The 243793-nt window shown below is 32.4% G+C and overlaps 4 protein-coding genes, 1 long non-coding RNA gene and 1 pseudogene across 16 annotated transcripts; 2 read left to right on the top strand and 4 right to left on the bottom strand.

Moving 5' to 3' along the window:
* The first annotated feature begins 66850 nt into the window (after window positions 1-66850).
* On the top strand, window positions 66851-72747 carry LOC139484854 (dehydrogenase/reductase SDR family member 7-like). The gene is made up of 7 exons (XM_071268852.1): window positions 66851-67037; window positions 67660-67766; window positions 69003-69195; window positions 69876-69922; window positions 70189-70308; window positions 71008-71174; window positions 72507-72747. Exons 1-7 carry the CDS (start codon window positions 66857-66859, stop codon window positions 72559-72561), a joined length of 870 nt encoding a protein of 289 aa, XP_071124953.1. The 5' UTR covers window positions 66851-66856; the 3' UTR covers window positions 72562-72747.
* Window positions 72748-75778: 3031 nt separating this feature from the next.
* On the bottom strand, window positions 75779-136180 carry LOC139484855 (neuronal membrane glycoprotein M6-a-like). 7 transcript variants are annotated; one of them, XM_071268857.1, is made up of 8 exons: window positions 118585-118741; window positions 117039-117477; window positions 92205-92367; window positions 90714-90873; window positions 87887-88013; window positions 84340-84392; window positions 81649-81714; window positions 75779-79040 (listed from the first exon to the last, which is right to left on the bottom strand). In XM_071268857.1, the coding sequence occupies exons 2-8, from the start codon at window positions 117061-117063 to the stop codon at window positions 78909-78911; spliced, it is 726 nt and encodes a 241-aa protein (XP_071124958.1). In that variant the 5' UTR covers window positions 117064-117477; window positions 118585-118741; the 3' UTR covers window positions 75779-78908. The 7 variants fall into 7 exon arrangements, with proteins under 7 accessions (XP_071124958.1, XP_071124961.1, XP_071124956.1 ...); XM_071268860.1 differs by lacking the exons at window positions 117039-117477; window positions 118585-118741 and adding an exon at window positions 135788-136180; XM_071268855.1 differs by lacking the exon at window positions 117039-117477 and having other exon boundaries at window positions 118585-118778.
* On the top strand, window positions 120766-163314 carry LOC139484856 (thiamine pyrophosphokinase 1 pseudogene; annotated as a pseudogene).
* On the bottom strand, window positions 149544-158562 carry LOC139484857 (uncharacterized). Its single transcript, XR_011655172.1, has 3 exons — window positions 158424-158562; window positions 157935-158012; window positions 149544-149614 (listed from the first exon to the last, which is right to left on the bottom strand). It is a non-coding gene; the product is annotated as an uncharacterized lncRNA (long non-coding RNA).
* Window positions 163315-166332: 3018 nt separating the features above from the next.
* Window positions 166333-181783, bottom strand: LOC139484864 (uncharacterized). 2 transcript variants are annotated; one of them, XM_071268870.1, is made up of 13 exons: window positions 181666-181772; window positions 179408-179508; window positions 177474-177685; window positions 176658-176876; window positions 175506-175721; window positions 174636-174752; window positions 172907-173263; window positions 171823-171912; window positions 170573-170770; window positions 169505-169606; window positions 168267-168440; window positions 167227-167416; window positions 166333-166545 (listed from the first exon to the last, which is right to left on the bottom strand). In XM_071268870.1, exons 1-13 carry the CDS (start codon window positions 181687-181689, stop codon window positions 166341-166343), a joined length of 2205 nt encoding a protein of 734 aa, XP_071124971.1. In that variant the 5' UTR covers window positions 181690-181772; the 3' UTR covers window positions 166333-166340. The 2 variants fall into 2 exon arrangements, with proteins under 2 accessions (XP_071124971.1, XP_071124972.1); XM_071268871.1 differs by lacking the exon at window positions 177474-177685 and having other exon boundaries at window positions 181666-181783.
* A 10777-nt stretch (window positions 181784-192560) lies between these two features.
* LOC139484866 (uncharacterized) lies at window positions 192561-239993 on the bottom strand. 5 transcript variants are annotated; one of them, XR_011655176.1, is made up of 13 exons: window positions 239927-239989; window positions 220515-220629; window positions 218967-219067; window positions 218104-218315; window positions 217349-217558; window positions 211382-211510; window positions 204887-205246; window positions 203500-203589; window positions 201901-202002; window positions 200862-201002; window positions 199747-199933; window positions 195940-198298; window positions 192561-195593 (listed from the first exon to the last, which is right to left on the bottom strand). XR_011655176.1 is itself a non-coding variant. In XM_071268873.1 (13 exons), the coding sequence occupies exons 2-13, from the start codon at window positions 220536-220538 to the stop codon at window positions 198085-198087; spliced, it is 1968 nt and encodes a 655-aa protein (XP_071124974.1). In that variant the 5' UTR covers window positions 220539-220629; window positions 222117-222227; the 3' UTR covers window positions 192561-198084. The 5 variants fall into 5 exon arrangements, 4 of the variants coding, with proteins under 4 accessions (XP_071124974.1, XP_071124973.1, XP_071124975.1 ...); XM_071268873.1 differs by lacking the exon at window positions 239927-239989 and adding exons at window positions 202482-202679; window positions 222117-222227 and having other exon boundaries at window positions 192561-198298; XM_071268872.1 differs by lacking the exon at window positions 192561-195593 and adding an exon at window positions 202482-202679 and having other exon boundaries at window positions 197471-198298; window positions 239927-239993.
* Between the last annotated feature and the right edge of the window lie 3800 nt (window positions 239994-243793).

The raw sequence follows: 243793 nt of genomic DNA on the forward strand, positions 1-243793 counted from the left end.
ACATTTCAAAATAAATTGATTTTTTTTTAATAAAAATGGTATAGCTGACTGATTTATAAGAACAACAGATCGACAATAAATAGGATGGCAAAGTCATTATTTAATCGAAAAATAAATACTAATGAGTTGAACTATCAAATTTAATTGTATATTTGATTATAAATCGAGTAGAAATAAAGAATAGATGGGGAAAGAAGTATTTCAATTGACCACGCTTTTCCAAATATGGTTTTCGACTAAAGCATCTCTTTTGACAGTCTGAGGACATTTCGTAGTCGTACATTTAATATCTTTTCGAAAGTGTCATAGGTAACGATATGTTATGACTTTGATCGTTTTCTTAAGACACTACGTGACATGATTTATGATGATAATATGATTATCAACTCAAATTTTAATTTCGTCAGTCTATAAACAATTTCATGTTTATCATTATAAAAATAATATTTGTGTTGCTCAGTCTGATAAAAAGAAAAAAAATGTTCTTTTTCACTTCGTCAATTAAATTTTAATCGCCTTCGACGTATATTTAGGACTCATTTTTACTCATGAACTTGTATAATAAATATATATTATATTTCCCGTATAATGTTCAATTACATACCTTATATTTTTATTTTTATATTTATTTCTATTTTTGTTCTCTTGTCATAATTATCATTATTATTCAAGATAAGTTGACATAATTTCACTTATGCAAGTCATCATGGGTACATGCACATGTTCATGTAAGACTATCTTAGGACAGCTTTGATTTCCATTTTATGACATACTTCACGAAAGTAGTAAAAAGATATCAAAGGTGCCAGGATTATAATTTAATACGCAAGACGCACGTTTCGTCTACATAAGACTAATCAGTGACGCTCAGATCAAAATAATTATAATCAGTGAAACCTAATTTTATACGATTGTATTCATTGAAGTGTGTATGCATACTTTTAATGATAAAAAAAACTCAAAGCAAGATCTATGAGTTCATTGGATTGAACAGACAATGTACACTTATTATTTCGCATTCGTTTGTAACGTGTAGACATTTTTCAGGAGTACTGTTTAACTATCTTTTAAGTTGAACATATATCGACTCGTCCAATTCAGGGGAATAAGGTTTCATCAAGTGCTTTTTGTGTAATTTTTTTACGTTTTTGACGATTTAAAAATCTGTAAAAGTTCAATGATAAGTTGATATTGACATTAATATTTTGATTGTTGAAGACTAATAAATGATGGCACACAAGGACGAATACTTCCATTTTCAAAAGGGTGACAACCCAGGGTAAAAGGAGAGTTCTAGTCATGCGTCCCTATTCAAAAGCATTGATCATTAAAAAAGATATTCCAACCTTCCTTCGGACTCAGGGATATTCATATTCCTTTTTGTTTGGAGGTCTTTTAAAACCAATGTTAACTTATTATTGAACTTTTACTATTTCTAAAATGTAAATATTATACATAGAAGCTAAATCGATTTTAGTGCGTTGTGAATGTGGTTCCAATCGTCGATTTATTTTTATACGTGAAAGCTAGCGCAATGAATTCAAATTTTGATGATTCTAACTATGATGGCATATAAGTCTATGCAACCCTTTTTAAGCCAGATGTGTAACTTTTTTGTTTTATTTGCATAAAATATTTAGTAAAGTTTGTTCTTTTGTTAGAAAAACAATCATAAATACATATTTTTTTTCCAACACTTAAACACTAATATGTTTTAAGAATGTATACACTACATTATGCTTTATTTTGTAATATTAAGGTACACTCCTCTGTCCAGACAACCATTGGAATCTATTTGAATCAAAATGCTATAAAATCACCGATGATGTCGTCAGTTATGATGAAGGAAAAGCAAAATGTATGAACGAAAATCTCCATGCAACATTGATGATGCCTAAAACAACACAAGAGGCCCAAATTTTCAATTCAACGTTGTAAGTATACTTTTCAATCATACTGAAAAATTGCCGTGAAATATATATATATATAAAATTATTTCTGTGATTAAATTTTACGATCCTTTACGATATATATCTACTTAAGCTGCAATCAATTCCATCATGATGCATAAATTATCATATACTGTGTTACAACTTTAGATTCTAATCTTCCGCAGATCTGAAGATTAAACATTGATGTGCTGATATTTACATTTCAAAGTAATCAATACATGTTATTGTTTTACATTCAATAACCGATATGACATTTACGCAGAATTACGGAAATTGAATCATCAAAATAATATGTTAAACAAAATTGATTGATGACATGAATGTCCTGTATTGTAGGAAATTCATTTGTTTTATATATGGGTCATTTTTAAAAAATGTCGAATTTTGATATTGAAAAAATATTAAAAGTTACTTATTCAAACAACCCTCTGCATAAGCAAATCAAAACAAACAGTATTTTAAGAACAACATTTCAAAAGATGCAAGAATATCTTGAAACATTTTTTGATCGGTGGTACAATATTTTGTCTATCCTGTTACCATTTTCAAAAGAAATGTTAGGTTATTAAGAAAAGGTTTAGATAAAATGTTAAGCTTGTTTTACGTAGCCAATTAGATGGTTTTCAGGAGAATAAACTTCTATATATATTCTCTCTGTAATATAATAGATTATTTGCCAATTTTCCAGGTTGTACTTACAAACGCCTCTAAAAATTGTTTTTCAAATGTTGTAAAAATTACAACCTGTAATGCAAGTCTAAGATAACAATTTATATTGTTCGGCATTTTTTCACCCTTTCAAATAAACCCGACATCAAGTAAACCCCTCATAATTTAGTTTACTTTTCTCTTTATTTCATTGGTAACAGGAACGTACGTTTCTGATATATCACTATATAAAAGTCTATCCTGTTACCTTTTTGTCTATCCTGTTACCGATATCAGTATTGCACCTGCAAATGCTTAATTGGGAAGATTCAAACGTTATAACCTTGTGATGAGTTCAAACAACGAAATGTTTCATTCGTTTTGCACCTATATGTTAAGATAAAAAATTGAACGGCGTTTTTGTCTACAATTGTCTATCCTGTTACTGTAACCATAGCAACCATAGTAACAGGATAGACATAACAGGATCATAGACAAATTTCTTCGTTTTTGATTGCTGTTGTGAAATAACTACTCCCTTTGATGAAGTGAATGTGGTTTTCTATTGTGAATTTGGTTTCCAACACGTTATTGCACAACAAGTATACTGTTGGTGTAATTAATCAAAATTGTTGGTAACAGCATAGACATGATAAAAAGTACACTATTTTTTTTCACTAAATGTCTTGAAATTTCTTTTCTCTACACCGTCGTTCAAGAAACAAGGCGTTTGAAATGTGAATATTACTTTGCACTTTTGAGATCAACCCTGACTGATTCAATATTCATAGGGAGAATAATTTAACGGCTGATTTAAGTAGCGGTAACAGGATAGACATGAACCTCCCGTACGCTGATTCAATTTAGTTTGTAGATAATATGTTACATACAATGATAAAGGAGCTACGATTTTTCGTTAGAGTAATAATTAACGTTCTTAAAAATTCCCTTTTGTAGATATCAAGGCGATCAGAAAATCGGAAAAAAAATCATATGAAATGTGTTTTTCTGAAACTGTACACACACAAATAGCCCCAAAATCGGACTTAAATGCAGTTTAATCTTATCAAAATAAATGGAAGGTGTGTTTATTATTAATGTTCTGAATCACAAATCCGACAAGCTTAATTTAAACCATTACAACTGAAATTTCCTTTAGAAAAAGAATTTAGCATGGGTGTACTGAAAATTCAACATTTTCTGAAAATGACCCATATATCTTGAATACTTAATTTCATCAAATTTTCCAAACTATTCTTTATTATTTCGTTGCATATTCAAGATCATCAAGTAATTTCACAAAATGTATTAAATAAATCGTCAAATAAGAAATAATGAAGAATTTCATTTCTTAGCAACTTTAATAATTTGGATCATTGAAATTGTTTAAAAAGTGAATGATATATCACTTGCATAGTTTTCTATTGCTTAACATTTGATTGCATTTAAATGTGTTGTCCATCAATGTAAAATGTTCAAATGCCTTGGTGAAAAAATACACATATAACATAAAGCGAGGTGTGCGATATGGTATAAGCGCCCCACAAGGTTTTATCTATATTTCTTCAAATGTTTTCGTTATCAATGAAACCTTTTGCAAGCGTCTTAAAAGTAACCTTACTACACATGCTATAGAGAATTAAAAAGAACTTTTTTTTGTCAAAGAATCGTTATCGTTTAAAGAAATTTCAACTAAGTTTAACGCTGTCCTCGAATCAAAATCAAAATATTTCCTACTAAATATAAACATTATATAACTACAACATATAGTTCAGAGGGCGATAGAGCAGGTTGTTACCCCGAGAAAACATTGTCAATTGTGGCGAAGCGAATCATTATTGCCATTTACAGATGAATGTTATTTAAAAGTATTTTCTATGACGTCACGTACATAACAACGTTATGGGTATTAGAGAAATCAACAGAAGTGAAGCAAAATGTCTTTTTTTTACAGTCAAATAATAGAATCGGAGCCAAAATGTAGAACTCGGGTTTAGTTTGTTACCCCGATTTTGTTTTTTGTCCATGGATTTATGAGTTTTGAAAAGCGGTATACTACTGTTGCCTTTATTTTATAACTTTTAATAACTTGATGTAATTCAGTTCATTGTCTATTGAATTATTGATTTTTGATTGGTCTAGACGAGTGGGTGCCATTCAAACAAATGGTCACCCGCTTAGCCATGTGATAGAGTAAATTAACACCCTCGTATTAGCTTACATGAAGTATAATAAAAGGGTGTGTGGTATGATTCTTAATAAAGACAACAATTCACTAGAGTTCAAATAAAGTTGAATTCAACTTTGTATTTGTTTAGCCTTATACATATTTTGATATTAGCGTCACTGGTGAGTCTTATGTAGACGAGGCGCCCGTCTGGTATATTAAATTATAATCCTGATACTTTTGATAACTATATAAACACGATAAACAAATTAAAATATATCTTATATAAAAAAGAAAAGATGTGGTATTATTGCCACTGAGACAACCTTCCACCGAAATTAAAATAAAGTGGATGTTAGCAATACTACAGGCAACTGTACGGCCTTCAACAACGAGAAAAACCCATACCGTAATTGACTATATGTAAAGGCCCCACATAAAAAATGAAACGAATGAAATTTGAAAATTTATAACATTACATTTGTACATCTTTATTTTACGACAAAAAAAAACCATGCCAACCATAAATCAACGACAACCACAGATCTACATGTACAGGCTCGTGACGTCGAACATTTTTATAACCTTGGACAGTCATGTAACAGTATAACATATTTTCAAGAACTGAGTGTAACACGAGTTGCACTTTTGTTAATTTAACGGATAGGTACAAAGCCCAAAAACAAATAATATAAAACAAACGACACGAGGCAAATCACTGTAAAGCCATAAGATAATTTTTCTATTTGAATTTATCGTTTCACAATTGTATAAAATTGCTTATCTACCTTACCACTTTCTATAGTTAAAACTTTTCGAGATCATGGGCTTTCTCTGAATGAAAATGCTCATACCACACATGTATCTATGTTCATGTTAAATTTATATTTTTTTACTAAGATAATAATCATTTTGAATTCGTAAATGATTGCGTCACAAGTATTCCTTTATCTTCATGATAATAACTTGGCATTGTGTTCCTGGTCATTTTTCAGTTAGTTATAAATTTGAAAGCCAAAATGTTGGTGGACAATTCAACTCAAGTTAATTTTTTTATTTCGTATCCAAAATTTAACGGTGAAAATGTTTATGAAGATAACAGTTAAAGGACTTGTATTTTAAATCGGTCTTCTTAATTTTCTTGGTAGACTTTGGCCGTGTTCACACCAAACGACATGTACAGTAAACATGTTAATTTAATGTACACTGGTTTCACATTGAATTTGTTCACATCTTTAAACCTTGTTTAGTTACCTGTACATAAGATTTGTTCACACTTTGAAACTATATGTCATTTAAATGTTCATTACGTAGAACTGAATGCAAATTTTTCGGCAACTTTTCTAGCAGTCCGGGAACGACCATTTGACTTAAAAAAAAGGGGGGGGGAAGGAATTTTCCCTTGAAAACTATGATATTATGACCCCCAATTAGATAAAAAAAAAATATATTCTGGTCATACAGATGAAAAAAAAATCTGAATCTAGAGTTTCTCCAATCATTATAATGTTAAATATTAAAAAAAATGATTGCTAGCATCGAAAAAACTGAATAAAAACGTTCGCGCGAAACATATTCTGACTAGATCAGAATAAAACATATAACCACCCCCTTTTTTGAATTTAAGTGGTTGCTCCTTTATGAAAGCTATTTTGATGTTTCGCAGTAGTTTAACGATACTATAGATGCTTGATTATGCATTAGACAAAGTAAGCCGCAGCAGCGTGCTTACAGACGAATAAAAAGGAATTGAGGTGTTAAGGATCACTACATTTCTATCGTTTCTGTTTGGTTAGAATGGTATTTTTCTCTAAGGAGTATTTAGCAATGGGAGGGGGTATTGTTTTGATTTCTGAGTATATTTTAATGGATCTGAGATACAAGACAAACAATACAATTTACCTAACACATGTATATAAATGCATTTATGAGTGAATCGTTGTTTAAGTAAAGACCAGTGGCAAATATTTCCGGGTACGTCCAGTCGATTCGGGAAGACCTTGTCAAATAAATTATGTGTTTGGCAATGATGATCAGGATTCTTTTAGTTTTGATAAGGGGCTAATAAAGCTACCTAAAGTTGTTTTTTTCTATAACAAATTAATATATTTAAGTCAAAATTTTGACAAATATTACTGTAAAGAACTTTATTAATAATTGTTATAAATATCAATTTTATTTAAAAATCGTTTCTTCCTAAAATATACATGGTAAAATTAATGTTCTAAATGCCTAGTTTTATGTACACTAACCTACATAAGGCCTACATTGACTATCGACTGTATGTAAACTAAACATGATTTACACTTCATGTAAACATTGAGCTTTATCAAAGGGAACGTAATTAAGTTTAGTTGACGTGTGAGTTACACTTACACAACACGAAGTTTAGGTCAATGTGAACACGGCCTTAGTGGTAGCGGGTTGACTTATACTGACGTTGTACGTATTCACCTAATATCAATTCGCTTCTTATTTTTTTCCGGCATTCCATTTAATCATGACTTCCTGTTCTTTCAATGATATTGATGTAGAAAATTTTCTATGGTTAATAGCAACCGATTCTAAATATATGCTATCTTATCAGCAGCAAGCATTCTATAATACGGTCTTATTTGTAATACTTTTGTGTTTTTGTCATTGTTAAATAATACCAGGTTTTTAAAGAGAAATTTGCTGTCAAATTTAATGTTTATTTAAATCATTTTAATGCCGTGTTCACACAAAACGCCATGTACAATAAACATGTTAACAATTAGTTTTATGTTATGTACACAGGTTTCACATACAATTTCTTCAATCTATACACCTAGTTTAAATACCTGTACAGAATATTTTTTCACACTTGTAAACTATGTGTCATTTAAATTCTCATTACATCAAATCGAATTCACAATTCTCGGACAACTTTTTCTAGCAGTTATGAAAGCCATGTTGATGATTTGCAGTACTTTAAAGAAACTGAGGATGTCTCAGTTACCAGAAGCGGCTCCAGGAAATTTTCAAAATGGGTGTCCAAGTCAGGATAAGGGGACGGGGATTACAACCACAGGTCCCCGTTAAAATCCATTGATCGCCTAAAAAAGAGGGTTACAACATCCGAAATTCTCCAGGCCTCCAAATTTTTTGGAAAATTGAATGATAATCCCAAGAACTGTTTGGCCACAACATAACAATTTCAAGTTTATTTACAATTTACACAGTGTGTAAATGTTCAGTATGTTAAGATGCACATATGTTCCATAGTTTAGGACTTTATTCTTTAAAGGCTGAAAAATACAGTGTCCTATATTTTGACTTTAGTGGAACCTTCAAACTGTAATTTAACAATGACATAAGAATGTAAGGATTTTACGGGAAAATGCACGAATGGGAAACTGAAAGCTGACAAAAAATTAAAATATAAACAAACGATGGTAAGAATTTGTAAAATGTCTATACCTTCTCAAATGAGAGTAGGGTAGTCAATTGAATTTAGCCACATCTTTCTTATCATTAAAATAATTTTGTATATTGTTTAAGAATGTGACGTATTCAATATTCTTCCTCGTTTACGTCAATATTAATAGTGTGTGCTATTACGGGAATAATAAACATTTCCCGTCACATAGAGCCCGTCGATCCACAATTAGAGCAGTCTGACCAATAAGAATGAAAATAATTCATGTGTGCGTGAATAAATATAAATTTTGCCACGAGTTGGCCAATTATGCTGATATTTTACCCCTTGCGACATATTTACCATAAACACATCAACTGTCATATTTCTGACTTGATACAGGCTTTTTCAAATGTAGAAAATATAATCTGGTTTTATAGCGCTAAACCTTTCACTTGTATGACAGTCGCATCAAATTCCATTATATTTACAACTATGTGTGAACAAAACATACGTTATATGTAACATTGTCAAAATAGGGGTACAGCAGCCATCACCGTGTCACAATTCCAATCAGAAAAAAAAAATATTTAACAAAGAAGCACAAAAAGCAAATCAAATTTAACAACCACGTTCATTGCTTACTTATTTGTTTATTTTAAATCAACCCATAAAGGATTGAAATATTTGAAGTCCTGTGACTGCATGGCTAGGTTCATATCAACTAAAGAGCATGAAATAAACAACACAACTAGCCACTGTAATCAAACATATCATGTAACATCATTCTCAAAGGATAACATTTTTAAAAATCACAAATCTGTCCTTCTTTCAGTACTTGGTACAAACACTTCACAAAACTCCGTATAAAGAACGATACATAGCTGGATCATGAAGATGTTCGATTAAACATCTTTCTAAAGGGTTGATTTCTATTTTTTTAGTAATGAAATATATTCAACTAGTGTTGTCAATCAGATGTGGATTTGAAATAACAATAAAGTATTGCTGAATCTTAGATTACACTCTCTAGATCTGCAATTTTACATCAACATTAAGACCTTTTATTTTCGACGCTTTACCCAACTATTCCCCATGCTCAATTACAAGGAAGCTATGTAACCAAAAGTGCTGAAGTTGATATGAAAAAAACATGTGTCTTTTTACGCATTGCAAGTAAAGGACACATAACGTGATATCAAAATGCCAGTTAAAGGGCGTGATTGTGGCTAGCACAATTGGACCATATAGGTGGTCAACCATGAAACATATATCAGAAACCGTCCATAAACTGGCTTTAACTTTACCACAATGGCAGGCTATGTATACTTGGGTCCATTCGTTATTCGTTTTAAGAAATCATAAAACAATAATGGTAAGAAATAAGTAACATGATATATATTTTAATGAAATCACAATGAGAGTCTCACCGATAAGGTGCTCGTTATCTACCAAAAATAACAACAAATGCATCAATACTATAATCACACAAATACATTTACAAGCATTGGTTTGTTGCAAAAAAGATATCAAAAATGCAAATAATTACGAAAAAAAAGAAGTTAAAGGATCAAGTTTATCATGAATAGAAAAGAGATGTTTTCACTCACCGTTTCTTTGCCGATTTGATAATATGTCAATCTGACCTATATAACAATCAACGTTTTTGAATTGTTAACATTCTTGACTGTGAAACTAAAGGTAATATATTCGTATATATTAACTTTTTATTCGCGATTCTTTGTTAATATATAATGAATACATCTGTAGGTTTTCGAAATGGCTAACGTAGATTTGATAGTATGTTGGTGAACCCAGCGACCATCACTACAGTATTATCATAGTATCTAACACTTGGTTAATGACGTAACAACTGAAACGAGATTGTAAACATGGTAAATAAAATTGAGAATGGAAATGGGACAAATGTCAAAGAGACAACAACTCGACCATAGAACAGACAACAGCAGAAGGTCACAAGCAGGTTTGCAATGCAGCGAAAACATTTCACACACGGAAGCGTCCTTCAGCTGTCCCCTGAACAATTATATATACTAGTTCAGTGATAATGAACGCCATACTAAACTCTAAACTATACACAAGAAACAAAAATTAAAAATAATACAATACTAAATGCAATGTTATAAAACTAGATACATCAGGAATTTACCATGTATAACGTTGTGTGTATTCAAATAAGGAGATGTGATATGATTTCTAATGCGACAACTATTTACCAAAATTCCAATGAGGTGGATGTAAGCAAATATAGGCTTCAACAACGAAAAACGTCAAAACCTTATAATTGGCTACAAAAAGCCCCGACATTAAATATATAAAACAATTCCATTGGGTGTTTATCAATTCTTCATCCCTAACAACAAGAGGACACTTAATACAGATTTGAGATTACTTACAATTACTATGAAATATTGACTGCTATTTAAAACAAATTACAATAATTAAATAAAAATGTACATGAAAATTAGACAAAAATTGATTACACATTCAATATCCAATGAATTTAATTAAAGACATCAGCGAAATACACAACCTTGTGCCCTGTCAGCATACAGGTATCGACAGGTTGAAGTATCGTAAATCTAAATATGTGTTTTAACAGTAATGTTTTATAGGATGTTAATTTACTAAAGAAAAAATAAATATATGTAGGACTCGGGGGTGCGATAAGGATGATGAAGTGTGATGATTGTGACGCTGAAATGCGATGGTCGTCGCCGAAGTGCAACTGTCCTTATACTAGTGTGCGATGGTGTACATGTAGTACAATTTACAGATATTTAGTTATAATAAAAGCTTACTTTCTCATAAGTTAGTATATAAATACCAAACATTCATTTTTTTCTCCATTTGCAGTGAAAAAACATGTGGCCTATTTTGATTTTTTTTTTTTTTTTTACAGCAGCCGTTTGCATGATTTGTTGATTTTGTTTCGTTTTAACTAATTAATATTAGAGGATAATTAGTTCCAGTCTTTAATGGTTTGACCAAAAAAAAAGAAAATTTGTAGCTGTCTTTATTACAATGAATTTGTCTGTAAGATTCTTTATGGGTGGATCTTGTAGTAGACTGACTCTGCTGTTATACATTTTACGATGGAATGGCAATATTTTCATTTACAATTTTGTGAAACATTATAAGCCTTGTTCTTTGTCTTGTAATGCTTTCCAATTCATGGTGTTTAACATCTCAGGCACACTGCTGGTATTGTAATGTCTGTGAACAGTATTCTAACTTTGGTCTTGTAAGTGTATGGTATGCTCTTTAATTGTTTGTGATTTTACTTTAAGATTTCTTCTGATGAAGCATACCTGTAAGAATTTATTTGCTTTAACGGAGGTTTGTTGGATGTTGGTGTTCCATTTTAGGTTTGCAGCAATGGTGATACCTAAGTATTTTGCATGGTTTACTGTTTTTAATATGTGTCCATACAAGTTGTTATAAAAATGGATTGTATTTCACTTTGTTGTTATGTTCATGGTGTTACATTTGTCTGGATGGAAAGACATAAGCTAATCTTTTTTTCCATTGTATGGCAGCTTCTTTGTCTACTTGAAGCTTGATGCAGTCGTTTGGAGATTTTATTTGTCGGTAGATTATACTGTCATCTGCAAAGTGTCTGATTTTCTATGTTGGATGTATTCTGGGAGGTCGTTTATGTAAATTAAGAATAGTATCCATCGGTCCTAGTACTGTACTCTGTGGAACACCTGATGAGACTGGTATTGTTGAAGACGACATGTTTTCTAAAAGTACTGTGTGTGTTCTGTTGAAGAGAAATGATTCAACCCAGTTGATGATTTGATCTGATATGCCTTCCTTTTTAGAGTTATCTTTTGCGGTACATGTACATTGTCGAAAGCTTTATGAAAATCCATGAGTATAAGATCTGTTTGTATGTTCTTGTCATTGTTTTGTGATTATTCATATCAGGGAGATAACTTGGGACTCACATGAACGCTTTGCTCTAAATCCATGTTGTAATTCATATAGTGTGTTATTGGTTTCTAGATGGGTCATCATGCTGCTTACAAAGATGTGTTCTAGTAACTTGCAAGCTTTGCATGTTAAGGATAAAGGTCTATAATTGCCTGGGTTGTGTTTTTGTCCTTTTTTAAATACAGGTGTGATGTTTGAATGGTTCCAGTCAGATGGTACTTTGCCTGTTTGTAATGGTCTAGTCAAAATTAATGCGAGTATGTCTGTACATATTTCAATGTTTTGTTTTAGTACTCAGCCTGCGATGGTGTAAGGACCAGTAGCTTCATTAGGGTTTTATGTTTTTGATAAATTTGTTAACACCATCCCTAGATATTGTAATGGGTTCCATTTTCGGGTGTTTTACTATCTGGAATGTTAGAGTCTGCTTCAGATGTAAAAGAAGACTGAAATTGCTTTCTAAGATGGACTTGAGTGCAGTGTACCCTCACTTCGCAGAGGAGCTATGCCATTGTTTTCATTTTTTCTGGATTTTAATGTAAGAATAGAGTTTTGTATGTGTATTTTTGAAGCATGGTTGATTTGGCTTCTTTATTTCAAAACCAAAAATCATATTTTCTATATATCGCCAAAACGAGTTTCTCATTCTTTCTGGAGCCTGGTTTTAATTTCGTGATATGTTTTTTTATACTTGGGATTTTCCTTTTTTTTATGTTTGTTTTTCTTGTTGATGATCTTTTTCAGTTGGTTATTTACCAAAGGTAGTATTGATTTGTTTCCAATGCTTTTTGTTGGAATATGCTTACATTTTTGGACGTTGGTTTTGAATGTGTTCCAAAGTTCTAACAGACTCAATTGATGATGATTTTGTTTTAGATGTTTATAGGTGACAGTGAGGTTTTTTTCTTTTTGGTCCCAATTTGCCTTTTTGTAGTTAAGTACTTTATGAGCCTGTTGTTTATTTCGCGAGGAAAATTCCCTAATCAAATGGCAAAATCAAAAGCTCAAACACATCAAACGAATGGATAACAACTGTCATATCCCTGAGTTGGAACAGGCATTTTCCTATGTATAAAATGATAGATTGAACCTAGTTTTATAGCTAGCTAAACCTCTCACTTGTTAGCTGAGTCAAATAATATTGGAAAAGTTTTAAAATTTATTACAAGTAATTTTACAGTGATCATGATCCCCTATATGTTCGATTTAAAACTAACTATGCTATGCAATGCAATGATCTAAATAAATTCAAATTTAATGGATGCTGACGAATCTCAATTTTTCAAATGGAATGATGATGAATTTAGGCACTTATGTTATAGAGTCCTACAACTTAATGCTGGTGATTTAAGTTCAACAATAGATAACATGGACATATTGTCTCAGGATGGTATGGGCTTGTGCGTAAATAATTTCACTCAGTGCTTAACAAATGTGACAGCTCCTTTTTTCAAACAAATGCCAAAGGTAAAATAGAAATTAAAGCGATGTTGCAAAATACAGAGAATAAATATTGATAAACCCTAGTTTGAACGGAAGTGTAAAGAGCTATATGTTGATTACTGTAAACGATTACACACTTTTAACTGTAAAAAAAACCATTTAATAGTCATATAGATTTGAACAGTGCTAAAAAGGTTTATAAGAATTAGGAATGTAAGCTCAAACGTATCTACAAACGACAGGAAGGCTATATGTTGTGTAAACTAAAACAAGACAATCCAAGAAAATTATATTCATTATTCAGGGGTAAAAATCGGAGGAAATGTGATTTAATCATTACTGACTTTTTTTTAATATTTCGAAGAACTTGTATCAAGTGTGCCGATCAGCAACAAGAGACCTGAAGTGATTAATAACGACTGTGTTCTTGGGGAATTAGATGCAGATATCACTGCTGATGAGATTTTAAATGCAATTCATGAAATTAAAAGTGACAAAAATCAAGGTCTAGGCTGTTTGCTGAATGATTATTTTATTGAAAACAAGGATTTTCTTATGCCACATTTATGTACTATTTTTTAACGGCGTATTGAATAGTTCATATTTCCAACCACCAGCATGGTCAGATGCGATCCTGGTTCTAATTTTCAAATCTGGTGAAGGTAACGATGCAGCAAACTATCGTGGTATAAGCCTTGTCAGCAATCTAGATAACCTTTTCAGCACAATACTAAATAAAAGATTGTTAAATTGGGCAACTGTTACTAATATCTTATCTGATGCACAGTTTGGTTTGTAAATGGTTATAATACAGTTGATGTTGGTTTTTTTCTACTCTGTTATTTAAAATACAATAAAAGATTATACTGATGCTTTGTAGACTACTTCAAAGCTTTTGATTCAATTGATCGTTTATGTTTATGGTACAAAATTGCCAAATTAGGTATCCGGGGAATAATATTAACTAATTTAATATCTATTTATAGTAATGTTAGAAACTGTATTAGATTCAATGGGCTAAATTCTGATTACTTTTGTAGCAACCTTGGTTTAATGTAAGATATATTTTATTTTCTTTTTATGTGAATGATTTTGAAAATGAATTTATTGCTTAGGGCAATTGTGCCTTAGAGTTTCAAGACATAACATTATTTTTGTTGATGTTTGCTGATGATATGATGATATGATGTCTGAAACAGTAGAAGGTTTACAGGAAATGTTGAATACTTTGTCAATTTACACAGAAAAATAAGGCTTGTCTGTTAATACAAAGAAAACAAAAATTGTTGTATTCCGGAAGGCTGGAATTGTACTGCATAATGAGACATGTGTCTATAACGGCCAAACAATGAATATTGTGGACCAATTTTGTTATTTAGGTGTATTACTACCTTATAATTTTAAATTCTTAATACACAGAACCATTGTGCAGAACAAGCTAGAAAAGCAATGTTCAGTACGAGGAGCACTTCGTCATCACAATATTTAAATGTATTTACAATGCTTAGTCTATTTGATACTTATGTTAGTAGTATATTAATGTATGGGTGTGAGATATAGGGAGTACACAAATCTCCTATGATAGGAAAGGTCCATTTGGACTACTGCAAAATGTTATTAAGTGTCAAAAGAACGACACCAAATGTGATTGTCTACTTTAAATTAGGTAGATTTCCACTGCAGTATGAGCGTAATTTTAGAATACTTAAATTTTGGTTCAAAATTTTAGTGAGTTTCAATTGTACATTAAGGTCTTGTTATAACGAGCTTGTGCTAAATAGTTCAAAATGTATGAATTGGGCAACATATGTAAAAAGATTGTTATATAGTCTTGGTATGAATAATTTGTGGGATAGGAAATGCTTTTGAATGTAGACAGCTCTGTTTACCCTTAATAAGACAGCGTTTGTTTGATCAAGCTAAAGAGGTGCATTTTTGTTAGATTATTCTGCAATTGTAGATTATATATGTATGTGGTAACAAATGTAGTTTTTCAATTTCATTTACAGAAATGCATTCCTGTACTTTTTCGTAAATATATATATATATATAAGGATTCGTTTGTCTTCACATAACCTTGGTATTTACACTGCGCGTTATGTTGGTATTATTAGAAATGAAAGAAATTGTATTTTTTGGTATTTAAGAGTAATAGAGGATAATTTACAAGGGATAAAGGACTTTCCGTTTTGAATTTTCTTTGAGTTCCGTATTTTTGTTATTTTACTTTTGATTAACTCTTAAGCATCGGTCCCACCTTACCGGATAGCACGAACGGACGCCTAAAGCCTCGGTCACACATTACCGGATAGCACGAACGGACGCCTAACGGATGAAAATAAAGGTTGTCCGTTGACAAAATCGTTATCCGTTGGGAGTCCGTCGATGTACTGACCGAATAAAACGGACGTGTAACGGATGCATAACGGACACACACTGGATGTGCAATGTACGAGAAACGGACACGTACCGGATAGAACGGATGTCGAACGTATATCAAAGGGAGGAGTACCGTATAAAACGGACACCTAACGGAAGTGTACCGGATAAAACGGATGAACAAGATAAACGGAAAAATCTAAGGCGACAATAATAATACATGTAAATCGCATATAAATATTCAAAATGTTCTGTGTTACTGGTTTTGGTTTGTTCTTCAAAATTCCGCAAAAGGGAAGGGTCTGCCCTGAATATGAACTGCTTGATTGTGAAGACGTGCCTATACTCTAAGATCGATTATGAATAATAAGAATTCATGAACCTTAAGAAATCTGACATACCGATAATTGGCATTTCTGACGCAAAATTTTCAATTGACATCATTGTTCATCATCCGTTTTATCCGTTATACGTCCGGTAGAAGTCCTTTTCTCATCCGTTCAACATCCGTTTTATCAGTTAAACGTCCGGTAGAAGTCCGTTGGTGAATTTATCTTCCAGACCTCCAACGGATGTATAACGGACACGTAAAGGATACAAAACGGAATCGAAACGGACGAGTACCGTACAAAACAGACGCCTAACGGACGTTCAACGGACATTTTATCCGTTGGACGTCCGTTCAAAGTTTTGAACATGCTCAAAATTTTCCACCGGACAGAACAGACGACAACGGGTAAAACGTACGCTTAAAGGACATGCAAGGATATGGACGGACGTTTAACGGATAAGAACGGACGTCTAACGGACATGAACGGATTGAAAAAAATGTTATCCATTAGCTGTCCGTTCGAGCTATCCGCTAAGGTGTGACCGAGGCTTAACAGTGGAATGATAAGAAAATAACCCTTAAAATCACGATGAGATGAAATTTGAAAATTTACTCTCGTACATTTTTATAGTTTTAAATACAAAACAAAAAATGCGAATGGATTTTGTTCATTGTTGGAGGCCATACGTTGACCTATAGTAGTTAACTTACATGTCGTTTTTAAGATTCTTGATTTCTAGATTGGAAACATATTTGTTATGTTTAGAGGACGTGTTTTTCAACAAACCATCTGCATTCGCATGAAAAGCTGTGCTTCTTGTCGACTAGTTACTTCATTTGTATGAGGCTGACTTCATACAGGAGCTGGGGGCCATGGTGGCAAAGTTATCTTAGATGTTCAACTTCTTTAATCACAAGCCAGTCAACACTGATGTTTTGAGTTTATCTCGCTCGTGCGGGTGCACTCGACTCCAATCTTTTTTATTAAGATTGTCAGTTTTCTTACCGAATGTCCGTGGTTTTCTCCGGGCACTCCGTCTTTCTCCAATAATAAAAACTGACTGCCAGAAATAGCCATCTTCCTTAGCCAAGGGTTAGCGGGAGTGGATCGTAACCCTTGGCTCGCGAAGATGAGAAATAGCACAACAGTATTAAAAGAAGGGTTACATACCGTTCAATCAATCAATCAATCACAAAGGAACGTCTACGGAAGAATGATAAGAAGCTACCATTATCCCGTTAACTTCACGTTCTGCTATTCATATGATGTCCTCTCACTAAATAATTCAAAGTGTTGTGGGTATTTGAACGCATCTATCCTATTAAACCTGAAAAAAAGCACCAAAAATACAAAGTTTGCCTTATATCTTGATTTACATTTAGAGATAAACCATGATGATTTGATGTGAACAAAGCTGTACGACAAATTAGATTATTCCAGCTTCTTAAAAGAACTTTATTTTTCTATGAGGCATAATTTCAGCTGCACCTGCATATGAAGTATATCTCCAAATTAATACGATATTTCATAGCTTGCATTGCCTATCATAATTTTCTTGATGGAGGTTTTGTGCTTACAGAAAAGGTTATAGAAAAGCTATTAAACCAAGAGATTCAAGTAGTGAAGTTGAAATCATCTCTTCGCAAATTTTATAAATGTCATCACAAGAAGGTTGACCGTTATGGAATATCTGTTTCACAGATGACGACGGATATATTCTAATAGACCACTTTCGTCTTATACACGCCACCGGTAACTCGTCAATTATGCACGTCTTTATGACGTAATTTATCAGATAGAGGGGACCTCCTGTATCCCAGTACTATTAAAGTTTATCAAGCGTTCTCGTGATCGTCATCATGGGGACTAATATTGAAATAAAATTTGTTCCGTAGGTACTTAATCACAATTCCCTAATGACAGCAATGCTGATTATCAATTATAAGAATTTGATTTGCGAATAATTCGTGCAATATAGCATTATAGTTTTTCAACTGCTCGCTTAAAATGGGAAGGAAGTGCACGAATGACGTCCACTAAAACCAAAGATTTTGATGGAAATACAACGACTCGAAACGGGTATTTTGTGGTTGCATTTACCACAACCCCGTCCTCTTAAATACGATTATGACCTACCGAATAAGACTGATCCCTGGATATGTTCTTCCAAGAGCAAGACGAAGGGTACCACAAGTGGAGCAAAATCTACTAACCCTTCCGGAGCACCTTATATCACCGCCGGTTTTTGAGGGTGCGTGTTACTCGATCTTTAGTCATTCTGTATTGTGTTTGATGTACTGTTAATCTTTTTTATCGTTTTTGTTTTTGCCGTGGCATTGTTAGTTTGTTTTCGACCTATAGTTTAAATATCACTTTGGTTTCTTTTGCCTCTCTTAAGTCTATGGTAGAGCATTGTCTCATTAACAATTATACCATATATTCTTATTTTGTATAGCCTATATTTAGCAATCATAAAATTGATTTTGTTGAAATATTGCTTGTATATAACCTACGAGATATATAAAAAATCTAATATATGATTTTTTTTTTTGTTCAATCATTAATGAATGTGAAAGAGTGAAATAATTATTCGTTTTTAGCAGCCAGTACGGTTCAATTTTTGTCAAAATAAGGTAAGAAAAATTGATGATGAATTATTCACTTGCAAGTGAATAATTCGACCTCATTGAATCCGTATTCATGTAAACTTCAATTTAACCCCTTAGCTGGAGATGGATAACTCGTGAATTATATGTGTTAAGTTATTTAAAGGAAAAGAATGTCAACATTGAAAGTCAAACAAAGGTAAATCATTTGATTGACTGATTCGATCCGCAAAAAATCATTCTTATACAGGTAAAAACGAGGATAAGCATATATTTTTAATCTATTATATGAAATTAAACAGACCTAGAAAAATCCAAAAGCACGAGTTCGCTTAATCTATTTATATCTTTGATTATGTTTACATCGCTTTTATGTTCATGGGATGAATTTAGAGGTCAACTCGATGGTTAATGAGATGGCGTCTAGACTCAAATACACACGAAACGAAGCTACGTATTACATGTGCCCTGTTAATTGTTTATTTTAGACTTTTAATAGTTTGGATAAATGTTTGATATTGTTATAAATCAAATATGAGAATTTGAGTCGAATCGGTGAACATGAATTTGATAGCTAGTGCCCCTTTAACGTATTTTCATTGTATTAAATGACATAACCTAATATTATGAGCCCATATGATTATGTAGACGGTTACCATACGACCGGTACGAAACCTATTATAACAATGAGTTGGTATATAGATATAACTAACAGTAAATCAATAGTTTCAGCATGTAGATGTATGCACAATGTGAACTCGCATAACTAATTAAGATATTATATTTCTGCAACTAATGTATATTAGTTAGGTTAATAGTTATAAAATAGTCCAATTAATTTGTTCAAATTCAATATACTCATCAAAAGCTATCAAGGGAGCAATAAAAATTTTTCTTTCACTATTTAATTAAAATTAAATATTTCATTAAGTGCAATGACGTATTTGGACGTTAAACGAGTTTGATTAAAATAAAAATTGTGTATTTAATATTTTGTAACAGCAGTTTTGAAATACAAGGTATACAGTCCGTATTTTTATTACATTTATTTGTATTTGCTAAGAAAGATATAATCCTTTTCAAACAACGTACTATACAATGTCATTGAAGGAGATAATGACCAACTCAAGTGTATATCTTGGAATGACTGATTGAGTCTTGCTTGCTGCACTTCAGTGGCAAATATATCATTTATTTTCAGGACGAAAAATATAATCAATAAATTCAATTATAAGGTCCTGCAATAAGGGGTCGACCTGTTTAACGGAGCGGATTTTTTGTCAATGGAAAAGTGTGAATATTTGATAGGGATGGAACTTAATCCTTTCAACAAGCCGCCTACATGCCCCTCCTATAGCAGTTTCAATGGTTCTTAACGTAAAAACAGCGTGGCACTCTCAATTCACGTACACCAATGTAGCGTCCTCATTTTGATTGAACGTGTCAATTCAGAGCTTGAAAATATTGTGTATGACAATAAACGCAATTGTTAAGAGAAAAATTGTATACGCGATGGCTATATTGCAATATCAATCTGTGAATCTGCTTGACAGCATAAGATATTTTATAAAGTTCATGATCATATATGGCGATCAAGTAGCGGGATTCAGCAAAACTTCTTAAAAGATTTTCTTTGGTCATATTGAAGCATCTTTTTCCTAATATAGATCGTATCACTTTTTGCAATATAGCCTATGTTCAGCACGATAGCCCCGTCTATACTTTATTGTTTTGGTTTTTCAACTCATCCAACTTAAAAAAAAAAACACAGTTCATTCCAAATTAAAAATAACATATCATAAATTGCACGTGTCTGGAGCGCCTTTCTGGATTTACCTACTCCAGGAACGATAAACACAAACATTTGAAAGGCTAGAAACGTATGATTTACAGGAACACATTAAGAGCTACATATGTACAAATAATATCCATACCTTTAGATCTTTAGTTGAATAATGATTTCTAAATCGAACAGCGTAGAATTTAATTAAGGTATGTTATCATGACCGATGCACTGACATAAAACTTTCGAGTACGATGTTTGTACTCAGACTCGAAAATCAACCAAACAAAATACTGGATTTGGGTTTCGAGCACTAATTTTGTACTCCAAGTTCTGAGTAAAGTTTTATGACCGAGGACCCAGATCAGGCCTTGCGGTCATAAAACTTTCGAGTCAGTTTTGTGTACTCGTACTCGAAAATCAACAAATCAAAATGTTAAATTTCATGTTTCGAGCATGATTTTTGTGCTCCAAGCACGGAGCAAAGTTTTATGACTTCAACCCCTGATGATACTCTCGGGGAACAAACTTTTTAAACTCGATTAAACCTCAGCACATTGTTCCTGTGCTTTTTGTGTTTTTTGCATTTACTGGTTTAGTGTCATGGACGGATACCCTTATTCTTTTTTATGTTGTTGTATTATATTCATTGAAGGGTGTTAACAAGACTTAGTTGGCTAGTTTCCCTTTTCAAAGTGTTTTAGTTTGTTTGTGTCGTTGTTATTGACGTTGTGCAAATATCACAATTTATTTATAAAATATGTAATAAAAGAACAGAGACTATTTTGATTTTATTTTGGTTTCAATGATAATTTCCTTGTTGAACTAAATTTGGGGAGATTTATGTTGGTTTTTCTGCTTTTAAACGAATTAAGATATTACGAAGAGCATCTTTAAGTATTTAGTGAATCAAGTGTCAATTAAAAAAGAAAAACAACGAAGACAAAGACGACAATCGAAAATAATAACAATGTATTAGTAAATCGAATTTCATATTTGTTAGCTGATTTGATATATTATATGTCTCTCCTTTTTCTTGCTTTTATTCGAATATGTTTTGCATTGATTGTTCAGTTCTTACTACACAAACGTATCTTGTTATGTTGATCATCATATGAGGACATCATTTAATTATTATTCGCAATACATAATAAATAAAAGTTTATCAGGTTGAACCTCTTTGATACTAACACTTTACTCAAGGTGAACAAAAAATAAGACCAGTTGCCATCATTGTTAATGTTTTTCACTCCATTACTGGTAATTTTGATTGCCAATAAAGCTTTCTTTTATATCTTATAAAACGTCACCTCATAACTTCTATTGTAATTTCTTTACAAAATATAATACTTAAACTTGGAATAGTTTTTTGGTCTTTCAATAGCCATCGCTTAATGTGTGATTAACTAACTAATTCAGTTAAAATGATACGATAGTTTTACAATTAAGAATACCTACACTGCTCTCAAAAATACTGCCGATTTCAATAAAATGTAACAAAATGATTTTATTGTTTTCATAAGCGACAGTATTCAACAAGCAGTGGCTGAATTGTCTGCAGCGAAATAACGTGCTTTTTGTATTTCCCTGTTTGAATTAGTGTTTTTCCAGTTAGTAGCTCAAATGTTCTTTTTTTTTATTTCCGACTTTCATTATTCTCGTCTTGTTTTCGTTTTCAACGTTAGACTGTCTGTGACGAATTCATGGCTGTTGTAAACATCTTTCTAAAGGTCTTACCACAATTATTTATACAGGGATATAAATCTTCAATTGATATCATTACTATTTTACAATAATCTCAAACCGTTTGTTTTGTCTATGCTTCAATCTACTATTTATCATGCTCAATTGAAATATAGAATAAATCGTCTCATTCATCCGAGCTTTTTCAACATAAATGGAAATCGTAGATAAAAGAACGTGGTTCACTTTTGTGAATATTGCCTTGAATTTTAACTTTATCAAAATATCAACAATGCTATAAATTGGTTTTTAAATTACTCTTTTTTCTAGAGCCTTCATGAAAGGTAGAAGAAGACTTCATACGCTTAAAAGTCTTAAGATTTTGTATATATTGTCAAAATAGGATGATTTTTTTTTTATTTAGTTTTTACTTAAAAGCTTCCGGACAACCTTGGCCACCAATTAAATTATGCACCTTTTTGTGATGTAATGTCAGTGAAGGTCAATGTTCAGATACTTTTGACTGTTTGTGGCATAATTAACTTTGGCTGCAACCCCTGCTCCAGAAAGTTGTGTATCTAAGGGATAGATTTAATTGTTGGTACCGTTTGGTTATATAATATTTTGAATCGTACTTGGCGGCCAAGGTTGTCCGGAAGCTTTTCAGTAAAAAATAAATAAATAAAATCATCCTATTTTAAATACGGGTTTGTATTTTTTTTTTAGTTCGTTGTTTGAAAAGGATTATATCTTTCTTAGCAAATAAAAATCAATGTAATAGAAATACGGACTGTATACCATGTAATTCAAAACTGGTGTTACAAAATATTAAAATACACATTTTTTTTATTTTAATCAAACTCGTTTACCGTCCAAATACGTCATTGCACTTAATGTAATATTTAATTCTAATTAAATTGTGAAAGAAAGAGTTTTCTTGCCCCCTTGATAGTTTTTGATGAGTATATTGAATTTCAAATTTTGTTGAAAGATTCGTTCAACATAGTCACCACATTTTGTATTATTTAATGAGAGAACATCATCTACATAGCGGAAAATAAAGTTAAAGGATATTGATAACTTTTTATCTTTCTTCCTTAGAAGTTGCTGTATAAAGTAAGCCTCATAATAAGAAAGAAACAAGTCGACAAGAAGAGGGGCACAATTTCCATTGGAATTCCGACAGTCTGTTGAAAAGTACGTCCTCCAAACGTAACAAATATGTGGTCAATCAAGAAATCAAGCATCTTAATAATGTCAGTTTCAGACAACTTTTTGTTTGAATCAGAGTGATACAAAGTAGAATGTATCCCTCCCCAAGACAAGATACTTATATCTACGTTCGCCATTCTTTTTAAAGAAACAAAGTAATACCAACTCTTTCAATTTGTCTTTTAGTTTGGAATGGGGAATACTTGTGTAAAGTGTAGAAAAGTCAAATGTTTTAATACTATTACAAGATGAGAGAGTCTTTAAGGCTTAGAGTGTATGTACTCTAAAAGATCTTTTGAATTTTTTAGTATCCACATCTGATTCAGATGTGTGCTCCTTACAAAATCACTACCACAATAGAATTATGAAGAAGAACCACTGAAATCGACAGTACACTAGTTTTACAGCTACCATCACGAATTGATTGATACAATATGCATATTTCTCAACTCTTTAGAGACATGTTTTCGGCATTAGGTAAACTAGCCGTGTAATCTGCTATTTAACCTATAACTCTTTAGACACCAGAATAACCATGTAATCTGCTATTTTACCTATAACTCTTTAGACACCAGAATAGCCGTGTAATCTGCTATTTAACCTATAACTCTTTAGACACCAGAATAGCCGTGTAATCTGCTATTTTACTTATAACTCTTTAGAGACCAGAATAGTCGTGAAGTCTGCTATTGTACATATAAATCTTTAGACACCAGAATAGCCGTGAAGTCTGCTATTGTACCTATAAGTCTTTAGACACCAGAATAGTCGTGAAGTCTGCTATTGTACATATAAATCTTTAGACACCAGAATAGTCGTGAAGTCTGCTATTGTACCTATAAGTCTTTAGACAGCAGAATAGCAGTGTAATCTGTTACTTTACCTATTACTCTTTAGACACCAGAACAACAATGTAGTCTGCTATTGTACCTATAATGTTAACTCTTTAGACACCAGAATAGCCGTGTAGTTTGCTATATTACCTATTACGTCCTATTCATAAGGAGACGCAAACCCTGTCTTCAGATCCAGTCTCGCTTTTTTTTTGAGTTCATGTGATTCCTAAAGTTTTTATTACAATTTGCTGTGTCTTCTGAATCGATTTGGTATATTATAACATCGATACACTACTGTTAATTTGCTGTAGTTTTATCCTATTCGACGCGCTTTGTTCACTCTTTGAAATAAATGATCAGAAATTTTAATCTTCAAAGAAGCATACATACTTTATAAACGTAAAGTAATGAAATGTATTATGAAAAGTCTTAACTGCATGCTCTTTGAACATTTTGTTTTAAAGTTTTTTATTTATCATACTGTCGATCAAAGATTAAAAAAAAACACTTTTATTAAGTGTTTCGAAAATTAACTCATCATGAGAAAAAAAAAAAAAAAAAAAACGAGGAACGGTTTGTTCAAAACCATTTGATAGTTGTGCAGTGTCATATAGGTGTCGTTTACATCCTCGTGTTATGGTCTCATGGTTGTCTTATTGGCAATAATGTAACATTTCCTTATTTCTAAATTACAAACAGATTGTTATATCAAATAAATGCACCAATGATAGACTCATATCTAACCAGTATTAATATGTCTATTCATAATACAGAACAATGGTCTTGAATTGATTGAATTACTGCGCAACTAATTATGTCATTGTGTAATGTATCTTCAAGCATTGTTAATTAGATATATGCAACCTTTTAAAGGCATCAGAGAATGATGAAGGGATTTATATTTCTCTTTCCTTGTTGCTTATTATTCGTAAACGGTAAGATACCTTTTTTTCTTTTCGGTCGTTTTTAAATAAATAACTGTATTCGTGACTACGTGTATTTTGATGAATTGTATAATTTCCTATGATAATTTTAGAAAAAATATTTTTACTTTTATAATTATAAACGTTACTGAGTCTTTAAGAACTCTATAGCAATTTTACACACATTTAAGCTTTCGAAAACAGCACTTTTATGGTTTTAAAATGAGAATTTATTTGGCTCATTCGTCGACTTCAGTATAAAGTATAAATTGTAATCTAGATAGCCTTAAAATGGCTTACACTTATGTTATTTGACCGAGCTTTCATGGCCTGGGCTTTCCCAAAAAGTGTCCATGAGATTCTCATATATGCAATTGATATTTTTTCAATATTAAAGAAAAGATTAAAGAAAAAAATAAAAAGAAAATCATGTTTTAAGAATCTTTAAAATATTTCTGCTTACGATCAAATTCGGATTTGTATTTTTTATCTGTTTTTATCATACGATGCAATTTAGATAGATAAAACATACACAAGTCTTTATAGACAATCCCATTATGTTTATTTGTCGTTGATGTATTACCTCAACAATAAAAAAAATGTGCAAATTATAAGCTTGAACACTGACATTCTGTAAATTTATATTATTGTTTTTGAATTAAGGCACATTTACATGCACAGAATCGGACTGGGTGTTAGAAAGATCTAAGTGTTATAAAATAGTCCCTGGTAGCCCTAAAGATGGACAGGCTCAGTGTAGCCAGGAAGATCCAAATGCAGTATTAATGCTAGCTCCGTCCGAAGAAGTGGCAACCAATCTTATCGGTGTATTGTTGTAAGTAGATGATATTTTTCACTGTTGTAGGAAGATAGTAGATAATGTAATAGTTAAGATTGAACTTTTTTCATTGAATTTCTGTCATTTAGGCAACTTAATGTTATCCTCAGCGATATTCTAATCTTTTAATTTCTATGTTGTGTTTTTGTTATGTTGGTTTCCCTTCGTCCGTTTTAGTTTTATTCCAAATCTTTGTTGGTTTGTGTTCAATTTGTGAGTTTTAATGACCCTATGGTATCTTTCGCCTCTCTTTTAGAAAACTAAGGCAATGTTTACAATGAGCTAAACTGAATGTGGTGTTAGTGTCATAACGCGTAACCTATTTTCTCTCAGCTCAACTAATAGAGTGAACCACGTAGATATATTACCCAATCGTTAGCATTAAAGTTTGTCAAAGACTTCAAACAAAGGAGAAAAGCTACTAAATGTATTTATTTTGTCTTAATTCTTCATATAAATTACCTTAATGTGTGATTTTGATATTTGTATTTTTGCAAATTAATACATACAAAAAATATTCAATGTGTTTTACATTTTTCCAATCATGCATCATACCATTGTTATTTGATAAAATTCGATTGTGTGCAACATTTTTTCTTGAGTTAAATCTACGCATTATATAAATCGCTTGTCCATTCTATAACACCTTGTTATTATCATATCGTACTAAGAAATCAATAAATAAAAAAAACTATTTTAAACAGGTTTGTCTTTCCAAATGTTTTGATTGATTCGAGTGCAACTGATGAGTCTTAAGCAGACGAAACAATCACCATCTGTCGTGTGTAATATTTTAGTGTTGTGTTTCTGTTTTGTCGTAGTTCTCCTCTTATATTTGATGTGTTTCCCTCAGTTTTAGTTTGTAACCCGGAATTGTTTTTTCTCAATTTATGAATTTCGAACAGCGGTATACTACTGTTGCCTTTATGTACCAAATTATAGGCCTGTTTGTTATCTTTGAAGATTTTTTTGTAGATTTATTGTGACTTACGGTATCAGCAATGTATCGAAGTTCAAAACTTATACATCGAATAAGAAGCACATGATTAGTCTTTGAATTAATTTTATAATTTTTTTTTAAATTAAAGAATATATCTCCTGCATGAAAATCTCTGATCCCTTGGACCTTTGTCCGACTTTGGGTATATTTGTGTGTCCTTTATGGTTTATGAAATAATCGTTTTTATCAAAAAGCTTTGGATTTTCTAACATTTTTGCCTCAAACAACACTGAATAGCTATTTAATGTCGAAATTTGCATCTGGTGTAGACAATTGGTATCGTTAATGATATGGTTTTAATGAATGTATAAGTATGTTGCAATTTAAGGATCGTTTCAATCAAAGAAAATTGCAAATGAAATATTTCAGGATACAGCTTTATAACTATCAAATATTTAAATCAATTAAATTACGCTATGGTCACGTTTTACATCAGAGTTGAAGTGTAAGGATATTAAAAAATAGATATTTTATCTTTAATTTGTTAAAGTGTGACCGACAGCGAATAAAGTTTAGATTGAATTTCATCAGAAATGCTCAAACTTTTAAAACCTATTGACATATGAATATGTAGAAATATAAAAAAAAGCGACATGACAAACAGGGACCAACAGTGGAATAACTAAAATTAGGTTATCGAGTACAATGACATACATGTATGTTTATTGTAGCATATTTTAATTTCGAACCAGATAGAAATTGATGTAAATCAATCCTCATTTAACTGAAAGGAACGCACCAATTTAAACCATCTTATCATCAAATATCTCCATAAGAATAATTTTTAGGTTATACATAATTTCCATTCACTGCACCAACAGTTCATATAACATAAATAATGTTTTGTTGCAATTAAATGAACATTTCGATCATAGAAAATTGCAACTGAATTTTTTGAGAGTACAGCTTGATAGATATTAGATTATTTTCAAATATCTTAATTGTGCAATGGTTTAGTTCTACAAAAGAGATGAAGTTTAATATTTAATTTTTCATTTATTCTATGCAACAGCGAACAAAAAATGGAAATGATTAGTATGTATCGACTTCGCTGATACATTGTTTGTAAATTAGCAGTTTCTTTTCATATTTTGATTCCAGCCAGATTATTTTTTTAATCAATATTGTAAGCTTTGGGGATCACCTTTTTAGGGACAAACAAAATGAACAAAAGGTTGTAAATAATTATCGTGTCCCGTAACTTCATTCTTAACAATAAACATATACACGATTAAGAACGCAATACGTACACAAAAAGCAACACAATAAATGTAAACCGAACAGTCATTTTGATTTTATAAGGGCTAGCAAATCTGGGTCTTTCTTTCTTTTTTTAGATAATTACCTTTAATTGTTTTAGGATTTGTAAATAAACAAAGGCTAGTGACTATCAAAAGAAATTTTCAGAATAGCAAACAAGGGAACAAGTATGATAAAAAACAGAAGTATTGATTTTAGAATTCAAAGAGAAGGAAAATGGAATAATAGGCATGAATCATTTTCATGATGTTGACAATTTGTAAATTTCCATTTCCCGAATCCATAGAATAAAACATAAGACTTAGATTTTTTGTAAATTCTGCCGATGTCGAACTTGGATTTTGCATGTTTTCTTTTATTATTATTAAGATAGAAACTCTCATTGCAGTTCTTATGACAAAATATGGGTTGGACTGAAGTTCCGCAATGGCACAGAATGGATATGGGATGATGGATCGACCGGAATCGTTAACTCGGGAAGTGAGTATACATTTGTCATCTTGATTAAAGTAGTGAAAACCTCTTAATTATATCTTCATATAAGAATGTTATTATTAAGGTCTTTCCTTTTTCAAAAGGGAAAGACCTTACTGTATTTCTTCAGTTTATTATTATTATTCTTCCGCCAAACTTTGACGAAGTTAGCCTCCGTAACCGTAAGACGTGTCGCTTTCATGTTCACACTTTGTATTGGTGTCATGAATACCTATCTGGAACTCACCCTGTGAATTGAAATATTTTGTCGGTTCGGAGTAATCCCTCCGAAACCCAAAAACCTTGTTATCGTTCCAACACCGTAACCGTAATAGGTAGAAAAAAAACAAAGGGTGAAATTTGTTCAGGACCAGACCCCGGTTCTTCGTCACATTTGGATCGAAAGGATTCAACGACTCATTGGTAGGGTTATGCCCTATGAAAATTAACCGGTGCCGGTTGGCCTCCAAAACTCAGAAACCGTAAGTCGTAGACCCCTAGGATCTTCACCATTCATCATCAATTTATGTGACTTTGAAAAATACCTCAAGGTCAAATGTGTATGTTGACCTTGACCTTTGACCTAACACCTTGATATGGAATAATCTCAGAAACCATTATACTTACAGAATTTTGAATAGTGGAAAATGTTTGGGTCATTAAGGCGAAACTTTGTTACATTTTGACCGAAGAGATTTGACCTTTCTGTAAGGGGCATAACCCCTGATTTAGGTTTTTGAAAAGACAAAATCAGCTTTTACTATATAACCAAAGGTCCTAGACCCATAGGGTGTTCAGCAATGACATTGGGGACTAATGACCTTGACAAAGGTCACAAGGTCAAAGGTCAAGGTCATGTTCCAGATAGCGAATTATGTCTTTTTGACCTTATTTTAAGGATTTTTAGTGTGTTTTAAATGTTTTTAAGTTGACCTTGACCTTTGACCTTTCAACTTTTTAGTCGATATCTCAAAAACGGTTAATCTTACAGAAATAGTAAACAGTGAAAAATGTTAAGGTGACTTAGGCACACCTTTTTTTACATTTTGACCGAAAGGATTTGACATATTCTTAAGGGGCATAAACCCCGTTAACGGTTTCTGAAAAGGTAAAATTAGCTTTAACTCTTGAACGAAAAGTCCTAGACCCATGGGGTCTTTTACAATGACATTGTGGATTAATGACCTTCACAAAAGTTACAAGGTCAAAAGTCAAGGTCATGTCCAAATTATCGAATTTGTTGTTTATGTCATTTTTTAACGGTTTTGTGTGTGTTTGAGAGATTTTCAATGCATTCTACGCCTATTGGAACATGTACTTTACATTTCGAAAAGGAAAGACTTCTCAATTGTTCAAGAACAATTGACATTTTAATTATTATTATTATTATTCCGCCAAACTTTGACGAAGTTAGCCTCCGTAACCGTAAGACGTGTCGCTTTCATGTTCACACTTTGTATCGGTGTCATGAATACCTATCTGGAACTCACCCTGTGAGTCGAAATATTTTGTCGGTTCGGAGTAATCCCTCCGAAACCCAAAAACCTTGTTATCGTTCCAACACCGTAACCGTGATAGGTAAAAAAAAACGAAGGGTGAAATTTATTCAGGACCAGACCCCGGTTCTTCGTTACATTTGGATCGAAAAGATTCAACGACTCATTGGTAGGGTTATGCCCCTATTAAGATTAACCGGTGTCGGTTGACCACCAAAACTCAGAAACCCCTAGGATCTTCACCATTGATCATGAATTCATGTGACTTTGAAAAACACCTCAAAGTCAAATGTGTATGTTGACCTTGACCTTTGACCTAACACATTCTTATGGGATAATCTCAGAAACCATTATACTTACAGAAGTTTTGAATAGTGGAAAATGTTTGGGTCATTAAGGTGCAACTTTGTTACATTTTGACCGAAGAGATTTGACCTTTCTGTAAGGGGCATAACCCCTGATTTAGGTTTCTGAAAAGACAAAATCAGCTTTTACTATATAACCAAAGGTCCTAGACCCATGGGGTCTTCAGCAATGACATTGGGGACTAATGACCTTGACAAAGGCCACAAGGTCAAAGGTCAAGTTCATGTCCCAGGTAGCGAATTATGTGTGTTTGACCTTATTTTAAGGATATTTAGTGTGTTTTAAAGGTTTTTAAGGTTGACCTTGACCTTTGACTTTTCAACTTTTTAGTCGATATCTCAAAAACGGTTAATTTTACAGAAATAGTAAACAGTGAAAAATGTTTAGGTGACTGAGGCACAACTTTTTTACATTTGACCGAAGAGATTTGACCTTTCTGTAAGGGCATAACCCCTGTTTTAGGTTTCAATACATTCTACTTCTATTGGAACATTTATTTTACATTACAAAAGGAAAGACCTCTCAATTGTTCAAGAACATTTGACATTTCAATTTTTGTTGCATTTCTTAAAATTGAGAAAGGAAATGGGGAATGTGTCTAAGCAACAACAAGCCGACCATAAAGCAGATAACAGCCGAAGGCAACCCATGGGTCTTCAATGTAAAGAGAAACTCCCGCACCCGTTTATATATCCATTCTGCTTTCGCTAAGTTCGCAATACATTTGCGATTATCCAATTGCAGAAAAAAATCTGTTTTTGCCTGTAGTTTTGACAGTCAGTTAAAGACATAAAACATGTGTATATGCTATGTATGAGTACTCAAGATCAAGTTGCTAAAATAATCAGACATATATTAGTACGGGATATTTTGAGGTAGGAAATAAAAACACATATTGTCTGGAAACAATTTAATGCCCATTTTCATAGTTAGCAAATGAAAATAAAGATGTATTGTCACTCGCTGTGGGATAAGAAACTGCAACGTTTGTCGAGATCAATCTTTTTATTTAACTTATCTGACCAATATTTTGTATTAAATACAATTGTAATTGAATTGTTTCGCGAAGTTCTCCGACTAGAAGATGTACACATATGTACGAAAACTAATATATTTGACCACTGTTACAAACATTTGTTGGTGATAATCATCTTTCACTCCAGAAATTGATGAATTAAAGCAGAGCAAATTAAGTCGATTTATATAAAGGCAGTATGAATTCAATATAAACGTCAGTATATAGACTTTGTACTGCATGCAGCTGTATTTGTAATCTACTCGTGTATTAAACAATACAAGCTGACCAACACAATCTTTGAAGAGACCATGAAAACAATAAATATAATAAAAACAGAAATTTTACTACTATTTAATCATATGCAAAAAGACAGTCATCAATGGTGCAACGTTCGGCAAACGCATGGATTGGCTCTGGAACTTTTCCATTGGAAATAGAACAAGGTCGTTACAGAAACATTCCACTTAATCTGCGTTTATGTAAATTGTGTAATTTAGGTTCGGTTGAAGACGAAACACATTTCCTCATCTATTGTGACCGTTATACTGATACACGAAACAAACTGTACAAGAATTACCATCTATTCACCCAGTAGCCATTGATAAACATTGATGAACTATCCAAACGAATCCATTACAGTACTCTTGAATGCTTATAGCAAACTTGTTGGAAACTTTATTTTAGAATGCTCCAACATAAGACGTGAATATATATGACTATTGCAAGTATCAAAGTAGAGACAATACGCATGTCTACATTTTTAAATGTTATCATTTTGACCTCCTTTATTTATGTCTGTTATATCTGAAGTGCATCATAAACTTATTTGGCTGGTTGAATCATTATGTTAATACTCAATGTACATTATATTGTATATATTCAGATTGCACTGTAATAAACTATTAATTCATTCATTCATATAGATTAAAAAAACACATAGCGTAAACATTTATAGAGCGGATTGTTTCGAAAATATATTGGAAACACTGGACATTAAATACTATGTCTCCCTCTAAGTAATATGGAATAAGATCCATAATACCAGTCCAGTGCCTGCTGATGAAATCCTTTATAAAATATACTTTTTTTTTTAATATGATAGTGTACTGATAGAACAAATGTATTATGTTGTCTAATTGTATGGTAAATTTAGCGGTATTTCTCACATTTTCAACTTCTGTAAATATTTTTGTGATGGTCTGAGAAAATTGTTCAAATTTGATTTTCAATTTTAACCAAGAAGTTAATAAAATCACCGTATTAATCATCAAAACACTTTGCTCTCTTTAATGTCGATAACGGTCCTTAGTGAAAACTGAAAAAAAAACATGATGGGAGCTATAAACATCTGAAACCAATTAAAATTTTAAAGTCAGATATAAGGAACAGAATTTGTCGTTCAATTAATTAATATATCCATTGAAATAAAGGGGAAAACTTTGGCCCCCGATCCGTGTTTTGTATATATATAATTACTGCGTCATACAGTATTAAAATAAAAAGTTTATAACATTTTGTACGACAAGAAAACTTTAGCATTGAATCAACTAAAAAGAATGTATGGTCACAAAAACTAGTCAAGTTCCTATAATGTATGCCAAGCCTTATTTGGGGAAGTAAACATAGGCTTGTACTAAAAATGCTCTCAAGGATGTACTTAGGTGAGGTTTTGGAATTTGACACAATGTTCGGATTCCTTGGTGTTTTTCAATACAATACAATGTAAAATATTTTGCCCCATAACACCCATCTATTTTTTAATATAAGACTTAATAGCTCATGAAAGGTCATTTACCAAAATTTTAAAAGATTCTTAATTTTCTTTCTTTTGTTTTGAGACCCAATAATACCAATGCAAATATAAGGTAAAAGTCCGAGTCAGCCTTTTCCCGCCATATTATAAATCTCAAATATCTCGAAAAGGAGGTCCATGACCTATCAATATTTTTAGCTTATTTTTATCCTTAATTGATGCTCTACCAGCTTATAGTATCAATTTTAACTTCCTAATTTATTAATTTTCACCTAACCTCACCTAAGTACATCCTTAAAAGTAAATATTAGGTTTTGGATTTCCAATATGGTGCCTTCTGCATCATTGACGATACATTAATTGTATCTGGTGCGAAATTAAAAAAAAATATATATTTCTCATCAAAGGATTTGGAAATAAAATTCGAAATTCGAAATTATCAAAATAAAAAAGCCACTTTTCCAAACAGAATATAAACTAAAACTATTTACTAGTATATGGAATCGGTTGCGACAATCTTGGCAGAAACAGCTTACTATTCCATTTCATTCCATCTACGGTAATTTCCGGTTGGTGGCAGAAACAGCGTACCATTCCATTCCATTCCAAATAAGGTAATTTCCGGTTGTTGAAGTTCGCTTGTACAATCTGTTTTTTTTTTCCTTAGTTGTTTAAGTAGATTTGTGCTTTCTTCTATTCCCATTATTATCTAAGATGTCTTGTTTGTTCGACTGCTAGTTTTTGATTGCCTCAATGGAGTTGTATCTCTGTGTTATCATCGGGCAAATTCCTTAGATTTTAATCAATATTATATATTTTGTAATCCAAAAAATAAATAACGATGGGTCTTAACCAAAGATTAAAATACCTTAGCTGTTTGTCAATCTTTGGAATGCCCGGAATGTGAAATTTAATATGAAGATTGACAATGAAACAATTTTCAACAAGAGACCAAATGACGTAGAATTATGGCTTTTAACATTGAACAAAACCATACCGTACAGCAAGCTATAAAAGTGCCCGACTAGATAAATACAAATAATTCAAACGGGTAAATTACCGGAAACTCCTAGGATAGTGGTGTAACAGCACAACATGACAAGAGACTATAAAAAGTAGGTTAAAAAGTTTTAAATCGTAAGATCAATACATGAAACGCAAATACAACTAACAAAAAGACATAAGATAGAAAATACAAATCTTGGCATACTCACAGTTACTGCAAGTTAGTTCAAAGCTATTTAACACTTTAAAAAGTATCCAAGACTAAAATATCAATCACTACATTACTATGGTATTGTACATGTTTAGACGCATTTATATATATTTCTACAACATGATAATGAATAATTAAAAAAGGTGAAATACAAAGTGTCCCTCAACTGTGTATCAGTGTTTTTGAAAACGGTGAGATGTGTGATCGGTACTGCTACAACACAGATGGACTGATCTGCCAGAAAGAAATCAACAGTCAAGGTATATATGATTATTTAACTGAAAAGAGGGTGAACACACCAAAATCTCGGCTATCAACTGGAATATATATTCAATTTGAAGGAGCAGATTGATTGTTGTTGAAGAAAAATTGAAAACACACAATTAATCTATTGAAATTTTCTCTCTTTTTTTTTTCGTAAAAAAAATTATCAACCAACCCTCATTGTCAATGTCTTAAGTCAGGATATGATGAAGACAACTATGCATTGAAAATAGCGAAATCGAAGAAATAGCAAACACTGTTGTCGCTTCTATCAAGTCTTTTATAATGCAATTATATAAATCCTAATTCCAATAATGTTTGTTTCTAGAAGAGAATCCGTAAATTGTAAATTATCACCAACAAGAATAAAGATAGATTATCATTGGTAAAGGTTTCAAGTAAATGATAAAATATTTAAAAATATTCTACTTTTATATAAACTCTTAACTCTTATCTGAATACAGGATTATGTGAAAATGGTTGGACAATTTTTGGAACCCTGTGCTACAAAAGATTAAGACACAGTAATTCTGGCGTTAATTTCAGAGATGCAAGGAGTATTTGTAATAAAGAAAATGCCTACATAATGATGCCACAGTCAGAAAGTAAAGCAAACAAAATTGTCACTACTTTGAACTGTGGCACGTAAGTAGTTTGTCTAATCTTCTGATTAAAATAGGTTGAAGAATTATAAACAAAATACAGATATATTAGCATATAAATGTAAATATTTTTTAAAAGGATACATTGTATGAAGTTTTAACCTTTGGGGGTTTTTTTTCCTGGGGAAACAACTCCTTTTAGCAACGTAACGTCTGTATACGTTTTATCAATGGAGAAGACCGGTCTTCCTTCATAACTTGCATAGAAGTGTTATTATTTATGAGCACAAAGTTCAGATTTGGCCATTAAGAAAGAAAAAGAAAGATTGTACAGCAATTCGTAATGCCATACAAAAGCAGTAAAAATGTATGAATTTGATGACATGCAGACAAACAGATGCATTTAAGATTTCATTCCAAATTCAATACTATAAAACATCTTCTGAAATTCACCGTTTTTTGAATAATGTGCAATAATGACACAATGACTGTTTTATCAAAACTAAATACTCTCTTTAAAACACGAGAAAAGATAAAATAAGTATTTATTACTTCTTTGAAAATCAGTTGTAGTCCTCTCATATCTTCGTGCTGACGTCATAGCTTTTATGGTTTTTAATAATTCTATAAGGGCGAAACTGCTGAGTTTTTTTCTAGACGACAAGCGCCTATGGCGTACAAAATTCAAATCCTGGTATCTATGATTATACGTTACTACGTTTGTCATAACATGAGCAACACAATAGGTGCCACATGTGAAGAGGGTCTACTTTTTCTTTTCCGGAGAACCTGAGATCACCCCAGTTTTTGGTGAGGTTCGTGTTGCTCAGTCTTTAGTTTTCTATGTTGTGTTTTATGTACTATTGTTTGTTTATTGGTTTGTTTCCTCTTTAGCTATGGCGTTGTCTGTTTATTTTCAACATATGAGTTTGAATGTCCCTCTAATATCTTTCGCCTCTCTTTTACTCCAGTATCGAAACATGTAATGCATTGATAATCTTAGATTGGCGGCGAAGAAGTTATGTAGTCATGACGTTGATGCACCAAAATCATTCATGACATTTCGTGGAGTTTTATTTTATTTAAAGTTATAATCTTAAAATTAAGGTCTTACGTATCATTTTTTTTTTTGTTATGAATTAGAATCAGAATTACAGTTTTATAGTTTTTGAAGATTGTTTCTTTTAGACGAACAGAATGCGACAGGTTAAAACTATAATTGTAGTTTTTGTTGATAACGAAGCAACCCATCAGTACAAAAACATGCAGGTCAAATAACTATTAACAATATGTCGAGCTTTAAATTCCATATAGTCTAGAACGTTAGGTCAATAATTTAATGGAGATAGGCAAAGATCTGCCCTCAACACCAAATTTCAATATAAGAATACAAGCTGTTATCCTAATTCGAGTCCTTCCATATAATAGCATTGTTAACTTTTAATTTTTCATACAGATTTTGCTGGGTCGGAATAACTGATTTTGATGCTGATCATACCTACACGTGGGAAGATGGCACTGAAGAAAGCCAGTCAAATCTGTATTTCAGAAGTAAGCATCCGTTTTATCAAATAACACTTATCTATTTATTTATTTATTTACAAGTATTATCGTTTATATAAATATACAAATTGATTTCCGTTGCCTCAAATAACCAGGTCCAATCTAAAATGTTCACCAAAGAATAAACCAGAAACAGATTTTTACTCTAATGGCCTTCACTTTACCATGTTTACTTTGTTTATATTTAGAAATGAAAATACTTAACATATGCAAGTTTGCCAATATTGTCTATGATATTTAATTCAATGACTTTTTTTATTTAAAAGTGAATTAATGAAGAACAGATTCTGTCTTTTTTCAATTTTAAATGTTTATTTGTCAAGGGAAATTTCAGCAGCTGTTAAACGTAATGATAAAGATTTTAAAACGCTACATGTTTTTGTATTTGTATGGATTTCACTGCATTGTAAGAAAAAACTCATTAGGCACCATGCTGATAATTTTGCGCGTCTCACGCGCTTTTCGTCTTGAAATTACTCAAACCAAAATGGTAATATGCCAAATATATTACCAAGCTGTGAGGATTGAAGACCCGTAATTTGGAAACGTTTTGTCAAATACAGCCAAGGTGAACTACTATTGCACTCTAGTGGCAATGTTTCTTTTGGGATACACATCAGAACACACCAGCACATAAAATAAGTAGAGGAATATCCTAGGCGCACAATTTGGATTTTATTGTGCGATCTATTTTTTTAAAAACTGTATGTTACTAGTAATCTTAGTCTGTAAATTACAACTCAACTCAAAATATGAGTCACTCAAGTAATTTTGACGGAACAGCGCCGCTCGCATATAGCTCCTGCTAAAAGCCGATATTGAGTCTACTGCTTTTGTGAAAGGATGGAATAGTGAACAAAAAATACTAACATTGGTATCAAGAAAGCCCTGAAGTTATATCAGAATAGGTTATATACAGTACAAGCAGACTACGAGACAGTGTGGAAACTCTTTAACGACCGATTTGACTCAGTTGGCTACCCATTACTCATTAGGGAAAATCTAGAGAATATTTTGCCATATCCAGATGAGTAATTGGGCAGGATTGAAGAGTTGGTAGAAGAGGCATTCCAAACTGAATCAGAAAATGTAAAAGAACATCTGATTATAAAATACCTCACTAATACTTGTTGTAAGGAGGGAAAGAACTAGTGAAAGCTGTCGCCGAAGATTCAGTGTACGAAGCCAAACGTTACCTCTGTACATTAAATAAAGATACTAACAGATATTTAAAGCTGAAAAGTTTATTGGGACCTTAAATGACAAATAGAAGACATGATATTAATTTCAAGATTGAAAAGACCGGAGACCATGATGTTATTGGGAAAAGCCAAGAAACAGATGAAATTGTTGATTCCAAAGAGACAACTAAACGTTTACAACGATGAACTAGAATGTTAAATCCCATCTAAACATTTGAGTGAAGTGGAATGGAATGAAGCAATGGAATAGAAAGGAGCTGATACCAATTTGATAGAAAAGACAGAAGACCTCAGTCCGGTTATGATAGGACAAAGCAAACGGCTCATAAAGGAGAAACAGTCGAGAAAGTATCAAACTCTGTAATAGAATACTATAAATCACCATGCAATTGTAAAGATGGGAAGGAAATTGCAGTTTACACAATGGAAAATCCCAGTTCCAAGTACGTAACAGATTGGTTTGGTTAGCTGATGATACAATAATACAGATAGAGGAATGTCACAGTACCAAACACGAAACAGATTGGTAAGGTGTAGCTGATGATAAAATAATACAAATAGAGGAAAGTCCCAGTTCCAACTACAAACCAGATGTAATATGTGAGGCTGATGAAAAAGGGCAAACAATACCTACCATTTCCCACTGTTTCAACTAACTAAAAAGTGATTGTGATAAGGACAAGAATCATAGTAAAGTCAGTGCAGCTAAGTCAAAAGAAACATCAAGGTAAATAACTCGACACAATTTCCATCCACTTGTACAATTAATGGTAAAAGAAAATAATAACTTAGATAAAAGGAGGTCAACAAGCAGACCGGAACATATTTTAAAAGAAAACATAAATGTCAATGAAGATTCACAATGTATACGAACATACGACCCGGTCAGGTTTCAGAGAAAATAAAGACTTAAATCAGGTAATCAACAGAAATTCATACCAAAAACAGTTAAGTCAAGCAGAACTGCAATTGCTTAGTAACATCATTGACCGCCTTACTCCGAATTCTGTATACTGCCAAGATAACCTGTTGACTCTTGAACTTAAGGAAAAGTAATATCGTTACTGGATGACATCACATGGCAATACAGAGACCCATAAACATGATGAAGGAGATGGTAGAGAACGAGATAGTAATAAAGAGGGGAAAAGTCTTCAAGTTACTTGCGATAAGACGTGTCACCGTACTTGTCTATCCAAAATTCATGTATTTGGTTTTGATGTTATATATATATGTTATATTTGTTATTCTCGTGGGATTTTGTCTATGTGTGTTACATTTTAGTGTTATGTCGTTGTTCTCCTCTTATATTTAATGCGTTTCCCTCGGTTTTAGTTTGTTACCCCGATTTTGTTTTTTGTCCATGGATTTATGAGTTTTGAACAGCGGTATACTACTGTTGCCTTTATTGGAGTAGCTACGTCAAAAGACAAATTCTGAAGACAGAACAATGGATACAAACTGATGAAGTATCATCAGGAAAAGAATCACATCTTACAAAAAGAAAGGAGGTGAAAGATCAGAGAACACAAACTACAGATGATAAACAAACGCCAATACACTTTGATCAAGACCATAAATGAAGACTCGGAACTACATATACTTGGGTTTACTATAACCAATGCACATTCGAAAGACTACTACGTCAGATTAAGGAATTACGGGATTCCCAATGCTATATTTGACAGTCATTACCCAAGTTGTTATCCTGATCGGATGTCCCCACACTGATGAGCGGCCTGATAGATGACAAATGACTGAAGCCTAGGATTGTTATATTCAGGTAATATAACACATACACATACCCCTATAAAATCATTACAGTGCCATGTGCTGACAGTTGTGATAGATAATGCAAAATGTTTCAATCATCATACGGCTTACATTTCATTTTATGGACATAAAGATATGGATGGTCTGTTTTTAAATCTTTTAAAAATTCATACAGAAGGTATACGCATATCAATAAACTGAACTCAGCGGAAAGAACCTTAAAAGTATACTTAGACAGAGAGCTCAATCTAGTGAAATACTTTGTTATGCTGGTCACATGTAACTTGAAATATCCCTGTCTGTTACCAAACAGCATTAAGATCCTGGAAAAAATATTCAAATTACTTCTATTAGAAGTAGACCTCAAGGGAAGTAAAGAAGCTGTTTAAATAATTGTAGAATATGTCTATGGGCCACATATGCCCCCTTTTAAATAAACATGAGTAGACTTCCACATCAAGATAGATGCAGGATTCAGGTCCATGTAGTTTTGACCGATTTGTGATCATAAGCATAATGTATAAGTTTCATTACATTTGGTTGAGGCAAAATTAAGAGAACGGAAACAACAGATTTAACTATTAATTCTAGCATTTTTAGCTTCGTGTTGAAGGCCGTACTTTGAACTATAATTATTTACTTTTTTACAAATAGTGATTTGGATGGAGAGTTGTATCATTGGGCAAATGATTATATGCATGCCCTTCACAAGCAGTGTCAAATTTTACAAATTTATTGTACATATACATTTCTGCAATATGTTATAGCTTATTTTTCAACTAATTAAAGCTTACAAACTTAAGTTAATTTTCTTTATATGTCTTTTTACATTCTGTTTTGAACAAAACGATTTGTTACATATACTGCACATGTATTTCTATCAAATCTGATATTTTAATTCACAAAGCCAATTAAATAAAATTCAGTCTAACTTGAATATAAATGTTTAATCAAAAATATATGCAAGTCGTCAAGTGGATAGATGCACATATTGTTGACCAATTGAATGACATGTCCTGTTTTTAAAACTTCTAAAAGCATTAACGGAAATGAGAGATTAGTAGTGGAAACAATGAAAAGGAACAACTGATTTAAATCAAAAGGATGTTCGATAAACTGTATATTTCGGTTTTTTTTTAAATATACGATGCTTTATTTTTGTTTAGTTTCCTAATCAAAATAATTAGAAGATAAAATGAAGATATTTACCTTACAGCTTCATTGTCAGGCGATGCTGAAATGTATAATGAAATAAAACAAGATAAGTGTCTTTGACCCACTTTATATTTTTATTCGGATACTTGCGGATATCTTCTCAAAGTTCAACGGAAAGATTAGAAAAGAACCCGGATAGAACCAAAAAGTTGGGCTGCTATAACCAAACAACCCAAATATTGAACCAGTTACCATTATTGCGAACCAAAGAACCCGGATAGAACCAAGGTTTAGAACCAAAAGACCTGGATGGAACCAAGGTTTTGAACCAGAGTGCCCGGATAGAACCTAATTTCATTCGGAATTTTAATGATTTTTTATACCTTTAACGTATTTCCCAAATCATTTATTTATTCATTATATTTATATATTGTTACGGCCAGAAATCGCCTTTAAATTGTAGCCAACAAAAGACACAAATCAATACTAAAATTTAACAATATTTATTATACAAAAGTTTACAAGAAGTATTTTACAAATATTACTGATAACTTAACTGTCAAAATATGAGTCCACTCTTTTATCTTTATCTATATCCGGAAATCTTTCGGAATCCAATCTGAATATTATGTTCACTACTAAGGTCACAAATCAGTATGATGTTGTTTGTAGAATAAAAGTGTCAATCCAAATGCCGTGAATACTAATGTCTATCAATGTCTAAGTCCAAGTTTAATTATTGGAATTTAACTTTAGTGTCTGTATATATAGTGTTGTCATGGAAAATTCTAGAACACTCTATAATGGAACATTGTGGAAAATCCTGGAAAGTTACAACGGAAGTTTCTGGAATAACGTAGAAGTTTAAATTACGCATCTTTTATAAGGATCATTCTAGAAAGTTCCAATCATTCTGTGATTGTTCCAGTGATTCCTAAACTGCACAGTTATAAGATTATTTGGTAAACAACTATCAGGCCATACAACACAAATTAGGCCAACATAAATAAACATAATAATTACAATATCATAACAATATAATTTATCGATGTTGTTGTTATAGTTGTTGTTGTTTTATAGTCAGTTGTAATAAAAGTAGGCATAATATATGATCTAATAATGTATTCATTTCAACTTACTCTCTGTGCTCTCAGATCTATCAAGATCTGCAAATTAACTAAGCGCCATATTATATCTTTTTTAAAGACTATTACAATATAGTCATATGTAGATTTATTATGGTAAATATTGGTTTTAACCATTCCCCTATTTATTTGCAAATATTTATATTATATCGCTCTATCTGGACGGTCTTACCAAAAAACCGACGATGACCTTTATATAAAATTGCAAACTACTACCACAGGCTGATGTGCGTTAAGGTTGACAATATGTCCTGAAGTATAATGGCAACAGTAGTTTACCACTGATCAATACGCATAAATCGAATAATCGAAAACAAATCCGGGTACCAACACAAACCCAGGGAAACATATCAACTATAAGATGAAATCAACGGAGCAATAGAACTCTGAACTGCAACAAAAACAAACGCCAAAAATACATAAAAACGGACTGTTTGATAATAACTGTCATATTCCTGACTTTGTACAGTTAACTTTGAGAAAAAATGGTGGGTTGAACTTTTTTATGGCTAACCAAACCTCCTACTTATATGGTGATGTTAATAATAAAATGACAACATTACGGGACACAGGAATACAGAACAAATAAACGCAAGAACACTCAGGACAGAGAAATACATAAATATATAATGACAAATTACAATACTACATGTAAACTACGAAATAACAAAGGACACCTCTCATTTTATGACAGTTCACCAAGACACCACAATAGAATTATAAACTGTGCGTCACACAAATGTATCAACGCCACAAAACGTGACATATTTCTTTGACGTCTCTTTAATCACATGTAAATTTCTAACAAATAAGAATTTAGAATTGGGATTGAGTTTGTAATGGTGTCATTTTATGTATTTTCGATCCATGACAAGAATTTATTAAAAAGAAACTGTGTTTGTAATATTGTAATTATTTGTATTTTCTAACCATGTCGTTTTTTTTAAAATCAAAACTGTGCATAAACAAACGTAAATCCTGGGTATATAGTTGCTTCCAACTTAAAATCATATAAATGAAAGAGCTGATTAATTATTTAAACTTTTACATACATATATATCAAAAATAAAGATAGAATTCAAACCAAAAATGATAAGACATAACACATTATCCAACCGACTAACAAACGAAACATCATTACTAAATACATGAATAATGGCTGTATAAATACCGGGATACGTCGTATAGCAATGTGAATTCACACTCGGCAAACCAGTCATATTCGTGAATAGGTCACGTTCGGTACTTACATGGAGTAGACTGACGACGTAGATGGTAAACCAAAATCTAAGACGTGGTAAAAATGTCGTTAATTAGTTTATTGAAAAGGAACTATGTCTGTAATTGTGTAATTATTTGTATTATCTAACCATGTCAGGTTTTTTTCTAAATCAAAACTCTGCATTAACAAAAATAAATCCTTGGCATATAGTTGATGGTGTCCATAAAATTAACGGAGTGTCATTTCATATCTTTCCTCCTCCTAACTCTGTTGGAGCAGTTTCTGTGTAGGCACTGGCTACAGTTACTTGGAAATGTAACAATAATAAAATAATTATTATTACATTGGAGACTAATTGCCGGAATACAGGGTTGGGTAAGGAACCGATAAATTACGAATATAACAATAATATTGTGTCTACGGTTACATTGCGTTATTGTTACATTTAAGAATGCCACGATGATGAAAATTTCTTAAATTTTAACCTCTGTAGTTTTGTTGTTATTACCCTTTTCGACGAGGTTTATCATTTTTAAGTGCTTAAAACTATGATAGATAGATCGAAACTGTAATGGCAAACTTTAATAGCAAGAAAAGATCTATAAATAAGTTAATGGTTGAAATCATCAGTCGACAGCATTAGAATAGTTTTAATCAACCTGAATAAAAGTATAGATTTGATATGTGATTATCATTCATCAACTGAAACAGTTTACGACTAGTACATGTAGTCCTTTTTAAAAGATACGATTTCATAATATCTTTTAAGCTTTAGTGGGGGCTTTCTCAAAATGCAATTGTACTGAAAAGTATCCCGGCGTAGTATAGTTCAGCTTTGTGGTGTGTATGATACAATATGATGCGAACGATTAACGTCGAATCCAAATTTTAAGAATATTAGGCAAAACCAAAATGAAGGAAATCGAAACAATTGTCCGACATATAATTTAGCAGACTTTGCAAGAGGTGTGATAGATTATTCCAAAATTTTTCAAAATATTCTCCTTACCCAAAGATAATTAAATTATCTCCCTTCTCCATATGAAAGTTTCACGCCACTTTCAACAATATCCCATTAAATCGTGGTGTGCTGTGTTGTTTGTGGAGGAAGCCGTGACACCAAGAAAGAAAAAACTGCCGACCCTTTACAGAAATGTAAATTAAACATGCTTGAATAATGTCCAAACGTTGTAATCTTTTAAAATATGATTCAGTGACCTCGTTTGTCCAAACAACTGACCCACGAAAGTTGATAGAGGGAATATGTCAGTTAAAATGTGGAAATTTTAGCGTTCGTTTTTTTAAAGGTATTGTGGCTTTTCAATATTACATTAGATTGCCAATGACCTTTCTAGATGAAATAAAAGATTAAGATAATGAAATTGAAAACGTTTTTGTTTAATTGTTTCATTTTTTAGTTATCAAGTATAGGTCACCGTATGACCCCCAACATTGAGCAAAACCCATCCCAAATAAAAGCTTAAAGACCCGCCATGGCAAGTAAATTATTTTAAATAGCTATCAAATAAACGAACGTTTTGAACAAAAATTGATGTAGAATAAAAAAAATCGGCTTCGGAAGTGATTCAATGGCAGATTTTTTTTATTTATTTTAGCGACTTTGTAGATTTTCCTTTTAGTCGTTCAACAACAAAGTAAGAAATGGAGGAACAACGAGCATAAAAAATAATCAATGTCTACTATGAAACAATGCAATTTTATGAATAATGATCGTGTTGTTTTGCTTGATCCCCATCCGTGTATTGCGGGATAAATTGTAACTATTTTATTGTTTAAAAATCATCTCAACATTATTAAACAAACCCATACAGGCAACTATAATGAATGATTTTTATGTGCTTTTTGATATGGTCCACACTATAGACTGTAGTGGTATTGGTATTTAACATTAGTGTCAAAACCGTATTGATTTTCCTAACACGTCTATCATATTAAAGTACGTTGTCCTTCGTGCTGTGTTTGGGCCGTAAATCATTTCCACGTCTGCTTGATTGGTATGCTTTTATATTTTTACATTTGAAGCTATGGCGTATTTATTATTGAAATAACTTTTAATGTTGTGCTACTTCATTGTGTCGTTGTTTGTCAGTTTGGTTTTCGAAACTGATTTGCAGTCCAGTGAATGTCTTCCCATATTTACAAGTAAACATATACTAAATAGTCCAGCCTATATATTGGCGTTTCTATTGGTTGTCTTAATGTTTGTATAATAAGGTTGATTTCAAAAGAACTATGAATAAATTCAAAGATGCCTTTAAAAAGATTTCATATATTAGTAAACAAATTAAGAAACGTATTTTTGTTCTAGGATTTCAGGTTAAAAAATTAGACTAGTAGAATAAGGTTTTCAAAATTTATTTCTAGTAAAAAATTTTAAAAAAAAATTGGATACAAACTTATAACGTATTTGGGTCAGTCAAAATGACATTTATTTGTATAGAAATGAAATATCGACGAATGTAAATAACTTTCAAAATTTGTTTACTATTATGCCAGACCATATCAGAAATAATGAAACCTAAAGTAATATCGCAAACCATAAAATACAAAAAGGTAAATAACCATCAAATTTTATAATAGAAGTAATAAAATGCTATGCCCAGAAGCAAAGACTAAAAAAAACTCTTAAAAACAACACTACAGGTTGCATTTCTATAAATATAGACAATGCAATTTCCAATAAGAACCCCTTTTACGGCTAAAACTTTACCACTTTTACTATGAAGTTTCGAAAAAAAATATTTCCTAGAATGGAAAGCTCATATGCACTACTATTTTTTTCAAAGGTCAAAATATAGGGCTGTGCGGCATATATGCCCCGAACTTCTAAGAGTTTAAACTTATACTAAAATTCTGTACTACCCCTACCTTCACTTTTGGTCTACCTCAGAATTCAAGGCCGGCCTCTAATTATGCTTACTTATATTGGTAACATTCCCAAGTTATTTCTCTATGAGAAGATACATAAAGATCATATCTTGGAACTAGTACGTAAGCAAAACAGACTATAGTATCTATGAATATTAATTATCTCCCCAAAAGAAGCGTGGTTTGTTAAACAGCTGTATTTACAAAATGCAACCTATAGATAGATAAACAATTAATAGTTAAAAACACGAATGCAAGGAAATGCGGAGTTGATTTCCGGACTTCCGTTAATTGTGTTTTATTGCAATATTTTGTTTTTTATAGGCTCTGAACCAAACCAAAGAGATCATGATTACATCTGTGCATATATACAAAATGGTTTCTTCTATAATGGAGAATGTACACAAACACAGAGAGTCGTTTGCAAAATAGACGGTAAGTAGTTTGCATTGTAAGTACTTTCTTTTTTTTTTCTATTTTCATGATTATTAGGTCTTTCCACTTTTCTGTGGAAAGACCTATTGTTTTTCTTCTGATTATTTTTTTTTCTTCCGCCTAATTTTGTTCTTGCGATAAATATTTGTTTCGCAATATGTCGCTTAGATATTTGGTATATGATATCGAACAGTTTATGCGCTTTTGAAATTTACCCTGCGTAACCGAATACTTTTCTTTGTAGGAGTTATCTCCCCAAACACTGTTTTCCTTGTGTCCACGACTCCTTCGCAACCGTAAAAGATTACGACAAATTTATTTTATAAAATTGCTCGTTATATCCTTCGCATGATTTGTCCAATTTCGACCGAAGCAATATGAACGCTCCATATGAGAGTTATTTCCCCTTTTGTATTTGAAATTTTGAAATGTATTTGAAACTGGAACACCATATGTGATAGAGACCTAGGATCTTTTGATTTGAGGTCCTTGGTCCAAAAAAATGAAAATTAGGTCAAGGTCAAAGGTCAAGGTCATTTTCTAATTTTTGAATTAGGCTTATTTCCACTCATTTCCAGAAACCGTATAAGATATCGACAAATTATTTTGACTAAATTGTTAGTTGTGACATGTCGTAACTTAATAATTTTAGTTGAAAGGGTGCGTAGACAATGAATGGGAGTTTTTGCCCCTATCATATCTAAAATTATGTGTAAAGTGATATAATTAGTTATCAAAGGTACCAGGATTATAATTTTGTACGCCAGACGCGCGTTTCGTCTACATAAGACTCATCAGTGACGCTCATATCAAAATATTTATAAAGCCAAACAAGTACAAAGTTGAAGAGCATTGAGGATCCAAAATTCACTTATTAACCATACATATTAGAGACCTAGGGTCTTTTGATTTGAGATCCTCAGTTTGTGACCTTGAAATTGAGGTCAAGGTCATAGGTTAATTTGACGTTCTAGATTTTGACCTTTGCTTTAAATTCATATCTATACATCATAAAGCCATATGAACTGACATTTTAGACTGATTTTTAATATTTTAATATCAAAATAGATATTAACTGGTGGAAAGACCTTCAATTGTTCTCTGAACAATTGGTTTTTAATTATTATTATTATTATTATTATTATTATTATTATTATTATTATTAATATTATTATTATTATTATAAATATTATTATTATTGTTAAAAGTTATATTGTATCATAATGCATTGAATGTCCAGAGCAATTAATGTCCAGTAACGTTTATTCAAACAAATAATATCAAAATAAAGATATGTGGTATGATTGCCATTGAAACAAGAACACACCAGAGTTACAATGACATGGATATTAGCAATTATAGATTACCGTACAGCCTTTAACAATGAGAAAAACCCATACATTATAGTTATATCTATAACAGGCCCAAAACTGTAAAGTGTAAAACTATTCAAAATGGAAATCTAAAATCTTGATTTATAAAAAATACAATTTATGAAAAACAAATATGACAGACATGAAACAAAGACACCCACTGAATGAAACTGACCGAGTTTGAATCATTTATAAAAAACATTTTTCTGACATTAAAATCAAGTGATTGACAATTTTCCAGCCACAACAGTCATCCACATTTCTACACAGATGGAAGACACATCAGCTTATATACAAACAACATTTCCCTCATCTGAAATAAGTGCTTCCGTTATAACAGATGTATCATCATCTTTAGATTCGACTCACTTTTCTAGTACTCATCCGAAAGGACCAGGAACAAACAAAAAGGCAAATTACTACGATACAATGGCGGATCAAAAATACACAGAACAAAAAGAAAATGTCACCATCATTCCAAGCACGTTTCCAAGGCCAACCATTTCAGCATGTGAGGTGGCATGCATCATAAAGTGTAAAGGTTATAGGTCCCAATACTTAAATGGCAGTGGTGATGCTAACCCAGATTATCTATATAGAGTTGATAAAAAATCGTTATCCTCTTACCAAAGAAGGCATTACAGCGCCCCTGACTCACGAAAGTCCTCATTTTACATAGGAAGTGGAGGCATTGCTTTCCTTGTCATAGTCGGGCTTTTCATAATAATGCTGGATGTTTTACCAAAGGGATGATTTAGAAAAAATACTTATAGAAGCGGGTGTCAAGCAGTGACGTGGGTGTCCGTCCGATCGTCCCACACTTTTCAAACTAACTCACATGATGTACTTAATTTTGCATCTCGTTTGTTCATCCGGGTTAACTTGACTTTTCAATTCAACACACTACAGTGCAAACAAAAAAGTACCAACAACTTCGCCTAAAACCATATTCATAATATAAGGAAACTTTCACAGAATCGTCACCATGATGCATATATGCCCATCCTATTTTGTTCATGATGCCAATTGATTTCGGACTTTGCTGTTGCTTTATGAGAGGTACCAATTAAGTACCAAGAACTTATCCTAAATCCTTAAATAAGATGTACGACATTTATCCAGAAACTTGATCATGTAATGGCTTTCACTTCTTCTTTTATTTTGTATCAGACTTTTTTGTGGGTTTACCAATAGAAAATCTTAGAATTTGCGCATGGAAACGGGGTATCATTTGTGAGCCTTTCTCACAAAACCTTAGGTTTGCCTTCATTTGTTACTAGCAAGTATTTAAAAAATATCACTTGTTTAGTTTCATTAATATGAAGATAATTTGTGCCCTTTACATATATATTAAACGAATTTAAACTCCTTGCGACATCTTTTTGTACTTTATATCCATATTATTCAAAATAACAAATGCACGATAATCTGGTCTGACAAGATCGAGCCGTTTGTCGTCTTTGATATTAATCTTACATTTAATATTAAAAAAACAATATGGATTTATTTTCTAAAATTAAACGATTGTTCCGTCCGAAAAAAATCCGACCGTAACCCTCCCCTCTCTGCAATGCAATTGTCATATCCATACTGACACGCCGACATATTGAATTTTAGTTTTGATATTTTTCAATACAAACTCATTGCTGTTATTCTTAGGTACTTATCTAAATGTCTTATGATATTCGAATAATTTTAATAAAAACACCAATAAGTTGAATAAACAAGATACGTCTATAAGGATTCAGCTAAGCAACGCCGTTTTCAGCCGTAACCTTTATTAATCAATCTAATAATTCAACTTTGGAAACACAGCTGGCAATGAACAAACAGCAAATACACTTGTACATCCCGGATAAAAACTATGGTCCAAAATTGTGAATCAATCAATTGAAATCCGAGAAGAAAATATTTTGAAATCATCTATACAGACAGTGTCGACCAGAACTTTGTCGTTACTACGAAATTCAAAACAGATTAACTATTCACAGACTTTTACGTCTTGCCGCATTTGAATTATAAACTTTTAGTCATGGTTAAACTTGGCTCAATAGCAATAAAGGATAGCCAGTTCTCTTTATGCGGTTGTTATTCTACAGATGTCGTTCAACACTTAATGTTATACTGTGAAAAACTTTTGGATGCAAGAAATAACATGTTTTACGGAATTGTTCATGTATTACCAGTCCAGGAATCTGTACGCTTTTTTCAGCAAAATGATAGCGATATAATCGTAGCCTTACTTGGTGGTATTACAGACTTTATTCAATCTGTGAACTCTGACAACTGGAGAAACATGATGTGTTGCTTGGCAAATCATATATGTCATCTGTACGGAAAATTTAAAGGCGAATTATCTGAGCATAGATTTGATTCTGGTCACTAAAATATCTGAACTTAACAAATGTAGCATATAGAGATACATGTATACATAGATATAAGTAACATGGTTTTTGTTGTTTGTTTGTGTGTGCTTTAATTGTAGTCTGTAATTATATCTTGTTCATTTCTTGTAATTAGTATATTTGTTTTATAAAATGTAAATCTTCAGCATAATGGAGGAAATAAAGCGAATCAATCAATCAATCAATCACTTAAAACAACTTTATGTGCAGAAAGTGAGAAACAAATTAAGCTTGTTTTTTTTTTTTTGTTATTGTTTGTGTTGTACATATAGCGTTGTTACCTTTGTTTTATTAATTCAAATAGCAAAATGTGTTATATTTGCCAATATTTGGTAGATAATAACTAAAGAAGAGGCTTCAGTAGTTTATCAATGATCATCAATGTACAATTCTCAAAATGTTATTTTGAAAATATAAAAACTGATAGAATCACCTTAACTTTATTCAGCAACCCCATTAGTCGGTTTCACAAAATAACTTACGACTAGGATTGATCATAAGTATCATGAGTATACTGAATTGTTCATGACTGACATGATCAATCTTAATCGAAAGTTTTTTGTGAAACTGACTTCTGGTGCAGAGACCGCGTCTCCTACGCATGCATCACCCATCATGCGAAAGTAGTTTCATTCATTACTTCACGATTGGCACATTGATGAAATCGGTAAGTTTTGAATTAAACGACCATTCGGATAACTTAAGATCTATTACCACTTCAACGTACCTGGTGTCAGACCAGAAACAGATACGTCATAATTGTTAAACAATTCATGATGGTCATCGTTAAACATTAAAACATGTATACTGTTGAATGAAAGCATAAATCCCATCAGGTCCTTTTGGATTCTTCTCAGTTAAAATAGTACTTATGAAAAACGTTTGTCCCCTATGAGCTTACTTCAATGGTGTTGGTCAAGGTAATTTACCATGAGGTTGTGGTCACATCAATTTGGAATACGATGCACATGTTGATTATGGTGTGAAATTTTATGCAAAGAACGTGTTTTGGTCCCGACTTCACGGTTCACTGAACAAACAGTTACAGTGCGAGAAGGCATATTGCTTTTTGTGCAAATAATCTTGTTTTTAATTAATTATTGTCTGTATTGAATAAATAACATCTCCTATCAATGATTTGTTTGTAATATATTATTGAATCCATGCTGCATACTTACGTTTGCATTTTATATGTTTTGTATTCTAATATGCTAACATATTGACCTTCATAAATATATTCGTGTAAACATATGGGTTTTATTTTAAAAACCAATCATACATATGCATTTCTCGAATTCATCTGAACTACTGTTTGGATTTTTGTTTAATTTTTTTTTTATGTTGTATGCCTTAGTTGCAGATGAGACATAATGCTTTTCTACAACAATCTTCCTTGCTTAAATTTCAAATCGTTGATGTCGTTGTTATAGTTGTTGCAAAAACAGGCTGCAATATATATTCATGTATTTTAATATGATTCTGGTACACTCCGGGAATTCATTGTTACACATAAACCGCACTCTTTTGTAGTATAGTTTTACACGTAAAACACCTTTAGACTGCTTGAAATATGATTAAGACCTTCATCTGATAAAAATGTATTAACCTTTTATGTTTTGCCCTCCATTTCTCTATAAATCAAAAGCCAAGTTTTAATATGAGAATTATAATTCTACAGAAAAATTATTGCTTAGTTGGCAGGGGACTTACAATAACGTGTGTACCAGAAGATCAACCGAAGAAGAATATTGTCATTATTTTGCATCTTTTTCTTTTAAATTATTTTTTTTTAGAAATGTTATTAATTTTACATGTATTCATTAATTTTATGCATTTTTGATTTCGTGAAGCCTATATGTGTCATTATAAAACAACTTGCAAATTTCGATTAAGACAAATTTGGAAAATTATGTCATTGTTTTAAAAATTTAAATATGTCCTCCTATTCTATAATATGGTAGCAACTACTTTCAGAAATATGCAATGGGAAAAATGAAAAGTTCCTAAAATATTAACAAATCGAGGTCATCCTCTGATAGGACCATTTCAATGGTGTTACCACAATAAATCATGAATTAAATTATTAAAACAAATTGTTAAATACCAAACAACGGTTACAATTTGTTGTTAAGCTTTAAATTACTACTTATTGCATGACAATATTTTTATAGGTAAGCGTTGTATTTAAACATAACTTTCACAATAAACTCCTACATTTGGATAACTACATATTAACCACGATGAAACATTTAATTTAAAGTTTATATATTAATATGTAGTTATCCAAATGCAGGAGCCACCAAGGGCAGGTGCTTAAACAGTTAAAGGACATAGTAATATATTGTGTAAAATTTCTGTGTAAACATATTTGGATTTGGACGCAGCCTCTAGTACAACTTGTTCCAATGCTCTAAAAAAAAAAAAAGAGAGAATACACAAAACACAGAAACAATGGAATGAATTATTAGTATTTTTTTTTTCAATTTTTTTTTTAAAAGCACACATTTCTTACAAGATATCATTGATTTCATTACTCATTAACCAAATAAACTGGTCTTTAATTGTCAACATATCAAAATTTGCACAATATTTCCTAGCACAAAGTATTAATTTACTTCTCTCATTATTTAATCAGGTACAATTAAGAAGAAATGTAACTCATATTCAACTTCAGAACTTGAGCATCTGGGACAAGTTCTATCATGTCGAGGAAATATTATACCCTGATACCTTCCCTTTTCAATCTTTTTGGAGTGTGCTGAAATACGCAGCCTTGTCAGATTTTTTTATATTTTGTACATTGTTACGTAACATGTTTTCTTTACTTTGTTATTATCATTCAACAATAATCATTGTGGTAAATAGTTTGTATTTTTGCTGATATTTGTAATTATGCTGCCCTATGGAGAGTCTTTTATTGACAATAAAATTATTGTATAGTGTTTTGCTGTTATACCATCCATTGTAAATATTATGTACACATCGCCATAATGTTGACCACCACATTAAATAGTGCAGTGGGGTATGGCATCATCAAGATGGCTGCCGTTGCCATGGAAACGAAACAAATGTGAAAAAATCCAGTTTTTTGTTTTGGTGAACTGTTTCGATATGCTTGAACTCAATACAATGTAGGTGCCCACTATATACAGGTGTTGGATGATTTTGACACTCATTGGAACTACTATGTTGCCATGGAAACTACACCAAAAATGTCAAAAATATCAAAATGCTCCAAACTTAACGAAACTTCACAGTAACGATGAGCAACATTGGAAGATGTGGAATTTGGCGTTTAAATTTCCAAAATGTCTGTTGTTACCATGGAAACAATGCAAAAAGGTCAAAACTTTCAAAAAAAAATAAAAATGCTGCAAACTGGATGAAACTTTACAGAAATTGTCACTGGCATAAGCAGAGTTGACTTTTGAAGTTGGAATTTTAAAATGGCCGCCGTAACCATGGAAACAACAAAATTGTTTAAAATATCAAAATGCTCCAAACTTAACGAAACTTTACAAAAATGATAATTTGCATGTGTAGATTCATTCTTTGACTTTGGAATTTTCTAAATGGCTGCCGCTCGCCTGGCAATGGGGGAAGGGTGCCATCCGCTATTGCTTGCAATCGCAAATCTAGTTTACATTACTGTTGTGTTCTGGAAGGTTTTAACAATAATTTTTATTCTGGCGTGGTTTTTTGTCGAGGGTAATTTAGTAACCATTGATATATTATCGTTACAAGTCTGTTATGTGTTGATAGACATTGGCAAATTTTAGTATTCAACCAATAAATGCTGTTTACTCAATTGTTACGATATTACAGTTTATGAATATTATAATATTTCTACAGTTATGTATTCTCCGATTTAATGAAAGATCTTGTTTTGTTATGCAGACCTTCGAAATGTATTGTATATTGAAGAAGAAAAACATAATGATCAATTTTATAACTACAATGTAGTCTTATGACGAAGAGTTTGTATATTTATTAAGAAATGAAGAACTTTTGTCGGGTAGTTGCTTAATCCTACTTCAATGCTTTCTGAAGCAGAACAAATTTCTTTATTTATGTATAGCTAGTTGATATTATTTAATCTCAAATAGTTTTTAAAATCAGGTAAATTATTGTATATAATAACATTTATCATCACCCATATATAAATATGAAATTTGTTCTTTTACACAAATATTTAAGCAGGTTTTAGAAACTATCGACAAATTTCTTCAAATAATTAAAGAAACAAGAAACATGGCTTCCAATGCTTCACTTTTAGACTTATACCTTGAGTTTGACCTGAAACTTCTGTGTTATAGTAGTCTCAGGTTTGACATATTAAGCGGTCAACTCAGTACCAGAATCTATAACAAACGAGACTTTTTTTAATTTTAAAATCATTTTCCCCACCTTAGCAAAAATATTATTAAGAAGCCAGATTATTTAATTTCACTTTCAGATATACTGATGATGTTCTTTCCATAAACAATCCGAACTTTTCTGATTGGGTTCCATTTATATATCCCCCAGAACAAGAGATAAATGAAACAACAGACACAGCTTCCTCCGCCTCATTTTTAGACTTATATCTCGAATTTGACTTACACAGTCATCTCAGTACCAGAATCTATGACAAACGAGACGATTTTAATTTGAAATTATAAATTTCCCCACCTTAGTAGCAATATACCCAACTTATTCGATATTCAAGAGCTTGCAGCTCATACTTAGACTTTGTAAAACGTCATCAGTGTCTTAGTAGAAAGTTTTTGAACCAGGGGTATGTCAAAGAACGTCTCGTCCTTTTTCTAAAAAAAGTTCATCGGAAGGTACCAAGTTGATAAATATTCCGTATCAACTTTACAAATACACGATGGTCTTGATGTATAGATTCTGCATACTGATGTTGTTTATCATCTTAACAACGTGTTTTATATTTCTTTCATTTGTCTTTGTTCTATTACTAATATTACTTTGACTGTTAAATGGTTTTATGTGATATCGGTTTGACGTGGCTCGGTACTTATACATCTCGTCAATGTGTTTGTATTGTCTTTCATTTTTTTTTTTTTTTTTTTTTTTTTTTTTTTGGTGCTGTGTTTTGTATATTATGCGACTTGATGTATTTCTTTGGTTCTTATAACGTGACTCTGTACTTTAAAAGATCCCGTCAGTATGATATTCTATTTTGTGTCATTATGATATATTTCTATTATGAATTACAATATACGTTGAACCACAAACGTCTAAATCATTCAATCGCGTAGTGGAATTAACTATTTGTGGATTCTTATAAATTCTATATATAACGTTTGAACTAGTTTAAATATCGGTCTATTTCTGAAATTTATTCTTACTTACTTTTGATTTTTTAACTCTGCATAAAATTGAGAATGGGAATGGGGAATGCGCCAAAGAGCCCGACAACATAGAGCAGACAACAGCAGAAGGTCACCAACAGGTCTTCAATGCACAAGAAATTCTCGCGCCCGGAGGCGTCCTTCAGCTGGCCCCTATACAAATATATACTGGTTCAGTGATAATGAACACCATACTAAACTCCAAATTGTACACAAGAAACTAAAAGTTAAAATGATACAAGACTAACAAAGGCCAGAGGCTCCTGACTTGGGACAAGCGCAAAAATGCGGCGGGGTTAAACATGTTTGTGAGATCTCAACCCTTCCCCTATACCTCTAGCCAATGCAGAAAAGTAAACGCATAACAATACGCACATTAAAATTCAGTTCAAGAGAAGTCCGAGTCTGATGTCAGAAGATGTAACCAAAGAAAATAAACAAAATGACAATAATACATAAATAACATCAGACTACTAGCAGTTAACTGACATGCCAGCTCCGGACCTCAATTAAACTGATTGAAAAATTATGTCTTCATCATATGAATATCAGGCACAATCCTCCCCGTGAGGGGTTTAGTATCATACCATCAAAATATATATGAGAAGAACATAACCCGTGTCTTGCCAACAACTGGTTTATTAAGAATAAATGTGTTTAGTTCCGATGCAAAGACCCTATAAGTGAATCAATATTAACGCCAAAATATGCAATCTTTAATGACCTGACAACAGTATCGTAACTATATCCCTTCTTAATAAGTCTATTTAAAGGTTTTGTTAGCTTCTGAGGTGAATACTGACATTTTTGTGCTTTATAAAGAATATTTCCATAAAATATTGGATGTGAAATACCTGAACGTATAAGAAGTCTGCATGCTGAGCTATATTTACGAATGATGTCCTTATACCGATGATAAAATTTAGTAAATGTTTTGACTAGTTTGTGATATCAAAAACCCTGGTGTAATAATTTTTCAGTAATACATAAATTTCTCTCGTTAAAATCTAAAACATTGTTACATACACGAGCGAATCGTACAAGTTGAGATATATAAACTCCGTAAGATGGTGACAAGGGAACGTCACCATCTAAAAATGGATAATTAACGATAGGAAATGAAAAATCATCTCTTTCATGATAAATTTTAGTATTAAGCTTTCCGTTAATGATATATATATATCAAGATCGAGGAAAGGGCAGTGGTCATTGTTAGTATTAGCTTTATTTAAAGTAAGTTCAACAGGATAAATTTCTTTAGTATACATACTGAAGTCGTCATTATTGAGAGCTAAAATATCATCCAAATATCTAAAAGTATTATTAAATTTGTGTATCATATGTTGTTTCGATGGGTCTTTGCTGATTTTTGTCATAAATTGTAACTCATAGCAATACAAAAACAGGTCCGCAATAAGTGGTGCACAGTTAGTCCCCATTGGAATTCCGATAACCTGACGATATACGGAATCTCCAAAGCGAACAAAAATGTTATCTAGTAAAAATTCAAGAGCAGATATAGTATCAAAGCATGTCCAATTGACATGTATGCTTACATTGCCTAGGTCAAATTTTAAAATTGTTTGTATGCACATTGAACGACAAATATATGTGACGTATAAAATTTTCTGACGTCAGACGCACAAATCAATGAATGTGTAATATGTAGATAGATGTTTTTGTGTTCTGTTAAATTGTTCCTTTTATAATTGTTATATGATGATGACTGATGTACCCATATTTTGACTATTTTATTTATTGTGTCTGTTTAGTTAACGCATCAATGTAAATATAACGGAATTTGATGAGACTGTCATCAAAGTGAGAGGTTTAGCGCTATAAACCCAGGTTTAATCCACTATTTTCTACATTGAAAATACCTGTACCAAGTCAGGAATATGACAGTTCTTTTCCATTCATTTTTGATGCGTTTTGTTATTTGACTTTACCATGTGATTATGGACTTTCCGAATTGATTTTCCTCTAAGTTCAGTATTTTTGTGATTTTACTTTATACCAACTAATCATGCTTTCCCAACTCATTCGGTATCCAAGAGCTTGAAGCTGATACTCAGACTTAATGAAGCATCAACCCCGTCTAGAGCAGAAAGTTGATGAGCCAAGGTTATGTAAAAAAATGTCTCCTTCTTTTTGCTATATATGTTCATTGGAAGATACAAAGATCTTGATGATTAATATTCCGTATCAACTTCACAAATAATGATGGTATTGAAGTATAGATACAAGGTACTGACGTTGTTTATCGTCTTAATAACGTGTTGTATGCATAGTGTTCCCTTTTTTAATTTGTTCTTGTACCTTTTAAACCTTTACTGTTTATTCCACTTTTTGTAATATACTTTTGGCGTGGTTCGGTACTTATACATTCCGCCATCGTGTTATTGTGCAATGGTCATTATTGAATTTTTATATTTCATTGTATCCCATGGACTTTGTCTTAAGAGTGTCTATATACCTTTTTGTTTTTCTTTGTTGAAACAGTTATTTGTCTTTAAAGTGATTAAGATTATGTTACAATGTTGACTGCTGTGCCCAAATTTTTGACATTGTACAAATTACATGAATTATGTCTATATAAAAAAAGAACATGTGTATGATTGACAATGAGACAACTCACCACAAGAGACCAAATGACACAGGAATTGACAGCTATGGGTCAACATACGGCCCTCAACAATGAGCAAAGCCCATACCGCATAATCAGCCATAACAGTCTGTTTGTTTTGCTCACACATTGTCAATATAATGGCCGTGAGGTATGTGTATCCCCTATTATGACAGATCCAAAATTAATAGAAATTATCTTACGTTTTCAGTAAGACAACAATCAGTCAAAGATCAACTAGACAATGAACAATTACAAGTCACCTTTTGACTCACACCATAGAATAAAACCCATACCTTACAGTGGACTATAAAAGGCCCCGGGATGACGAAGTTTGAAAACTCTGGTTGCTACGTCATGTATATTTAACACGAGACAAACTAGCCTGTGTCGCTCACCTTGTTTATTTGCATATTCAACGAAGGACATTCCCCAACATTGTAGACGAGAATAGAATGCAGGGGCGGATCCAGGATTTTGGAAAGGGGGGGGGGCGAAGTTTTTTTTAATTTAAATTTTTGTCACCTTTTTTGGCTAAAAAACATGAAATAAGTGTAATATTTACTTTTTTAAAACGATTCCTGGCGTGGTGCATGTATATTTTGTAGTTCCTGGAAGGTGTGAGGGTTGGACATTTTCGATGCTGTATTCTCCCTATAAATTGTCTATCATAAAATGATAGTACGGATTTCAAGCTATTTACTGATAAATTTGATGTGGGACTTTTCAGTAAAAACAGACATTGAAAATTCTCGCTGGTTTGCTGTAAGTTAAGTTATCATAACCTCACAGATTTCTTGTTGTAAACAAGATATAAGTCGGGCTATTCGATAAAATTTACAATACGACGGACACGACTGAGCTAAAAAAGACAAACAAGCAATATTTATCCAAATGTTTGGTTGATATGTTTCACCCAACACAATTAAGGGATGTGAGGTATTCCAAATCAACCAAAAGCTACGAATAAGTCTGAAATCATCAGACAACGAATATATGAATGAAGGTTGAAAAATATAGACATTAATGCTACTTCCAGCAGCAGGTTGTAGTAAGATCTTGAAAAAAGTATTAAATACATAAGTTCGGCGAAACAGACACTTCAGTCAGACATGCAAACCCCGGCCAAAAAAAAATACGCCTGTTTTTATCTATCATGTTGATTTAATGCTTAATAATTCTGTTGGATATTCTTTTCTAATAGCAAAAAAATGGACAAGATTATTGTTTTCAATCCAGATACGGCCAGAATTTTTGTTTCAGAATGCAAAAATTAGAGTCAATTGTTTATCTCTCAAATATCTCCGACTGCCTCCTCAAATCAAATGGTTCGTACCTTAGAATTTAAATCTATCTAGAGATTATACTGACTGGGGATCATTATTCAGCTGTTATTTTAAAATAGGATGCCGATCATGGTGCGTTACGAGTTAAACATGTTTTCGTAGGTAGATATAATTGATGAGGAACTTTTTTTCGTGAGAGTGTACTAATATAACTAGTATTACTGTTTTGTGGACTAATGAAATAGAAGTCAATATGTTCTTGCTCAATCCTGTGTCACCTTGAAGATTGTCATGCTCAGCCTAAGCAATTTGTGACGGTAATTTAAATTTCGAAATGACTGAGTGACGTTTTTTCGACGCACTGGTCAACTCCACCATAGTGAATCACATGACTTTCAGTTAGTATACACCAGCGGAAAATATCTTTATAAGTAAAGAATTGTCACATAAAATAAATGCACGGGAAATGGCAAAGTTCACGTCGTCTAGTCTGATAAATCATTAAACTTTTACAAACAAAAAAAATGTCCAAGCAAAAGGGGGGGCGTACGCCCTCTACGCCCCTCTCTGGATCCGCCACTGGAATGCATAGTCAAAGGCTCTGTTTTTTTTTTTATCTTGTATTGCTAATCATTTAGACTGTTTAGTTTCTCTCTACTTTCTTTCGGTTTTGCTCAAAACGCAAAAGAGGATAAAATAAATCCTCATTTAAGGGCAACCACTCTAATAAAGAGTGTTAGTCAACTAACTATATGGGTAAAATTTTACTTGTTCGTAGATCTTACCTTACTTTGGTGATCATTTTTGTAATTGAAAGTGTCTACTTATCTATTATGATTTTTATTATATAAGTCAAAACGCAAAAACAAAATGACAAAAATCGTCATTAAAGGGCAATACCTACAATAAGGAGTCGTCGGACGATTTCCTTCATGCTCATATTAGATCATATTAATTTGATTATTCTTTCTGCGACCTGGCTTGAAAAGGTGCTCCTTGTTTTGGAAGTGATAAAAATAACCGATCAAATATATGTCAATATTTAGGACGTGAGAGTGATAAGCCGGAAGGATGATATATTTTAACAGCTTTTTATCTGAGTTTTAAAGGTAAGTCAGTTTAGTTGTAGCTGTTTATTGCTATTCGCAGTTCTTCATTTACATGTTACTCGTCTCAACACATCAAGAGTTAGTTTCGTGACTTTGTCTATCACGTGACTTTACTGTGTAAGTTATTAATCATGTCAGCTTGTCGTTTTATCCAACATGTCTATATTCATATCAAGAAGATTATATTTTTTTATTAAAAGAAAATAATTTGCCACAGGCAATTGTTTCTGTCAATGAGGTGGGAGGGGAAGGGGGAAGGGGTTGGCTTATATCAACACTTGTACGAAAGCTTTAAAATCACGAACGAGTGTGATACTAACACAACCACCCCATCCCAACAACTTCAAGTATATATATATATATATATATATATATATATATATATATATATATATATATATGTGTGCTACCACCTTAACCTCTTCATCTTTTAGAAATACGTGCTCTTATGGTGCCATTGTCAACTTTCAAATTTAAGCTTGGTCGGGTAATTTATTCAGTGGCGGATCCAGAACTTTTCATAAGTAGGCCCTCTGGTTGACCTAAGGGGGGGGGGGGGGGGGGGGGGGGGGGTGGCGCACGCTCCAGTCATGCTTCAGTGATTCCCTATATAATCAACAAAATTTTTCCACGAAAGAGGGGTACGGGCCCCCCAGCCCCCCCCCCCCCTCTTTTGGATCCGCCTATGTTATTATTTGGTAAAGATAATGTTTTCATGTCATTGATTATAGTTTTTTTTTTTTAATTCAGTTATCAGTCAATATCAGTATCGTTTCATCAGGCAATTTAATTGAGAAAATTCATTTTATGAAGAAATTTACACATCTTGAATCGGCATGATCAGACCGTCAGTTTTTTCGTTTGAATTGTTTTACAGTTGTCTGACTTTTCGATGTCTTTTATAGCTGACTGTGAGGTATGGGTTTTGCTCATTGTTCAAGGCCCTACGATGTCCCATAGAAGTTGATTACTTCTATGTCATCTGGTGTTTGATGGAATAAAATTGAGAAAGGAAATGGGGAATGTGTCAAAGCAACAACAGTCCGACCATGGAGCAGACAACAGCCGAAGGCCACCAATGGGTCTCAATGAAGCGAGAAACTCCCGCACCCGTAGTCGTCCTTCCGTTTGTCTCGTTGGCAATCATACGGTCACATCTTCTCACTTTTAATAATTACCATGAATTGATCTATTTTGTGATTTAAATACTGTGAAAACAAGAATGGCGATTTTTAGGTTGGATTGTTATCTTGTGAACTAGCAAGCAGAAAATCCGATTTAACAAGTTGGCCTTGTACAAAGCAGGGTTCATTTTATTACCATATCAACATCGATATATCAACATGTTTTTGTCTTTATGATCGTTTAATTTGTCACCGAATGGTAAATTGCAATCTTCATCTTCTTCGTCTTTTGCATCGTTGTCGTCGCAGGGATGATTCCAGGTGTTTTCAAATGGGTCCCTTGAACATGAAATTGGGAATTTTTATTCTAATTGGGATTTTTTTTTTAAGCATAAAAATCTAAGACGAAATAACATTATTTTCCTGTAAAAACGGAAAATGTATATTATTAAGTTTAACCTGTACACTAATGTTCATGTAAGTTGTAACATTTTGAATAATTCTGGATGGGCTACTGTTATTACATGAATATCATTGAACATGATGTACTAGTCTATCAATTCAGCTATAGTTACCTAAGCCTATTACAAAAACATATATTTCAGCTAACATAAACCACTGAAAAAAATCATTCATCGGGTATTTTTCAACAGCAGGTCATCTCTATAAATTTACCTTGATTCAAATGGATTTCAATTTGAACTGGTCAATTGTCGAATTCAGAAAAGTAATTACAAAAGTTCATATACTTAATTGATAAGATATTTAAAGCATTGAACCAGTGATCTTTAAAATTATTTGGATCATCTTAAATCTTTTGAAATAGTTCCATTATGATGACATCGTATTTCATGAATGGTCTATCATCAACATTATTTTCAAAAAACGCTCAAACATTTGCCTTAAATGAGGAAATAATTTCTTTTACAAAACAAGTTTTCATTATATTATATAACCGGCTCTGCTGGGCGATCTGCTTTTACGAGATCGGAGCCCATTTAACTTTATCCATCAATGTTATATCAAAATTTGAATTTGCTCTCTACCGAGGTCTATTTTGACACCCATTTTTATCAACCTGCTGGGCGATCTGCTTTTACAAGATCGAATACTCCCATAACATATTAATCAATTGAATTCGGCTGCTAAAATTGAGGGTGGTAAAGGGTTATTTTCGTGCAACGTTTTCGGCCTTTTTATTTCACGTATTTTCGTGTTTAAACGTTTTATTTCTCGTTTTCTCGTGTTTGGCTCGATTTGCGTGCTTCGTGTTTCCCCTTATTTATTTTCCGTGTTTCGTGTCAGTGCTCTTAATTTCTCGTGCAGGTCCCGAATTTGATTAAAAAGTCAGTGTGTTATAATACCTTCTGAAACTTGTGTAAACTTATAGAAATTGATGTTTATATTGTTACCATTCTACTTTTGCTTTTTCAATATGTATGGTATTAATCGGAAGTCCATCAAATTGCTAGCCTATGAATTCAATTTTTTATCAAGTAAGATGCAAGTAGCGGACGCTAAAAGGTGACCGCAAGGTCTTCATGTTCATTACTAATGGCTGCCTACAAGCACGAGTGGATATAACTTCTGGTACTTGTTTCCTTAATATTTACGATCTCATTTATCGTGCTTCGTTTTTCTCGATTTTTATTTTTGGTGCTACGTTTTTGCGATTTTTACTTCACGTGTTTCCGTGTTCAGTACCCCCCTTTACCACCCTCAAAATTGTTTGCCACATGTTGACATAATTAAATCGTTGTTAATAAAATGTGATCGTAAACAGCATTCTTATCCGGATTTTAAAACGTTTTGACAACAAACTATGAAAAATTATAGTTGCCTTAATCGGTGACAGAAACTTTTCCGGAAATATCGATTTTTATTTTATTTTCCTGAATTGGGAATTAATTTTCATGTACATTTTTTTGGGGCCGCTGGCCTATTTAAGGGCCGCTAAGCGGCCCTAAACTATATAGTGGAATCATCCCTGTTTCGTGCAACGTTTTCGGCCTTTTTATTTCACGTATTTTCGTGTTTAAACGTTTTATTTCTCGTTTTCTCGTGTTTGGCTCGATTTGCGTGCTTCGTGTTTCCCCTTATTTATTTTCCGTGTTTCGTGTCAGTGCTCTTAATTTCTCGTGCAGGTCCCGAATTTGATTAAAAAGTCAGTGTGTTATAATACCTTCTGAAACTTGTGTAAACTTATAGAAATTGATGTTTATATTGTTACCATTCTACTTTTGCTTTTTCAATATGTATGGTATTAATCGGAAGTCCATCAAATTGCTAGCCTATGAATTCAATTTTTTATCAAGTAAGATGCAAGTAGCGGACGCTAAAAGGTGACCGCAAGGTCTTCATGTTCATTACTAATGGCTGCCTACAAGCACGAGTGGATATAACTTCTGGTACTTGTTTCCTTAATATTTACGATCTCATTTATCGTGCTTCGTTTTTCTCGATTTTTATTTTTGGTGCTACGTTTTTGCGATTTTTACTTCACGTGTTTCCGTGTTCAGTACCCCCCTTTACCACCCTCAAAATTGTTTGCCACATGTTGACATAATTAAATCGTTGTTAATAAAATGTGATCGTAAACAGCATTCTTATCCGGATTTTAAAACGTTTTGACAACAAACTATGAAAAATTATAGTTGCCTTAATCGGTGACAGAAACTTTTCCGGAAATATCGATTTTTATTTTATTTTCCTGAATTGGGAATTAATTTTCATGTACATTTTTTTGGGGCCGCTGGCCTATTTAAGGGCCGCTAAGCGGCCCTAAACTATATAGTGGAATCATCCCTGACATGACATATACAACGGTTGAGGATGAACACGGATGCGGCCACTTTCATTTTTGACAAAAACCATCTGAAAAGTGACATTTTTTTGCCATATATGTCATAGGTTTTTCATACTTAAGCTTGAATCGGAGCGTTTTTAATGAGTTAATCAGTTAAAATCTTCCACCTAAACTAATTGAATCAACTAAAATAGACACTCAAGTGTTTAAAAAGTGTCAAAAATCTTTCGTCAGATGAACCTGCAATATGAGACCAAAATCGCCCCTTACTTTGTAGAGGGGTCTAAATACTGCACAAACAACATTTTCCAAATGACAAAAAAAAAGAACATTTATATTTTAACAAAACGCATTTGACTAACAAGTCTAACAACTGATGTTCTTAAACCCGGCTGACTGCCATTGACGATTGCCAAATAAATTGATTACGAGATGTAACAACGTGGATCTTTAATAAATATTGATTTAATACCTGGGAAATAGAAATCTATAAACTTGCGGCAAAGATGGTTAACCACAAACATGAGGTGTTAAAAATTGTACACCATATCCGGATTTCGACAATGTCTCTTCAGTGATCGAAAAGTAGTTGGAAGGCCATACAATTTACCTTAATTTATGATAGACTTGAATTGTAAGAGTCGAAATAGGATTATATAAACCGGAAGGGAAATATGATTTACAAGCCTAAACGAAATACATGTAGATATAAACTTGCAAGTCTAAATTTAAAACAACGTTCAAACCTATATACTATCAATCATTCTTATAGATATGTAGACGAGCAGGATTTTTACTGTCTTTTTAATTAGTGGTTAATAGAGATCAAAACCCTTTGAAAAATTTCTTTTTTTTTTAATCATTTACTAGAAAAGAATATTGTTGTATGAACATATTCAAGTACTTAACAATTGCTTACTCACGTCTGTAGGGTTTCTTGTTAATGAGCATTTATTAGCTTTCTTTCATAGACCTTTCTGTGATTAAAATGAAATGCCAAATTACAACATCGGGAACGGAGCAATGAAGGAAAATGAGAGAGAAAGGCAAATTAGTTCACCAACCCTCTTATAACAATTTTAAGAGAAAGGAACACTTAACATGCTGAATATTAAAAAAAGAAAATACCCCAAGAAAATTCAAATCGGAAAGTCTCCTAAATGGCAAAATCAAAAGCTCAAATATATCAAACGAAAGGAAAACAACCGTCAAATTCGGATTTCTGACATACATGTAGTACAGACATTTCCGTATGCGTAGAAAATGGTGGAACCAGTTGCATCTTAAGTATGTTTTAAATGCAACGTTTACTGAGTTTGAACGTCCCTCTGGTATCTTTCGTCCCTCTTTTACTATCACACAACTTTTCTGGTACTAAAATATGTAAGACTGCTTTTAATAGCATTTCGCTATTGAGTTGTGATTGTCTATTATATTAGACAATAATGATCCACCAAATCGTGATGGTCACCATACAGCATAGGTCGTGTCGATTTCAGTTGTTTTTCTCGTAACTTTGTTAGAGTAGTTGTTTGCGTAAGGAGCAGACCCTATTTACTATGATAACACTGATGTCTTTTCAAAAGTTAATTTTATCTAAAATTAAGATATTTATGCATAAAAAGAGATGTGAGGTACAAACCAATAAGAATGCAACACAGCGACTTAAGTTTCCAAATAACATAAACCGATCGAGGTTTTTTTTTCTTGAAAGAATGCGTCCTTGCATTGCCTTCCAACGCGTCGTAATTATTTTGACTAACAAATTATCAACCATTTGCTTTAGTGTTCCTAAAATGCACACAATGTATAGAGTATGTATTTTAGGCTCTTTAAAGAATAAAATAGTTTGGATAACTGGGTCATCTAGTGGTATCGGCGAATGTTTAGCGTATGAATTGTCTAAAGTGGGATGCAAACTGATTCTATCTGCTCGGCGAAAAGACGAATTAGAGCGAGTCAGAGGACAATGTATTGGTAAGGTTTAAATGTCAATTGTATAGGACAAGAAGTAGAAGGTTAGTGATACAGTTGAGCAACTATTTGGAGAAGTCTTTTAACCATATTATTTCTTTCGATTTTGTAAAGCTTTTTACAGTAAATATTGGCATGAAAACATCATATGTTTAATTTAAAAGCCAAACAGGGCGATGGACTGGATATATAGAATACACTTCTCCCATCGGTAAACTCCTGAAGTCCGTTTGATTATTGGGGATGTAAAAATACGCAGCCACGTTCGAATTACAAATAAAAAGATTTAACACAACATATTACTTGCATAAACATAGCAAATCAACTCAATATTCAAGACACAAATTATAGCTCGTCCTACGTGTAAATAAAACTGAAGCACATCTCAATCTTTAAACAAGCTCATTATTAAAAGCTAAATTAAAGAACAAAGCGACACATTAATTGAACGCATAACTATTATATAAGGCACAGTTTTAAATCAAACGTATATGTATTGCATCCACAAAAGATTGTCGATCAACAGAAAACCGTTTTTTTGTTTTTTTTGTTACGATACAATTATCACAATTTTTATATCAAACTTCGTGTTTTATACTTACATGTTTTTACATTAAATCTTTAGAGAAATGGGGTGTGAAGGCGGATGATATCTTAGTGTTACCGTTAGATATGGTAGAATTTGATACTCATGCAGCAGCTGTCGAGAAAGTCATTAATAAATTTGGGCAAGTGAGTGAAATGTATTAATTTTCAAAATATTTACATCCACACCCATACGTACATTGTTTAAGATCTTACATCGCGTATTTAAGTTGCGTTTATTATGTGGTTTGTATTGCTCTTTTGTTTATAAACTTTTCTTATTTTATTTTGTTTTAATGCTGTTTTTCTGTTTTGTTTATCTGAACACGTTTCAGTATATTTTTGTAGATTTTCAGTTGTGTTTATTAATTCTATCACTGTATGCTGACCGCCCAGTGACAAACATGCCATGATGACGAGAACAATTATTGCAAAGGGAAGGTTTTGCAAAGAGAATCTACTAGAATAAACGGTGAAATGAGTGTGTAATGGATAAGGGAAATCAATTGTGCCATTCAACAGGTCACATACGGACCGTTGCACCTTCACTACGCATCGATTTTAATGCTCCAATTCCAACTGGACGTAACTATGTATTCATACATCAATCATATCCTAATTTAATGAAAAAATAGCTACCGACAATGACGGCCATGTTTCTATACTTCAGTTATCTATAAGAGTTCGTTCTTTGTTCTTTCGTCACACTTCTGTGCATACCATAGCGAGAAAAACTATTGTACAGAGGTGACTATTAGGCTAACAATTGTTATGACAAAAGTTATGCCACACTTACTTTCATACATTACTGTGAATTACTATACTACTTATTGTTTTATATCAGACATTTATTATGACCACAACGGTTTTAGTGAACAAATAATTTTAACTTTAACAGAAGTCATGGTGATGTGGTGAACACAACAACTGTTTCTATTATGTATAAAAAAAGATGTGGTATGATTGCCAATGAGGCCAATAATCAACTCTTCGCAAGGGACCAAATGACAAAGAAATTAACAACTATAGGTAACCGTACAGCCTTCGACAATGAGTAAAACCCATACCACATATTCAGCTATAAAACTCCCTGAAATGACAAATGTAAAACAGTTCAAACGAGAGAACTAACGGCCTAGCTCATGTACAAAAAATGAGCAAAATACAAATATGTAACACATCAACAAAAGACAGCCACCGAATTACAGTGCTTGTTCGAACAAAAAGGATTTTCCTTTTCGACAATTGACGTATACTTTAGAGATGATTTTGAAAGGACCTGTGTTTCAGAATCGTTTACACTTTGTTTCTCATGATTGATATGACGGTCAACAACAATGGGCGACCGCTGGGTTTTTTAATCGTTTCCTTTTTTTTCGGTAGTTTGACATTTTAGTCAACAATGCTGGACGATCACAGAGAGCCGAATGGATAAAGACATCATTAGAAGTGGACCAACAAGTTTTGAATGTAAATGTACTTGGAGTGCTCTCCCTTACAAAGCTTGTTTTACCGTACATGATCAAAAGGAATGAAGGACATATTGTAAACATGAGCAGTATTGCTGGGAAAATAGGTACATTCACAATACAATTTTCAAACGATGGATGAAACAAAATTAAAACAATTTAAATTACATTAAATTTATTGTTTAAAGTTTATTTTACTGATTTATTGTATGGACACTTTTTTTAAATGTTTGAACATTATATGTCTTCATTAGCTTATAGCTAAAAGAACATTTCTGGATTTACTTTTGCTGATAACCGAGCTTGGAAAAAAAATTGATAGCAAATTGAATATGTAATGGCAATTTCTAATAACCTTAACGACTAATTTAAAAAAATATTTGTTAGGATTTTACAATTTTTAAATGTTACCAAAAATATTAAAAGCTGTTACAAAATTTGATACTTAGTGAGCCATGACTATAAACATGCAGCTGAAAATTGACGCCATGATTTTAAAATGTAAAAAGGTATAACAAAAATACTGAACTCCAATTGAGCACTTAATGTGAAAATGATATTTTGACATTCATTCAAAAAGCCAACAGCTTACCTAAGCATTGGGATGCAAAATCTTTCTAAAATAAGTTTTTGGAATCTTTGAAAATGTACATACTCTGAAAAATATGATTTATAAGGGAAGTTTTATCTCATAACTATTGTTCATTACAATATATGTATATAGAGCTTGTACGAAACATATTGAATGAAATCTGAAGAATCATTGATTACCGTTTCCATTTTACAGGGGCGCCGTTTTCTGGATCTTACACTGGAGCTAAACATGCAATTCAGGTAATTAATTCCATATCTACTCAAATGAGGTATCTATTTGCCTGTTTTGCTTTGATACATTTTTTTTTTTTATTTTAGTAGCTCTAAAAAGTATCTGTAATCCAAATGTGTTTGTACTCTTATATAATAGACAAAAAACACCATGATAGTGTTAAAATGTCTTTTTTATTTAAAGTCGTTTCTGATAAAGATATGCAAAAATTATCTTGATTATTTTTCTGACTCTAAATAATTTGTTCAATTCATCAATTTAATACATTTTACAGGGTTGGTTTGATGCCTTGAGAATTGAGGTTCTAGAAAACAACATAGCAGTCACAAATCTGTGCCCAGGACCAGTATTTTCAAATCTTTTGGATATTGCTTTCGTAGGGGAAGCTGGAAAGGTAAATATAATTATTGTTCACTGATTAATACTCCCTGTAACCTTTCGAGCTTTTGAATTTTACATTTTATTTTCTGCGTGTGAAATGAGAACATGGAGTTAATTGACACTGTATATTGTTATGTTATATATTATAAACACTGGGCTGAAGTGTGGCTTTAAAAAACTTAATACTAATATTTAAGAGGCAACATTTAAATTGCTTGACATTTGATCACATGATGTTACTGTGTTTACACAAATGTGTTATTTTTCTTTTCAAATCACACTGTTTTTTCAAAAAGGTATTTGCCATTGTACAAAACTCTGGAAATATATATACAAACATTTTGAGTTATACGTCAACGGGTAGAACAAAAGACATACAGAGGACAGCGCAAAGTTTTCAACAAAATATTGACCCAATTATCGAAGTCACAATATTAAACATCATTGCATTGTAAAATATGTCTTTTAATTGGCCAATGATTGATTGTCCTATTTTTGCTACACATTTCATGTTTAACATTCTAAGTTATTTACAGTTCTGAGTATGTGTAGATGATACAAACACAGGTTAATTCGTATATAATTCAACATTAAACAATCTGTATTTTATTTGCTGTATAATTGTTATATGTTGTGTCAGAATTACTTTTGTGACCTGTAGGGGAACATTGATATGATCTACAAGCTTAACATTTATCATACTGATAAATAGGTACTGAAGCAGAAAATGGAGCCTACTGACAAACGGATGAAAACAACACGTTGTGCAGAATTAAGTGCCATAGCAATAGCCAATAAACTTGATGAATGCTGGATTGCCTTGAATCCTGTCCTTTTTCTTACATATGCAAATCAATACTCCCCAGTGTTGGGGAAATTGTGAGTATACTATTGGAATCTTGGAAGATGCTTTGTAGGAAAAAACATCACATGCACTATAACATAATTCAAAGATTAAACACTGAAACCAAGGATATTCCAACAATTCACGGAATTTGATGCGACTGTCCTACAAGCGAGAGGAAAAGCTAGCTATAAAACCAGTTTTAATCCACGATTTCCTACATAAAAGAATGCCTGTACCAAATCACCAATTCGTTTGTTGTGTTTGAGCTTTTGATTTTGTCATTTGATTGCAGACTTTCCATGTTGAGTTTTCCTCGGAGTTCGTTTTTTTGTTATTTTATTTTTTTTCACATGATCACAAGTCCATGTTCACTGAACAGTACAATCTTGGTCAAAACACTCAATTTGGCATATACCTCAATATCAAACAGTTAACTTGATAATGAACATGTGTACAAAGTTTCTTGTTGCTGTGACTTCACAGTACCTTCATCGTTACATTTCTATGATTTGTGAGCTGTGAGAGCTGCGTCAATACTCTTACTTTGTATATATATGTTAAAAAGTTTACTTCATAATGAACATAACACTTGAAATTCAAGATGATCTGATTTACCTTGATAAAAAAAACTTTAAACTGATATTGACTGATGGAAGGCACAGACCGAAAAAAACAATCCCCCATCAACAAGTATAGCTATGAGCATTATAATACACACACTGTTCCTAGCTGCTAGAAAAGTGGTATGGTTTTAATTTGTGTTATAAAAAAATCAAGATTAACGAAGTAAGCCTTTTTTATGTATATATGTGTAGGTTAAGATGCAGCTTATGATTACATTTTAATGAAGCTATCTAAAGGATATTTATTCATGTTTAATCTCGTATATTTGATTTAAGAAAATGCTGTCCAACTACATAAGGCATTTTTACATTTCAAACGTAAGTCTAATTTCAAAATCGACCTTCTCGTAACCTTTTTTTTTATATAAGAAAAACACGCATGTCTACCTTTCTCCAATGCGTTCCCTGGAAGAAAACAGATATGAATTTGGGCAGCTCGTATCGAGTTATAGTTCCATTTCTGCTTCCTGAATCAACCTTTAGGAAACTGTTTACACACAACTAATTCTGCAGATTTTATTCCTATTGATAATTTTCAATCTTAAAATCTTAAATGATTTAAACTTGCATATAGTTATGAGTAAATACAAATTCCTTATATAATGTAATCAAATATATAAGTGACAAACTTTCTTTCTTTTTAGTGTATCTTCTAGTTTCATGTATGAATTTATTGTAGAATTAGGTTTTGTTCAATTTATTTATTTTCTTGACTTTTACTTTGTCATATTTATTTTTTAGTGTTGGAAAAAAGTTTGGTTTGAAAATAATGAAGAGATTGAGAGAAGGTCGTTAATGAAGAGATTGAGAGAAGGTCGTTAAATAGAAGAAATGTGCTCGTTATGGTTCTGTTTAGAATCTGTTTATTTCTACAGAAACATACAATTCTTGAAAGACTTCAAATTATTTATAAGGGTTATTTCATATTTTTGTATTTATTCTATAAAATGCATATTAAAAAAAGAAAATTTGAAATTACCTATTCAAGGATTATTGTGAATCAGATGCGGAAATAGAAATATTCCAAAGATCTGTTAGCGTACATGAAATCTAAGTGTCTTTCCTTTTGCAATACCCAAAAAGTAAAGGCAATATTACGTAAACAAAAACCGAGAAATACTTATATAAGATGAAAACAACAGAAAAACAAAAACAATGAAATACAGCAAAAACAAACGCCAACATACATATGCCTTACTTGGTGCTTAGAAAAATTGTAGTTTGAATCTGGTTTTAAAACATGTTGAACGCATCTTTCCAATTGGACTTGAAATAACGAATTCAAAAGGTTATTAGGTCAGCCTCATGTCTTGACTTACTTAATAATAAAATTGACAATAAGGGTCGGTTTAGAACAAACATTTGCAACCTGATGGACGAGGTAAGCCTTCCAATTATGAACTTTCCATTTATTTGAAGCACATTTTAGCATCTCCAAGTTGAAACGATATTTCAGAGCGGGTTTCCTACAATGAGTTTCTGGTTTCAATGAAACTACTTAATTAAGTGTCCCCAAAAAAGTGTATAACGTTATTTTTATAAACTATTTGTTACAGAAGTAATTGCCTCAAATAATTTCATCTATTCCACCAAATATCAAGGAAGAGTTAAATGAATAATTCATATTTCAACTAGTATTTGCGTCAGATTACCTGTGATATCCTCCAGCTATACAATCCTGTTCTCATTTTCTTGTTTATGATAGCATGTGACTAAACCACGGAGGTTTACTGGCACTAAACACCAATACGGTTGAAACTGGCCGAGAAGATGCAAGTGTATCTCTGAGTTTGTTTTGAGAATTTTGTATGGATATTGCATTAGTGTTCGGTGCTTAATTTTGGAGTATTGTATTTCTTATTAGCTTAGTTTTCATTGTTCTCTGTATTTTATGTATTTTTCTTGGCTAAAACAGTCTTACATTTCAAAACTTTTCCGTTATACTTTATACCTTCAGGGTCTTATGGACCGATGGTTTATGAATTTGTTGATGTCTTAAGTGTTTTACAATATATTTCAACAATTTTGATGCTTTATCAAAGAATATGATTGTCAACGGATGATATCAGGAGTATCGTTAATCGTCCCTGGTTTTCAGTAGATTTGAAAAGCCAATTCTCACGTACGAAATATTTCTAATGAATTCCAAGAATTCCCTTAAACATTATAAGTGCAATTCTTACGCAAAACATTGTTCTTGTTAACATTGTGAGACAAAAGACAATCTCTCATCAACATCCGATGTTGTGTTTCCCTGTAAGGGCAGAGGATATCGTGGCAAACAATAACACCTGATTTTAGTTAGATTGAGACATAAGGATTAACGGATTGGATAAATAAACTAGAGGCTCTAAAGAGCCTGTGTCGCTCACCTTGGTCTATGTGAATATTAAACAAAGGAAGCAGATGGATTCATGACAAAATTGTGTTTTGGTGATGGTGATGTGTTTGTACGTCTTACTTTACTGAACATTCTTGCTGCTTACAGTTATTTTTATCTATAATGAACTTGGCCCAGTAGTTTCAGCGGAAAATGTTGGTAAAAATTTACAAATTTTATGAAAATTGTTAAAATTTACTATAAAGGACAATAACTCCTTAGGGGTCAATTGACCATTTCATAAACAATTTTACCCATGTTCGATTTGCTCTAAATGCTTTGGTTTTTGAGTTATAAGCCAAAAACTGCATTTTACCCCTATGTTCTATTTTAAGCCATGGCGGCCATCTTGGTTTGATGGTCGGGTCACCGGACACATTATTTAAACTAAATACCCCAAAGATGATTGTGGCCAAGTTTGGATTAATTTGGCCTAGTAGTTTTAGAGAAGATTTTTGTAAAAGATTACTAAGATTTACGAAAAATGGTTAAAAATTGACTATAAAGGGCAATTACTCCTAAAGGGGTCAACTGACCATTTCGGTCATGTTGACTTATTTGTGAATCTTACTTTGCTGAACATTATTGCTGTTTACAGTTTATCTCTATCTGTAATAATATTCAAGATAATAACCAAAAACAGTAAAATTTCCTTAAAATTACCAATTTAGGGGCAGCAACCCAACAACGGGTTGTCCGATTCATCTGAAATTTTCAGGGCAGATAGATCTTGATCTGATAAACAATTTTACACCCATGTCAGATTTGCTCTAAATGCTTTGGTTTTGAGTTATAAGCCAAAAACTGCATTTTACCCCTATGTTCTATTTTTAGCCATGGCGGCCATCTTGGTTGGTTGCCCGGGTCACCGGACACTTTTTTTAAACTAGATACCCCAATGATGATTGTGGCCAAGTTTGGTTTAATTTGGCCCAGTAGTTTCAGAGGAGAAGATTTTTGTAAAAGTTAACGACGACGGACGACGACGGACGCCGGACGCAAAGTGATGGGAAAAGCTCACTTGGCCGTTTGGGCCAGGTGAGCTAAAAAGAAGTATTTTTCTAGGAACCTCAAATAAAGAACAACTAATAACAATTTAGACATTGAACACTTTATTTACCATACATAAATAAATCTATTAATCTCAAGTCTATGAAAATAGAGAAAAGACCAAAATGTCTTGATCTAACTATAATTATTATAATAAAATAAAATTAAAATGAGCAAATGATGAAAGATAATAATGAGTCTGTTTTCCTTGTGATAATTGCGATTTGTCTTGAATATATGGTCGTAGTAATGTGTTATCGGTGTTTTTATCCTGACTATAAAGTATTGATTATCTTTTAGTATGATTTTCCATTCTAATATTTGAAGCAATATGATTTTGGTGTTATATGTTTAGAACATGATTTATAGGTAGAGTTTGTAGCCTAATGATTCTTATTTTTTTCCTGCTACGTTGTTGATTATGTTCTATATTACTGCTCGTTTATCTGGTATCTTTAGTGGACATATTGTTAACTCAAGTCTTAAAAATTTTAGCTATGAAATATGTTAACACACTGAATAATTGTGTTGTATTTTATAATGTCTGAACCTGTTATTTGGTGATTGCTTTATAGAGGATGTGTAATGAATTAAAACATTTCAATGGTGTATGTTTATGTGATGGATATTACTTCATTGAATAATTTGTTATAATTTTCAATGGCCTATCTATTTATCTTTCATTTCTATCAGTAGTACATAATTGTCAAACTGAACCATTTGTCCATTTCAATCTCTCAAATCTACCGAGTTTAAATAAATAACAATTGTACTTTAACAATACTACAATATCAAACAACAATTAATATTTATGCATTAAAACTAACTCAGGATTAAGAGTAAAACGACTGGCACTTAGAACTTTAACAAGGTTAAAATGACGTAAATTTAACAGACATATATACCCATATACAAAAAGTTATAAACAGTTGTTGAGCCTTCATATTTGTTTATTTTTAATCAAGTGAACTTTTATTGCTTGAATCCATCTCCATGTGTAGCGACTTTTATTAAAAATTTGACTTTGGTCATTTACAATTTTTTTGTAATCTTGTAATATGAATAAAAGATTACTTAATTATCTTTGATGGTCTTTATAGTTCCTACTTTAAGTTGTAGATTTTGAATTGAATTTACGATGTTAAAATATTCTCTGTAATTCCATTCACGTTTAGAATGTGCGTATTATAGTAGGAGTTTGATAATAATTATAATAATATAAATTTTATTATATTTTGATATGAGCTTTTAATTAACTGAAATTTACTTTTTTCCTTATTTTTGTTTACTAATTTTATCATTTTTATTACTATTACTTTTTCGTTTGTACATAGTACATTGTAGCATTATAATATCTAAAAAGAATCCCGTTAGGTATTTTTAGATAAAAACTTAAAAAAAATAGTTTTACCTCAACCAACAAATGTAACAAGTACTGGGTATTAACATAACACTTAAATTTAAAATTGAAATTTTCCTGAATTTTAATCATAATAGATTAAACTTAAACAACTGCCATTTTCTTACAAAGAAATTACCCAAAGGGGCATAACTGTTTTTTCCTGATTTAACTTGTTTAAATACTTCTACAACAGAAAACGTTAACATTACCCTTTTAAAGACAACAATTTAACAGCTATTATCACTTCATTCTTTTTCAAAATAAAATATCAATTCATAAAGTTAAAAATTCAGTAAATGTTTACACAAGTTTTGTAACATATAAAGGCAATGTACATTGTTTCACAATGCATACACACTTAAAGCACACACACAAACACAGATATCTGTACATGTGCTAGGCAATAGAACTACACAGATTGCAATTAATTGGAAAGAGACAAATTTGTGTCCTGAAAATTTACACTCGGGAATTCACGAAAGACTTCTTTACAGCTGTAAAATTATTTTCAAAAGTTCAAACTATTTTCTTTTTGTAATCAGTTCTTGGCAATAAACTACTTCCAACTTCGTTTTGTGTGCTGTTTTTGCTGACGACCGTAAAAGTCAATATTGTGTTGATAATTTCATATACAACGTTTAATTAAATTGCAACAAAATGAATTTTCAGATTTGTACAAGAAAATATTTTTTCATGAAACCTTATTACAGTTGTAAAGAGTAGTCTTGTAAATTTAGCTGCCTATTTGATAACAAAACAAAATAAGAAAAAGTCATTATGTATATCTTAAAATGTCATGTATGTATGTCAATTATTATTTATAAACATTATTCATAACATTTTCTACGTCTGATTCATTACACTTCAGTCAAAAAGACTTGTAGATCTATATAACAGCAGCATTTGACATACTGCCAAAATTGTGTTAAGTGGGACATTAATGACATTCAACATTTTGTATTTCTACAATTAAGTTCATTTACTGAAAAAAACTGAATCCAAATAGAAACGTACTACATGTAGGTATTTTATAAAACTTGATAATATTTTATAACAAGATAACCATTGAAATGAAGTGAAGTATACATATATACCTAATATAATGTTGTAAAATGTATTTATCAATAAGAAATCTCAAAACATACAACTATATGTTTAAATTGCATAATATAGTACAAGGAAAAAGGTACAGACCAATGTTTATAATGAAAAGCTAAAAAAAGATTTTTTTACATGAGATTCAAATTACAAAGTATCTTCATAAAAGAGTTCTTTAAAAAGACTATAAAATACAATACCTATTACAATCAGAAGCAACTCTTTACCTAATTTGTTACACTACAACATTTTGTCAAATTCGAAACCTTTGCATAATCATTCGTAATTCGGATGTTGACTTGACTATATCATACGTTAAGATGTTTAACATCACAAACTCGATATTGTTTTTATCTAATTATTCCCAAAACTTCAATTTCCTTTTTGAGCGTAAAGGGAAGTTGCAATAAAATTTCTAATTCTATTGTTCATTAAAACTCAAACTGTTCCTTAACTAGTAAATACTTCTCAGTTTTAGAAGTTGATTCCTTATATCCGAACCTTCAAAGCATGCCTTTCCCCCTAGCCAACATTAATTTCGAAAATGACAATATGAGAATTTTTCTAATATTGCACTTAAAAAGAACCACAACATATGCCTATAATGTGTCCTGACAATGGCAAAGAAAACAGAATACTATTAAGCACACTAAGCTGCAAGTTTTCTCTACATGAAAGGGAACGTTAAAGATCATATTTAAATAATCCAGTCCTTGACACAGGCATATGGTTGTTTGTTTAATTTTGCTTTGGTTGATTGCGAATAAAAAAATAAGATCACTAATAGCCAATACGAGTTGTCTTTCTTTACTCACATAATGTTAATATGACAGGTAAACAAGTGTTCATTTCTACATTCTAGTATATAAATTCAAAGATACATTGTCATCGCGTATATCAACATATAATTTCTTATAACGACTCCTTAAATATATTTCTTGAAAATTCTGAAATAAATGTTTCGAGGATGATAGTCGGAAGCTAAGGTCACATGCATATTGCAAATATCAAGTTTTTTTTTATGGTATTACGAATTTTAAAGACATCTGTAAAACCGTTCCTATAAATATAGTAATGCTCATTGAGCATGAAACTTTTTTTATTGTTGTAGAAATAGCATGTGGCCTCAACCAGAGCACATCCATCGAACTATCCCAATGCCGTAATAAAAGACTGGATATCAGAGAAACGTTCCTTCCATGGTAACGTAACGTCACATTGTCGTATCAACCACGGAGTGCTTGGAATTCTGCATCTCTGTATGATCGGCGTAGGCATTCAAGGTGGCAAGTCGTGTATCCTTAAGATGTGTCAAATTAGAACTAATGACGATCAAAAAGTGAATCTGTAAGTACAAAGATAGAGGTTATAGATTCATTCAAGTATTTTTTTCTCTTATCTTCAAGTAAAATGTAATTAAATTAACCGTATGTTACCAATGATTATCAAGTGTTGATAATTTCAAATCAAATTTCTGTAAAATGCGTTAAGGGATTATCTACTATTAATATCAAATCTACCATACACTAATGTACCAAACAATTCTACAGTAACTTAAAAGTAGGCTTTTCTAAATTAAATGGCTATTTTTCTTGAACGGCTGACCTGGGTTAGCGAAGTAGATTATTAAGGGACCACTGTTCTGAAAAAGTTTAAGGTCAAAACGTTATGCAACCTGAACTAATTTCGACTTGAATCAAAGGTACTTCACATTTGCACAAATGCAAAAGGTAAATATAATCAGTAATTGTAAGTTTAGAAAATGCGGAAAATGCGACAGCAATTCAAAATAACTTGATGCAAAAGCTCTTATCTTTTGCAATGCTACCTGTGAAATGAATCAATTTAGCTCAACGTCTTTTGCCTTGTATTGTTTCTATTTACTACTGTGACATTCAAACAATGATACGCCACAGTAACAAAGCATCATTAGTGACTGGTTTATGCATTAACCAACCAAAAAAGAATCATTCCAGAGACAACACTCTCAAATAATATAAATAACTAAATCGAAAGAGCTTCAAATATCGTAATAAACAAACTTATACATGACTAGGTTACGCAAGATGTTGCTTTGAATTCAATTGTAACCGAATCGATCTTGTTTTTTGCAGAAAACATATGACTGGAATGTAATGTGATTTTAATGTCTTGATGGAATTTTATTTAACTACAAAATACGTTTTGGTAGCATTGCATTTACCAGTTATGTCTGGTATCTGCATTCAAGATTTTGTATCCGTTTGTTTTTGACGCTCTTACATGCTTATCATGTTCATGATGATTGGGAAAAAGTAAAATCACAAAAATACTGAACTCCGTGGAAAATAAAATCGGAAAGTCCCTAATCACATGGCAAAATCAAATGACAAAACACATCAAAAACGAATAGACAACAACTGTCGTATTCCTGACAAGGCACAGGCATTTTCAAATGTAGAAAATGGTGGATTGAACCTTGTTTTATAGCGCTAAACCTCTAACTTTGTACGAAATAGTTAACATGTTTCTCTGCATTAAGGAAAAAGTATTGAAATGTAATAGGTTTCTTGGAAGTCAATTTCACTTTTTTGTATTTAGTATATACTGTTTATTGTGTGTTGGCGTTCGTTCTTGTAGCAGTTCAGTGTTTCTGTTATTCCGTTTTTCCTCGGTTTTGGTTTAAGACTTGTTTTTGTTTTTTAGTTGAGTCGGTTTATGACTATTGAACAGCAGTATACTACCGTTGCTTTTATTTATAGTGATCTAAAAAGGTTCACAATGTTTTACACTGTTCACAGAGATAAACACATCAATATAACATGCAACAATATTTTACAAAAGAAAGTGGCTAGGTAATTAGGATAAGGATATGATGTTTTTTTTTATTTCATAACATGATGAGTGCCTTGGTCTTATATTGCTGTCCATAAAGGTATCTGATAAAACTTTGAAACTACAAGGTCAGATCCTATACAAAGCGCATTAATCATTTCCTCTTACAATATCAAAATAAGATCGATTACACAAATTTATTTATTTCATATTCGTTCCTCTAAATCATATATCGATAATTATACACTGAAAAGCATCGCCATTGAGCTAATGAGGTTGAAATGTTTGGGTAAATTTTTAGGCACGAATTACTTGTAATTAAATATTAATATTCCTTAAGTACAAGTTGATTTCAAATTTATATTTAGAAATAAAAGAACAACATTAAACATTAAGGTGACATGGTTTTTCAAACGCACATGATATCCAGCTTTGATTGGAATAAAAATCCTCTTTTTTTAAAAGAAGTTGTATAAACATTTTTACATTTTACAGACAGAACGATAAAACACAAAATTATTGACCCGAGGGACCTTACATGCAGACTTACTCCTACTTGTATATCATGATTGTACATATTCTTGTAATTTGCAATATATGTCGTTAAAACTTGGTATATGATGCCAGCGTCGAATAAGAAACTAAAGAAAGAAAAACAAAAATAAAATGTTATGGTTCACATGCTCAAATAAATAAAATAGGATGTTTGCAACAGGTCTTGGCAAAACTAAAATAAGCGCTTCGTATAAAGCTGGACATTTAAAACCGTACTCTCAAAACAAGTCTGCACGGGTATATATGTTAATCACTTTTCCTCTGGACAGATTTGGCGTTTAACCATATAATTTAAGTGATTACTATTATGAGAGATTTCGTGCTGTTCCCATTTTTTCAAAGCAATACCCTTGTATGAAGAACAGATACGCATATACGTTTTATAGCTTCTATAAAACAACTTTAACGTAGGTAAACTACCGTTGCTCTAACGTGTTCTAAATACGTCAGGACAAATGGTACGTTTTGAATTTATTCATCTGAACATAAAAAGGGTTACATTAATCATTTAACTGCCTATATTTGAGGGAAAGGACAGTAAGGCAATCGTATGTTTGTGTGTGTGTCTATTGTTATGTACTTACCATGCTAACAGTGATCAAAATGGATGATACAAAGATGGTAATGTAGATGACCAATAAGCGATCCGCCTAAAATAACAAAGATAATACTTAATTAACACGTGTTTAGCTGCGGATGTTTATCTATAACCCTGCTATCTTTGAAGATACAATATTTCTATCATTCTGAATCAATTGCCTGTTTTACAGATCGTTATTTCTGATTTTGCAAGGCTTGTAGTTCGCAAGTCACTTAGTGATGTTAAACATATGAATCACAACCAACTACATTCAATTCAAACAATTGGTATGGTCACAGACAGAACACAAGGAACAAAATGTGAACTCTGATTTTGCTTCAGGAGAGCTTAGAATACCACACCTCGGTTGAATTCGTGATATTTAGTCTAGTTGTCTGTAAATTATTTGTAGACATCAGTTTTTTTTTGTCATATAATTGTCTGTTTGACTTCGGCTTAAAAGTTTGAATATCCACCTCACTTTTACAATAAATTATCAAAATCTCAAAATGCGGATATACCAATAGTAGTCTATGCCAAACTGAACACGAAAGAAAATCACACAAGACAAAAACATATACACAAATAGCAATGTTTAAAACGAGTTACTTAAACATGATAGCTGGAAAGAACCGTGAAACACGTCACATTATCGACACAGCCTACATTGGTGTTATGTTAGTCAATCAGTGTTGTGAGTTTATGTATGAGTGAGAACATTACGAATGGATGTTTTTTTTATATGAAATTTAGAAAAGTAAGACAATAACAATCAAAACCAAGGAGTAAACAAAGATTTGAAAATGAGACTGTAATGTTCTGGTGGTGATTTTAAAATGTGGCAAGTGCTTACTCATTGTTATGGTTAAAACCCACTAGATAAGTAGCTTCTTATATTTTGTTAGATCCAGCTCTAGAAAATACAAGGTCTGGTATATACAGTTATTTTGAAGAAGACTTCTGTTGGAATATTGATGTTGAAAAGGGGAATATTGACCTTTTAGTATTTACGTTAATTGTTGATTTCATAATACAAGCCAAAGTCTTGAAACAAACTTAGTTGTATGTGTGGTTATTATTTTCCTTGTTTAAGGTTAAGTGGAATGGGTGTCACCAAAATAGTTCAAATTGTTTTTATTAATCATGAAAACACATTATCTATAACATCGAACGTTGAGTTGAAAAAATATTGCGGTTTTTTTCCTCAAGAAGCCACTGAATAATGTTTTGTAAATAGACAAAATGGCGATGGATAGGACACACACTGAGGAAGCCAAAGATTAACACTACAAGGCAAGCCTTACAGTGGAACTCACAAGGAAAGCGTGGCAGGGGTAGACCAAGATACACCTGGAGAAGGAATGTTGCAGCTGAGATGGAGAAAGAAGGGTACAAGTGGCATGATCTGGAGAGGTCAGCAAAGAACAGAACAAGGTAGAGAAATATCGTAAGTGGCCTATGCTCCACCAAAGGGCTACAGGATTAAGCAAAAAGTAAGCAAATATACGGAAAAGGAATCGAGGAGAGGATCCCTGTTGGTTCCCTTTCTAATGCTGATTGTTGTAAACAGTTATAACAAATACTTGAATTGGTCATCAATACAATGTCGGTTTCAAAAGAATGTAGGTAAGAATAATAGTGTTGTTTCCCTGGTAAAACATGATTTAAAAAAAATGCAGTTGGTAAACTATTTCAAAAGCCTTTTTACGGCTATAATTGAATGAGTGAAGAGGTTTATAAAACGTTTGACGACGCAATCGTTTACACTTTTTTTTTTTTTTTGTAGTTAAGTGTATCTATGACAATAAGGAGGTGCCAGTCCGAAATACGTCAACGAAAATTTATATTACGAAAAATTAAAGGCACCATTAGTCTTTAACAATAAACTAATGTCAATACAATATATCAAACTGTTCATGATTAGCATAACCTGCATTTGACGGACACTTTACAATTAATACAGTACATCAGTGATGTACCCGACATGGCACAGGCACAAATTGAGGTGGGATTACGCCAGTTTTTATACATGTGCACAAAACTTTCCCTTTACATATATTCTCTACATGTCGGAAATTTTGAATTACTTCATGTCCACAATTTTGGATAAAATGAACCCCTGTTGTGTTAATTTATTGCAGTAGATGTGTCATATCTGATTATTTGTGTACATTTATTGCAGTAGATGTGTCATATCTAATTTTATTGCAGTGGATATGTCATATCTGATAATTTTAACTTGTTCAGTTAATGCAGTAGATGTGTCATATCTGATTTTGTTGCAGTAGATGTGTCATATCTGATTTTGTTGCAGTAGATGTGTCATATCTGATATTATTGCAGTAGATGTGTCATATCTGATTTCATTGCAGTAGATGTGTCATATCTGATTTTATTGCAGTAGATGTGTCATATCTGATTTTAATGCAGTAGATGTGTCAAATCTGATTTTATTGCAGTAGATGTGTCATATCTAATTTTATTGCAATAGATGTGTCATATCTGATTTTAATGCAGTAGATGTGTCATATCTGATTTTATTGCAGTAGATGTGTCATATCTGATTTTATTGCAGTAGATGTGTCATATCTGATAATTTTAACTAGTTCATTTATTGCAGTAGATGTGTCATATCTGATTTTATTGCAGTAGATGTGTCAAATCTGATCATTTTAACTGTAAAGCCGAATCTTACCTCCATCCGAAAGTTCTCAAAATCTCTTCCAGTAAAAATTTTATCATGCAAACCTGTAAATAAAAAAATCAAATGTTTTGGTTTCTTATCTCATGTACATGTAAAGTCATCATGGTTTCAATCTAAACCAAAAAGTCGATCATAAAAATGTTTCAATAGCAAGAAATAAATGAACATCTTTGACATTTTGATCACCTCATTATCCAGAATTTTATGGCATAGGCAACATTAGAGTTAAACGTCTAGACTTTTCAGCTTAGGATTTGCATAAAAGTAATAGATAAGACGAACTAAATCTTATCTTTAAACTTATATTTCAATTTAATCTTACGACATTTTTGTTGTGTTTTTTTTTCTATCAAGAATACATCTATTTTTTTTGGATATAAAATATTTCGATAGTATAATTGTTTCATATCATAATAGATATACAAATCAGAATTTGAAAAAGAAAGAAATTGAATTAGCCGTGACATATAAATTGTGAATATTTTTATCTTCTGATGTGTTTTTGTTATTTGTTGACATTATGTTGGTAACTGCTTTAAATGTAGCGGTACACCGCAAATAACAATCTCAAATGTACATAGTTGCTCGTGGGGTTAATACATCTAAAAGAAAATGTTATATTTAAGCCTGGGATGTAATCTGCTAGATTTCATTTTTTAATCGTCATTCATCATATATTAAGACTACATCAGACTAAAATTTACGACAAAAGGGACGATTGTTCGTTCCCTATAGTTAATTTTCCATTCTTAGATGGTGATTTTACTTTGGCACCATCTTACGGTGTTTATATTTCACAGCTCGTTCGCTATGCCCGTGTCAGTTGTGACGGGTTTTTTTAAACGAACGTAATCTATGTACAGGTAAATTATTAAACCAGGGATATCGTTACCATAAATTACTTAAAATCTTTACTTAAATTTTACTAAAAAATACATAGATATAAAGATTTAGTTTAGAAGTGTGGTTGTACCTGTAGAAAACTTATTTCAAACGGGACAGAACATCCTCATTTTTACGGAAATGTTGTTAACCGTGCTCGGAAATTTAGAAATGATCCTGGTAGACTTATCGCTCCTTTAAATAAACTTATTCTGAAAGGTTACCAATTCAACACTGTAATTCAATCATTGAATATTGTTTTTATTGGTATAAATATTGATTGTGTTATCAGTAAATTAAAAGCAAACTAAATACTACTAGTATGTTATATACATATACACATTCATGGATCTACAATCTGTCGATACCTGTATCTTGACATTGCACAAGGTCATATTTTTCTCTGACTATTTATGACGTCTTTACACTAAATCCATTGGATGTTGCATGTGTATGGATTGATAATTTAGTTTTAGATGCATGATTTTTTTATTAGTTGTTAGTGGCTTTGAACTAGCTGTCAGTTAACTGTGAGTACTCTCAGGTCTGTTCCTAGTGTCTTTTCGTTGTTGGGATGTACAAGTACCCGGCCACATCCACTTGTATTTTTGTCAATCTGATGAGTTAAGCCTTTTTCAAATGATTTTTAAAGTTAGTTCTTATGTTGTATTGTTATACCACTGTGCCAGGTTAGGGGGAGGGTTTTTATCCCTCTAACATGTTTAACCCCGCCATATTATGTATGTATGTGCCTGTCCAAAGTCAGGAGCCTGCAATTCAGTGGTTGTCGTTTGTTTATGTGTTTCATATTTGTTTTCGTTCATTTTTTTTTATATAAATAAGGCCGTTAGTTTTCTCGTTTGAATTGTTATATATTTTCATTTCGAGGCCTTTTATAGCTGACTATGCGGTATGGGCTTTGCTCAATGTTGAAGGCCGTACGGTGACCTATAGTTGTTAATTTCTGTGTCATTTTGGTCTCTTGTGGCGATTTGTCTCATAGGCAATCATACCACATCTTTTTTATATATACTCATGTTAAGCGAACAATATCTAAATCATTTATTTTAAATCAACCGACACCTAAATTTATAAGAAAGTTTTTTAATGGAAATCATAGTAAAAAGCCGAATTAAGATGCTTAGTAGTTTACACTAATAATATTTGCAGGGCTGGTATTACTCTAGATTCATTTTTAAAAAATGTTGATTGGTGAGTCTCTTTAATGCCATATCTACGCAGCTGCATTATATTCGATAAAATGTCAATCAGCAAATATGTTTCACTTATCAGTCATAGAAGTACTTCAAAAACGCAAAATATTATTTCGAACAGATGTTAAAAATTTTAAGTATCACATCCTTCTTTTTTTTTTAATAAATAACTTCATTATAAACTGTCCCACTGTCCCATGATAGGGGAGGGTTTGGCGCTTGCAAACTACTTAAATATCGCCATATTATGTATGTTCCTATCCAAGCCTGGAGCCTGTACTTCAGTGTTAATCGTTTGTTGATGTATATCATACTTGCTTTTCCGTCATTTATTTGTACATAAATAAGCTCATTGTTGAAGGCCGTACGGTGCCCATTAGTTGTTACCTTCTGTGTCATTTGGTCTTTTGCAGAGATTTGTCTCATTGGCAATCATACCACACTTCTTATTTTATATTCACAAAATAAGTATGTTATTGTTTAGAAAGCCTAGTACAATTTAATTGTCATTTTATTCGAACCAGATCTGTGACTGTGTTATTGTCCCTGATAGAACCAGTTCAACCTCTCTAGATAGCATCAAGTATTCATAATGCTGTATTATCCATAGTTTGATCGTCATTTAACAATCTGTAGTGCTCATCTTCTATATACTACTATGGGGAATTCCGCCGATCAATATACGGAGCCAGAATTATATACAACAACGACGAGGCATCGTATTGATTTTTCATCAGCATGATTTCTGCATCAATGATCAGAAATGTAACATTCTGCAAACAAATGCTTTAAAAGGCATCCAATTGTGCAATTGACCTCGTTTGCAAGGTACAGATACCTGATTACATTTAATCATTGGCCACATTGTAGTAGTTTAATTCGAAATATATACATTTCTGCATTTACGTGTAAATTTATCTAATGGTTTTCTTTGAGGAGTACATTTTGTAAATGCGTATTACAAAGTTTAATCTTAATCACATTGGTTTGACTGGTACATGGTACACACCTTGATCAGACATGCAAGAGTGAATGGAAAATGAACTACTTTAAAATGAACGACCACACATTTTGGAAAGTGATAAAAACAGTTTTCTGAATCAATATCCAATCAAAGACACTAACATTGAAACATTTGAACGGTTAAAAGAAACATTAAAAACGACGAAACCTGCTAAAAACATCATATCTACATTCTATGGCATGAGTTTTCTCATTGTTAAAGGCCGCACGATGACCTTTAGTTTTTTTAAATCCACGTCCATTAGTCTTTAATGGAAATGTGTCTCATTGACAACCGTACCACATACTTGACTTAACTCTATATTGTGGTTGGTACAATGTAACTGATGTTCAATTTTTAATTTTAGAAACTTTCATCACCTGATCAACTAACCTTTAATAATTAAAACTAGGAAACTTTCATCACGTGATCAACTTACCATAATTGACTAGATTTATTTCCTTAACGTCAATGATCAGAATGTTTATGAGAAGGTAAAGTGGGACTCCAAAAATGGCAGTCATGAGAACCCATGCAATACCAAACATATAGCTAAATATCAGCATCTGAAAGTAAAAGTAATTCATCCATTATTACAGCATTTAAAATGGGAACTCATTGTGTCGAGTTTTACAAGTTTGTTTATTAAAATGACATAGGCGGATCGTGGGAAAAAATTGGTTGATTATATAGGGAATCACTGAAGCCTGACTGGTGTGGGCTCCCCCTTAGGTCAGTCAGCGCCCCCCCCCCCCCTTTTGAAAAGTTCTGGATCCGCCACTGAATGAGTATGCGTTCTTGACGATTTTTTCTCTCATAGATTGATATTCAACATATTCTTTCATTTCAGTCAATTAAGTATATATAAATAAAAATAAAAGTAGGAATGATAATAATGATCGTTATATATTTTCATTAGTATTCTTATCATGCTTATTACTATGAATATTATGGAACATGTTGAAAAAAGGATCCATTAATTCGAGGCACACCATGAAATTTCAAATCCCAAGATAAATTATCAGCATTACGAAGAGTAAACAGAAAAAAAACAAAGCACATATACTTCGTAAACTAAATGTAATATGAACTTTGTTTAAACACTCAAAATATAAGTGAAATTGGTAAATTTATCATTTTATCTTATACATTGTTCACGGTATTGAAATGTATAAAAATTTATCTAAGAAAATGAAACTATGAAAGATATGTTATATCTTCAAAGTCGGCATGAAAGCATAACACAGGACTTTCATCACGTGTTCCGGAATCTCACTTCCAACTGGTTCAAAATGTACAATGCATGCCAAAACCTTGATAATTGACAATCAGTGTAATTAAATATCCTGCATTTATAAAAAATACCAAGTTTTTGTAAGACGCTACTAAATTATCAAAATCTACCCTGTTGCCTATACCAGAATAGCTTGGTGTAAATCAAACCCAAACAGACTAACGACTTCGCTGGAGTATCTAACACCTCAGAGTCTAACACATAACAGGTCGTATATGTTTTTAATAAGATTTTTATCGTGAGAATGAAGTTACAAGCAGCTGGTCAGTTTTGTTATCCTCTTGTCAATCTCTCGCCAAATGTCAAATCAATGTCACTGTAGTATTGAACAGCAAAAAAAAGCTAAATTAACCGTCTAAAGTGTATAAAGGAAACAAACTTTGTGATCATTTTGAAAAACTAAGGATGTCAGATCAGTCTTTGGGTGTTCCAAGTGCCATTATGATATTTGTGTTGCATTTATGGAGGTTCACTGGGGGTGGTTCTGTTTAAAATTAATTTTCTCATGTATGTTTCAAGAGAATTGTTATCAGAATTAAATACAAAAACTTTACGAGATTATTTGTGGTAAACATCAATTTTCAGCATCATTTAACTTGAATGTGCTATTTGCATCTAAGTTGGTAGACCACTTTTCGGTGTTGATGAGTCATATTTCTTAATTGATAATAACAAAAGAAATATGATTATTACAGCTTTATTATTAATTAAAGATATTATAAATCTATTATTATCTCGTGATATTGTTTTGGTTTAAAAAATAGATAAAAGTTATTTTAGAAATTAATTAATTTTTCCTTTTCAATTCAAATGTGTATTTAGTCCAAACAGAGCTGCAGCGACCTTCACCCTTCTCTTCACATGCCTTGACATACAGAAGGATCCATTTGTTAGTGCTGACGACAATACCTTAAGAGAATTTAACCTCTTACAATATGTAAATCAGACTGTCATGACTGTTGTACTAACTTATTAATCGTTTAGATGAAGACGAAGACTCATTGACATTGTTAATTTTGTTAAAGGTTTTCTGTTTTTCTAAATTCCGATACTTTGGTAGAAATAAATCCATCGTGACAGCGGCGTTATTTATGTTTTTCCATATTTAGACACCTAATAGACAATTAACAACAAGATGACATAATTTGTAAGTTTGGCGCTAATCAAGCCAGACGTCAATTAATTTTTTGTTTCCTTTACTTGTCGATGTGAATCCATTTTCAGATAACAGACATTGATTATATGTCAAACCTAAGATTCTTTCTCACTATCCACAAACTTCCTAAGTACGCGTTTTGTTCCTCTCTCGACATCCAGTAGAAATATTAAATACGTATAAGCTTGGAAGATTGATCGTGAATCGTTAATGATTCTTAACTTTACATGATAGCCTTTCGTAGGAAATATACGCTAAGTTCAACATAATCTGAACGTGTTAGTATATTGAGTTATATTGTAATTATTTTGAATAATATTATATTCGAAATTGAATGTCTGTCTCGTGTTGAGAATCCTTCTATAATTGAAGGCTTGTCAAGACATCTATAAAGCTCAATGCAGCTCTGTTTGAAAAAAAACCTCATTAGAATTGGAAAGGAAATTAATGTCTTACAAATATAGATGACTTAATTCCATTTTTCATCTAAGCTATATCATGTATATCACGAGAGAAATAACTTTTTAATTGTAAGTTCATGAAATTTATTTCAATATTAATTCAAAACCAGGTATTTTTAAGTGATATGTAAATACTCATACATGTACAAGCTAAAGCTGATAAATCGTGAGGGCCATTCTGTTATAATGGTATTGAAATTTCCAAAGATTTCACAATTTTGACACTGAGGGAGTCAGAAACAAATCACAAAAAAATGTTCATAAAATTGAGAATTGAAATGGGGAATATGTCAAAGAGACAACAGCCCGACCAAAGAGCAGAAACCAGCGGAAGGACACCAATGGGTAAACCTACCGTGATATTAAGTCCTTGAGCACAGAGATTTCTTTTTGTAGTATGGAAAATGTGACGACTAGTTGGATCTGTAGAAATGTGACCAATACACAGCAACAATGTCCCAAAGACAAACATTCCGGCTACTACACCGGCTACTGCATATTCTAAAAACCATACTCTGAAATAAAATTACACTTTGTTAGGTATTATTAAATCTATCCGATTAAAACACCGTTAATTTTACTTTGCATAGTCTGAAATTAAGTATATATACAGAAATCATGTCATTGTATGTATTTAGAAAAAATCTTCAAAATGTAAATCATTTTGATAGTCAGTATGATGCAATAAAACCAAATTTTCCGAAACATATATATAATCTTGTGTCTAACTTACTCATTTTACTACATGTATTATACATGTAGCTTGTATAGTAACCAGTTATTTACACATCTGTAAAACCCTAATGCACAAGTTCTTACAGTTATGAAAATTCAAATACTAAAAAATAACTAATTAGACAAAATAATCAACTTGCAAGAGTAGGTATGCTTTCAAGATTTAGCAATATTTGACCGGCGACAAAATTTGATTAACGTATCTTGCTGTCTTAACCCATTTTAAAGGAATAAAATCTTGTTGGTTTGCATGTATATCAAAACACATTCAGATGCATTGCACTCTTCTTACTGCTTACCACAATATTTAGTACTATTTATGGTATTAAAGGAAATTGTGTATCAATTCCCTACTCACAGTTAACATACCCTTATAAAGCGATGATAAAATCTGCAGCAGTTCTATATGATTTAGTTAAAAACCAATTACTACAGATAAGATGGATGAGATAGATCCACGCTTCATTGACATATGACATCCTAACAATCTCATCACGTCACATGTTTGAAAAATACGTTCTTTTCAAGACGAACTTATTGTTAAATCCTTTTTAATACGTTTTTTTTTAATTCATCCAAGCACCAAACCTTGCATTCTCGCACATATTAATTTTGATATATTTTTTTTTAGCATCACAAACATCAACTGCTTGCCTATTTATTATGTATTGATGGCTCGTATGTTTGTTCTGACTCAGAACTATCAAGGATTTGTATACTATACAGATTCTTGGAACTATCATATATACTTATTTTCACGGCTTCCAAGCGTTTCAAAGAAAAAACCCAACAACAAAAAACAGTTATTGTATTATCACAGTCATACAAACTGTTGCCACTGCATACATTCTGCCATGAACTTTATACAATGCATGTTTACATTAAACTTTCTTGTGTTGTACAAATGTATATATATACCAGTTAGAAAAGTATCTGGCTTCATACAAGACATGTTAGATTAAAAAAAATCTAAAGTTATTTGACTTCTTAAAATGTACCTATTTGTTTTTGTCTAACTGATTATCATGGAGCCGGCTACATACTACAAGATAATCAAAGTGGTATAGACCCTTTATTGTGTAAATAAAAGCATTTGAATATATATACTTACAAGTGTTGCGAGTCGACTAGATCACGTGTTTTCTGTATTCCAATCAACAGTCCTCCCGTAAGACCACCAAGTCCCACCAGGAGGATGATCCACGCTATCAGGGAGGCACATGGTACCTGAGACAGGCAGTGTAACACTCGGTTACCAAAACTTTCATTCCGAGCTGAAAAAGTAAGAAAATACTCGTTAACTCTGTGCTTGTACATGCATCTGTTCCACTAATGTGTTAGGATCGGAACGTAGAAGCGTATGGATACGATAAAATATTTATACAGAAGAAAAATATTTATTATTCAGCAGTATTATATCGATGAACAAAATCTAGAACCGATGAAGTATTAAAAAAATAAGCTTTACACATTAATGTTTTGCTTTGATCGTTAAAAGTTGTCTTTCGATAAAATCATGATGTTTAAAATTTATCGAAATAAAATTATCATGTCACCAATTGGATGTGTCCAAGTTTCAAAGTACGGCATTTTGTTCAGCAAAAACATAAATACCAGTACATGTATGATGAGTGCACACATTTTAAATATGGTTACATTTCCCTGAGGTGTCAATCAATATTTCAACTTGTTGGATCATTCATGTCAAATTTTATTGACTGCATTTGTTTAAATTATTTATTTATAATTCTTAAAATGTTAGATAGTAAAGTCCAATGTACATTTCCGTCATAGTATGTATAAGCTACATGTAATAGGTCATCATTATTATTATTGACCACCTGACAGCATTAAATATAGAACTCATCTTTAACTATATTCCAGTGTTGCAAGATGCATGACATTCCAAAGTTGCATTTAAAAACAGTATAATAACATAAATAACTTAATAGTATACAACCTTCATAAGTAGAAGTAAGCAATTGCATTTTATACAACTTTTTAAAAAGATTATAGGATTCATACTTTACATTGTCATGAATAGAATATTATTTTATCTCTGTTAAATCGTGTATAAAACCTAGTAGCAAAATTATACAGAGAAATAGGGAGTGCATGCAGTTTTGAACATGCTTGGCAGATGAAAGACCTCCAAAAACAGTTCACTAAATATACGACGACTTTTTGGCATTGGCTTACAGAACGACTTCACAATATTTCTATTGGATACACAAAAAAGAATAAACGTTTAAGTGATGGTAAACGAGACGGCAATCCAACGACTTTTAAAAAGCCAATACATTAATTAGACAATAAAGGTGTCCTGTAAAGTGTTTACTGGCCAGGAAATTGTGTGTTCCGCCTTTTTCTTTTTTTCATGTTGTAACGTGTTGTCTGTTTTTCTTTTTCCTATAAATGTCTAAGGTCTTTATTACCCCTTAGTTTTTCTGTCAATTTTTCACCAATATAAACGCATGTCTATATAAGTGCATATACAATATGTCAAGTTCATTGAAAGCATATATCTATTTTGTTAGTGATGGTTATCATTGTAAAAACGTCTGTCTATATTTTGGTTACGTAACATTGTGTCAAAGACACAGTATCATACAGCTTAAAAAATACAAGAAATATGTTCCAAACAATGCATACAACTATAAAATCATTCATCTTGTATAACCTTCCAACAAAGGCTAGTATAAAGTCAATTCAGTAAAAGCAATTATATACAATGTAACTAGACAAGCGTTTGGTTTACCAAAGATGCAGAGCAGTGGAACTCGAACCAAACAAAAATAAACCAAATTAATAACAAAGTCAAGGAACAAATGAAACAAAACAAAAATTATAAATGGTTCCACTGAATGATGTTTATCGTCTACGTTTGCTGGTATCAGCATAAAATCACTGTCATAATAGTTTAATGTTGTAATGACTTTAAAGGAGTAGGTTCAGTAAGACCACGTTTTGGCCCAAAAATACAGCAGTTTTACAAAATTGTTAAAATGTAAACTTTGAGTTATTTATTGGAAACTAGAATGCTTCTGCTACATAAATATGGGCAGTTTTTGACAATATAATGTACATATATCGGGTACTAGCATTATTAAGTCATGCTAAATTACTGAAATCTTCACAATTTTAGCATTTTAGTTAAATTTTAGACGATTTCCGTCTCAAATGAAAGTGGCCGCATTTGTGTTCATTCTTTATATTGAAATGTAAGTTGTATTTGATGATAATACATAACATATATAAAGGTTGAGGCTGAACACGGATGTGGCCACTTTCATTTTTGACAAAAACCCTCTGAAAAGTGACATTTATTGGCATATTTGATAGATTTTTCATATTTAAGCTAGAATCGGAGCGTTTTAAATGAGTAAATCAGTTAAAATCTTTCACATAGACTAATTGAATCAACTGAAATAGACACTTTAGTGTTTAAAAAGTGTCTAAAATCTTTCGTCAGATGAACTTGAAATTTGAGGCCAAAATCGGCCCTTACCGGACCTACTCCTTTGTAAAAGTAAGTCCATTTATCTACAAAAATATCGAACTTTTTCTTTAGATGCTATTTCTTGTTTTTAAAGATGAGCTTATGTCCAAATTTCATAACAATTTATGAAGTTTTACAAATGCATCATGTCAAAACTAAATGTTATCCTTGGCTAAACTATCTGTAAAAGTTAAAGGCAAAAAACGAAGTGAGTCTATCAGTAGAATATACTGATAAATGAAAGAAATACATATTTTTAAAACTCTGCTACAGACATTATCATTTCATCATGATTATTTAAACACAAATAAAACTTCTGCAAAAGCTTCATAAAATTCTATGAAGGGTTGACAAATAATATTGATTTGTAACAAACTTTAACCCAATACGGCACAAAAAAAAATACAAAGTGTGATCATATTTGTTTTTTTTTATTATTTTTTCTTTTCTTTTGATCATAGACAAAATCTGAATACTGTCTTTAAGTCATTAAAACGTTTCTGCCCATAGCTCATAAAATTCCGTACCGGTTTGACAAAGTTTTTGATGTATAAAAAAAACTTTTCAAACAAACTGATCTTTTAAATGTTCAAGGCGACGGAATCTATGATCGATATTTCTAACATTCGCGACATATATGTCGCAGTTTTGACAATAGTTAACAAGACTGGTTTCATTTTGATTTTCATATATTTTTCTACAACATTTCGACAACAATGGCAGTGTCGGTGGTTCTCTTACCTTGACGCCGTAATGCGCGTGAGTGTATATTAGTCCTCTTCTGGGTCATATTACACTGACAACGAGATATTAAAACCATATTATTGGAACCATACGAATTATTATTAAGAGGATCCTCCATCTTCAATAAGGACGTGTAAACTTCAATGTTAGAACGCTATTGAACATGTTCCTTGTTTTGCCGAATCTTTGGGGGAAGGTGTAAATTCATATTGACGGTATTTATTGGCGCCAATTATCACTCGTTTACCCTTTGTTTAAATGCATCAATATATTTGTCTTACTTCTATCTATGAGGTCTATTCAGTATTGATAATTTAATTTTTTTACATAAAAGATAAAATATAAAAATAAAGTGTCACCTTTCACATGTTTCAGTACCTGCTGAGAGTACAATTTTCTCACGATCAAGGTGTACAGTAATTAATTAGTCATTACATGTTACATGTCCAACATCTGATTGTTAAAGTACAGTGTGAAAGCCAGTGTAATTGGGATGGTACTTATATTAGCAATCTCAATTTCATGAAGTCATGGGTAAGGCTAAGAAAATACATTTGTATGCTTCTTTCCTGTCTCATTAGTAATAACAGTATTTTACATAGACTATAAAGAGGAATGTTAGGGCTTTGACCGTGCTTTTAAAACCTAGCATGCCTGGTGCTTAACTAAATGTCCATGAAATGTGTTAGGTTAGATATGAAAATTGAGGGTATTTATATATAGAGCAGGAAACACAAATATATTTTGTTTGTCTGATATTGGTATTGACAAGTAAACCTCGTTTGTTTTGTTTATGTTACTTCTAGTACCAATTTAAGAGTCGTTAAAATTTCGTGCACCGAATCTCTTTTCTGGATATGTGCAGATCAGACACCTTTATACGCAATCATTTGAAAGCCAGGGATGTATAAACACGAAGACACGTTATCATGGTTATGAGCTTTATGGCCAAAAGAGACATAAACATAAATTGCTAAATTCAACAAAGGTCACCTTTCCATGAAAACATGTCAATACAAGTTTAAAGAAGATCAGAATCTACAATATTCCTAAATTGTCTTGCAATACGTTAATTAAGCACAAGTAATCGATTTTATTTATGTTACCATTATTTTGTTTTAAATTTGACAAAAATCCAAATATTTATATCTCGATCACGTGCATGGTATATTATCAATTTAAATCAAAATATCAAAGAGTGCAACGGACTTGATTAAAATCATCAATTATTATCTTCTGATTGAACAACTCCAGAGCTATATTATTTAACGATGAAGTAGATTACCACAAGTTGTGATTGTAAATTACACATTATATAGTGTATATTACTATTTAGCACAATACACAGCTGGAAATAGCTGTTAGAATTGGTGGAGGGGCACCCTTGATAATTTTTTTCACTTGTAAATGCAATGAAGCTTCGTCCAAATACTGTTCCTACTGTTCAATTTTTATCTGTGTGTTATGTTGTATTGTACATACTTGACATGTTACTACATTTTTTTAATTAACATGATTAATAAAATAGTATACGCGATGAGTGCCATAGTATATTTACCAAAAAATGTCAAGAAAGATATGAAATCAAAAACGTATTTACCAAAATTTCCCAAGAATGAATGAAGTTTGTTACATTTTTTCGACTTACTTGACCCAGGGTCAGTTTTCTCTTGAGATTTTTCGACATCTTTTTCGGTTATTGGTTCATCCGTTTTAATTTCCTCTATCTGAGTTGTTTGTTCATGATTATTTTCCTCAGTTTTTACATTAATATCATTAGGTTCGTCCATTTTAACTTCAGTGTTCACATTTTCCTGCACATTTTCCTCCATGTTTATATTTTCTTGTGGGTTCTCCATTATGAGTAACACTTTCTTACAAACACTTTATTCTAATTAGTTAACATCTTCAATACACTAATAATTGTTGTGAAAAAAAGCTTGTGTAGTCCACTAATGATCCTACTGTTATAGATAGACCCTCCAGGGAATCTAAACTTGTTCCGAGTGGACGTATATACAAATGTTGTGCATTGAAAATGTACAGTAAAACCTAGATTCTGTCTGAGCCTGCAGACGATAAGGAAGTACTTCATCTGCTATAGATATCAAGATGGTGGGAAGTGACAGTTTTATGATGAGAACATCGCCCAAGAAAACTTTTTAGAAGTTATAAGTAGTTTTTAGATGTTTTAAAGTATTATAAGTTGTAAGGTTAAAATAATACCGGGTACTATCAAAATAACCTTAAAGTATCATACTTTTTTAAAATTTAACCAGGAACATTTCTTTTGCCAATTCTCTGAACTAAACATGCGAAACGTCTGATCATGCTGTAGAAACGAATTAATAAAGGCTTGTTGTGACTATCAAAGTTTTCTCATACAAGTTTTCTTGGTCAAAGTATTTTGATGGATTGTTTTATAACATCATGAACATGGCAACCGTCGAAAAAACTGGGATTGCATTTTATCCTATTGGCCTTAAAACTTGGTCAAAGTTTTCTTTATCTGACCAGGTTTTTGTCGAAATCTATGACAACAGATGACTTGGAGCAAGTTAACCTGGTAAACAAAACTTTAGCCAAGTTAATTTTGATTGTGACAAACGTTTTTTATTTTTATTTTGCTAAATACATCATCGGGACAGTACTATAATTTGTAAATTCTAGTTGTAATAATTTTTGAAAAATTTTAGACAAACCCTGTTTTACTTATAAAAAAAGATATTAGCGGTGCTTCAGATGGTCTTACTGTTGAAAATTGTAAAGTTAGTAATATACTATAATTATTGCTGCTTTCGCACGATTTTGGCCGTTTTCTGTTGATGTTTCATCAGTGTTAGTACTTTACATATGCATTTTTGGGCTTGAATCTATTTAGTTTACAAAAGTGTGCTAAGTAGCACAATAGTTTGATTATCAATCATATCAAGTTTTCATAGTAATGGTTAATACAAAGCAAGCCAACTTATGACATTACTGATGTATAATCTACGGGTATTTCTGTTTTTACTGTATTCCTGTATCTAATGCTGACATCCTCATACCTTACTGTTTAATGTTTGTTTATGATAACGAATCAGAGAGTTCTCTGAAATATTATTTTAGTCTTTGACCGTTTCCTACCTCGTTTCCTACATGTTTTGTTTCAGATAAATTCTAAAGATAAAGGAATTGTAGATATTCCATCAAATAAAAAAATGTATGGTTGTTATAAGTCTTTGGATTGAAATAAAGCCATGTTATTACAAAAAGAATCTTCTTCTAAAAGCCGAGAGATACCCCAGGACACAGCTGTCGTCGTTTGTCACTATTTCATTGTGAAACTGTATTATACACTATTATTGGTACCCCTTTATGTGACCCCATCGATGAATGCTGTGATAGTGATTACAATTCGCCATGCACACGTGCTTTTATAATAAAATGGTAAACAGTAGGTTGGAAATTTATTTTAATCTTAATATCTGAAAGCTTTGATTAACGATATACTTTTAGATAAATATCGTTTGGTTTAATCTGTTTGTATTGCATAAAGTTATTATTTTAATTGCTTTCGTAGCATCCATGCCTCAATCCATGCATCTTGCTGCGAAGGCTCTAGTGAAGGAAATTTCCGGTGTGTTATTGATATCAGTACACAAAATATGGAATCTATTATCAAAAGCACAAAGCACTGGCAATCCGTATTCTTTATTTCTTTCTTTCTTTTTCATATCTTTCAATGTTTCTTCCATATTTCAACTACTATAAAAATTCCTTATATACATTGTATTTTTTCTTGTTTGCTGTCCAACCCAAGACATTCTTAACATAGCCATAGATTTAATTACATCTATGCCATAACAATTATCATATTTTCTTTAATCTATATTTGTATGAGTTCTACTGTAAACGACATATTCAGTTAAGTTAACTCAAACGAATGTCCATGTGTCTAGTCTATCAAAATTGTCGAATTTCCCGTTCAAATGAGAACAACACGGACAGATTTACTATTAGAATAAAACGGACAGATTAACTATTGGAACAACACGGACAGATTTGCTATTGGAATAACACGGACAGATTTACTATTGGAAGAACCCATAAAACACGGACAGATTTACTATTGGAAGAACCCATAAAACACGGACAGATTTACTATTGGAAGAACCCATACAACACGGACAGATTTACTATTGGAAGAACCCATACAACACGGACAGATTTACTATTGGAACATCACGGACAGATTTACTATTGGAACAACACGGACAGATTTACTATTGGAACAACACGGACAGATTTACTATTGGAACAACACGGACAGATTTACTATTGGAAGAACACGAACAGATTTACTATTGGAATAACACGGACAGATTTACTATTGGAATAACACGGACAGATTAACTAGTGGAACAACACGGACAGATTTACTATTGGAATAACACGGACAGATTTACAATTGGAAGAACCCATACAACACGGACAGATTTACTATTGGAAGAACCCATACAACACGGACAGATTTACTATTGGAACAACACGGACAGATATACTATTGGAACAACACGGGCATATTTACTATTGGAACAACACGGACAGATTTACTATTTGAACAACACGGACAGATTTTCTATTGGAACAACACGGACAGATTTACTTTTTGAAGAACACGGACAGATTTACTATTGGAAGAACACGGACATATTTACTATTGGAACACCACGGACATATTTACTATTGGAACAACACGGACAGATTTACTATTTGAAGAACACGGACACATTTACTATTGGAACAACACGGACAGATTTACTATTGGAAGAACCCATAAATTTTCCTTTCTGTCATTTCTATTGAACAAAATTAAATTATTAACATATCGAAACGAATCAAATTTGATATCCTTTCATCAGGGTTAGACTGGAGCCCATACATTTAATAAAGGATAAACTCGAACACCAACCTCTTATCAGGGTTTTGATTGGATCCCATACCTTTTATCTGCAGGGTTTGACTGGAGCCCATACCTTTAATCAGTGTTCAATTCGAGCCCATACCTTTAATCGGGGTTTGACTGGAGCCAATACCTTTACTTAGGGTATGACTTGAGCCAATATCTTTACTTAGGGTATGAATTGAGCCAATACCTTTACTTAGGGTATGACTGGAGCCAATACCTTTATTCCGGGTTTGACTGGACCCTTATATTTACTTAGGGTATGACTTGAGCAATATCTTTACTTAGGGTATGATTTGAGCCAATACCTTTACCTGGGGTATGACTTGAGCCAATACCTTTATTCCGGGTTTGACTGGACCCTCATATTTACTTAGGGTATGACTTGAGCCAATACCTTTACTTAGGGTATGACTGGAGCCCATACCTTTATTCCGGGTTTGACTGAACCCTTATATTTAATAATTGCAGGGTTTGAGGGGAGCCTATACGTTAGATCAGGGTTTGACCGGAGCCATTTTAGTTTAAGAGATCTATAGGTAGAGGGCTGCCTATGTAAAAACTACACATACACTGGGCCATGGACTACCCTAAACTAATCACGCCTGGCTTAAATATGTTTGGCTACCCATGTATGTTTGAGCTCTTAGTACCAAATTAAAAAGGGGGCAACTATGCTACCATTATAATTTGTTAGGTTCCATTGTGCCCCTCATAGCTTATAATTTGATGACCACCAAAGTATTGGAGCAGGTATCCAATTATCCTGTTTACTGTCATTTTAGTGAGATATTTAGGGTGTGAAGTCTTGTTAATTCGGCAAAACATATATTCTCAATTCGATTTATTTTTAGACGGACAATAAAGTGTTGTTAATAGATCTTCTTACATCGACTTAACACAGAGAAATGATCACAAGGCAATAAATACTTCTTATATCTGGTAAGTTGTATCATCAAGGTGTCTGCATCTGGGATGTAAACTGTTAAATATTTACTCCTTAGGTGCACTGTTTATAATATAAGTTTCCTAATCATTCGAACAATATTACGCACGTAGTAAGGTGATTACAATGCACATTAGAAATATAATCTGAACTTTGCCCATTATGCAGATGTATTCAAGGCTGATCAGAAAGGAATTCACCAGTTACTATCTTATGGGTATATATTTACGTTATTTATAATATTTGTTTTATACAGGTTTTCAATACAAAAAGTTGATTAGAAAGGAATTAACCAATGATTTATTATTATAATCTATTGGGTATATGTATACCAACTTTAATATTATTATTTTTTTTAAGTTTTTTTTTTTTTTTTTTTTTTTGGGGGGGGGGGGGGGGTCAAAATAATAAGTTGTCTGAAATATAATATGAGAATAAGACATAAGGTTGTTTATATATATCTTTTGTGTTTATCGTGAATATTTTGTATCTATTTCATAAATTAATAGATTACAGCGCATACATTGTATCTTATATCTATGATTACATTTATCTGGATAGCCAGCCTATGCTGCATACCAGATGTTATGAAATTAAGTATGTTAAAAAATAACCCATCATATTATTTCCTGTAAAAGTTATTTCATGGAATACCTCAGCTAATCGTAAGCCAGTTTCACTGTACTGTTCATTATTATCATATATATATACCAGATGCTATAGAATGTTTTAATATGACAAAATCGTTCCATTTCATCATACATTTATTCATTCAATTATATTTACCAAATACCAAGCAAAGGAAAATGATCCATAATGATACTTTTACAAAGGAATAATTGTTTACTATACACATTATGTGATAGCTGTAATTATTTTAATTATCAGTTCCAATTTGATGACTTGTTTTTTTTTTCTTTTATCTAAGTTCATGAAGCATTCAAGTTGTTATATTTATCCTAGCAACGAAACTGTTTATAATATTCATTTTAATTCAAAACAAAACAGACCACACTCAATCAATACACATCAAGCTAGAAAAATACAACCAGTCATTGCGTTTGATTTCCTCCGTTCAAAGAATCCTACCAAATCGAGATTTGATAGTGTTGTGCATCTGCGCCGATGCCTTATCCTTTTCACTCGATTGCAGAGCGTAAGAATTCTTCTCCACTCAGAGAAGATTATATATAGTAAGTATTGATCCGTTATGATGAGGATAAAAACATACAATCCTCACCTGCTGAAACTGTTAGAAACTAATAAAATTCTCTAATAAAGCTTCAACTTAAGTAGTGTTTTTAGAACGAAAATCGATTTCCTCAAGTAATATACGGTTGTATTATACAATTAAACATGATAGTTTTTAGACAGAAAAGAAAATGAAAATGAGATAACAAATTCATAGTTTTTTGTATGTAAACTTTTCGCAGCATACAATGTATTTTATCATGGTATTCAATTATTCACATTCTACACGAGAAATGTGTTGAGACCATTTTATTTATTAAATTCACATTAATATCCAGTTTTTACTTTGAATGCATGGATATCAACTACTGGCTCATAACGCTGACAAATTGTGTACAAATAAACATTGTATTGATGCTGTAAAACTTCATTACCAGCCACTCTGGTTCATCTCACTAGAGGAGAACCATTAATCATACTTGAGGTAAATACCTGGACATTCATTAAGCGTAAAGACTAGTTAGATCATTTTATAATATAAGTTTGACCTGGCAGTTGTCAAACCTACAAAGTATCCTTATATTGTTGAATATCAAGATCGATTTTCTTCACATGTCCAATATTCAAATACAACATATGTCTGTTCTCAATTTTTTGTCTATAGTTACACAGCAGGTGATTACTTTCTTAAATTTATATTTGAGCAATTTGAAACATCCATGTTATTCTCATAGAACATTCTTTATTTTTTTCAGTTATTTTTAAACGTTTGCCTCCACTGAGGCAACCCAATTGGGTGGGGTATAAGAAAATCTCAACTAAACAGGATATGTTAGTTAGTAGCAATGGCAACTCGACAGGGTGGAGTAGAGACAATGCCAACTCAACATGGTGGGGTGTAGGGGCAATGACAACACAACATGGCGGAGTGTAGGGGCAATGACAACATGTAACAGAGTGGGGTAGGAGAATTTCAACTTATTAGGGTGTGGAAGGAAATGCCAACTTAACTGCGTAAAGTAGTAGCAATGGCAATTCGACAGGATGGGATAGGGTCGTCGGATACTCAACGGGGTGAGGTAGGGGCAATGGCAACTGAACAAGGTAAAGTAGATGCAATGGAAACTATACAGGGTAGCTTTAGGGTTGGGGCAATGACAATTCGACACGTGGGGTAGGGTGAAAGCAACCCAATAGAGTTGGGTATATGGGAATGGAAACGTAAAAAAAGTGGGATACGAACACAAGCAACTCAGTAGGGCCTACAAAGGGAAATGAAAACTCAACAGGGTGAGGAATGGACAATTGCAACTCAACACAGTGGGTAGGGACAATAGCACTTCTACATGACAGGACAATGGCGACTCATCCGTTCTAAATTGCCGAGCAGTACGATGACTGTATCTTCCTAAAGTCAACATAATCAAACATCCAGTACTAGCTTGCTATAGTCTTGCCTCTTTTGATAATACATACAAAAAATTCCGTACCAGATGTATAAATATCAAAGTGTTGGATTGTGTACATAATATACAACAAGCATTAACCACTTACACCCGACTCCTACCAGAGAAAACACATTCAAACAAAAAACAGATTAACAAAGGACTTGGTACAGGTCTAAATAAAATAAAAAATTGTAAATGTGGCGAAATTACTGAACCATCCCACCAGCCTATATACCAAGTCTTTGACCAACGAGGTACACATGGTTTGACAGTAAAACAATTAATAAAAATCTGCACAATATGCTCTTCACTCGCTGTGCATGATTGTTTGACACAAACCGAAATTTGGAAAAGTATTCAAATCTAATAGCTTTAATATTACAAAACGTATCTACTTGGTTATATATTTTTAATTCAATACTTGTTCTCTAAATTATGATAGATTAATTAATTATAAACACTTAGATATATGTAGGTTAACTTAAGGTCATTAGGTTAACTTAAGGTCATTAGGTTAACTTAAGGTCATTGGGTTAACGCAAAGCTACATTTTGTATATGTATTCTCGTTCATGGATCTTTGAACACAGTATATGTACAATTTACCTTTGTCTTACTATATAATAGGAAAAGTTTAAATTTATATTCATTTATGTCCTTGTCAGAATGATTTGCAAAGTCGTATGCAAATTAAAATACTTGCCGCTAAACATAAGAACTTAATAACTTTATACGTGCTCTACAAGTTGCAATAATTGTAGTCGGATAAAGAAACTATATAAAGGAACTATAAACGACAGATTTTGCATTATTTCAAATAAATTATTCAAGTTTTATAATAAGACCTACGTAAACCTCGATCAGACAAACTATAAAATGCCGTATTGATATCTATATATACCAATGTCAAGTTTCCCCTGAGGCGATGTTCACACAATTATATGATTTAATAATCTTTTCGATAGTGCATATTGCATTTAGTCACATATACATGAATCTACACGGATAAAATTATAAGGGAAATTGGTTATAATTTTTTTTCACACTAAATGATCAAACATTTCTGCCCTGGGTGGGGAGGTGTGTCGGTATAATTGTATTAATAACACTCATCACACAAATATACTTTACATCTACTTTCTAAAAGACCACGTCATAATACAAAACCAAATTAAAATCTAGAGTTCTCGTAAAACTAGGTTGATGGTAATGAATAATGATAATAATTCATGTGGGAGAGGTCTATAACTTACTATAATAAAACACTATTATCCAATAACCACAAAGATCTAGTGAGATATAATGTAAGATATTTACGCTTGGTTAGGCTTCAGTCAATACCATGCATCTTTTAAAACACGTATATTGATTTTCTCTATATAAACAAAAACATGGCTTCGTAGGTCACAAATGATTTGTTTACATTTTAAACATTTACATTTTACGTTTTAATCCAATACACATTTATATCATGTTACTGTATTATAATGAAATCAATAATAGATTGCCTTATCAACTCTCTGATGTATATCTTAATGTAACTTTCATAAGTAATCTTACACGTTGTTTATTTTTTTCAATGAAGCATACGAAAAGAAACTTATTGAATTTTGCCATTTTCACCAGCCTAGCTAGCTTACCTTCATGAATTTTCACAATTTCCACTGGTTGTTTGTGAACCAGTCTTTCTCCTTCGTGGTCCGACTCTTCAACAGATAAAAGTTCTCCGTTTTCAGCCTCGGCCCTTTGCGATTCCCATGGACTTTCCATCATATAAAATACCGGGAACTATCCTGATATACTTTTAACTTGAATTCACATATGGTCTACCACTTTGCACTATGATGAGAAAACGTTATTTTTCCTTTCCTATGATATTTTTCTAAGCCATATGTGCTTCACATTAGGTACAGTTGTGTTTCTATGAGGAATACAGATTACGTCTTGTAATAATTAGTACAACCATCTCATGTAAACAACAAGTTAAAATCCCTCAATACTACGAACATATGATGTGATACAATCCTCTAACATGTATTTAACTTTACATCTATTAATAAGTAAGGACGTTTGACATTTGCATTTAAGCGTCGTCTCACGTGAGTAATTAGTCGGACTGCTATTTTGCAAACCTTCAGTTGCCGGGATATTCCAAACGCTCGATTGATGCGATGAACTATGTCGCCGGAACGATTGATCTTTCAATGTTCTGCTTACTTAATAATGGTTCACTTTAAGCTGAATGAGTCTCAATGGAGTTTTATAATATAGTAATTGATGATGTATATATAGGTGGTTTTAAATCGTATTTGCTACTACATAAATCTCATTGATATATATATATAACAAGAACGATACATCAGATCTCTACCAAATATACACAAAATTCCAATATCCAATCAGAATCTGGCAGTTGCTTGAAATATTGGATTTCTTTGCAAATTGTGAATATTTAATGATCACTTGGAAATTCCAGACTGTCGCTATTTCTCTACTGCTGGACAATCAGACTTCCTTCCTACGTTGTATACTGTACCTTATAACTTATATTCTACTGCTGTCCGACAATCGGACTTCCTTCCTACGATGTATATTGTACCTTGTAACTTATATATTCTTTTTATAACTGCATATATGGATCAAATTAAATCTATTTCTGCATAACAAAAGGTCACACAATAGACCGTGTCGACATTTAGTCTAATTACACATAATAAGTATGTTACGTCGTGAACTAGGCCTTTCTAGTTTCCTTTTGGTAGTTAGTCGAAGTAGATAATGAGCATACTAAAGTCGTTTGTCAGTTTCCTATTGCACTTAATTTTGAGTGGATTTCTTTGTTTTTAGATTTCCTCACTTTCATCAGACACGAGTCAATTCACGATGGAATTCTTTTACTATATGCCTCCTCTTTTACAAAATGAACGATACAACACACTTTTCGAGTACATAGGAAATAGGCATTGATCATAATATATTAATTGTGGCGTCGTTCAGCGTTCTTGTGAAGTGTGATTGCCTAGTTATTACATACACAGTAAGTTGTTGTTCTTTGAGGACTTGCAATCTAATCTGATACAGTTTGATCCTTTAAAAGATGACTATACTTTATAAATTAATTACTAATCACTTCAAGTAAGTAACCCTGTTTCCAATTCGAAACAGGTCAATTTCTTAAGAACACAAAAAAGTCCGTTATATCAAGCAAAGACAATGCTATTAATCCAATCAATGCATTGTTCTTATTTAACTGCACTGTTCACGATAACATTCGGTTTTTTTTGTAGTCCACAGTTTTTTTATTTATTTTTCTTCCTTGTTTAATTACAATAAAGCAATCAATGCAGGTGTATGTACATAAATATCAAGTTAATTCTTCCTTCTCTCAATATTATTTCCCGACAGTATCACTTTTCCTTGTATAGATCCTATAGTAGTGTAGAACGGTCAAATATGTAGCAGACTTCACATCTGATTAATGATAAATTGTTATTTCTTGATGCATAATGACAGGTAACGACATTTTATTACCGTACCTCTAGGTCCTAATCATTTATGGTTGAGCAGATGACATATATATTCTCAATAAATCTGCACACAAAAACACTTTATTTGCATTCTATTGATTGTGATTATCTGTTACATAAGATTACAATGCAATTATTTTATGTTTTATATTCGGTATGTCCTTTTATCAAGGGCAAACATTGGCATAACTACGTTCGACACGTTGTAAAAATGACCTCAAAATATCGCTTAGAGCCGTACTTTAATCCATGTTTTCTCAATTATTTATGGCTTATGTCCAAATATGCACCGTTGATAAAAGGAGATTTTCATAAATTTGTATAAATTTATGTTCATAACAGTCAGTCAATCTGGTTACCTGAGGTCTTTATCGAGCAACGTGTTACAATACACATGCTGTTCAAAGAAACATAATATTCTTTTGCTTGAAATATGTTAGCTCTATCAAGTTCTTGAGTTACTTTTAATTTTCTTGTTAGAAATAATCAAATTAATGTTACATTATATCGATATGTACAGTTCCAGCTGTTACACTGTGTTAAACCCGAGTCAATTGCAGACGAACGAAATTGAAATGTTTCAGTTATAAAGAAATATTTCAGGAGCTCCTAAAATACAAACTCGCGTAGCTATATTTAGCTTGAGTCTGGTAGTGTAATGGTCAGATGACAAAGTTAACCTGTTATGTGAACATACAACGGGTATACATGTAAGTCTGAGGTTTGTCTCTTAAGCCTAACAGATACAAACTTTTAAATTTCATTATAAGCACAATAAAGACGAGCATGCCACTCAGTAGTTGTCGTTTGTTTATGTGTTACATATTTGTTTTTTGTTCATTTTTGTTCATTAATCAGGCCGTTAGTTTTCTCGTTTGAATTGTTTTACATTTGTCATTTCAGTGCCTTTTATAGCTGACTATGCGGTATGGGCTTTGCTCATTGTTGAAGGCCGTACGGTGACCTATAGTTGTTAATTTCTGTCTCGTTTGTTCTCTTGTGTAGAGTTGTCTCATTGGCAATCATGAGACACGAAACAAAGGAATACACACTCAACACATGTATTCATAATAGACTACTTATTTGTCTAATCATTTTCTAGCTAGTCTAGTTAAAATTTGTACAATGACTTATCAGGAGAAATGTGGTTGAAATTCTATATGTGATGGTTATATATAATACCAGTATTATATTCAATATTCATAATGTAAGTTTATGCAAATTTATTGGCTTAATATTTGTATGTAAGTATCATGTATTAATTTACATAATTGTCTGACCGTGTAAAATATGTAATTGATGTCTTTATCATAATTTCATTTTACATTAGGCCAACTGTAGTATATAAGTTGCAATAAACATCAAGTTCAAGACTTGATCGTGCAAAAACCCCGCTTTTTCGAAAGCCAAAACTATAAAAGTGTTGAAGAGCACAACAACAACAGCAACAAAAACAGCAAAGCAACCGCCTTAGATCAAATTTGTTGTGGGGAATTGTAATTTTTAGCATAAACACAAATATACATAATATTATCAATTTGACATTTAGCATTTGAATCATGCCAAGTATCAAAACACATTGCTATTGATTACCAACTGGTGCATATATGATAGATAATGTCATATAGCTATAGCACTGCCGCGGTACATAACCTTTCGTGTGAAGAGGTTATGCTTTCGGTTGAATGTTCTAGACAAAACAATGCTGCAGACTCGGACTTCTTTTAAACTGAATTTTAATGTGCGTATTGTTATGCGTTTACTTTTCTACATTGGTTAGAGGTATCGGGGAAGGGTTGAGATCTCACAAACATGTTTAACCCCGCAGCATTTTTGCGCCTGTCCCAAGTCAGGAGCCTCTGGCCTTTGTTAGTCTTGTATTATATTAATTTTAGTTTCTTGTGTACAATTTGGAAATTAGTATGGCGTTCATTATCACTGGACTAGTATATATTTGTTCAGGGGCCAGCTGAAGGACACCTCCGGGTGCGGGAATTTCTCGCTACATTGAAGACCTGTTGGTGACCCTTTGCTGTTGTTTTTTATTTGGTCGGGTTGTTGTCTCTTTGACACATTCCCCATTTCCATTCTCAGTTTTATTGAAAACATGGACAAAATGAGAATATATATACGGTGTGTATTTTGTCCAATACATTCTGCCGACAATATATCTGAAATTGTTAAATAATCTGCGCAATATATGTAGTTGAAATATCAGCGTTCAAATAAGAAGTTTATATTCCTGAATATTTATTTAACTAAAAATGGGACAGAAATGCTAAGTAGATAAGTAAGTCTAGTAAGTCAGGGTCCTTCCTGCCCGTGTTACTATTATCAGACAAAGTGTACGTATTACTACAGTTTCAGACATAGTGTACGTATAACTGCAATTTCAGACATAGTGTACGTATTACTACTGTTTTAGACATAGTGTACGTATTTCTACAGTTTTAGACATAGTGTACGATTCAAACATAGTATACGTATTACTTTGTGTACGTACAAATGTATAACTATAGTTTCAGACATAGTGTACGTATTACTACAGTTAAGACATAGTGTATGTATTACTAAAGTTTAAGACATAGTATACGTATTACTACAGTTAAGACATAGTGTATGTATTACTAAAGTTTAAGACATAGTATACGTACTACAGTTAACTTAAAGACATAGTGTATGTATTACTACAGTTAAGACATACTGTACATATTACTACAGTTAAGACATATTGTATGTATTACTAAAGTTTAAGACATAATGTACAACAGTTAAGCATATTGTAAAATATATATAATATACTTTTAATGTACTTTTAACTCAGTACAGATCCAATATAACTTTCATCTTTTCTACACAGGAGATACATAGAACAGATCATTCAGTGTCAACGTTTGCTGAAACTGGTGTAATGATAAAGGGTTTTTCGTTCCGTGTCAATGTATGTAAAGTAATGAAAACCTTAATTGTTTTTTTCAAGTTTGTGCATGAATTGTGTGCAGTAAATTATATACATAAACCTAGCCAATTTTCATAAAGATGTGTTTTCTAGCTAGCTTCAAAGGATAATAATTATGTTATAACATCAAACGACATAAAATAGACTAAATAACAGGTATACCAACTGTATAATATATAGACATGGCATATCAACTGTGCAGCAATCGCATCAAAGAAAACATTTTGAAGAAAATTCTTTATTTAAGTGAAGATCCAACAATTGATCCGATTAATTTCCATTTGTTATCCCCTGGAAACTAACTTGCAGAAAAAATATAATAAATTGCTTAAAATCTAATTTATCCATTTAAAGTCTTCGTAATTTGTACATTGTATGTCAAATCCTTCGTTCCAACCATTCATTCAACAACCCCCTCACCCGAACAAACAAAATCGCTTAAAAGTTTATTTTATAACTGTACAGGTTACTCCAATTATATAAAATATGCAATAATATAAGTTTTTTCATTAAAAACAAATACAAACAAATTGTCGCTTTTAAAACCGAACATTTCACTAAAGGGCAAAAATAAATCCCGGATATGCTTACTGTATGTTTTATTGTACACTGAACACATATTTCGTCACGAAAATCAGTTGTTCACTTTCATTCCAAAATCAAAATTTCTTTGCAAAAATATCTAAAGACAACTTTAAAGTCTAAACATCAAAAGTGATACACCATGTTTACAAGAAAATTGCATGTATGTTACATTGTATAAAGAAGTATGTGCTACATTAAAAGTACTGATAAGTCATAAAGGGGTTAATGTGTAATAATAACTGAGACAAAATTCGCATGCACTTTACATCATATGAATAGGTTTTTTTTATCAGAAGAACTAATTGACAAAGTACTGTTACACCACTGTCCCATGTTAGGGGAGGGTTGGGATCCTGCTAACTAGTTTAACCCCGCCACATTCTGTTTGTATGTCCCAAGTCAGGAGCCAGTAATTCAGTGGTTGTCGTTTGTTTATGTATTACATACTTGTTTTTCGTTCATTTTTTGTACATAAACTAGGCCGTTAATGTTCTCGTATGAATTGTTTTACAAATATCATTTCGGGGCCTTTTACAGCTGACTATTTGATATGGGATTTGCTCATTGTTGAAGGCCGTACGGTGAACTATATAGTTGTTAATGTCTGTATCTGTGTCATTTTGGTATCTTGTGGAGAGGGAGAGTTGTCTCATTTGCAATCAAACCACATCTTCTTGTTTATAATTAAACAAAAACTGGTTATCAATCTGAAGATGCGACTTTATTATTCCATCACTTCTCCCCCGGCATAGCCACCAAGAACGTACACGAAGCCGCCCGGCTGAGCCGTGAAAAGAAGATTGGGGTGAAGCGGAAAATTTTGTGATACTACATCAAGTAAAAGATTTAGTCGGAATGTTACGAATAGACACTTATTCAATCGAAAATCTACCTTCACATATAATAAGTATTTTATGCACGTTTATTATTGCATATTTTGAATAATGTGACAGTATATACATTTTGTGTATGTGTGTAGGTGTTAAAATATCCGGCAAAATTACCTTTTTCTTCTCATGATAAAATAAAGTTACTATTTACATAGCATAATTGATTAGTTATACATATTTAAGAGTTTTTAAATATTATTAATGTAACGCCTACAACAAACCTTTGATTATTTTACCTATATATATACATTATACTTGTGAAGTACTATTATATTCAAGATTTGTATTCATATTTCTATTTTGTATTTTATTTCAATGAATAAAACATCAAAACGAGAAAGCATACAGTCGTGAATGCACTTTCAAGTCTAAGGAATACTCTTTAATAGCCCATTCATATTTACTTATTTTATAAAAATTTACCCAAAAATTCATAGGAATCTATGAAGGTCAGACGAATGACATACAACACAGTCAATTTCAAAGAACGAAAAGACCAACAAAAATCCTATAAAACAGAAAACCTAAATCAAAACAAAACAAATCCGACGAAACTCGGGGTCGACCTTACATATTCTTTCCGTCAAGCTGCTGAACCAGGTAATTAATGAGGATTGTGCACCTATGTGTACAACAAAAAGAACTTTGACAATAAAATATTCTGTAACGTCCAACATGGCCATTATGATCTCGGTAAAACATACAACATATAGTACTTCAGCTCTATCATTAAAACCTTTTGTATTAGAAGTTTCCATGTAAAATGCAACCTCCTATACAGAAAATTCTGAAATACAACAGAAAGTTTATAATATGTCATAATCATGGAATACTTTACTACACATGTAAGCGTAGTTGGGAGGTTGCTGATTAAAACTGGAAATTTAACAATAGATATAGGAAGATGTGGTATGAGCCTGTGTATATGGACATATTCAATGTGAGCTACTTTCTCGGTAGATCTACGATATACAATTAAAGATATGAAACTAATTGTATACTTAGTCTAGCCTCTTGTCAAAGTATCATAATAAGAATAAACATTCTTTATTCTTTTTTTTTGTTATAATATAAATTTTTCTTTTTCTTTTCAGTTCTGAGTCTTGAAGTTCATTTCTGGAACTTTTATAAATATATCATATTGATTAAAATTTAAGAAGTTATTTCAAATGTACATGCAAATGAATTGAAGCTTCAGTTTAAGTGAAACTATATGTTCAACTTCCAACATTGCAGCAGGGGCCAAGAAGAGTGCTTCTTATTAAGCCAAGAGTTACGATCCACTGCCCTACTGTGGATCGTAACCCTTGGCTAGACAAATTCCCCAGCAGCTAAAATTATGCTTTTTATTGGTTTGTTAATCAGCAGTTTTATTTATGTAATTTTAACTTTTGGTGGAAGACGTGTATATCAATTTAAGTAATTCCTCAGCCATTTCGCCTTTTTGTTTGTCCAGTCGTTAAACATGTGATAGTTGTTGGTTTATTCGGTTGGTCAAGTGTATACTAGCTGCTTCTGGGTTAAAGACTTGATATTATCATTTATGTATTGTTTAAAGAATCAAATCTTACGTATGTTATAAGTTTCTTTTACTTTAACCCTGCTGTGCCCCTATACATGTCATAGAAAAATAAATATAGTTTTGATTCAGAATTTTGATGCATGCAATTGTGTTTTGTTTACACTTTGAAGTTAATGCATAACACATTATGCATTATGAGTATATACACTGCTGGTAACGGCAATACAGTGCAGTAGGGCTAAACCATTCCGCGCTTTCGTTTGGAGATTCACTCTAATTAATACAGGTTTTATATAACCTTTTTTCTAATTTTTGTTATGATTGATTTCTTATACATGTATGTATATGACTTTTTTACATTTGGTCCTTATTGAGTCTTTATCTTTTCCCCCTCACATGACTTATTTACATTTGGTCCTTAGAGAGTCTTATTAACTTTTCCTTCATATGACTTATTGGGAATAAATTATTCAACAAGTTCTTTTTTCTTTTTTTAATTCAATATTCCAAGTTGTCCATGCATTATTTATGTCTCCAATGATTAACTCTGTATAAGTAACTCCTCTCTGACAACCACGACACAAAGATAAGCCTGATTCAGTGCTATAGTCAATAGATTTTAGAATGAATTCTCTTGCAATTTGATGTAACAGTTCAATACTATCTCGTTTTAAAAACTAATATAATAGCCCAGCTATTGATTTATAAGTTGTCACGGAGGCTGGTGAAGCTATGTAGGATTATATAGACGAATAGACGTTTTAAAGGAATTCAGTGCAGAACAGGAAAAAATGTTTAATAATTAACGAGCATTGATCAAGGCCAACGTCTAAAAACAGCTTTTAAAAACATATTCGCTGATTAAAAATTCAACTGTATCATCAGAGAGGGAAGAAGAAAGTTTATCGAAGTGTAGAAAGACCACGAGGTGTATAGAATGGTTCAATTATGCATACAAAATAGCAGATAAAACTGATATCATATGGAATCATCACTAAAACATCAGTTTATTGTAATGTTTACATAACATTCAGTTATCAGAACCCTGGGACTATTTCAATTGCATTTTGAACCCATTTTGGCAAAAGTCAATTTTTACACTATACTTCTAATAATTACGTACATTGCATGTATGTTTCGTAATGATACGTTATTTTGATTGGTTAACAGTAATTTCGCGTCCTTCTGAAATTAACATTCATTACACAATGAAATTTAACATTCATGATGTCAGGAGGTCCTACAATAAAATATACTTCGGTCAACGCTTTTACATCCAAATGATTTTACAACAAGAAAAATTCAGTTCTAAAATGAAGTATGACAGCAATATTTTCCAAATTTGTCCTACATTCTACATTAACACCCAATATGATATCATAAATACGATAACTTTCATCAATAACCCCAAATATTTTTCTTTGGACGCTAAAACTCCCCATTTTGTTCTTGACCTCCCTCATTCCAACCCCTTCTTTACCATGGTTCATGATGTATCTATCGTTGTGTTGTTACAAAAAATCAAATAAATGATATCAAATAGTGGAATATAACCGTTTATATGATGAAAGAAAGGTGAAAAATATAAACGGTTGATTTTACTTGTACTTGTTATTTTTAAAACCTGGGATGCCATTTGAAATTTATCAATATAACAACAAAGTAGCCTCGATCTGAAACATAATCCTCTAATTAAAATACATCATTTAACAATTTGTAATTTGATATTCCTTGCAATTCAGAAATATATATTAGAAATATCCTCGATTTAAACTTCCAATTATAATATAAAATTTGACCTTGTATTACCTGAAACCAAACCACTATTACTGATTTGTTGATGGAACTGTTAATTTCTAATAGTTAACAAACAAACTCAGCATCGAACTAAATAAACACAATTCACCAACGGTTAATATTCTATTGTTTTAGTCTGCAAGCAAATGTAGGACAAAAGACAATATTCAATCGATTGATTAAAAAAAGAGAAAATGATTACCTGTATCCAAGTCAATAACAGGTTTTTTAATTTGTTTTCCCAGAATATTTCATTGCTATAGAACACATCCAGTTAGGTGCGTGTTTGATGCAGATCAAGAAAAGTCTTGTCATATTAAAAGACATATATTGGGAGAACTTTGATATGTGCACAGAAAGAAATAGTTTCGCTGTTCATGTTTGAAACGAGAGAATGTGAAATACAAGAAATAATTATTTAAAAAAAAAATGCGATTTCATTGCTGTTTTCTATCTGACAACGGACCATAATTTTCTTTGTGTATAATAATGACACAAAGCATTATGCAAACTCAACAAAACTAAACGTGCAAGAACTGCGCTTTTACTGTTGTTCTTCTTCTTAATTAAGTTGTGGTTACGCTGTTGACAAGGAGTATATTTCTGCAGATTAATAGGCCCAAGACCACAATTAATGACCCCGCTTTTCGTTGTTCACGAATATAGTTCCCCTTAATTATAGTGTATTTTTTCTTTATTTTTTTTCTTTGCCTTTTTCATTCATTTGTTAGTTTTTATGGGGTGGAAATGAAAGAAGAGAGGTGAAAAAACTTTTTGTTGAAGGTATTTTAACTGATTTTAATATGGAAAGAGTGATTAGGTCAAGTGCAAAAAGGTAATATTTTCTGTTTTCGGAACATCTCTTGACTTGTCCATAGGGGTATGGATGTGTATTGGCTAAATTTGTAAGTTATATCAGAGCAATCTTTCTGAATTTTGGATATGTTTTTGGACTAGTACTATACATTACACACACAAAAAATTTGACAAAAAGATTAGGTCCATTTTTTTTAATGAGACAAAAAGTTATAAAGAACTAATAGAGAAATTAATTGTGGTCTGTGGCCATTGCAGTCAAGCTCTAAAGAGAGATAACTCAATATAGAAAATTGGAACATAGAGGGCACAGGTCATCGATTAAACATATTTTGATAGAATCAAAAAAAATTGAAGAGTTAACCAAGAAATATGTATATCTTAAGGTTTTCCTCCTGACAGATTTGGCGTTAATTAAATGTTTCCGCTAGGTAAGTTTATATGTAATATACAAGACAGATGTGACGTTAATCAATATCCTTAGCTGACCTTTAAAAAGGTTAATATCGCCCATACCTAAAGATATACCATAATATAGTACATAGATATAAGAAATTAAGTTAGCTCCATACATGACAGAAAAATATTGATTTCGACATTTAAACTTGTCTGCTTGTGTTTGTTTCATGTTTAAACTATAATTTATTGGATTTTGCCTTGATATGTCTTATGTAGATATAAATGTAGTCACAGAAAATTGAATATTGATCTCCGTATTAAAACGTTAGGTTTTAGATGGTAACATCTGTCTTAATCTGGAGCAAGTCGATCTGTAAATAATTTTACAGAATAGATATCTAAAATAACATCTTATTCATACATCTCGAAATATACTATGAGTTACAGAGGTAAATAACATTTAAAATGTACTCGAGTTTGCCTTGTGCATAACCAAACACTTCAAATTAAACTTATTCCAATGTTTTGTTCCTACTTGTTCTTACTAGTTGACTTTCTAAAAATAAACATTAATAGTTTAATGTGAAGCAAATAAATACTAGTGTAAATTGTAGCTAGTTTGCTGAACGTCCATTGGCACATATTACAGACACTTTTAAAAATGAAGTTACTTACCGTACCAAAGACGGTTACGCATCATTTCCGGAATTCATTCAGTTACATTTTCACCAAGAATAAAATCACTGATATCCATTAAAGATCATTAAATTGAACGGTAGATGAGTTTTAATTATAGGCAAACAATAATCAGTAGTTTAAACTCTCGCTTAATTTGTAGTTTCTGTTTATTTATTCAGGTATTGTGTTTCCACGTGGTTGGACAAAAATGGCAGTAAATTGGATTTATGTCCCATAAAGGTGAACGAATATTGCACACACTTTCACTTTCTATATATATAATTAGATCACGTCAATATGTTATTAATTTTTCATATTTTCCGATTGAATTAAGATCGCAAGGCCACATAAATCGAATTGTTTGTGCACTTCATCCTATTATCATTGTTTGCTCTTTGATGTAATGCCAAACAATTAATTGTGCATATCTTTATATCTAGAATAGATTAAAACCCATTGTGAAATTTGAGATGGAACGTACAATGCAAAGTTATGCGTAAACCGGAAATTAAATTATTAGACTAAGTCCTCTTAGTATACATGTAGAAATGTCAATATACATATATAATATATTATACTTATATAAAAGTGAGATACACAATAACTTCCTAGTTTCTTTAGTATGCTCTACATTACAGCTAATGGTTTAAATATCCATTAAAATATAAGTATTTATAATTCTTATCTACCAAATATAAGTGTGTATCATGAATGCAGAACGGATATTGAATACTTCATTGATGAGCTACCCAACAACACAACAAAACAAAATTAGCATTATCAATCATGACCCACCATGCAGTAGATACTAAGAAATTATGTTTGAATTAATATAAATGTCATATTCAAAATGATAAATCCAAATATAACTAGATACTAAAAGGCAGTTACAATATAATTATACTGAATTTTGAGTTTTTATTCACAGGTTAAAAGATACCAAAGATCTGTTCCCAAAACATGGGGATGTTATACTTTTACTTTAGAACGCGTTCCTCTCACTTTTTATCGCGTTAAAAGCAAATGTTACGAAAAAAAGCGTTTTACTAAAAACACAGTAAGTACTACATAAAGCATAATGAACAATACTACTAATAGTTAGAATGTTTCTATACATCAAAAAGCTAACTTGCAGATAATAAAATGCGCTAGACTAGTAAGTATTTTAAAAGCCATTAGGTATTTGATTCTTGCGTGTATACACTCAATTTTGTACTATGTATAATGCGAAAGGACAGGGAAACAATTGAAAAAAGAACTGAATATTATTGTGATGATTGATTCGGCTGTCCGTTCCAGTTTATAAGTGATACAGTAACACAATTGTATGATTGTTGACACAGGATATACAATCCAAAGTGCATTGTCATTTATTATATATTCTCATCCCGTTTCCCACAATTGTTAACACAGTATAGTTTTGACAGTTTCTTTAGTTATCACCTAATACTCCTCATCTTAACCATCTTTTATACGAGATACAACGTAAAACTAATTGCATTGCAAGGAATTTCACATAAATACGAACGATAACTCTTCCTACCTGGCTCTTCGTAACTTTCTGGCCACAGCTTGTAACTCATACCCATGTAAATCAGAATAGTTTCACGTTTAGTCTGTTTAACATCGCATAGATATTACTTGTAGATATTGTTAATACTAACACAAGATGTTGAGGCGACATATGTTTTATCACAAAAGACGAGTTATTGCTGAATACAAGAAAAAGTAATATCTAATCTATCTTTTTTATTTTGTATACCCGTGGTTATAATAAATAAATATTATGTCAACTTTCTGTTTTGTTTATAAGAAACTGTATCATATTTTTCATACATTCTTGAAAGAATGTGTTACATAAATATTGCCAGTTGGGTTGGGAAGACGGAAGTTGAAGAATCGATTTGCTAACGTATTTACAGTATACACATTGATCATTTGCATATATATCTTGAAGTCTACTGTTTATTTTATTTCCCATTGTTTAACGTGGTTATTTCATCGCTTTTTAAACATTACGTAATGATATCTACTGCATTGTAGTTTATCTATATAATATAAGGATTCGTTTATTTACAAAAGATATAATTGCTGGCCATAAGTATCAATAAATCTATGTTAATCAAAGTAGTTGTATAGGTTTTTCCTTGATAAAATTTATTACAACTTTCATAGCTGAACAGACGGCCCGAGAACACAGTTATTTCGTTTAGACAAAAAACGCAAATTAAAAGAATTGCACCTGCCCTTAAGCTTACCAAATGAGATTTTTACAGTGTTGTGTACTACTTTTGGGGAAAATAACATCCATCGACCCTTACTAAAAATTTAAGTTAGACAGTTTCAGACATACTAATTTTTTACCCTTTCAAACTGGACCAAATCAGTACTTTACCTAAATCTTCATATTGTCCGAAACATTTTTCAATAGCCCCCCCCCCCCCCCCCCTTTTACCCCCCCCCCCCCCCTTTTACTTACTATTTTAGGCATGCAAGATTAAAAAATTAATGTGGAAGGTGTATGAAAAAGATTTGCAAGTTATACACTGTCCACACCACTACTATTCAACTGTGTCCTCGGACCAGATAGTAAGCCCAGGATATATATATATATATACTTACAAATATTTAAATCATGCGAATTTAACTTTATCTGGTGCTGTTGCAACCTAAGTTTTGTTAAATATACCATGAATATATGATGTGAATTTGCCCCCCCCCCCCCCCCCCCCCCCAATAAAAAAAGAGAGAATTTCCACATCTTTTCAACATACCTCGAAAATCGAAATGTTCATTTGTGTTTATGATTAGCTCTAAAAGAACCACTTTACTTTGTTTCTTTTCTTACATGTAACAACTTCAAGATTTTAATCCTAGTCACATGTCTATATGATAAAAGTGCATGTACATTAGAACTATAGCCTCAGTATATAAATAATCCAATTATCAAGCAATTGCAAGTAATCACATTATCACCACCATGCAAATTGAAATAGCGATCACTTACAATAATAAAGAAATTGATGATAAAAGTGTAACATAAATTGGGAAGTAATTGATCATTTTATGAGGAGAGAGTTGTAATAATGAACGAATAATTTGTTACAGTGATTGATGGGGTCTAATCAATAGTAATACCTATCTAAGTATCCCTTATTCTTAGGGACAAGATTGTTACCAGTTTGAAGATTCTTCAACCAAGCTAAATCGAAAATGCTAGCATCCAACCATATATTGATAATCTTTATGTTTAAGAATATGTCTCTGACTTATTTTATAATTAACTAAGATACTCGTCATAAGACATCGATTTTAGGCTAGACTAAAGTTACATAATTTCATGATTTTTCCCTAACCGAATTACTGCGATGCATACATTTAAACTACATCCTTATATAAACGGAACTCGAGAAACGGAACTAAATTTTCAAGTTAGTACTGCAACCCACTCAATATTTAAAAGATACTTATTTATCTATTCAAGATGTATATATAGATATGTTTCCGTAAACATTGCTCTCAGAGAAATCTTGAACGTGCACTTGTATCCATTTCCTTAGTTGCTTTATGCTTACATTAACGAAAAATCTAAAATAAAATTTTGGATTATATGACGATCAAACCAGGGTTCAGATCTAGATTGTAAATTGAATTTAATCAGTATTAACTATGAATTCGAAACTAAAAAGTGAAGAAATACTAAATCTTCTTACCTCCATGCATAGCTTTGTATACAGAATACATGGTTATTTTATCACAGGCCTTCCTGATCTAAACACAGATACATTTGTATGTATAACTACAGTATACGCTTTTCATAATGATAAAAGAAAATACTAAAGGGCTACTGACAACTCAGATTACAAGAGTTATTGTGTAGTTTACATGTCAATTCATTTCTATTTTCCCCTCTGTCCTAGAGGGCAAATAACACACACGAAATATATATCGTTTTAAGTTTGTTTACGTTTTTTAGTCTGTTTTATGGACAGATTGGAGAAAATACGTATCAATTTTATTTAAGGAAAAGACAATAAATGTAATCAGAGCGGATATATTTTTTTTAGACTGCTACACTTTCACAATGGTTCCACGATGGGTACACGACAGATTTTTTTTAATTGTACTTTAATTGGGCTTTTTTCAGGTTTTCATGTCAAAGGTTGCGCGTGTTACTGTTGTGTCACTGTCGTACAACTGTCATGCCACTGTCACGACAGTCGCACAACAGTCGTGGGTCACTCGCGCGAACTACTATTAAGAAAGTCCGATTTATTGCGTACCAATTTTCTATTTGACTTCAATATTGTTCAGTGTCATTATAAGTTCGGCCCAAGTAAACGAAGTTTTTCGTATTAGTTTATATAATGATTGTTCAGAGAATTTATACAAGGATGTCGCTGGTTATTATACTGTTCACGGGCTCGAATCAACGCTATAACAGGACCATATTTTCCTATGGAATACCCATCCTCTTTAAATGGCAGACGGTATGTTTTTCCAAACTTTCATTCTCGCCGAATTGTTTTCTTCTAAATAAAACGACAGACAATCATTATTAATGTTGTGCGAGCATCGTACGAAATTTGGTATTTGTGAGACAATCGTGCGACTGCATGTATCACGAGTGCCTTGCGACAATCGTGCATTGTCGTACGACAGTCGTGCGACAGTGGTAGGATTGTTTTTATTGAAATGGTTTATGTTGGTACCCATGAACAATTTATTTATCGCACAACTGTGGTAAGACACTCTCATGACAGCCACAAGACAGCTAGTGACACGACAAAAAATCGTAGAGCAAATAAAAAGTGCATGTTCAATTTTCGTTCCACGACACACGACGGCCCCAAGATGCTCAAAATATCGTGGTTCTGTCGTACGACGATCACAGATGACACGGAATTTAACCAAATGGCATGTCGTGGCGCTTCATAGATGTGTCGTGGGTTCGTTGTGACCAGGGCTAAGTCTTTATATACTTATTTTGCTAAAAATGCATTGTTCCTCAATTAGAAATCGGTTTTGAGATGTGAAATTTTATCTTGGTAGGTTATAAGCTGTTCAATCTATACTTTTGATATGTACAATGAATTACTTTACAGCCTATATATACACACATAAGGTATATGGTCCGGGAACAGTTATCGTCATATGTAGTATATACACATAAGGTATATGGTCCGGGAACAGTTATCGTCATATGTAGTATATATACACATAAGGTATATGGTCCGGGAACAGTTATAGTCATATGTAGTATATACACATAAGGTATATGGTCCGGGAACAGTTATCGTCATATGTAGTATATATACACATAAGGTATATGGTCCGGGAACAGTTATAGTCATATGTAGTATATACACATAAGGTATATGGTCCGGGAACAGTTATCGTCATATGTAGTATATACACATAAGGTATATGGTCCGGGAACAGTTATCGTCATATGTAGTATATATACACATAAGATATATGGTCCGGGAACAGTTATCGTCATATGTAGTATATACACATAAGGTATATGGTCCGGGAACAGTTATCGTCATATGTAGTATATACACATAAGATATATGGTCCGGGAACAGTTATCGTCATATGTAGTATATATACACATAAGGTATATGGTCCGGGAACAGTTATAGTCATATGTAGTATATACACATAAGGTATATGGTCCGGGAACAGTTATAGTCATATGTAGTATATACACATAAGGTATATGGTCCGGGAACAGTTATCGTCATATGTAGTATATATACACATAAGGTATATGGTCCGGGAACAGTTATAGTCATATGTAGTATATACACATAAGGTATATGGTCCGGGAACAGTTATCGTCATATGTAGTATATACACATAAGGTATATGGTCCGGGAACAGTTATAGTCATATGTAGTATATATACACATAAGGTATATGGTCCGGGAACAGTTATAGTCATATGTAGTATATACACATAAGATATATGGTCCGAGAACAGTTATCGTCATATGTAGTATATACACATAAGGTATATGGTCCGGGAACAGTTATCGTCATATGTAGTATATACACATAAGATATATGGTCCGAGAACAGTTATCGTCATATGTAGTATATACACATAAGGTACATGGTCCGGGAACAGTTATCGTCATATGTAGTATATACACATAAGGTATATGGTCCGGGAACAGTTATCGTCATATGTAGTATATACACATAAGGTATATGGTCCGGGAACAGTTATCGTCATATGTAGTATATACACATAAGGTATATGGTCCGGGAACAGTTATAGTCATATGTAGTATATACACATAAGGTATATGGTCCGGGAACAGTTATCGTCATATGTAGTTTATACACATAAGGTATATGGTCCGGGAACAGTTATAGTCATATATTACGGATTACAAATATGTCGAGGTTTCTGATTGGATAACAACACAGAGATGTCAGTATATATTCATGAAAACTGCCGGGGTATATACGACGTTTTTATCCCCAATTGGAACCTCAAAAACGTCATCATAACACCGGTTACTATGTGACGTAGTCAAAAGCTATCAGACTGTCAGAGGCTCACAGAGGGAAATAATGACGTGCTTCAGTCAATAATACATTTTTGATACAAAATCACGCAATTAACACTTTTAATACTTAAATTTAATGTTAAAAGTGTTATTATAAATTATTACATACACGATATAATTATGTTCACAGCAAATTAGAAAATCCTTCACGTATGCCGAACATATAAGGTTGGGTTTTTCAACTTATATATGTGTTGTCAACAAATACCTGCACTGGAAAATAACATCAAGTCAGGGGTAATCCGTAATATATGTGTAATTCAGGTCTCAGAAAGGGTATATACTGTGACATTCCCGGCTTAGGGCTTATATCCCCTTCGCCTTCGGCTCAGGGGATATAAACTCTAAGCCGGGAATGTCACAGTATATACCCTGTCTGAGACCTGAATAACATATAATGTAGTATATATACACATAAGGTATATGGTCCGGGAACAGTTATCGTCATATGTAGTATATACACATAAGGTATATGGTCCGGGAACAGTTATCGTCATATGTAGTATATACACATAAGGTATATGGTCCGGGAACAGTTATCGTCATATGTAGTATATATACACATAAGATATATGGTCCGGGAACAGTTATCGTCATATGTAGTATATACACATAAGGTATATGGTCCGGGAACAGTTATCGTCATATGTAGTATATACACATAAGATATATGGTCCGGGAACAGTTATCGTCATATGTAGTATATATACACATAAGGTATATGGTCCGGGAACAGTTATAGTCATATGTAGTATATACACATAAGGTATATGGTCCGGGAACAGTTATAGTCATATGTAGTATATACACATAAGGTATATGGTCCGGGAACAGTTATCGTCATATGTAGTATATATACACATAAGGTATATGGTCCGGGAACAGTTATAGTCATATGTAGTATATACACATAAGGTATATGGTCCGGGAACAGTTATCGTCATATGTAGTATATACACATAAGGTATATGGTCCGGGAACAGTTATAGTCATATGTAGTATATATACACATAAGGTATATGGTCCGGGAACAGTTATAGTCATATGTAGTATATACACATAAGATATATGGTCCGAGAACAGTTATCGTCATATGTAGTATATACACATAAGGTATATGGTCCGGGAACAGTTATCGTCATATGTAGTATATACACATAAGATATATGGTCCGAGAACAGTTATCGTCATATGTAGTATATACACATAAGGTACATGGTCCGGGAACAGTTATCGTCATATGTAGTATATACACATAAGGTATATGGTCCGGGAACAGTTATCGTCATATGTAGTATATACACATAAGGTATATGGTCCGGGAACAGTTATCGTCATATGTAGTATATACACATAAGGTATATGGTCCGGGAACAGTTATAGTCATATGTAGTATATACACATAAGGTATATAGTCCGGGAACAGTTATCGTCATATGTAGTATATACACATAAGGTATATGGTCCGGGAACAGTTATAGTCATATATTACGGATTACAAATATGTCGAGGTTTCTGATTGGATAACAACACAGAGATGTCAGTATATATTCAGGAAACTGCCGGGGTATATACGACGTTTTTATCCCCAATTGGAACCTCAAAAACGTCATCATAACACCGGTTACTATGTGACGTAGTCAAAAGCTATCAGACTGTCAGAGGCTCACAGAGGGAAATAATGACGTGCTTCAGTCAATAATACATTTTTGATACAAAATCACGCAATTAACACTTTTAATACTTAAATTTAATGTTAAAAGTGTTATTATAAATTATTACATACACGATATAATTATGTTCACAGCAAATTAGAAAATCCTTCACGTATGCCGAACATATAAGGTTGGGTTTTTCAACTTATATATGTGTTGTCAACAAATACCTGCACTGGAAAATAACATCAAGTCAGGGGTAATCCGTAATATATGTGTAATTCAGGTCTCAGAAAGGGTATATACTGTGACATTCCCGGCTTAGGGCTTATATCCCCTTCGCCTTCGGCTCAGGGGATATAAACTCTAAGCCGGGAATGTCACAGTATATACCCTGTCTGAGACCTGAATAACATATAATGTAGTATATATACACATAAGGTATATGGTCCGGGAACAGTTATCGTCATATGTAGTATATACACATAAGGTATATGGTCCGGGAACAGTTATCGTCATATGTAGTATATACACATAAGGTACATGGTCCGGGAACAGTTATCGTCATATGTAGTATATACACATAAGGTACATGGTCCGGGAACAGTTATCGTCATATGTAGTATATACACATAAGGTACATGGTCCGGGAACAGTTATCGTCATATGTAGTATATACACATAAGGTATATGGTCCGGGAACAGTTATCGTCATATGTAGTATATACACATAAGGTATATGGTCCGGGAACAGTTATCGTCATATGTAGTATATATACACATAAGGTATATGGTCCGGGAACAGTTATCGTCATATGTAGTATATACACATAAGGTATATGGTCCGGGAACAGTTATCGTCATATGTAGTATATACACATAAGGTATATGGTCAGGGAACAGTTATCGTCATATGTAGTATATACACATAAGGTATATGGTCCGGGAACAGTTATCGTCATATGTAGTATATACACATAAGGTATATGGTCCGAGAACAGTTATCGTCATATGTAGTATATACACATAAGGTATATGGTCCGGGAACAGTTATCGTCATATGTAGTATATACACATAAGATATATGGTCAGGGAACAGTTATAGTCATATGTAGTATATACACATAAGGTATATGGTCCGGGAACAGTTATAGTCATATGTAGTATATACACATAAGGTATATGGTCCGGGAACAGTTATCGTCATATGTAGTATATATACACATAAGGTATATGGTCCGGGAACAGTTATAGTCATATGTAGTATATACACATAAGGTATATGGTCCGGGAACAGTTATCGTCATATGTAGTATATACACATAAGGTATATGGTCCGGGAACAGTTATAGTCATATGTAGTATATATACACATAAGGTATATGGTCCGGGAACAGTTATAGTCATATGTAGTATATACACATAAGATATATGGTCCGAGAACAGTTATCGTCATATGTAGTATATACACATAAGGTATATGGTCCGGGAACAGTTATCGTCATATGTAGTATATACACATAAGATATATGGTCCGAGAACAGTTATCGTCATATGTAGTATATACACATAAGGTACATGGTCCGGGAACAGTTATCGTCATATGTAGTATATACACATAAGGTATATGGTCCGGGAACAGTTATCGTCATATGTAGTATATACACATAAGGTATATGGTCCGGGAACAGTTATCGTCATATGTAGTATATACACATAAGGTATATGGTCCGGGAACAGTTATAGTCATATGTAGTATATACACATAAGGTATATGGTCCGGGAACAGTTATCGTCATATGTAGTATATACACATAAGGTATATGGTCCGGGAACAGTTATAGTCATATATTACGGATTACAAATATGTCGAGGTTTCTGATTGGATAACAACACAGAGATGTCAGTATATATTCAGGAAACTGCCGGGGTATATACGACGTTTTTATCCCCAATTGGAACCTCAAAAACGTCATCATAACACCGGTTACTATGTGACGTAGTCAAAAGCTATCAGACTGTCAGAGGCTCACAGAGGGAAATAATGACGTGCTTCAGTCAATAATACATTTTTGATACAAAATCACGCAATTAACACTTTTAATACTTAAATTTAATGTTAAAAGTGTTATTATAAATTATTACATACACGATATAATTATGTTCACAGCAAATTAGAAAATCCTTCACGTATGCCGAACATATAAGGTTGGGTTTTTCAACTTATATATGTGTTGTCAACAAATACCTGCACTGGAAAATAACATCAAGTCAGGGGTAATCCGTAATATATGTGTAATTCAGGTCTCAGAAAGGGTATATACTGTGACATTCCCGGCTTAGGGCTTATATCCCCTTCGCCTTCGGCTCAGGGGATATAAACTCTAAGCCGGGAATGTCACAGTATATACCCTGTCTGAGACCTGAATAACATATAATGTAGTATATATACACATAAGGTATATGGTCCGGGAACAGTTATCGTCATATGTAGTATATACACATAAGGTATATGGTCCGGGAACAGTTATCGTCATATGTAGTATATACACATAAGGTATATGGTCCGGGAACAGTTATCGTCATATGTAGTATATACACATAAGGTACATGGTCCGGGAACAGTTATCGTCATATGTAGTATATACACATAAGGTACATGGTCCGGGAACAGTTATCGTCATATGTAGTATATACACATAAGGTACATGGTCCGGGAACAGTTATCGTCATATGTAGTATATACACATAAGGTATATGGTCCGGGAACAGTTATCGTCATATGTAGTATATATACACATAAGATATATGGTCCGGGAACAGTTATCGTTATATGTAGTAAATACACATAAGGTATATGGTCCGGGAACAGTTATCGTCATATGTAGTATATACACATAAGGTACATGGTCCGGGAACAGTTATCGTCATATGTAGTATATACACATAAGGTATATGGTCAGGGAACAGTTATCGTCATATGTAGTATATACACATAAGGTATATGGTCCGGGAACAGTTATCGTCATATGTAGTATATACACATAAGGTATATGGTCCGAGAACAGTTATCGTCATATGTAGTATATACACATAAGGTATATGGTCCGGGAACAGTTATCGTCATATGTAGTATATACACATAAGATATATGGTCAGGGAACAGTTATCGTCATATGTAGTATATACACATAAGATATATGGTCCGGGAACAGTTATCGTCATATGTAGTATATACACATAAGATATATGGTCCGGGAACAGTTATCGTCATATGTAGTATATACACATAAGATATATGGTCCGGGAACAGTTATCGTCATATGTAGTATATACACATAAGATATATGGTCCGGGAACAGTTATCGTCATATGTAGTATATATACACATAAGGTATATGGTCCGGGAACAGTTATCGTCATATGTAGTATATACACATAAGGTATATGGTCCGGGAACAGTTATAGTCATATGTAGTATATATACACATAAGGTATATGGTCCGGGAACAGTTATAGTCATATGTAGTATATATACACATAAGGTATATGGTCCGGGGACAGTTATCGTCATATGTAGTATATACACATAAGGTATATGGTCCGGGAACAGTTATCGTCATATGTAGTATATATACACATAAGGTATATGGTCCGGGAACAGTTATAGTCATATGTAGTATATACACATAAGGTATATGGTCCGGGAACAGTTATAGTCATATGTAGTATATACACATAAGGTATATGGTCCGGGAACAGTTATCGTCATATGTAGTATATACACATAAGGTATATGGTCCGGGAACAGTTATCGTCATATGTAGTATATACACATAAGGTATATGGTCCGGGAACAGTTATCGTCATATGTAGTATATACACATAAGATATATGGTCCGAGAACAGTTATCGTCATATGTAGTATATACACATAAGGTACATGGTCCGGGAACAGTTATCGTCATATGTAGTATATACACATAAGGTATATGGTCCGGGAACAGTTATCGTCATATGTAGTATATACACATAAGGTATATGGTCCGGGAACAGTTATCGTCATATGTAGTATATACACATAAGGTATATGGTCCGGGAACAGTTATAGTCATATGTAGTATATACACATAAGGTATATGGTCCGGGAACAGTTATCGTCATATGTAGTATATACACATAAGGTATATGGTCCGGGAACAGTTATAGTCATATATTACGGATTACAAATATGTCGAGGTTTCTGATTGGATAACAACACAGAGATGTCAGTATATATTCAGGAAACTGCCGGGGTATATACGACGTTTTTATCCCCAATTGGAACCTCAAAAACGTCATCATAACAGGTTACTATGTGACGTAGTCAAAAGCTATCAGACTGTCAGAGGCTCACAGAGGGAAATAATGACGTGCTTCAGTCAATAATACATTTTTGATACAAAATCACGCAATTAACACTTTTAATACTTAAATTTAATGTTAAAAGTGTTATTATAAATTATTACATACACGATATAATTATGTTCACAGCAAATTAGAAAATCCTTCACGTATGCCGAACATATAAGGTTGGGTTTTTCAACTTATATATGTGTTGTCAACAAATACCTGCACTGGAAAATAACATCAAGTCAGGGGTAATCCGTAATATATGTGTAATTCAGGTCTCAGAAAGGGTATATACTGTGACATTCCCGGCTTAGGGCTTATATCCCCTTCGCCTTCGGCTCAGGGGATATAAACTCTAAGCCGGGAATGTCACAGTATATACCCTGTCTGAGACCTGAATAACATATAATGTAGTATATATACACATAAGGTATATGGTCCGGGAACAGTTATCGTCATATGTAGTATATACACATAAGGTATATGGTCCGGGAACAGTTATCGTCATATGTAGTATATACACATAAGGTATATGGTCCGGGAACAGTTATCGTCATATGTAGTATATACACATAAGGTACATGGTCCGGGAACAGTTATCGTCATATGTAGTATATACACATAAGGTACATGGTCCGGGAACAGTTATCGTCATATGTAGTATATACACATAAGGTACATGGTCCGGGAACAGTTATCGTCATATGTAGTATATACACATAAGGTATATGGTCCGGGAACAGTTATCGTCATATGTAGTATATACACATAAGGTATATGGTCAGGGAACAGTTATCGTCATATGTAGTATATACACATAAGGTATATGGTCCGGGAACAGTTATCGTCATATGTAGTATATACACATAAGGTATATGGTCCGAGAACAGTTATCGTCATATGTAGTATATACACATAAGGTATATGGTCCGGGAACAGTTATCGTCATATGTAGTATATACACATAAGATATATGGTCAGGGAACAGTTATCGTCATATGTAGTATATACACATAAGATATATGGTCCGGGAACAGTTATCGTCATATGTAGTATATACACATAAGATATATGGTCCGGGAACAGTTATCGTCATATGTAGTATATACACATAAGATATATGGTCCGGGAACAGTTATCGTCATATGTAGTATATACACATAAGATATATGGTCCGGGAACAGTTATCGTCATATGTAGTATATATACACATAAGGTATATGGTCCGGGAACAGTTATCGTCATATGTAGTATATACACATAAGGTATATGGTCCGGGAACAGTTATAGTCATATGTAGTATATATACACATAAGGTATATGGTCCGGGAACAGTTATAGTCATATGTAGTATATATACACATAAGGTATATGGTCCGGGGACAGTTATCGTCATATGTAGTATATACACATAAGGTATATGGTCCGGGAACAGTTATCGTCATATGTAGTATATATACACATAAGGTATATGGTCCGGGAACAGTTATAGTCATATGTAGTATATACACATAAGGTATATGGTCCGGGAACAGTTATAGTCATATGTAGTATATACACATAAGGTATATGGTCCGGGAACAGTTATCGTCATATGTAGTATATACACATAAGGTATATGGTCCGGAACAGTTATAGTCATATGTAGTATATACACATAAGATATATGGTCCGGGAACAGTTATCGTCATATGTAGTATATACACATAAGGTATATGGTCCGGGAACAGTTATCGTCATATGTAGTATATACACATAAGGTATATGGTCCGGGAACAGTTATAGTCATATGTAGTATATATACACATAAGGTATATGGTCCGGGAACTGTTATCGTCATATGTAGTATATACACATAAGGTATATGGTCCGGGAACAGTTATCGTCATATGTAGTATGGTTGCCAATGAGAAAACTATCCACCAAAGTTCAAATAAAGTGGGTGTAAGCAATTATATATAGGTATGGATGGTTTGTTTTTTCGTCTGTCTTTTCTTTCTTATATGACGATTGTGTTTTGAAATTAGACGAGAACACTTACTAAAGCAAGAAAAGCATTGCACAGAAAACTAACATTAAAGCAACACAAATTACACTACAAACGTGGGTCTAAGGGTAAACATAGCCTCTAGTTAACATTGCCTCAAAAGCTGTAAACATTAATCATATTCACGCCTACAAACTTGGGTCTAAGGGTGTACGTAGCCTCTAGTTAATATTGCCTCAAAAGCTGTAAACATTAATCTTATTCACGCCTACAAACTTGGGTCTAAGGGTGAACGTAGCCTCTAGTTAACATTGCCTCAAAAGCTGTAAACATTAATCATAGTCACAGCTACAAACTTGGGTCTAAGGGTGAACGTAGCCTCTAGTTAACATTGCCTCAAAAGCTGTAAACATTAATCATAGTCACAGCTACAAACTTGGGTCTAAGGGTGAACGTAGCCTCTAGTTAACATTGCCTCAAAAGCTGTAAACATTAATCATAGTCACAGCTACAAACTTGGGTCTAAGGGTGAACGTAGCCTCTAGTTAACATTGCCTCAAAAGCTGTAAACATTAATCCTAGTCACGGCTACAAACTTGGGTCTAAGGGTAAACGTAACCTCTAGTTAACATAGCCTCAAAAGCTGTAAACATTAATCATATTCACGCCTACAAACTTGGGTCTAAGGGTGAACGTAGCCTCTAGTTAACATTGCCTCAAAAGCTGTAAACATTAATCTTATTCACGGCTACAAACTTGGGTCTAAGGGTAAACGTAACCTCTAGTTAACATAGCCTCAAAAGCTGTAAACATTAATCATAGTCACGGCTACAAACTTGGGTCTAAGGGTGAACGTAGCCTCTAGTTAACATTGCCTCAAAAGCTGTAAACATTAATCCTAGTCACGGCTACAAACTTGGGTCTAAGGGTGAACGTAGCCTCTTGTTAACATTGCCTCAAAAGCTGTTAACATTAATCATAGTCACGCCTACAAACTTGGGTCTAAGGGTGAACGTAGCCTCTAGTTAACATTGCCTCAAAAGCTGTAAACATTAATCATAGTCACGCCTACAAACTTGGGTCTAAGGGTGAACGTAGCCTCTAGTTAACATTGCCTCAAAAGCTGTAAACATTAATCATAGTCACGCCTACAAACTTGGGTCTAAGGGTGAACGTAGCCTCTAGTTAACATTGCCTCAAAAGCTGTAAACATTAATCATATTCACGCCTACAAACTTGGGTCTAAGGGTGAACGTAGCCTCTAGTTAACATTGCCTCAAAAGCTGTTAACATTAATCATATTCACGCCTACAAACTTGGGTATAAGGGTGAACGTAGCCTCTAGTAAACATTGCCTCAAAAGCTGTAAACATTAATCATATTCACGCCTATATATTAGCTTCAAACTAAGCCAACAAGGAAAGAACACAAATCATAATGCTGGTGATGTTGTCGACGCAAGGGACTGAGAATTTCTCAACCAAACATAAATCTAAAGACATGCTGGGAAACTAAACATGACAAACTTACCACTGTAAACCAACTGAACTCTATATTTATTAGGTTCTACAGAAAACAAACAAAAATGTCATAAATATCTTTAAAAATAAGTACATCTAATATGTTATCTTTAAAAAACACGTCATGCTGGGAGTTCTTTATAGTCTATATATTACGTCCTTGTATTACATTTTTATAACTACACATTAATCAATATTTCTCTTCAAACTGATGTGTTTTCTGCAGCTTCCATAATTTTATGTCACTAAATAGATGCTTGTTTTCTCATGAATGAAACTTTTTTTTATTCTTGTGTTAGTACTAAATATTCTTAATAACAACAATATGGTATCAGTAAAACTTCATATCAAACTTGCAATGAGTCTGAGATACTTTAAATAGGAATAGTCAAACTGGTAAAATTTAAGGGCAAAACAAACAAACAAAAACGAAAAAAACAAACAAACCTGGACAGATATTTTTAGATATTCCGTGAACGGCACTGCAACATTGTTAATCAAGGTTAACACTTGATTAAAAGTAATTATATCTTGTTGAGTTGAATGCAAAATAAAAATGCTACAGGTATTAAATTTACATATAACCAATTTGTTTCTTGTTTATAAAGGAGATGTGGTGAAAGGAAACAAACATCGCAGATATTCCCGGGTGATTGTATCTACAGATGGTCGCGGGGCCAAGGAATGACATATTGGTCAAAATTTTATGTATATTTCATCTAAAAATCACGAAGTTTCAGCTTCTTTCTAATCTGCAAAATATATCCGAAATGAATATATAATAGGAGGAACACATTTTCTATGTATATACAATGTAGTAAACACATTTTGCAAAGATTGAATGCTTTTAGATTCGAAATTGTTGGAGGAGTTTATTTCACAAAATGGGTATACATATTATTTGATTACTCCATGTCAGTAATCAAAATAGAAATATCATGGAATTCATATAAAATACTATTATGTTTCGCACGGATGATATAAATATTTATGGAAATAATCAATATTCTTTTTATAAGAAATATTTATAATGAAATTGTCTATAAAAGTGTGTCAGTACTACGAAGTTAAAACACAAGATTCAATTGAAACACTTGTAAATTTAAATCTTTAAATTATTAGATTTTTATATGATCATCGAACATACATGTACATGTAGTTTCTGTTTAGCTACAAATGTATAGAGGAGAAGATTGTTGACAAAGCTAACGGATGACGACGGACAAGGGAAAAGTGATAAGAAGAGTTCACTGGGACCTTTTGAAAAAATGTGCTCTATTAAAAGGAGTTAGTCGTCAATGAAACAGGAGTCGGTTTCACAAAACAACTTACCACTAAGGTTGGTCGTAAGTATACTGATTTGTTCAGGACTTACGATCAATCTTAGTCGTAAGCTTTTTTGTAAAACGGACTACAGAAACCCTACAACACACATTTATAGAGTACAAACGACATCCTGTCTTTAACAACAGATAAGTGTCTGTATCTTATGTAAAGCTCTTAATCATAAAATGTAAACAGAGACTAGCATGATCTGCAATAAAAAATTCATTTCCCGAATTAATAAAAAAAAAAAAAAAAAAAAAAAAGAAAAAGATATGATGGAATATAGGACACCAGTCTCTGAATGAAAAATGCACATATATAAGAAGTGGAAGTTTTTTTTATAAATCTCACACTTTCCTATTTCAATCTCGATGATAGGGCTTGTGGAAGGTAAAATAAATAATATACCGGTACTCTGAATATGAATACAGACTTGAAATCACGATATAATAGATAGAGATAACACAAGTGCAACAAAAAAATAAACTAATAGTAAACATGATGGGTTTGATGGGGTGTGGGCGGGGCTGAGGGGCGGGGTTTTGTGTTCACTAATTTGCTTAGTGTGTTTTTCTTAAGTGTTACTATATGTGTCAATGACTGAAGTGTTGTCTGTTAAAAATAAATACCAATCTATCTTTGTTGCTGCAATACAACTATAAACTCATCAAAGAGCAATCAGAATGATATTTCTAGTGCAAAGTGGAAGTAGCTTTGGCTAATTACACGAATGATGATATAAACACTTGTGGTGTTGAATCTATGTACACTTTCTTGGCGTGTAACACAAATGCTTCGAAAATTCTTCGCATGTATTATTCAAAATTCCCTTTAACCATATTTTTTTACAGAATAAAATCAATTGTACTTTATTTGAAAGGCGAAATTAGCTAGGAAACTAAACACGCAAAGTAAGGCTCGCTTGAATACAGTTGCACACCTGTAAAATGCGTTGCAACTGTACTACAGAAAGATAGACTACCCAAAAATATAAATAAATTCAATATTACATAGCAACCCTTATATATCAATACAAAATATCTTAATATATTACTAGTTCCCAATAATTCATTAAATTTCGTGCAACCGGAAATATTTCTGCAATCATTGATAAAATTAACACTACAGTTATAACTAAGCTTGCGTTTCGTCTGTTTCAATAATCTTCACTTTTGAAAGAATTTCCTTGATTGATTATGCATAAAACTGATGACTACAGATTGACATTTTTTGGACAAAGCACACTAAATAAAGAGGTAACAAATATGTAATGTATACTTACGTGTGTGTTCCCTAGGTTCCATTCTCAATAAATCGTGGAGAAAATACAATATGTCTTTACGTAATTGGTTAAGAATTGGATTCTCACCAAATCAAATTACAGGTTTTATTAAGAGACAGAGTCTTCAGAAACTTCTGACAACTTAAGACCGTTAATTATATAATGCCTGTCAAACGAGTGCTATGATCGCTAGACAAAGTAAGATGTTATTGTGTCTGTATCTACATAAATTACATTAACACTTGTTTTGCCGCCTTTGTTGATAGATATCCACATGAAATAGATTCTTTACAGTATTAGGTACTACATTTTTTTTAGTGAAATACCAATATTACAGAAATTATATGTCTGTTTCATATTATTGAACACTCCTTGTAGCCGTCTCTTTGCAACAAATTTTCTTGCAGTCAAAGAACAAAGGCTGTGAATCCTTTTTGGCTTTACCAAAACTAACAACAACAACAAAACCAAAGCATGATTATCTATGAACAAATCATCATGTATAGAATATAAACATGAGGCTCTAAAGAGCCATGTTATTCTCATCTTCAACAATGATCATTTACAAACGTTTAATGTTGACTTTATCATTCGTCTTACTTATTGTGTCTTTTGATGTATACTACTACGGGGGAATTCATGCAACTACTTTGACAATCGTTTTTTCTTTATCGTCTCGCTGTTTTTACAAAATATATTAAAACTTGTTAAAATCAGTATCTTATGGCAAAACTCTCTCTTGATATCGAAACTATGTGACATTTCAGAAGATGTTATCCTACTGATCATTTTTAAATAGCTACTGTCCCTTTGCAAAAATGAAGATGAAAATGGGAAAAAATGCCGATATATGGGACAATAACCACAATTCACGCCTATGACACTATAGCGAGTTACCTAACGATTTCGATGGTACCTTTTACCTTAAACGGTTTAAATCGATTCTTATTTTCTTTACAAGAAAAAAGGGTCCTGCCCAAGGTATCATTAGCCCAGTTAACTATAAATTGTACGAAATATTTAGGATTTTTAACCCTAGTTATAGATGACCATAGCTGTATTTAGAAAAACCTTTCGGAATTCGGGTCCTCATTGCTAATCATAATTGTTTTCTATTCGAGCAATTGGTAATTGGTTTTGTAAAAGATATTTAGATACATAACGTGTTTTAAGATGTTCTATTCGTTTACCTATTCACCAAATATTACAATACTTTTTAATACAAAGTTCCCCTGTTAAATTGTAACATGCTAAGGTGTTGATGTAATATGTTTACAATTGTATTCATTTGTCACATTAATTAACAATAAATTATATTAAGATTATCTATTTATTATTTAGAATCATATAACTTCATTCCATGGATTCCAATCGTTAAGTAGTATTGCCAATACCAATTTATCTGTGCATTTAAGACAGAAAACAAGATGTAAAGAAAGGCCAACTAGAGTTACTATTAGGATCGAATTTCAAAAATAAGAGTTGTGTCTGCCACTTCAGCGTAAGATATATATATAACTTCATACTTTCTGAACCAAATGATCCAAAATAAAGATGAGTATTGAAAACCAGCTACTATCGTGGATGTTTTATTATAAAAAGATTTTTGTTAAAACACACTCAAGATTGTCCAAGCATAAAATGTAGGCTTGCAATACATTTATTTGTGGTTATTGGCTTTGAACTAGAGTTCAGCAACTTTCGATGCTTTATATCTATTTTTTTATGTTTTAAGCCTTGTGTCAATCTTTCGGGTTATTAGATATAGGAAGATGTGATATATGTGCCAATGAGACAATTACAACTGATTTTTGCAGTTTGTTCTTATGTTGAGCGGTTATAACAGTCCCAGATTAAGAGAGGGATGAGCACTCACAAATATTTTTAACCCCGTCAACATCTTTATGTGCTTGTCCGAAGTCAGGAGGTTGTCGGTAAGTGGTTGTTATTGTTCATGTCTGACGCTAAGTTGCATATATGTTTTTGATATGAACTGACAGATTAAATACAAACTTTTAACCATAATAGCTCAAACATAAAACTAGGGGGGTGTAGGAGGGGTCCTGATCCCGACGAAATCCCGGGGTTAAAAACACGAGGTCCCGAATTTAAATAAATTTAAATCCCGACATCCCGAAATTCGAAATAAGAATTCCCGGATCCTGAAATAGTCAATCCCGAGCTTAAAAACATCAGATCCCGAAGACTCGATAAAGGTCCTACCCCCCATCAAAACTGAAAAAGTTCATAACAATCTATATATTATACTGATATAACAAGATGTTGGGAGACAACTCTCTACAAGAGAGTGTGTCCTCTATGAACTGTGTTTTTTATCTCTAAAGATTTATAATGGTTTAATATAATCAAAGCACTATCAAATATTTATGAGAAACTGATTTATTAATTTCAATCAATATTGAATAATATAGTTATGTTGGCCATTGTTAGAAGTTACATATTGCAGATCAAGGAATTGTAATACACTATAATTATATAATCTTATTTTAGCAGAAATCCCTTAATACTACAGCTTTATTAATATGAACAAGGTCTAGAGGCCACTAATAGCATGAATAACTCACCTGGATTTATGGCCCAAAAAACAATTCCAGTATACTTTTCAGAATCGAAGTAATAACATATTAACACTTCTGTCGTATGAAATGGTTCAATAGCTTTTGAGATCAGTGATAATCGTACCAATAGTCTTTTTGTCAATTCCCGTAATTTACCATGTCTAATATTAGAGATCCCTTTCTTTGTTGTCTCTCTTTTAATACCTTGATGCCCTACTGGACTTTACTCAGAACCATACATGTACCTAAACTTATATAACTCCGAGCTAAATGTATAATAAAAATTTCTGAAATTTTTGTTATCATTTCAAGCCACTTGTTTCTAAAAAGAAAAGCTAACTGAAATTGCCAATAAATTTTTAATTAATCCTCTCAGACTGGCAATCATGATTTTTTCATCAGTAACAAAGTACAATCTATTTATAAATAAGGACCTTCCACGGAACATGTGTCACATTTTGGTTTCATTTGGTTCTGCCTTAATATTGAGCTTTTGAGCAATAAAAATTGTACAAGATAATTATGAAGTATCCTGGCACATAAATTTTCTTTTATTCACCTCAAATCATTTTGTTTTTTTAATTTTACTTGCATAATTTCAACTTTTATATGAAGATTCATAGACAATATTTGTGAGATAAGAAATACATGAGGCAATGGTCTTTTCTATTGAGTAAATTAAAAAGAACAAATTAAAGAGATATTAATTTTATAAAAAGATAAAAACAGATAAATATACAGTATATATAACAGTTAGAAAATACTTACAGTGATGTACAATATCTTATAATTTAACAACTTGACACGTGATTACAAAGATTAAACTGTTAAACAAAATATGATTTAACAAAATATATAATTTTGCTGACAAAGAGCCTACAAAATATAAATAAACATACAAAAAAAGATGAATTAAAAAAAGAGAAAGTTATGAGACTATATTAATTTCAAAAACAATCACCCGAGATCTTTTATGAAATATGAATATCTTGAGACAAAATGTGATTGTTTTGTAATATTTTCGAATATCATTTGATTTTTTTTATTATAAAGACTGTTTTTACAAATTTTTACAAATACATAACAATTTTTGTTTGTTTCAATTTTTTATAACCTTTTCCATGTAAGGAGAGATAACTCAGATAATTTTAGTAAAAAAAGAAGTGTATAGGAAATTTAACAATTTTAACAATCTAAGAATTAGATGAATCCAATTTTCATAATTATTGTCTAAATAAACATTGTAGTTAAGAAAATGTGGTTTGATTGATAATAAAATTACTATCAAGCAGAATCAAAATATCATAAATTTAAGCAGTTATATAAATGTCATCAAATTGACTTAAGCAGTTAATAGCTAAACCATCATGAAAGCCTATTATAAGAGATATTTTCTCAAATTCTGTTCCAAAGTTGAGCCTCTATTATTAAGATTTATTTCTATTAACATTCAGTAGTTTTTCCAAGTATAGTTCACAGCATAAAGTTCTGAGAGTTTTGCACAACCTGTAGTTTGAATAGAACACTGAAATCCACACTAAGACATTTTTATAAATAATACAGCATGATATAAACTTAATTTAGACAAAGTGTTACCAGGTGCTCCGCAGAGCACAGCTATATATGACCGCAGAGGTCAAACCCTGAACAGTTGTGGCAAGTATGGACACAACATTCAAGCTTGATACAGCTCTGAATTTGAAATGTGATCAAAATTATTGACACAATATGGGTTTCTTACACAAAACAAATGTCAAGATCTTACAAATCTATTGTGCAATTAAAGATTCCTTCTTCAAACTTTTAAAAAATTTGAAATTTGAGAAATTTGGAGAAAAAAAATTGAAAACTACTACCACCCCCTTTTTTTGCAATTAGTCCAAAACCTGACATTTCTTTATAATTCACAAGTAGTGTAAGACAGGTAAATCTAAACATACCAAACATTGTATGTTAAATGTTTTTGAATTACCTACCTTACACTGCTTTGAAATTGTCTTAATTGTCCATTGACCAGAAAAAACTAGTTTTCCCCTTTTTTCCCCCTAATTCCAAAACATTTTGAGCCATAACCCCCCAAAAGTCAATAATAACTATCTCTTCATGGTATGGAAACTTGTGGTATAATTTCAGAGACATTCACACACCTAAACACAAGTTATTGTTTGAAAACTACAAAAATGCTTATTTTGGGCCTTCTTTTTGGCCCTATATTTCTAAACTATTGGGACCATAACCCCCAAATTTAATACTAAATATCCCTTCATGGTATGGAAACTTGGGGTATAATTTCAGAGAGATTCATACACTTAAACACAAGTTATTGTTTGAAAACAACAAAAATGCTTATTTTGGGACCCCTTTTTGGCCCTTTTTTCCAAAACTATTGGGACCATAACCCCCAAAATCAATCCCAACCTTCCTTTATTGGTATTAAACCTTCTGGTGAAAATTTAAAATGATCCATTAACAAAAACTAAAGTTTTTGTCCAGAAACTAAATGCGTCTTCGGACGACGACGAAGACATAATCATTATACAACGCAAACAAAAAATTTGGGGTCGTATAAAAATTGTGCTTACATTGTAGATTATGCCATCTACCTTAACATAATCATAAGTGTATCCTATCAAAACATTGAAAACACATGCATAAAAACAACATCAGATCTAGAAAATAAATCTATCAATAAAAGCTAGAAAAAAATATACCCTTTTTTAAGTTATTGCTTTAAATCCTGAATAAGAACACATTATATAATTATATCCTTTGTATACATGTAAATGATCACATCAAATGACGCAATAACAAGGTTTAGAACATATCGCCATAGCCACCAGATATAGGGTTATGCATTGTGGGTCCTAATCCCCCTACACCATAACCTCCATGGCCCAACACCCCATAGAAAATATCACTGGTATTCCAGTGGAAACCAGTGGTATACCATTGGAATCCAGTGGTATACCACTGGACAACACTGGAATGACTTATTCCAGTGGTATTCCAGTGGAGTTACCATTGAAATTCCAGTGGAAAGATGCATTCCACTGGAATTTTGAATAAATTATACCAGTGGAAAAAAAAATCAGTGGAATACCAGTGGGAAAAAAAATCAGTGGAATACCACTGGACCCCTGCGAGATGAAATTCATGAACTGATGATGAACCACCATGAACTGTTCATGAATGTTCATGAACAATGCATGACTGTTCATAATGAGTTCATTAAGTTTGTTCATGAATTTAGTTCATGAATAGTTCATAAAATGCAGTTCATGAATATTTTCTGAACTTTAATGAACTGTGAGTCAGTTCATAATGTTCATAAATTGTTCATAACACATGTTCATGAACATTTTATGAACTTTTAATGAATAAATGAATTCATTAAGTTCATAAATAAATTAATAAATTTGACTGTCATACAAGTTCTCATAAACATCTATACATTGTATTATGACATCACAATTAAAGTGCTTTTAGCATGACCTCCAGGTTATTCATTTACAGATCTTGAGATCATTTTGAGACAAAATTCAGTTGAATAGCAAAAGTGTAAATACATGTACATGTTTGTTTATCAAAAAGCATTAAAAATATAAATATATAAAAAAGAAGATGTGGTATGATTGCCAATGAGACAACTATCCACAAAAGACCAAAATGACACAAACATCAACAACTATAGGTCACCGTACGGCCTTCAACAATGAGCATTGAACCCATACTGCATAGTCAGCTGTAAAAGGCCCCGATAAGACAATGTAAAACAATTCAAACGAGAAAACTAACGGCCTTATTTATGTGAAAAAATGAACGAAAAACAAATAACACATAAACAAACGACAACCACTGATATACTCACTTTTGCTGTGCTGCGACTCCCCAAAAGTTTAAAGAATTGAAACCAACTTTGGGACGTACATGTACATCTATACAGAGGGACAAGGGTAAAACGTATTGCCCCCTCCGCTATGGCAGAGGCAAAATTAAAAAAAAATCATACAGATTTGATTAGTTCCCTTTCACAGCATGCAGGTAGAGCCTCATATTAAAATAAAATAAATCTTAATAAAATAAATCTTATTACTTCAATACATGTGATACAAATGTGTTTACAAATGTAGTGTAAGCTTAAGTAATTATAAGCAAAAGTATGTCCATAATGAACCAAAGAGTTCATGAACACTTTCTGTTCATGAATAGTTCATTATTCACTGGTTCATGAACATGCATGTCCATTTGTAGTTCATGTCTAGTTCATTAACTGTTCATGAATCTTTTATGAACAATTCATGAATTGTGTTCATGAATCATTCATGAATCATCCATGAACATTCATGAATTATTCATAATCATTTCGCAGGGGGGTCACTATCAAAAGGGAAAAAAAATATCTTATTTTAAATGTACATATAAATAAGTTATAATTGAACAAACAATATAATATATAACAAACAACATGCCCTTTTTAAATTTATATAATTTAAGTTAATCTATATGAATTATAAACATAAATACTGATACAATGCATAGATCCCAAATGACATATGTACATTTCTAATTACAAAATAAAAAAATACAAAATTAACGTGTAATAATTGAACAAACAATATATATAAGGCCTAAAACCAGAGGCTCCCTGGAGCCTGGAGCCGCACACCTGGTAACCTGTTGGATACCAAACAGCAGCAACTGTCCATGTTTTTTGACAAATTGGAACAAAATGAGCAATCTTTTCCCCTAGGGTCTAATGTTAAACTATGTTCCCTGCTGGTGGCCATAATGGATCAGGTGTGGACATGTCGGATACAATTTTTAAAGAAAACCACCTAAGGACCATTGTCACCAAGTTTGGTTCCAACTGGTACAGTAGATTCAGAAGAGGAGATCTTTGAATACATTTTCCCAAAATGGCATCCATCTTGGATCATGTGTGGACATGACGGATACAATTTTGAAATGGGACCGCTCAAAGACTTTTGAGTCCAAGTTTGGTTCCAATTGGCCAAGCGGTTTCAGAGGTGTAGAAAACAATAGGGGCATCCTCAGGGGTTTTCTTTAGAGCAAGGGATGACGGAGATCCCTCTCAATTAATGCCCCTTCAAAAATGGTGTATTCTTTAATACAATTTAAGAACAAGGCGGGCTTGTGATTATATCCCCATCTGAACAAATTTTCTGAAGAAAACGCTGATCCTATGTCTCATAACTTTTTAGTTTTTTATTTAAATTGGAATTTTCATGCAGTATAATTTTTATAGTGTGGATATTATAATTGCTTCATTATATTTGTACTTTCAGTAGAAATGAATTTTTTATAGTGAAGATTAAAGAATGATCATACCACAAAGATTTATGGTTGTTTTTGTTAAACTGTGAGTTAGCATGATGCATGATTTACTGAAACCCTAATTTCCAAAACAAGTACTGTGACCGCAAATTATTCAATACAACAATTTTTTATTGGAATTCCACTGGAGAGAAATTGTCTGGCATTCCACTGATCTACTGGAATTCCACTGATTGACCAGTGATAATTCCAGTGGAATCTACTGGAATTCCACTGATTTACCAGTGATAATTCCAGTGGAATCTACTGAAATTCCACTGATTTACCAGTGAAGATTCCAGTAGATCAGTGGAATGCCAGAGAAAATACCACTGGAATTCCACTGGAACTTGTTGCATTCCACTGGAGTTACCACTGGTAAATCAGTGGAATTCCAGTAGATCAGTGGAATGCCAGACATTTTTTACCGCTGGATTCCACTGGAATTCCACTGGAATCCAGTGGTTAATCCACTGATTTTGCCAGTGGCTTTCCAGTGGAATTCCACTGGAATTTTGTCATCTTTTTCTATGGGGCAAGGCTCCTGAAAATAGACAAAATTATTTCTTTGAAACAGGCTATTACCTATATACATGTACCATAACAACGCTATATGTCTTTTATTATATCTTAAGGTGTTTTTTACATTTCAGAACTTTGACATTAATTGCAGATTTATTCATGATCTCTTTTAAATTTATTCAAGACATTTGTTTTTTAGTCTATACCAGTTCAAGCTTGATGACTTGTTGGGCAGATATCTGTCTATTTTTCAAATTCATGATATTTAGACTACGTTTTTTTTAGTTTTTTATTAGTCTCTAACTGACGTATATCCCATGTCTAATTGTCAGGAAAGGTGGTCCTTGATTTCTTTATTCTATTAATTTTAAGGGCATTTTCTCCATTTTCAATGATTGTACTTACTCAAATTACTGTGGTTGCCTATCTTTTAAATTCCAGTGATTTAAAGTTATACAAAAATTCATCAGAGTGGTCTCTCTTAGAGTAGAAACTAGACTATTTTTTTCTATGTATTTTTTTTGGTCATGTTTGTAGAAAATTATATTTCTTTTGTTTATTAGGATTTAAAGGCATCCCCATAGAAAATATCACTGGTATTCCAGTGGAAACCAGTGGTATACCATTGGAATCCAGTGGTATACCACTGGACAACACTGGAATGACTTATTCCAGTGGTATTCCAGTGGAGTTACCATTGAAATTCCAGTGGAAAGATGCATTCCACTGGAATTTTGAATAAATTATACCAGTGGAAAAAAAAATCAGAGGAATACCAGTGGGAAAAAAAATCAGTGGAATACCACTGGACCCCTGCGAGATGAAATTCATGAACTGTTCATGAACAATGCATGACTGTGCATAATGAGTTCATTAAGTTTGTTCATGAATTTAGTTCATGAATAGTTCATAAAATGCAGTTCATGAATATTTTCTGAACTTTAATGAACTGTGAGTCAGTTCATAATGTTCATAAATTGTTCATAACACATGTTCATGAACATTTTATGAACTTTTAATGAATAAATGAATTCATGAAGTTCATAAATAAATTCATAAATTTGACTGTCATACAAGTTCTCATAAACATCTATACATTGTATTATGACATCACAATTAAAGTGCTTTTAGCATGACCTCCAGGTTATTCATTTACAGATCTTGAGATCATTTTGAGACAAAATTCAGTTGAATAGCAAAAGTGTAAATACATGTACATGTTTGTTTATCAAAAAGCATTAAAAATATAAATATATAAAAAAGAAGATGTGGTATGATTGCCAATGAGACAACTATCCACAAAAGACCAAAATGACACAAACATCAACAACTATAGGTCACCATACGGCCTTCAACAATGAGCATTGAGCCCATACCGCATAGTCAGCTGTAAAAGGCCCCGATAAGACAATGTAAAACAATTCAAACGAGAAAACTAACGGCCTTATTTATGTGAAAAAATGAACGAAAAACAAATAACACATAAACAAACGACAACCACTGATATACTCACTTTTGCTGTGCTGCGACTCCCCAAAAGTTTAAAGAATTGAAACCAACTTTGGGACGTACATGTACATACAGAGGGACAAGGGTAAAACGTATTGCCCCCTCCGCTATGGCAGAGGCAAAATTAAAAAAAAATCATACAGATTTGATTAGTTCCCTTTCACAGCATGCAGGTAGAGCCTCATATTACTTCAATACATGTGATACAAATGTGTTTACAAATGTAGTGTAAGCTTAAGTAATTATAAGCAAAAGTATGTCCATAAAAAATATTTCCTTTTCATTGAACAACAGAAATTAGCTCAGCACCTTTTTCTTTTTTTTTTCATACTACACCAGAAGAGTGTTACATTTTGAGAGTCATACAAAATTTGGGACTAACTTTGAAGTTTTGAAACTTACTTTGAGCTGGAGATGTTTCTCATGTTTCGTTTTTACAATCATGACAATGGTAAACTTAATTTCTTTCTTCTAAAGATGTAATTTCTGATTGTCTCTCCAAGTTCAAACATGTGCCTTTCTTAACCATCATACGGCACATAGAGGAACTTGGAAACAAAGCCCAGATTAATGACAATTCATTCTTTCCCAAACATTGCAGACCGGTGTCAATAATTATCATATTTAATGAATTACGTTTACCTATTGTAAAACGCTTCAATGACTTTGACAAAAGATTGCAATGCAGACAAATGATTACAAGTGACTGGGAATAGAAAAACGTCATAATTACGTCAGCAAAATGGTGGTTTTGACGCTTACAATACAAATGAAGATGAAGTAATATAGCTGTCAAAATAAAGCAGATTTGTTATCAGATAAGTAAATTATATATATTTTTGATTATTTTTTTTTGCTGAATAACTATTTGTTGAAGCATTATAATAATTATTGATTAATTATAATAAATATAAAACACCAGAAAGTGAAAGTAACCTTTACATTTTACAGTGTTGGTTTAATGTTTTCCATTCAGGAATAACTGATAGATTTGTACAATATATTTTATTTCAAGGTAAACATAATTCATGCATCAGCCATTCTTATGATTGTGTGTGGGCAAATTAAAAGGGGAAAAGGGGGGGGGGGGGTACATTATTTGAAATGTCATGAAAAGGCAAGTAGTATTCATGTTATTAATCTTACTCTATTGATATTTTAATAAAAACAACAATTATTAAATTAAATTATTACATTGTATTATACCTGTTAGAAACTGTTTAATCTTGAGTGTTTATTTAAAACAAATATCAAGGACTTTTGATTCTTTGTGGAGTGATTTTTGATTTTGCAGGGGGAAACTTAGATGCATTTATTGATTAAAAGATCTGTTCAACTGGGAAGAATTTCAAGCAGAACAACTTCACCAAGATGTTATGTAGCATTTCTAGTTGGAAGTCCAGCAATTTCAATTACAGACAGGAAGAGAAGTTTACTTATGATAATAACACAAAAATGAATATTCAAGAAAATCCTTTTTAATAATTTCATGAACTTTAGATGAACAGTTCATGAACTACAAGTGGACAAACAATGTTCATGAATTAAATTACTGATGAACAGTTCATGAACACAGTAGTTCATGTGTTCATGAATGATTCATGGACTGGTATATTTCATGAACAAATTCATGAATCATTCATAAAAAATTCATGAACTATACATGAACAGGACATGAACTACAAATGGACAAGCGTGTTCATGAACTATAAAATCATGAACAATTCATGAATAATAAAAGTTCAAGAACTATTTTTGTTCATGAACTTTAATGAACCAAAGAGTTCATGAACACTTTCTGTTCATGAATAGTTCATTATTCACTGGTTCATGAACATGCATGTCCATTTGTAGTTCATGTCTAGTTCATTAACTGTTCATGAATCTTTTATGAACAATTCATGAATTGTGTTCATGAATCATCCATGAACATTCATGAATTATTCATAATCATTTCGCAGGGGGGTCACTATCAAAAGGAAAAAAAAATATCTTATTTTAAATGTACATATAATTAAGTTATAATTGAACAAACAATATAATATATAACAAACAACATGCCCTTTTTAAATTTATATAATTTAAGTAAATCTATATGAATTATAAACATAAATACTGATACAATGCATAGATCCCAAATGACATATGTACATTTCTAATTACAAAATAAAAAAATACAAAATTAACGTGTAATAATTGAACAAACAATATATATAAGGCCTAAAACCAGAGGCTCCCTGGAGCCTGGAGCCGCACACCTGGTAACCTGTTGGATACCCAACAGCAGCAACCGTCCATGTTTTTTGACAAATTGGAACAAAATGAGCAATCTTTTCCCCTAGGGTCCAATGTTAAACTATGTTCCCTGCTGGTGGCCATAATGGATCAGGTGTGGACATGTCGGATACAATTTTTAAAGAAAACCACCTAAGGACCATTGTCACCAAGTTTGGTTCCAACTGGTACAGTAGATTCAGAAGAGGAGATCTTTGAATACATTTTCCCAAAATGGCATCCATCTTGGATCATGTGTGGACATGACGGATACAATTTTGAAATGGGACCGCTCAAAGACTTTTGTGACCAAGTTTGGTTCCAATTGGCCAAGCGGTTTCAGAGGTGTAGAAAACAATAGGGGCATCCTCAGGGGTTTTCTTCAGAGCAAGGGATGACGGAGATCCCTCTCAATTAATGCCCCTTCAAAAATGGTGTATTCTTTAATACAATTTAAGAACAAGGCGGGCTTGTGATTATATCCCCATCTGAACAAATTTTCTGAAGAAAACGCTGATCCTATGTCTCATAACTTTTTAGTTTTTTATTTAAATTGGAATTTTCATGCAGTATAATTTTTATAGTGTGGATATTATAATTGCTTCATTATATTTGTACTTTCAGTAGAAATGAATTTTTTATAGTGAAGATTAAAGAATGATCATACCACAAAGATTTATGGTTGTTTTTGTTAAACTGTGAGTTAGCATGATGCATGATTTACTGAAACCCTAATTTCCAAAACAATTACTGTGACCGCAAATTATTCAATACAACAATTTTTTATTGGAATTCCACTGGAGAGAAATTGTCTGGCATTCCACTGATCTACTGGAATTCCACTGATTGACCAGTGATAATTCCAGTGGAATCTACTGGAATTCCACTGATTTACCAGTGATAATTCCAGTGGAATCTACTGAAATTCCACTGATTTACCAGTGAAGATTCCAGTAGATCAGTGGAATGCCAGAGAAAATACCACTGGAATTCCACTGGAACTTGTTGCATTCCACTGGAGTTACCACTGGTAAATCAGTGGAATTCCAGTAGATCAGTGGAATGCCAGACATTTTTTACCGCTGGATTCCACTAGAATTCCACTGGAATCCAGTGGTTAATCCACTGATTTTGCCAGTGGCTTTCCAGTGGAATTCCACTGGAATTTTGTCATCTTTTTCTATGGGGATTGAACCAAGCACATTTCATCATAGTCTAGTTTTTATAGTAAAATATGTGCACAGTGAATGTTTTAACAATCTTGTAAATTTATTTAAAAGTCTATTGAAAATAAGCATTCAATTCTCATAATTTACATTCTGATACTAAAACCAGGAAATTACCTGAGTTATAATATAGAGCTTTTCTTATATTTAAAAGAAATAATTCCTAAGCATTATTGGAATCAAACCTTCAGCATGGTGCATTTCCTTGGAATATTTAACATCACTTTTAATAATTATTGCACAAGACGGGATTGTTGTGTATGGAATCCATATAAAATATCTATGTTGTGTAAATATTTTCAATAATATCTTACCAGCAACAATAACTTCTCCCATGTGATCCCTGCCACCATGCATACCTACAGGTACATTAACTGGTCCAGCTGTAACAGAATTTAACATGTGTAAATTGTTTACCTTCTATGTACCTGTAGTTTGAGTTATTTCTTAGGAATGTTTGGTTTCTAATGATTTTATTTGGTCTTCAAACTCTTTTGATGTGACACAACTAATAAGTATTGTGTAGCTGAAAAGCCAGTCTGGCAAACCAAATCATAAGGTAAGACAGATATCTTTGATGAATTTTGTTTTCTGACAGTGGCAAAGCAACAAAGTACAGGTAAAACAATGAATATATAGGTAAAAGATGCAATTTGGCCATGAATAATCTTTGAATGAATAGAAGGCATTGTATAAAGGTAAATGTGAAAAGGAGATCGGTATTAAATATATGCAAAAATCAAGACTAAAATTTCATCACTTGAGACTAAAATTTCGTGACTTAATATGTACATTTTTCCTTGAATATTTCTAGATTTCTTTAATAAATAACAGCAACATGAACAATGAATTTGAGTCAAAAATACCCAGGGGTCAGACCTATAATGCGACAGTCCCATAATCCGACAGTCCGATAGTCCGACAGTCCTTTAATGAGGCCCCTCATGGGGGGGTCCTAGTAATCACATAATCACCATTTTTTTGCCAATATAATCACATAATCATTAAATATTTGCTTATCTTTAGTAATCAAATAATCATAAACTAAAAATACAGTCCTAGGTAATCAAATAATCATGAAATATTTGGCTTAATAATCAAATAATCATTAAAAAAACGGCCAAGTAATCACATAATCAATCAAAGCGCTGTAAGCGCTCAAGGCAGTTAACCAAAAACCAAGACAACCGTAATTATGAAAACTGTGGCAATGTTGCCTCAACATTAAACATTCATGTATAGTACATTCATGTTTATCTAATGATGTATTTATTAAGGCAAATAGTTTATATGTTATCAAGGTTTCAAAAGCAATGCATATATCAATGTATATTTTTTATGGTGAGTCTGCAGTGGTACAAGTTCCCAATGATTGCAGTTGTTCTACTTGAGAGTTAACCTTGGTTTTATTTGACTGCTAGAAGTTCAATTTGACGTAGTATGAACATGTAATAGTATGAATGGACTGGTTTCCCTGGAAAGAAAACTGAGTTTGTGTTCTATAGTACAAAAGTTATGAGACACGAATCAGACAAATGTTCACTACAACAGGGATCAAAGATGAGGTCTGACTGACTTGCCCATAGTAAATGTAAATGATTTGTTATTTTGTCTCATACATATGAATATATATAATTTAGGGATGGGGATCTCAACGGTTTTCAAGTTCTCAAACAGGTAGGAATAGGCAGAGGATTTAGGGGGCAGGGGGCTTATATAGGGAATCACTGAAGCGTGACTGGAGCGGGCCCCTCTTAGGTCAGTCAGTGGGCCCCACTTATGAAAATTTCTTGATCCGCCACTGGGGGTAGGGTGACCCTAGGGACTTCCCCTACATTTCATTTTATTTGTTATATTGTCCCATACATGAATATATATGGTTTAGGGGTGGGGATCTCATTGGTTTCCAAGTTCTCAAACAGGAAGGGTAGGGTGACCCAAGGGACTTCCCTTATATTTCATTTGATTTGTTATATTGTCCCATACATGAGTAATATATATGGTTTAGGGGTAAGGATCTTGACCATTTCCAAGTTCTCAAACAGGAGGGTGAACAGTGACCTCAGGGACTCCCCCTATCTTTCATCTGATTTGTTATATTGTCCCATACATGAATATATATGGTTTAGGGATGGGGATCTCGACCATTTTTAAATTCTAAAACAGGAGGGGTGGGGTGACCCCTAGCGACTCTTCCTATATTTCATTTGATTTTTCATATTGTCACAAACATGAATATATATGGTTAAGGGGTGTGGATCTCGACCGTTTCCAAGTTCTCAAACAGGAGGGGGTGGGGTATCTCCAGGGACTCCCCCTATATTTCATTTTTTATTTATTATATTGTCCTATACTTGAATATATGCAGGGGGGTTGCGGGCTTGCACCCCCCTTAAGTTTGCAAGCATGGGTTCTTCTCAGCTTAATAAAGAAAATTCCGATAATTTTACCTCAATTTTTTTTTAATAAGCTGAGAACAGCTCGGCGAAAATTTAAGTTTGCGCCCCTCCTAACCTAAAATCCTGGATCTGCCCCTCATATGGTTTAGGGGTGGGGAGCTCGACCGTTTCCAAGTTATCAAACAGGAGGGGGTAGAGTGGCCCAAAGAATTCCACCTATATATCATATGATTTACTTACATTAAGGTATATATAATATAGTTGCATTATTTGTGAAAATAAAGAATGAAACTTTCAGCTACTTTAAAGGGAAAATTCACGATTTTTTACTTATGGTTTAAATATGTTCATTATGACATAATATATATATTCACAAAGTTTTATCGCATATGTGTGCAGTAATAAAGGAGAAATTCAATAATTAATGAAAAAATATCAACTACTTCCTGTAGGTCGTGACGTTTTCTCCTGATTTTTGCATGCCGGGATTTAAAATACAATCATTAAAAGTCTTGGTTTTTAATCATATTTTAACGTAATCGTAAGCGCGCCGATGACTTATGCTTTATCTAATAACCATCCGATAATAAGAAGATAAAACGCACAGACGTTCAATTGTACTCATTCGTGAGATAAATTATCTATGTTAAACGTATATATTCGAATTATTTTTGTAGACAACACAAAAAGTTATAAATTTATTTTTAATAAATGCATTTTCGGACTGATAAGGTGAACAAATTAAAGTACAATAATCTGTAAAGACAATATGTTGGTGTACTTTTATTGACCTTTTACTATCTCTGCTATGGCTAGGTTTATACGATGTGTGTATTCACGGTTCTGTGGCAATACTCATAGATGGCTTGTTGAAAGGTAAATTGTTATTTGCACTTCGGTATTTAACCACGCCTCTAGGGCACACCTTGCCAGGTGTGACTGTCTATTAGGATCAGTGGTAGCATTTAATACACACATTAAAAATACATATTCAAGTTGGTGACAAATAAAAATTGGTCGCCGTGGAATTATTTAATTATATTTGGTGCTATTATTTATTTGAATTCAAATAAGTTAATTTACTAAGAAATACACAATTTTCGGTTAAAGACGGGAAACTTAATTCATATGTCAGAATGAAATGATATACAAGTCTTGTCCTTGATTGATGTCTCATAAAAAAGGGGGACTTAGAAATTAGAAATAGCTTTACTAATAAAATCATTTTTATTTGTCTTTATTAGGCGAAAAAATGTACGAGAACACTTACATTTAGACTTTTGAAAGCCATGTATTAATTAATATATGAAACTATCTGAAGATAACTCTACCGAAGCGGAATATAATATGTACGAATAAAGAAAAAAATATTTTTGTAATGGAATCGAAAAATTACGAATAGATATTCTTTTCCAGTGTGATAAACGTCAACCAAATTTATTCATAATGGGGAACGTCCTTATTAAAATCTGAGACAACTATAATAATCGTCGTCTCCCAACGTATATATATACTTAAATAACTATTTGATCAACGATGTTTAAAATTAAAAGACAACGAATTTAATGTTATCTTTCCCTATTTTTGAATGTTATTATAAGTCTGTTCAACTTGCAAGAATACCCCTAAAGCGGACAAATATCCGACAAGCAGTTTATTCTTTAAATTGCTGTCATTGAATATCAAGAAAGAAAATAAATCCCGAAATTGATACTCAATAGTTTTCCTAGAAAATATTCACATTCCTTGGGGATTATTAGTGTACGTCCAGTTGCATATATTTTACATGAATGTTGGAACAATTGTGATGATGACGAATTTCGTCCTTTATTCGAGAACAATTTAATTGATATATAAATCTGTGAGTTTACTATGTTCTTAACTTCGATGAACCAAAGCAAGTTATAAATTGACCTGTATTTAAATCAAATTGTTTCTTTTTTTTCTTCTTCTTCTTTTGGTATACAATAGTCTATCGAATTCGTTGATTACATACTGTTGGCATACATGGACTAGTCTATTTACAAAACTTTTACCACAATTTACACAAAATGTATGTTTCTTTCTTATGTTCAATGTATACATGTATACATATTTTAAATTGCGCTACTGACTATAGTTCCGTAACTTTCTACCAGGCGTATGTAATGTATACACGAATCGTCGACAAGTGCGCACATTTTTTTAGATCAATAATTCTGGTATGTTCCAATCTGTCCTAAACTATTGACAACGAGTATATATTACATTTTCCCAAATTAACCCTTGGAAAAATATGTAAATAGATTTGTATTTCTTCAATTATTTTTTTTTGTATTATTTTTTTTTTATAAATAATACACCAGAAATGTTATTTATAAACAAGCGTATGAGTTCAGTAATGACTAGTATATTATATCACTTTCGGACATGCAAGACAAAAATGTATATTATACATGCACCTGATAGTTCAAAATGGAAAGTTATAAGTAACGGTCGTGTACACTGATCAATACCTACAGAAGTGAAACGATGCATGAACTTGCAAGCCCGCCGGACAGGAAATCGATTGAATACCTGGACGTGTCACCTTACACCCCTTCCAATACCTTTGGGAGTAATACCTTTAGCCATGCTGGTGATCAGATAAGGGAAGATCTGAATTTATTTAAATAAAGTTTATTACTTGAAAGAATTATGAACGAATTAGATTTTCGAAAACAATTTCCACGGAACACTTATTTATCATTTTATGATTTGAACTTTGACTTTTTAACTAATTACAATATTATCAGTTTAAAAATAACAGACTATATGGTTATTTAAAAATATAAGACCATTTTCCGTATCAAGTTAGTCAGTCAGATAAAACAATCGTACGATTGACAAGATATCGACACGCAATTACGACTACATCGTTTACTGTAGTTTTGTTCCTTTGTGGTTTATTGACATATCGGGATTTTTCATCGGAGAAGGTAACAAGATGGCGGAGAGTAGAGAACTGATACTCAAAATTTAAAATCGATGGTGATCTCTTATTTAGCGGAATAAAACTTTAATATCTATAAATTTGAGCATCTTTATACAGAATGGACATAATATCAATTTTTGATTTTTTTGCGAAGTTTCCCTTTAATTGACCCTTCAAAATTGAGAAAAAACAAATAACCCCTCGAAATTGCAGTAATATGTTTACACTTTAAAAGAATCTCACATGCATTATCATCATTTATCATTTATAAAGAAAATTTAGACTGTGACCATGAACATGTATATTGTTAGATATACTGTTCCCAGCTGTCACGTTGTATTGGATCATTTTAAATTAAAATTTATCAAAAAGTAATTTTTAGTTTCTGAATAAAATATTTTTTAGCTTTTTCTTTCTTTTACATATATCTTTTGGTTTACAATACTAGTGTTTATATTCATTTATCATGCATAGATGTATTTTTTCACCTGCTTGGATTTATTTTGTAAATGATCGTCAAACCCGGAATTATCCTTATCTGCTTCCGGAATCGGATCCGATTTTGTAAAATTTTGTCTTCACGGCCGCCATTGGTATGTGTTTACAATGTTGTTTTTGTCAATCAGATACGATTTTACTCGAATTTATACAATATTTGTCGGCGATTTTCTGTATAAAGCTAGCGGTTGAACAAAATGAACATCGCCGTCACGAATAATAATGATAAAAATAAGTTTTTAGCTCGTTTAATTGGAGACTTTGGTGAACATGGTGCCGAAAAGGTTTGCAAAGTAATTTCTTATTTCTTTCAAATGTAAGGCGACTACGTCGGGCGTAGCTAGAAACCAACTATCCTAGTCGAAATTCCGCTTGCAAAAGTGGAAGGTCTCGGACCACCGCTAATTTGCACACCTGCCTCCAAATTGAAAAGCTACGAAAATTTCTTTTTCTAATTTGAAATTGCCGCCAACAGCATGAACAGTTGAATTATATAATAGACTACTGACGTAGTTGTACTACGTATTGATGACAAACAATATTCCTACGACTTTTGTCATTTGGGAAATCTAAACTGCTTGTCTTAAGAGATTTTCGGCGATTAAATATTTCATACAATTGTTCTTTGACATCTTAGCTAAAAGCACGAGTCATAATGAACTACACAAGGATTTTTAATAAGCACTACTTCCTATGTGTAACTTTAAAACTTTTGGATAAATCGACGATCATTTAAGGTTTTTCTGGTCATTTTTTTTGTAATCCAGAATAAAAAGTATTAAAAAAGTGTTCAATTAGTTATATATAACATAGTAACAAGCTAGATAATAACAATGGCAAGTATTTCAGGATTTATTGGGTAGAACACAAATCTAGGGTGCTCGCATAATGCAGCTTAACTGCATAAAAACCCCATGAGGGCCCTCTTTAATCCGACAGCCCGATAGTCCGACAGTCCTATAATCCGACAGCCCGATAGTCCGACGCACGGTCACTTGTCTCTGAAAAGTATGCCTATATAGACATGGAACGTTCATAAATTGGTATATTTTTTCACACAGAAAATTAACAAATCAGTCAGTATGACGTCTTGTACAGGACCGCAATAATCCCATACGAATCGGAAATGAACGGAATCCGAGTCCGTTCACCTTAAAAAATGATCGCTCTCATTCAAATTCGCCCTCTTTCACTTTCACACCCTACACGTTCTTACTAAAAGTCCTGTTTGCACCCTATGCGTTTGCTTTTGTTTATTTATAGGAAAACAATGATAAACCTATTTATAGCAATACTCTTACTGCCCAATTAATATACTAACCAAAACTCGATTTTTATTCATTATTTCATAATAAATTGACATTCTAAAAACATTTTTTTGTGTTGATGGTTTGGTAAGAGACTTGCAATGACTATATATTTTTTTCATTGTTTCAAAATGAAGAGGCATTCTGGCAACGGTTTTGTGTTGAATAAATCTAAATCATGTTTTGGTTAGTGTATTTGTATAGCTATAAAAAAAAATCATTGTTTCTTAATAAAGTGCCTTTTTTATTTCGTGCTGTCATTTTAAAAACTTCAGCACTGCAGTCATAGGTCTTAACCGCTATCTCAGTGGCGGATCCAGGGGGGGGGGGGTTCCGGGGGTGCGCAACCCCCCCTTTATTTTTGCCGATCAATGCATTTGTATCGGGACATATGTTTTGCACCCCCCCTTTGCCCTGGGTTAGCACCCCCCCTTTCGAAAATTCCTGCATCCGCCCCTGTATCTGCTTTGTCTGCTGTGTGTGAATAAGTACTGTCTTCATGTCATTGGCCATCTTCATTCCAATCTTTTTCACATAATTGGTGTCATGTCGTGATGATTCTATGACTAGGGATGCTTTGTTATAATAATTTATATATAAATGTTATCCTTTATCAGCAAAGAGTTCAGGTTTTGGCAATCAGTAAACCAAAAAAATACTAGATAGTACAGCGGTTTATATTGTTATACAAGCTAGAGCAATGATAAGGTATTATAAATAGACGCAATTTAAGTTAAGATTTCATTCCAAATCGTTAACTATGAAACCGTTCTGAAAGTGGTTTTGCATCTTGACTGAAATTTGAGATAATGACACTATTCCTATTTTATCAAAACTAATTGCTCTTTTTTAGAAAACAAAAGAAAAGATGAAATAAAATATTGATACTTTTATGTTATTCTATCCGAAGTAGTCGTTTCAGATCTTCGGGGCGAAACCCCTCAGATATAAAAGCATACATCTAATACTTGTGACATATCACATTCAACCAGATTATACGTTACATCTTGGAACAGTATATTTAACAATATATGTGCTCCTGGTTACACGCATGCGTTTGCGTATGTACAAAATGTATGTAACCAGACATTCTCGTTATCAACATCGACATGATGATATAAGGAATCTTATATTAATTGTTCAAACAAGAAGGGGGGAGCAATACCTTTTTGTGTTAACCTGTTATGGCCCTTTTCAAGGTGTTGTTAACTGTTATCTGAGATCAATTTAAGCTGTTAACTGTTTTTAACCCACTTTGTTAACTGTTATTAGCATTTCTGCATTTTTTGTTCACTGTTTTTGCCAAAATCGAGGTGTTATTAACATGTTAACAGACTCCCTATTGCCCTCCCTCAAGAAGGGATTTAATTTAGTACGGCTTCGTGTCGGACCATCGGATTGTCGGAATAACGGACTATCGGACTACTGGACTGTCGGAATTTTGGGGTGTCGGATTATAGCTACGCTCCCAAAAAGATAGCAAAATTAATGTATGATATCTTCTGCATTTTACATCATATGTCATTAATACTTATTGAAGGCTTACCTGGATGCATTTGTGGTTGGTTGGCATAAGCTGGATTTCTAGGATAATTATTTGCTGCACATCTAGGTACTGTTGGATCTGTAATATAGAAGGAAGTCACTGAATATCCCTGTACATGGGAATTTGCTTTAACTAACATTAAAGAAATATAGTTTGATCTAACTGATTCCTATATTGATGTAGAATATAAAAGTTTGCTATTGGATGTTTTAACTAAATAAATATTTAACAGTATTTATTTTTAAAAGATCTCTTAAAAGGAAGGTGCTCCTTGAAGAGGAGATTTGTAGGGAGACAGAAACGACTAAATAACTCTATAATGATATCAGTACAGAACAGGTGAAACTTATTTTACACATGTGATCGAGACATTAGGACGTGTGTCTTGGACTTTACTGTCAGGTAAAATGTTAAATTATCTGTTAAGGACTCATTTAGAAAACAACAGTCAACATCCTTAACTACATGTTTTATAAATAATTTACACACCATGTTTCTTTGATCCTAGTACACAGCCCATAATGAATATTTTAAGAGTTTTGTACTTAGCCGCATGGAAAAAATGTCATCTTTAAATTGTTACACATTTTCTTCTATGTTTACACTGGCGTGTGTTGTTCTTCTCCTGTTTGTTTACATCCAAGTCATATTGAACTGACTAATTCGTACCAAATGTGTACAAACTCGTACTTTTTAAACTCGGCCCAAATTGCCAATAGTTTTCACTTGTTCTTTAAATAATAAAACAATACGTACATCACATATCATAATCATAACATGTGTTATAGAGGTCACAGCTAATGTAAACCTTTAAGAAGGTAGGGATTAGTTTATAAGTTAGTTTAAACATATTTATTTATAGTGGATTGGGAAACAAGTTTTGCAACTTATATTAATCCCTTTCCACTTTGCGTTTAGTTTAATATGAGTTGAATAGGGCTCAAGTTTTGCTTTGCTTTGCTTTGCCTTTATTTTTTATTTATTTGCATACATGTATGAGTGTCAATTTACGACATTTAAGTAAACCGGGACAACTGTCTATATAATCTGGAAACAGTATATTTAACGTCAATATATAAATCATGTTCCTGCTATAATGGTATTTTCAGACATGGAGTAAATAGACTCTACAAATTAAAACACCTTTTTTACAGTTATCCTAAAATAATGTTCCCAAACTCAAAAATGGATCTAATCAGTCATAGATGACTATTATATCTATGGTCTAATAAAGGCAAAATAGAGTTCTTTGGTAAAGCTATGTCAACTTTTTGTTTAATGGATCAGTATAATAACTACAAAAAATGAATACTAAAATAACGAGGTCCAATTTGTCAGCCGTCATCGGGTAAAAACGACAAATCAAAGAATTCAACTTTATATATAGCTAATATAGGACAATGGTGTAGATTAAATATTACACCACTCCAGACCCTTTTGTTGTCCACATAATTAATATTGCCAATAATTAGCAAGTTCCGGGTCGAATCCGATACCGACACCAGTAGTATATTCATCTGTTACCTATTACCTTATCTGTACGTTCCGCATCTGACAGGCGCACCACCAAACCGTGTATTTAGGATTTTGCTATATATTCGGATCATGATAACAGAGTTGACACTACTAAATTCAATCATTGTCAAATTGTTCCCTATTGTAGTATTTCAATCAGTAAGACTTTCTAAGATAACAATACAAATTCAAAAAAAAAATTGGACTTAAAATAAGGCATATAGGTACAGTTTTCAATTTGTTAGCGGGCATGACGTAAAAAAGCAAATAAAAGAACTCAACTTTTTTTATAACTAATATAGGACAATGCTTTGAAAAAATACTGTATTCCAGGACCTTTTGTTTTCCAAATAATTAATATTACCAATAATTGATAAGTTCCAGGTCGACGGGTTCAAACAGAAAGATTTTGAAAGCAGAGAAAACTGTGTATCTTATAATCGGCATGACTTTATCATATGACAATACCAATACTTGAATAAGGCGTCCGCATAGTTATATACTTTCATTCAGTCACGGACCCGCGATATCACGGGTGTGTTTTAGTATATATATATTTTAATGCGCTTGATGGCTTTAGCATGTTTAGTATAAATATCTCTTATATGGTCAGTCCAGTTGGCACTAGACAAAAAAGTAAAGCCCAAGTTTTTATGTTTGTATAATATTTGTCAAGGAAATTTTATCAATATGCAGTGATGTGAGAAACCATGGCAGAAAAATTTACCAAATATATCAAAATTGCAGTATTGAACAATCTTTAGGTATTTGTAAATTGATCATATGATCAGAAACGTATACGGTAAGGAATTATGATAATGTGCATTCAAGTGAAGGTTGGGTTTTAAAGATAAGTAAACCCGTGTGATTCCATTTCTAAGGATCTTCAAATAGTCTGATCAAAATGTATATTGCAATATATGTTGGCGTTTTTCAATAAAAGTGTGAATTTCAGACATAAAAAAAAATGGAAAATCAACTTGTCTAAAATTTTATTTCAAGAGTTATTTTGAATACCTCTATTATAGACCTGTTTGTAAATAAAAAGTGCAATCTTAAATACTCTTTAAAATGATATTATTTTCATAATTTATGGACTGTTTCGTAGGGGACATTTGAAGAACCATTTTTTATCGATAAAGATTAGACAGCACTTCAGATATGAAGGTTCAACTCATGTTACGTGGTGGACATTTTGATGAGTTTTGTAGTTGACAAAACCGTTTCGTAGTGGACAAAAAGTTTCGAAGTTGACATCAACCCTAATATCCTATGTTGATAAAAACATACTGAAAAAAATTACATGAAACTAACCCTTGTTATTTGTTTTGCACGAATATATTTAAAAAAAAAAAATAGTAAAAAAAAAAAACAGTAAAAAACGACTGCATGGTAGTGGTAGTGTCCACTACGAAATGTTTTTCACCCATACTTGTTTCGTAGGTGACCGTTTCGTAGTGGACATACTTCACATATTATATTTTTTCCCCACAATCCCTATATTGCAATATTAACAAGAATGGTTCTATTCACCAACGCACGTACTACTGTACAATGATATTTTTTTTATAATTATAAAACCAGATACTGAAGGGGATATGACTCTTTTCGTAGTGGACATTAACAAAAATACGGTATCACTCTGGTCCATTTGATGTGCTCAATTTTTTTTTGCCAACAATTTAACTGCCGTTTTAAAAGCATCACTTCTTTTGTAAGACCCTAATGTGTATATCTCTTGCAAACATTGATTTGATAACACTGTTTAGTAGCAAAATTTAATGACTTCGTTTTGTAATGCACATTTTGTAAGGAATGTCAGGGACAAACCTTATAAGATTGAAAATCCTTTGTAAAAAGATGTTAATCAAAATATGCTGGCTGTACAAATACTATTGGATACTTAAAGATAAAATTGAGAATGGAAATGGGGAATATACCAAAGAGACAACAACCCGACCATAGAAAAAAACAACAGCAGAAGGTCACCAACAGGTCTTCAATGTAGCGAGAAATTCCCGCACCGGAGGCGTCCTTCAGCTGGCCCCTAAACAAATATATGCTAGTTCAGTGATAATGAACGCCATACTAATTTCCAAATTGTACACAAGAAACTAAAATTAAAAATAATACAAGACTAACAAAGGCCAGAGGCTTCTGACTTGGGACAGGCGCAAAAATGCGGCGGGGTTAAACATGTTTGTGAGATACCAACCCTCCCCCTATACCTCTAGCCAATGTATAAAGAACTTATATTACTTACCTTTGGTACAATATTTTAGAGTATGAATTTTGAACAGGGGGTCTAGGGACATGCCATTTTTGTGATTTTGAACCATTCAGGAATCAATATCTTAATAAGCCCTCTAAAACAGTATGTTTCTTAGCTTAAAAATGTTAAATCTAATTCAATGTACTGACTGCACAAAAAAACACTTGTAAAGATCAAACACATTATTTTTTAAGTGGCTGGGACAAGAATTCACGTTGTTATTGAAAAACGCCCATATGTCTACAAATACAGTTTCTAGGACTTCTCTTTTGTATGCCCAAAATGATTGTAGGTCATCAGTTTCGCAATATTACGTACATGACGTACGCAGTACTTACATGCCGCAGATGGACCAATATCTTTATGCAATCAGCATGACAAAATATGGAAAGGACATCTGTCAATAATTTTGATAGATAATTCCTTTTGCTACAGAACCGACATCATCGTAATGGTAAGACCAACTTTTTATGAAGATCATGCTTCATTTAGGTTGGAAATACACTTGTATAATTTTTATTTTACAATACAAAGCAATTTAGCCTAAGAACCAATTTTAAGACTTACATCTTTTTTCAAGTATAAATTAATCGTAATTGTAGATACTACAAATGTGTATCTTGTTGTTATTTAATCATTTCAGACTGGCTTGGGAAAATGGCACAACTGCTTGAACCTTTACGAATACTGGAGTCTAACAATTCTAAATGCATCATTGTTATGCTGAACAGACCTCTTAATGCAGACCTGAAACTAATTAAGTTTCTATGGAATAAATCTGTGTACAAGCTTTCGGTAGATGGTGGTACCAATGAACTGTATGATCATTTATCGAAGAATGACGAAAGTTATCTCCCCGATTTAATTTCTGGCGACTTTGATTCAATGAGGCCAGGGGTTAAGGAATTCTTTGAAAATAAAGGTGTGGAAATAGTATCAACACCTGATCAGAATTATACAGACTTTACAAAAGCTTTACAATTACTTGCAGAGAAGATGAAACTTCTTAAAATGAATGCAAGCTGTGTTATTGTATTAGGTGCTTTTGGTGGACGACTTGATCAGATTTTTGCCAATATTGACACATTATTTCATTTTGACTTCTCAATACCAATTTATCTAATGTCAGAGAATAACCTTGCTGTGCTTCTAAAAGAAGGATCATACAGAATATCAGTTAAATCTTCTTTTCGAGAGGACTGGTGCGGCTTGGTACCCATGGGAGAACCATGCGAATCTGTTTTTACTACCGGTCTTAAATGGAATCTAAATAAACAACGTCTTAAGTTTGGTGAATTGATTAGTACATCAAACACTTATGAGTCTGATCAGACTGAATCTGTTGAAATAGAAACAGATAAACCACTTCTATGGACAATGGGTTATTCACAATTTTAAAAGAAAACCCGTATGTTGCGACATTAACATGGTCAGTTCCAAGAAGTCTATTAGGAAGGGAGGAAAATTCATAACCTTGAATACAATGTTGCTTATTCCAAATACATAGAATACAAGGGTTTTCCCTTGTAATGTATTTTTATAGGAGAACTTTTTTTTCATTTCTTGATTAAAAATAGGTCAAGTGGACTAGTACACTGAATTGTTTAATCATACACTTACACTATTTATTTGGAAGATTGTTTTTATGTTTAAAGAAGAAGATTATTAATTTCCATTATAAATTGACTTACAAGGATCATGCTGCGATGTTAGACATTATTTCAAAATTATTTTTGACAACAACTAAAACAAAAGTCAAGTATACGTACAAAGAAAAAACAGAAACTTTAAATTATATATACGTATGAATATTTTTTAAACCGTAAATATTAATGCAATGCTTGAAGCTATGTTGATGTATTTTTTCGGAATCCATGCTTTTTTTTATTTCCTTGTCGTGTTAGTTTGTTAGTTTGTTAGTTTGTTAGGGTTTCTTTTTATTATTTCTTCAAAGAACACCTCGATTGGTTTAATAGAATTATTTGCATTTGTATACGTACGGCGAAATATACTACAAGGACATTCATACTAATAAGACGAAAACAAACTGACAATCCAATGGCAAAACACAGCAAACAACAGCACACAAAAACACAACATATATAACAAAAGACTGGGAAACACGAACCCCATCAAAACTGGTAGATAACCCAGAGTGGTGAGCAGATCATGCTCCACATGTGACACCGACGTGTTGCTATTGAAAGTACAAACCTGATGATAAGTCTTATTCGGTAAGTCACACTCATTATAATAAACGGTGTAATCTACAAACAATTCTTTAGATCTTTTAATAGAATTCGACCGTACGTTTACTAGCCGTTCATGAGTCCGTCAAATATTCGAAGTGATGATTTCAATTTCACCACTTGGAACTCTTTATTTAGTTGTTCAGCTAGCAGCAACTGTATAGCAAGGAAATCGTGGTAGGAAATGCAAGCTCTGAAATATCGCATCAACTGTGATATTATACTCCATATGTAGGTGGTGCAGGAATGTTGCTTCCATGTATAAGTGCTTCAGGAATATTGCTACATAGAAATGGAAAAATTAAACATTGAGAAGTTGTAATCATCTCTTTTGACGTAAATGTTTGTTCTTATAACTGTATATGTTGTATCCCCTAATTAAAGGTTCGATTGGATAGATCGATTTACAAAATCAATAAGCTTTTAATTATTTAGTTCGAGGACATCATGTATATATAGCGGAACGTGGAAGATAATGCTAGTTTCTTCGCAATCTTTCTAAGAAGCTCCAGTATGAAACTTGCCTCATATGGATAAAGAAAAAAGTCGACAAGAAGAAGATCACCGTTGATCCCAATTGAAATAAATGGCGAGCGTTTTTGGAAAATCACGTCCTCAATACGTAACGAATTTGTTGTCATTGATTGCAGGAAATAAAGTATCTTGATCATGTCAGTTGTAGACATTTTTTTGTTCAAATCCGAGTACTTTTGAACAAAGTACGATTTATCCCTCCCTAAGACAAGATTTTTTTTTTATCTATGATGGCCTTTCAAATGTTGTGATGCTCTATAGATCTTATATACTCTTACAGATTTTCCGAATTTTTAAGTATTCGCATCTGGTTCATGCCGCCTTGGTGTATTACATGTAATTGACAGGTACACTAGAAGCTGTATCTATAAGGGTACGTTATAGAATTTTTAGTGATCATCGATAACAGTATTTACACTTTTGAATGATCGATTAAGTTATCTTTTATGTGAGATTATGCTTTATAACAATGTTCTACTCTAAATGTTCATTTTGTTTCTAATAAATATACCACATCTCTTGGTATAATTGGTTACAATATGTATGCTTACGACTGTTTCTTGTTCTATGTCGAAACACATTTCTACTTCCTACGAACTTTGTCTTCTTTGGTTCCAATAACAAATTCTCTTATCAAGAATTGCAATCGTTTTGTGAATTCTGAGTTGTCTAGTTGATATTCTAAGAATATAATATTTCAGAAATTTCGTGCGTCCGACGTACTTTTCTGTATTCACTCTCACCAGGAGCGCTCATCCAAAATATTTGAAAGCCAGTATACATGCATAATGTACAAATATATCAAAACATCAGCAACTATATGATATGACATAAACTCATCATAGATTCCAGGATTAAATTTTGTATTAATCTGACGTGCGTTTCGTCTACAAAAGACTAATCAGTGACGCTCGAACCCAAACAGTTTAAGAGGCTTAAGAGCATTGACGACCAAAATTCCTAAAAGTTTTGCCAAATACAGCTAAGATAATCTATTCCTGAGGTAAAAAAGCCTAGTTTTTCTAAAATTCAAAAGTTTTGTAAACAGTTAATTTATAGATATGACCATATCAATGACAATTCATGTCAGCACAGAAGTGTTGACTACTGGGCTGGTGATACCCTCGGGGATTTAAAACTCCAACAGCAGTGGCATCGACCCAGTGGTTGTAAATAAACTCATCATAGATACCAGGATTAAATTTTGTATTAACGCAAGACGTGCGTTTCGTCTACAAAAGACTCATCAGTGACGCTCGAATCCAAAAATGTTTAAAAGGCCAAATAAAGTACGAAGTTGAAGAGAATTGAGGGCTAAAATTCCTAAAAGTTTTGCAAAATACAGCTAAGGTGATCTATTCCTGAGGAAGAACAGCTTCAGCATTTCTAAAATTCAAAAGTTTTGTAAACAGTTAATTTTTAAAGTTGACCATATCAATGATAATTCATGTCAGCACAGAAGTGCTGACTATTGGACTGGTGATACTCTCAGGGAATTAAAACTCCATAGCAGTGTTGTCGACCCAGTGGTTGTAAATAAACTCATCATAGATACAAGGATCTAATTTTGTATTTACGCCAGACGCACGTTTCGTCTACAAAAGACTCATCAGTGAGGCTCGAATACAAAAAAGATAAAAAGGCCAAATAAAGTACGAAATTGAAGAGAATTGAGGATCAAAATCCCTAAAAGGTTTTGTTCTACTTCCGTTTGTTTCCATTCTTGATCACTGTCACCCAATGAAATTATGCCTTCAAAGTTTTGAAAATGCAATCAATAGGACAAAAGATGTTGATCTAATGCAATGAGGACAAAATAATTACATTTCAGTCAAATTAACATTTAGTAGAATTTATAAACATATCACAGAAAGTACAGTTCTTGTGAAACTTCTTAATCTCTAATAGGACATCTTCTCTTCGTGAATCTTCCTGTGAGAAATAATATACCAAATGTCCTATTCTGAAGTCATGTGGAGGTAGATATTGGTGGAGAATATACATCATGTGACCATCTTCTGGGTTTCCTTTCTTGTGATACCTTTAGAAATATATATCATAAAATATTAATCGGCAATATTATATTTACATAGCTAGTCTTGTGTTAAAGCAGAAGGAAGAACATAATTTTGTCCTTGTGTATTAAAAATATGATGATTGGTTGCTGGTAATTAATATCCTTACTCTGATAATTCAAGTCTGGTAACTATATAAAACAGTAGACATGAAAAAAAAACTAAAACAGAAAGAAAGCTTTCTTTACTTATTGATAATTTTGGGTTAAAATACCTGAGAATTAATGAAATCAAAGTTGAGATATTATATAAAGTGTTGACCAACTGACAAATGGACAGACAGATAGTGGTATACTATAATACGTCCCATAAATCGAATACAGGGTATAAATTATATATAGTCGCCCTCTGTCAGTTGTACAATTATTCAATTGGCTTCAAAATTTATCCGTATAATGGTTATGTTAAATAGTGTTGTGGTGTAGCATTCTTATATTGCTACCATCAGCCTCTATGCAATGACCACTTCCTGAGATATCTTGTGGTTAAGTTAAATTTTGATATCATGTCTGTGTCATTTCTGTTATTAGCACACTAAATCAAGCAAACAAATATAAACACAATACTCTTCTATTGAATTAACTGATGCATACAAAATCCCAAACAAAGTTGACAAAATCATGTGACAAATCTTATCATGTGCTTACTTTATATTGTCTATTCTGTATCTCTCTATTATTCCATAAAATTTCACAAATCCAATCCAGCATTGTGAATCATATTTTGTATTAGGGTCCAGCATATGACACATATTATTCAAATATTTTGAAGAATTAAAATCATCCAAAGCACTTTTTAATTGTTGATTACATCTGTTACATTTCTCCATTATTGATTCTGAAATGAAATAATGTTAAGTTTATAATAATGAGATCATTGACAGATGAACCAACAAACAAATATGTACACTTTACAATCATTTCATACACCAAATAAAGTTTACCTGTTGATTATAGTATCTGAAAAACCGACACATTACGAAAACTCATTGACCAATGAACCAGAAAAAATAGGTCTAGGCCAGATACTCCATTTTATTACTCTATACACAAAATATAGCCGACATCTTGCTTTAAGTTTTTGAGAAACAGAGCAAACCACTAAAAAAAAACAACTTAACATTGACCAATGAACCATGTAAATGAGGTCAAGGTCAGATGATACCGGCTAGACCAAAATGTACACCCTACAATTTTTCAAACAATTGTACTTGAAAAACACGAAAACTAAACATTGACCAGATAAACCATGAAAATAAGGTTAAGGTCAACTGAAACCTGCCTGATAAACATATTCCCCTTACAATCATTCAATACATCAAATATAGGTAACCTACAATTACAGTATTTTAGAAACGGACCCAATCACAAACTTTAACCTTGATCACGGATTCAATAAATTAGGTCGAGGTCAGGGGAACATTTTCCTATTGACAGAAAGGTGTTGACAGGAGTTGCGGCTGCCGTAGTCGTATAGTTATACTTCAGACTTGCATATTGAGTCGAAAGCGAGACTAAACACCTTAAAAAAGTCAAAAGCAGAATTAAAACTCAAGCAATTAAACATTTTCAAACAGCGCTTATCTTTCAAAATATCACCATTTCTTCAAAAATGCTCATCATTATCAAGAGAAAATTACATTTGATGCTGGGAAAAACTCCAAATTAATGTCCATATTATAAATTACCTATTTTAATCTCAGTTATTTCGTCTTGTCCCTTTGAACTTTTTGCACCATTACAGCTATTGTCAGAAATAGCATGATATCTTTCAGAACTTTCTAATCTATTCAATCTAATCGAGGAAGACGGACTATTGATCTCAGGAAGACATTGTAGAGATGGGCTATCTGGACAACCATCTGCAATGGAGATCAAAATATAATGTTATAAAGTTGTCCATAATATATATAATTACTCTATCACATTGAATAGTGGCTTTTTGTTTTAGATACTGCCATCGTAAGCAATAATATCAAGCGAGCAAGCCAAGGTGAACTGGTATTCAAGCGGATGAAGTCAGTATAAACAAATAGTAACTGCTAGTATTCCTTTGTTAATTTATGTAACATTGTCATTTTGCTTAGTTTCTTTTGTTACCTATTCTTACATCGGACTAGGACTTCTTTTAAACTGAGTTTTACTGTGCATATTTCTATGTGTTTCTTTATTCTACATTGGCTAGAGGTATAAGGGAGAGTTGAGATGTCACAAAAAATGTTTGACCCCGTTGCATGTTTGCGCCCGTCCCAAGTCAGGAGCCTCTGGCCTTTGTAAGTCTTGAAAGTTTTTTTAATTTTAGTTCATTTATATATATGTTTTGGAGTTAAGTGTGACGTCCATTTTCACTGAACTGGTACATAATTTTATTTAGCTGAGGACCACCTTCGTGTGCGGGATTTTCCCGCTGCGTTGAAGACCCATTGGTGGCCTTTAGCTGTTGTCAGCTCTTTGGTCAGGTTGGTGTCTCTTTGACATATTCCCCATTACCATTCGCAATTTTATGTTCTACCATTTATTTGTCTTGTAGTCCTGTCATGTAGTGTTGTCATTTTATTGTTATATTTAACATTGCCATAAAAGTGAGAGGTTTGGCATGCCATTAAACCAGGTTCAACCCACCATTTGTTTCTTAAAGTGTCTCTGACCAAGTCAGGAAAATGGCTATAGTTATATTATAGTTCGTTTCTGTGTTTGTTACATTTAATGTTTTGTCGTTGTTCTCCTCTTATATTTGATGCATCTCCCTCAGTTTTAGTTTGTAACCCGGATTTGCTTTTCCACAATCGATTTATGAGTTTCGAACAGCGGTATACTACTGTTTCCTTTATTTATGATCGATAAATGTACTGATAAAGTTTCTTGGCCATCGTCATGTTGAACTTATTCGAATATTTAGCCTGTAACATATAATATCATAACTCACCATTCATTACTTTTTTTTCAACTGTGTCCATCGAATCAATATCTAAACTGATGAATGACAAGGACATATTACTGCCACCGACGGGCTCTGGTCTTATTTTATCTGAGAAATTCAAATTTTTATAAATGACAATAGGAAATGACAGTTGTCAAACAAAAACAAAACAAACTTTAAGTTACATAAATTCTACATTATTAGAATTCATAAAAATAAGGTCATGGTCAGATGAAACCTGCCTTCCAGACTAACATATCTATGCAGTAAAATTGACACATGCCAGACAGAAAACCAGAAAATAATGCACCTGTATACTAGATATAAAGTATCAAAGTTTTGTACGATCTGAAATATAATGCTTTATACAAATAGTTCACACTGTAGCTGTCTTTACCATATTACCATTAATAAAAAAATATATGGTATGAGTTTAAATAAAATAACTTTGTAGCAGAGATCAGTTATAGGTTAAACATGTGAATATAGGCTGCAGCAGTATTCCGTTTGCAAATAATCATAAGTCGATAAGAATAAGCAATTGAAGCATGGAAACTGACAGCATAAATTTTGTTCAAAATGATATACGAAAAAAAAACATAATAAACATCAGCAAACAACTACCACTGAATTATGGATTTGGAACACACACAAATGTGCCAGGGTAGGACATCCACATTAGTTGCCTTTTACTACATTCGGCACAGGCAGAACAAAACAATCTTTCCTGTAAACAATTCAGAAATTGACTGTCTCCTCTTCTTAATAAAATATTTGATAAATATTTTGTATAGTCTATACTGTTGGTTTAGTAATTTTCATTGGTGTCTTTTTTCATTTTTGATTAAATTGTATTTAATGCCGTTTGCCTCACTATTGTGCTATTTCGAGGCAGTCAGTTTTTATCAGTGGATGAAAGAAAAACCACCGACCCTCATCGGGAACACTGACAACCCTATTCAATTATGATTGAAGTCGAGCACACCTGACGATATTTATATAGAGAAACGTTGACGAACTACCGAGTTCTTAGAACAGCTACGTCATGTTTTCGTGTAGATAAATTAAACTTACCACAAATTGTAATGTTAAAACTTCCTGTTAGTTTCCGTTGTTTATTATTGTCTTTTAATTCCCAATTATAAACACCCTCATTTTTTTTGCTGGCTGATCTTATCTTATAATAATTAAGTTTATGTTCATCATATTCTCTATCTATAATGAAGTCTGAATCTGTTTCTACTGTTTTAGATACTATAACAATCTCACTACCTGCAAAAATCATCCACATTATACAATTAAAATCATAATCCAGTAGTTAGCATTTGAGATTTGTAGTTTCTGAAAGTACAGTCAAACCTTGTTTAGTTGAAACTTGAATAAGTTGAGTTTTTTTTCAGTCCCTCTAAAAATTCTTTTTGATCAATGCATTTCGAACTCTTATTAAAAGTAAATCTAAGTTGATGCCACATTAAAGTTATTTTGGGTTTATTATTAGACACATTTTCATGTCAAGTATTTTGAAAGTGGGATCTACACTCCACAGTATACCACATTGTGCTTGTCCCAAAACAAAATCCACAATCTCATTCTATTAATTGATTTCGTGATCTTTGACCTGGTTTATAGCTCAAAGACATTTTTTCTTCTTCTCAAATTATGTTTAAAGACATTGATTTAGAACATGAACTAACTGACCCAAAATTAATAAGGGTCTTGTTCTTAATTCTGTCTTACATATATTCTTAAGATGAGTACGGGAAAGGTTTGACAGACGGTTCAAAAGATATCATTTGGAAACAAATCAAATGTCCACATTTCATATAATTAAAGAAAACCCTTAAAATCAATGGAGAATTTTCCCATTTAAAGGAATATTATGAAAACCAAGTTTTGTAAAAGTCGAACAAAATAGCAGTATTTGAATAACTGCTTTCGTTTTGAAATGACCTCTACCGTAGTGACAAAAACAATGAGGCATTTATCTTCATAATTATATAAGGGTATTTTAAAACTACTATCATACAGATTCAATTCAGATTCGTCATATTACATGAATAAGGCTTTGTCTAGACTTTCTACAATTACCTTTCTTTACTCTCTTTCTTACCAATTTATATGTTTTCTGATACTTACCAGTACTAGTATACTGATTTTCCTTTGGAGATGTCAGTATAATGGTAATATCCTAGGTATAGTAGTAACATAAGGCAAAATTGAAACAAATAATAAGAAATAGACATGTAGCAATTCTTGACTTTGTCCAAATTTGACTAAAAAATCAATTGAACAATCAGTTGCAGATCATGTACATTTGGTATTACCTCTAATGACACTGTAATAAATTTTCCCATCTCTGTATTTTTCTTTTATTCCACTTACTTTTACAAATGATGGCAGTTTAGGCTTTGGATCTACAGATATAAATATGTGAATAACAATTAGAAACAATTCTGTACAAAATCTGGTCTGTAATGCATTCAGAAAACAAAATATACAGAATTATAATTCTAGTCTGCACTGATTACATAGGCTTCTAAAAAGAAATAAAAAGATAACTTCAAAACATCTGTTTGTACATGATAATTTTAAAACTTGTATCGTCATCCATTATCTCATATTAGTAAAACAAGTGCATACACCCCGTCCTATGTTGGCATGAAATCCTATGTTCCTTATCATAATGTACAGTCATATGTAAACTTTTAGAGTACATATTTATAAAATAAACTCTGTGAATGTATGAATATTTTGTTATGTACAAAAGTTGTCCTTTTGAGTTACTTTTGTATTAAAATTATAAAAAAAAGTTATATCAAATTTAAACAATTTCAACTCAACTTATCAGTTGATACATTTAAGTTTTCATTATCAATTCACCATCAAATATTCAAATGATATAATACATAAAAGTAATTTTTTGTTTTTAGTTTGTTTGTTTGTTTGTTTTTTGTTTTTTTTCTTATCTTAAACAGATTTTATTAATAATCACCAGTAATATCAACCCTAAATTGTCATGGGATGTTACTAAGGGGGTTCAGCATTATTACAGTCGTATTAAAACAGTGATATATATATATATATATATACAACTCGTCTAAACATCAACCCAACAATGTTAGATCTGTAAATTTGCTTTCGCAAATTTTTGGTTCTTCCCTCGCCGGGATTCGAACCCATGCTACTGTGATATCGTGACAGTAGCATGGGTTCGAATCCCGGCGAGGGAAGAACCAAAAATTTGCGAAAGCAAATTTACAGATCTAACATTGTTGGGTTGATGTTTAGACGAGTTGTATATACATTATGTACACAGCCATGTATCACCATCATTGATGGCGATCCGATGGATACATCTGTTGTAGGGTTGTCACTGACTCAGACGTACTTATATATATATATATATACCATCATTATTACTCATCAGTGGCAACTGTGTACTAGTCAGTGTCAACCGTGTCTCTTTGGTAATGTCCTTCTCCAATCTAGCCACCCAAGGATTCATTTGATCAATTGTCAAACAATCAGGAATATAATGCCTTTCCTCTTCTTCATCGATATTTGTAACACTTGCACTTCCCTTGTTTTCATAACTAATTGTGTCTATTCTGGTTGAACATGCATCACTGATATTCTTAGATAATTGTGTTTCACATATCATATAACTATTAGTCTGTCCGTTGACCTTAGACTCTATAGATATTGGAAGCATTTCCATTCCGATTGATGAACAGTTTTCACTTGAACTGCAGAATTTGTTTTTCACTACAAAATAATGTTACCTATAAACACAATCTACAAGTTTGCATATTTACTAAGGTTGAATACCATTAACATTATTTCAAAAGCTTAGTTCTTACGAAGCTTTTGTCAAAGATGAAATTTTTAATTTTAAGTTGCCATGATTATTCAATATACCTTATTTGGATTCTTTGAAAATGTATGCTCTAATACTTTTGTTAATTACTTCCGTAACATATTTTAAATTATGAATACTAATAAAATATATTATGGATTTCAAAATCATGTTATGGATATATTTTTAATCCGTACATTTTCAATTTTTTAAAACAAACAAATGAAGTTAAACCAGTAAAAAGTTACTTGTTTTTTTGTTCTGTATTTAATAATAAAGTGTCCCGTAACTGTTACGTTCAAGCAAGTTTTACTTGATTCTGGTTTTTTTTGCCATTTATATAACAGACAGTCGATTTATTGTGTTGTACTATAGATATTTACCTCCTAAATAAAAAGTAGTTTATTGATGCAAGAGTTCATTGTTTGTCCGAAACTTTGTATTTTTAAATATGCTTAAATAAGTGATTTGAGTTTTGATAAAATCTATATGCCTATGGCATAAATAGCAAAAACTATGTTTAGGGTATTTTATATCTTGATTGACCTTTTTTGTTTGTTTTAAAATTGAATATGCACACCCATTACAAGTAACACATAACAGTTAAACTATGGATCAAAGACAATTTACACCTGAGAAAATGCATCTACTGGAAAAATTAAGTTATCAATGAACCAGGAAAACGAGATGGAAGTCAGATGACCATTGCCAGTTAATTATGTAACCTTACACCACTGATTGATTATATTATATATGTAAGATACGAACTAGCCGAGAAATGAAACCTTCTCCCCTGTGCATTAAAAAGTTATTTAAAGCAGTAGCTTAACCTATACATTACGACAATGACAATAGATATATGACAGAAAAAAACTTCACGATATACCTTTATACAAGACATGACGCAGCTAGGTCGTCTAATATATACAATGTTGATCAAATATTTAAGAGGCTGCCATCAGATAAGCATCAGAGTGTCTGGTATTCTTTGGCTTTAGTTGCTTGTCATACATAAATGGCAATTTGCAAGCAAAAGGTCAGAAGTTTTTCAAATTGTTTATCTTCAATCAAAATCATTGGAAATGTGTGCATTTGATATCTCAGGCAACTAACAATTTAACAAACATCAACCAAAGAAATCTAAAAGTCAGTATCGACAATTTGTCAAAAAATGAAAATAGATTGACAAACATGTGAATTCGGCAAATTTAGATGATGTCTTTCATATAAAGAAACGATTAAAAACCTGGGTGGTAAAATATTAATAAACCTGTGTCTTACGCTGTAAACAAAAATGATGCCATAACCTCTGCATGCAAGTTATTAATAATATAATGGCAATAATAAATGAAGACGGAATAATCACAATCACCATATATACCCAACTCTGTGTGACATCTGTAAAGATAATAGATATAACATGTTTAATTCCCCTTTAAGAATGATTTTTTTATCGATATTTTTCTGATAATTTTTAAGTAACCGATGACAAAGTTTTATTTGACTTTTTGCTTCGTATTTTTTTTTATTCGAAGGTCACTGATACGTATTTTGTAAATGAAACTCGCGTCTGGAGTACATGATTTAAGCCTGGTATCTATGATGAGTTTATTGCCACATTCTTACGGTAACTTCAAAAATAACAAAAAACATGCGATAAAGTTAAAAATATAAAATATTCATAAAATTGCATATTTAAAACTAAATCGAATTGACATTGAGACAGATTGGCAGACCAATCAACATTTAATGAGGATAGTTTGTAAAAGGTCTTCCAGTTATCACTGCCTTCAAGTCGCCTTGAAGTTTAATAGATGTTATAATATTATTTGATCAGAAGTTGTCGCCTAGCTTTATACCATCGAAATGAAAAGAAACGATATGTGTTTGTAGATTTTCTTCCTTCTTCATCGATTCTGCCAAGTTTGTTCAAAGTATCTTTAAAGATAAAATGAAAATGCGAAAAATATAAATGACCAAGTACCAAGTATGCACAATAATGGCTATATCACCTACCTCTGTTGACCAAGTGTTATTATATGTACATTTGCAAAATTATGAATCAAAACTATTCGACCATAACAATTTCATCAATATCATTCAAGAAATGTTTCTACATATCATATACATCTTTCTGTAATAAGTTTATACCTTCGGTTTTGTCTAGACAGTTAACAAATTCTGGTTGGTTATTCCATGTTTTGTTCTCTCCACACCTGTATGACAGAGCAACGGGATTAACTAAAACCATACTGTCTTTAGAACACCTAGGCATACATGTTGTATTAATAGTAACACTAACATTGAGGGATGCGAATACATTGTCACAGGTCCATTCTACATGACTTTTATTTGGCAGGACACATTCTGAAAAATAGACATTGTTGTATATCTGAATGCTTGAAAATCTTAAATTGTACTAAATATATAATAAAAAAACTGCTAATCTGTTGAAGATATTTATAAAATTACCCGACTGAAATAACATATAATAGCACAAATAAACCAAAATAATCAAGCAGCCATGAAAAGTGTCTGTTGGAATGGATAATGCAAAAAGAACAAGAAATGTTTGTGATAGGATGACAGTTTGAAGTCTCCCAAACAAAGTCCGCATAAGTATATTCCCTAAAAACTCCTCTAGCATTCATTCATTTCTATTTAATTTTGATGATTTGTGGAATTTGAAAACAGTTAAGGTGAAAGGCCAAGGTTATTAGTTACCCTTAATTTTTGAGACAAAAGTTGACAATACGTTCCAATGGTCATTACTGAAGCCCTCATGAGTCCATCGCTTGTTGTAATATTTAAAAAGAAAAAAAAACATAGGGTTCTATGTTATTAGTCAAGTCAATCAAGCATAAATTTGACCCTAACCTTGAAGTAATCGCAACAGAATGTTATTAAATTTTAATCTTTGGCATTATACCCCAAATAGACACAGTTAAAGGTCCAATCAAATCAACCAAAAACTGACAAAAAAGACTCATTTGTGCCAATGTCAATTTCCATAAGAAATTGAAAATGCTGATTTTGAGTTTTCCTCAAGTTAGATTTTATGGCACTTTTTTGTGTATATTTGGGGCCTAATGCTTTGGATTAGAACACAAACTTTTTCTGTTGCAATTAGTTTGAGGTTAAAACTTAGTTTGGCTAGACTATATACTCCTATCTTCTGGCAAAATATCAAATACAGTACTTCTGTAGGTCTAGTTATCTTATATGAACATCTACAATGTCATGAATCACAATTATTCAACCTTAACCATCTTATCAATATCATATTTTTTTATAACTTTATACCTTCAATTTTGTCTTGACAGTAAACAGATGTTGGTTGGTTGTCCCATGTTTTGTTTTCTCCACACCTGTATGACTGAGCACCAGGATTAACTAGAATCATGCTGTCTTTAGAACACCTAGGCATACATGTTGTATAAACGCTAACATTGAGGAATCTGAATACATTATCACATGTCCATTCTACCTGACTAACATGGCTATTATTTGGCAGGACACATCCTAAGAAACATAATTAGATTTTTTTTTTAAATTTAATTGTTTTAAAATCTTGTTTAATATTTAATATCAAATGGTTGAACAAGTTGCTCATCTAATACAGATGTTGATATATCGAAACTACTGGACTAAAATCCCAATTAAAAAAATAAGCCGAAATAATCAAGAACCCATGGAAAACACTTGTGTGCTGACTTGAATTATCATTGATATGTTCATAATAATAAATTAACTGTTAACAAAAAGTTTTTAATACTAAGGGTTTTCTACCTCAGGAATACATTAAACACACAAAATGCTCATCAATATTATCGAGTCCATACATAGTAAACTGTTTGTTATAGACTATCAATAATTTGGATTTGCGTTTTAAGTCTGTTATAATCAAATATGAGAATTTGAGTCAAATCGGTATACATTAATTTGACAGGTAATGACCCTTTTAAACATTGCATCTTATGTTCACTACAATCATACATTTACATGAAATTATAAGTTTGATTTGAATAAGCCAATCAACTTGAAACTGAAATTCTGAAAATAGATCTGGTGAAAACATTAAACCTTATATTTGAAGTAATCTTGATCATTAGCATTTACCTACAAACTCCGGTTTCAGTCCCATCTTGTGTTCACATATACAGGAAGGGTTCTGACCGGTCTGGATTATTTCATCTAGTGTTGGATTACAAAAATCAACATCTTTATCATCATACATTTGAAAAGCATAACCTGTTTCTCCATTCAATAATGCTTCATTAGGACAATAACAACATACTCTATGGATCTGGGCTGCTGTGTCAAACCAACGACTACAAAACCAATAGGAGATATATTAACCAATAAACTTACAAAAACAGTAAATTATCAGTTAATTCTGTGTGAAATCTAAAATAACTGTACAGATCAATCTCATCGAAATCCAGGCATTGAGTAAGTATTTAAAAAAATAATAATTCACTTTCATTTTTTTTAATATAGAGTAAAAATTTGGTTTCACTAGTTCCTTATTCCTTTACTACTATATCTTTCATTGACATAATGTTTCTTACAACTAGTTTACTTGCAATTTTCATCTTTTGAATGACATTAAGTAAAATAACACCAAGGAAAATTTATACCGAAGGTACTTAATCAAATGACAGAAATAAAAGCTAATACACATCTAACAAATGAAAATTAACTTGCATTTTCCTAACCGTGCTTCTATGATTAAAAGAGAATACAAAAAAAGTCATCTTAACTATTTACTCGATTATAAGTACTAGTGGGGATTAATATGTTTTGGATTTGCTGGTAAAAGTTCAATATATATTCAAATGATTAACAAACGGATTTCTTTTAGGTTCATATTGAGAAGTTATAGTTAGACACACATTACGACGGTCTGTCTGTTATTTCATTTTCAAACCTTTTTAGTGATTTTTGAACAGTACACCTATTTCTGTTGAAACAGGACTTGCTTAGTAAGACTAAGCAGAATAGGTATAAAAAGTTAAAGACTGTCTAAAGGGTAGAACGCATATCATATGTTGTTGTCCATCCTTTGTTCTGGTCGTACATTGTAGCTGTGTAGGAAATATATTTGTGGTAAAAATCAAAGAATGTTATCATAATTGTTATTATACGATTAAGTGAATTTCTTTATTAATTTGAAAGATTATCAATTAGTTAAATAAAAAGAGATATATATTAAACCCTGCATCTCCTTTCATTATTATATATAGTCCAAATAAAAAAAAACTTTGGAATTCATATATATTTTTAGCTTTTCACATGTTATATCATCTATGTATACAGATAAAATCAATATATGCATAATTAAGTGTCTATACAATGAATTCAACAGGAAACTTAATAAGTACCTGATCGTCTAAAATTGAACAAATAGAACATAAATGACCTTAACATTATTGACAAATGTTTTTAGTAATAAATTTCACTCATTCCATCGCGGTACATGTCTTATGAATAAAACATGAACAAGTACATTTCGAAGGTGATCTAAGGTCAGAAATTGGATGTAAAAACTAAATTTATGTATGTATATATGTATCTAGTATAGGGATGTCAACATATGCATTTATGCCTCAATAGTCTGGAATTATTGTTTTTAATACTGACGACAACCTGGATTAGAAAATAAAACACTAGTTTACCTGTATGAGCTCTTTAAACCTAAACAACTGATATTATTTTATTTATATATTTTTTATTTTTGTATTAATTTTATTGCGGTGTTGTGTCAGCTATTCTATTTCAACTGCATAAGCCCTTGTTACAACTCTTTGTATGCTTACTTTAACCTGTACATGAACGAATTACTTCCTATTTATTTTTGTAAAAACTTTGTGTTAGCTTCCTTCAGCTATAGCCAGATCTTCAACTTTAAGCGGATATATTAACAACTTTTTCCACATTATTTTTGTTTACGCTCTAGTAGTATAATATTTTTCACATGTTTTCGGTACTTGGAAGAGGATCTATTGTACTTTGACAAAGTGTGTAGTCGATTAGTAATACAAGGAACTTACTACTTTCCTGTTTCACCATTCACCAAATTGTAATCAGCTGATGAAAGGGAAATAATCCAAAGAAATTTAATGACTATGGAAAATACTGAAGTAGTTGTAAACTGAAAGAAAATAATTTAAATACTTTAAAATCAAGATACTATGAAGCGTTTTGTTTTAATGTGATAGTAGAAACTTGTATTTTTCTAAAGTCTATTAAGCAGATTTTAAAGGTCAAAATAGGGAACTAAACGTTACAGAAAATAACAAAGTACAAACAATTTCAAATTAAATCACATCAAAATTCATGTTACATTGCTATTTTGATTATAACAAATATAAATATACAAAATATATGATTTGTCAATAATGTCAACATAAATAAGTATGATTTGTCAGTCATCATATACAAATTATCTACGTCATGGACATTTTAGCCAGAAGAGAACACTAACCTGAAATGTTAATCATTATACAGGTTAACTAAAGAACTCAGACCTCCTTCTCAAAATCTACAGCCATATATTTTTTATTCATGAAATAGTTTTAGATAAAAAAAAATCTGTAAAGAGCCAGTAATTGTTATAAAAATTAGTTTAGTTCCAATCATATGACATTTATTAAAGTCATATGAAATCTCATATTAAAAAAAAATGATGCATATGTTTTTTTATAACAAAATGGATAGTTGTCAATATAAAACTTATGTACATATACTTTTTTCTGAAGAAAATCTGTCCACATTTAGAAGAAGTTTACCTTTTTAATTGTTTGCTTCCAGGAAGTAATTCGCCTATATATTTTCCGTATTCAAAGTGACCTAAGCGTGACCCTTCTCGTAAAAATCCGGTGATCGCAATACGCATGGATCTGTCATTTTAATAAACTATTATCTAATTGTACATGTTATACACGTGCTCAATATCCATGCTTCTTTGTTGATTGTTTACTAATCGTAAAATAATGCTTCAAAACACGACAATTAATGAGCTGCCATATTTTTCACTTCATAACAGACAGAGAGAGAGAGAGAGAGAGAGAGAGAGAAAAAATGACGATTATACGATATTTTGGCGTAAAAAATGAAAAAAATTGTCAGGTGTGCTAAGTCTGTATTCTATTTATACTCGGTTAGAGCCTCTGATTCATATATGTACACGTCATTATGAAGTTAGAATTTAAACTAGATCTGGAACTGAACTTGTCTGTTTAATAAGCCATACATAACATGGTGTCAGATTAATCCATTGTAAATCATCGGGAGAGGAGGACTATCCATCTAGAACACTTCGATACGCAATATAAAAAGTTGTGCCAATTGTCAAGCTTCTGTAAAAAGGAATTTAAGATGGAATCCACAATAGGATCAACGCCCAAATTGGACTAAGAAAATAGTGACTTACCGACAGCATGGAAAACGTTCAAACAACACGTGCAGTTTATGTTCGAAGGACTACTTAAAGCAAAGAACGAGGAAACGAAATGTAACTACCTCATGATATTGGTTGGAAATAAAGGCCGGGATATTTACTCCACGTGGTATTTACAAGTCGCAGAGGCAAAAGTTTTAAGGACTCATTAAGAGAAGTTCGAAAACTATATAAAGCCCTAATCAAATAAATTATATGCAAGGTACAAATTCACAACAAGAAAGCAGTCGGACGTAGAGACTTTCGAACAGTTTGTTACCAATTTAAGAATATTAATTAATGATTGTGACTATCAACAAAAAGAAGAAATGTTGCGAGACCAAATAGTATTTACCATTAAATCACAGAAAATAAGAGAAAAACTAATAAAAGAAGGAAGTGATCTAAATAGTTATCAAAAGTACCAGGATTATAATTCTATACGCCAGACGCGCGTTTCGTCTACATAAGACTTATCAGTGACGCTCAGATCAAAATAGTTAAAAAGCCAAATAAACACAAAGTGGAAGAGCATTGAGGACCCAAAATTCCAAAAAGTTGTGCCAAATACGGCTAAGGTAATCTACTCCTGGGGTAAGAAAATCCTTAGTTTTTCGAAACATTCAAAGTTTTGTAAACAGAAAATTTATAAAAATGACCATATAATTGATATTCATGTCAACACCGAAGTGCTGACTATCTAACTCTCGATATTGCAAGAACATACATCACAAAAATCGTGCACAGAAGACTTAGAAGTTTATGATATATACATGCATTGGTTCAATAATTGGATAAACATTATTTTTCACAAGTCACTCGTTTAATATGACTTTATTAAAGGTTAATAAATTTAAATGTTATACTTACATAGTCTAGTATTACCATTATCATACATCAATTCTTTGAGTACTTTAAACATATCAAAACTTTCATGTCTGCATCATATCGTTTACACAAATTCTGAAAAACATAATTTGAATAAAAGTTTATTGAATTACTGAAAACCTCACTGATTCTATGGGCTGTGAAAAATTTATTTACTTTCATACTGACATGCGTAGTTGTATTTTCACTCTAACCAAGATAGTTTGTTTAACATGTCAAAGTACAAATATGGGTTTTATAAAAACAACCTCAATTTCTATGAACTGCTCATGCCTATTTTAAAAGAAAAAACTAAATGTTATCAACTGCAAGGAAGAAGATCCACAAAACATTTTTCACTCAAATTTGTCAATTGTTTCTCTAAAACTGATAGCAATCACAACAACTACACACTTAAATGTGAATTTCTATAACAATTGTATGGTACATATTTTTCTGTCCTGTTCATATTCACAACAATGACATTTTTTCTTGTTTAGTTATCAGTACTAGTAATCAATATTAATAAAGTTATCAAATACAATTTTTCTTTTTATTTATTTACATGCATTTGCAGAATTCAGATTTTTTGTTAAATTGTATTTAGTAGCAATCCGATTGTTTCGACTTTATACCAATCTAGATAAAATGCAACCTTAACACTAGAATCTTTTTTTTGTGAGTAGTTATTGTGCTACTTTATAAATAAAACACTATATAATGTTTCCGCTTTACCTTATTTCCTTGTGTTATAGAAATTTAAATGTGTTTGTTTTAACTTATCTATCTTGATTTGTAATCTTTACAGTATAAATTGTATACAAAATAAACAATTATAATAATTCAACAGGGTGAACACAGATTTGAACTTCCTTCTAAACGGATTAACATTGGGTGATATTTATTTGAATAAAATTATCCTTTCTTGTTAAAATTACAAGATGTGTATTATTTCAAATAGGTTATAGATGTGTGTATTATTTCAAATATGTATTTAATCACAGCTTTGATGTTTTAACTAAACCATTTTCTTTTTAGCAATTATCAAAAATCACTTTTTTTCATATGTTTGTCATATAAAATTTTGATATTTTATATTGCAACCTTAAACTGTTGTTCTAAAATAATCAAATATACAATAAGCTCTGTTAATTTCTTTATATGCCCATGCCATATCTAGGGCCTGTGATTTTTTTTTTCTTTTCCATTTGTAACTGGGCAAACCTGTAACCCTAACCATAACAGTAAAATGACGTCACCTTAATTCAAACTTGATCTTGGTTTTGTGGTTAAAATTATTGTGTATAAGTTTTGTAACATTTGGTTAAATCAAACTGAAGTTAGATCACAGAAAAAATCGTAAGTGTTCCTCGGAACCCGGTATATCGCCTACTTTTGCTGTTCATAAACAAAATTGAGGGAAAAAAATCAATAATAATATTCCTCTCTATACTATCTTGTAATTGTAAGAAGCATCTGTCCAAGTTTGGAAAAAATCCAGGATAGTTTATGAATCTAATAAATGTTTTAATTTTTTTTAACTGCATACTGTATGTAATGTTTACTGGACTAAAAGCTAAGTTCATTAATAAATAAAATACGGAAAAACAAGAACAAAAATTTTAACTGAATTTCCTTCCAGATACTAGCTTTTGATCATAAACAAGCTTCTAGCCAAGTTTGATAGAAATCCAGGATAGTTTAAGAAAACTGTTAAAATTTCAAAAACTTTAACCAAAGCCTGAATATTTGTGGACGCCGCAGACAAAATGTAGGATCGCTATGTCTCGCTTTTTCGACAAAAGTCGTTGGCTCGACAACAATCACACATTTTTTGAATTTATAAAGGGGCATAACACTAGAAAAGTAAAACTGACACAACCATAACTCAAATTTAATCAGTATTTTGTGATAATGAGCAATGTGTATAGGTTTCATAACATTTGGTTGAGACAAACTAAAGTTAGAGATCGTAAACAAAAATATTCAAGCAACTTTACCATTTGTTAAGGTGGTATGGGTGTCTTCCTCCATCTTGGATTGTAAAAAACAGAGAATCAAAGGTCCAGATTTTCCATCAAGTTAGCAAAATTTGATGCAGGAATGCAGATGTTTAATGTACATTTTCATTTAAAAGTACCGATTTATAAGAATATAACTTCTAAATATTGATATTTTTGCAAATGTTAATTATTTTTGGTTGTTTTTATTTCTTTCTTAAATTGGCATTTTAAGGGGAGGTAACTCTAAAAAAGTGCATTTTCTGAAGGATTCTGTATGGATTTTTCCTATTTTGTATTTTAGCCGGAAAAAACGTACGGTGACCCTATCTTTTCTTTTGATATTCTCAAAGCAGTGTCTGAAAGCTATCTTTTCCTGAAGTATTTAACAATTCTATCATTTTGTTTAGTTTCTAATCACAAAATGGTGTTTTTCCTGTATAATCCATACAAAATGTGTCAATTTGTCCCGTCCTGTAGCTTGCGAAAATACGCGGTGACCTATCATTTTTATTATATTTTTCAACATGTATCAATAGATACAACGTTTTGGCAAAGTATGAACAAATTCTATCATTTTTATTTTAGACTCCCATACCACCTTAAAGAGCATAACTCATAGAATTGTAAAATTGACGCCACCAAAGTTCAACTTGACCTGTGTTTTGTGGAATTTAGTATTGCCAATAAGTTTCATACAGTTTGGTTTAGGAAAACTAAAGTTAGAGAACAGAAACCAATTTGTTAAGAAGCATACCTCTAGAATTGTAAAATAGACGCCAACAAAATTCAACTTGACCTGTGTTTTGTGGAAAGAAAAAACGGGTAAAAATTAATATGGTGGGGACATAACAATAGCAGTATAACGAAAGGAATAAAAAGTTTATATACACTAGATTCATAGAGGTGCTTATAACACATTTTACAGTTGATGCTGTGCAATTTAGCATTGAGGCAATAGCATTTGAGATTTTTGGTTCGTCATAATTATTTGAACTAGCACTAAGAGTAAGAAAGTCATTTTGCTATTACATGGACAGATTTTATTTAATCATGTAAATAATTGCTACAGCAATTTTCTTGATACACTGAGTTATTCTAAGTAGAAGCTGACTTGTCTGCTTTATCCTTGAAACGATTTGTGTACAAATGTAATTGTTAATCGTAACACTGATGAGGCTGTGGTATGTACGAACTGTCGTTTAGTCAATGTTTTCAGCTGTCAGTTTGATCCACGTGACTGAGCATGCTGGACGAGTGAAGGTCCTTAAATCCATTGAAATGTGAAATAGCTAGTATTTAAACAGCGGAATTCAAAAGTTTTCAAATGTTTTTGGCATCAAAACCTTCCGATCGATGTTTCATATATAGCCGGGATTTACCTTTACTCGTCCTTGGCGTGTGTTGTAAGTCATATAATTATCGATGATTTCTGTCACCTGCGTATAATTGGTCAATCAAACTTTTATCACTTGTCAATTGTCCGACGGCTTGGTCAAAAATATAAACAAGTTGCATTCGTTAATGTCAGTCACGAATACGGGAGTCTTTCGATACTCTCGGGCTTTTACTTTATATTTAATAATAATCATTCGTAAATCTCATACATAGTAAAAAATTACGCGAGAAAATGTTCATTCATGAAATATTCATGAATGAAACGATGTCTCGCGTAGATTTCTTTTGATTTTGTCTTCAGCGAAAGGAAAATCCGCTAGTAGTGTTTGTGATACTCATTTTCAAAAATAAAGTTAAATTCACCTGAATTGTCTGTGAACACTCATTCCATTTTATTCCAGCTGAAATTTTTTCAAAAGGACTCCAAATTTCAAATGCATCATCCTAGAATCAGTATTCAGACACTAGTACTACATTATCTCGGAGCAAAACATTTGCGATAGTCTGTCACCGAAGGTTTGAGACCGATGCCTAAGGAAAGTATTGCGATAGCAAACTTCCAAAAACTAAGGAAGTCAAAAATAATATACAAAATTTGGCAAAAAATTTGATGTTCTTGTAATTTATTATTCATTTTAGACCTAAAATTCCCTCTTGCTTGCAAAAGGTTCCGATTACTTGATCATTCAAATAAAAGTTATTTCAGAAATTTATATTGGCCTGTCATTTAACTATTAATAGTGGCTATCTTTCATAATAGTTTTGAGATAACAAGTAGAACACTAGTTTCTATTTATCTATTTGAAATTATTCAGATATTATGCAAAACATAAAACATTAGTAAAATCCTCATTTAAGGATAAAAACTTCAAGAAGAAGATATCAATCGTATTTGACTTATTGGTAACTCTTGTTTTGGTGATCAATTTGTTTCTTAAAGTTCCGATCGATTATAGTTTTTCATATATTAGGTAAAAGGGCAAAAATCATCATTAAAAGCAATGACTCAATAATAAGTGGTCATCAGACGATTCCAGCAACATGATTAATTTGTGAAACATATCACTGTTATACAATTATATGTATAATTGGCGCAACTGAAAAATTCTATTTTGAAACAAATGATGGTTTGCTAGGCAAGAAACGTGTTTCTTCTAAAAAAAAGCACAAACATCATAGACGATTCATTCAAACAATTAATAGTCCCAAATAAGTTTTAAAGTTCAAGGGCATTGGGGACCCAAAACACTAAAAGGCTTTACTTTATAATTGTCATTTTGCTTAGTTTCTTCTGTTCCCTATTCTGACATCGGACTCGGACTTCTGTACAGCTGAGATTTCCTGTACGTATTGTTTTGTGTGCGTGGTTTTTGTTATACATTGGCTAGAGTATGGGGGTAGGCTCGAAATCTTACAATACATGTGTTTGCGCCAGTCCCAAGTCAGGAGCCTCTGGCCTTTGTTAGTCATGAATAATTTAAAATTTAAGTTCATTTATATGTTTTGGAGTTTAGTATAGCCTCCATTATCACTGAACTAATACACATTTTGTTTAGGGACTAACGAAGCTGAAGGGTGTAGATTTTCTCGCTGTGTTGAAGACCAATTTGAGGCTTTCTGTTGTTTGTTTGGTCTTTGGTCTCTTTGAGAAATTCTCCATTTCCATTCTCAATTTCATTTGGCAACTACAGGATAAACTGAGCAGTGCTAGTTTAAAATGAATAATTTGGTTGACTCTACAGTTTTGTTGTTACAATATCTTATCAAAACAGCAACAATTGCTTAAGAATATCATTAAATTTTGTAGCCATCATTAATTTTGAAGCCGTAGTTTTTCCTGTCAGCAATGTCGTTAGTTATCTGAATATCCAACCTAAAATTTAATCTGTTAAATGAAAATAAAGCCCTGGGTCAGATCTCAAAGGAACCTAATAACATTAACAGTTGACTTGTGTTACAGTTATAGGCTAGAAAGCCATACTAGTACTTCAACGATAACTTTGCACAAGACATTACAAAACTTCAGGCAGTCAATTCTTTCATACACACACATACAAATATCATACTTATTTTGACTGATTATATGTACGTTTGAATACATGTAAATACTGTTTGACCCCTTTGTGATTAACCAACAGGATATTTAGTCAAGTATTTAGTGGGAAGAGAAGAGTAAGCTTCCTGTAGTTGAAGTATCTATTATATTACGAACTCAACTACTCTTAAGAAGTCAACGAGTGTGCAGTGAAGAGCTTTCGGCAGAAACAATGTATAAAATCTTTTAACATCATCTGCATGGCAAGCCGTGGAAACATTTCATTTACGGGTAGATGATTCAATTATTTTTTACAACTTCAAACTTTTCCTTGTCAGAAGCCTAATATTTGTTGTAAGCAAACAGCATATTTACGAGTTTTGAACTGCGGTATACTACTGTTGCCTTTATTTATTAACTTCTACTATTGAAATAAAGGTATGGATAAATTTACTTCAAATTGATGATTGAAAATATTTGTCATGTTTATAGTGAATTTTGTATTACTTAAATCTTCAGATGATGCCTTGCAGCATTCCTTATGAAGCATGCATTTTAAGGCAGTATTTCGTTTACATAAATGTATATGAAATAATACATTCATATATATATGACGCAGGCGATTTGGTGTCACGATATCACAGTAGCATGGGTTCGAATCCCGGCGAGGGAAGAACCAAAAATTTGCGAAAGCAAATTTACAGATCTAACATTGTTGGGTTGATGTTTAGACGAGTTGTATATATATATATATATATATATACGAATATTTGAAAACTAGATGTATTTAAAATAAATCATAAAACTAATATGATGATCCAATATAAACATCATTTTAGTGATAGGCTAACAGAGAGAAGTACAACAATATGTATGAGTATTGAACACAATTAAATTACTTAATTGCTGTATAGTTATTTATCGGACTTACAAGCTCATACTTCCAACCATCAAGAATAAAGTTTGGATTGGTCTTTTAAAGTTTCTATGGCTTTAGGACACTGCAACAGGTAGACATGTAAAATACAGATAATTACCTCTGACTTAAGTTTATGTTATTGTTTAAAGGAATGCTTTAAATGGATTTTGACAGTAAAGTTTTTTACTTTATGGTTGTGTAATCAAATCTTTGACTTTATCTTTTTTCCCTCGTGTTATTATGCACTATTGGATACTATTGTGTTAAGATTACCCAAGTCCATACTCATATGTTATTTTTGATCTAGTCGTATGTAGGTGTATCTTTGACATATTGTACCTAAAAGTAAATTCGCTGAATCATTTCATCTTTTTTATTGTACTTTTTTATTAGTTATTGTTTCATCCAATTAAAAATCATTGAAATTTTGATTTCATCTACCGGATATTAATCACTATTGTAAGGAAGAATTCTGGAATGAAGGTGATAATCTTGATCAAAAGTAAGTTACTGTTGCCTACATTTTCATATTTGAAATTTCGTAAGTTTGATGTCTAAGTTGATATATCCAAGTCCTTGTTTCAAAAAATATAATATAGTCACAGTATATTGTATTTTTGTAGAAACAAAAGGTACAATTCATTTAATTTCAGTTATAAAAGCGTATATTCATCAAAATTCTATTGATGAGTGAAAGCAAAAATGTATCCAATATGGTTTTTATTGTCCGACCTAGAGGGTAAAGTTCCATGTAGGATGTAAAAATACCTATCATCATCTATGTAAAGTGTGAAAACTTTATTTTTTCAGAAAAAATATCTTGCAAGTTTGTTTCAATCGGATAACTTCTTCTACAGTAGAAGATCAGGTGAAGCCAATTAACATCGTTTTACCACTGAGTCGATGTCACTGCTGGTGGAGATTTATTTCCCCGAGGGTATCACCAGCCCAGTAATCAGCACTTTTTGTGCTGACATGAATTATCATTGATATGGTTATATTTATAAATTAACTGTTTACAAAATTTTGAATTTTTCAAAAACTAAGGCTTGTCTACCTCAGGCATATATTACCTTAGCTGTATTTGGCATAACTTTTAGGAATTTTGGTCCTTAATGCTCTTCAACTTCTTACTTTATTTGGCCTTTTTAACTTTTTGGGACTCGAGCGTCACTGATGAGTCTATTTTAGACGAAACGCGCGTCTGGCGTATATACCAAATTTAGTCCTGGTATCTATGATGAGTTTATTTTTTACCATCGAGTCATATTAGACTGTCTGGATAAAAAGCAAATGTAAAATTCCATAATGTTACCGTAAAGTTGTATTTAAATGTCGTCATAGTGTAGGGGATCTAGGTGGCCGAACTTGTGGCACTATTGTATCACCGCCAGTTGGAACCCTGCAGGTGACAGGTGGGTTTCGACTCAAGTCTCAGTTGACTAGGGTTGTTTGTTTTTCTGACACATTTCGGTGAATCTCTTGGCACTCCTACTTCCAATAAAGACTAATCCACGAAATAGCTTATTAGTTGTGTAAAGGCGTCAAACACCAATCAATACATCAATCGGTAATAGTGTTATTCTTCTAGGCATCAAGGACACAACAATCATTATGCAGCTTTACCGGAATACTACCATATCATGCAAAGGGGGGACAAGAGTCGGAGGATACCAAAGGAACAATCAATCTCACAAGTCGAAAATAAACCAAGTAAACAACGTCATGTCTAAAGTAGAAAAATACAAAGACAAAAAACAGCACACAAAACAACATAGGAAACAAAATATTGAATAACACGGACCCCATCAAAACTGGGGTGATCTCAAGTGCCCATAACACGGACCCCATCAAAACTGGGGTGATCTCAAGTGCCCCTAAAGGATAAGAAGATCCCGATAAACTGTTGCCGGTTTGGTTTCAGTTCATTCAATGCGCAATGTGGAGTAGGAGTTCTTTACGCATTTTACCTTTCGGTATGCGAGCCATATTGGACTTTTTATCAGGACCAAAGTATAATTGTTCGGTAAATACCTGAGGGAAAAGCTAAACATGATCAGCATTCTTTTCATAACATATTTACTTCAATATGAAGGAAAACATACTAGTAGTACTCAATTGGATATCGATGTAAACGTTGACCATTTAGACTATCCTATTGGATTCAAAAGTAACGATATTTGTCAAGATCTTTTCAGGAAAATATCTGTCCAACTACATGTTCATGATTTCATTTCTACAAAATGCTTGAATGTCGGTCTCCTTTGTCCTTTTAGCCGTATCAATCTCTCCATCAGAACACGAGTAATGACAGTTTGGGACTATTCAAATGAACATTTCTGAACAGCATTAGGTTAATTTCCTGGGGAAAAAATTTGGCATGAAAGCAAACGGTTATTCCCAATAGGGTTTCAGTATGAACTTTGATGTCTGCTGAGTGATGTATAACATTTTCGATCGACACAAGCATACAACACTTGTAGCCAATCTTATCATTGATGTCCAGACCCTTGACGATACATATACACTGGACTTTTTTCAGAACCTCTAAAGGAACATATACTACTATGTCACAATTAGTTTCAATTGGTGCATCCGTTCTTGAGAAGTTTCGAAAAGAAAGTATGGCCGTTTGTAAACGAATTGACCCAACAAAAAATCTGAAAGGACCTTGAAGTGAACATCACTGCCAGACTTGGTTTTATTTCTACAAACTGTATATTTGATATTTAATGCAGTTTTATTAATGAAAATAATGTGGCTATCTGATACACAGATATGTATGACGATTTTACTGGTCACAACCTCACATTTTTTTCTATTTTTAAACAATGGAAATTAAATAAATTCACACAATAAGAGATTTAAATACTCAATTTAATTATGACAGGGATAATCAGATATGTAAAGTAAGTGTTTTGTCAGTTGAATTTACAGTATATTGTTTGGATGCAGACTATCAAAATGCGAAAAGCAAACAAGCAAATGCATTAACGCCAATAATGGAAAAATCTCATGTGACTTCAAAAAATAAATTTACATATTATTGATGGTTATCACTGATTATCTAAGAATCGATGATATCTACATGCAAATGTTGCAATGCATCAGTCTTCATCTACTTACCAGCCTGCATATAATAATATAAAACAACAAGAATGTGTCCATAGTAAACGATGCACCACTCCCATTAGCATTTCTATGTTCAGTGAACCGTGAAATTGGGATAAAAATATAATTTGGCATTTAAATTAGAAAGATCATAACCTAAGGAACATGTGTACAAAGTTTCAAGTTGATTGGACTTGTACTAAATCAAAAACTACCTTGACCAAAAACTTTAACCTGAAACTTGCACTATCATTTTCTATGTTCAGTGGACCGTGAAATTGGGGTCAAAAGTCTAATTTGGCAATTAAATTAGAAAGATCATATAATAGGGAACATGTATACTAAGTTTGAAGTTGATTTGACTTCAAATTCATCAAAAACTACCTTGACCAAAAACTTTAACCTGAAACATGCACTATCGTTTTCTATGTTCAGTGGACCGTGTAATTGGGGTCAAAAGTCTAATTTGGCAATTAAATTAGAAAGATCATATCATAGTGTACATGTGTACTAAGTTTCAAGTTGATTGGATTTCAACTAAATCAAAAACTACCTTGACCAAAAACTTTAACCTGAAACTTGCTTTATCATTTTCTATGTTCAGTGGACCGTGAAATTGGAGTCAAAAGTCTAATCTGGCAATTAAATTAGAAAGATCATATCATAGTGAACATGTGTACTAAGTTTGAAGTTGATTGGACTTGAAATTCATCATAAACTACCTTGACCAAAAACTTTAACCTGAACGATCGAACGAACGAACGAACGAACGAACGAACGGACAGACAGACGGAAGGACGGACGGACGCACAGACCAGAAAACATAATACCCCTCTACTATCGTAGGTGGGGCATAAAAAGATATTTAATAAGAGGATAAATATTTTATTAATTCACTGTGACGTTTTCATTGGATATAGCTATGTTAATTCATTAGAATGTTTAATCAACACCCTCTTTTCACTCAACCTTAGATATAGTTCAGTTATAAATCAGTAAACATGTAAAATGAAGAAAAATAATTGAACCCATGTGAGCACATAAAAGACAAATTTGCAAAACCATATGTCCTTATTCAGACTGTTTAGTTTTTCTTTTAATTTAGCAAACCACACATGAAAGCCGGTTAAATTATGCCAAAATGGTTAAAGTGATACAACAGTTCCCTAGCACAGTATTGGAAGAAATCATGTCAAAATAAATGGACACCAGAAAAACTGTAGCAAAGATAAACCTTGAATTCAGATAATGGTTTGTAAAATAAGATGGATGTTTATATGATATCTTACAAATGCCAATCCTTTCACATTCACATAATTTTATTTAAGTTTGTTAATCTGATGGAATAGACAATTAAGTTATCTCTAATGCAACTAGATTACTCAGTCCCAATTGAAACCTTAACTACAAGTAAAAAATAAAATATAACACTTAATATGTAATCAAAATTGTATATCGTTAATGCATACTTATTCATTTCATTTTATCAATTTTTTTAATTATCAATTAACCATTAAAAAATACAATATGAGTTAATAAGCTTTGTATATAATTATCAATATATAATAACAAATAACAAAAAAAACAACAAATTGATATAAAAATATATTAGTTCTAGGTAACATCCTCATAGATATTCTGAACAAGCATTTGTTCTATAACATTTAATGTACATTGTACTTCCAATACATTTTGATCAGTTTTATTAGCATTACATTAGGTTATTAGTTGTTGTGCAAACAGGTTCATAATCTGGAATTCCGTGAGAAAAAACAAAGAAACATCTTACTACATGCATATACAAAAGTATGTTTACTGCTTATTAAGTAGATAAATGAAAATAAGATAAAAATTGTCAATGAAATAGCATCCCTACAAAAGAATATAAAATCAAAAAGAGCATTTGTACTTCAACACATGCAATATGCCATATATCAAGAGTTAAATTTTGTTTGTTTTGTTTTTTATTTGTCATTGTATGAGACAAGCTCTGTCAAAAAACCAATCTAAACAGCTCTTGCATTTCATCAACAAAAAAGGTCAAAACAAACAAATCTGGAAAAAATCTGGAACAAAACAAAAGTAATTTGAATTTGAGTACATAATATGCTAATGAATTAAATGCTCATCCTGAATGCACTGTATGTTTTAATTTGTGCTGATCTTTTAGAACCATTTATTCAAGCAATTTAGTCTAGTTTTTAGTCTAAAAAAAAAAAAATATCCACCTTTGTGTTTACTGAGTAAATTACAAACATTTAAGTGAGCCTTATTAAATATCAGCAATCATAAAAGACTATCAGTCTTAAAGTATACATTGATATTAAGTAATAATCAGTTTATTGATTCATATATAACAATTTGGCATCAGAAAATATATAAAACATTTTATAAATTAAGTCATATAATACCAAAAAATGTTCTGACAAATGAGTTAAATTAAAAAATATTCTGTTAACATTTGCAATGTCAATTAATAGAATATTAAGATACAATGACAATATCAACTTCGTGGCATATCTACCATTGCATCCATTACAAAAACATATTACTGCATGTGATCTCAGATCAGTGTATCAATATAAAACTGCAGATCGTTATATCCTTTAAATACGTACTAATATCAAAATCACATTCATATAAATATAAGGTACTCTAAATGTATATAAAAAGTAGTATACCATCCTCTAAAATATGTTTAGGAAACTCTATCACATCTATTTTGATTTTCACCTGCAGCTTTTTTAAATACCAGTGAACTTTTCGATTATTCAATTTCTATGTTATTCTTAGCATACATTCATTTTTTTAATGAGATTTAACTAATACAAGCACTTACACTTATCTGAAAAGTATTTATCATTTCAACTCTTCACTGTCAAGCTGTTCACTAAATATGAAGTAATTTTATTCAGTAAAACCCAGGGAAAAATGTGATAAATATATTTATTAAACAAACATTCATAGAAACAATAGAAGAAAGGTGAATACCTAGCCTGGCATCCAGCCCAATCGAGCTGCGCGTCGCAAGGGCCAGGTGGGGAACAAATACCACATGATCGATTCAGTGCCAGTTGACTCTGAATCTAAAGTGAGGCTGAATAAATATTTGCATAAATTTTGATGTTTGATGTAAACCAGCAAAATTGAAATTCAATTCACACCTTGGTTATGTGAAATCTTAAACTTTTAACTTTCTCACCAGGCGATTGCTGATGAGAATTAACCCTTTTCTGCCTACTAATTATCATCATACTAATAATTAGATATAATAAAACTATACATCAATTCATAAAGAAAAATAATTACAGTCTAATTTTTACTAATTGATGTTAAATGAGAATTGATTGGATACAGATATAAAACCATCATTGCGCGACAAAATTAGTATTAAGCAATCATTAAAAGGAAGTATATTGATACAAGCCTGGCTATACTGACAAGATTAGCCAGGACCCCAGGCTAGGTGGATACCATATAGATCCAACTCATATGGCACTTGTAAATAAAATGTGTTAGTTAATATATTTATACACTATAAATTCAGAAATGTTTGCAAGCATTTATCATTGTGATCCTTGTGAGACTAATAAATGCAATTTCTAGAAATGCAACATTCAAAAAATGCTAAAAAAGTTTTAAATGCAAATCTTTATTTTTAGGAAACTTTCCTGTCAATGCCTATTGCAATTTTAGCAATAATTATAACATCTCAAATATTTCTAAATTTACAGTATCGAGATTTTGTAAACAAAGGTCGATAAATATCATATCAGCTAAATTTATTCTAGATTATAACAATATACATGATATACTGGCAGTGTAATATGTCAAAATTTTTATACCACTCGGTTATTGTCATGGTAATGAAACAAAAGACTAGACAATTGTTATCTAGCATTGCATGCAGACCAATAGCAAGTTCAGTTCATCCCCTTCTTATCCAGTCAAGGATACTACAAACTATGTTTATTTATTGGATGATGTAAGTTATATTACTTTGCAGAATAAACTTTTTTAATCTTCTCAGAAATATACTGCACACAGATCATATGTTGAGTAGCTGTACATACTATTCAAATAGTGCACTTTCAGGGTTGGTAAATGAGCAGTAATTTGAAGATCTATAAGAATTTCATTGTCCATAATATTATACTTTACTGAATTAGAAAGACAATGGGTTATTTTGAAATAAGGATTGCAATACTGTTTAAACATAAATTTTCATGGGGTTAAAATTTCGTTGTTTTGTATCCAAAAGTAAGTTTGTGGGGATTAATTTTTCGTGTTTTTTAAGCTGAGGAAGAATTGTGTAACTGTCACTTCATTATTGATATCAATGATTGTGTAATAAATGTATTATTAGACTGTTAAATGACATTGATTGACAGGTCTTGATCATTATTTATTACTGTACAAACAAAAGATTAGGCTTATCATCTGAAGGAAAGAAAACGTTTTAATATTGCTGTCTAATCGGCTTATTCTCATTTCGCCTTAGGGTGTGTTCTCATTTCACCTTAACTGTGAATTCCAGGTAAAAAAGGTAAAAATATACTAAGACCAGATGTTTTATTGTGGATTTTTTTTCTTTTAAGATCATAAAAATTGTCACTTTTATTAAAATAATAATTCAAGAGGAACAATTCCCTAATTAAATGTTTTTAAAATGCTATAAAAACAGAGGTTAAATTTGTTTATTTAATAATTTTATCTAAATTCACATTTCGCCTTAGTTCAATTCCCATCTGGTCTTAGTATATTTTTTACCTTTTTTACCTGGAATTCACAGTTAAGGCGAAATGAGAACACACCGTCTAATCAATTAACCTATTCTTTTCATTGTATAAATGATGTCAATATGATTTTGTCTGATTATTAAATAATGTAAATATCTGATATTTTGAATTCAGATTTGGTAAATTTACAGTTAAATTTTCGTTGGGGTTTTAATTCTTGTCCAAGAAATAAACGAAATTAAATCATCAATGAAAATTTCTGCTTTTACAGTATATACATTCAATAGCAATTCAGTGGAAACTTCTTTTCAAGTCGATCATTAAAAATATCATTCAATATGGCACCAAACCAATCAAATTTAACATACATATAATAACATAGAAAAATATGGCACCAAATTATCCTCCTTTAACATATACAATGTATATAACATTTACAAACTATTAGTCAATCTGATCGAAACACAGAGCATGTGTTCATGCTTCACACCACAGCTTCTACGAGTCACAGCAAAGATAGCTACAAGATAACTAGAAGGTAAAATAACGTTTGACATTGAGATATGTCTTGCCCTTTTGTAATTTATATTTTTTCATATCAGTTTAGAATAAGCTTATCTTATTGGATAATAAGGGGCCACATAATATTCTTTATTCTTCATTAATAAGTTCCATCGGTCATTAACAGAACAAAATGGACCGGAAAACAGGTTGTTAACAGACTTTTACATGATAATGACCGGTGGGGTATGGTTTGTCTGTTTGAGTGCAATCCGTAATAAAACGCAACGTGATTCAGACGTGTTTGCAGTTTACAGTTAGGAAAATGGAAGACACGTCTGCTAGCCCAGACAACTCTAATGACCGTTTTGCTATTGATGAAATTATAGTAAACTTTATTTTGTATTTCAAATATTGAAGTGACTTATACAGATATCTAAAGGTTACTTTCAACAATTTGAATTTATGATTTTTTTTTAAAACATAGTTTCTCAATGAAATAAACATAATAGTTATTGAAAAATGGTCATTATCGTGATATATGGACAGCCCGTAGGACGGTGGTATTAACTCGCCTTTGGCTCAGTCATTATCACTGTCTCAGTCAATACCACTGTCCTGTGGGCAGTCCATATATCACGATTATGACCAGTTTTTCAATAACTATTATGTAAGTATTGTATACTGAACGGGAATATTCAAATAAGCGATGCAAAACATTCAAAGAAAATAACCATGACTGTGAAAAACAAGGCCAAAAAATCTCAATCAACTGACAAAACAAACTGACATATCCCGATAACAAGATTTTTTAAGGTGTTATACTGTGTCAAATTAGTGTTACAGCATACAATTATAAGGTTTGAGGTATTCATAATTATTAAAAGTACATGCAATCTTCAGAAAATTAATTTGCATATCTTGTATGCAAACTCCTTGTTGAAAACAATATGGCGGACGTTTTAATTTGTATACAAGACATACAAATCGAATTCTTGTAGTGAAATTGCACTTTTAATGAATAAAAACGAGTAACATCTTTAATTTAAAATCTTTTTGTGGTATAACACCATGAAAAATCTTTTTATGGGGATATATCAGCTTGTTTTTGGGATATAATAAAGTTTCTTGTATTTCTCGGGAAATCGTGGTACCGACTGAGATGTGTCCTTGTTAATTCAACTGCAAGTGGTTCCCCCTAAATAATTTTACAAACTTATACAGTGTAAATGCTGCCCCAACTGCACATTGTAAATGCTGCCCCAACTGCCACTGTCGAAAACAGCATACAAGTCTCGCTTTTTCACTCTGCCATCAAGGCTGGACAAATATCAAGCTTCTTGTCCTTGACATGAAATATTTCTCATTGAAGCCTAAACGCAAATCTTTGATCATTTTGGTCACTCATACTTTGCATACCAATTGCTTTGTTTAACTTGATTTTCTGATAGCTTAAATGTCAACTAAGAACATTTCAGCCTTCACAATTTTGAAGGTGCCATCATTAGAACAACTGAGAATACAATAGATTGTTGTCATACACTTTTAATGGTATTTTAGGCAGATCCATGGGGACCTGCCCCCTTTTGTGGTAAAAATTTGGTTTATTATATAGAGAATCACTGAAGCATGACTAGAGTGGGCCACCCTTCGTTCAGTCATTGATCCCCCTTATAAATAGTTTTAAAGCCACCACTGGTGAGTACACATGACTGTATTTCAATTAGATTGACTATGTGCAGTTTTGTAACATATATCACAGAATTTACAATTATTGTGGAACTTCTTTATCTCATGTAACACATCTTCCCGAAGTGATTCTTTTTGTGAGAAATAATATACAAGATGTCCCACTCTAAAGTCACGTGGAGGTAGAAGTTCCTGGAGAATATGCTGCATGTGACCATCCTCTGGATTTCCCTTCTTATGATACCTGGAAAAAATGAAAGAATGAGTCAGTCAGACACAGAGAGATAGCAAAAATATTGCATTAGCACTTGGCTTTAAAAAGATGCACAGAATATACACCCCAGAAAGGCAGGGACTAAACTTAACTCTTTTTCTCCAGGGGCCAGCTGGGCCCCTAAAATATTTTGTTCAGGGGCTCAGTTGAAATTTTAGGGGCTCAACCAATTTCTATTTAAAAAAAATAAAAACTTAAGTTTACTTTTCATATACTAATAAAGCCTTTTTATGTAATCCATGTGAGTTGTTCGAGTCAGGAAAAGATTATGTATGATAACTTCATAATACTTGAATTATTGCCATCAGAAATATTTCATAAGATTTGACAGTATTGATTTTAGAAGATTTCCCACCAAAATTGTTTCCCTTCAATTATAACTTCCTGTTGACAATAAGGGGTCCATATTCAATAAACATGATAAATGTCATTTTAAATCCAAGCCATCCTCTAATAAGTGTTGATAAAAAATATCATATAATTACTTTTCATCGCAGATTGGTTATTATACTAGATATTATGATATTTATTTATGAGATTTTACGTTTCGCTTTTTATAAAAGAACACGTTGTGTTGACAAGTATTTGTCAAAATCAGACTTGTAATAACTTTCTAATCAACTGGGATGTATCTTTGAAGCAATTCAGATTCAAAAGCATAAAAACAATGAATTAACCGTAGAAGCTTTAAAAAGAGATGTATAAGAAAAAGAAAACGTGTTTAGAGAAAGGGTATACATGTGTCAATCGTGACTTCGCATCACAACATAGTTGTTCGACTCAAGTTTCAGTTATTAAAATGACCTTCCTGGTTTACGGAAATCCTCCATTCTACTTTCCCGCTTTAATTAGACAATTGGGTTTCGGGTTGGGAACAGTTTTTATATGTTTTTTGTTTCTATCGTGGGGGGAGATTATGGGGAGAGGATAGACATGGGATTCAATGAAAAGATTATTTGTTGCCAGCTGGGCGATCTGGATGATAAAAATATTCGCCCAGCCGAAAATCTGGTCGCTTTGGGCGACTGGGCGACCGTTTACTTTAGTCCCTGATAGGTGAGGCTAAAAAAACTTTCAAATTTCAAGTTATGAGTAAAACAAGAATGTGTCCATAGAACATGGATGCCCCATCCGCACTATCATTTAGTATGTTCAGTGGACAGTGAAAATGGGGAAAAATCTATAATTTGGCATTAAAATTAGAAAGATCATATCATAAGGTACATTTGTACTAAATTTCAAGTTGATTGGACTTCAACTTCATCAAAAACTACCTTGAAGCGGGACAGACAGACGAACAGACAGGCAGACGGACGTATGGTCGGACGAACGAATGGACACACATACCAGAAAACATAATGCCCATAAATGGGGCCTAAAAAAGATTGAACAAAGTACAAAGATTAAAAGTTGCTTACTCTATACTTTTAATTCTAAATCCCTCCATCAATCCGTAAAATTTAACAAATCCAATCCAGTAATGTGATTCACTTGTTGTGGTAGGGTCCAACATATGACATATATTACACAAATAATTAGATGAACCATGATGATTCAAAGCCTCTGTTAAAGTCAGATTACAATGCTTACATTCTTCAACAAAATCTGAAAAAAGTGAGTTAGTTTAAGTATGGAATTGTAAACAAACAAATATATATGAACTAAAATATATTGTAATCAAGTCTTGTAAGTATATATGAATTCACGATTTTTACAGTTGTAGTTGTTTTTTTTAGTTTTTTATATCAGATTCATATGCCATGCATTATTAATGTAATTGTTAATAAAGAAAAGTTTTCTTGACCAGTAAACCATTAAAGGCCAAAGTATGGCCTTTAACATAGAGCCTCGGCTCACACCAAACAGCTAGCTATATAGGGTCCCAAAATGACTATTGTAAAACAATTCAAACAGGAAAACCAACATTCCAATTGTGGACAACATCAACAAACCACAGCCACTGAACAACAGGTTCTTGATTTAGGCCTGTAGTTGAAGCTTTTAGTTAACAGGTAAATGAGAAATAATTATATAAAATGCATCACACGGTTGAGTGTTCACATGAAGGTAGATTCCTAGTTTTAAAACACCATGATGTGTAGTTCCTCAGAAAAATAGATAAACATTTCATATACAAGCATAATGTGTATGAAAAATAAGAATTTGATAAACAGGTGATATTGACCTGAACTAAAAGGAAGTTTTAAGACTGAGGGTGATTTAAAGCAGGACTTATATTGACAGCTGGCAATGTCTTTTGAGACTACATATTTACCTATTGAGGCTTATGGTTATTTGTGTTGCTAGGTTGCTGTTTCTTTGATTCATACCAAACATCCTTTTTTATTCATTTGATTTATTGTCACACTTCATTCTTTAAAGCTTTCAATACTTCGAAGCAACAACAGAAACTCAGAGTTATAGAAATCACTTATATTTTTTTGCTTTAATTAAATCTCAACTCCACCAATCACCAACCTCAATACATATGACCAAAGAAAATATCAGAATGTAAATGATTATCGGGTATTACCTATTTTTTTCTGAGGCATATTGTCACATTTTTCAGAACTGGTAATGTTAGCACCATTGGAATTATTTGAGGGAATTGGACTATTTCTGTCCTGAACACATTCAGCTTTGTCTAGTAGAGAAGGGCTACCTGGACCATCTACTGCAATGAAAAACAAAGCAAATTCATTATAATTAATGACGTTGTTTACAATATGCAAAATTACTGAATAAAAAAAATATAAATCAATATTCTAAACATCATCAAAGAGCAAATCTGGAATGTTAACTGGTTGCCTTCTGTATAGATAGATTGAAAAAACATATTCAATTTCATTATATACATGTACTATTTTTCTTTTTCTTTACACTCAAAACAATAACTGGTACCTTCTTAAAAATAACAAAACTCTCCTCTACGCATATGTGTACTGTAATAACAAACTGCTCTGAGTCTGAAAATTCCATATTTTGTGCTTGGCCAGTAAGGTTAGGCAAAGTTTTTACTTGATAAGACTCAACATTATCTTGACAGTACTTTTCTGTACTTAGCGTACTCAACTTTGGTCTTTGGTTTCGACTTTACTTTATATGTCTGATTAAGTATTTGATAATCTTGGTTTAGTCTGAAATGGTCCTGACAAATGGTCCACTAGTCTAGACTTAATCTTGTATGTTTTTTTTCAAAATTTTAGTTCATTTATCATTGTTGTTTATATGTTTTGGAGTTTAGTTTGACGTCAATTTTCACTAAACTAGTACACATTTTTGTCAAGCGTAAATCTGAAGCCCTCCTCTGGGTATAGGATTTTCTCCCTGTGTTGCAGACCCATTGGTGGCCTTCAATTTTTGTTTTACTCTTTGGTCAGGTTGTAGTCATTTGTCACATTCCTCATGTCCAATCTCTATTTCATTGAGTTATCTTTCACAAAGTGATGACAGATGGATGAATATAAAGACAGACAGATGGACAGACAGACAGTATAATATACCATAATCTTTCCAGTCTTTGACAAGCAAATGAAAATAAAATGAATGCATAATGCAAATTATTTTCTAACCTTCAAGTACATTTTCTTCAACTGTTAATATGGAATCAGTATCTAATCTGTTGTTTTGCAGAGATTCAGCGTTTTCGCCCACTGGCTCTGGTCGTTCCTTATCTGAAAAAGTCAAACAGTTGACATGAGTGACCATCATTGACAGTCGACAAATCATGATGCAAAACAAATTGAAATATATAAGCAGTAACACATATCAGATCTATCATGTGTAAAGATCAACAGTTTTTATGAACACTCCGGAGCATCTGATCATGTGATCACCCCAAGTTTTTGGTGAGGTTCGCGTTTTTTCATAGTCTTTAGATTTCTATGTTGAGTTTTGTGTAATATTGTTTGTCTGTTTGTCTTTTTTTCTTTTTTAGCCATGGCCATTGGGATTTTTTTTTTTGATTTATGAGTTTGAATGTCCCTCTGGTATCTTTTGCCCGTCTTCTTGTGCAAAAACTGGAGCAAGACTTATTCATACCTTCAAAACTATAATGAGCTGGAGATATTTGTAAAGAGAAATGTTGACAAACTACCCAGTTCTTAGAACTATCATGCTTTTTAGGCTTTTAGGCAGATAAATGAAAACTTACCACAAATTGTAATGTTAAAACTTCCTGTTTGTTTCCCTTGTTTACTATTGTCTTTAAGTTCCCAATTATAAACACCCTCATTGTTTTTGCTGGCTGATCTTATCTTATAATAATTAAGTTTATGTTCATCATAGTCTCTATCTATAATGAAGTCTGAATCTGTTTCTACGATTTTAGATGCTATAATAACCTCACTACCTACAAAAATTATCCTCAGAGTTTATTTGAAATTACAAACCACTAATTAGCATATATGATAGTTATAGTTTCAGAAAGTAGTAAAATCTGGTCAGTCCCTATAAAATTCCCGTTTGATCCATGCCTTTTAAACTCTTATAAGTTGAACTTTGTTGGTGCCAGGTCTTGTTTATTTTGAGTATATTTCTAGGCAAATTTTTATGTCAAGTTTTGTGAAATGCGGACCTATAATTAGATACTTCAAAATGTATCATCTGGAAACCAAAAATAAGTCTATCAATTGCTTTTGTCACCTTTGAGCTAGTTTATAGCTTAAAGTAACTGTAGCTGCAAACAGAACTTATCCCAAAATTTATTTACAGCCATTGAAATTGACACTGATCTTTGACTAACTGACCCAATATCTATAGAGGTCTTGTTCTTCCTAAAGGCAGTCTTTAGCTAAGTTTGGTGATGGTCTGACGGATGGTTTAAAAGATTTCATTTGAAGACATAAAACTTGACCAACTATCTGTTTATAAACTGCTTCTGTGACCTTGACCTTTGATCTAGTTACTTTATAAAAGCCCAAAAAATCAATAGAGGATTTTACCAACCCATGGACCTCTATCTTAAGGAAAACAAAATCAATAGAATCCTTCTCTCCATACCATGAAATATAAAACCATTATCATATGGATGACATTCACATTTGTTATATCATAACTTGAGTAATGCCTTGTCTTAACTCAGCTTGGAATTGGCATTCAATTGATCAGATGTCAGATCATGCTCTACTAAATATTGGTACTCAATTTTTGTGTAATATCAAAATTATTACCTCTAATGACACTGTAATGAACTTCTCTACCTCTGTAACTCTCTCTCAACCCACTTACTTTTACAGGTAATGGTTGTTCTGGCTTTGAGTCTGCAAAAATAAATTGCATGAAATTAAAATAAAAATTTAGCAACTTTGTCTTGACAATTTCTAGCTATATACATGATATAGGCTATAATGTATTACAACATATCACATACAAATAGAGTAATTCTAGTCTGCACTGATTACATAAACTAAGAGATGATAAAAACAGTGGATATCATTATACATCTAACTGTACATGTGTTTTTAAACTTGCATCATGATCATTATATTATCCCACAGTTTTAATAATAAATATAGATTATAACATGTCCTTTTCCAAATTGGCCCTTATAACGTCCAGAGACTCCCATATCAGCCTTATACCTTTATACCTTACATCATGTTCATCAAAAGTATTGTCTCTAGGAAATAACGTGGAAAGAGCAGCTCAAAGTTAAAACTTCTAGATAAAAATTCTCAGATATTACATAACAGTCTTTGTTTCATGTTTTACCCTGGTCTAGTTAATATCTGGTATTGGAAAATGTGTTTATTAAAAAACTAACTATAACCTGGTCCTCTACTGACTAAAACACTTTGATAATTATGCAGATATTATGCCAATTTGAACAATGCACTAGTTAACAATGTAATGATCAACATGATGTATGTGAAATATATACATAAAAGCTAATAAGAATAAAGTCTATGAAGTTTATTGTCCTTTAAAAGTTTAATGGCTTTATCCTATGGTCCATCTTTTGTTATGGGGTAATGTTACTATATCCTGCCTAAAGGGATAAAAACAGGAATGAACAAGAATGTGTCCATAGTACATGGATGCCCCACTCGCACTATCATTTTCTGTGTTAAGTGGACCGTGAAATTAGGATGAAAAATCTAATGTGGCATTTAAATTAGAAAGATCATATCACAGGGAACATGTATACCAAGTTTCAAGTTGATTGGACTTCAACTTCATCAAAAACTACCTTGACCAAAAACTTTAACCTGAAGTTTGCACTATCATTTTTTATGTTCAGTGAACCATGAAATTGGGGTCAAAACACTAATTTTGCATTAAAATTAGAAAGATCATATCATAGGGCACATGTGTACTGAGTTTCAAGTTGATTGGACTTCAACTTCATCAAAATCTACCTTGACCAAAAACTTTAACCTGAAGCAGGACGAACAGACAGAAGGACAGACAGAAAGACGAATGGACGCACAGACCAGAAAACATAATGCCCCTCTACTCTAGTAGGTGGGGCATAAAAATGTCTGGCTGGCTCAAATATTTTTTTAGAAGCCCTGTCAAGATCCCAATAGTACAAAACATAAAAGTAGACATATATACCATTATTATTACTCATCAGTAGTAACTGTTCCTCTTTGATAATGTCCTTCTCCAATCTAGCCACCCAAGAGTCCATTTTAGCATCTACTAAAGAATCAGGAATAGATTTTCTTTCCTCCTCTTCATTTATTTTTGTCACATTTTCACCTTTCTGGTTTTTACAATCAGACTTATTAATTGTGTCAATACTGATTGAACTTAAATCACTAGTACTGTTAACATCTTTATCAGATAACTGTGTTTCGTATGTCATATTATCATTAGTATCACCACTGGATGATTCAGTGTTTGTAGAATTTATAGGTATTTCAATCATTTCCATTTTACTTGAAGAATTGGTTTTACTAGAACTGTAGATCTCTACAAAATAATGTTATCATATACAACAAGAGTAAAAAATTAGGCTGTTTAAGTTTTCTCATTTGAATTGTTTTACATTGTCATTTCGGGGCCTTTTATAGCTGACTATGCGATATGGGATTTGCTCATTGTTGAAGACTGTACAGTGATCTATAGTTGTTAATTACTGTGTTATTTTGGTCTCTTGTGGAGAGTTGTCTCATTGGCAATCATACCACATCTTCTTTTTTATATATACACAAGCTGAAAATTGTGTCTCCCCTTTTTCACTTGTGGGCTATTTCAAAAAAAATGATGCCTTTCCTTTAAACCTTTGTCAGTCTCTTGTATGATACTATATCTGTAATGTTTTTAGGTCAGATAATGTATTATGATTAGTTGGTCCTAACTACCAAAGATAATAGCAGTATGTGCTCTGTTTCAAAAATATTGTCCAAAAATGTACCTCAAAATGTCAGGAGTGTAACGCTTTTAGTGTGACATTTACAAGAAAGCATGTGCATTCATTGATAATATAGAATAAATAAGGGCAGATACAATACCAAACAATATCTTTCATCCGACTTTTATATCTTGACTATGATTTCTTGTTCAATTCTTCCATATATTTACATTTCTATGAGCCGCATAAGGTATGTCAAATAAGTTTGTGTAAAAAAAACTAGAGGCTCTAAAGAGCCTTTGTCGCTCACCTTGGTCTATGTGAATATTAAACAAAGGAAGCAGATGGATTCGTGACAAAATTGTGTTTTGGTGATGGTGATGTGTTTGTACATCTTACTTTACTAAACAGTCTTGCTGCTTACAATTATCTCTATCTATAATGAACTTGGCCCAGTAGTTTCAGTGGAAAATGTTAATAAAAATTTACAAATTTTATGAAAATTGTTAAAAATTGACTATAAAAGACAATAACTCCTTAGGGGGTCAATTGACCATTTCGGTCATGTTGACTTATTTGTGAATCTTACTTTGCTGAACATTATTACTGTTTACAGTTTATCTCTATCTATAATAATATTCAAGATATTAACCAAAAACAGCAAAATTTCCTTAAAATTACCGATTCAGGGGCAGCAACCCAACAACGGGTTGTCCGATTCATCCCAAAATTTCAGGGCAGATAGATCTTGACCTGATAAACAATTTTACCTCCATGTCAGATTTGCTCTAAATTCTTTAGTTTTTTAGTTAAAGCCAAAAACTGCATTTTATCCCTATGTTCTATTTTAAGCCGTGGCGGCCATTTTGATTTGATGGCCGGGTCATCGGACACATTTTTTTAAACTAGATACCCTAAAGATGATTGTGGCCAAGTTTGGATTAATTTGGCACAGTAGTTTCAGAGGAGAAGATTTTTGTAAAAGTTAACGACGACAGACGCCGGACGCAAAGTGATGGGAAAAGCTCACTTGGCCCTTTGGGCCAGGTGAGCTAAAAATGTTAGTAAAAGTCAATATGCTGCCAGAAAATGTCTTTGCAGGTGAAATAACATGTTTCTGTACATCTTGCACGGTTTATGTTTTTTATTTAGTATCATAGCTTGGCACAGGTGCATCCAGTTGACCCTGAAATTCTACTACTGGAATATTATGGTTACAATAAGAAGACTACCCAAGTTTGTCAGGAGTGTAACAATTGGGTTAAGATGTATTTTTTTTTAGAAACAATGTTGTTATAGTTGTTGTTTTTTCTTGAATTTCAGTAAACATTACCTGTTACATTTTATCAGTAACAAACATGCCATTATTATGGCCTTCATTGCTTTTGTATGCTCAATACTTCAATGTCAGGAGTGTAACACAAAAAAAATGCCTTATTTCAATCTTATTAGCAAAGGTAAGTTAATGGAAGAAAAACAAGCTGACAATTATTATTCAATGACATTACTACACCTCAGCTTAACCATGTCAACACAAAATACAAGTCTACATCATTCTTTTGAAATTTTTGAACTAAAATTGCAATTGAACTAGCTTGTTTAAATGTGTTACTGTCCTGACATACAAGTATTGAGCATAAACAAGCAATAAAGGCCATAATAATGTGTGTTACTGATAATCTGCAACAGATGGTGTTCACACTCAAATTCCAGAAAAAGAAAACCAATAATAACAACATTGTTTCTATAAAAAGTAACATGAATGTTACACTTAAACATTTTAAAGTGTTACACTCCTGACATTTTCGGGTACATTTTTGGACATTTTTTTATACAGAGCACATACTGCTACCATCAATGGTAGTAAGAACAAACTTATCATAATACATTATCCGACATAAAAACAGAATATATAAAGTATCAAACAAGAGACTGGAAAGGTTTAAAGGAAAGCCATTTTTTTTTTAAATAGACCATTAGCAAAATTTGTAAATATGTAAGAAATATATAAAAAAATTTAACCTGTTCTTAATTTGGACTAAAATAATATGTTAAATATAAAGACTCTACATGATTTCAGGTCAGTTTCAGGTTAAAATATGGTAGCAATAAATTATGGTCAGGAGTGTAACATTTGTTACACTCCTAACAAGTTTCTGATGTAGCTTATATATCTATAACAAAATTCAACATGATTCTTTATTAAAATAATTGTAACATCTTTACAATGTAACAAGAAAGCCGATCTGTCTTGTAAAAGTGATTTTCTGCACACTGTTTACCAAAGATTCTTAAAAATTAAAGCGTAACTCTCATTAAACATGTTAAAAGTTTGCTCTTTGCTCAGAAATTTAAAAAATATGTAATCAAATATCTAATAGGTTTGTTTATTTGTGAGATTGTAAATTTAAAATAGATATCACTACTGATTTTCTAAACATTCCATTAAAAAACAGTCTTATAGTTACTGAAAATATATGTCAGGAGTGTAACAAAAGGATCAAAAACATATGTTTGTATTTTTTTAAATGAAGAAAACTTAGAATTGACTGAAGCAATTGGTGTGAAATTTTCAAAGGATGTAATGAGATCATATGTGTTTGCTCCTTATAATTTTTATATAAAATTAAAGCTTTTGCAAAGAGATATAAAAACTTTTGAAATAAGATATTAAAGAATACACTAAAAATTGGTGTAATTTACATATTTAAAGAAAAAAACTGTATATAAGTTAAAAAAAAATGCAGGGAAATCATTTAGTACCTTTTTTTTTTTTTATTGCAACAACAAAAACAATTACATTGATATTTATATTCTTATTTATGTTTGTAAGTTGATAATAGTATGTTGTTGTTTCCTTTGAAAAGTTGATGAATTCTTATGAGTAAAAGGTTGTTAAAATTTTTGTTTTTATTATTTTGCATTAACCCTTGATAGTTTTGTAAACTTGAATGTCTCTGGATTAAAGAAAAATGATAGAAAAAAGATTAGCAATGACTTATTTTTTACCATGTTTGTCACACTTTGGCATCATTTTTTTTTAAATAGCCCTTAAACATGTTAAACTCCTTCACTTCATTTGAATATATCTTGAGTCTTTAATTTTAGATATTAAATATGAAGTATTCATACCAAGTGACCTCACCATATAAATAAAGTCAAGGTAATATTAACCCTGATAGAATAACTTATACCAAATAAAGTTAGCCTTTTGCTGATAGTATCTGATTAACATACCTAATTCCACAAGAGTGCACATGCTGAAATGTCTCGCCTTCTTTACTAATCATTGATATTATGTTGATAGAGCTTTATTACAACTGTCACATACACTTAACATGTGTACAGCTAGCAATTCTTCCATACAACAAATATAGTTGACCTATTGCTTATAGTCTAAGAAAAACACACCAAAACACAAAAACTTAACACTGAGCAATGAACAGTGAAAATGAGGTCAAGATCAAATAAAACCTGTGCGACTGATATATAGAACATAAAATATTTCCAGACATGAAATATAGTTGACCTATTGCATAAAGTATTAGAAAAAAGACCAAAACTAAAAAAAACTTAACTTTGACTACTGAACAATAAAAATGAGGTCAAGGTCAGAGGACACCTGCCAGTTAGACATGTACACCTTACAATTATTCCATACACCAAATATAGAAGACCTTTTGCATACAGTATAAGAAAAACAGACCAAAAGCATAAACTTAACTATAACCACTGAGCCATGAAAATCAGGTCATGGTCGGATGACACCTGCCAGTTGGACATGTACACCTTACAGCCCTTCCATACACAAAATATACTAGACCTACTGCCAGTGATATTGTTGGCTTTTTTTCAAAACTACCTCTACCCATTTTTATTGGGAAAATATGCGTCATTTTTATCAAATTGGGAAATTTATAATAAACCATGAATTTGACTGTAACTTCAATTTTCAGACCCCATTTCAAGAGTAAAACCCTGCTTTGAAATAAGACCCCTTATTGTCAGTGATAATGCATATATAGACCCTCAAATCTGCACATATAGTCATTTTAGGCATGAAAAATGTATAAATGAGTGTTTTTCAGGTTGTATTCATGCACAATTACTACTGAGACTGCACTGTTTGGGAAAAAAATTTGTCTTTTGGGGAATAATTTTAAGCCATTTTTTTTCAAATTGGAATTCTTCTCCAGGGGAAAAGCCTTTATTCTCTCCGGTAATTTAAAGCAAACAATATCACTGACTGCTTATAGTATCTGAGATATTGACTTGACCACCAAACTTAACCTTGTTCACTGATCCATGAAATGAGGTCGAGGTCAACTGAAAACTGTATGACGGGCATGAGGACCTTGCAAGGTATGCACATACCAAATATAGAACTTTATCCTATTACTTATAATAAGAGAGAACTTAACATTACAAAAAATCTTAAATCTTTATTCAAGTAGTCACTGAACCATTAAAATGAGGTCAAGGACATTGGACATGTGACTGACGGAAATTTCGTAACATGAGGCATCCATATACAAAGTATGAAGCATCCAGGTCTTCCACCTTCTAAAATATAAAACTTTTAAGAAGTTAGCTAACGCCACCGCCGCCGCCGCCCCCACCGCCAGATCACTATCCCTATGTCGAGCTTTCTGCGACAAAAGTTGCAAGCTTGACAAAAAACTGATCATTGACCTTTGAACCAAGATAAAAATGAGGTCATTGATAAATGAACATGAACACCATGCAACTATATCATGCACCAAATATAGTAGACTTAATTTTTGCTTATTATATCTGAGAAAGAAATAACCATAATAAAAAGCTTTGCCATGAGCGCATGATATGCCAGTCACTTTTAAAAAAAAAAAAGTTCTATAACTCCTCATTGTCATGTCAGAAATTTATAAAAAAACAAGAATGTGTCCTCAGTACACGAATGCCCCACTTGCACTATCATTTTCCATGTTCAGTGGACCGTGAAATTGGGGTAAAAACTCTAATTTGGCATTAAAATTAGAAAGATCATATCATAGGGAACATGTGTACCAAGTTTGAAGTCGATTGGACTTCAACTTCATCAAAAACTACCTTGACCAAAAACTTTAACCTGGAGCGGGACAGACGGACGGACGAACGAACGGACGAACGGACGCACAGACCAGAAAACATAATGCCCCTCTACTATCGTAGGTGGGGCATAAAAATAAAGGGAGTTATTTTAAGAGATATAAAATAGTCACTAAAGTTTAATAAAAACTATTAGAAGCACTTATTATTTGTACTCCCCTTTTTAAATGAATAAAATCAAATAACTTAGAAAGGTAAAAGTGTAAACTTATAAAAATTTAAAGGGAGCTCACAGCAATAGAATAAACAAATCACCAAAGTTTCATGTGAATTGATTAAATCGTTTTTGAGTGATTGTACGACATGTTGATGACGGATGGACAAATGGACAACAGTATACCATAATTCGTACAGTAAATGGGTGTATAAAAACTTTAATTTTTATCAATGAACCATAAAACTTGTTCAGCTAATAAAAAATGACAGGGTTATAATCGCAATAATTTAAACTAACATTTTTTATATCGTATAAAAAGGAATTTTCTCAATATCGCAAGAACTAAAATTGCATTGTAGTCTCAAATGATCAATTCACAATAATAATACTTCAAGTAAAAAAATAATAAAAGTTTCACAAATACCATTGAATACCTTAGTAAAAAAAAATGTATATTCTTGGATCTTACCCTGAAAACAACAATGATGTCTCCGCCAGCAAGTTATTATCAGGACTATTATTATTGATATAAATACAATAACTCCAACTGAAGCTATAACAATCACAATCACCAGTGATTTCCAAACCTCTACTTCATCTGAAAAGATAAAACATAAAACAGTTGTTGGCATGACATGGGTTATGTTCTTCTCATATATTTTATGATAGTATGATACTAAACCCCTAACGGGAGGGATTGTGCCTGATATTCATATGATGAAGACATAATCTTTCAATCAGTTTAATTGAGTTCTGGAGCCTGCTAGTAGTCTGTTGTTATTTATGTATTATTGTCATTTTATTTATTTTCTTTTGTTACATCTTCTGACATCGGACTCGGACTTCTCTTGAACTGAATTTTAATGTGCGTTTTGTTATGCGTTTACTTTTCTACATTGCTAGAGGTATAGGGGCTCAGGGTTGAGATCTCACAAACATGTTTAACCCCAACGCAATTTTGCACCTGTCCCAAGTCATGAGTCTTGTATGATTTTTAATTTAAGTTTCTTGTGTATAATTCGAAATTTAGTATGACGTCCATTATCACTGTACTAGAATACATATTTTCTAAGGGGCAAGCTGAAGGATGCCTACGGGTGCGGGAGTTTCTCGCTACATTGAAGACCCATTGGTGGCCTTTGGCTGTTGTCTGCTCTATGGCCGGGTTGTTGTCGCTTTGACACATTCGCCATTTCTTTTCTCAATTTTATTATCCCCTCATAGGATTTTTTTTTTATCTATCAATTTACGATAGTAGAGGGGCATTATTTTTTTTAATTTTTTTTATGCAATAGTCAGTATTTTACATCACCCTTACAGCACACCTGACTAAGGTGTTACGTATACAGGGTTTCAAATATATAACAACAAAAGACTATTGTTTTATCAAGATTTACACAAACTAAAATATAATTTTTTTTTTCTCTCTCTCTCTATTTTTCACTCTCTCTTTCTCTCTTTTTCACAATCTCTTCATATAAAAATATCTATAGATTGTTTAATAGAAAAAAAGGTTTACATGTGCAATACATATATTACATGTTGTTTGCTCTGTTCCATGAATAGGTCAAAAAGATATATATTGATATAAATTTGGTTGTTTAAGATTACCATTCAGGATAAATAATTAGCATATAGGGGCCCAAAGTTTTTCAAGTTTAAAAACTTTGTTGTATTTTCTTGCTGTATATTACTCTAAGTTATAAAAGTTTTTCAGTCTATTTTTTAATTAAATTGCATTTGAAAGCTTTTCTTCTAGCTTGCATTTATATATGTATTTTTTGGCAAAAATTACAAGAAAATTTAAAATAAGCTTTCTACAAAACCAAGAAAAAAGTTTTTTTTTGTTAAATTTAATGTTAACATAGAAATTTTTCAGACAAGCACAAAAGAAATATAAAAAATTTGATGTCACTTGACAATCATTAAATAAATGTCCAATAGTTTCATCTTCACATCTACAAAAAGAACATAACTTTGTATCTTTGATTTTAATCTTATATAAAAATGTATTTGTAGGAATAGTCCTACTGTTGTTTAATTAATTCTATGGTCGGGTTGTTGTCTCTTTGGCACATTCCCCATTTCCATTCTCAATTTTACTATGTAAAAACTTGTATTGGAAATTATACAGATATGTATCTCTACAACCTTTCTGAAGTATACAAAAGTATTTCTTCCAGTCTTCAATGTTAGAATGTAGATCATCCTCCCATTTTGAAAACTTTACAACTGGAGGATATGCACATTTTACAATAAGATTATTATATATGAATTTGATATTTTTACTGCTAGTAGTTTTCTCCAAAAATTATCTGTGGAGTAACATTTTCTAAGTCAGTATCAGTGTTTTCCCTAATACACTGTTTTACCTCCATCAGGATATTTGATATTAAACTGTAATAGTGCATATAGTTATTTGTCTCAACTTTTTGTTTAATCTGATCAAAAGTGAAATAATTCCTAAACTGTTGAAACCAAAACTCCCAAAATCAATCCCAACCGTTCTTTTGTGGTCATAAACCTTGTGTCAAAATTTCATAGATTTCTATTAACTTAAACTAAAGTTATAGTGCGAAAACCAAGAAAATGCTTATTTGGGCCCTTTTTGGCCCCTAATTCCTAAAATGTTGGGACCAAAACTCCCAAAATCAATACCAACCTTCCTTTTGTGGTCATAAACCTTGTGTTAAAATTTCATAGATTTCCATTCACTTTTACTAAAGTTAGAGTGCGAAAACTAAAAGTATTCAGACGACGACGACGACGTCGACGCCAACGTGATAGCAATATACGACGTAAAAATCTCTCCTTTGAAGGTCTAAAGTGTGACAGAGGTTTTGCACACCAGCAACTCCCTATCTTTATATAATGGGAAATCTTCTGCTTTCACAAAATTCAAGACATCAAGTGAGAGGCACTCCACGACATCAGTTTTAACATGTGGTTAAGATGAGTGTAAAGCTTGAAAGACATCTTTCCAAAAAGGATTGCTGAGTTGATTTCCAATCTCCAAAAGTTTGAAGTTTTGTAAAAAAAAAGATCTTGCACCTCCAAATTTTTTCAATATCAACTTAAGAATATTTTGCCAGTCCCCATTCAAATTTGCAAAAAATCACCTCACCCAACCGACGTTAAGGTAAAAGTTGAAAGATTGTAAATGAACCATTTTCAAACCTCCCTCCTTTATATCTGCAATCAGTGTATCACAGTTGATTTTTTCTGTTTTTCCATCCCATATAAAATTAAAGAATAATCTGTTGATTTCATTCAACATGGTATTGACATATATTAGTAGAGGGACATTATGTTTTCTGGTCTATGCATCCGTCCGTTCGTTCGACTGTTCGTGCATCCTTCCATGCATCCTTCTGTGCATCTTTCCGTGCGTTCGTTCTTCCGTCTTCAGGTTTAAGTTTTGCCAAATTAGATTTTTTACCCAATTTCACAGTCCATTTATTATAACATGGAAAATAATAGTGCGAGTGGGGCATCCGTGTACTTGGGACACATGCTGTTTTTTATGTAAATTGTTATGATTTATATGGTACTATACTACAATTAACTGTTGTCATTTGTATATATATGTTCCAGACCATACGAGTATTTGGACCGTACGCGTACGGTCCGGACTGTATACGTATTCTCGTACGGTCCGACCATATGCGTACGGTCGGACCGTATGAGTATACGCGTACGATCCAGCTGACCATACATGTATTGGGATCATATGGGTTAAATGTTAACAAACATTTATCAAAATTTTTATTTTTAGTTATACAAATTGTTATTATTACAATTAGATGGTCCATTGGATAAAGTGAATAAGCGAACATTAAAAATTAAAAATTTGTTTAATTTTATATCCGTGAATCCTATTTTGTTACTCTGGCCGAAGATGACACTTGCTTCCACAAGGAACGTCATATATTTTTAACATTAACATGTTTTGTTCATGCATGTTCCTTTGCATATGCATGTTTTTGTAAAGTTCCTAAATATTCTAAAACAATTGTCCTCCCACATTATGTTTACTTCCGATAACTTCAATTTCAATGAGCATACTCGGCTGTAATTAATGAATTACTGACATGCTAAGTACAGGAGATTAATAGATTAAATAAGCCTGATTTTTTACAAATAGTTTAAATATTATGTTTTTATTTCAATAACTATTCAACTTTTTATATTAATTTGAGATATAAGTTATGTTGATCTGTTATATACATTTGTATCTAATAAACTTGACCAAATTCTTAATATTAGTCAGACCGTACGCGTACAGTCCGACCGTATGCGTATATTGAAAAAGTACGCATACGGTCCAGACTGTACGCGTATGGTCCAAATACTCATACGGTCTGGAACATATGCATATGTCTTGCTACATTACTAGAGTTCTATGCTAAACTTGACAACAAACATGCAATATAAGGCTGAGGAAAAAACTTTTGCATAAATTAAAGAATATGACATACATGTATTTGTCAACCAATCAACATTTATTGAGGATAACTTGTAAAGGGTCTTCAAGTCATTTATGCCTTACAAATTGAATCAAAGTCTACTGGCACTTCTTGCTATCTAATTTATCCAATTTGAATAAAACAGGGATTTTTTTAGAAAACCTTCCTTTCATAGTATTTCTGTCATGTCTATAATCAAAGAGCTGAATCACTCAGAGGGATAAAATCACCATTTTCACTGATATTACTATTCTTTCTCATAAATCATTAAACTGCACATGCATTCCCTATTCTATTCAATCTAAACATTCTTCAAATACATTTGTGCAAGCCTATATAAATATCAATCTGTTGGGCCAACAGTTGCTTTAGAGTTCATATGACAAAAAATGTCCAATATGTGTTTAAAAATGCAGAAATTTTAATGACAATAGATTTTTAGAATTATAAATTCTACCTTGTATAAAAGCTTTTTGAAAAACAGTATCTTGAATTACCATGCTTTACTTGTTTGGTACAGACAATTTTTTAAATTATCTGTGTTTTCACCTGATTGTCTATGGAAAGGTATTTTAAAGGCAATGCAATTTCATGAAATTATTGCTGTATTTTGGCCCATTCAATTCATTTTAGAAAAAAAAATAAGTTTTTCTATCTTTTCAGTTGTAAAAAATATGATTGGCAGAATTCAATTCAACCAAATATCTTAAAGGGTTCAACTTCATACTTGATTTAGCTTTCTTAAAGTACTGATGAGTCATTACATGATGTAGCCAAAATGCAATTCTACCAAAATATCAGCCTGGTATTGTTGGTAAATTAGTTTATTCTGGCATTTACTGATGTCAGTATAAAATCATTCAGTCTTTTTTCTCCAGATGCAATTACAACTGTACATTTAGGCTCATTACATTCGATAAAAGTTTGATTAAGATATACAATTCATCATTGATTATAAAAATAAGAATGAAAAACTATACAGATACTAAAATTGTCCCAATCTAGGTTGTTTTCTAAAATTTCATGAAATTGGGAAAAGTCATATTAGTAAAATAACTCCTAGGAAACCCTTAATCGTAGACTAAAAGTTTACAGCTAAATAAAAATCAACCAAGTCTAATTATTAGTTATACACAGACAAATGCAATTTTCTTCTTCTAGATTTGCTTTGGACACTGGCATTTGATTGTTGCAAGGCTTATATTCCATGAAGTTTTAAGATATATGTTCACAACTTGAACATGTTGTTGAATAGAACAGTCTATTCACATGATAATCTAGGTTTATCTTTTAATAGCTACATGCAGGTTCATTATTGATCATCTCAGCCTTATTCTTATTTATCGTAACTGGAACAATTCGCTATTAAACACATCTGATGATTATTTGAATATATATGTAAATTGTAAATGAATTTTTTTTTTTAAACATTTGATCAACAGCAAGCAACAAGTGGTATGTAGTTTATTGGTGTGGATGAATATAGAAGACCCCATTTTGTCTCTTCTTCTACTTCTTTAATAAAGTTAATATCTACATTTTATGTTAAATGTTGCACGTTAAATAAGCAACACAAATTACCCTATCACACACAATCTTAAGAACCTGAGTTGTTTCTTAATATAAAACACAAAACAGTTGGAGCAGGAGACTTGGAAAGGAGCCAATGGTAAAAGTCTACAGATTGCTTGACAGCAATAGTATCCTCAAAAATGGCTTTGTTGTCTAAAGTGAAGTATATCAATGCCAATTTAGTATGCACAATAATGGCAATATATCACATACCTAGATTGGCTGAGTGATCTTAAATGTACATCTGTAATATCATAAAGCCAAGGGAATCAAAACTTTTTGACCAAGGAATGAGTTAAAACAATTTTTATCAGTATTATTCAAGAAATGTTTTCAATAATAAAAAAGAAGATGTGGTATGATTGTCAAGTTCATTTATCTTAACTTAAAGTATATACCTTCAGTTTTTTCTTGGCAGTAAACAGATTTTGGTTGGTTGTCCCATGTTTTGTTCTCTCCACACCTATATGCCTTAGCCCCAGGATTAACTAGAACCATACTGTCTTTAGTACACCTAGGTTTACATGTTGTATAAACACTAACATTGAGTGATGTGAATACATTGTCACAGGTCCATTCTACACGACTGATATTTGGCAGGACACATCCTGTAAAAATAAACATAGTTGTATATTTGAATGATTGAAAACGCTTACATTGTATTAAAAGTTTGAAGATACAGATGTTGATACATCAAAAACAGCTGGACTAAATTCCAAATTAAATAGATAAAATAATCCAGTAATCATGTAAAGTGTCTCATATGGCAAAAATAATAATGATAAACTATACGGTTTAAAAAGCCCGTGTTGCTCACCCTTGATCATCTAACTAAGAACATCCATCAACATTGTAGACCAGAATAGAATTAATGACAAAAATCTGTGTTTTGATGATCTTGTCACATTAAATGCTGATCATTTACCATGGTCTATTTTGATCAGTATCTCTCTATCTTCTTTAGTTTCTGCTCAAAACACAAAAGAGAGTAAATAAAATCCTCATTTAAGTGCAATCACTCCTACAAAGATTTACAGTCTTCATCATGACCATGAAAATGAGTTCAAGGACAATGACATATGACAGTCACAAAATAAATCTGTTAAAAAAGGCAACTTTATTACCTAAAATTATCTTGATGATTAATGTTTACCTATAAACTCTGGTTTCAGTCCCATCTTGTGTTCACATATACAGAAAGGCCACTTTCCTGTCTGTTTTACTTCGTCTTCCGTAGCATTACAAGAATCACGACTTTCATCTTCTCCTACTTGAAAGGCATCATTATATTTGTCCGAACTCACTGCTTCAATAGGACAATAACAGCATACTCTATGGATCTGTGCTGCTGTGTCAAACCATCGACTATACAATAAATCAAAGAGATCTGATAAACATACAAAAACATTTAATAACTGTGCTTTTCTGAATGAGGAAGACAACTGTTACACTGCAATTAGCCTGTGAATTACTTGTTTTATCTTTCACAAAACTTGCAACTAACTGCTATATGGAGCCTCAACTATGAATAGATATTTTAACCACACTTTATTGCTAACTGTTTAAACAATTTTGAAATCTTGTCTTCTTTTTATGTTTACTGTAAAGATTTAAGATGCATTTTCTACTTGTTATAGCTCTAACAGTCTGGTATTATTAACATGTTTTCTGTACATTTGTGCTCACAGCCTGTGAAGAGAGTCTGTTGTGTATTGCAGACCCTGTCAACTTTCACAATATATGGTGAATTTCCCTTATGAGATGTGTTGATCTGAATATTGATTAAATAAACTGAACAATTCAAATTACAGGTTTTCAAATGAGATAAAAGGATATCTTAAAGCACATGTTAACTCATTTAAATAATATAGTAGTAGATTAAAAACACTAATGTGACACGACAAGAAGAGCACTTTAAAAGTCCTCCAGCTCTTAAAAGCCCACATGGAAATTTTAAAGGTTGGCAGGTATAATATTGAATAAGTACATGCTCAATAAGTTAAAAAAGAAACTTACTATTTTCCTGTTTCACCATTCACCAAATTGTAATCAGCTGATGAAAGGGAGATAATCCAAAGAAATATAATGCCTATGGAATAAACTGAAGTGGTTGTGAACTGAAAGAGAATAATATAAATACTTTAAAAACAAGAAGTTTTAATTGGCTTAAAATGTTTCACTGTGAACAGTTAGTTGATTATGTTATGCAGCACAGTTAGATGCAGTAAGATTGTATGAACAAATCCAATAACATCAAAATTCATGTTACATTGCTATTTTGAATATATAATAAACATTGGATGCATAGATACAAAATAATCCTGCTTTGTTCTAGACTGGCACACTATGCCAGATTATCAAAGTGTTAGTTCAAAGGTAAAAGTAGCGAAGAAGACAAGTCACCCCCGGTGGACACATTATTTTGACTTCTAGCTGACCAGTCATATTCCCTAATAATACCTTTAAATGTTGTTTGTGTAGGGGAGGAGCAGGAAATGTTAAAGTATCTGGTTTGACCTGCAGGCTTGAAATCAACCCACAACCTTGCACAACTGGCACAAGACCAATGAGATGGTCAAATAGTTGGGTAGGTAGGGTAACTGGAACCACACATATATCTTTTATTTTGGCCTTAGTTGATATCCCACTCAACAGTTGGAAAGGCAAAATCACTAAAATATGTACTTTTTTAAAGTCTCATTTAGAGAGTGGAACAATGATAGATAAAATTGAGAATGGAAATGGGGAATGTGCCAAAGAGACAACAACCTGACCATAGAAAAAAACAACAGCAGAAGGTCACCAACAGCTAGGTCTTCATTTTGTAGCGAAAAATTCCCGCACCCGGAGGCGTCCTTCAGCTGGCCCCAAAACAAATATATACTAGTTCAGTGATAATGAAGAATATTTTTTCATTAAGATTAAAGTTTTTCTTTTGAGGGGATGGGATAAGGCTAAGCTTGGATGCATGGTAGTTAATGGATTAATAATTTATCATTTGAAATTATCAATATGTAAATCAGGATATAAAATACTTCCTGAACCACAAATTTTGGTCAGGTGGGAGTTTGTATTTTACCTAAAGTTTTAGTTTCAAATATTCCTGTTTTTGATTCATATAACAAAGTATTAATTAAGTACGTTTTGATTGCATGTTAGTAACTATAAATGCATGAATGAAGCTATACATACAAACAATGATAAACTAAAGATGTGATTTCTAATGATTATAATGAATATATACACCTTATCGCTATTCCCGGCTGACCCGTCCGCTTGAACTTTTGACGTCAACAACAATCACTTTTCCATTGTGGCGTCAGACATTTTGTTTTATGACGTCAAAATTTTACGGGAACCTGTGTGATTTCCAGCAATGGCGGACAAATAGCGATAAGGTGTATTGTTAACTGCTAAATATTAGGCATCAGATATAATGAAATGATATTGAAAATCACACACACAATTTTTGAGGAGAAAGTAATTGTTACAAGGAATTAATAGATGAATGCCAGTCATACATGTATGACAATAAAAAAAGATAATAATTTTAAATATACTTACATAGTCTAGTATTACCATTATCATACATCTTTTCTTGGAAGACTTATAAACATATCACATACCAAACTTTCATCATGTTCATGTCTGCACGATAATCACGATATATACACAAATTCTGAAAAATATTAAATTTGTCATTTGAAATAATAGGCCATTTCAAAACAAGGAAAAATTTAAACAATCTATGAAAAGTTTGTAAACATTTAAAGACCTGTGGAGTTATATCTAGATTGTTAAAAAAATTGTTTTTTTGTTCAGCATGTCAAAGTACAAATATGAATTTTATGAAAACATCTTCAATTTTTAATAGTTGGTGACTGTTTTACGACAAAACTGTTAATAAATGTTATTTACCATGTATGAGGAAGATTAGTAAGTTTACAATGAATAGTAAATTCCCCACAAATTGTTCATTCTAATTGTTTCTCTGAAATAGATAGTAGTTATGGCACCTACACACCTACATGTACATGCATGTGAATTCCAAGTACATTGGTACATATATGTTTCTAACCTATACATAAGTTTATGTACAACAATGCAAAGGATTACTCATGTTGTAATCTGATTACAAATGTACTACATACATCACATAGTCATATAGTTATCAGTTTCAATAAAGCTCATTAAATACTATTTTTCTTTTGGTTTATTTTACCATGTTTACATGCTGATCTCAGATTTCTTAGTTTTTATATCATTCAATATATTAAGAATTGAACTAAAATTATAGTACATGTACATGTATCATAATAATATCATGAATTGCTTTTTGGTCTAATTTGAAACCGTTTTCATTATGTCGTTCAATATACACAAATTCTAGATAATATATCTTTGATAAGTAATTTATATAAATATTACAATCCATCAAAAGAAAATATAACAAGTGGACATTATTATTAAAAAAAAAATAACAAACCAAGATGATTTCATTGCAAAAAATCTTCCCATAGCCAAACATGCAGTCCTTTAATTAAAACCACATAAAAAACTTAAGATTTCTCATATAAAGCAACTTCACTGGGCTGATTTAGTGCCTGAGCCCCCCTTTTTTTGGAAAAAAATTGAGATTGCTTAATTACATAGGGAATCACTGAAGCATGACTGGAACTGGTCCTTTCTTAGTAAGTCAGTGGGCCCCTTTATGAAAATATCTGGATCCGCCAATGATTTAGAATGAAATATATATAATAGAAACTGAATGTCACGACTAATGGACATTTCCTAAAATACCTTCCTCTCAATTATAGCATAAGAAAATCAGTCTTTAAAATAGCAATATTTATTTCTACATGTATGTATATATCTATATTTATCAGAAAGCTCGCGATTATCACACACATTTTTTGTGGTCCTGAGCGTTTGCCATGGGAAATCCCTTAGTCATAATCAATCAGGTGAAAAAGAAAAGATTTACACCCCCGAAACCCACAATACTTTGTGATAATTAAGTCTGTGAAACTGTATTCAATATACATAAAAATTTCATATTTCCTTCCATTTTATCATGTTAATATTACATGTATTAATGACTTATTTTTGCTCAGAGGAATTTTTATCAAAACCATCTGAACAGGTTTCAGTTTCAACCCTCCTTACCTTTAACATTGGAAGAGTTTATTATGTCCCAGCTTTTACCTTCTACCTTTTCCTTATAAAAATTTAAATGTATGTTTAGATGTATTCATAACAATTTGTAAACAGTATTGTAAACATACAGGGGAAAGATAGATTTATTTATAAACTTCCTTCTTTAACAATGTTTAAGAAATGACATTGGTCCATAATTTTCTGAATAAAATAATTTCCTCTTTTTATAACAGGCTAATTAAGGAAGTCAAAAACACAATTTACAAAACAAAAATTTTGTTGTTATTGAAATTTACCAATTTCATCTAAAATCTGATTAAAATTCCCCTAAACATGCTAAAGTTTGAAAAAGTTTCAGATAACTGGAACAAATAAAACATATTTCAGAAATTTATTTGTGATATATTTTGGGGAAATTTGTAGTTGTATTACCTTTGCTTAATTTTGGTTTTAAATATTTCCACTATTAAAGTTTGATATTGATTACATATCTGTATAGATATATGTAAAATAGATTTTGAATTCTGTTGAAAAGTTCATAAATCAAATACCCAGTATTATCAGTAAATTGAATTTTCCCTTTTCTTCTCGGAAATTGTCATATATTCAAACATAATTGCTTCCTACAATGTGCTGAATTGTCAAAGTCATTTAATGTTGAATTTCACGTAATTTTTTTAAAATGTAAATGCATTTGTCATGTTTGTGGAAGTTATCTTTAGAGCTTCTCATTTAATTTATTTAATCCTTAAAAATTAAATTTTCGATTATATTAAATAGTTCTTGATCATAATATGAATCTGCACGACACAAGGTTAGGCAGTGAATTACCTCCCCTAGTATTTATCAACCTGTAGTAGTCAATACAGGTATACATGGTATATGATAATATCTTTGTGCTTCTTTCTAATGTACCCGGTACATATTCAACTGTTAATTCTCAAGACTAGTAAAACATTGGTAGATGTTGGAAATATTTATCAACTGTTTTCTTTTTCATGATTAATAATGTAGCAGAGTGATTTTTATAATAATTTTATATATTGTAAAAATCATTTATTTAATTACTATATTTATTATAAAGCTTAATTACGTATTTGAATATTGTATATTCAGTTTAAATTATTACTTGCAAACCCTATTTTTATGTATAGTAATATTCACGTTATTTTCTATGAATATTCATTAGGGATTTACTTAAATCATTGTATCTGATTGGTTGTTAATATTTCGCGGTCAAGTTTAATTTCCTTTGTTTTGTACCTGTACTTTTCCACGGGACGATAGCCATGACAGTCCATTGAATTTATGGTCTGATTATATTGACCATATATAGTTTACCTGTAAACCTTATATATTTTGGACAACATTATTATAGAATACTGTAAGTTACTTCTTTATTAACATTATTTGTATTTTTCACGTAAATGATATTCTAGTAAAGTTTCTATTTTGTTTTGTAACGTTCTCCTCGTATCGCATGTATGTAACACAAGTACACGAGATGTACATGATAGTATTTTATTAAGCTAGAAGTATGGGGAACAACATAAACAACTTGTATTACCTGAAGTCTGCATTTCCAAAGTACTTACAGCATTACACGATGAGATGGGACATCAAGGCAGAGACAAAACAGTATCATTGGTTAGAGATCGGTTTGTTTGGTTTGGAATGAATCGAGATGTTGACAACTGGATATCGAATTGCGACAGATGTATTCGACGAAAGCAACCTGCAAGTCACAGAGCACCTCTCATTAGCATCGAGACGACACAACCTCTCGAGTTAGTATGTATGGACTATCTCTCACTTGAAAGATCTACAGGTGGATTTGAGAACATACTAGTTATAACAGACCACTTCACTCGATATGCCTTGGCAATACCAACAAGAAACCAGACAGCAAAAACAACTGCAGACGCATTCTTTAACAACTTTGTCGTCCACTATGGTTTGCCAGAAAGAATACATTCCGATCAAGGTGCCAACTTTGGATCCAAAATCATTAAGGAATTATGTAACATCACTGGTATGACTAAGTCACGAACAACACCGTATCATCCAATGGGCAATGACATCACTGAACGTTTCAATAGGACGTTACTTGGTATGCTTGGAACACTAGAGAACGTCCAGAAGAAAGATTGGAAGTCGCATGTTGCTGGTCTTGTCCATGCTTACAATTGCACTCGTCAAACATCAACTGGATTCTCTCCTTACTATCTGATGTTCGGAAGACAACCAAAGCTACCTATCGACATCGCTTTTGGAATTGGAGATGAAGCTGAACCCATTACTACAACTAAGTATGCAGAAGAAATGCAAGAAAGACTTCGTAAGGCATATGACACAGCAACAAGAAACATCTTTGCTGCCCAGAAACGACAGAAGACACACTACGACCAAAAAGTAAAAGGAGCTGTGCTGAAACCGGGAGATAGAGTTTTAGTCAAGGCTCTAGCTTTTGATGGAAAGCACAAGTTAGCAGATAGGTGGGAAGATGACCCGTACTGTATAATTAGTCAGCCTAATTGTGGAATACCAGTATACGTGGTTCAGAAAGAAAATAAAGAAGGAAGAAAGAGGACTTTACATAGGAATCTTTTCTTGCCTATTGGAGATCTGCCAACTGTAAGAGATACAGATAAAAAAGAGAAACGTCCTGCGCCCAGGCAAAGAAGAAAGAAGCAGCCCGAGGAACCGACGAAATCTGAAGGGAACAGTGAGAACAGGACCACTGATGAAGTATCAGATGAGGAGTCGGAGCAGGAGTATGGATATTATATACTTGATCAGGATACACAGGACAACACTAACAGTGATGTACCAGTTGTGGACCTACAAGAAGAAGGAACTCTTGGTTTCACTGGTGACGGCCATGATGGAGCTGAGAGTAGTGATCAGCAGGGAACTGGTTTAGGAGGGGACGCTCTTCCTGTGGACATTATTACAGCTGCAGAACCAAACCCTGTGAGTGATGAGGAACCTGAAGAAGCGACTGCTCAGACTATTGAAGAAAACACTTCTATTGATCGAAATGAGAGTGCGCCAACAGACTTATCACTAGGAGAGGCAGACGAACCCACAATAGCTCCGGAACAACAACAAAGAAGAAGACGTATATTACCGACACCACCACGCGACCCACCAGTATCAACTAGACCTCAGAGGGAAAGGAAACAACCGAAATACCTGGAGGACTATGTTGTATCCAAGCAGGCTACTACTATCCAACAGCCTGATTGGTTAATGAGGATTCACTGGTTGGAGTCTGAAGCAAGAAAAGGAAGATTTAAAGGCTTAGAGATTGAGTTGTCAAGAACCATCCTCGACATCATGCGAACTGGTTAATGGCTTGCCGAGGACGTCAACCTTCAGTGAAGGGGGAAACAGTCTGGAATGACGTGGAAGTCATTTTCCTACAGCGGGGAGAATGTAGCAGAGTGATTTTTATAATAATTTTATATATTGTAAAAATCATTTATTTAATTACTATATTTATTATAAAGCTTAATTACGTATTTGAATATTGTATATTCAGTTTAAATTATTACTTGCAAACCCTATTTTTATGTATAGTAATATTCACGTTATTTTCTAAGAATATTCATTAGGGATTTACTTAAATCATTGTATCTGATTGGTTGTTAATATTTCGCGGTCAAGTTTAATTTCCTTTGTTTTGTACCTGTACTTTTCCACGGGACGATAGCCATGACAGTCCATTGAATTTATGGTCTGATTATATTGACCATATATAGTTTACCTGTAAACCTTATATATTTTGGACAACATTATTATAGAATACTGTAAGTTACTTCTTTATTAACATTATTTGTATTTTTCACGTAAATGATATTCTAGTAAAGTTTCTATTTTGTTTTGTAACGTTCTCCTCGTATCGCATGTATGTAACACAAGTACACGAGATGTACATGATAGTATTTTATTAAGCTAGAAGTATATGATTTTATAATCTACGGTTTATTTGCCACGGTAGAATTGTATTGTTAATTTGCGTACATTACTATTTGATTATTGTCATGAATAGTCTATATTTTATAAATGACGGCTTATTAAGTGAAAGACGGAAAAGTGTTTCCATTTATATAAAGTAATAGTTTTGTAGTAAATAGTTTTTACCAAGTACAAATATGAATGCGTAAAGAATATTTGTTACGTTGTATATTTTTATAATTAGAGTCCGAGTATTTATGTTCGTATTTTGGTTTCAGGACTCCATGTATTGTAATTATGTAGAACACATGATTGTGATGTGTATATGATGTGCCGTTAACCTTATCAGTACAACTCACTCCACAAGTGGTAAGAGTATATTTATTTATAGTTTAGCATTTTTTATATTGTATTGTAAACATGACTTACCTCCCGTTAATTTGGAGCTTTTAACGAATCGACAATATTGACATCATAAGTCTTTATGATTATTATATTTGCAACTTTATGATTGTTGTATGATATTATGTAGTTAATTATAATACGTATTATATATTTTAATGAAGTCATTATTAATAAATGTAGATGTAACATTTATTATATACCGTTTGTAAGGTAAACCAGTATTGAATACAAACACACAGATACACGTAAACTTCAAAGCACTCTCCGATTTAGTGTAGAGTTAAAGGTCAAGCATTTGTAAAAGTACACGTGACACCCGATGTCAATTTCATTGAATGTAAACATTGAACATACATTTTACTTGCTACTTAGTTAATAACAGTTAAAGGTATTATTTACTATATTTCTGTATTATAACCTGTGATATTCGTAAAAGTATTATATTTATGTTATATGAAATAGCTTGTTATTTATATATGTTGTATTGCTATTTCAGACTTGTATTTACATACTGGTACAATAAAGCATCAGAACCCTTAGCTCTTGTTGGTGTTATTCATTAACGCATAGAAAACCACCTACTACAATAATATAATTCAGTTTATATAAATAAATTAAATTGTCTTTTTTTTCATTTTGAAGTTTGCACTCTTAAAGTCATAAGAAATGAGTGAGTGGTGAAAAATAATGTTTATCCAATTCGGGAACTAATACATGTATATCCTATAATCGTCAATTTTTTTTCTCTCTGTCTGTTATGATTTAACATATATGGCTGCTCATTAAATGCCGTGTTTTAAAGCCGAAGTTTACCGATTGTCACCTTATAGTAAACAAATAACAAAAAGCATGGGTATTGAGCACGTGTTTAGCATGTACATTTTGTATAATCAGATAATTGTTTATTTTAATGACAGATCCATGCGTATTGTGATCACTGGATTTTTATGAGGAGGGTCACGCTCAGGTCACTATGCATACGGAAAATATGTCGGTGCATTGCTTCCTGGCAGCAAGCAATCAAAAATAAGTAAACTTCTTCTAAATATGGACAAATTAAAGAATTTTCCTCAGAAAAAAGTATATGTACATAAGTTGTATAATGAAAACTATCCATTTAGTTATAAAAAACATATGCATATTTTTTTTTAATTTGAGGTTTCATATGACTTTAATATAAAAAAAAAAACAGGTGCTCCGCAGGGCACAGCTTTATACGACCGCAGAGGTCGATCTCTGAACAGTTGGGGCAGGTATGGACAAAACATTTAAGCGTGATACAGCTCTGAATTTGGGTTGTGATCAAATTTTTGACATTATATGGGTTTTTTACACAAAACAAATGTCAAGATTTTACAAATCAATTAAAGATTTCTTCTTCAAACTTATTTAAATCTAAACTTAAATAGTTGACACAGCATAGGTTTCTGACACAGAATGGATGTGGTCTAATGAACTTAAAAATTTTTTTGCCTTTGAGCAATTCACTATGCTGCTGAATATTAATCCTGTCAAAAAAATGTTTGAAGAAATTTTCTTTTTATTTATGAAATCTGAAATGAGAACAAGTATGGACACAACTGTTAAGCTAAAAATATTTTAGATAAGATAAGGAAAAAAAAACTTCATCAGCAACATTTTATATTGGCAAATTTCCAATGAAGTTATTTACATAAAGTTATTGGCAAATAAAAATAGAAAATGACATCATAGTCATGTCTGGCAAATGTCCAACATACATTATCTAAAAACATTTTAGATAAGATAAGGAAACTAGAGGCATCAAGAGCCTGTATCGCTCACCTGATTCTACTTGGATTTTTGAAATCATATAAAAAAATATAAAATTTGACTAAAAGTGACAACACAACCTCATTTATCATGTTTATAAGGAAAGAAACATGTTTAATTTCATTCAAAAGTCCCCCACTGTCGGCCATCTTGGATGACGGATCGGCTACAAAGTAACAACACTTGGTCAGCACCTCATAAGGAACATTCATGCCATGTTTGGTTTTATTCCATTCAGTGGTTCTCTAAAAGAAGTCATTTGTATGCATTTCCCGCAGGGTCCTATGTTAAACTAAGTCCCCTGCTGGCGGCCATCTTGGATGATGGATCGGCTACAAAGTAACAACACTTGGTCAGCATCTCATAAGGAACATTCATGCAATGTTTGGTTGTATTCCATTCAGTGGTTCTCTAAAAGAAGTCATTTGTATGCATTTCCCATAGGGTCCTATGTTAAACTAAGTCCCCTGCTGGCGGCAATCTTGGATAATGGATCGGCTACAAAGTAACAACACTTGGTCAGCACCACATTAGGAACATTCATGCCATGTTTGATTTCATTCCATTCAGTGGTTCTCTAAAAGAAGTCATTTGTATGCATTTCCCATAGGGTCCTATGTTAAACTAAGTCCCACGATGGCGGCCATCTTGGATGATGGATCAGCAACAAAGTAACAACACTTGGTCAGCACCTCATAAGGAACATTCATGCCATGTTTGGTTTCATTCCATTCAGTGGTTCTCTAAAAGAAGTTATTTGTATGCATTTCCCATAGGGTCCTATGTTAAACTAAGTCCCCCGCTGGCGGCCATCTTGGATGATGGATCGGCTACAAAGTAAGAACACTTGGTCAGCACCCCATAAGGAACATTCATGCTATGTTTGGTTTCATTCCATTCAGTGGTTCTCTAAAAGAAGTCATTTGTATGCATTTCCCATAGGGTCCTATGTTAAACGAAGTCCCCTGCTGGCGGCCATCTTTGATGATGGATCGGCTACAAAGTAACAACACTTGGTCAGCACCACATAAGGAACATTCATGCCATGTTTGGTTTCATTCCATTCAGTGGTTCACTAGAAGAAGTCATTTGTATGCATTTCCAATAGGGTCCTATGTTAAACTAAGTCCCCGCTGGTGGCCATCTTGGATAATGGATCGGCTACAAAGTAACAACACTTGGTCAGCACTCCATAAGGAACATTCATGCTATGTTTGGTTTCATTCCATTTAGTGGTTCTCTAGAAGAAGTCATTTGTATGCATTTCCCACAGGGTCCTATGTTAAACTAAGTCCCCCGCTGGCGGCCATCTTGGATGATGGATCGGCTACAAAGTAACAACACTTGGTCAGCACCCCATAAGGATAATTCATGCTATGTTTGGTTTTATTCCATTCAGTGGTTCTCTAAAAGAAGTCATTTGTATGCATTTCCCATAGGGTCTTATGTTAAACTAAGTCCCCGGCTGGCGGCCATCTTGGATGATGGATCGGCAACAAAGTAACAACACTTCGTCAGCACCTCATAAGGAACATTCATGCCATGTTTGGTTTCATTCCATTCAATGGTTCTCTAAAAGAAGTCATTTGTATGCATTTCCCATAGCGTCCTATGTTAAACTAAGTCCCCCGCTGGCGGCCATCTTGGATGATGGATCGGCTACAAAGTAACAACACTTGGTCAGCACCTCATAAGGAACATTCATGCCATGTTTGGTTCCATTCCATTCAGTGGTTCTCTAGAAGAAGTTCAAAATGTAAATTGTTAACGACGACGACGACGGACGACAGACGCCAAGTGGTGAGAAAAGCTCACTTGGCCCTTCGGGCCAGGTGAGCTAAAAAAGCTTCATCAGCAACATTTTATATTGGCAAATTTCCAATGAATTTATTTACATAAAGTTATTGGCAAATAAAAATAGAAAATGACATCATAGTCATGTCTGGCAAATTTCCAACATATATTATCAACTACTATTCTATACAAAGAAAGATAACTCCAATTGAAAATTAATTGCTATTGCACAATATTGTGCAATTAGATATTTCTTGCTATTGTGCAATACTTTGCAATTGAAAATTTCTTGCTATTGCACAATACTTGATATGGAATCCTGATTTGGACCAACTAAATGAAAACTGGGCCCATAATCAAAAATCAAAGTACATGTTTAGATAAAGCATATCAAATAAGCCCAATAATTTATTTTTTGTTAAAATCAAACTTAGTTTAATTTTGGACCCTTTGGACCTTAATGTAGACCAATTTGAAAACTGGACCAAAAATTAAGAATCTACATACACAGTTAGATTTGGCATATATAAAGAACCCATTTATTCAATTTTTGATGAAATAAAACAAAGTTTAATTTTGGACCCCCATTTGGACCAACTTGAAAACTAGGCCAATAATTAACTAGAGGCTCTCAAGAGCCTGTATCGCTCACCTGATTCTACTTGGGTTTTTGAAATCATATGAAAAAATATAAAATTTGGCTAAAAGTGACAACACAACCTCATTGATAAGGAAAGGAACATGTTTAATTTCAAAAGTCCCCCACTGGCGGCCATCTTGGATGGCGGATCGGCTACAAAGTAACAACACTTGGTCAGCACCTCATAAGGAACATTCATGCCATGTTTGGTTTTATTCCATTCAGTGGTTCTCTAAAAGAAGTCATTTGTATGCATTTCCCATAGGGTCCTATGTTAAACTAAGTCCCCTGCTGGCGGCCATCTTGGATGATAGATCTGCTACAAAGTAACAACACTTGGTCAGCACCTCATAAGGAACATTCATGCAATGTTTAGTTTTATTCCATTCAGTGGTTCTCTAAAAGAAGTCATTTGTATGCATTTCCAATAGGGTCCTATGTTAAACTAAGTCCCTGCTGGCGGCCATCTTGGATAATGGATCGGCTACAAAGTAACAACACTTGGTCAGCACCACATTAGGAACATTCATGCCATGTTTGATTTCATTCCATTCAGTGGTTCTCTAAAAGAAGTCATTTGTATGCATTTCCCATAGGGTCCTATGTTAAACTAAGTCCCATGCTGGCGGCCATCTTGGATGATGGATGGGCTACAAAGAAACAACACATAGTCAGCACGGCATAAGGAACATTCATGCAATGTTTGGTTTCATTCCATTCAGTTGTTCTCTAAAAGAAGTCATTTGTATGCATTTCCCATAGGGTCCTATGTTAAACTAAGTCCCCCGCTGGCGTCCATCTTGGATAATGGATCGGCTACAAAGTAACAACACTTGGTCACCACCACATTAGGAACATTCATGCCATGTTTGATTTCATTCCATTTAGTAGTTCTCTAAAAGAAGTCATTTGTATGCATTTTCCATAGGGTCCTATGTTAAACTAAGTCCCCCGCTGGCGGCCATCTTGGATGATGGATTGGCTACAAAGTAACAACACTTGGTCAGCACTCCATAAGGAACATTCATGCTATGTTTGGTTTCATTCCATTTAGTGGTTCTCTAGAAGAAGTCATTTGTATGCATTTCCCATAGGGTCCTATGTTAAACTAAGTCCCCCGCTGGCGGCCATCTTGGATGATGGATCGGCTACAAAGTAACAACACTTGGTCAGCACTCCATAAGGAACATTCATGCTATGTTTGGTTTCATTCCATTTAGTGGTTCTCTAGAAGAAGTCATTTGTATGCATTTCCCACAGGGTCCTATGTTAAACTAAGTCCCCCGCTGGCGGCCATCTTGGATGATGGATCGGCTACAAAGTAACAACACTTGGTCAGCACCCCATAAGGATAATTCATGCTATGTTTGGTTTTATTCCATTCAGTGGTTCTCTAAAAGAAGTCATTTGTATGCATTTCCCATAGGGTCTTATGTTAAACTAAGTCCCCGGCTGGCGGCCATCTTGGATGATGGATCGGCAACAAAGTAACAACACTTGGTCAGCACCTCATAAGGAACATTCATGCCATGTTTGGTTTCATTCCATTCAATGGTTCTCTAAAAGAAGTCATTTGTATGCATTTCCCATAGCGTCCTATGTTAAACTAAGTCCCCCGCTGGCGGCCATCTTGGATGATGGATCGGCTACAAAGTAACAACACTTGGTCAGCACCTCATAAGGAACATTCATGCAATGTTTGGTTTCATTCAATTCAGTGGTTCTCTAAAAGAAGTCATTTGTATGCATTTCCCATAGGGTCCTATGTTAAACTAAGTCCCCTGCTGGCGGCCATCTTGGATGATGGATCGGCTACAAAGTAACAACACTTGGTCAGCACCCCATAAGGAACATTCATGCTATGTTTGGTTTTATTCCATTCAGTGGTTCTCTAAAAGAAGTCATTTGTATGCATTTCCCATAGGGTCCTATGTTAAACTAAGTCCCAGGCTAGCAGCCATCTTGGATGATGGATCGTCAACAAAGTAACAACACTTGGTCAGTACCTCATAAGGAACATTCATGCCATGTTTGGTTTTATTCCATTCAGTGGTTCTCTAAAAGAAGTCATTTGTATGCATTTCCCAAAGGGTCCTATGTTAAACTAAGTCCCCCGCTGGCGGCCATCTTGGATGATGGATCGGCTACAAAGTAACAACACTTGGTCAGCACCTCATAAGGAACATTCATGCCATGTTTGGTTCCATTCCATTCAGTGGTTCTCTAGAAGAAGTTCAAAATGTAAATTGTTAACGACGACGACGACGGACGACGACGGACGACGGACGACGACGACGGACGACGGACGACGGACGCCAAGTGGTGAGAAAAGCTCACTTGGCCCTTTGGGCCAGGTGATCTAAAAATCTAAGTACATTTTTAAATTCAGCATATCAAAGAACCCCAAGGATTCAATTTTTGTTAAAATCAAACAAAGTTTAATTTTGGACCCTTTGGACCTTAATGTAGACCAATTTGAAAACAGGACCAAAAATTAAGAATCTACATACATAGTTAGATTCGGCATATCAAAGAACCCCAGTTATTCAATTTTTGATGAAATCACACAAAGTTCAATTTGGACCCTTTGGGCCCCTTGTTCCTAAACTGTTGGGACCAAAACTCCCAAAATCAAACCCAACCTTCCTTTTATGGTCATAAACCTTGTGTTTAAATTTCATAGATTTCTATTTACTTATACTAAAGTTATTGTGCGAAAACCAAGAATAATGCTTATTTGGGCCCTTTTTTGGCCCTTAATTCCTAAACTGTTGGAACCAAAACTCCCAAAATCAATCCCAACCGTCCTTTTGTGGTCATAAACCTTGTGTCAAAATTTCATAGATTTCTATTCACTTAAACTAAAGTTATAGTGCGAAAACCAAGAAAATGCTTATTTGGGCCCGTTTGGACCCTAATTCCTAAAATGTTGGGACCAAAACTCCCAAAATCAAACCCAACCTTCCTTTTATGGTCATAAACCTTGTGTTTAAATTTCATAGATTTCTATTTACTTATACTAAAGTTATTGTGCGAAAACCAAGAATAATGCTTATTTGGGCCCTTTTTTGGCCCTTAATTCCTAAACTGTTGGAACCAAAACTCCCAAAATCAATCCCAACCGTCCTTTTGTGGTCATAAACCTTGTGTCAAAATTTCATAGATTTCTATTCACTTAAACTAAAGTTATAGTGCGAAAACCAAGAAAATGCTTATTTGGGCCCTTTTTGGCCCCTGATTCCTAAAATGTTGGGCCCCTTATTCCTAAACTGTTGGGACCAAAACTCCCAAAATCAAACCCAACCTTCCTTTTATGGTCATAAACCTTGTGTTTAAATTTCATAGATTTCTATTTACTTATACTAAAGTTATTGTGCGAAAACCAAGAATAATGCTTATTTGGGCCCTTTTTTGGCCCTTAATTCCTAAACTGTTGGAACCAAAACTCCTAAAATCAATCCCAACCGTCCTTGTGTGGTCATAAACCTTGTGTCAAAATTTCATAGATTTCTATTCACTTAAACTAAAGTTATAGTGCGAAAACCAAGAAAATGCTTATTTGGGCCCTTTTTGGCCCCTAATTCCTAAAATGTTGGGACCAAAACTCCCAAAATCAATCCCAACCTTCCTTTTGTGGTCATAAACCTTGTGTTAAAATTTCATTGATTTCTATTCACTTTTACTAAAGTTAGAGTGCGAAAACTAAAAGTATTCGGACGACGACGACAACGACGACGACGCCGCCAACGTGATAGCAATATACTGTACGACCAAAAAATTAAAATTTTTGTGGTCGTATAAAAACAAAAGGAGATAAACCATTATGACCAGAACTTTATAGGTCTTGAACAGTTAGAAAACCAATACCATAATGCCATATAGTCAGCTATTTAAGTCACAAACATGAAAGATGTGAAACAATTCAAATAACTATATAATTTACAATGACTAATAACAAAATAATTTTGGAAAAACAAATAAAAAAGACGTGAACCATCAAGCTAGAACTAACAAGAACCAGAACCACTAAGCTTACATACTCCTGATTGGGGACAAGCACATATTTAAAAGGTGATGGGGTTAAGCATTTTTATTGGTGCTAAATTGGGACATAACTACAAACTATAAAAATCAGTTAATATTGGCTTAACTTAAAAGTGGTATGATTCCCAAAATCAACTGTATAAAAAACCGTATTTTGCTCCATTTTTCAGGTAACATATATGTAAATCTGTAAATAGAGATTAGTTTCAATCTAAGTAACAGTATCCCAAATTTATATAGGCTCTCAAAAGAATTTAGATGCCCTCATTTATCATACATTACTGAATGTCACATATGTATAGAAAATTTGTATTTTGCTGAGGGGGGAGAGATGGGGAGGCAATTATATTTTTAATTTTGGTCCAACCTAAGGGGGGGAGATGGGGAAGCAATCATATTTTTAATTTTGGCCCAATCTAAGGGGGGGGGAGATGGGGAGGCAATCATATTTTTAATGTTGGTCCAATCTAAGACAAACAAGAGGCAATCAGTCCATATATTTTTAAAACATACAGACAGATTATCAAATGTTAAAGTAATGAAACAGAGAGACATGGATTATCAAATGATTTTATAAATGCCAAACAAATCACTTAGTGTATTACCATGATTACACAAGATGGGGACTCACATTATGCACATAGTTTAAAGAAGCAGACTGTAGAAATTAAAAACTTTTTAAACCGGAAGTAAAAGATAATCTCCCTTTTTTTTATATATATGGTTTCTATAAAAAAAAAATTATATATTTAAAACTAAATTACAGAAAATTGTCATTTGACGCTTAAATTGACATTTAAAACCAAATTTTAATATTCTCATATAAAAAAAAAGTCTTAACTTGAAAACTTGAAAACTGGGCCCATAATCAAAAATCTAAGTACATGTTTAGATTCAGCATATCAAAAATTCTATTTTTGTTAAAATCAAGCTAAGTTTAATTTTGGACCCTTTGAGGACCTTAATGTAGATCAATTTAAAAACAGGACCAAAAATTAAGAATCTGAATACACGGGTTAGATTTGGCATATCAAAGAACCCCAATAATTCATAATAACAAAGTTTAATTTTGGACCCTTTTGGCCCCTAAATCGTTTATATTTTTCTATAAGTATAGAATAAAGTTTATTTAAATAGAAAAAAATAGTGAAATCCTATATTTTAAAAAATAGATTGGTTTATACCCACGAGCCCCCTTAGCCACACGTACGACGGCATTGGCTTTTTAAATTGCTTTCAGGCTTGTAAAATTGCTTTCAGGCTTGTAAATTCATCTCTACAAGTCAACAGAATCCCACTTAAATTTTTCAAAAAATTGAGCTTCTTGCTTGTGGACTCAAAAGTCACGCATAAAGCTGAAACATTTATAGGGCCAACTACAAAATGCACTAAGTTGAAGAGCAGTAAGGACCAAAAATAGTAAAATTAATTGGCCAAATGAAACTTACATGTAAGTAATATATCTTATCAAAACTTAAACAATAACCATAAAAAGTTTGCAGCTTATAGATATTTTCATTATCAAGTTACAAAATGTTTAGGAAATGTGGCTCTTACTTTAATCTATTCAATGAATAAAAATCCAGATCAAAATACACATGTGCAATATCTGAATATGATTTACATTTGGAGAGATTAAATCCTTTTGACACAAATGGTTAAACTCCTCAGTGTAGACAGAACAAGCCAATGTTATTATACAGACATGGAGAGGGAGAATGGGGGTCATACAAAAATCATACCACATTTAGCATACGTATATTATCATGATTATATGAATGATATCTGATTTTAGAAACAGTCCTGCATTGTACTTGTTATTTACACACAGGATATCCAGTCAAGTATTTACAGAGAAGAGAAGGGTTATCTTCCTGTAGTTCAAGTATCTTTAAGGGGGCTCATTACTCAGTGTTACTAGAAAAAAAAGTGCAATTATGCTGAAACAATGTTTCAAACATCTACAAAGCAAACCTTGTAAACATTGTAAACATTGTTTATGATTATGGGTAGACTTGATACTTCATTTTATTTAAAATTTCAACTTTTTATAGACAACCAGATGCTCCACAGGGCACAGCTTTATACGACCGCAGAGGTCGAACCCTGAACAGTTGGGGCAAGTATCGACACAATATTCAAGCTTGATATACATGTAGCTCTAAATTTGGATTGTGATTAAATAGTTGACACAACATAGGTTATGACACAGAATGAATGTGGTCTAAGAACTTAAACACTTAAAAATTTTAAATTAGACTTTTACCTTTTATGGTCCAATATATGAATATCCAAAATCTAAATACATGGTTAGATTCAGCATATCAAAGAACCCCAAGAATTCAATTTTTGATGAAATCAAATAATGTTCAATTTTTGACCCTTTAGACCTCAATGTGAACCAATTTGATAACTGGGCCCAAATATTAAAAAACTAAATACATGGTTAGATTCAGCATATTGAAGAACCCCACATTTTCCATTTTTGTTGAAATCAAACCAAGTTTAATTTTGAACCCTGATTTGGACCATCTTGAAAACTGGGTCCATAATCAAAAATCTAAGTACATGTTTAGATTCAGCATATCAAAGAACCACAAGAATTAAATTTTTGGAAAAATCAAACTAAGTTTAATTTTGGACCCTTTAAACCTTAATGTAGACCAATTTGAAAACAGGACCAAAAATTAAGAATCTAAATACACGGTTGACATATCAAAGAACCCCAATAAATCATTTTTTTATGAAATCAAACCAAGTTTAATTTTGGACCCTTTTGGCCCCGAATTCCTAAACTGTTAGACCAAAACTCAAAAAATCAATCACAACCTTCCTTTTTTGGTCATATTAACCTTGTGTTCAAATTTCATAGATTTCTGTTTACATATATGTACTTATACTAAAGTTATTGTGCAAAAACCAAGAGAAATTATTATTTTTGCCCATTTTTTGGCCCCTAATTCCTAAACTGTTGGGACCAAAACTCCCAAAATCAATCCCAACCTTCCTTTTGTGGTCATAAACCTTGTGTTAAAATTTCATAGACTTCTATTTACTCATACTTAAGTCATTGTGCAAAAACAAACAAAAAATGCTTATTTGGGCCCTATTTTGCCCTTATTCCTAAACTGTTGGGACCAAAACTCCCAAAATCAATCCCAACCTTTCTTTGTGGTCATAGACCTTATTTTAAAATTTCATAGATATCTGTTTACATTGTACTCTACTAAAGTTAATGTGCGAAAACCAAGAAAAATGCTTATTTGGGCCCTTGTGGCCCCTAATTCCTAAACAGTTGGGACCAAAACACCCAAAATCAATCCCAACCTTCCTTTTATGGTCATAAACCTTGTGTTTAAATTTCATAGACTTCTATTTACTCATACTTAAGTCATTGTGCAAAAACAAACAAAAAATGCTTATTTGGGCCCTATTTTGCCCTTATTCCTAAACAGTTGGACCAAAACACCCAAAATCAATCCCAACCTTCCTTTTATGGTCATAAACCTTGTGTTTAAATTTCATAGATTTCTATATACTTAAAATTACTAAAGTTATAGTGCGAAAAACCAAATGTCTTCGGACGACTTCATACCAATATATATACGACCAAAAAATTTCAATTTTTGCGGTTGTATAAAAATCATTAAAAATAATAGTTGCTGTCATCATAGTAATGTTAATATGCCTTACTATCTAATATACAGTCAACTCAAAGTTATAAAAATAACAAAATACCTGAAGATATCACATTAGACAAGTCAACTATTAATGAAAAGTCAGTTTTCTGATTTGCTAGCAGTAAATGAAAGCCAGCTCAAACATTTTTGTCAAATGCATAACCAATACATTCCAATATATATTCCCAAGCCATCGTACACTCTAATATAGCTTCAGTTGCTGTACCTCACTGTGACATGATTTAAAGTCATATCAAAAGAAATTATAACCTTGTTCGATGGACAGAAGAAACCTGTACAAATTTTCAATACAGAAAAACATTTGCTATAATTTTTGTGATGATCATTTACTCGCTTATATATATATAGTAAAGAATCAAGAATCAACAAATTATGGATAATAAATAAATCACAAGAAATCAACAGTCGGATTGAAGTCGAAATTTCATGATAAACTTGGAGATAAACACATTCTACATGTAAAGTTCAGCAATTACTGCACTTGTATTAGTTGTGTATTTCTTCAATGGTCTTCAAATCATTGAACGGTTGAACTTTTTTGCATTCACGATGAAAATGACAACCTGCAAAGTACTATATTTACGTTATTCTGAAGTCATCATGATAAAAGAAAACAGTATTTCAAATTGGTTGACTTTTTTTATAAAAACTTAAATAACAGACATAATTAATATGTACTCCTTTTCAAATATTTGAAATTTGCTGCTGGTGAATACGTACAATGAATTAAAAATAGGGAGAATAAAACTCAGGAACCGCAACATTACATGACATATAAAAATAATCATTGATAATGTCCATGATTGTTGTTAGCCGACTGTGCAAGGGCTGTATAGCAAATCAAGGTCGTAAAAAACTTCCATTTGTTGTTGATTGATGTATGTTTTGTTTTGTTTGGTACCAAAGTCAATGAAACTCTGTGTATTTAAACATGAATGTTAAAGTTCTTCTCGTAAGGGAAAATGTCACACACAACATTTAATTTGTTTCAATTTTAAAGGTAACATGCAGTTATAAATGAGTGGTTGAATGCTCAGAATGGGATTATCAAATTATTTTTTTTTAATCGTTGTTGTCCATAATTTGATTTCCCTTATCTTATTTATAAGCACCATTTCAAATCTATATTCTTTAAAGTTAAAATTCATTTCAGGGCCAATCTTTCTGTTTTCTTAAAACCTCACCAAGACCCTCATATTCTAGAAACTATTCTCACACAAAATTAAATAATTTGGGTTGGGGTAGAATAGATAATTCATTTTCATCTTTTGTTTGTCATGCTGTAACTTTCATATATTCCTACCAAACCAGAATGTTCATTAAATACCCCCTCACCTCATCTAATACCATAACCCCCCTTTTTTTCCTAAAAAAAACGTCAAAATCAAATATTCATGGCATAATCAAATGACCTTGATGTAATAAACTGTTTAAAATATGCCATGATAATTAAATAGTTAGTAAATGTGGTAAAAACTACTTACAAGCACTTGAAGTTGAAGAAAGTAAAACAAATGAAAAATGTCATGTGACATAAAAAAAAAAACAACCAAAGGGTTCACTAAAGACCTAAACGTAGACTATTCTGTATCTGTATTAGGAAATCCCTCCTTCAAAGGAGCACTTCACAATGAATATATATGTCTATACACACTTATTTTGAAAATATAAAAAATATAAATATAAATGTACGCCCCGTGGGGTGTACGTTGGCTACAGTCTTTGGCTCTTGCTCTTGCTAGACGGTAAGGTCTTTAAGAGTTCGTTTCTCTTGGCATGAAACGCATAGCATAATTTTCTGGATATGTATTCTACCATAAAACAATTGTCAGTGCATTTGCATCTGCAACCACAAGCACATAATAAGTGACTCGGATCTAAAATGAGCTGTGCGTCTATTACAACGTTAGTAAGATTAAAGCATTTGGTACAGTTTCTAAAGCTAGAAAGAAAGCTTTCAAGTTCATGCAGGTATGGTATGCGTATATCATGCAAAGTCTTACATTCCAGAAGGAAGTGATCTACCGTTTCTGCGGATTTTTTGCATAGTAAGCAGGTTGGATCTACGCTATTTTGATTAAGGTTCATCATAAGGAATTGAAAAAATATGGCCGTGTTTACACCTCCAAAATTACTATAAGTACATACAAACTGGTACATCCAGGAAAGTTTTAAGGCATGGCAGGAACTAGATATATAAAAGTTATATGAAGTCTACGTTTCAGAAAATTAAAAACTTACCTGGATTTTGAAGTTCATTTTTTTCCAGTCTGCAGAAGATAGCAAAATAAATAAACACCCGAGTTTCATTTGATACGGTCCACTCAGTTACACAGTTTAAACCTGTTAAATAACCTATTGTTTACAGGTGTCTATTGTCCATCTATTGTCCATTTAAATCAATACTACTCACAACATTGATTATATGAGGGGAGCTTCTCAATCGTTTTCACTACTTAGTTAATTTTTGCACCTTCTGCAGGAACGAAAAAAAATGGATAGCAAAATCTAGAAAAGTTTAAAATTTTCTGAAACATAAAATGCATTTAAAATTTATATATCTAGTTCCTGCCATCCCTTAAAACTGTTGCAGGTGTATAGGTTAGTCTGTACTCAGAGTAAAATTTGGGGTGTAAATACGGCCATTTTAGCCAAAAGGTTATGATGAACCTTAAATGAAGCTTTGTTGCTTTGAAGATAGTAGGTGCCTGTAAGAAGCTTTAGTTTTGTTTGAAGACGACTTATATCTTGAGATGATGTGCCTACACTTGCAAGACAAGGATGAGTGTTTCGCCAGAGTATATTGTTAGTGGATAGATAATTGAGAGAACTATATAGGGATACTTTTGTTCTCAATTGATCATGCCAGACACTGTCAACTGCTTTTTTTACTTGTGTTTTCCGTCGATTTGTGTTGATCGGATTGAGCATTAGATCATGAGCTGAAGGTAGATTATATTGGGCTAGAATGCATCTTGCTTTTGAGAACCAGCTTTGAGAGTTGAAACCAGACACAAGTAGTTGTCGTTCAGCTAGTTCCTTTTCTATTGAGGATTCCATTCCACATATTTTGTTATAGATATTTATGACAGCTTTATGTATTGTTCCTTGTATATTGGAATTACTCCTGTCATAGTATAGACAGCTGCATCTGCAGTATTATTTGGCAGTGATAGAATTTGTTTCGTTGCTTTCCTATAGAATACTTCTAATGGCTCTATGTGTTTTTTGTCTGGAAGTAATATATCTAGTCCATAAATAAGGACAGGTAGGATATATATTTGAAAGATATGTAGACAAGTAATTGGGTTGAGATCATTCTTTCCGTGAAGACCAGCACCCATTAGGCTATACATTGTCCGTCTGGCTTTAGATATATTTCCTTCAATATGAATATTGATTGTTTTCTTTAAGTCAGAGCTGTGTTTAATTCCTATATGAAGAGCCGAGCTTGGCTGAAGCATAGCTGTATTATTGATCTCAAATTCAAAGTCTGTATTTCGTGTGGAGGGCACATTTTTCAGTACAAGACTCTTGGTGGGTTGGAGTTTATACTTTTCCTGAATACTGTAGTTTTCAACTGTACTTATCATTGACTGGAGATCTGAAGGTGAATTTGCAACCAGGGCGACATCATCAGCGCAGGTCGGCGAACCACAATATATATTCCCAATGTAGGAACCCAGACCGCTATTTTCCAGTTGGTCTAGAATGTCGTTTATATAAACATTGTAGAGTTCGGTACTGAGAATTCCACCTTGTCGTACTCCTTGGTGAACAGGGATGGATTTGATATTAAACCATTCCATTTGATGGAGGTTATCATGGTTTACTAAGTTGGCGTATTAAGAGCCAGAGTCTTCCACCTACTCCTGATAAGAAGAGTTTACGATGCAAGCTATCATGGGTGACGACATCGAAAGCGCAGCCTTAGCATCCAGTAGAGCAACAAAAATAGGTAGTTTTTGGTCCATGGATTCTGCAATTGATTCTAATAGTATGAGAGCACTGTATAGTGGAGAAACTCCGGGAGTAAAGCCTCTTTGTAGACGATTTTGAAGAATATCAATAATGTCTCTGATCAGCTGTCTGAGGAGTATTTCTAGTATTTTCCTGATAATTGGAAGTACAGTGATACCTCGGTAATTTTTTGCATCTGTTGGCAACCCTTTATTTTTGAAGATTGGGGTTAGTATTCCATGTTTTAGGCAATCTGGAACTGAGGCTTCCTTGCAGATGTTGTTAATAATTGCTGTAACTCCTTGTAGTAAAGCATCACCACCATATCTGATGTGTTCTGCTGTTATGCAATATATATCTGGCGCTTTGTTGGTGTTAAGCTGGTTTATAGCTTTGTCAACTTCTTCTGATGTAAAGACTAGAGGTTCCGCATTTTCTTTGCAAATTTCTTCAATGATATCAATATCAAATATCTTGTTGGTATCAGATTTGAGATCAGTAGTTTCCGGTGTTGCAAGCTTGCTAAAATGCTCATTCCAGCCTTGGAGTATCTCTTCTCTTGTAGAATACGTTTTATCTTCTACGCATAGATCTGATATGCCATTTCTTTTCGACTTCCTCTGTGCATTAACTAGTTTGTGGAAGATTTAACTGTCTCTTTGTTTTGAATTCATAATTGTCTGTAATGATTCATCCCTTTGTCGTGCAATTTCTTGTCTTCTGGCTTTTCGCAGTTGTTTCTTGGTTCTTTTTCTGACTTGCATTGTTTAACCAATCTGTGGTTTCCCCTCCATTTCCCATTCATAGAGTGCTTTTTTTGTTCGTTTTTAAGGAATTTTCAATCTCATCATTCCATATATGTTTGCTACGTTGTGATGACTTTTTTGATGTTGATACAATACTTTCTTGAGTAGCTATGATGGTATCCATTAGTTTAATTATTGCAGTTGGATCATTTTCGAAATCAATTACATTCTCTTGGAGGCTTTTGGTTAAACATTCTTGATATTGAAGTAAATCAATTTTATCCCATTTAATTTTGTTTGAAGTAAAAATTTTTCTTTTTCTCTCCCCGAATCCATTTCTATTTCAATTTCTGTTAATAAAGGATAATGGTCGGAGGTATTGTTTGGTAACATGTCTAGCCTAATGGTGTTGTTGACTTTGTCGGCCAAGTTGCTATGCACAAAGATATAATCAATTGTAGATGACTCATTGCCATTCGGATGGATGAATGTTAGAGGAGTAGGTTTAAATGCAAGTTTTTTAGAGTTGATAAATTCTTCCATCCAGATTGATCTTGCCGGTTTCTTTGAGGATTTCATCAAATCACAGTTCCAGTCGCCACATAAAACTGGGGTATATGTATCTGAGTATTTGGTAATTATCTC

This window comes from Mytilus edulis, chromosome 8 (genome assembly GCF_963676685.1).
Source record: "Mytilus edulis chromosome 8, xbMytEdul2.2, whole genome shotgun sequence".
Taxonomy (NCBI): Eukaryota; Metazoa; Mollusca; class Bivalvia; order Mytilida; family Mytilidae; genus Mytilus; species Mytilus edulis.

Excerpts from the sequence above, each read along its gene's own strand:
- LOC139484854 (XM_071268852.1), top strand. The coding sequence starts at position 66,857 with ATGCACACAATGTATAGAGTATGTATTTTAGGCTCTTTAAAGAATAAA. Across the intron at positions 70,309-71,007 it reads TCGTAGGGGAAGCTGGAAAG|GTACTGAAGCAGAAAATGGA; the intron begins GTAAATATAATT and ends ACTGATAAATAG. Across the intron at positions 71,175-72,506 it reads TCCCCAGTGTTGGGGAAATT|TGTTGGAAAAAAGTTTGGTT; the intron begins GTGAGTATACTA and ends TTTATTTTTTAG.
- LOC139484855 (XM_071268853.1), bottom strand. The coding sequence starts at position 97,195 with ATGGAGAACCCACAAGAAAATATAAACATGGAGGAAAATGTGCAGGAA. Across the intron at positions 84,393-87,886 it reads AATAAATCTAGTCAATTATG|GTTTGCATGATAAAATTTTT; the intron begins GTAAGTTGATCA and ends TTTTATTTACAG. Across the intron at positions 81,715-84,339 it reads TTGAGAACTTTCGGATGGAG|GCGGATCGCTTATTGGTCAT; the intron begins GTAAGATTCGGC and ends TTGTTATTTTAG.
- LOC139484866 (XM_071268873.1), bottom strand. The coding sequence starts at position 220,538 with ATGATAATGGTAATACTAGACTAT. Across the intron at positions 218,316-218,966 it reads AATGGTGAAACAGGAAAATA|TCGATGGTTTGACACAGCAG; the intron begins GTAAGTTTCTTT and ends TTTATTGTATAG. Across the intron at positions 217,559-218,103 it reads ACTGAAACCAGAGTTTATAG|GATGTGTCCTGCCAAATATC; the intron begins GTAAACATTAAT and ends TTATTTTTACAG.
- LOC139484864 (XM_071268870.1), bottom strand. The coding sequence starts at position 181,689 with ATGATAATGGTAATACTAGACTAT. Across the intron at positions 177,686-179,407 it reads AATGGTGAAACAGGAAAGTA|TCGTTGGTTTGACACAGCAG; the intron begins GTAAGTTCCTTG and ends TTGGTTTTGTAG. Across the intron at positions 174,753-175,505 it reads CTGTCTAGACAAAACCGAAG|ATGTCACACAGAGTTGGGTA; the intron begins GTATAAACTTAT and ends TTATCTTTACAG.